The 255082-nt window shown below is 33.9% G+C and overlaps 28 protein-coding genes and 3 long non-coding RNA genes across 62 annotated transcripts; 14 read left to right on the top strand and 17 right to left on the bottom strand.

Annotated features, from left to right (window-relative positions):
* Positions 1-5186: 5186 nt before the first annotated feature.
* Positions 5187-13581, bottom strand: CYLD (ubiquitin carboxyl-terminal hydrolase CYLD). 3 transcript variants are annotated; one of them, XM_014235090.3, is made up of 11 exons: positions 13409-13581; positions 12648-13204; positions 10549-11563; positions 7825-8116; positions 7579-7748; positions 7362-7516; positions 7082-7300; positions 6775-7009; positions 5951-6092; positions 5670-5866; positions 5187-5614 (listed from the first exon to the last, which is right to left on the bottom strand). In XM_014235090.3, exons 2-11 carry the CDS (start codon positions 13158-13160, stop codon positions 5421-5423), a joined length of 3132 nt encoding a protein of 1043 aa, XP_014090565.2. In that variant the 5' UTR covers positions 13161-13204; positions 13409-13581; the 3' UTR covers positions 5187-5420. The 3 variants fall into 3 exon arrangements, with proteins under 3 accessions (XP_014090565.2, XP_014090583.2, XP_036217764.1); XM_014235108.3 differs by lacking the exon at positions 12648-13204 and having other exon boundaries at positions 13409-13578; XM_036361871.2 differs by lacking the exons at positions 10549-11563; positions 12648-13204; positions 13409-13581 and adding an exon at positions 8226-8422.
* Positions 13582-13929: 348 nt separating this feature from the next.
* Positions 13930-17691, top strand: rl (Mitogen-activated protein kinase rl). Its single transcript, XM_014235251.3, has 7 exons — positions 13930-14333; positions 14565-14691; positions 14811-14921; positions 14985-15119; positions 15723-16007; positions 16106-16294; positions 16358-17691. Exons 1-7 carry the CDS (start codon positions 14086-14088, stop codon positions 16481-16483), a joined length of 1221 nt encoding a protein of 406 aa, XP_014090726.1. The 5' UTR covers positions 13930-14085; the 3' UTR covers positions 16484-17691.
* Positions 17692-26743: 9052 nt separating this feature from the next.
* On the bottom strand, positions 26744-50196 carry Ufd4 (ubiquitin fusion-degradation 4-like). 6 transcript variants are annotated; one of them, XM_036361847.2, is made up of 13 exons: positions 50064-50196; positions 49819-49977; positions 48718-48789; positions 46680-46819; positions 44835-46584; positions 44024-44294; positions 42687-42905; positions 42195-42230; positions 33925-37452; positions 33474-33739; positions 31068-32258; positions 29972-30987; positions 26744-29017 (listed from the first exon to the last, which is right to left on the bottom strand). In XM_036361847.2, the coding sequence occupies exons 4-13, from the start codon at positions 46817-46819 to the stop codon at positions 28735-28737; spliced, it is 8700 nt and encodes a 2899-aa protein (XP_036217740.1). In that variant the 5' UTR covers positions 48718-48789; positions 49819-49977; positions 50064-50196; the 3' UTR covers positions 26744-28734. The 6 variants fall into 6 exon arrangements, with proteins under 6 accessions (XP_036217740.1, XP_069962915.1, XP_036217742.1 ...); XM_070106814.1 differs by having other exon boundaries at positions 49819-50192; XM_036361849.2 differs by having other exon boundaries at positions 33486-33739; positions 49819-50191.
* A 441-nt stretch (positions 50197-50637) lies between these two features.
* Positions 50638-52379, top strand: LOC106617012 (uncharacterized). Its single transcript, XM_014233971.3, has one exon. It carries the CDS (start codon positions 51044-51046, stop codon positions 51986-51988), a length of 945 nt encoding a protein of 314 aa, XP_014089446.1. The 5' UTR covers positions 50638-51043; the 3' UTR covers positions 51989-52379.
* A 753-nt stretch (positions 52380-53132) lies between these two features.
* Mdh1 (malate dehydrogenase 1) lies at positions 53133-56688 on the top strand. Its single transcript, XM_014234471.3, has 2 exons — positions 53133-53292; positions 55308-56688. Exons 1-2 carry the CDS (start codon positions 53290-53292, stop codon positions 56304-56306), a joined length of 1002 nt encoding a protein of 333 aa, XP_014089946.1. The 5' UTR covers positions 53133-53289; the 3' UTR covers positions 56307-56688.
* LOC138856283 (uncharacterized) lies at positions 53159-53571 on the bottom strand. Its single transcript, XR_011395446.1, has 2 exons — positions 53435-53571; positions 53159-53373 (listed from the first exon to the last, which is right to left on the bottom strand). It is a non-coding gene; the product is annotated as an uncharacterized lncRNA (long non-coding RNA).
* A 794-nt stretch (positions 56689-57482) lies between the features above and the next one.
* Positions 57483-59049, bottom strand: LOC106617363 (ubiquitin thioesterase otubain-like). Its single transcript, XM_014234482.3, has 3 exons — positions 58874-59049; positions 58450-58749; positions 57483-58392 (listed from the first exon to the last, which is right to left on the bottom strand). Exons 1-3 carry the CDS (start codon positions 58949-58951, stop codon positions 57985-57987), a joined length of 786 nt encoding a protein of 261 aa, XP_014089957.2. The 5' UTR covers positions 58952-59049; the 3' UTR covers positions 57483-57984.
* Positions 59050-59286: 237 nt separating this feature from the next.
* On the top strand, positions 59287-60355 carry REPTOR-BP (REPTOR-binding partner). The gene is made up of 4 exons (XM_014234496.3): positions 59287-59445; positions 59770-59851; positions 59918-60039; positions 60114-60355. The coding sequence occupies exons 1-4, from the start codon at positions 59401-59403 to the stop codon at positions 60213-60215; spliced, it is 351 nt and encodes a 116-aa protein (XP_014089971.1). The 5' UTR covers positions 59287-59400; the 3' UTR covers positions 60216-60355.
* Positions 60356-61789: 1434 nt separating this feature from the next.
* Positions 61790-64728, bottom strand: LOC106616315 (titin). Its single transcript, XM_036361883.2, has 2 exons — positions 64562-64728; positions 61790-64484 (listed from the first exon to the last, which is right to left on the bottom strand). The coding sequence occupies exons 1-2, from the start codon at positions 64580-64582 to the stop codon at positions 62025-62027; spliced, it is 2481 nt and encodes an 826-aa protein (XP_036217776.2). The 5' UTR covers positions 64583-64728; the 3' UTR covers positions 61790-62024.
* A 3722-nt stretch (positions 64729-68450) lies between these two features.
* Positions 68451-90303, bottom strand: LOC106617564 (uncharacterized). Of its 10 annotated transcripts, none has more exons than XM_036361894.2 (10): positions 89962-90303; positions 88505-89440; positions 84876-84999; positions 76803-77296; positions 75685-75787; positions 71839-71977; positions 71430-71745; positions 70847-71359; positions 70313-70525; positions 68451-69583 (listed from the first exon to the last, which is right to left on the bottom strand). In XM_036361894.2, the coding sequence occupies exons 4-10, from the start codon at positions 76965-76967 to the stop codon at positions 69359-69361; spliced, it is 1674 nt and encodes a 557-aa protein (XP_036217787.1). In that variant the 5' UTR covers positions 76968-77296; positions 84876-84999; positions 88505-89440; positions 89962-90303; the 3' UTR covers positions 68451-69358. The 10 variants fall into 10 exon arrangements, with proteins under 10 accessions (XP_036217787.1, XP_036217792.1, XP_036217796.1 ...); XM_036361899.2 differs by having other exon boundaries at positions 88505-88724; XM_036361903.2 differs by having other exon boundaries at positions 88505-88570.
* Positions 90304-95752: 5449 nt separating this feature from the next.
* Positions 95753-99924, bottom strand: Etl1 (SWI/SNF-related, matrix-associated actin-dependent regulator of chromatin, subfamily a, containing DEAD/H box 1). The gene is made up of 8 exons (XM_036361872.2): positions 99534-99924; positions 99250-99413; positions 98602-99197; positions 98178-98510; positions 97835-98102; positions 97468-97614; positions 97107-97406; positions 95753-97030 (listed from the first exon to the last, which is right to left on the bottom strand). The coding sequence occupies exons 1-8, from the start codon at positions 99676-99678 to the stop codon at positions 96410-96412; spliced, it is 2574 nt and encodes an 857-aa protein (XP_036217765.1). The 5' UTR covers positions 99679-99924; the 3' UTR covers positions 95753-96409.
* A 2766-nt stretch (positions 99925-102690) lies between these two features.
* yip2 (yippee interacting protein 2) lies at positions 102691-107304 on the top strand. 2 transcript variants are annotated; one of them, XM_014233442.3, is made up of 6 exons: positions 102691-102848; positions 103579-103745; positions 105974-106546; positions 106606-106806; positions 106871-107025; positions 107091-107304. In XM_014233442.3, exons 1-6 carry the CDS (start codon positions 102830-102832, stop codon positions 107173-107175), a joined length of 1200 nt encoding a protein of 399 aa, XP_014088917.1. In that variant the 5' UTR covers positions 102691-102829; the 3' UTR covers positions 107176-107304. The 2 variants fall into 2 exon arrangements, with proteins under 2 accessions (XP_014088917.1, XP_069962912.1); XM_070106811.1 differs by lacking the exon at positions 102691-102848 and adding an exon at positions 103284-103329.
* Positions 107305-110772: 3468 nt separating this feature from the next.
* On the top strand, positions 110773-133580 carry LOC106617852 (uncharacterized). Of its 4 annotated transcripts, none has more exons than XM_036361879.2 (6): positions 110773-110793; positions 124612-124845; positions 125712-125943; positions 127406-127614; positions 128150-128321; positions 130949-133580. In XM_036361879.2, the coding sequence occupies exons 2-6, from the start codon at positions 124643-124645 to the stop codon at positions 132671-132673; spliced, it is 2541 nt and encodes an 846-aa protein (XP_036217772.2). In that variant the 5' UTR covers positions 110773-110793; positions 124612-124642; the 3' UTR covers positions 132674-133580. The 4 variants fall into 4 exon arrangements, with proteins under 4 accessions (XP_036217772.2, XP_014090783.3, XP_014090756.3 ...); XM_014235308.3 differs by lacking the exon at positions 110773-110793 and adding an exon at positions 112643-112985 and having other exon boundaries at positions 127406-127536; XM_014235281.3 differs by lacking the exon at positions 110773-110793 and adding an exon at positions 112643-112985.
* A 1994-nt stretch (positions 133581-135574) lies between these two features.
* On the bottom strand, positions 135575-139004 carry LOC106616573 (HEAT repeat-containing protein 3). The gene is made up of 10 exons (XM_014233292.3): positions 138474-139004; positions 137988-138402; positions 137751-137930; positions 137533-137682; positions 137213-137367; positions 137060-137136; positions 136308-136551; positions 136100-136240; positions 135894-136031; positions 135575-135803 (listed from the first exon to the last, which is right to left on the bottom strand). Exons 1-10 carry the CDS (start codon positions 138813-138815, stop codon positions 135681-135683), a joined length of 1965 nt encoding a protein of 654 aa, XP_014088767.3. The 5' UTR covers positions 138816-139004; the 3' UTR covers positions 135575-135680.
* LOC106616583 (uncharacterized) lies at positions 135763-136317 on the top strand. The gene is made up of 3 exons (XR_001330687.3): positions 135763-135853; positions 135957-136043; positions 136105-136317. It is a non-coding gene; the product is annotated as an uncharacterized lncRNA (long non-coding RNA).
* Positions 139005-139581: 577 nt separating the features above from the next.
* Pten (phosphatase and tensin-like protein) lies at positions 139582-156852 on the top strand. Of its 7 annotated transcripts, none has more exons than XM_036361860.2 (11): positions 139588-140198; positions 143120-143161; positions 143220-143836; positions 143897-144066; positions 144141-144285; positions 144370-144557; positions 144622-144726; positions 145562-145712; positions 145790-145899; positions 147635-149048; positions 155651-156852. In XM_036361860.2, exons 3-11 carry the CDS (start codon positions 143470-143472, stop codon positions 156151-156153), a joined length of 3153 nt encoding a protein of 1050 aa, XP_036217753.2. In that variant the 5' UTR covers positions 139588-140198; positions 143120-143161; positions 143220-143469; the 3' UTR covers positions 156154-156852. The 7 variants fall into 7 exon arrangements, with proteins under 7 accessions (XP_036217751.2, XP_036217753.2, XP_036217750.2 ...); XM_036361857.2 differs by lacking the exon at positions 155651-156852 and having other exon boundaries at positions 139609-139638; positions 139790-140198; positions 147635-154850; XM_036361856.2 differs by lacking the exon at positions 155651-156852 and having other exon boundaries at positions 139611-139634; positions 139790-140198; positions 147635-154850.
* Positions 156853-159453: 2601 nt separating this feature from the next.
* LOC118680713 (uncharacterized) lies at positions 159454-159967 on the bottom strand. Its single transcript, XR_004976315.2, has 2 exons — positions 159872-159967; positions 159454-159803 (listed from the first exon to the last, which is right to left on the bottom strand). It is a non-coding gene; the product is annotated as an uncharacterized lncRNA (long non-coding RNA).
* A 13112-nt stretch (positions 159968-173079) lies between these two features.
* Positions 173080-175262, top strand: pr (6-pyruvoyl tetrahydrobiopterin synthase purple). Of its 2 annotated transcripts, XM_014233657.3 has the most exons (5): positions 173080-173241; positions 173312-173502; positions 174073-174152; positions 174721-174866; positions 174947-175262. In XM_014233657.3, the coding sequence occupies exons 2-5, from the start codon at positions 173438-173440 to the stop codon at positions 175160-175162; spliced, it is 507 nt and encodes a 168-aa protein (XP_014089132.2). In that variant the 5' UTR covers positions 173080-173241; positions 173312-173437; the 3' UTR covers positions 175163-175262. The 2 variants fall into 2 exon arrangements, with proteins under 2 accessions (XP_014089132.2, XP_069962909.1); XM_070106808.1 differs by lacking the exons at positions 173080-173241; positions 173312-173502 and adding an exon at positions 173927-173957 and having other exon boundaries at positions 174051-174152.
* Positions 175263-178171: 2909 nt separating this feature from the next.
* Positions 178172-205716, bottom strand: bwa (alkaline ceramidase). Of its 2 annotated transcripts, XM_014235376.3 has the most exons (4): positions 205097-205713; positions 188529-188785; positions 187091-187228; positions 178172-181582 (listed from the first exon to the last, which is right to left on the bottom strand). In XM_014235376.3, exons 1-4 carry the CDS (start codon positions 205181-205183, stop codon positions 181264-181266), a joined length of 801 nt encoding a protein of 266 aa, XP_014090851.2. In that variant the 5' UTR covers positions 205184-205713; the 3' UTR covers positions 178172-181263. The 2 variants fall into 2 exon arrangements, with proteins under 2 accessions (XP_014090851.2, XP_014090859.2); XM_014235384.3 differs by lacking the exon at positions 187091-187228 and having other exon boundaries at positions 205097-205716.
* Positions 205717-206025: 309 nt separating this feature from the next.
* Ing5 (inhibitor of growth protein 5) lies at positions 206026-208435 on the top strand. 2 transcript variants are annotated; one of them, XM_036372584.2, is made up of 5 exons: positions 206026-206184; positions 206274-206636; positions 206691-206851; positions 207947-208105; positions 208187-208435. In XM_036372584.2, exons 1-5 carry the CDS (start codon positions 206148-206150, stop codon positions 208286-208288), a joined length of 822 nt encoding a protein of 273 aa, XP_036228477.1. In that variant the 5' UTR covers positions 206026-206147; the 3' UTR covers positions 208289-208435. The 2 variants fall into 2 exon arrangements, with proteins under 2 accessions (XP_036228477.1, XP_036223247.1); XM_036367354.2 differs by having other exon boundaries at positions 206691-206890.
* Positions 208436-212977: 4542 nt separating this feature from the next.
* LOC106616606 (stAR-related lipid transfer protein 7, mitochondrial) lies at positions 212978-215362 on the bottom strand. Its single transcript, XM_014233332.3, has one exon. It carries the CDS (start codon positions 214883-214885, stop codon positions 213647-213649), a length of 1239 nt encoding a protein of 412 aa, XP_014088807.3. The 5' UTR covers positions 214886-215362; the 3' UTR covers positions 212978-213646.
* A 390-nt stretch (positions 215363-215752) lies between these two features.
* On the top strand, positions 215753-218995 carry Bdp1 (transcription factor TFIIIB component B'' homolog Bdp1). Its single transcript, XM_014235177.3, has 3 exons — positions 215753-216704; positions 216780-217771; positions 217850-218995. Exons 1-3 carry the CDS (start codon positions 216056-216058, stop codon positions 218750-218752), a joined length of 2544 nt encoding a protein of 847 aa, XP_014090652.3. The 5' UTR covers positions 215753-216055; the 3' UTR covers positions 218753-218995.
* A 637-nt stretch (positions 218996-219632) lies between these two features.
* vls (valois) lies at positions 219633-221151 on the bottom strand. Its single transcript, XM_014233553.3, has 5 exons — positions 220689-221151; positions 220438-220626; positions 220213-220384; positions 219979-220159; positions 219633-219924 (listed from the first exon to the last, which is right to left on the bottom strand). The coding sequence occupies exons 1-5, from the start codon at positions 221037-221039 to the stop codon at positions 219744-219746; spliced, it is 1074 nt and encodes a 357-aa protein (XP_014089028.3). The 5' UTR covers positions 221040-221151; the 3' UTR covers positions 219633-219743.
* Positions 221152-221593: 442 nt separating this feature from the next.
* On the bottom strand, positions 221594-226246 carry Nup154 (nuclear pore complex protein Nup154). Its single transcript, XM_014234730.3, has 2 exons — positions 225949-226246; positions 221594-225867 (listed from the first exon to the last, which is right to left on the bottom strand). The coding sequence occupies exon 2, from the start codon at positions 225860-225862 to the stop codon at positions 221651-221653; it is 4212 nt and encodes a 1403-aa protein (XP_014090205.3). The 5' UTR covers positions 225863-225867; positions 225949-226246; the 3' UTR covers positions 221594-221650.
* A 937-nt stretch (positions 226247-227183) lies between these two features.
* On the bottom strand, positions 227184-231255 carry loqs (loquacious). 2 transcript variants are annotated; one of them, XM_014233274.3, is made up of 6 exons: positions 231099-231255; positions 230677-230952; positions 230051-230412; positions 229696-229981; positions 229225-229362; positions 227184-228193 (listed from the first exon to the last, which is right to left on the bottom strand). In XM_014233274.3, the coding sequence occupies exons 2-6, from the start codon at positions 230908-230910 to the stop codon at positions 227945-227947; spliced, it is 1269 nt and encodes a 422-aa protein (XP_014088749.1). In that variant the 5' UTR covers positions 230911-230952; positions 231099-231255; the 3' UTR covers positions 227184-227944. The 2 variants fall into 2 exon arrangements, with proteins under 2 accessions (XP_014088749.1, XP_014088758.1); XM_014233283.3 differs by lacking the exon at positions 229225-229362.
* Positions 231256-231993: 738 nt separating this feature from the next.
* Positions 231994-235415, bottom strand: beta'COP (coatomer subunit beta'). Its single transcript, XM_014235009.3, has 4 exons — positions 234928-235415; positions 234247-234866; positions 233608-234190; positions 231994-233530 (listed from the first exon to the last, which is right to left on the bottom strand). Exons 1-4 carry the CDS (start codon positions 235280-235282, stop codon positions 232293-232295), a joined length of 2796 nt encoding a protein of 931 aa, XP_014090484.3. The 5' UTR covers positions 235283-235415; the 3' UTR covers positions 231994-232292.
* A 3226-nt stretch (positions 235416-238641) lies between these two features.
* lok (ovarian-specific serine/threonine-protein kinase loki) lies at positions 238642-241368 on the top strand. Of its 2 annotated transcripts, XM_014234368.3 has the most exons (8): positions 238642-238926; positions 239088-239245; positions 239342-239450; positions 239507-239778; positions 239846-240026; positions 240090-240324; positions 240398-240727; positions 240861-241368. In XM_014234368.3, exons 1-7 carry the CDS (start codon positions 238797-238799, stop codon positions 240705-240707), a joined length of 1395 nt encoding a protein of 464 aa, XP_014089843.1. In that variant the 5' UTR covers positions 238642-238796; the 3' UTR covers positions 240708-240727; positions 240861-241368. The 2 variants fall into 2 exon arrangements, with proteins under 2 accessions (XP_014089843.1, XP_036217810.1); XM_036361917.2 differs by having other exon boundaries at positions 240398-241368.
* Positions 241369-241552: 184 nt separating this feature from the next.
* Positions 241553-243081, bottom strand: Tap42 (immunoglobulin binding protein Tap42). The gene is made up of 3 exons (XM_014234379.3): positions 242805-243081; positions 242543-242751; positions 241553-242483 (listed from the first exon to the last, which is right to left on the bottom strand). Exons 1-3 carry the CDS (start codon positions 242937-242939, stop codon positions 241664-241666), a joined length of 1164 nt encoding a protein of 387 aa, XP_014089854.1. The 5' UTR covers positions 242940-243081; the 3' UTR covers positions 241553-241663.
* Positions 243082-243221: 140 nt separating this feature from the next.
* On the top strand, positions 243222-244323 carry Ankrd49 (ankyrin repeat domain-containing protein 49). Its single transcript, XM_014234402.3, has 2 exons — positions 243222-243554; positions 243617-244323. The coding sequence occupies exons 1-2, from the start codon at positions 243419-243421 to the stop codon at positions 244126-244128; spliced, it is 648 nt and encodes a 215-aa protein (XP_014089877.2). The 5' UTR covers positions 243222-243418; the 3' UTR covers positions 244129-244323.
* On the bottom strand, positions 244136-245130 carry DCTN5-p25 (Dynactin 5, p25 subunit). The gene is made up of 3 exons (XM_014234441.3): positions 244968-245130; positions 244606-244905; positions 244136-244538 (listed from the first exon to the last, which is right to left on the bottom strand). The coding sequence occupies exons 1-3, from the start codon at positions 245013-245015 to the stop codon at positions 244320-244322; spliced, it is 567 nt and encodes a 188-aa protein (XP_014089916.1). The 5' UTR covers positions 245016-245130; the 3' UTR covers positions 244136-244319.
* Positions 245131-246120: 990 nt separating this feature from the next.
* Positions 246121-248259, top strand: Arpc1 (Actin-related protein 2/3 complex, subunit 1A). Its single transcript, XM_014234390.3, has 3 exons — positions 246121-246406; positions 246495-246928; positions 247526-248259. Exons 1-3 carry the CDS (start codon positions 246334-246336, stop codon positions 248147-248149), a joined length of 1131 nt encoding a protein of 376 aa, XP_014089865.2. The 5' UTR covers positions 246121-246333; the 3' UTR covers positions 248150-248259.
* The last annotated feature ends 6823 nt before the right edge of the window (positions 248260-255082 follow it).

Genomic DNA, 255082 nt, shown 5'->3' with positions numbered 1-255082 from the left:
GCGTAACGTGTCGCGCGCTGCATCCAATCTTAGGTCGACATAATCGCCCAGCATGGTCGGGAGTTCGAGCAACCATAAATCGGCTTTGCTTTACTCTATTGAATAATACTCATCCTCAGAGACGCCGTAGAGTCCGCACCGATAACGCTATTGCTGCTGTGGAGCAGGGTATCAAAGAAGACCCGCTGAGCCCAAGAATTTTGGTTTGCAGGCCTACAAAATCCAACTCGTGCAAGAATTGAAGCCAAACGACCATTAAGCGCGTCACACGTTCGATGAATGTACTCAAAACGAGATGACCACCGAACCTGATTTTCACAAGAAGTTTTGTGCAGCGATGAAGCTCACTTTTGGTTGAATGAAACGTAATTAACAAAATTGTTGCATTTAGAGTGATGATATGTTAATCCACATGCCATTGTTGAGACGCCGTTACATCCTCAAAAAGTCACTGTTTCAGCTTGCTATTGCTGACAAACGGCCCTAATTGCTGCAAAAAGCGGTCGATTCAAGCGAATTCACTCACAATTCGGTCACTTTCCCGATATTTTTAAAACATAATGGCAAACCCTTATTTTTATAATAAAGCTAATATTGGCCATAACATTAAATTATGGTATATGTGTTTTATTTCTTCTTGAAAACCTTATGACTTTTTTAGTATATAAAATACGTAAACTCCTTTGATCATACCGGAAAGGAATTTTCTTATGAAGATTCAATAGACATTCAAAGATGGATTTAGACAGTGAAGTCTTCTAATAAGAACATCATACCTTCAAACATTAATATCATAAACAGTATGATTATTTTCAAAATAGCTATTCTTTGCCGCAGACCATTTTTACTACTACTAATATGGCCTATGCACATCAAATTTCAAAAGTCAATTGCTCTCACCTCACACTTGCTTTACTCGCAGCCTCTGTCTGCTACAGCAAGCTTTTAAACATGTGTTTTTGACATTAAATTTCAATGTTTTGTTCTCACTCTCTCGCGCACTGCTTCTCATCTCATGGAGTTCTCTTCACCAGCACCGTAACTGGTGCCCACAGACTATGTGGCGCTAAACTGTTGTGTCCTTCAAACACCAGCCATCACCAACAACCAGCTAACCAGTTACATGTTGCTATAATCAATTGTGTAGTGAAACTCCCTACTTACCGTTAAGTGACTCTCCGTTGAGAATGCAGCAAATTCGCTCTTTTTTGTTTATTTGTGTAAGATGGTTGTTTACATTTCTGCTATTCATTGTGTCGGGTTTATTGCTTTTGGAGGGGGTATGCAGTGCGTATGAGTATCATTATTTTTTTTCTTTTATTCTTTGATTTGTGTATGCGTGTGGGGGAGTTTATTTCTTAACGTGTATTTTTTAAAAAAATTTTAAACAATAAATGTAGGAATTTATTTGGTTTTCTGTTTGCATTAAACTCGTTCTTTTCTAATAATAAGTACAATTGTTAATTGTTGTTGTTAATTCTCTAAAAGCTTAAGCTTGTACTGACAAACATATGTTATATTGCGAAAATGGGCTAAATCGGACTACAACCACGCCTACTGCTCATATAATACAATTTTAAATTCCATCGGATCCTTTTACTTTACAATATATAAATCAAGTACCAGTGAAGGTACCGCAGTAAAACTTCGCACAAATAATGGCTTTAAAGTATGTTATTTCACCTTTGAAAATTATAAAAATTATCATAAAGCCCCTAAATACCGAATATGTCAACCCCAGTGAATATGCGAGCCTTTTTACCAAAAATATTTTGCAATTGGTGAGATATATCATTAAAATTCAGAATAAATATTTTCTCAATAATACTGCCTTTGTGTGAAAAATGGATAATATGGGGTCAATACTTCCCCTAGTTCCGATATACCTAATGTAACGATTTTGAAACATCCGTTTGACTTTATACCATATACATCGAAGAATCTGTCTGTATCTGTAGCATCTTTTTATGGTAATGATTTGTCATAATGCCAAAACCGTATAAAATCGTTTCAATATTACCCCTAGCCCCCATATACCTAAATAAGATTGACTTTATTCCACATACAATGATCAATATGAAAGATATCTTAGCAAACTTAAGTGTTAGTTTAACGCCACAAAATGTGTGAAATCGGTCAACGAAATATCCAATCTCCCATATACTAAATATAATGGTTATTCTAGCAGACTCTATTTGAATATTTCAGTCAGTCTTTGAGTTTTCTTCATAAAATTGCATGGAAACATGTTTTCAAGTATACTTGTACTTGAATACCTCCCCTAGCCTAATATATCCGATGTAGTGCTTTCCTACTCTCCAGCCGACTAAAATGTTTATGTTCTTAATAAAATTAAGTGTTTTTTAACCAATAGGAATGAATTCGGTCTAAATCTTGATCCAAACGTCATATCCATAATAATGATTTCCGATTCTCTGGCTGACATTTTCCTCATATACCCAATATGTAAAATGTATTTGAGTTTATATCACATATGTACATATAAATAATTTGAGTTAACTAAGCTGACTTTATTGGTAAGGCTGAGCTCAGGCTACTACCGGGATCACACGGTCCGGACGGAATACCAGCAGAAAAATATAAAACAATCGCCGCAAAATAACCACCAGTACTCTTAAATATGTACAACGCCTACCTCGAAGCTGGAATATTCACGGAACTTTAAAAGAAACAATGTTCTAATCAGTTAGAGAAAAAGTGATCCCAGCTTGCCATCAGCATACCGCCCACTATGCATGCTCGACACAGCGGGAAAACTTTATGAAAGGCTACTTAAGCCCAGACTAGAAGTGGCTATCAATAAAGCTGGCGCACTCTTCCCTAGACAACACATTTTCGGACCCGGCAGGTCAACTTTAGAACTATCAGAAGCATCATTGAAAGTGAAAGTGTAGATACGATCGACGCTCTAGAAAAAAGTTTTAGAATCCCCGGATACGTCAATGTTGGGAGGCGGAGCTATCTTAATAACAGAAACCCGCTGTACCAGACTAGAGAGGGATCACGACAAATAGCGGTTACGTCAGGAGACCCTTGTGCGCAGACCTGTCGAACATTAGTTATGACGAAATAGTAAAGCTTTAAATGCCAGACGAATCATACTTAACTGGCTATGCGGACGACATCGCAGCAGGAATCACAGCGCGAAACACGGAAGAAGCCTTTGGATATTCTAAGGTTATAAAAAACAATCAACAACCTAGGCGTAAGACAGGATTCCAGATTAACTTTCTGGGTACAAATCTAACACGCCGCAGGAAAGGCAAATTACCTCCCAACTTAGCAGACTAATGGGCAACATAGTAGGGCCCAACCAAGAAAGTGGAAAGCTCCTAATGTGGACAACCATCAGCATTTTATTATACGAGCAGAGATTTGGGCAGCTGTGGTAAAAAAATAACCGCAGCTCTCCGAGTTGCATCAGCCTACCAAACAGTATCAGGATACGCAATATTAGTCATAAGCGTTAATGGCCCAAATGACCTTCTAGCGTACGAAAGAAAAAAGCTGTAGGAGAAAAAGAGAGTACTTGAAAATACCAAGAGCGCAATTGAAAAAATAAAGAAAGATTCGATAGCAGCATGCCAACAAAGATGTCAGAATGAGAGTCGCGGAAGATGGACGGCCAGACTTATAAAAGATTTAAACCTATAGACAAGTCGTAAATTTGGAGAAGTCGACTTCTATTGTACACAACTCAGCAGCTATCCGGTCAAGAATATTTCAAAAAGTACCTCCACAGAATGGGAAAACTCGAAGAGTCGTCATATCTATACAAAGACGCGACAAAAGACGACGCAGAACAAACATTCTTTAAGTGTGTGCGATAGCAACCGTAAAAGACCCTAAAGGGGGGGTTTTAGTGACCTCCAAGTGGCATATACCATTGCTGTGACGACAGCTTTGATGATGCGGAAAGCGTTTTCCGCCCCCTCATCCGCAATAAAATTAGATATCCCCTTTCTAGCTGCAAGCTTGTCCAGTGCATTGTGGAAGTTGCTAGAAAATCGATGCCTACAAGATCAAATTGTGACCGGACGTAATCCTCTCAGTTGAATTTGTGTCCTCTTAAATTTCCTTAGTGTGGGACAATACATAGAAATATATTTGGAGTTTTATAAATGAGTTAGAATAAAGTTCGCTGCATAAAATCTAAAAGGGACACAAAGGTCAGCTGAACGAAAGAATATAATGCGAGGCAAAAAAGATTTCTCAGGGAACGAGTGCGTTAACAGAGGAGAGTGGGAGTTACATACATTTCAGTTGATGACCATCCAGACTAAAGTCGCGAAGTTGTCACGACAGTGTTGCTACAGTCCGCAAAGTGTGATAGGAAGTATTGTAATGAATCGGTGATGATTTCAACTCCGGAATCTCCAGAAGATAATAAATCAACATTCTAGGATGGTTTTATGAGCCGGTATCGCATTTCTGCATGCCCTCAATTATAAACAAGATTACAATGAACTTGAGGAACTACCTAAAATTAACAGTTAGTATGAACCAATCAGCTTTGCTTGTTTTTAAGTACGACTTTCGTCAGTATTAATTGTAAGGATTTTAAGAAAAAGATATCTACAACCCAATTGTGTAAGACCACTTGAATATAATTGTCAGTGTACTTGCGCTACATACTATAACAGGATTTTGCTTTGCGGATGGCTACTGAAGCCAGTATACATGAAAATTAATATAACAAACCTGAGCTTACATTTTTAAGAAGCTCTGTTTCCATTATTCGACAGTATTGCTCAAATTTTGTGGCAAAGTGCGTAAGAAGAGCCATAAAGAAATGGAAAAAACTACTTTCATTTCGTGACTATTAAATTCAAAGATGTGAATAAATTAGTTTAAAAATTTGTGACAAAGTGTAAAAACAAAAGAGGAGAAAGGGAATGACTAGCTGGCATTTGACATTGCTCTGAAACAACGTCCTTTTCGCCCCAAGAAGCTGATTTTTTGTTGGGGTGGCGTTATTGGACGACTATAGCATATAGTTGCCATACAAACTGATGGATCAAAATAGCTATTGTATGAAACTTTTTTATTTTACAAGATATCTTCACGAAATTTTGCATGGGTTATTGACCGAGACAACACATCAATATCCAAAGAAATTCTTCACATCGAACCACTGTTAACAATCTGTTCACAAGGCAGTCGGATAAATTCGTATTTATAATATATTTACTTCATTTTATTAATTTAACTTGTATGTATGAATATTGTTAAATATAAATTTTTGTTGTTGGTGTCATTTCATGCAAAACAATACATTATTAATATGATATATGTATGCGCTTATGTAGGTATATTAAATATACTTATGTAAAGAAATAAAACTAAAATTTAGTTAAGTGTGTACATTTAAAGCTCTGTCTCTAATTGCGCTCCCCTCATTAGCGATACATCATCACATCTGTGCTCTGATACATGCACATGTAAGCATCACAGAAAAGTCGCTTCGCATGTTCCGGCAACATTTTGTCATTTGTCGATGTCTCATTAACAACGCGGGCACCCTCTTCCGACAGCCACAACGGCAAGTCAGGAACGGTGATCATTTCCGGTATATTATAGCCATTTTTCTCGCCTGAAAATGTGTGCTATATTTACACATGTTTCAATTTTAGATATATTACAGTTACCTTTACGATCAGCCATGGAGTCGAAAAAACACCAAGGCGCATCTGGGCCCGAGCCGGCCTTGACGAAAGCGACATAATGTGAAGTTTCTATGCAGACAACAGCAAATAATTCCATATACAAACGAGGTACGATCATGTGATCGGACATTATACGGAAATCTTGCGGCACAGACAGTTTCTTTGGAGTATGATTTGTTCTAAAAAAAAATGCAATGAAATATATGAAAACGATAGCGCAATAAATAGAGCGAAAAGTATGTTTCAGCAAAATTGTAAAATACCTGCGTGCATGCATATGTACAGTATCGCGGCATTTGAGGCAAAATGCTGTGCTTTCCAAGCCGACGCCACCTTGTAGAACACCATAGCAATCGCGGCACTCGTACTCGGCTAACTTGCCACATACGGAGCATTGGCGGGGAGCTAGCGGAAGAGAGCAATTGAGTTATACAATTAGTGTGGTGAAAAACAACAAGAAACAACTTCATTTGCTTTAATTAATACCCTTCACAAATAAAAAAGTTTTACATTTAAGAACTTGATTTTGATCGGTTAGTTTGTTTTAATGTAGCATTGCCTTGGGAAATAATCCGTTCCAAATTTTATCAAGATATCTTGTCAAATAAAAGAGTTTTCAATAGAAGACCCTGATTTGGATGGGTCAGTTTGTATGGCAGCTATATGCTATAGTTGTCCGTTCCGAACAATAGGTGGGAGATTGTAGCAATAATCCATGTCAAAATTCATGAAGATATCTCTTCAAATAAAAAGCTTTTTCATACAAACTTGATTTTGAGCGTTTAGATAATATGGCAAATGCTAGTGTCCCGATATTAGCGGTTTCGAAATTTGAGATCAATATCTCAAAAACTGAGAGACTACTTCGCTTATATACAGACAGATATCAGACTCATACGGAATGCCGCTCAGCTCGTTACGCTCCTCATTTATATATACATATATATATGTATATATTTTTTATTTGGTACCACAAACAATGGATGTTGTTGTTGTTGTTTCTCTCTGGGAGTTACAAACTTCACGAAAAACTTAATATACTCTGGGTATAAAAATATAAATGGCATATATTTATGGTCACACGTACAGTCCTCAATGATATCGGTGACATCCAGCAGTTGTGAGGGCAGAATTCTCGGATACATTTTGAAATTTTTGCCGAAACGCGGCATTTGTATAATCAAGCATGACGGCACTTCCTTCAATTTGATATCAGATGAATGAAAACTCTGTTCGAATAGTTGTTGTACTGTGGGAAAACACAAACGTTCATCCTTTTCAACGAACAGCTGATAGAAGTAGGCATCTTGACCCGAACTCAGCTAAAAAATTAAAGCAAAGTTTTGAAATATTTTTATAGAAATAAAAAACATTTAAATACTGAATATAGCTACCTTCAAAAAGGGTTCTACACGCATTATTTGCGCCAACAAACTATTGAGAAATTCTTCTGGATCTTTCTCTTCACTAGTCAGTCCACTAACGGAGCTCAGCTTGTCCAACAGCTGGCGTAATTTCATGACACGATCGGCGCGCACGAACACATTTTTACGCAGCGGATTAACGATCTCTTCACGCAATACCTTTTGTACCTCCATATAGTTGGGAATATCCTGTAGAGAATGAGTAATACTAATTATAAACATAACGGTGTTGAGCAGTTCCTATATTTACATCAGCTTCTGGCGGTCGGAAAAGCAACGAATCGAAGACTGGTGTGAAAGTGAACATAGCAAACAATGTTGCATCCAAATAACAAGAATTATGATGTCCTTGTATACCTTTAAATTTGCCACAATTTTCCTCGAGCTCCTCCAGGCTTTTGATTTCTGTAAAATATTTTACGTGTATTTAGTGAAAATTATTAAACCGCACATATTTTTGAACTCACTTAACGGGGCAACAGAGCCTGGCACCGACGGACACTCCACTTGTCCGAACATTTTCGAATCGGTCGGTATATTTGCAGTAACCTTGCCATCCAACTCAATGAAGCGTCGATCCGTACAGCAACGATCAGAAGTGACAAAAAGTGCGCGACCGTCGTGGCATTTGAAATAACTGTGAAATTTTGTATTTTTACAAAAAATATGTAAATACTTTGTTGCATACAAATTCAAATTTTATACACTCATACCGCACGCTCTTATAGGTGCCATTTGTGGTCGGCAATGTACGATCGTCCTGATCCTCTTCAAGCTCCACACCAACCATGATTTGTTTACGTCCCTGCGCCGTGCCAATCCAACGTATAACGCCGTACAAATTCTCCGATGCCTCTGGTATTGACACCTCCACCATTGAACCAACGCCTAATGCGGTATCCGGTATATCTTGCAACGCCGTATATTTCACCAAATCCACTTCGGCCGGTGTGTCGATATCAACCAAATTGTCGTACACTGGCGAGTCACGCGCATTAGCGTATTCTGCAAAAAGTAGAAGTGGAAAACACGAAATAAACTTTTGAACTCTAATACTCTAAACTCTCACACTAAGTTATAAATAAATCAACTTATAAAGAAATAGATCAACAACCTGGTGAGGCATTCGGTGTACAATTGTATGGCACACTTGGCCCAGACGCGAATAATTCCAATACAGTTAATGGTATATTATTATATAGCGAAGTATCACTAGGAGTTAACGAACTGGTGCTTTGTGTTTCCATAGTTATTAAATAATAAATTTAATAATAATAATTGTTAATTATAACAAAAAACAACACCAAAATGTAAACACTGTCAACGAGCAGCAGTACTATTTATACCCAAACCAGACAATCATCTGAAAAGTGCCATCAAATGTTGTGCACTCTGTATTAGAATGGATATAAATATGTCAGAGCAGCGTGTAAAGTTGAACGATTCGAAACTTTGGTATTCGGGTGAGTTGAGAGATTTGAAATGATTGGCAATAACCCAGTAATTTTATAGAATTTAAATGAATAAGAAAATTAAGTGCTTACATTTTATAAATTGCAAAAAAAATATAAATAATAAAGGAAAATAAATTTAAAAAATACAATAAATAACAAAATAAAATCAATACAAATAAAAAAATACAAGCATTTCAACGAAATAAAAATTGTAATAAATAAATAAAATATTGTTCCATGCATACTGAAAATAATCGATAATAACTGATAAATCTTAAGCAAAATTAATTTTTAAATTTCTAACCCCAAGTAATGGTCTAAAAGGTTTAATTTAATTATTATTTTTGTAGTCCAGAAAATCGTAACTAAAATTTTTTTAGTTTTTAAATTTCTAAACCCAAATAACGGATTAAAAATTTTAATTTAATAATTGAAATATCATTTGAATTAAACTTTTTTTATTCTCTTGTCCCGAAAATCGTAAATAAAATTAAAATAATATAAATAAAAATTAAATTTTTAATGCGAAATACAGGATTGAAAAATAATAATAGCACATTTTAATCCTACATACCAGACCGAAAAATAATAAAATGTTAATCCTAAGTTTATAATTTATAATTAAAAAAAAAAACAGAAATTGTTCTGGAATTTAAAATTTTTCGCGTTTGCGGCGATTTGGTTATCTTTATAAAATGAAAACTTATTTTAATAACATTTCAAGTAGCTCAACACTTCTTGTCTTATTTGTATTTAGTTGCTTTTTATTATATTGCTTCAGTTAGAAATATGTAAATATTTCCTTTTTTAATCCATTTTCATTCAAGCTTTTATTTTGAAAAGTAATCTTTTAACTGTTACTCTAATTTTGAAATTCAAAAATATCACTTCCGATTTTGGTATTAATAAATATTTAAATTGAAAACTAAATTTTCACTTTTTAATAATTTAATAAAAAATTGTTATAAAAAACTTATAACTAAAATTTAAATTAAAAAATTAAGATTTAATAATAAAAACTAAATTTATAATTTTAAATAATCTAATAATAGTAATTTTAATTAAAATCAAAATTTTCGATTTTAGTCAAAAACAACTTGGATAAAAATTAAATCTTTATTACCAAAGATAGATATTAAAATTTAAACATTTAAATTTAATCTTAAGTCCCGAAATCGGAATTAATTTGTAAAATTGTTTTTTAAATTTTCACTTTTTTTTATTGTTTTTTGTCATTTCTGTATAAATTGTCAGAGCGGTGACCTAATCGGAAATATAACCAAAAGTAAGTAAAGTACGTACGTGGCTAAAAACTTTAAACTAAAAATTAAAACAATATTTACATAAATAATTATGGAAAAATTTTGGCTTCAATTAAATAATAACTAATTAATTATTACATATGTAATTATAATTCTGAATATCCAATAAACAATAAAAAGTAAATACTACATCACTAACCAGATGGTTTGCGCTAAATATAGCGTTTGGCACGAACTTTTTCAAACTAAATTCTAAATATGTGCACTGGTACATATTTATGTATGTATGGAAATTACAAATAGTTTTTGGTAAAAGGTTTTAAGCAGGGCTACGTGCATAAACGTCAATTCAAACAAAAAAAAAAACGAAAAAATTATTCTTTTAATTACGCGTAAAAATTTTAATAAGTTTCAGTATTGAAAATTTATTAAATAAATCGGTTTTCGAAATTTAATTAATTCACTCGTCTATGGTGCTATTAAAGTGTTATTCTAATTAATTTTATCTTGCGAATTAGGCGGTGTTAATAACTCTAAGATTTTTCGAAAGTTTATGGTGCCTAAGAAAATTCAATTGTATTATCGCACATAATTAGAAAAAATATTTTTATTTTTGTTGTGTTTATACTAAAAAATAAAAAATAAAAAGGAGAACAGCACATATTTAATTATTAAATTAAAATCGGCAGAAATCGAACGCTTTTCAATGCGAAATACTTACTATTTCCTCCGATGCTGTCGCTTGACGGCTCACCGGCAATATAACCATCCATAGCAACATTGCCTGGAGTCTTAATGCCACCAAAGTGTGTCAAAGGATTTGGTGATTTATTACGTACACTTTTTGTTTGCACTGAATCGATGTTAGTGCCAGCAGTTGTGTGCTGTTGTTTCGTCGATTGTTTATTATTTAGTATACTAGCTGCGCCTCCAGCATTGCTTGGCCAATTGCTACCCAATAATTCAGCCAAATCAACATCTTTTTGCATATTTTTGTCCACCACAATAACGTTCGACTCATTTTTCGTAGACTCACGTATATCGGCACGATCAATAACAATTATATCGCGATCTTCCATACTCATTAGATTTAGTGGGTGCACCACTGTACCACTAGCAACATCCTTATTATTAGTAACATCTACACTACTTGCTGCAGCAGCAGGCGGATGTCTGTGCTTTAATATTCCTACCGGTGCTGTTGCAGTGGTAGTTGCATTTCCTGTTGTAGTGTTACGTTGTCTTTCCAGGCTACGTTCATAGTTTTCAATACTTTGCTTGTATTCATCACTTTCTATCGATATAATTTGATTGCCGTTATCTAACTCATCCAAATTTTTCGGTTTATTACTGTCCCGCTCCATTTCGTGACATTGACTTAATTCGAGCCCACTGTTTGGAACTAGTTTAGCGTCTTCAGCAGTTGGAGGACTTGGAATATCATAAAATTGTGAAGTGGCTACCTTCTTCTTTGGCTTCTTTTGTCTACGTAAGGAGTTTGTATTGCTGCCGCCGCCGCCCCCGCCGTTAGCACAAGTCGATGGTACAATAGCAGTACGAACTTTGGTTAAAGTCTCTCCGATGATATTTTGCACAGAAAATTTTTTCTTGACCTCACTTGGTAGCTGCAGTAGATTATCCGCTGTTGAGAATATGGATAGTGTCGGATCACATTGCATGTATTTTATAGAGTAAGGAATGTCATCGGACTGTGGTGAGAAGCCGTTGTCTAAGTGCTATAATAAAGTATTATATTTTTATATAATAATATGCTTAGTATATTCGTATTTTTTCCTATAAAATTTATTTTAAGTTCTATAAAACAATATTGTACAGTTTTTCAATATATGTTTTCTTTTTTCTTTAATTGAGTAAATTATACCAAATATTATTAGTTCTTATATTAAGTAAAAAGATAAAGGTAGACGTTTAAAATCATAGCCCAAATGTACCATTAAAACAAGAAAATGTAATTAGCTTCGGCTGCATCGAAGCTATAATACCCTTTACAGGTGCACTTCTTATAGCATAAAAGGGTATAATCTTTATCTTGATTTTGATCGGTCAGTTTGTATGGCAGCTTTATGCTAGAGTTGTCCGATCTGAACACTTTCTTCGAAGATTGTACTGTTGCCCTGAATAATAATCCATGTCAAATTTCGTGATGATATCTCGTTAAATAAAATTTTCCACATAAGGACTGAATTTTGATCAAACAGTTTGTATGGCAGCTATATACAATAACCAAACAATTTCTTCGGACATTGTACCGCTGCTTTGAATAATAAGAACTGCTAAATTACGTGACTAAATCTCGTCTCGTTTTCCATACAAGGACTGCATTTTCACCGATCAGTTTGTATGGCAGAAATATGCTATACTAATTCGATCTGAACAATTTCTTCAGAGATTGTACCATTGCTTTGAATAATAATCCATGCCAAATTTTGTGAAGATAGCTCATCAAATAAAAAAGGACATCGTTTAATTCGTATGGCACGTATATGCTATAGTGGTCCGATATTGGGGATAAATGACATGTTCAAAATTTCAGATCGATAACTCAAAAACCAAGAGACTAGTTCGACTACCGACAGACGGGAAAACAGACAGACGGACATGGCTAAATCGAACTCAGCTCATCGTTCTGATCATTTATATCAATAGTTTATAAGGTCTCCGACGTTTCCTTTTGGGTATTAAAACTTCGTGGCAAGCTTAATATACCCTGTTCACGATATAAAAATCATTAAAATTACTATCACATAATTCCTTTTTTGTATGTGAATTATCACACATAAACAAATTCACATTTCATACCAGCAACTCCAGACCGAAGATATAACCAACGGGATAAAGTTCAGCAACGTTGCCAATGTATCGAATGATGCAGTCGTAAAAAGTCGATTTTTTCCCAAACGACGCACCGGAGACACGCACTAAATCATTCTTTTTCAGGTATATTATCCATTTACAATGTTCAACCTTCTTTACCAACTGTAATCGCCGTTCTGGTTCCATTATGGCAATTACATATGGCCACAACGCCTCACTCACTTTCAACAAATTTTCTTGTGGACATTCATAAAGATTCTCATATATCGGTTCCTGACGCACCAGATCAAGTATTTGTACTGTACTCAATTTTTTGGAGCCTGCAACTTCCACTGGCGTTTGACTTTGGAACATTTTTATGAGTGTTCCACCCACCATAGTAAATGTTTGTACTTCAGAAGGACGATCACAGGGCACTTCAGCAGAAATATGCATTCGCATCTCAGTTGTGCGCGTCAGGATGGCATATTTGGAGTAGATCTGGGGTTTTTGATCCATGGTTTTTAGTTTTAGTTAATTTCAATAAGTTAACTGGAGTACAACTAAAATTGAGACAAATTTTTTCAAATAAAAAAATGAAAAGGAGAAAACGAAATCAGTTGAAAAATGAAGAAATAGTGGTTCGGGCAATTAGAAAGTGGAACAATGATATGAGCTGAATTATACGATTTGTATGAAAGTGGGGAATCACATAAAATATAAATTTAATTAATATCACTAATGTGCACTTTTATAATTTTACTCACTTCACTATATTCTACTATCGTCACGTTTGTTTCCCTTTTGTAAATGAGAAATATACACCGCTCTTCACATTACTTTGAATTGTTTTATTTACCTTATCAGGGATCTAAGTTAATAAAAACAGAAAATTCACGTCATTGATGAGTAAGGCCAATAAACAGCTGTTTTGAAGCAAATGAACGCTATTTGTTTTTAAATGGACGACGTTGAATATACGTGCTAATAGAATAAATATAATATGGTGAACGCATGAAAGGAATTTTAAACAAAATAATGGAACAAAATTTGCAATCCTAAATACCGGCTAAAATTACTCAACTCGCAACTCTGATTAATATAATTTTTTAATATATAGCAACAATATTTATGTAATGCTAAAATCGTAATACATAGAAAGATTTCATTTGCATTTGATTTCATGAAAATCACGAACGTCAAATATTGTCAATACAACCCTGCTTGCGAATGCTTTAAAAGAATGTGGGGAAAAATGAATGGTCGTGCGAAAAGTATGTTAAGAAAGTCAGCCCGAACCTGCCAACTGGTGGTGACGAATCTCGCTTAACATTTTTTCAATACACATAATTGTGCGTATACATACGTATAGTAGCGCACTGCGTCGCATAATTTTTGTGAATTTTACGCTCTTTTAATAAATCGCACCGGAACAAGCGCGTATATGGCAGAGGCGGCAAGTAGCACACAGTCCACCACCGGTCCAATTGGTGGAAACAATGGTTCAGTTCCGGCTGCAAAGAACGCTGCGACTGCAGCGGTCCCTGGCAATGCCAATAGTAATGCAGCGTCGACGGCTGTGAACGCCACCTCGAATCCCAATGCGGAAATCATACGGTCACAAATTTTTGAAGTTGGACCTCGTTACAGGGACTTGACTTATATTGGCGAAGGTGCCTACGGTATGGTAGTGTAAGTAAAACAAGTATAAATATTTGCTCAAATAATTCAATAACTCTTCACTGCATTAACCTCATACCTGAAATCCCTGCGAAGGCACAGGGTGTGGCTAATGTTAAAGCAAAAAAAAACTTACAAAGTGGTATCAACAAGCCCAAGCTGTCGCAGCATATATTTGCATATTTTGTTTACTTTCGCTTCGATTATAAACATTTTAGCTATAACATGTTTTTTTTCGTATAGGTCGGCACTGGACACATTAACAAATATAAAAGTTGCTATAAAAAAAATTTCGCCATTCGAGCATCAAACCTATTGTCAGCGCACGTTGAGAGAAATCAAAATTTTAACCCGATTTAAACATGAAAATGTGAGTAAGCGATCCCAGGTTGCAATTTCTATCGATAATGGCTCACCACCTCATAGTTTTATTTGTAAAATGATTACTAATCACCCGTTTGTATGTTACTTTTTGTTGTTATTTTGTAGATAATTGATATTCGAGATATATTGCGTGTAGATAGCATAGAACAGATGAGAGATGTATATATTGTACAGTGTTTAATGGAGACTGATCTTTACAAACTACTTAAAACTCAGGTATGTATAAAGACAAATTATACTTTTAAGTATCACTTCTTATTTTATTATATATATTTACAGAGGCTTAGCAATGATCACATTTGTTATTTCCTTTACCAAATATTACGAGGTTTGAAGTACATTCATTCGGCGAATGTATTACATCGTGATTTGAAGCCCAGCAACCTATTGCTGAATACCACTTGTGATCTTAAAGTGAGTAAAATTAATATTTCCAAAGTTATGCTTTTTATGTTGCAGAAAAGATAAAGTTAGTGATAAAATTTGTTTATCATGAACAGAGTATATTAAGTTTGCCACTAAGTTTTTAACACCCAGAAGGAAACTTCGAGGACCCTATAAAATATATATAGATATAATTGATCAGAGCGACCTAATTCGATTAATGGTAGTTGTGTCCATCCGTCTGCATACACACGAACTAGGCCGGATAAAAATCCGGGTCCGTTCCGGTTACTTAGACCCGACTGTCATGGGAACGGAAGGTGGTCATTTGTCGGAATCTTCAGTATCGAACCACTATAGCACATAGTTGCCATACAAACTGAAAGATCAGAAAGCAAGTTCTTCCATGAAAACTTTTTTATTTGACAATATATCTTCACGATCTTTAACATGAATTAATGTAATAATATTTTGACTGCCAAATTTGATTCCATTATATAATACAATCACTCGCGAAATTCTTAATTAAACCAGTTTTGTCTACAGAAGCGATTTTTTTATTCATCGCGTCATAACAATTTTAAATTGTAAATATATATATATACTTTCATTAATTTTTCTTCAACCCCGCAGATTTGCGATTTTGGTTTGGCACGTGTGGCCGATCCGGATCACGATCATACTGGCTTCTTGACAGAATACGTTGCAACAAGATGGTACCGCGCTCCCGAGATAATGCTAAACTCAAAGGGTTATACGAAATCTATCGATATATGGTCGGTTGGTTGCATATTGGCGGAGATGCTTAGCAATCGTCCCATATTTCCAGGCAAGCACTATCTGGATCAATTGAATCATATTTTAGGCGTATTAGGATCACCTTCAAAAGAAGATTTAGAGTGCATTATAAATGAAAAGGTAAGTAGCAGTCGTATTTTACTCTATATATTTTATTTTACAAAAATATATATTTCATTTACGAAAATAATATGTATATATGTATTAAATCTTGACAGGCTCGTAACTATTTGGAATCGCTGACTTTCAAACCAAAAGTACCATGGTCCCGACTGTTCCCCAATGCGGATCCACTAGCCTTGGATTTATTGGGCAAAATGTTGACGTTTAATCCGCATAATCGAATACCCGTTGAACAAGCGTTAGCCCATCCATACTTAGAACAGTATTACGATCCGGGCGATGAGGTGTGTACTATTTTTATTAATTATAAATAAATAAAAATTATAAAAAAATCCAAATTCATTTAGCCTGTGGCGGAGGTGCCTTTCAGCATCAGCATGGAGCTAGACGATCTTCCAAAAGAAACCTTAAAAACTTTGATTTTTGAGGAAACGCTTAAATTTAAGGAACGGCAACCAGATCAAGCGGTATAAATATTAATTAGTGGGTATAGTTTTCGATGGCGCTTAAGACACAGTGCATTTAAGTAAAAAAACACTAAAAAAATCTAAAACAATCTATAAAACAAAGCCATTTCACCAGTCATCCAGTCAACTAAATTGAGCTAAATACGCGAAAACGTGGTTAATCGTTGAAACAGACATTCGTAAACAACACTTGCTGAGGCATGTTCAGCGCACTCAGTCAGTCAATCAATTAAACATACAAATTAACTAACTCTAAAGCACGTTGCCGTTAATTTTTGGCATATTTTTCATTGTGATTCTCGTTACATATACATATATATAAATTGCACTCTTCATCTTCGTCGTGGTCGTGGTCGTCATATAAAATTATTTTCTAAACTAATAAGATAAATCAAGTATTTTAAATGTTTTCCTGTGTTGTAAACATTGTTCTTACATACAATAGTAATACCTATAACTTACGAGCATTCAGCAAATGAAGTAAAACAAGCAAAAGTAGTTACAAAAGTACGTAAATTTTATATCAAAATTCCATTTACCATTTTCAAAGTTGTTTCTTCATTAGCAAATTCTATACATAAAAGAAAAAATAGTAATAAAACAAATATAAAAGAAAAAGCATTAAAAGTGAACGTTTATTCCGTTTTACGCGGCGAAATTGTTCAGTGTCGGCGAAAATTAATAAAAAAATAATATGTGAATATTATTTAATTAGCCAAAAACAAATTAATACAGCAAATTTAAATAATAAAAGGCGATACAAATACTACGAATACAAGCAGCAAATGCACGAGAAGCAACCAGCGTTTATGAAAAATGTGAATAAATAAAAAAGCGAACGTTTATGTCGTCTCTTAGAATTTACGTATTACATTTTTTCGCTATTCGTGCACATATTTATACTTTAGCGTTTAGAAAAAAAAACAAATTCTTGCAGAAAACTCATTAGTGAAATTAAACTAAAAATGGCAAATCCAGTAAACTAAATTAAAAAGAGAAAATAAAAAATTATAAAAAAATAGTGCACGAATGCATGAAGTGCAAAGACAGTGCAAGATATACTTAAAATGCAAACAAAAACGCGAAAAGACAGAAAATGAAGATTGCTTTTAGATAATAAGATAAGAGTGATCACAAAAGGCATACACATCATTTGATATGCGTAAAGAATGTAGTAGTGTATAAAAAAATAAATAAATACAAATCAAATTCTATGCAATGGTTTTTTGAACACATAAATATTTTAATATTTGTATAAAATATACGTTTTTTTTAATACCATTCTAAGCTGTAGCAAACACCCCAACTTGGACTCGTTAAAAATTCAATTTACGAAGTATTATATTGATACATATATATGTAGATGACATATACATATATTTCATATATATATACAGTTGTACTAACTTTAACTATTAATTTATTTAATTAAAGTGTTGTTGCGGTCTATGCAAACAACAAATTTAAGTCATAATATAAGATAATTTGAAAAGCACTTAAAATTAACTTCTTAACTTTTGTAAAACTCAACTGCGACACTATATAATTAATAAGTGACACCACAGTATTAAAGGCATTCATCAAAAAACAAGCGTTCTAACTATGAATATTTTGTAACCACACATAAAAATACATGAGTTTCCGATGTTTGTGCTGTAACTGCACGTATTATTTTTTTATTCTAAAATTGTAACAAGTAAAAGAAACTTTTGGCTTTCTGCAAAATAAAACCAATTAGCTTAACAGTCACAATGGAAACTCACAAATTTTGCTATTTAAACAATTGAATATTGTAAAATATATTTGAATATTAAGTTGCCACGAAGCTTGAAATACCCAGAAGGAAGCGTTGTATATACATATATATATATTATATATATATATAAATGAACAGCATGATGACCTCAGTCGACTTAGCCATGTCTGTCTGTATATAAGCGAAATTGTGCCACAGTTTTTGAGATATCGATCTGAAATTTTGCACACGTTCTTTTCTCTTCAAGAAGCTGCTCATTTGTGAGAATCGGAACTACTATACCATATAACTTCAATACATTGGGGAAGATTTATTTTAAAAAATTAAGCATAGATTATTGTCTAAAACAACACTATAATATCCGAAAAAATTTTCAGATCGGACCACTATAGCATATAAAAATCTGATCAATCAAAATCTAGTTTCCGTATGGAACATTTTTTTTTATTTGACAAGATATCTTTCCGAAAACTGGCATAGATTATTGTCCAAGAGAACTCTACAATGTCAAACAAATTGTTTAGATCGGCCCACTATAGCATATAGCTGCCATACAAGCAGGTGGACCAAAATTAAGTTCTTGTAAAGAAATTTTTTGTATTTATGAAGGGTATTATAGCTTCGTTGCAACCGAAGTTAAGGTTTTTTCTTGTTTTTATGTTTAAATGTACATACATATATACAGTTGTCCACAAAATAATAGGAGTGCCAATATGAAAATTATATTTGGGTACATAACGTTTCTGGATCACATGTAAATAACGAGATACAATAGCTGTGTACTGCTAACAGGATATTTACATTAAAAGATAGAACTAATTTTTAATGTGATGTTCTGTATTATCGTTCAGTTTTACTAGTTCTCGGATACCCTTGAAATTGCTTGCCACAAAAAAAATAGGAGTGTTAAAAATTTCCTTACTATAATAATCTTTAATTTAAAAAATATTCGCAAAATAAATATTAGGATAGTAAGTAGAGTTTCATAATCTAAAAGCAACTCGAATTAGTTATGGTAAATTTTATCCTTGGCTTTTAATTCAGTGGGTAGAGGAAAGTGTTCTACAGAAGGTCGAGAAGAAGATGTCTCCTGGCCGTGTTTAAATAGCGAAATATGTTGCGGTGCGGTGTTCCCCTAACATGGAAAATAATCCCTGATTTAGAACAAAAACCGTCAAACTTGGCGATGGTAGGGGGTAGCTTTTCACATAGTGGAGTTGGAACCATTCTCTTGAGTGAAAGTCTCGTGGATCAAGTGGCATATGTTAAAATATGGATGATGGAATATAGCATTTATATGGGTATATCAAGAAGATAATGACCACAAACAGATCAGTGGTGTGCAAAAAAATGATGTAGAGGCAACGGAGTTGAAGTTATGTCTCAGTCTATTCAGATAACAGATAATAAAAGAAGTGTTATTGGACGAAAACTAACCAATTCGGCAGTTATTAAAAGTGATTTGGGAAATATTATAATTTCAACATTGCCAGGATCTCATAGACCCTATCCCCAGTAAGTGTGTTGCTCTATTAAAAAAACCAAAGCTATTCAAAGAAATATGAATTAATTTAATATTCAGTAAAGGTTTGAAATCATTTAAATTTAAAACCTTTTTCGTACTACTCCTAATTTTATGTGGAACTAATTTTTAGTTTATTTAACATAAGCTGTGATATCGAATTTTCGTTACGTTCAATTGAAATATATGGACTACGGAAATATTAATATATCATTAGTGAATGCCTTGTGCAAAATCTTTGATACTTAAAACATGTTTTTTATTAAAAGTTTAAAGATTCGTGTTGTTTATGATGTCACTCCTATTTTTTTGTGGATATCTGTATGTGGTGCTCATCGTATAGTAATTATATTATTGAAAGCAATTGCTAAAAAGTTTAATGCCAAATTACCTTCATAGAAACGTGAAATAATTAATAAATCAAAAACATGAATAAGACTTTTGCAATACAATTTAATTTTTATTTGTTTGCTACTGTATGTAATTATGTATGTAATGTAGTATCTACATTTGTTAAACAGTGTTACAACTGTTTCGAAGGTGCATTATTAGGCGCTTATGCATCCAATATCAGTGTTTTTATTTAAGTTTTTTTTTTGCATAAGCTTATTCCTCACACTATGATTGTATTGTAATTGTATTTTTAACGTGTATTGTCCTTGTGTAAACATACATATGTATACTACATATGTACAAGAATACGTGTTATTATTTTGTAAGAATTTAATGAAAAATAATCAGATCTCAAACGTATAGAAACCACAAATGAACAAAAACAAAAGATGTATAACGGTATATATTGCGTTAGCGTTATTGTTGCTGTTTGCCTAGGTACCTTTATGATGTGCGTGCTGCAAGCAATATTGCTCGCATTTGTTTTCTCTTAGTTTGTATTTTTTTTCCTTAATTGCCGAGTGTCATTGTATATCATGTTTTATTGTCTGTGTGGTGGATGTGCCTGTGCTTTTCGCTACAACATATACATACAGCTATATTTTTCTGTATAAGAGATCAAGTAATGAATCACTCTTAAGTAAATTTTCGTATATTATTAAACAAATACATTAAAAAATACATATGTCCTGTTGTAAGAATCCAATGTATGTATGTACAACGTAACATTGTAGGTCATAGGCATTTACATTAATACATTCATACATTACAACAAAAACAAAGAAAAATACATATGTATATAACGACGTACATATATATACCTACTTGCATACAAATATTTAGTGACGTGCATAAGTAGAACAATATTTGTGCTTACCTTAAATACACAATATACATTAGCGTATTTCCAAACTTGATTTTTTTTTTTTTGCAAACGCCCGTTGAAAACGCTTACTTCAGCGGGTGTTTGCAAAAAACGCAAACAACTTGGGAAATAACGAACACCCTAATATACATCCATATAATATATGCATATATGTACATATATATTTTGCTTTAATTTACATATATGCATGCATGTATTGAGTTTTTCGTATATACATATATTAATTTAAATGATCTAAAAGATTTTATTATATTTGCCACTTTGCTAACAGTTTATAGTTTTACATATTACTATAATATTATTGAACGCAAACATTTATATACATATATAAATATTGATTTATATTTTACGTATTTTAAGTTTATTGATAAACATTGAAAAAGTGCTAGAAACTGTAGAAATTATCAGCAGTTATTTGGAAATATACATATATGTACATATTGCGATACGTAAGACATGTTGGGCCAAAATTAAGCAAAAACAACAAATTATAAAAACATTTAAATACATAATTATTCGACAACAAAACTAAAAGTTTTGGTTTCTTTATTATTTACAAAAAAGAGTAAATGAATAAAAACATTTAAATACATAGATTTCGACTATAAAACCGAAATTATTTGTTTACATTTATTATTATAATTTTTCAATATGCTCAAGGGCGAAAAGAAATAAAAAGTTAAAATGATTGTATTTAATACACATTTACCGATACTACATTCAACGTAAATAATTTTTATTATTATAATTATTTTTTTAGGATTCACATATTTTCGCCTTTACGTATTTCGTGTTCGGCCATTTTGGTTATCTTTTCAAAAGGAAAGTGAATTTTTAGTAAAATATCAAAAGCTGTTTTTGCCGTATTTATTAAACTAAATATTATTTCAAAAAGTATAGTGTTAGAAATTTGCAATTCTTTCCTTTTTTATCCCTTGTCATTCCAGCCTTTTATTTTAAAAATATTTTTTTTTATTTGTTACTCCAATTTTTAAATTAAAAAATATTTTCTCAATTTTTAATCCAAAACGTTTGGGATTAAAAATTAAATATTCCGTTTTAAGCTTTTATTATTAAATTAAAAAATGAAATTTCGAATCTTCAGTTTTTAATCCCAAACATTTTGAATTAAAAATTCACTTTTCCATTTTTAATTCTGATTTTGGGATTAAGAAATTAATTAAATTGTAAATAAAAATTAAATTCAAAATTAATTTTTAATATTTTTCTCTCAAAATTTTAAAATTTAGTTTTTTATTTCGAAATTCGAAATTAAAAATTGAAAATTAAAAATCTAATTTTTTATCCAAAATTTTTGAGGCAAAACATTTGCAACCCTAGTGATTACTAACGGCAATTATTCAATAATAATTTCAATTTGTATTTCTCTATATTTAAAAATTGTTCGAGGGTATTCATTATGCAATAGCACCACTATTTGCTCATAGAAGATATCTAAAGTTCCATAGACATTAATTCCATTATTACTTAACCCGCTCTTCAATTATCCAACTTCATTGTTTATTCAAATTCAAGCTTTAACGGCAATACTCCCCTCTATTCTCTAGTCAAGTCCTGTAAAGTAATACTGCCATATTATGTTCATCATTTAAGTAGATGATTTCGTGAATTTCGGATTGATATGGCGTACGAAGCAAAATCGAAATATATCGGTTGGCACTCGGAACGTAATGTCCCACAAACGAGTGTAGATATTTCTGACATGAAAAAGTGGCTCAAAATCGATCAGTCAATCTGAGTCTGAAAGCTAGTGTGACCCGCTATTTTTCAGATAACTTCATAGCACAAGTAAGAGCAGAGTATACTTCTTTTTAGTTCAGTTACAAAAGTACTCTATAAAATAAATATAAAAAGCCTCTGCTAAATTAGCTTGTCCCGAAGTTAAAAATTTTTTATGAGAGAATAATATACTACGGTTTGATATGTTTTCATCAATTATTTACAAATTCAAAACACATCTGCAATTTCTAGGAAACTTTTTATAGTAAATATGTCCAACCATAACCTCAAAATTTTATACGCGTCGACTGTTTATAAATTATTCAATTCAGTTCGTAATTTTTATCGACAGGGTCTTATTACAAAGATGTAGAATAGTTACATGCTTACTGATCGACGTATGCATGTATGAAGAATTAAGTAATTTAATATTAAACATATAAATACATGTGTACATATGTACAAAATACAACAATAGGAAAATTAATCACTTAAGTGTGCCCTTCTAAAATTTATATCAAACAAATTTTGCAATATCCTGAAAATCTGAAAATTCTATAAACGCGAGGATATAATTATTAGTATTTAGTTAATCAAAAAAAAATATCGCTAATAAATAGTTAACTTACATATTATACTGCTGTAGTAAGCGAAATTAATTGATATGGGTTTAAATATGGTATATGTAATATGGAGAATTATAAATTAACAATTAAGAAGCGAGCATACCTTATTCACTGTAATGATCTTTAGTTAAATTTAAAAGTATGTATTTCCAAAAATTAATAATTGAAAATCGAAAAAAAAAACCAATGTGACAATTGTTCACTTACATAACAGACACACTGTAGTTTATTATCTACTATTCGATTACTGTACGGTATTGTATGTATTGCATTGTATTTTAATCTTTTTGATGTTAATTTACTTCAATCAATAAAATAAAATATCTAAAGCAGATAGAAAAGAAAACGTCCATTTTCTTTCATTTCGGAATTGAAACAAGAAAAAACGTTAACTTCGGCTACCCCGAAGCTACCTATAATACTCTTTTTTTAAGCCGTAGGGAGGGTTTAAAAACACTTAAACATTCCCCCCTTATATCATGGATTTTTCCCTTTCCTTGGGACCGCTTTCTGTGTTTCAAATTCAAGTGTTTGCTTCCTGTCTGTTGTCTTGTGGACATATGTATTTCTATTCCGTCCTTTCATAACCAGAGTTGGCTTCTCTCCTTTGCGATCTATTGGAATGACGCCACTTATCATTAGCATTGCGGATTCGGATACAGTGCGGTTCGTCGAAGCGACTCAATGTGTTGGTCCATATTTCGCTACCATATAACAGCATGGACTGTGTTGTGTCCTTGTGCAGTTTTCATCTACTTGCAAGCGGATCTCCGGTATTTGCTATAAGTCTTTATAGTGATATTGTTATATTGGCTGGCCTTTTAGCAGCATGCTTTAAACAACCTTCAAGTTAAGATAACTTAATACTGAAAAAAACATATTTTTGGAAGATCTTTAACTTTTGAATGTCAACTATATGCTATAGTAGTCCGATCGCAGCAAGAAAGCAGTTCGTTGTACCGTTGTCTTGGGGAATAATCAATATATATATATAATACCAAATTTAGTGCCCTGAGTTCTCAAAGGGGTCCGTAGTAAACTAAATTCATTTTGTATTATTTCCGTCACGATGTTGAGAAAAAAGTCTACCAACTTACATAGAGGAACGTTTTCTCGCTTTTGCAGATTGTCACGAAAAAATCGGCAAAACTATTGAATATTTAATTTGCAAAACAAATTCAAAAGGCTCACTTCTAAGATCCAAATTATTAAAGATTGGGGGATTTTAAACTGCATGTTCAAAAACTTAATCGTGATAGTCAACAAATTTCAAAAGAACCGTTTTTTCATTATATTAGGTGCGAAGCTAACTTCTCGCTGTTTTGCAGAGCATGTGTTATCGATCGGAACAAATAATAATCAATTTTTTTTTCAGCGCATATAGTCGCTTTGAAATGGCTTGGCGGGTGACTCTCTCGGCCCGTGGTTTCTCTTGGGACAGCCCCTCCGTAAACTTTTTGGAGGTCCCGATGTGCTTTAGCTGCTGATTTCTTTGGCTGAAAGAAGAAAATCAACACTTCCCTCAAAAAGACGATTATTTTGACAATTAAACAAAGGCACTAATGTGGAAACGCAGTTTTCAAAATCGCACAAAACAAATTTGTTCCACCCAACATCAAGAAGAAAGAAAATTTAAAGAGTGCTCAGCTGAGTAGGCTTAAAATGGTATACAAAGATGGTTTGTTCAAGTCCAGCCAGTTCAAAGTTATCGGAATCTTCCCGGATTTTCGACAAAAACGGTTTTTCGCCGATCTAATCCTTGGAGTTCTAAAAATTTGTGAAATGCATTAAAAAGGCAATCGAACTAACATATAGGTTAATTTTTTTTTTTAATCATTTTAAATTTTTAATCAAATTGAAAAATTTTTAAAAATGTTTAATCCCAAAAATCGGAATAAAAATAAAAAATTAAAATGTTAATCCTAAATACCGTACTGAAAAACAAAAAAATCTTAATCTTAGTTTTGGTTGATTAAAACGGACGGCGCATGAGCGCCAGACCGCTGTTGGATGCTTAACCAAACTAAGCCTTATTCAACAACGGAGTGAATTTGATTTTTTCCACCCCAACTGCCCAATATCTCTTAAGTAGGAACATTCGGAGCCGTGAAAGAAATTCCGTCTCATCCGGCTGAAGGCCGGGCATTCGCATAGATAGGCGCATGCTTTGCCTTCCACCGAATTCACTTTTTCAACTGTCTTAAGGTGAGATCTTAAGGGTAGGTGCCCTGTGATGACCCCTAAAATGTAACGAAGTTCCTTTTTATGTAGAAGAAGAAGTTGTTTGATCTTTCCACCAGCAACACTACCACCCCACTACTTTGCCCTGCGTTGTGACGCCAAGTCTGGACCGGCTCCAATCGTCTAAAATCATGCTACGTGGAGTTCTTCTTACCGATAATATAAAGGAAAATTTAAATCTCGGTCATTACGACGTCATTTCCGGCAGTCCCTGTGCTTCCGCGTTGACAGCAGAACTTCTGACAGGATCATCAAAAGTCAAAAGAAGGACATAAAAAGCTAAGACCACTAACTAGGTATTGGAAAGAAAAAAAAAACAAATAAAGTGAAAATTGTATTTTTGGCAGACCTTTAAAAAAAATCGCAAGTTTTGGTGAAAATTTCTCGACCTTTTTTTTTGTTTTAAATAACTGTAATTGAAAGAAGATAATTGTAATTGAATTCAAGACCTTGTAAAGGACATCTTGAAGACCTGTGTAAAATTCCATTAAGATCGGTTGAGTAGTTCGCGAGAAATCTTGACAATCGTCTTTGAAAACGCATTTTCGAGAAAAAACGCGTTTAAAGTTTTAAGTGAGTTGAAGAATTTGACTTGAAAATTTAGGACAATATTCTAGACATGTTATAGAATTAAATAAGACAATAAAAAAAGTTTTGTTTTTAAGCTGTGAAACACATGTAACCCTTTAACCAGGCCAGCAGGTTCCGATTAATATTAAAAGAAGCGATAGCCGATAACAGGCATTCGTACTAGCATTGTTGAATGCACCTTCCACGACAATGAATGCCGTAATTTGTCGTTTGATGAGATCGTCGCAAATCCTTTCCATACTTTTTAGTAGGGGTATATTAGACTGATCAGTTTGTAAGATGTTGGCAAGGAATAGATTTCCTTTTCCTGCTTTGGTATGATGATAACTTTGGCCTCCTGCCAACTACTTGGCATCATTTTCATTGCTAAAATTTTTAATCAATAAATTTGCAGCACTTATTACCAACTTAGCAACTGCTATAAATCAAATCTTAATAAAAAAAAATTGTTTTTCTCCCCTAACTGTTACCCACCATATACTACAACTAAAATAACAAACGCTTTGTTACATATTTTTTACTACCGATAAGATTTTATTTGCTTTAAGAGAGTAACTTCTAAAATTAGTCAGAAAAAATGTCTAATAACATTGTGTGTGTAATCAATTATTAATTATTTTAAGCATAGCTTACTCTTTTGCTGTGGTTGATTACTGCTGCGGCAGACATATACTTTTATTCATAGCAACTGAACTGCTCACATTTTTCACTTACAAAAAATATGATTTTCAATAAGCACTGTGTGTATTTATGTAGGTGTAAATATTATACAAACATACATCATTACCTGCTATGGTATTTCCCCACTTAATACATGGCATTACATGTTCGCCCCTTTTCGATTGCTATATCCTTTGACTTATTTATGTTGCTATTTTATTATTATTTTTATAATTTTTGCTTAGTTTTGTGTAAATTGTATATTGAAACACTCGCATACAACTGATTACTTGCGCTCATTTATCTTTCGCTCTCGCTCGCTCGCTCGATTTGTGGTGCACTCTTTACCGATAAAAAAAAGCTCTCTAGTTGTCGCGTTTTTTGTTTTTGCTATTTTATTTTTTACTTTTAGCATATGTATATATGTATGTTTGTTATAAATAGTATGCACGAGTATATGGTATAGGGATTTGGTGGTTATCAAGTTGTGGGTACACTTCAGTAATGATATTTTTTGTTTTTGTTCTTTTTTTTTATTTCAGTACTAGTTTTTCAATTGTTCATTTACATAAACTTGAAAATCATCAAGCAGCGAAATGCTTTTAAAAAATTGTAGCTCGTTTTTAATTGCTTCAAACTTTAATTAAAAAACATGTACAGACATGTTTGCGGCACAAATTAATTCACATTCTTTTTACACAAATATTCTTCGTCACGACAGCAATAAAATTGGCTCTGCCAACTGATTTCTGGACAAGTGTGTCAAAAGTAGGCACCGTTGTTGTTATAGCTGCTGTTATTTTTATACTAAATAATGTTATTACTCAAAAACGAAATGTTCCAATTTATGAAAACAAAAAAAGAAAAAGTTGGCTTTATCCTATCAAGTCCTTGGCTGCGCTTTACTAGTCTTCCGATTTTCGATTTACGAATTTTACTTACAATATTTGTTGTTTTTGCAAATGTTAGCAATTCATTTAATATTTGTGTTATTGTGATCTTTTGCTTTTAATATAACACCATCATATAATTGTGTGAATATTGAAATATTGTATTGTTGTTGCTTTTCTATATATGTTTGAATGAATATTGTATATACGCGTAAGTAAGGTTGTCATCAACAGGTTAATTAATTTTTGATGAAAAAAAACATATATATATATATACATATTATAAGCTAGTAGATATCTGAAAATTTAATTTGCTATTTGCCGCGCATTTTTCTGTTTTTTGTGTTTTTTTTTGCCATTTCACTCTACTATTTAACTATTTGTGTAATAATGTTGCAGCAGCTAGCTAGGAATTAGTTGAAGCGCCTCTAGCAGTTTCATATTCAGCCAAAGTTTTGCTTTTTTGCTTTTAGTTGGTGCACTACTTAGTTCTTTCTTTTACATAGTTTTAGGTTTTTCTTCTTTTATTACATACACACACAGTTTTAATTGGTTTAGTTGTTGTTTCTGCCTAACTGTTTTACACATTGCCACTTGGGTACAAAACAAGAATGTTCATGTCGTTTCGTTGACTTTTTCTTTCATGTGCTATTTTAAGAAAATTTCTGTTTTTTTAAATATATAGCGTATATATGTAAGTTACACTTCCTAAATTTATACATCAAAAAAAATAATAATTATAATTATAATAATAATAGTAGTAATAAACTCAGCAGAGAAAAAAGATAAAAGATAAAACAATTTCATCACCATCAACTGAAAATTGTTCTCGTAGAAACGCCTAACAATGTTAACGCCCAATTTGAAATTTCGGCAAATGCTTAAGATTAATATGTATAGAGACGTATGTAAGTAAATTATTTAAACACATATTGTATGTTTTGTATGTATATTAATTCAAATGGAATCCTTTCTCTTTTGTTGCAGTCAGTAAACGTTCTTTCATTATTTCCTCGGTTTGATAATCGGGCAGCTTGAGGTAATGCACGCAGGTGTTAACCGATGGGTAGCTACCATCGCCGGCATCTACTTTACGTACGACAGTTAAACGTGGATGCAAGTTAGCTAGACCGCCTGGTGGTAGACTACTGCAGCCGGTGGTGAATTGTAGGAACGCCTTACGCTCGGGTCCTGTCATACTCATTAGTACGTTGACAAAACGCAAGAAGCCAGGGCTGCAAAGGAAAAATACGTTTTAATTGCATATTAGTATATATGTATAAAAGAAATTATATTTACATTACAAGCAAATATGTATGAGAAAATAAATATAAGTGTCATCGAAGATATTTGCAAACTTTTCAGTTTTCTGTCGTCACGTGGACCAGAGTACGTATCTATCTAGGATTATCTCAATCCTAATATCTACTTGATTATTAATTCACTCTGCAAAAACAAGCTTAGTCCTAGTTAATAAACGAAGACTTTTGTTGCCAATTATCGGGAAATTTTCTTTTAATGTTGCACATTGCATTTACACGAACGACACGAGTCCGGCAACTCAATTCGGAGCGTTCTCTAGATTCACTTTATTTCAAACAAACCCGACGTCACTTGCTAGTTAAGATTAACGTTAGAAATACATTACGCAACTTATGTTTCTAAGATAATCGGCTAATTGTAGGGCAGCTTTATGCAATAGTGATCCGATCTGAACAATTTGTTCAGAGATTGTAGAGTTGCCGTGATTAATAATCTATGCAAAATTTCGTGAGAATATCTTGTCAAATAAAAAAGTTTTCCATACAAGGGCTTGATTTTGATCGTTCCGTTTACGTGGCAGCTATATATGGTACTATAGTCGTCCGATACCAGCGGTACCGACAAATGAGCAGCTGATTGAAAAAAGGAACATGTGCAACATTTCAGGTCGCTATCTCAAAAACTGGAGACAAGTTCCGATATATACAGACATACAGTTAGATGGACATATTTAAATCGACTGTTCGTCACGCTCCGTCTCCGACGTTTACTTCTATAGCTAGAAATTAGAAATGCTTGTCGTCGATAAAGAGCAATAACGAGCTTATACTCTCTGAAAAGTACTTTTACAAGCTACCTACCCTAGAACACTAAAAGCCGATAATAGCTAATATATCTTTCGAATTCTGGAGTGTTTTAGCACTTACCTATCTTTGGAGTAACCAAGTTTCGGCTCTGTGTAGCTGATGAGATCTTCACGTGTCCATTCCGGATGTTGCTCACCGCAAATCATCATACGCGCCTCTGGCGGACTGAATGCGGCCAACTTTTTCAGTGGGAACACCTCACAGAAACCACGATGAAATGCTTCCAATTGTTTGGCAATGCCGTCTTGCAAAACATAATTTATCAACAGATCGCAATATTCTTCCAAATTATTAAGCGTAACATCAATGTTAGCGCCATTTGGTAACAGTTCAGAATACGAATAACCGTAAACAGAAGAACTGGGTAAATAGGTAAATGTCAAGGCTAAATCCTCCAAATCGATTTCTTCATTTCGTTTAGTACGTAATTTTAGTGCGGCTAAATACTCACGTCTCTGTTCGGGCGTGAGTAAGGCGTCACTTTCAACAGCCTGTTTACGTGTAACCAATTCCTGCAATTCCCTTATAAACTCATAACGGATCGGATCGATTTCGGCAAGATTTTCATACGCCAAAATACCATCATACCAACTGGTAGGGATGGCGCTGTTATATTCTGTGTTGGTATTACCACCGACACCACTTAATAGTTTCGAGCAAGTTTCGGCCAATTCGGAATCCTCAGATACTACGGATGAGGTCATCGGATCTTCGGAGACAGGATTCGATTGAATTTGATGTACACCACGAGATAGCACTTTATTGTGACATAATAATTTTAGGAACGAATTCGAAAGTGGTAAATCCACTAAACGCATATCTTGCAACACTTTAGCCAAAAATACACCAAGGAACCAAAAGTATTTCGATACACGATCGCAAATTTCCGAATTTTGCGGTAATGGCGCTGGAAAAAGGCCGTGCTCGCGACGATTTACATAATAGCCAACTGGTTTAATATCATCGTTGGCTATTAGATGTTCAGTTTGATCGCTTTGAGCTTTGTCGGGTAACTCCAGATCAGCGTCATCGCACAGCCACATGCAGAGATCAGTGCGCTGTAGTTCGGCTGCGACCTGAAAAAAAAATTATTTTTTTCGTTTATGGTATTAATGCAAACCAAATATTTAGTGCATTTGTGTCAGGTTAAACTTACCAATGCAAAAAACTCTAATGTAGGTCCCAGACCAGTACCCTGTTCGCCCACAAATTCCACCTCGAGCACTGACTTGCGATTGCAGTGCACCTTCATCACCTGCATGGCCCACTCGAGCAGATTCTCATTGCGTGGCACCTTAACGCGTTCATGCTTCAAACGGCCGACACGGAACTCGTGCTGATCATCACGTCGTGGACTGAGTCCGGGCATGCGTTGACGCTCCAAGGTGACATCACGTTGCGATTGTAGACAAACAATACTACGTGAAGCGCCAAATGCAGTGAAATTGAAGTATAGCTGGCGTGTTTCGAATGGAAACAGGAACGGACAAGCCTGATTGAGATCTTCACACCAATTGGGCAAAGAATTGCTTGCCAACACCAAGGGGTCCTGTATCTGTTGTTGTAGTTTGTTGGTGATTTTCTTACTCATAAAAAGTTCGTGTGGCAGATTACCGCCAGCTGTATTTGTATTTGCGTCAACGCTAACGGTTGTTGTATTTACTACTTCTGTAACGCTATCCTTTTGATTGAGCGCATTCAATTGGCTGAGCAATTGCAAAACATCATCAACTGAGCAGGTGACATTCTCAGATGTTGTGAATTCGCCGCGTATTGGCGAATTTGGTGAGAGCGTAGATGCACCGCTCTTTGACGATACCACTGGTGTATTTGGACCATCATCACATTCCATAACAGTGCCACTGATGCCACCGCTAATGCACTCTTGTGGCGTCACCTCGCGATAGACAATTGTGTACGTTGGTTCCCAGGCTTTGCGGAACTTATCTGTCTTGTTCAATTGTGAAACTTGCAAAAGCTCCTGCACGGCGCGGAATATCGTCCACTCGCTATTACTCAATTCGATTTCGACATCTGGTACCCCACCTATGCTGGGTCCACGCAGAACCAACGATAGTACTGGCTGTGGTAGCGGTACATGCTCATCTTGACGCAACGATTCAGCACTTGTACCTGGTACTGGTACATCCAAGTCTGATGTTTGATTGACATTAGTACGTCCAGGGCGGGGATCGAAGGCTGGTATCAGTGCGGAGAACTGACGCTTTAGCACAAATTCATCATCCCATGATTTGCGCTTGCTCACGCCGGCTAAACGATTTTCCAAGGTCTCGTCGTCCATGAAGGTCAGCAGATTGCGGGAAACCATCACCTGCAGCAATGTGTTCTAAACGGTGAAATAAATGTGGAAAGAAAGGCTTATGTAATTCACAATTCTGTTACAAAATGTTAACATTAAAACACACAAAGCTTTATAAAAGACTAAAAGACATTCTGTAATAAACGGGATTGACAATTATTATTTTAAAATATGTATGTATTTTTATACACTCGCAACCTGTTGCTACAGAGTATAATAGTCTTATTCACTTAACGGTTGCTTGTATCACCTAAAACTAATCGAGTTAGATATAGGGTTATATATATATAAATGATCAGGATGAAGAGACGAGTTGAAATCCGCAATAAGATACAAGACTGTTATTTGGTACACAGGATCACATTAGGGAGGGGCATCTGCATATCTCCTAAACCGCTAAAGCTATAATAACCAAATTCACTGGGAGTAAATGCTTTTGGCACCTCTATTGACGGTGTGAAAATGGGGGTGACAACCCCACCCACTCCCCATATAACAGTACTGTTATATCGGGGTAAAACTTTGCGTGAATAATACGTTTAAAGTATGCCCCCTTGTGACCAAAAATTATCTAAATTGAACCTCAACTGTTCAAGCCCCTAGGTACTGAATATGTCGACCCCGGTGCCTATAGTTGACTTTTTACCGAAAATATCGGTCAACATAGAACAAGGCGGCAAGATCCCCAAAGAAATCTAAAACGGGTGTACTATTTGACTTTGCAAGAGTATAAAATGTTCGGTTACATCCGAACTTAGCACTTCCTTACTTGTTTAATTATTGTGTTGTTTTTTCGAACGTTTTCGCGTATTTTGATACTGGTGGTATTGAAACAAGAGAAAAACGTTAACTTCTTTTATAGCATAAGAAGGTATAAAAAATTGTATTGGTATTGTCAAATAAAAAAGTTTTCCATGCAATAACTTGAGCCAGTTTATATGGCAGCTATATGCTATAGTGGATCGATATCGGCGGTTCCGACAAATGAGTAGCTCCTTGGAGAAAAAAATACGTTGCAAGAAATTTTTTTTAAAATATATAGATCAAAGAGACAACTAATAAAAACACTACAATTTCATATTTACATACAATTTAAACAATTTGAAATTTACACACGCTTGTCGCGATTGTCTCATTCAGTTGACATGGGTATATAAAAGTAAAAAGACACATACAGACAGGAAAAGGACATAAATAAAAAAAAAAAAGTAAAAAAGTGCATTAAGATTGCAACAGAATTACCAATCGACTTACTCCAACTTCTTCATATTCGTCTTCGTTCTCTTCATCATCATTGTCTTCGTCCATTTCATCGTCATCGTCCATATCGCCGAGTAGAGCTGGTGCACGACAACTCTCCAAGAAATCTTCTAGTGAAACTTGTTCGCTATCACTCGAAGTCGACGTGAGACTCATCGTTAGTGCCGGATTTATAGATGTTTGAACTTGTTGACCTGCAGAGGAGTTGCCATTACCAACGGTGCCAGTATTTGAACCACCACTGTTGCCTGTTGTTCATATATAAAAATTGATTAATTAAAAAAAAATTAATTGATTAATAAAAAAAAAATTAATTAATTAATTTAAAAAAATAATAATAATGCAAAAATAAAAATAAATTATTATATGTACAAAATTAAATACCGCTATCAATATAAAGAGTAATATATTGAACCGTAAACGACATACATACCGGCATTATTTGACGACAGACTTGGATAACTTTGGGCGGTGCTCAATAGACCCGAGTGGAAATTGCTGGATAATGCTAATTTCACGAGGCTCGTTACCGAATTCGGTCCACGTGGGAAGAAAGAGCTGGTGCCAACACTCTGATTATTGCGCTCATTCGAATTTGAATTGGAGCTGATCATTTGGTTGTTCTGCAGATTTGTTGTGCCTTGCGAGGTGCGACGTCGTGCCATAGCGGCAAAAGTCTCCAAAAGTCCAGTATGACTGGTCACTTCAGATTGTGAGGTGGTCTCCGAAACAGATGTCGTAGTTAGATTAGGAACACTAACACTCATTTGATTCGACACGGAGACATTAACATTATCGGCGGAACCGCCCAATTGTTGTGTGTTGTCGACAGGTTGTAAATCACCTGCATGCTGTTGGTCTACTTCAACAGGCGGTGGTGGTTGTAACTGTTGTACTTGTTGCTCGTTAACACTGGTCGATCTATTGGTGGTCAATGTAGTACTGGGTATGCCGGAGAAGTTTTTATATTCAGCCATTTCAATATTACTACGTTTCTCTGCGTCGACCTTCAGAGTGGGCGTGCGTACAGATTTCTCGGCCGCGGTAGCGCTGCAATCGACCACCACCGAAGCGCCCGAAGTATCTGTGGAGAGCTGATCGGTGCTGCTCTCAGGCTTACCGGTGACATTTGAAAACTTAACGGCTGATGTCATTAAATTTGCCGCCGAAAGTGAAAGTATATCCGAAGAGAGGATGTTATTGGTGTTGTTGCGTATCATGTCTACACCATCGCGCATTTTATCGATCATCTCCAAGGCCTCCGATGAGAACTGTGACACACGCTGGCCAGCTGATGTATTCGCGCGTAGATTAACTAAAAGTCCTTTGCCCATGCTGCCGCTGGCGCTTGCCGAATTATTGGCATTCATCTTATTATTGGCCTCAATATTTGATTTCGGTTCATCGCTACTTTGTTGCAACGATACGCTACGCAGTAACGGACCGGTAGTGATTGACGGCGTTGCTGATGTGCTTGAAACGGCACTCGGTGCCTGAGTGCCAACCACGCCGGCATTGCCAAAAATAGCGGCCAGTGCATTGCGGCTACTACTGCCACCAGTGCCACCATAACCAGTTGAGGAACTCACTGTGCTGCCACTGACATTGGACGAATTCGCCTCAGTCAATACCAAATTTTCGGTTATTGTAGCCAAATCAGAGACAACATTCGCATTAATAGCCTGCATCGAGTTGTTAATGGCTGAAAGATCGGCAATATTTTCACGTTCACGCAATAAGGTAACACCGCTGCCACCAGTTGTTGCCGAACTACCCATACCGCTGCTGTCGCCATCATCACCACTATTGCCAGCTGTGGAATTAAGCATTTGTGTCTTGGCCGAACTAAAGACACTCTCCGTGATAGCCTCAACAGCTTGCTTCCAAGCCAAGTTATCAGCGGATGCTGCCTGATCAGAAGGCACTTCCGTATTACGATTGATTTCAGTTGCCTCAGGTAGTGATGGCGTCGAGCTGGACTTGCGTGACGTAAGCGTGCCGGCCTTTTCGAATTTCTTGCCACCTGCTGCGCCTGCTGTTTGGCCGGCTGCTGTAACGGCAGTCATCGGTGCAATTGATGTGCCACCCTCGAACATGGATAAATTGTCGCAGTTTGCCAATTTCAAATCATATTTGCCCTCGGCACCCATACGATACGAATTACGTCCGCCATGATCCCACTTTACATCGATCCAACCATTGTGTATCTCGCCAGTAACGGTGCCCTCACAGCAACCATCCTGATCATCCCAATGCCAGTCAACGCCGCGCACTACACGTGCGCCCGTTGTTATATGCTTGAGTTGTGCGCGTATTTGACGACGTTCCTTGCGTATTTTAGCCTCTGCTTCCTTGGCGCCTTTACCAATATCATCGCAGATGCTCACCACACGTCCATAAATCTCGAAACCGCTAAGACTGAGATAATGTGTCTGACCCGAGGCATTGCGTCCATTCTGTTGTACGCGTATGTGGCGGAAACCGTGCATCTCATCGGGTGAACACACTATGGGCCACGTAGCAGTGCTGCCGGGCTCTACCAAACTCTTGTCATCCGTGTGGGTAACGAGCGTAGTCCAAGTAACACCATCCTTTGAACCTTGTAACATCCAATTTCGTAGTGCGGAACGTCCATAGCCACGTGCGTGACGCAAAGTGTAAGCATTTGGTATTATATAGACACCGAGGTCTATAGCGAACCAGGCTTTCTTATTGTCTTTTGTGTGACAGTTCACCGACACGCTATCACGCGAGAGTATGTCCTCCAACTTACCATATGGCAGTGTCTTACCTTCCGAGCTGGTCACCTGCACTAAGCCATACTGGGCGGGATTCACCCAATCACAGGTGCCACCATTTGAACCGATATAGTAAATAAGACCTTCTTCATCGAAATCGTAATGATGCTTAAAGACCATACCTTGACGATGTTCACGCAATTTCTTTAGATAATGGTACGTAGAACGATCCATGTCATACCATTGTTTAGCAACCATTTTCAGCAAATACTTAGCTAACTGACCGACTGTAGCTAAGGGTTCCATTTTCAAAGTACGACCGGTGCGATCGAAAAGCGTCGTCTCACAGGCAGCACGCTCCAAACGGAAACGCAAACGTTTAGTTAAAATCTGTAAACCATAACTGGCGCCAGGCGCATCATACATATAGATGGGCAATTTTTCGGTGCTCTCTAAAACGGCCACCAACTTTTGCACCAGAATGCTGGCTGTTGTATTGCGTACATCGCCGCTGGGCAGCTTGGCATCAAAGATGCATTGTTTGAAAATATTTATGCGCTGCTTTAGCATTTTATTGGTTTTGTTGCGTGACAAGCCATTATCCCAGTAATTCTTCGAGAGTACCGCTACCAAAGATTGCACGAGTCCAGACGAATGCATCTCATACGCACTAACTACACCATCTTCGTGCAACAGTTGTGCCAACTCATTCAGTGATGTGCGTAATTTCTCTTGCCAATTCGAGTGTGGCGACAAACGTTGCTCCTCCAATGCGACTTCGATTTGCTTTACAATGGAAGTGAGCTTGGCAACAGCACCGCGCGGCACAGCTTGTGCCGCCTTGAAGTATTTATTATAAAGTTCACGTGCTAAATTCTTTACTTGTGTCTTCTGCACTTCAGTTTTGGTTTTTATTTTCTTCTTCTTGCCGGTGGACCAACCGGATGCAAAATCGGGACCGAGTGTATGCTCGGCGGTAAAAGTGTGTTTGGTGCCACGATTACTCTCGAATATGAAACCGGGCAACTCATCCTGTAAAATGGTCACTTGATGACCTTCGGTGTTGTGTATTTGTAGTTGATTGGGTTTCTGTGATTGAAGCACCCAGTTTCCGACGACCAGACGCAAAACACTTACGGTCGGCAGTATGGGTTGCGAGGGTGTACCCGGCCGTACGGCGGAACGCGCACGCAACAATTTCTCGAGAAACTCACCACGATTTTCTGTAATGGTAATATGGATATATGTGCATAAGAAGTGTTTTGAAAAATCAAAAAATTAATGCTTTAATAAAGTGCTTCTTCTAATGCAGTTACTGCGAATTTTATTAATATTTTTCTCTATACTAATATTAAGGAACAGCGAACGAGCAAATTAGTGGTGCTAATTTATGGATTTTGATAAGACAAGTTGACAATTGACAATGTCGTGGTGTTAAATGTTAGGTTAGATTGGATTTAGGTAGGTGCTAACATATAAGGTTTCAACGAACGTTAAGTAGTTTAAAATATTTCTAGGCTTATTTTTTTTTTCAAAACAGTATAATAGACAACGCATGTTTTTGGTTTGGAAACTCAAATATTCAACTATAAACTATAAATGGAAAATGAGAATTAAAGGAAATATTATTTTATGGAAATTAAATGATAATTTTATCTCCAAAATACAAGATACGATATTTCTTTAAAAATGAATGAAGAGAAAATTTGTTTTAATCTTTCTATGTCAAAGAGAGCACATGATGAATAAATGTTATATTACATACATACATATATTTTTATATATACATACATATTACGATGTGAAAGCCGATACTCATCTGGGGACATGACTTGTTAACTCAAAACGTACAACTAGTATCCAAGCAATTTCTGTTTTAATTAGAATTTAAAACCGTTGACAAATTTTGAGGGCTCATCTAATCCAATCTAATTTTAATTTTTAACACTTCAATAAAATTCTGACACTCATTGACAATGCGTTGTTACAAACATGCTTGTTTTTTAACTTCTATTAGTCACGTAATAAAAATATTTTGATTTTGAACATGTGTAATGTTGAGTATTTAGTATTTTAGCGAGTTAGAAACGAAATAACGGCCAAAATAAGATTACAAGCAAATAAAATAAATATTTACGGTCATAAAAAAATCAATGAACATTTTTTTAGAAAACGTAACAAGAAAAGACGATAACTTCGGCTGCACGAAGGAAATAATACTCTTCACAGGTACATTTCTTATAGCATAAAAGTATATAAAAAGATCTTCATCTTGAGTTTTAACGTTTAGTTTGTATGGCCGCTATATGATATAGTGGTCCGATCTACCACAAACAATTTGTTCAGAAATTGTACTGTTGCTTTGGACAAACATTTATGCCAAGTTTCTTGAAGATATCCTGTCAAATAAAAAATTTTGTCAAACAAGAATTAGGTTTTGATCGGTCTGTTTGTATGGCAGCTATATGTTATAGTGGTCTGATATCGGCGGTTCCGATGTAATGAACTTTGATAGTTAATTTAGTTAAAGTACATTAAAACAAAAAGTTGTAACCGGTTCATCCATCTACCGTGTGGCACTTATTTGTCCCCCAATTACTCTTTTGTTCTATCATATCAAGAAAAAACCACATGATTCATGCAGTTTATATTCAAAAATCACTTTTCGGAGATGTTCTATTTTTCAAATTGGATGATGTGCCTCGAAAACCTTTTTTAGACACCAATGAATTCATTATTCGTACAGAAATAAAAATTTCAACACTTTTTTAAAAATCCACCAAAATTTTTTTTAATTGTCAAAAGTGAATTTTGAGCGAAGTATGAAAATTCTAATATTTGAGAGCTACTGGTTACGTGGACCCGACTGTCGTAGAAAGGAACATGAAGAAGCACATTCCGGCCAGGTTCTTACCAAAAAGAATGTGGAGTAGAGGCTACAAACAGATGCTTGTCAATGAAACACAAACAATGCTCAACTATTGATTCCTCTATTGCACTTGTATATGAAAAGAATACTGTTTTTGTGTTCGTTTGTTATTGGAATCTTTGGTAAGCTTTAGTAAGCGTTTTCAAGTGATTTTCTTGTAACACAGGGAATTTCATGTTCTTGGATTTTGTAATGCAAGTAAAATTAAAAGCTAGGTGAGCAAAGGTGTTAACTTCAATTTCTTTCGAGGAAATTTTTCAGAAATATTATATCATTCTAGGTTAGGTTAGTATGGTGGCTAATGAAACTCGCAGTTGGCAAAAATTCTTCTTAGTTATATCCTCCTGCGGGTGTCGACTGGGCAATGGGTGCCGCTACTGGCGATCTCGTTCTATTCTCTTATGGAGGACTACAAAAGCTACTGCTAAAGAGATTCCTGGCAGTAGGTATAAAACGCTAGGGGTAGCGATCCCGGCATTCCAAAACTCAACATGGAAGTCGAAGAAGGAATATTGTTTTAGAAACTTTATATTTTTTAACGCATGATAGACTGTCAATGTTTTTTTTTTGGAGGTTGTATTCCAAGTTAAGAGAGTAGAGCTGATAAATAATACAATTTTTGTTATAAAGTAATTATTAACTTTTAGTATATGTAAAATTCCCTTAACCATGATGTCCATATGTAGTTTTTGTGGATATATAATATTTATATTCGGTTTATCTAAAAACTTAATATTTTTTGTTTCTTCCGGTCGAAAGATACTTCGAATAACATTTCTGGTTCGTATATGTTGTATGTATGTTTTCTTTGTAAAATATAAATATCAAATGAGCTTAAGGTACAATAATTAATTCCTTTCAAAATATTTGTCACCGATTACTCGAGTTTTTTTGCATTTGATGCTCAACGGAAACAAATGTGCGAAACATACATATATGCATGTATGAGAAAAGGTGTCAAGTCCACACGCTTCGCTTATTTGAGTTGAAATTTATTGTCTCTAACGTATTTAAAAACGAAACCTGGCACATTTGCACTATAAGTTGCGGATACATTTATTTTTACGCATGTACATATAATATATATGCATTTCAAATTATTCTATTTATTTTTTGTGGTTTAGATTGGTGTTTGCTTTTTTGTATTTTTTTTAAACAAATATGATGATGCAAAGTCTTCTAGAGATTATTAATGTATATACCAGCTGATTAAAATTGACTCGGACTGATATTTTGTTTTCCTAGATTAGTGCAGTGGGATTACTGAACATTCCGAACTAGTCCTTTAAACTGCGTCCACAAACTGAATCGATAAAATTTTTTTCCTAGATTAGTACAATCGTTTTTTATATTCGTGTGTAGTTTGATCTCAAATTATTATGTAAATTAGTGTGTATTTGGTAGCTACGCGAAGTGTGTTTGGCGATTATTACTATGGAAAAAAACTGAACGAATTTGCTTAAAATTTTGTGTTGCAGAAGTGTTTTGGGGAGTCTACTTTATCAGTTTACTTTAACATTCAGTGAAGATCGTGAAGTTGTTGTTGTTGTTGTTGTAGCAACAGAATTCGTCTATCCACCTCTGTTAATGACGGTAACATCGAAAAGGTTAAAGACAGAGTAGTAAAAAATTGTCGTGTTGGCATCAGAGAGATCGCAGAGGATCTCAGCAACTCTTATGGATCGGCTCAACACATTTTGGTTAATGTTTTGGGTATGATGCTTGGGGTCCTCAGCTGCATTGTCAAGCATCGCTTTTACGAGCTCTACTCGACCTCTAGTATCTCCTCCTCCTATCAAAAGAACTGAATCGTTTGCAAAAACGAAGTGGGTTTATAAATATGGCGTCGAAACTTTCCAACAATGGCATTCCAAAAATGAGTCGAAAATGAAAAAATAAGCAAAATTCGCTGAAGGCACTAAATGGCAACCCAACCGAGGCTAATGCGGCTAGGGGTAGTCAGAACTTTCAAAAAAAAAAATCTATTTATATGCATTTTTTAAAGTATAATTACTTAGAAATATTCTCTAAAAATTTGAAGTAAATCCGAAATATGCTTTTCGAGTTATTCGATAATTGGCAAAGGGCGCTCTGGAACGTTCGGGAGCAGCAGCTGCAAGCGACGCATGAATTGATTGTAAAATTGCAAATCCATTTTTTCCAAAAGAATTTTTTTGAAAACGTGATCGAAGGATATTTTTAATTTCGATATTTTATAAACAATTAACTGTCGGTTTTTTCCCGAAAATCAATAGAAAAAATGTCCACTGTTAATTTAAAAAAAATAAGCTTCGATCAGACACTATATTTACTATTAATAAAACTAATTTTTTTGTCCGATTGATTTTAGATGAATCTGCAATTTTAAAGGATTAGTGATGGTCACGGCAGGAGCTACGTTTGGAATGGGATCAATACTGACAAAAAAAATTATTTAAAATTGCAATTTTTTCATGTCTCTGACTACGCCTAACCCTTTTTAACAAGGGCATGGAAAATCGGATTAAGTGTTGGTATGCTTGTATTGGTTGGTATGCTTGGTATGCTTGGTATGCTTGTATTGGCGCTAATAAAGTTTTTTATTTTTTTTGTCAGTCCGGGTCAAATTTGATGAGATGTAATAATGAAATAATAATACAAACATACATACATTTGCTAACCGGGGCATTGTTCGATTAATTAATTGTATTAAGTGTGAAATGAAATATATATAACTTTTTAACTAATTAATTAGTATTGTGATTAATGGACGCTACAAGTAAATGACACTTTATATAACTGCTTCGGTGTTTTATTAAAAAAACACACAAATCAATAGAAATTAGTTATAAATAAGTTACAAAATTTAATGCAAATTTTAAAGCGCATTAAATTTGGCAAAATAAATTTATGGACGCGCAATTAGATTATAACAAAAGCACAAATGCAACGAAACATCAAATTATTACAAAATTAAACAAAATAAACAGCAACGAAGCTAAACATGAAATGAGGAACGTAAACAAATGAAAAAAATTAAGGTATAAATTCTCTCACCTTCACTAGTAACAGAATCCATGCCACGACCCCTTCCTACGACGTAAAAACAGGTGTATTGTTTTTTTTTTTAATGAATTGAAAACAAATGATAATAGTATAGAGCCTAGTGTTATATAAGTTCAATATTCAGTTTGGCTAAAAGCTAAAGCCGTAAAAAAGTTAGAGCGAATTTTAACATTTTAGTTTTTCATTGGTCTGCCGTTTAAAAATTGTGAAAAAAAAATTAAGCAGTTGCTAGGGAACACTTAAATACTTTAAAACAATTATATTGTATATGGTATATTAGATAACAATTAGTCCCATGCAAGAGATTTGGATATTTACTAGTCACTTTTCTTTGTTTTGGATAAACTTTTCATTGTAACCGTGCACATTGAACGCATGTATTTCTTAAAACAAAAACAAAAATAATTTCTATGGTATTTTTAACGAGTAGGAATATGCATTCGTTCTAAACTTTAGTATATCTGGTTTACTATATTCAATTACCTGAACTGTCATTGCCATTTTCAGGACTGCCACTAGAATACATTGTAGCCAACTTGCCATCGAGTATAAAGCGGAACCAGCCATTCGAACCATTCGAAAGCTCTAATGCCGCTGAATCGGACCATACATACAAGCAATCGCGTCCACGACAAATACTCCACTCATGCCAGTGATAAGCTTTGCCTTGAAGAATTTCTTTAGCATCCTCCATAGCATCATCTGCGCAAAAAGAAAAAGCAATAAATTGTGTGAAATAAAATATTCACTAATTTCGATTCGATTTCGAAAAGTTTAGGACTCTATTTTAATAAAATTTTATTTCCTTAGCCGTATTCAGTTCGGATCACAAAAAGAGGGGAGGAAAGAAAAAATTACAAACAACTTTACATTTATAAGTTATATCAAAAATTTTCAAAATCTCTTTAAATTTTTAATTTAATTATACATTCAAATTAATCCCAATCTGGGTTGCGAAATTTAAAATTCAATAATTTTGGATTTAATATTAGATTTTCACTTTTTAATTCAAAGTTTCCCAAAATCGGGTTTAGAATTGAAATTTTCAATGAATACATCAGTACAGCTTGGATAATAATTAAATTTGTTTTTAATCAAACAAGTTAGAATTTTAATTCTGTTAATTCGTAGATGTTATTTTTTAAGTTTTTAATTTAACAACAAAAATTTTAACTTTATTTTTTTATCCCAAAAATCTTAGACTAAAAATTGAGAAAAAGTTTTTTAAATTAAATTAAGTTAAAATTGGAGTAACAAATAAAAAAATTTATTTTTCCAATTAAAAGCCTGAATGAAAAAGTATTAAAAAGGATAAATATGCAAGATTTACATATTTCTAACTGAATCCTAATAATTAAAAGCAATTAAATAAAAATAAAAGAAACAGAGCTAAACTATGTTAATATCTCTTAAAAATTATGTTTCATTTTCAAAAGATAACCAAAGGTGGTAGAACACGAAGTACGCAAACGAGAAAAAATGTAAATTCTAAAACAATTATTTTTCCTGTTTTTAATTATAAGCATGAGATTAAATTTTTTTTAAATAATTTATTTTCAATCTTTTAAATACAATATTTTTTTCATTCGGGTATTTGGAATTAAAATTTTTCAATCCGATATTTGGGATTAAAACCTTAAAAATATTTAATTAAGATTTTCGGTATTACATAAAAAAAATGCAATTCAAATGTTAATACATTATTTTTTTAATGCATTATTGGTAACCCTGACACCAATACCTATATACAATATTATAAATTTGTTTGAAACTATATTCAACTAAGTTGTATATTTATTTAGCAAACTATTCATATGTACCTGTAGCTGTAGTGGTTTGCTGCGTGGAACTGGTTATTCCACTGCTACTACTTTGATTTAGCTGATCTTCGACTGTCGTTGCTGTGATAGCGTTAGCTCCAACATGCACAGTTGTTGTAGTGGCATCATTGATTTCATTATCCGGCTCCATTAGAGCCTGCACTTTCGAAAATACGCCAAGACGTGCAAAATGATCCAAAAATTCGTCCTGTGTTTTACTCATCAGTTCTTCGATTATATTTAACACCACCAAATGGCCATCATCATCATCCTAAATGAAATGAGACAGTCAAAAAAAACCATAAATGAATATAATAAATGGAAAGTATATTAAGTTGAAGTCTTCTTTTTGAAATTAAATTTAACGTTCCTTCAAAAGTATTTAGGCATATCTTAAAAACGTTTAATATGTATTCGGAATTTTCGTATATAAAAACCAAGAATATGTTAACTTCAGCTACACCGAAGCTATACTACCCTTTAAAAGCGTAAGAAAGCGTCAGTTTGTATGACAGCTATATGCTATAGTATAGTATAGATATATTTTTCATACTAAACCCTGATTTAGATCGGTTAGCTATACGATATAGTGTTTTGATATCGGCGATTCCGAAAAATGAGAAGCTTCTTGGGGAGATAACGACGTTTGCAATATTTCATAGCAATATCTCGTATATACAGACGGACATTACCAAATCGACTTAGCTCGTCACTCTGATCATTTATATACGTTTCTTTCTGCGTGTCGTGGTAGTATGTAATTAATAAAGAAATTACAAGCACATATGAAAAAGGAAAAAAAGATACCAACCTCATTGTCCAACACGCTGGCCACCACTTCCACCAACAATGTGCCCAAATTTTGAGCGTTTGTGCTCGTAACAGCTATCGATTCTAGTTGCAATTGTGGTTCACAAAGACCTTTTAAAACACCAGATTGCGCATACTGCACCATTTTCTTAATAAGACCAAGACTGGCACGCCTAACGCTGGCCAACATTGTGCCCTGGAAAGTGCGACAGAAAACCGGCAAAAATAATTTCAAATAAATCGGTGCCATTTCTGGATCACCACGCGGTTCTAATGTGCCATTATCGTCAGTACCGTCCTTGTTGGCTGCCAAATTGCCGGCGGCCATCCATTCGCCGGGTGATTGCAATATGGCAGCCACCTCACGATGACCATCATCGGCGCGTTCACGTGCTTTATCTAGCGGTGTTTTACCATCTTCATCGCGCAAATCTGGATAGGCGCCATATTTTAATAGCACCTTCGCTATACTGGGTCGACCAAAACAAGCGGCATAATGTAAGGATGAGCTGCGCTGTCCCTTATTCACATCAGCGCCCTTTTCACACAAATACTCGACCATCTCAAGCGTGCCAAAGGCGGAGGCCCAATTCAATAAAGTCTGACCAACATCATCCATGCAGTTGACATCGATGCCACCCGATTCGATAGCTTCTTGCAGCGCTTCAGTATCTTTAGAACGTATGCAGTCGATCAATTGACGATGTGTACGCTCGGCACTCGAATCATTGCGACGTACACGTGCTGCCAGCTGTCCTTGAGCGCCACCGGCTGTGCCAACACGATTCAATGCTTGACGTCCCTCGAATAGTAATAGTAAAAGTAAATCGGCCAAACGCATACAATCTAACACACAGCGTTCATCACCCTTCAATGCACGTTCAATTGCATCTGGCAATTGGGAGCGTAATAAATCGTGTGTAATAGACGGCGAGCCACGACATAAGGTGGATAGTAAAGATATGGTTGTTGAAATCGATTGCGATGTTCTTGAGGAATCACTTGTTGCAGTTGGTTTGTTCTGCGTAGCTGTTGTTGTAGTAACGCTACTTATGTTGTCGTTATTGCCACCACTGCCAGTGCTGGTGGTCGAGGTTGAAGCGCCAGCAGTTGCAACTGGGCTGGCCGCGGTCGTGGTTGATGTATTATTGATAGGTCCCGCAGCATTGCCCAAGCGTTTCAACAGTTCTTCCACAAGTCCGTACTCAGCCAAAGGAGCTGGATCAACCCATTTACGCGTATAGCGATCAGCAACTGAAGCGAAACATTTAAGGGCACCATCCGCTACCATTGGATCCTCATGTTGCAAGAGTGTGCTTAAACTTTCGACGCAATTTTGAATGCATGGTGCATTCGGTTCGACTTTGGTGCAGAGACGTGACACCACCGCCATAGCGGAGTGCAATGTATCCTTATGTACTTGTGAACCACAATCACGTATAAAAGTGAGTACACAATTTAAGCCGCCACCATCAAAGACGGCACCCGCCTCACGGGTACAAATCAATTCCAATACCTTGATGCATTGTTCGGCTAGATCGCGAGAGGTGCGCGATGATAAATCGGCGACAACCAAACGATTGCAAATCGCTTTAATAGCACCATCGATAGCCACTATGCGGCGGGTGCATTCAGCTGACACGTCAAGATAATATGTAATAGCGCGTGCGGTAACCTCGAGAACATTTTCTGGTGCGAGGTCATCCAAAAAGATTTTACAAAGCGCTGGTAAGAATGTGCGTGGTGGACAACTATTGCAGTAGGGTAAAAAATTGAACACATTAATTTAATAGCAAATGGAAAAGAATGTAAAAGGATTTCCCAACATTTTTTAACGATAACATACCTTTCAAAGCACCGATCTACATTATCGGACATAAGCAGAAGCATACATAGTTGCTCTAAGGCTATCAATTGCATGTCGCGCTCATCCCCCTGACCCATGGATAGCCATTCTAAGAGTGTTTCAGGATCAACGTCCCCCATCTGCAATTGAATAGGTAAAAAAAATAATAATTTTGTATTGAAATTTTGAAGTTTTGATAAATTGAAGTTAGAAAATTTATTTATATAAACAATTCCTTTTTTGATTTTTGATAAAATTTGTATTTACTGCCACTAGAGTTGAAATTTTTATGCATACTATTTTGTGAAGTAATTCATAAGTAGTGGACTAAAAAAAATTCAAATTACAACAAAGTTATAAATACATATGTACATATAAATATTAAATATTATTAAAAAAAAAAGAGTAAAAATTGGCAATTTTTGTGTCACAAATCTAATAATGATTGATGTGTGGCATAAGAAAAGCAAAACAGTGTATAATAGGAATAATGTACAAAACTGTTTACAGCAATTGAAATGAAAATGATTTTAAATATTTCATTGATTTTAACTATACATGATAAATGAAGTACAATACAATTTAATAGAGTTAAGTCGGAGTTGTCTTTACCTCCGTTTTTGAACTCAATTAGGAACAAGAAAAAACGCTTACTGCGGTTTAACCGAAGCTAAAATACCCTTCACAAATATAAAAAAGGTTTCATTCAAGGACTTGAGTTTGGTCGGTCATTTTGTATGCCAGCTATATGCAATAGTTGTCTGATCTGAACAATTCGTTTGGAGATTATAACAATGTCTTGAATAATAACATCAGCCAAATTTAGTAAAGATACCTTTCCTAATTAAAAAGTTCCCGTGCAAGGATTTGAGGCCAGTTTATATGGCAGCTGTAATATACAGTGCTCCGGCATCTGCGATTACGACAAATGAGCAATTTCTTGGAGAGAAAAGGATTTGTGCAAAGTTTCAGAGCGATATCTCTAAAATTGAGGGACTAGTTCGGGTATATACAGACGAACAGACAGAAATTGTTAAATCGACACAGCTCGAAACTCTGTTCACTTATGTATGTACATATATACTTTATAGGGTCGCCGATTCCTTCTGGGTCCTACCAACATCGTGGCAAACTTAATACACCCTGTTCAGTAAAAAGTAATATTGTGTATATAAAAAAACAGCCACTTTCAACACATATGATATCAAGTAGTACAAATAGGTATTATATAATCTATATATGGGTTCACATATTTTTAAATTATTTAAGTTAAAGCCAAATCGTGGGGAGTTTTTAGTATACCATCCTACGATTTCACGGTTTAATTGGGCATATTTGGATTATTATTTGTCAACCTGAAACCCTTTTGTTATTGTGAATATAACGAAAATTGTGTAAAAAATAATATGCTTATTTAAAGCAAATATTAAAATAATTGATATAAATTAAATTTGCTTAAACTTGTGGTGAAGTGTGCATGAATAATATGTGCATAATATAAAAGAAAAATTAACTATAATTATATATATTCTTAATTTGGAGAATCTCCTCTATTCAACCATACCCATTTTAACCCCAAATCATAATTGCAGAGATTTTTAAAACTAAACTGCGTATAAAATATTGGCTTGTTTGAGATTAGAAAACAATTTAAATGTACATGTGTACATTTATGTACAAATTAAGGGTGTTTATACAAAATAAAATACATACATACATTAAAAAATAGCAATTATGATAGTAATACATCAATGAGTAGTTTTTTTGCAACGCACATTTATGTACACAAATATACAAAATACATGTGCATATACATATATACTTATGTACATATATGTGATTAGTAATCAATTATAAATTATTTTAATTGCTAAGCACTTTTCGAATACAAATCCATGAAAATCACAATTCTATTTAATACATGTAAGTAAGTAAGCTTTCATTTATTTAAACATTATGTCACAGGCCTGCGATCTAGACAAGTACATATAAATGTAATATATGTATTATTTTAAAAACCAAAAAATATTTTACATACCTTCGAATTTCTCGAAGTACAATTTCAGTTTTTGATGACTCGTTTTATCGATTATGTTTTACTGAGTTAAATCTGTAAAGAAACCATCATTCTTTTTTAGTTATAAAAATTTAAGTTGTGTATTATATTTAATATTACATGCATTACAATAGCATTACACACAAAGTGAAACGGTACCTTTCCGCCTTTCTGTCAAACGGTAAACTCTCGTATGCAAAAAATAATAACGATATTGTGGAAGAATTACAAATTTGTGCTTGTGTTTCATTAAATTAATTTCAATGAGGTTATTATCCCAAAAACGTATACATAGGGAAGACTCTCATCTTGATAAGGTACATATGTAAATTTGTAAAAACTTCTCGATGAGATGGGATTTTTTTCGATCATATTTATGCTCAGCAATCACCTCAGCACAACAAATTTTGATACACATGTGTATGTGTACATAAGTAAGAAATGATTTGCACACCTTTTCCAAAAGATGAACACACATGAGCTAATGACTCTTGAGAAAACACAAATAAAGACACGCGACGGACAAAGCATACAGTGAAAACGATGGCACAAATCTTGGAACAAAGGCGCACGTCTTTTTCATTAACTTTACTTAGCTGCCGTCGTTTAGCTACTTTTTTTTTTAATTTAGTCCAAACTCATTACATATTTCGTATGTACTCACTAATGCACATCAATAAAATTTGTAATTCATCGCATTCCGAATAATGAGAATAAATAGGAATATGTTTGCGTTAAAAAAACACTGAAGAAATCAATTTTAATATGAATGTCCAAGGGAATTAGATTTTAGCTCTTACCATTTTATGATTGGGCTGATGTGCGAAGGATTACCAAATAAAAGCTAGAAAATTGGTTCGATTGAAGGGCAAAATACAGGAGCACAACGTCGAAAATGCGAAACGAGAAGTGCAAATGGACGTTTTTATTATCGTTTCGTAAGATTTCCACTACTAACAATTTTTTATGATATATGTAACAAATTTTCTAATACCTTTAAATATTATTTATTATTAAGTACTTTAGAAATACACTATATAAGGTATAAAAATCATATATTAAATTGCAATCGCATTCACTCACCACTTATTAAACTACTCCGTCATTTTCGTTGTTTTCCGTTTCTGTGCTGCAAAATCCTCAGACGATCGGCGTTGCCAGATTAGAACTAAATTATTGACAGTTATCACCGTTTTTATACACACTCTTCTAATTTTTAATTGGCAACTCTTTTATGACAAACTGACAAAAAAAAATACCAAGTTGAGTTTCACAATAGGATTACGATTTACTTTTTGCTACCAAATTTTCCCCTGTATATTAATTACACTGCTTTGTACACAAAAAAAAAACAAACACGATTTTTATATAAGATATCGCAGAATATTTCGATTTATTTATATCTTCGTTTCACAATTTGAGATGAGTGAAAATTTCGCAGCAAAAAGACACACACAAACTGCTTCAACTTAATAAATGATGCCACATTCATGAAAAATTCTATAATAAATTAAAACAACAACGACAGTGGCAAACATTCCTCTATTCTCTTAAAAATTAAACAAAACATTACTAATTACTGCAATAACTTTAGATTTATATATTTTGACTATTGTCTTTTATCACCAAAGAGTATCCATAAATTTTTAATCTACTTGCCCCTAATATTTTCGAAAACATTTTGATCTTATGCTATAATTTAAGTGTTATGAAGGTTTTAATGCGACTTAGAAAAATTTAACCCTTTTATAACTCTTTAATTTGCATATCGCTCTTATTATAAATAATATAGTATTTAAGAACAAAACGGTATCCTTTGATCCTTTTATACATTTTTCTAGATCAATCCGGTGAATGTGTTTACGAGAATCCTCAATATCACTATATTTTAGGTGAACAAATATCTTACACTAAACACACCACGTATGATAGAGAAAAAATAAAGAAAGAAAGATTTGGCAAATCACCCACAACAGAAAGAAAATTTTGGTGTTAAAAATCAACATAACACCAATAATAAATATTAAACGAATTAACAAAATTACGCACCTATTTAAAGTTATTAATCTTTAAAAAGCAAAAAATAAAATTGGACAATAAGAACATGGTGAATAATCAAGTCAAATAAACAATAACAAATAAGACTTGAAGAGTGAGACGAAGAAAAAAGTTGTGGAAGTGAAAATATAAAATTTTTGGCAAAAATTTTGTTAGGAACCGTAATTTTCGTCGAAAATTTTCAAACGATATAGGTCAATGTAAAGCCAAGGAATTCAAAATAAATTGTGCAAATAACTGTTTGTACAGTATGAAAGAAAGCTTCAAAATGACGGAAGAAATTTCAAGCGAACTCCATAAATTGGAAATCACTTCAACGGATCCAGCCCACTTAGGAGCAATTAATCTTATTGATACTGCACAATTACCATTAAATTTGAATCCTTTTTATGAAGGTGATTCGAATTCGACCGACTTAAAAATTGAAGATGGAAAGATTGTTTCGAGTTCAACCCAAATGCAAAGATATAATCAAGGTTGTCGACGTTGCAGATTGCGTCGTCGTTCCGAGAGTAGTGCTGATGCATACAAATCCGCAACAACGGTTCTGTCTACAGATACTTCTGATGTTTCCTGTGGAACACACACTATATTAGGAGTTCAAAGACAATCTTTAAAGCATCGACGTAGTATATTGCGACCGCCAGTGCTGCGTAAACTGCAAAATTTACAGAAGCTTCTGCACACATTGCCTAAAGTTGATAACGAACAAACCTCTACAGCTGCAATGGGAAACGTTCTGAATTCGTCAGTAAATAAGAATTTGGTATCACCAGGATCGAGTAGAGGAATATGCGATTTTCGTGATTTAATTCATGAATGTGAAAATTTATTAAATTTAGAAAATGATGTAAAAGGGCGATTTGGTTTAGTAAGTCCAGATCAACGTACTTCAAAAAATTTTACAACAATGCAGTCATCTATGCTTTCACGAAGTCTATTTAGTAACAAAGAGAGAAATAGTTTTGCACATACCGGTGCTCAAGCTTGTTCGCCAGAAAGAAATATTGGAAGTAATACCCGTTCCAATACAAGCACGTCATGCTCACAACAAGCAGGAAACGGTGCCGCCGGAATATCAAATAGCAGTGGCACCAGCGACGATGTAACGATCGATGAACTTGCCAGCTATTTTGAAACATTTGTGCACATACCGAAGAAAATGTCAACAATGGCTGAAATGATGTATATATGAAGTGGTTGTACAATTTGGCGAAGGCATATGGTTTTCATGCAGTTTTTAATATTTGGATATTTGGCGTCACTTCTGGGCATCAGCGTTTGCAAACGAACAAATAAAAATGAAAATTGCTGTAGCAACAATCAGCTAAACCAAGATTTTATCAAAGTATTCAAGCTGTGTAGACAGCTTTGTTGTGAAACGATCATACAATTTATTCTCCTATCTTTATGTTTTTTCTTATAATGGCTATAAAATATGATATATGATTATGTATTTGAATTTATAAGGTATATATGAATGGATTTTGCTTTATATTATTCGTAGCTATAATATATGTAGCTTATAATAAATTATACTAAGCAGTGCGATGAGCCTGTCTTTAGATAGTTTAATAAGTTTTAAATTGAAATTGTGTTTTCTTCCCAAACTTGTCAATGCGTAAATTTTCCGAAGTTACAAAAAAATTGAGGCATGTCAAAAAATTAAATTCCCTTCTTATATATTTGCTACTTTATTAGAAGTGATTTTCAAAAATTATCTGACGATTCCTAGTTTGATGGAAAGATTGACGATTGTGTATCACAAATGTCCTTAAATGCATCCTTACCATGATTCAATTATTAAGGTGCTTCCTCTTTCGAAAGAAGTCTTAGTATCCATAAACTTTGTTTTTCTTATGAATTTTCTGTTTACAATATAATGATTTTGTGTGATTTACAATCTGTTCATATTCAGTTATTACTCAAAATCCGCATTTCCGTTGGTGGAAATCTTTGAAAAATTTATTTTTGAATCATAAAATCAAAATAGTACAAAGCAAAATGGCTAATTTTGACATTATAGATTCAATTACTTTAGAAAAATTGTTGTTTTGGACTATCGACACATCCTTATATAATTGAACCCTTATCCTTACATATATTTATTTCGATTAACTAAATTGTGAATGTAACCGACGTTGTTTTCAAGTTGCTTACGTTGTAAAATAATAAATATAATAATGCATGACTATCTTGATTCAAGACTCTAATAATTTTTAATTAACCCAATGATTGATAAAAATTTGTACTTCTACAATGTACTGGCCTTAAATGCATAAATGCAACACTGCGTGCTTCGTGTACTCGCCTTCGTCACTCCAAGCAAAATATTAAATTTGACATTTCAGCTGATTATTCTCCATTTCTCCATCTATTTGTGCGGTTCTAAGTGAAAAATAGCTTACAAATTTTCTACCTTGTCGAATATTACTATTCATTTACTTTATTTTTAATCTCTTGTTTTCGCAAACGTTTTTAAGGAACTAAGCAGAAATGGTAAGTTCACCAACATATTAACATTTTGGAATAAGTAATCAAGTATCATACCATATTTTAAGGGCTTCCACTTCATAAATTCTGTAAAATATAAAAAATCCGTATCAGAACCATAGTAAATACTTTGTAACATTCATTTGACCTTTTTTCTATGTATTGAAGTGAAAATATATAGCGCAAATAGAATAATATTAGAGTATTCCGTCGAATATATGCGCCAAATCCAGTACGTCAGCAAAAATGAACTTCAAAATTTTCAGTTCGCTATTAATAGGGGACTTTGCTTTATCTGGACCCACTTGATTGCAAACATACTGTTGTTGGTAAAATAGCGACACCAACAAAAAGCAATGTTTTCGCTTGTACAAGGTGTGCGTGTAATAGCACAAATGCAAAATTTTGCATATAAATTGTATGAGAATTTGTAGTGGAATTGAGATAAAAGATGACCTTGAAGTCTTATCTATCTATGCAAGTTATTATGTATATGCAGCGAACCGGCCGGAAACTACATACATACATGTATAGAAATTATATGTAGATGCACACATATGCGGCAATACATTTCTCATTTGCCATCATTTGTGGTTATCAAAGCCAAAGGGTAACGTTTTGGAAGATTGTGTATTATATAATAAATTTTAATATACCGAAATTGAATTATCAATGCTTGAAAAGATTTTACAATATGATTGATCGTTACATTAAAAATAAAAATCTAAACCCAAAAATTTATACTATAAAAAAATGCTTTAGGAATATATTTAGATAGTGGTAAGTTAGATCAAATGTTTATGATGTTGAAAAATTGTTTTAGGTAAGTTCTGTCTTGATTATCTAAGCGTAATATGATTTTATAAATAGATTTTTCAAAGTCTCTTAAAAACAAAAATAAGATTAGTAGGGGCACTATGTCATAAAAAAACTCAGTAAATAAGTAGATCTGTATATGCGGATTGACGCTCGTGCACGCATTGATTTCTACTTTGTGATAATATTTTACAATGACAATTCTGGGTACATACAACAAAGCACAGTTGTCAACTATATATGTGATAATACCAATGCAAGCATATTCATAAAGATAAGCAATTGATGTACGACTACGAGTAACGGAGGCTCGCCTGTTTGACATCTGTTTTGTTGTCAGGCGAAGTGATGTTTATTTATAAACGTTTAATTTTTAATTATTTGACCAACTGACGTACATATAATTGATATGGACCTTTTGACTTTGTTGTTGATAGTGATATTTATTTTAATATTTATACTTTTTTCATCTTAAATGAAATCTATTTAAAAATTTTAAATTGAGTAGCCATTATAGGAATGTATTAAATTATTTGTGTACAATTTATGTATTTGTACATACGTCCCAATGATGTCGATTACATGCACACAAAACTACTTTACACTAGTGCACTAATAGTTGAGGAAGGTAATGTAATAAACAAATGCATCTTAATTTTTCTTGGCGCCGCTACAACAACTATAATCTCAAGGTCAATAACACGACATATAAAAAAGTTTACCATCTTTCGAAAGGCAAAGGCATTATTGTTTTTATTGAGGCGAAATTAGGGATATGTCAGCTGTGTCAAAACAGAGCCTGAGTGGGAATATAGCTATTAATAATATTTCTTTTAGCATCACCGCGACGAATTTCATATCTATAATTAGCAACTTGTTTATGTGGCAACGAAAGAAACTGATGTTTACTTAGAAACAAAATATTTTCGATTGCATTTTGAGGAATATTTAAAGGAAATGGTGCGAATATTTAAGGTTGATATGCCAATGGATATATGGTATTTATAATATATCAATCCACAAGTGTATGTTTCAAAGCCATGTACACCGTAAGAATAAAACATTTATTGTATCTAAGTACCAAGAATTTTATATCTACCATTTCTTACAACCTGTCCGTCTTTTCTGTTTACATACTCATTTATTTTTATATTAAATTTAAATTTAATTCCTTTGGTGACGAAACCTTTTTCTTTTATATGCAGGCTGAACCAATTCGTGTTGTTGTCACTGGTGCTGCCGGTCAGATTGCATACTCTCTGCTGTATATGATTGCACGTGGCGAGGTGTTCGGTAAGGAACAACCTTTAGTTTTGCATTTACTCGATATTCCTCCAATGATGGGCGTACTTGAGGGTGTTGTCATGGAATTGGCTGATTGTGCTCTGCCACTCGTGCGTCAAGTTATCCCCACCGCCGATCCCGCTGTAGCATTTAAGGATGTTTCCGCTGCCTTTTTGGTCGGCGCCATGCCACGCAAAGAGGGTATGGAACGTAAGGATCTGTTGTCCGCCAATGTGAAAATCTTCAAAGCACAAGGTCAAGCTATTGACCAGCATGCACGCAAGGATATTAAGGTCTTGGTTGTTGGCAATCCAGCCAATACCAATGCATTGGTATGCTCTCATTATGCACCAACAATTCCACGTGAGAATTTCACAGCCATGACTCGTTTGGATCAAAATCGTGCTACCGCACAAATCGCCGCTAAATTGGGCGTACCAATTAGTGCCGTTAGAAATGTTGTAATCTGGGGTAATCACTCTTCCACACAATTCCCTGACCCTAGCAACGGTATTGTTGAAATTAACGGCAGTACCAAGCGCGTCTGGGATGCTGTCAACGATGCTGCTTTTTTGCAAGGTAACTTTGTGGAAACCGTGCAAAAGCGTGGTGCTGCTGTTATTGCTGCACGTAAAATGTCATCGGCTATGTCGGCAGCTAAAGCGGCTTGCGATCATATGCATGATTGGTGGCATGGTACCACATCTGGTCAGTTCGTTTCGATGGGTGTAATTTCGGACGGTAGCTACGGTGCCCCCAAGGATGTTGTTTTCTCTTTCCCAGTAGAAATCAGCAAAGGTAAATGGAAAATCGTACAAGGTTTGCAGTTAGATGACTTTGCTAAATCGAAGTTGGCTCTTACTGGCAAGGAACTGGAAGAAGAGAAAGGAGAAGCTATGGCCGTCTGTTCTGCGGATTGACTAGCTACAACGGATGCTAAGTTGTAAAAGCGCAAGCTGCATGTTCAATTGTATCTTCTTATATACGCATAACAGTAGTAAAGCGCTCACACTTACACAAAATATATATCATGTAATAAGTTAAAAAAAGTGTTTCAACGACCGTGTCCAATATAATAGAAATTTACTCATTAGTTGATTATTAAAGGAGAATTTAAGAGTAAAGCAATGAATAAATATATCTATCAAATTTAGTGCAAAAGATTAAAATAAATTGGTAAATTTATCGTATAGTTTTTATGCACTTTGGGAAGGCATGTAACTAATAAATAAAAATCCGTTAATTGTTTAAATAAATATTGTATAAACTACAGAGTAGAATAAATATTCGTACAGATAAAAACCGAGTTTTTCTTAACAGTCGATCGATAATTTTTAATTTGGTTTGGTTGTTTTTATAGGTGCTATTACCTATAATATTTTTATAACCTCTATATTAAGTGTGACCCAAAGTTTGTTATACCCAAAAGAAACGTCGGAGACCCAGTAAAAATTTATATATATTTGATCAGCATGGCGAGCTGAGATCGATTTAGCCATGTCCGTCTGTATATATGCAAACTAGTCGCTCAGTTTTTGAGATATCCATCTAGAATTTTGCACAGTAATTACAAAGTAAAACAGTTTTGTAATTTTTTCCACAACAAGCTGATTATTTGTCGGAAGCGTCGTTATAGGCCTTCTACAGCATATAGTTGACCGGAACGGACCTGGCTTTTTATCCGGCAATAACAACGGGGTCGGACCAAGGGGAAAGGGGTGTTAGATAAGTGGGGTTCGTTGGGCATGCAAAGAGGTGGTTAGTGTCATGCGGAGACTCATTGCATGTAGAACACATAGTTGGGGTCGATTCTGGATAAGTAGGAGTTACAGTATCCTGGATGAAGTTGCGCGAGGGTCACTCTCGATTCACGAGGTATATCGAGCTGTACGTCTGCGATGGGTGGTAGTTTGACTCCTAGTACGCCATTCACTGAGAGGGAGTCGATGAAGGTGCTGATGGCTCCACTGTGAATGGCGGTCAGTGCTTGTCTAAAGTTCGGAATGGAATCTGTTGTATTGGAATGTTTAGTTACATTGTATTTATGTAATTAATTCGTTTTGTCTTACTTTCGTGTGCCAATTGGAAACAGTTAGTTAAACTATAAGAATATTACATTCCATGAAAATATATTTGTATGCGTTTTTATTGTTGCCCATTGTAGTGCCAGAACTGGAATAAGAGTACTTATTTAACTTACTTTAGTAATCTAAAAACACAAATTTATATTGTTTTAAGAACATTTAGTTTTAATTTGTATTTTTAGGAAAATATTAATTTAATGAGTAATTACAGCAATATATCTGCATAATTTACTCGTGTGAAATTTCGCAAATTTTCGAAAATAAATTGATTGCAATGTATTTATAAATAAAAAATATAATTGCTGTTAAATGTCTCGTACGATCATATCATTTAAAATTATTTAGAACTCGTTAATGTATGTAATTAAAGAGGAAATCAATCCAAGCTGCCAAATATACAATTAGCGCCACAAATAATATACATACATACATTTAACATACTCTTAGCAACTTAGGAAAGAAGTAGGCAGCTTAGCTACTTGCTTTGAGGCATTGATATCTTTAAGTTCATATTTTAATTGGGATACAAAATATCATAGTGACCCGGTCGATAAATTAGAAACACTTTTGGCGTACTACCCTCTGGAAAGTCGTGCGCCTTCACATGCGTGTCTCCCCGATCCATATATTCTACGCGCACGCCTACACCTAAAGCAGTACAGAGCGCAATAATATGTATATGATCTGATTCCTTATACATTGGTTCCACCTCCTGATGACGAAATTCCTCAATTGTAAAATTGCCTTCAATGAAGTGCTGGTAAAAATCAGCCTCTTCTTGTAGCTTTCCTGATGTAAGTAAGCGCAAATAGACTACTACATAATCAGAGTAGCCTTGTTCATTGAACACTTTATGTAGCTCGTCACATACTTGTTCTGTGGAACCGCTTGCAGGGTCTACTCGTTTAACAACTTCCATAAACTGTAAATAATAATTTGTTATATTCCATACAGCATTTTTATGTACATGCATACGTACGGTATCATGAAAGTCCTCTAGCGTGAAGCTAGGGAATCCCAACTGCACTAGCTTATCTTTCGATTTTTCCGCCAAGTCTTTGAATCGTAGATATTCATCTTTGTTGGATATTAAATGCTCTAAGTAAGCATAAGCGAATGCACGAAAAAAGCAGTTACCGTCAGGGCGGGTACGTCGTAAGAACTTATACTTGCCGGCAAGATCTTGAATTTTTGATGTGAAAACTTCATCACCAAGATACTCAGCATTAAGGCAAGTTATAGGCAGTTGTTCACTTACCAATGGTGTCGAATCACTTATCTGTGTGTAAACCAAAACAAAATCTTAGGTGTTTGCCTTTGTTGAGTGGAGGCTGGACGAGAGTTCTTTGTCAACACCAACAAACAAACCGTCTGTATATTTTATGTTATAATTGAGCACATACCTCTTTTTCAATTTCACGTTGTTGCTGCATAATCAATTCATCACGATTAGTGCCATCATTTTGTTCGATTTTATCCATTTTACTACGAAATAAGCAAATTTTGTTTTCAAAATCAATAAGAACACAAGAACAAATCAGCAATATACGCGGCCCAAATCTATTGTGAATTCCCGCTAAGAACGGTATTTAGACACATGTATATGTTGCCACATTATACTGTCCTAGTTAGGATCTATTCATTATAACGATTTCTTATATAGCAAACAAATATGTTGTTCATTGGATGAATACTTTTATTAATATCTTATATGACTATTACAAAAAATACTGACACGTATAATTATTAATCTAGTGTAAATGCAACATTGTGAATTGCGGCGACATCTGCGGTTACTTTGTAAGTTTTATAGTTTGGCAATCCTATTAGAACAAAAAGAAAACTAAAACGAAGTGTAGCTAAAAGAAATACTATTTGTTTTTACAATTTTTAATATAATACACTCAGATATACTTACATTGAATAAATTATGGATTGTGATGAAATGCAAGTCATAGAGGAGCCAAATCTTTCAGTGAGTAATGCTTATTACATGTTATAGGTGCCGAGAAGTTCAAGGACGCTTTAGTGCGTACTTTATTTGGGATAGATAAATAATTAATATTTGTTTGTTTGAAATAAATCAATAGCTTGTAATAATTTACAACAGCATTAGAAATTTAACACATATATAAATACTACGCAATAGTTTGGCTGTACTTCTGAGTTAGATTACGACTTAAATTAAGAACAAAAGATTCAACCCTTAAATATCTTTTAAATAAAGAATTGCTTATGAGGTAGCGTATTAGATATTTGTATGATATTGAATTAATTTCGTTGTGTATGATATTTTCAGGAACGCAAAGAGACGGGCAAAAGGGGACGTAAGCCAGGACGTAAAGCTTCAACGGAAAAAGTGGATATAAGGGCCAAATTAGGTTTGTAATTTCATCAGAGGTAATCCGAATAGGATTAATGTAATGAAAAATTTCATTTAATTCCAGAGCGTAGTCGTCAAAGTGCACGGGAATGTCGAGCACGTAAGAAATTACGTTACCAGTATTTGGAAGAACTAGTCGCCGATCGAGAAAAGGCTGTATTGGCTTTGCGTGAAGAACTGGAGCGAGTAGGTCAATAAAAATAACTATTAGTTTCCTTGAATAACCAAATTTATTTTAAAATGCGTTATTTATTTTATAGTACAAAAAATGGAGCACAGAACTTAGTGAAGGTAACATACCAGATGGCTTTCAGCAATTGCTGGAAGAAGCAGGCGTGCTAAAACAAGAACAAGTGATGTGAAACTAAATACCTCGATACCTAGTTTTTAACTGTTTTTTATTAATTATAAAGATAAATTTTAAGTTTTTCATTACTATATAAGAGTAGTAAGGTGTCATACATTATTTTTATTGAATTAAAATCTGTTTAAAAAAACGAAACGTCTTCATTATTGTTATTTAAAAATTTAGTTAAAAGTTTATGGGAACGTACTTGTATGTAAGTATTAATTACATAAATTTTATCTATAATAGGTTATATTATAAAGGAGGTCCACTTTGCCCTACTAACAACTAACGACTTTCATACAACAAATATTTTAATATCAAATGTTAATGTTCTAGCTCCTCCGTCTGACCGATTAAGAAGGGTATTATTTAATAATGACAACTGTATTTAATATAAAGTCTACGATCTTTAAATCGAATGTCAGTAATGAAAATCATTGACGTTAACATTTCTTAGGTCAACATTTCCTAATCCTATAGATAATAGGTAACATCTCAGCCAGCAGAAGTACTGAATCTGATATTGTTCAATTGTCTTGCTTACTCAAACAAACGAAATAGTTTTCTTACCAGATAAAATAGTTTACCATAAAAGAACTTGATTTTTCCCAGTTGTTGTTGTTGCTGTAGCGACAGAATTCTGCCGAGTTGACAGTCCTTGGCCGGAATAAATCCGGGTCCGTTCCGGTTACGTAGACCCGACTGTCGTGGGACCTGATTTTTCCCAGTCAATTTGTATGGTAGCTATATCCTATAGTTGTCCGATTGGAATTTTTTCGGAGATTGTAACGTTTCCTTGGAGAATAATCTGTGTATCGTGTAGATATCTTGTCAAATAAAAAAGTTTTCCATACAAGAACTTCATATAGATCAGCCAGTTTGTATGACAGCTACATGCTATAGTCGTCCAATATCGTTTCTTGGGAAGAAAAGAGCGTTTAAAAATCTCAGCTCGATATCTCAGAAACTTAGGAACTACTACTGACTAAATCGACCCAGCTCATCATGCTAATCATTATACAATATATATTTTATAGGTCTCCTACGTTTCCCTCTGGTTGCTGCTTGGTGGCAAATTTAATATATGGTATGTGTCTTGTTCACGATTTAGTTATGACACGAGCTAGAACTAACATTACTATTAATAATATTTCTCAGAAATCTTCAGAACTTATTTTTGGAATGTCGGAGTCAAATATATTTCATCACTTCGTTTTTAAGAACGAAATATTGATTTCGCTCGATACTTATTTTATACCGTCTAAAATATCAAAACACCACTATGACATATCGAAATATAAATTCGCTTCGGACGAATATAGATTCCATTGCAATTAAGTGACGACGCCATGTCTACTATATTGATACATAGGAATTCGATCTTTTCTACTTTGCTAGGAAGTATTAAACCTATACATTTTCGTAATTTGAGATGACTCCATCTTCATATACGGTTTTTTAAACACGTTTCCTTTCATAGTGGTACCGTGCCCTACCGTCGACAAAAGCTTTGAAAATTATTCAATAAATACATTTAGTTATTTTCTGTAATGGAGCTATGGGAAAAACATATCTGAAGAGGCGGTTCTATTAGCAAAAATACCTCCATTGCTCCGATATTGCCAGCGTCTTTCTTTAGCCATCTAAAGTTAAGTTCTTAATTTTAAAAAAATAGATAATATTTCAAATGCATATAAAGATTTTATCTTATAAGAGTAAATTACATAGAAAAATTATGTTATAAATCATGGCTTAGATCTATTTTGCGCGTTAATTCTGCTCAGTCTTACGAACCATGTCTTTTATTAAACATCTGTCATATTCAGGTTGCATTATTCGGCACTACCGCTCTTATGGCAGGCAATGAGAATCCTAGTGGCTGTTGGAACGGCATAGAATGCAGATAAACCTGCAGTGGCATCGCGATGGGTTGGAGGCGCGCCAGCATGCGGAAACTATGAGTGCTGGCCTGAGCTTGCATGTCATTGGAGGTAGATGGTCCACCTAATGATGAACTGCCATCTCCCGATGTCGCTCCATCATCTACGTGTATTCGAAACGGCAGTGCTGTTGGCTCAAAATGTGCTACGACAGGTTTGTTTTCCGAGGCAGATGGCTCGAGATCTGACGGCGTTACCGCTGTAGATTGTTTAAGATCGAATTTAGTTTCCGGTGTAGGCTTAATACGCACCGTCTGTGGTTTATTTTCGCTAGAGGATTGATCTAGATCCTTTGGCGTAGCGCTGGTTGGAATTTTATATCCAAAGTTTTGTACTTGCTGATGCAGCAGTTCAGCGCGTATCGCTGCAGCCGCTGCGGGAGAATATGCTTTTGGTAACACTGCTTTAGCGCCATTTGTAATTTGCCTAGGTTGCTGTTGTTGTAACTTAGCATAGTTGGCATTTTGATTGGTGGGATATCCAGAGAGGTCATGATGTTCAAAATGTTTGTGCTCTTCGTAATCTTGCTTCTCCTCATGATGTTCGTGCTCGTGCTCGTAGTGTTCGTACTTGTAGGGTTCATTAGACACATGTGGTGCGTGTATAAAAACGGGCACCTTCTTTTCCACTTCCACTTTATAAGGGACTGGCACCTTCTTTTCCACCTCGACTCTATAAGGTACATGTACTTTCTTCTCCACTGGATATGGCACCGGCTTCTCTATGTGCACGGGTACTTTAACTTCGACTGGATATGGTATGTGTTTAATTACTGGGAATGGTTTTGGTATATGCACTATCTTTTCTACAATTTTTTCAACCGGAAATGGCTTGGGTATATGTATAATTTTCTCGACAATTTTTTCTACAGGTACATGAATCTTCTTCTCTACGACTTTCTCAACCACTTTCTCGACTGGATATGGTTTGGGCACATGTACCACTTTCTCGACAATTTTCTCAACCGGATATGGTACTTTTTTCTCAACAACCTTTTCAACTATTTTTTCCACTGGATATGGTATTTTCTTCTCGACAATTTTCTCCACAGGATACGGTTTCGGCACATGCACAATCTTTTCTATCGGCACATGCACAATTTTCTCGACGATTTTTTCCACCGGATATGGTACCTTCTTCTCAATGAACTTTTCGACAATCTTTTCAACCGGATATGGTACTTTTTTCTCAATAATTTTTTCCACCGGATAAGGTTTGGGTACATGCACCACTTTTTCGACTATCTTCTCTACGGGTACATGTACAATCTTCTCGACAGGATATGGTTCGGGTACTTTTTTAATGATTTCCTTTACATGATTATGATGATGATGGTGATGATGATGCTTGACCTTTATCTTCTCAACATGATGATGCTCCTCTTCCTCGTGAATTTCATGTTCGTGATGCTCCGTGCTACTCATGTGTGGTTCATCGTGAGGTTCCTCTGGTGGTTTGAGAAAAGCATGCGTAGCATAACTATCCGAAGATGCCTCTTGTAGTGGTTCATTTTGTGCGTGGGCTTTTGCTTTAGACCCGAACCTGTGTGCCTGCGCTGGCGAAGACACATAGGTAGGCTTTGGCGCGGACTGCTGATCTTCTGCTGGCTCCATAATATGCTCATGCAGCTCTTCGTAGGTGTGGTATAGTTTTGTATCACCTTCAAATGCATTTTGCTGGCGGTTATTGGTTCTTGTTGTCGTCAATGTTGTTTTCTTTTTCTGCTGTGCCGTTTTAACCAAATGCGGCTTGAAAAAGGCATGCGTAGTGTAGCTGTCCGAAGATGCCTCTGAAGATGGCGGTTCCTTTTGCGTATGGACTTTTGTTTTAGAGCCGGATGTGTGCGCATGCGCTGAAGAAGACACATAGGTAGGCTTTTGTGCGGATTCCGGCTCTTCTACTGGCTCCATAACATGCTCATGCAACTCTTCGTAGGTGTGGTATGGTTTTGTATCTCCATCAACCGCATTTTGCTGGCGATACTGTTGGTTATTGTGTCGTGGTGTCGTCAATGGCGTTTTCCTCTTCTGCTGCGCCGTTTTAACCAAATGCACGATGTGTCGAATTTTCTTAGTGCCACGCTTGTCACGTGTGGTGCCACTTTTCTTGCTGCTCTTCGGTGATGGCGTCTGAACGCGTCTCGACTCATCCGCCTGCAAATCAGCTACGCTGCCGCTCGGCTCCTCGACATCGCGTTCGGCATAGTTGTACTGATGTATCGCATACTCGTGTATCTCATCGCGTGGCAGGCGGCGTGTAGTCCTTTTAGCTTGGCTGCTCGCGAAGTAGCAAAGGAAAAAGAGCAAAAGCAGAGGTCGAAGGCGACGCTGTCTGTGTTGATGCTGTGGGGGTGAAAAAGAGAAAAGTAGGAGAGTAGGGCTAAAAGCGCTGTTATGATTTTAGTAACGGTTGTAATTACAATCGGATTCTGCGTGTCCATATTATCCTTGCGGTTGTTGCTTGCCGCGTATGCAACTATTTTATCCAAGTGAGTGAGCGCGTTGTTGGTTCGCGGCTGTTACATACATATGTATGTGTATTACGAAAAATAATCCACTTTACACGACAAAGTACTTGACGCTTTGCCGCCGATATACAAACTGTTTGACGTGTTGCACATCATTTCGTTATTTATAACCAACGTTGGATATTGCGCCAGCTTTGCGATTCCGCATAAAAGTAGAACAATTAATTCCCTGCAACACCTAAAAGGTATATACATATACATATATATATGTGTGTATGTATGAATGTGTAGCGCGCCAAACACGCACTTCGCTCTAGCGTAACTTTCTAGAGTTTTTATGTGAAGTACATACATACATATGTATTTATGCATATATATATGTATATGTATGTAAATAGTTGGCGTTAAGCTCAAGTGCAAGGCAAATGCTCTAGTCCGCCGTATTTGATTTATCGCCAGATGCATTTACGCATACATTGTATATCCACACATATACTCCTACACACTTATATGTACATGCACCTTTACACACATATGAAACTTGATATTTGCGTACTTTTTGTGTTCGCGTTGTAATTTCAATAGTTTTCCAGTTGTTATGTTGCGCATGCGCCTGCGCTTTTCTCGCATACACATGTATAACATCGATAATATGCAATATACTGTTATTTTTGTAAGTGCTTATGCATTTCAACGTTTGTTAAGTCATATTGAAAGCGATTTTAGCGCTTATCGAAACCATAATGCTCTTCAATATAGCGCTATTTTATATAACATTGGCGTTTGTGTTGCTATAAATACATGTATATGTATATGTAAGTGTGTATGTGCACATACCGAAAACCAATCGCATGTCTATTAACAGCCAGGCACCAAACGCTTGGTTGCATCCCCATCGATACACTTCCTCAACTTAGTTGGCTGGCTCACCCAAAGCATTTCCCACTTCAAAGCTTATTATATTCGTACTTAGCTATATTTATCACAACTTTTTGCGGGTAAGAGTGCAAAATTAGCACAAAACTATTATGAATTGCTTTTTATATGTTTATAAAATTGTATATTTTAGTTTACTGTTGTAAATATTACTTTCGCTTATGCATAGTTATTTACGTATATGGCTCTCCGTTTTACCAGTTTTGGTGTGTTCTTCCTGTAATATAATAACAAAATGTTAATGAAATTGGGAAAAAATGCAAGCATGTCCGCTCCAAATTACAAATATTCCAATTAAAAAAATTGGCCTCTTTTGATTTACATAGGCGCTGGAAAGTAAATATGCGAACAATTATTTTGCCTAATTATTTTGCTTATACATACTATTTAGGTATACTTATTTATATTCAGTAGTATTTTTATACACATAATAATAGTTTTTCTTATAGCAAAGAACGCCCATAGTTGTTAAGGGGGGAGTAGGGTTTTAAAATTTTTTTTTTGGAATTTATTTGTCTCAAAATGTTTTTTTCGCAAAAAATCGTATTTCTTTCTCCAAAGTGTTTCAAAAATAAAATGAAAAATTCAATTTCAAAAAATTCTCTCGGCGTTACCTGGGAAAAATTATTATCTAACGAATGAACCGTAATTTTTATACCCTGAACATGGTTTATTAAGAGGGTCATTCCATATGACGGCCTCTTTTGTTGGGATTTTATTGCATTTTTTTCTACCACCAGTAAATAAATGGAGCTTTAAGTTTATTATTATTTATTAACATATTTTTTGGCAGTAGAAATATAAATTTTAAGCTAAAAATATTGTGTAGAACATAAGTTACAGCGTTCTGAATACCCTCGCCTCGAAATAAATTGGCTCGCACTTCCTCCATGACTCCGGCTGGTAAGCTTATTTGAAATAAAAAAATTAGCCCCTTTTAAATAAAAATTGGGCTTTTGGTAGACATTTGAAAAAAGTTTGCGTTTTTTTTTGCTATAAAATAGTTCATGCATATTTGAAAAACATAGCTTTGAGAAAAACGCGTTTTAAGTTTCAAGTCTGCAACTGAGAGCTCCGAACAGCTTCTTATTCTAACTGCTGTATCTTTAAAACGACTTTGAATTTTCAAAAATAACTTTTTTACCGTATTTTAGACATGTTAAAAAAGCAACTAATGAACAAATTTTAATTTTTGAGCCCATCACATGGGAAGATCCTTTTAAGTTTGCCAAGAAGTTTGTAACACCCAAAAGGAAATGCAGTGACGAGGTAGCCATGTCCGTATGTGTGTCCGTCCATCCGTCCATCTGTCTCTATTTTCGCGAACTAGTTCCTGAGTTTTTGAGATATCCATCTGAAGTTTTCTACGCATCCTTTCGTTCCAAGAAGTTGCACATTTGTAGGAACCGCTAATACCGGATCACTATAACAAATAGCTGTATTACAAACTTAACAATCAAAATAAAATATTTAGAAGGTATCGATTCCTTACCATAATTTTCTATATAATCGATTATTAACTTCATTTCATTAAAATAACACAATCTACGATGTCTAAATATATTTACTGATGACTGAAAAGAAGCAAAATGCTTCAAAAATATTATTTTACTCAAAAGGTATAGACTCGAAAGTATTACAATAAATTCTTGCGATTCATAATATTCGCATCATTACCCACAGTTCTTTAGTATTATTTTAATAGCAGAGAATCTCAACCAATCTTATGGATGAACTTAACACATTTTGGCTAATATTTTGCGTCTGAAGCGTGTCAATGCTAGACTCGTAATAGATTTGAATCGTTTGCAAAAACTACATCGAGCAGCGGTCACAAAAAAGATCTTTGACAGCGTAGCCGAAACCGAAAACACCAAAAATCGCTGAAGGCAATGAATATTCAGCAGAATCCCAGCCGAAGATTTGTATTTGATGAGTTCGGGTCAAATTTGATCACTTTAAAGGCCGTGACGCTAATACTACTTAAATTGTGATTTGCCTATTATCTGCTCATTTTGTTTCAGCTCTGCTCTCGTGTCAAAAAAATGTACATATGCGTAGGCAAAAACCAAATGTGCATTAATTCAAAACAAGAGAATTTGTATACCTCGGTTTTTATGTAATTTATACCAGTGGCTTGTTAAATCTAATCTCTAAGATTTGGTGATGTGAATACAGCTTATAGGTTAAGTTAGGTTAGGTTATCATGCCACACATCGACCTAAAGGTTCTTTGTAATGCAAATGTAAGGCCGGACAGAAGCAGAGGAGATGTTTAAGCGTCTCTATCATACCTATTTCCTTGCACTTTCTACATGTGTCATCGTTAATAATGCCCATACGGCTCGCATGTGATGCCAGTAAGTTGTGACCTGTGACTACGCCAACAACCGCCCTGCAGTCTTTTCTAGACCGTGTGAGACGAAAGCATGCGTGTTTTTCTTCCGTCTCTCACACATGATCTGGCATGTCCTTAAGGCATACCATCTCACCGATTCCTCTGTCAGCCTTTTCTTAAATTTTATTGTGTATCGTTTAAGCGACCTGCGTATTTCTTGAACTGGTTATTAGCTATCTTAGCAGCTTTCCTGACTGCAAAGGCTTCTGCTTAGAAGATACTGCAATATGTCGTAAGGTTGAAGGGTCACCTGAGATCTAGCTACGCGCAATAGATCCCAACACCCATGCCATCAGCTATTAAGTATTTCATGAACTTTGACCGGCGTTTTGTAGATAGATTTCACCTTCAATATATTCTTACTGGGTTTTGCCTTTAATAACTGAAGTTCCTTTTCAAGTGCTCATTAGACTTATTAGACCTGTTTTAAACGCTTTCCTGGTCTGTTATTTGGTTATTCTCTAGTGTTAATTGCTTAGGAGTGTCTGTTTAAGAAAAAAACTGCTGGTTTCTTGTTCTCTGACTAGTATTTAAAGTTTATTTTTTTTCTTAATTTTTATTTGTTAAACATTTTTCATGTGCATTAATTCTTATTTCCTTAGTGACATTTTTTTCTAATATATTTGTAAGGTTTGTATACGAGTGTGCAATGCAATTATGTTTTATTTATAAATAATTTGAGCTTCTTTTACATTAAATTATAGGAATACGAGTATGCAAAATAAATAAATTCCATTGATTTTTGTTAAATGTATAAAATTGCACAGACGAAAAACACTTAAGAAATTATAATGTATACCATAGGTCCGCTGTATAATGTTTGTGTGACTTATTGACACAAATTTAAAAAATATTGCGTTTTTTCCTAAACAATAAAAATGTATAAATTGTTTTCCAATGAAATTTTATTGCTGTCATGTTTTAATGGCTGTGTTATGACTATCTTTAGGGTTAGTACGTTTGCCAAATTACGTTTAATATGTATGTATGTATGTATGTGCATAGTTTCAGCCTATATTTACTACTAATGTTGGCTTTTCTAGAAGCTTTCAGCAAGTCAGCGCAAGCGCTTAGCTTGTTTTAATACAATTTGCATCATTTTCAGTAAATGCTTTCACAAAAAAATATACTTTCCTATCTTATTTCATCATAAAATAAATATAATAAAAGGCACAACTGCAGTTACATATACTTATATATGTATGCATGTATGTATAAATATTAATCTAACAGTTAAGTGCCACATACAGTGTACGAGTACATAATAAAAATTGAAATGATTGCATGAACACGAAGCCGCTGCGCAGGTCCGGCGCACTGAGGACTTTCAGTTTCAAGAAGAGTGCGAACAAAAGTTGAGTCTGGTTCAAGTGGTAGTTGAGTTGATTTGTGTTGTGAGTGGTGTTGGCCTTTTCACTACTTTGCCGATGGATAGTAGTATAAGACAGTGTTTCCGGGCAATTGCCAGTGTGACGCTTGTAGTTCAATTAATTGCAATAAGGTGCGACGAATGGCCGGTGCCGCGTCACTTGCATTCAAGAAAGCATCACGCACCAGCGACAATAGCAATTCCAACTGTTGTGGCAGCTGTAATTCCATATCTTGCCCGATACAGGTTAGAACATAGAAAAGGCATTCGATCTGCAAAAAAAAAGAAAAAAAAAAAATAAATTTGAAGGAAGAGCACCCAAACTGATAGCCTATGCTATACGAGTGACGGGCAAGTTTCAAGACACAATTAGTAGCGTGATGAATTGCGCTCGAAAACAAACATCAACAAGATCCAGTCATGGAGTTAACTACTAAGGATTATTCCAAATACCTGGGAGTTATTTTGGACTGCAAACAGATGTGGAAATTCAATGCGGAAGAAAGGTTGAAAAAGGTCAGTGGTCTATACATGTAAGAAGAGGGTCTACATGTGGCCTAACACCTGTATTGCAGCGGTAGTCAAGCCAAACTTGCTTTTGGTGTTTTGGTGTGGTAGATCGCTGCCAAAAAAATCTCGTATAGGAAACCTTTGGAGTGAATACAGCGAATCGCTGCTCTCTGTATAACGGAAAAGCACTAAAACCACAACAGCTGTATTAGAAAGGTTACTCGACCTGCCACCAATTGACATTGCAGTGGAAAGCTCGGCAGGGAAATAAGCTGTAAGAGCGACATTAGGTGAAGAACATAGCTCGATAAGCAGTGGCTCGGTGGATAAATGGACCGCATACCCTCACGCTTTATCTTGGTTCGTGACCCACCAGCGGAACTTTTAACAACTACACGGACGGATCAAAAATGGCTGATGGAGTGGGAAGTCTTTGTGGTCATCAAAGCTGTTAAATATGTTAATTTCATATTATTATAAAGTTCACTCACCTCGGACAGCGAACGCACAGGTGGCTTGACACAGTCTTCGCAGCATTTGGAGAGTAACGTCAGTAGGACCAGTGGCGGCGGTGCACCTTCACGTTGAGTACGAAGTTGTAATTGGCGACGCTTAAGTTGACAGAACATTTCGGTAAGAAAAGCCATGAAAGCAGTAAAGCGTAGACGGGAAGGTGATTTCATGCCTTGTATGGAGTATAGTAACTGAAAGAGAAAAAAATATTTACATATTTTTATTAAAATTAAGAAAAAACGTTAACTTCGGTTGCACAGAAGCTATAATATCATTAACAGGTGTAGTTTTTATAGTATACAAGTCTATAACAAGAGATTTATCTTGATTTTAATCGATCACTTGAATGGTAACTAAATGCTATAGTGGTCCGATCTGAACAATTTGTTCGGAGATAGTAGCGCTGCCTTAGATAATAATCTATACCACATTTTGTGAATACAACTTGTCGAATAAAAAAGTCCATACGGAGACGTGTATATCCAATATTAATTATAATATAATTTATTTACCTTTTCACGTTCCTGATACCACTGTCGGCATGTGTTCAATAGGGCTTCCAAGAAAGTCTCCTTCTGTTCCTTAGCTATAATATTTAGGCAGAGACGTGAGATGGGCAAAGCATAGCGGCGACCCTCAACTGCACGTTTAATAAAGTGTGACGTCAGTTCCATAAGTGCGCGCGAGTTCAATTTATTCGGGTCGTTCAAAGCTGTGTCGATCAATGCCTGTATGTCAGGGCTGAATTGACCGATGTCGGTGACCTCGTTGCCCAAAGCCAAACCAAGGCCAGCAATCCCACGTGTCAATGCGTCCGCGGAAGACAAAGATTTCGAACGCTGTAGCGGACTAACATTTATATATGAATCGGTGCTTATGCCATTGGCGACGGCATATTGTGACATGGCATTCAATTGTTGTTGCTGCTGTTGATAGTCGTGACTAAGATGATTTTGTCCATTCTTGTGGCTGTGATGCTTGTGCGGTTCATTGGCGAATTTCACACGATTCGTATTCGCTGTTTGCTGTGAAAGTTGGAAATGTATTTAATTCATAATAATATAAGAAGTAGCTGATAAAGCGTGTACAACATACGTGTAATATATTGCCACTGGATGGCGAGTTAATTAGTGGAATTTGTTGTGACACACCACCCGAAAACCGATTAACGGCCAACGGATGTGAATGTGTAACCAAAATGGGTCGATGTGCGCCGACATGATGCATTTTGTTGCCGATTGGATTGGTTGTCATCGGCATACTGCCTAGAGAGAGACCCGCCTGTCGACGATTGGCCATCGCATTTGTGGCTGCCACATATTGCATTTGTTGATGCAGTGCCACCGATGATTTCGATGGTGGTACTAAACCTTGAGGCGAAGTTGTCGTTGGATAAATGACCGCCGATGAACTGGAAGAATGTTGTAGGTTGAAGTTAAGTTCTGTAAATGGAAAATCGAAAGCGAAATTCTATTAGCAAAGCCTTGTGACAGGCAGTATTTACCGACTATCTCCAGCCCTATTTGCATCTCCACGTGGAGGTGTGGTGCGCGTGGCATTCGTACTACCCATTTGGAACTCCTGTGCATTAATGTTTAACCTGTTTAAGGCTGCCGCTGAAGAGGCGCCATCATTGCGAACATCTGGGTATTTCATGTGTTTAGGTCAGGTTTTTTTCCACAAACGCATTTCGAATTGCATTCGATCATTGTGGCGAATTGTACAATCGAGTGTGAAATACACAGATTGCAGATTTTCGTAGATGGGTGGGGTGCGGTATACAAATGGTGTAAAATTTCGGAAAAATACAGAGAGTAAAAAATGCTTCGATTAAGAAAGTGTCGGCAATTTAATTTTGAAGTCTATTTCCAAAAGTGGAGCACATGCAATATAACAGCTGAAGCATTTGAGGCCGATTGGAGTAGACACCATTTAAGTTAGCAAAGCTTTTAAAAACGAAAACGCCTGCCGTAAACAGAAAGCATTAGAGTTGCATAATAAAGTTGGATGAGCATAAAAAGCTATAGTACAAGATCCACATATACAAGTACATACATAGGAAATAAATTATGTAATAAAGTAAAAGGCTGTTTTTAGGGGTCTTCGGTTTTTCAAACTACCACGTTTTGTTTCATACATTAATATCTAAAAATATATTGGCTTGACCAAAGTAAGCCCTAATCAGACTCAGAGAAATTTTTTTGAACCAGGTTGCATACATTTTCGGTGACTCAATAAATACAAAAAGTGAGAAAATACTGAGTCAAATGTGTAGTTCGTAGAATGCTGATGAATATATCCTAGAATAAAAAGAATTTCATAGAAGAAAACTTTAGCTACAACAACTAAAATTTAGCCAACCAACGATCAATGAATTTCATGATAACGTCAAGCCGTAGTAGTCGCACTTTTTATCTACTCATTATTGCTAAAATGTTTCAAGCGGCAAAAATAGGAGGTCGAGTTCGTAGATGGGTGTAATCGGACCACTGCCATGCCCATTGAACGTAGTTATCGAAAACCTATAAATTGCAATAACTAAACCGTAAATTAGGATACAAAACTGTAAATTGGTACGACAAATGGCAATAACGAGGGGCACCTGTGGTTTGAAAATGTTTATAAAGTGGGCATGCCCCCACCGCCTAATATGTTTACTTCCATATAACGATTTTGTTAACAACTACTGAAATACGATAAATCAATATCAATATCTAAATGAGAAATTACATATCTCCGAACCTACTTAACCAATTTCAACCAAATTAGGTACAGGCGATTATTTTGACATTCTTATTTTTATGTTACATTGCGAAAATCGGACTAAAAAAACTCTTACTTTCCATATAACACAACTATAAATTCCATCTGATTTTTCACTTTCCTGTATACAAATCAAGCACCAATTAATATCTAGTGATAAAAATTTCCACGAATATTGTCTTTAAGATATGGCTGATTTCTACCGAAAATATCGGTCAATGTGTGAGATATATTATTGATATTAGGAGAGAATCCTTTCCTGATAATAATATGTCTAATTGTCAAAAATGTGTTAAATCGGGTTAATATTTCTCTTAGCCCCCATATACCTAATAGAAAGATTTTCGAACTTCCAGTTGATTTTATACACCATATATCGGCCAATATGTGAGTGTTTTTCTCCGGTGAATCTATAAAACTATACCCATGTAACTAATATCAGGAATTTCAAACATCCGATTGACTTTACTCCTCATATATTGTTAGCGTTTTGAAACTCAGAGCAAATCTGTTTCTGTTAATAATATATAGTAATGCCAAAAATAGAAAAAATCGGGTCAATACTACACCTATGTCGCATGTACCAAAAGATTTTCAACAATTTAAGGCCAATATACCGTATATACGGAAGCCTTATACCGTATATATCGGTCAATATGTAAGATATCATAGCAAATTTAACTGAGCGTATAATATTGCATATACCAGTGTACCGATATGAAATGATAGCTTTTTTGTGAAAATGAAATACTAATTTTGAATGGGAAAGAAAAAAAATGTATTCAAAGTATTGACCATTGCTTTTTACACATTTTGACCACCTATCTGGAAATTTGTGGATAACATGCCAATGGAAATATTCGTCTTTAGAAGCAAACCAATTAGACACCCAATTCTTCTGCGTAGGAATCAAAGTTCTGCTCAGCTAATGCGTGTCCCATGGATGAAAACAAATGGTAATGGGAAATTGCCAAGTCTGGTGAATACGGCGGGTGGAGTAACACCCAGCCATGTACTTTGATTGTATCCTGAACCGATTTTGCTTTGTGTGCAGGTGCGTTGTCGTGTAAAACAAATACTTTGCCGTGTCTTCTTGCCCATTCTGGTCGTTTTTCGATGGTTCAAATTGATTTTTAGCGATTACTATTAACAGTTTCACCAGGTTTTAGAAGCTTATGATATACCACACCCTTCTGATCAGACAAATCATAGAGCATTGCCTTCTTACCGAATCAATCTGTTTTTGCAGTCGATGTTAATGGTTGGTGGATTTTCTCCATTTAGGATTCACTTTTCATCGCCAGTGACAATTCGATGCAAAACTGATTTTCTTTCGTGTCTTTTAAGCAAAATTTTATAAGTATTTTCTCGGTTTTCCATTTGTCTTTCATTCAATTTATGTGGCTCCCATAGCTTTCAAACGGTCTGAAATTGTTTGTTGTACAATATTTAACATGGCTGTCATTTGCTGTTGACTCAAATTATCATCTTCATCCAATATTGCTTGAAGTTCGGCGCCTTCAAACTTTTGGTCTTCCACGTTCTTCATTTATCACATCAAAATCATTATTTTTGAACCGTTGAAATCATATTTTGCATGTTGCTTCTGATATACAATAACATGATCACCATATGCCTCGACAAGCATTCAATGCGACTCTGCAGCACATTTCTTCAAATGGAAACAAAAAATTATTGCTTTCCACAAATCATCACTTTCCGGTACAAAATTTGACATCTTCAACACAATGAAAAAATTAGACGTTGTTTGTTCAATGACTGCAAGGTTATTGGATATGTTTTTAATTAAGGCTTGTTCACAACAAATGTTTTCTACCCACACATTTGTATCTTAACGCTCACTTCATACCTGGTACTTTAGTTTAATGCCTACATATGTGATAATATAACATATTATACTACATATACAATAATAATTTTCGTTATTCTAACAAGTTGGTCTAGACCTTGCTCTTAATCTCATATCGCTAATATCATCTATTGTGATCTTTTGGTTGACGTTTGCTCATCAACTCAATATATTAAATTTAGCCTCTTCGGTTAAGTTTACAAATATGTCAGATTTTAATATGATTTCCGTTGACGGCAAGTAAAATATAGTTATAAAACTAATTGAGTCTATGACCTATAATATAATTAAAAAAAAAAATACCAAGTTTGATCGTGATTCATTCACGATTTCGTCGAAAAATGCATTTTGAATATTTTTGCAACATTTTTTAATATGAAAGAAGTTTTTGCATAAGCATATTAAAAACCCAACATATCAATTTAAATCAAAACTAGCGTAAAAACAAAGAAATATATTGTTATTGAAATAAAAAGTTTGTAGCTAACCTCTAAAATGTATAAAATCTATTTTCGTTTTAAGCTTCCTTCCTTTTTAAATTTGAAAATTTCTACAGCCTCATCAAGGACTTAAAAAAAGAAACTTATACAAAGGGAGGCATATTTTAGCTCTAAAGTACTGAAACTTAATTTTTATTGGCATTATTATTATATTTGGTTATTTCTAAATAACACTTTTAGTATAAGCTTGTTAAACATATTAAAGTTTCACACTTACTCGGTGGTCTATAGATGTCTATAGCAGGTTTTCCACGCATTTGCCCGTGTTGATTTGCACCCGTTTGTACATTGAAAGCGAGACTGCGCCTTTTGTTGATATTCTGTAAAGGAAATTTTCGAGTAAATAATTTGAATATTCTTAGTATCAGATTGTATTATTTTTAAAAAACTTAAACTTTTGTTCGATTGTACACTTAACGGTGCATAATTTTCAATTGTAAATAATATAAATATGTATTGTATATACATATTATATGAAGTAGTAAAATAATTATATACCAAGAAAAAACGTTAACTTCGGCTGCACCGAAAATATAATAAGCTTCACAGGTGCATTTTTATACCCTGAACAGGGTATATTAAGTATGCCACGAAGTTTGTAACACCAAAAAGAAAGCTATAAGAAAATATACATAAATGACCAGCATGATGAGCTGACTTGATTTAGCCATGTCCGTCTGTGTGTATATACGCGAACTAGTCTCACAGTTTTTGAGATATCGATCTGAAATTTTTCACTTGTCCTTTTCTCACTAAGAATCTGCTCGTTTGTCGGACCACTATAGCATATAGCTGTCATACAAACTGAACAATCGGAATCAAGTACTTGTAGTTGTAATATCCGAAGAAATTGTTCAGATCAGATCAGCATATCGTATAGCTCCCTTACAAATTGAACGATCGGAATAAAGTTCTGTGAAGGGTATAATGTTAAGTAACGACGACACATGAAAAAAATTTAGGGAAGTCAGCACGAGAGAGTAGCTGGAACACCTCATTCACCTCAAATTAAATTGAAACCCCATCTGGCATTACTAAAGGCCAGTAGGTCTATGTATGGCGTGACAGCCGGCCAGTATAACCTAACTTAATATAAACATTTATTCGGAAAGTTCTGCAGTGAGAGTCGATCAAATGTTCTCTATAAAAACTTAAATACACAAAATGCACTAATTACACTAATTTCCGAAAGTGAAGCAAACACATATACATACATATGTATACTTGTATATGTATATATACACATTTTTATTACATATGTACCATATACATATCTCGAAGGAATGTGATTTCCATTCAAAATCAATTTATATGAAATTAATTTCATTTGCCTACCTGTTGATTAGAGGTGCGCACAAAACTGCGTTCTCTGAGTATGGCGCCAGGTGTGAGATTGGGCATCGGTTGAAATTCCGGTGATTTGCGTAATTTACGCGCGTCATTTTGTTGATTGTTGAGTTGATGTGCCGCTTGTTGCGATTGTTCCACATGTTCAGCCATTTCAATGTTTTATTTGTAACTGACAACTTTGATCACGTGTCTAATAGTTTGCTAATTGTTTACAACTTACAACACTTTTTTGTGAAATTATAAAAATCTTTGGTTTTTTGTTGTTTCAACTTTCAATTTTCAAAATATAACTTTTATTGTTGAAGCTTCAGTTCAATTAAAATGAGTGTTTTTTGTTTGTTTTTAAATATCACAAAGTAATTTGCATTACAAATCTAAATACAATTTGAATATATTTATGCTGTTATATACATAGTATATTGCTGAATGCTTAATAGCTTTATGCGGCGCAAGTATATGAAGAATTCTCCCTCTGTCGTCTGCAAAAAGGAGATATTAAAATTAATAAGTATATATGTATTTAGAAAAAATTTTGGGGTTGAAAAATATAATTTGACGTAAATAATAATAAATGTAGTTTTATATAAAAGAAATATACTATAAAGATGTTGCCACACAACGCCATAAGCAGAGGAATTTGAAGAGGTAGCATGGTACCATACAACTATTTCTTTCATGAGGTCAAAACTTGACCTTTTTTTTAGTCAAACTCAACTCGAAATTGTAACGAAGCGCTACTGTCGCAATTACTATTTCTAATATTTTCGATTTCAGAAAAATGTGAATAAAATCTTCGCACAGTCTATAGCCTCACACACACCTCTATAGCATGAAATTTTAAAATCAGATGAAGTTTGATACGTTTGGACTATCGAACAAAGAATAATTTTGAATATAATGACGAATTCATCTGTTAAACCTATTAGGGGGCGGGACCACGCCCACTTTAAAAAAATATTTAAACTGTAGATGTCCCTCCCTAATGTGATTCTGTATACCAAATAATAGTCTTGTATCTTATTGTGGAGCTTAGTTATGGCAATTTATTTGTTTTTGATTAATAGCATATTGTGGGCGTGGAAATGGTCCGATTAAGCCCATCTGCAATACCAACCGTCTTACGGTACCAAAAAACATGTATACCAAATTTCATAAAGTTATATCTCAATTTTTACTCAAGTTAAGTCTATATAACCCTATATCTAACTCTATTAGTTTTAGATGATTCAAACAACCGTTAGGTGAACAAAACTATTATACTCTGTAGCAACATGTTGCGAAAGTATAAAAACAGTGGTTATGAGACATAATTTCTTCGGCGGTTCCATCTGGAATGCGCAACGTTATTGAAGAGAGGGAAACTTTTATCTTAACGTTTTCAAGTATTTTATAGTCTGGAACAGGGTATATTAAGTTTGACCCCAAAGTAAATATATAAATCAGTGTGACGAGCTGAGTCAACTTAACTATGTCCCGTCTGTATAGAATACAGCTTCCATACAAATTGATCAATCAAAATCAAGTTCTTGTAAAGAAAACTAGTTTATTTGACTAGATATCTTTACGAAATTTGGCATAGATGCCAAATCAATGCTATAATCTGCCAATATATTGTTCAGATTGGACCACTATAGCATCTAAGGCAGCTTTGCCATACAAACTGAAGGAGCAAAATCAAGATAAAGACCTTCATAAAAGACCGTTTTTCTTAATTAACCTTATTTCGACTTGAATGTTGTTTATAATCACACAATGTGACTAGAAGGAACTATTGTAGTAAAACGTTTTCGGTTAGATGCATACCGTTGGCCCGTTTAAGAAATGTCCCTGTGTTAAAGCTTCGGGGCAGCTGAAATTAACGGTTCTTCTTATTTTGTTAATTAAATGCAAACAAATTTTCGTACTTGACAGCATTTCCCCCATTTATTAAACTAAATTAGCACTAGCATTCTAGAGGGATTAAGATGTAAGAAATATTTTAATGGTTTTTAATTCTTAGTGCAATTATTTAAGAAAACAGATAACTAAATACCCCAGCTAATGAACTGTCATACACAATTCTAGCCATAGTCATTCATTTCAATTGCGTTTTGTATAATTTCCGGTTATATACATATATAAGATATATTATTCGTAGAAAATCAACATTATTCATTTTATCGAAATTCAATTCTAAAACTAAAATTTAGTCATCATATTTTTTTATTATAGTATATGCATGCTGATGCACTTTTATGCGGTTATAGATATGGACAAATACCCGTTCTTATATAATCCAAATCCTACTAAGATAAATATCATTAATGAAATAACGAGTGTTGAAACTTATGTAAAGCTTGGAAGCTCTAGGCAGTAAGTGACTAATAAACAGAGATATACCTGCAGTAGTAATCTCTCAATTTATGAGTATGTATGTTTTGTTGTATGTCCATAGAACTAAAATGGATATTGCACATATACGAACACTGGCGCATATGTAGATATTTTTTGTGACACCCAACGGACAGGTTATGTATAACTATATTCTTTTTGCAACCACGACTTAAGGTTTACGCACATACACAAGTATAGTACATATATGTACCTATTATTAAGATTATTGAAACTTGAAGTGAAGAAAACTTCTTCTATTATTATATATGACAAAATAAACAAATAACTTAACCCGGAGCAATCATATTTATACCTTTATATAACTAGTTATTTGTGTATGGCGTTAATTCTAAAGCTTATTCCATATAAGTAAGACCTCAGCTTCTTTGGACTTTTACTCATGCATATTTTAACGATTTTCAATTTAAAATGCAGTCACAACTGTCAAAATGAACAAATTTTTTGCAAGGTAACAAGAAACAAGTGATTTAAGTAGGATTAGTAGTTTTGCTTTATGTATGGAAATATAAATGATTTGTATGACGAGTTGACCTCACTAAGCCATGTCCGTCTGTCTGTATAGACGCGAACTAGTCCCTCAGCTATATCGACCTGAAATTTTGCATACGTCTTCAATCACCAAAAAGCTGCTCCGAACCGCTGATATCGGACCACAATAGCATTTAGTTCCCATACAAACTGAACGGTCAAAATCAATCATCAATCAAAATGTCTTCCCGCAATTTGCCAGAAATTATTGTCCAAGGCAGATCTACAAGCTCTGAAGAAATCGTTTAAATCGAACTACTGTAGGATATAGCTGCCATACATACTGATCGATCATAATCCAGCCCTTGTATGGAAAACTTTTTCATTTCATGAGATATCTTCACGAAATTTGGCATGGATTATTGTCTATATACGAGTGGCAAACAAACTGGTCGATTAAAATCAAGTTCTTATATGACATTTTTTGTATTTGTGAAATTTATTAAGCTTTGGTGTAGCTAAAGTCAACGTTTTTTTCTTGTTTTTTATTCCGGATAAATAAATAATTTGTATAATTGAAATGTTGGAAGTATTGTTTAGTGATGAAACCCTTAAAATTTTATATGAAACCAAAGAGCCTAAATTTTATATATTGGGTACATGAATTGAAAGTTAACCAAATAAAGTAATTATATTAAGGATATGGGTTTAAGACCAAAGTTTAGACCAATTTAGCGCTGCAAACGGTTTAAAATCAGATTTAAAGTTAAAATCAATATGTTGGGTATATTGGAGCTAGGAGAAAATCTGAACTGATTGCATTAACATTTATTATTTCTCAAAAATACTAGAGAATATGGTTTTAAGTAATTTTATGAATAGTGGGTCGTTCATTAAGTAATTTTGTTTTTTTTAGTGCAACACGATTTTTTTATTGTGTAAATTTTATGAAATTCTACATTCTCCATCCAATACCTTTAGCCATCTTTCGGGCAAGATATTGCTTTCACGCTCATAAAATTTATTATCCTTGCAGATAAAAAACTGGTTCAAGTGTTTTTCGACGTCCTGATTTGAGGTAGAGATAAATTGTGAGCAGAAAGTGACAGTAGAACGTGATGCTGTTGCAACTGTTGCCAAAAATTCACGCAGAACATGATACTTTGACAAATTAACAACACTGCTGTCGTGATTGCCATCTCGAATGCACCCCAAGTCTTATTATATCAGCTTTTCAAATATATAACGACAAAGCGGTTAAGTGTGAAGTTGTTAACGAACCAATAGCAGGGATAATGGGATGCCCAACTCTTTCCAGTGTGAGAGCGTCTCAAAATTGGCGTTTTCTATAACATTTTCCATTGTAGCCAGATCGGACACAATAATACTTTTTGGGAATTTAAATTAAAATACCCAACATTTATTAAGATTAAATATTATTATACATGTATCCTTTAAACATATGCAGCAACTATTTAAACCCTTTTTTGTTATTTTGTAATATATTAAAACAATTGATTTTTGAACTTTTACAAGTAATATTTAATCAAAAAAATATATGTATTAACTCTCAATTAATAAATGATTTATATAATTTTGAATCGAAAATTAATACAACAAAGCATTACAAAAGATTTCATCTCATACATTTCAATTTCGCGTTTTCTTTCACTTTCATTGTTTTCCAATTTTTGTTAGTGATCTTCAACAGCAGCAACAAATCTCTCTGTTCACATATTTTTCTGTAGGTTTTCAATCCGGCCGTCCCTATTTTGCCAATTGCTAAACGTCAGACCTCCTGAACTTTGACAGTTGCCTGAGTTCCGGAGGTTTTGACGTCGATTCCAGTGAGAGATGAGTTGGGCATCTCTTTATCTCTGCCAATAGTATAACTGGGTTAATTGGTAGACCAATTTCACATATTTTCGTAATTTGGGGTTTGATTCTTTTTTTAGTAAAGTTTGCTTTTGTAGTAATTTTATTCGTATTTCTTTTATGCTCGTATGGGCAAGTCACGCCCTTTCATATCAGGCAAAAGCAAACTTTAAGAGCTGAAAATAAACATTCCAGTGTTTTTTAATGTCTAGAATCCGAATTTGAGCACGAAAACAGAAACCGGTGCTATACGTCACTTAATTTTGCTAATAATAATAAGACGGTATAAAACCAACAGGGAGTTTAAAGTTCTTATAGTGGTAGTATTGGCCCGATTTTATCCATTACGACATATTATTACTAAAAAAGATGCTATATAGTTTCATGTAGAAACCTCATATTCATTATATTGTTCGATATTATTTTGACACATGGGCACACTGTTATCAGAAAAATATTCTTCCCGAATTTAAATACTAGACCTCTGGATTCACCGGTATTTTCTGTAAAAAGTCAGCCATAGACACTGGACCCACATATTCGGTATCTAGAGGCTTTAAAAGTTATGGTCTAAAGGCACTATTTGTGCAAAGTTTTATTTCGAACACGTCATTGACTCTCGATTTATATGCTCTAAAATGAAGAATCAAATGGAATTTACAAATGTTGTATATGGAAAGTAGGCCTGGTTGTAGTTCGATTTCGTACTATAGCATAAGAACACCGAAACACCTGTGAGGCCTCTTTTACTGAGAAGACTTAGTTGATATATTTAGCTTTATTAGGAAGAGGGATCCAGCCCGCTTTTTAAAAATTTCCAAACCACAGATATCCTTCCTACTGCGATTCGGTGTGCCAAATTACAGTTTTGTATCTCAATTTACGGCTTAGTTATTATTTTATAAGTTTCTTATGGTTCCAGGAACATGTGTACCAAATTTCATCAAGATATCTTAAGTTTTACTCAAGTTACAACTTGAACGGATGGACAGGCAGTCAAACGAATTTCAACACGTTTCGTCCTCCTGATCATTTATACGAGTATACACATTACTCTATTTCTATCTCGATTAGTTTTAGGTATTACAAACAACCGTTACGTGAACAAAATTTGTATACGCTGTAGCAACAAATTGCGAGAGTACAAAAACGTTAAAGGAAGATTATTTTTTAATAATTACCTGAAACAAAATTTCTTTAATATTGTCTGTATACCCAATTTTACTAAGGACTTAAGCAATGGGTCAAATCTAGCATCTAATTTAACTCGGAGAATCCTCCAGTTACGCAAATACGCAGTATGCAAAATCTTGTACTGCGTTTCTGTTATAGATACATATGTATATACTAATTTTGAATCTGAGTATAAAATCTGTGTCAGAGAACCACATAAAGCACAACTAGGTTTTACTTAATACCAAATAGAATTAATTTCCAATTCTCATTTGAAACAATACAAGCCAATCCGAGTTTTATCAGTTGAGAGTTTTGGGAAGCCACTGATATACCAGATTTATGGGCGTATATGGATTAAATAGGTACAAGAATAAGTGGAGATCTCGCGCCTACACAAATAACCAAAGGTGGGTGGTGTTCAGGATTATGCATTGGAGATTTATATTAATCGCTTTCTACGTACCGTGGAAACAGATCATTAATTTTATTCCATTCCGCAATTAGGATGGTTTTTAATGAAAACTTCTTTCACTTGATATTTCATTTCACAATCCGACTGTTCGCGAAAAAAATCACCCTTTAAATGAATGTGAACACTTACATATAAATATGGTATATCCACACTACTCATATACCATACATATATAGTACTTATCTTTTTGAATGACATGTGGGCGTGCAAGTTTCTCTAGCGTATTGAACGTAAGATCAGCAAAGTCTAATAATTTACTTTTGCCTACCTACGATGCTTAAAATCTTAAAAAATTTGCTAGATTTTTTCTCTTTTTTGTAAAATTTGCGGTCAAGAGACTGTATACCTAAGTATGTGCACATATGAGTATGTGGGTTAGAAACCGGCATTAGCTGGCAACTCGAGCTGGTTTAATAAAAGTGGCTAAAAATAACTTTCTTCTGTGGATATTCTGGCATATAAAATAAATGTGATTATAAGGTATCAATAAAATAATGCATTAAGTTAATATTTATCTATAGTAACAAAATTTTGTATATCAGTTTTGATCGAATAATTATCATATAACAGTATTTACTTTATAGTTGTAATCGAAACTTTTATTAAATTATTGCATTTGGAAGCTTTCGAATTATTAACTAGTTCGACTATTGTTTGCTATTCTATTGTTAAGTGCTCATTCCCACTCTTGGACATTGAAATTTCACAAATACACGATTCATTTAATGAAATTAGTATATATTTTTGAATGACTGTTGAGCACTTTCACACTCAATACTTTCTGTTTTGCATTTAATCAGATGCTATAACCCGGTCATAACAAAGGGGATCCGTATTTTTGTATCAACCTTTTAACCTAACCTAACTTCATTGAAGTAATATTTAGCTCTTTTGGTTAACCTATGCACAAATTTTAATTTGCAACTAACAAATTGTGTTTTGATTTTAAACTGTCAACGTTATACTCGTATGTTACAGGGAGACTCATATGAGTAAAAATACAATTAAAAGACACGTTTTAATATATTGCCAAATTTATTTAGAACTAAATTTTTTATGCATAATTCAGTCGAAATTAAAACAACTCAGTCTATGTAATTTATTTAGATTTTTTCCAAAATTTGTTTGTTGAACATTTGTTCAAAAATCTGTCGCAAAATTTAAAGTTATTTAATTTAATGAAGATATTGGACAATAGTGGTATATAATTCAATGAATATATGTAAGAACTCGTGCACTTTTACACTTAAAATTGTTATTCTATGATGCTGGAGTAAACCTTACATGCTTCCATTGCTTATAGCTAAGCAATCATAAAACATAAATCGAAAATGCAGACATGACGGCACTATTTATACTTGTAACTCATACGCCGCGCCGAACCATATTTGTCACCGCGACGTAGTTTACTTGAAATATTATTATATATACAAACTAAACTTGGTATGTATACTTCCGCTTAAAAAATGCTTAGTACATGTAAATTTTGAGAAAAAAGAGCCGGTGGTAGTTAATGGAATACAAAAAAAATATACATATACTTATTTAAATGAAGAATTTAATTATGAGCGCAGATGGAAGGAAGTGTGCGTTCATAATTCCATAAATATACATATACGAGTATGTACACACATAGATATTTAACTGAATTGAAATAGATTGTTGGTACTCACTTTTATTTTAAATTGACTGTCTTATCAAATTCTTCCTTACTCCGATTTTGTCGATCGTTGGCGTATATGTTCAGAATTTTTGCTGCTTTTTATTACTGGATTAATAATTCGCAGATCGTTTTAGCTAAAAAAATGCGTCGTTTTGCATATAAATATATAATTAGTCGAAAATTATAAGAGCTTTTATTTTATTTTGGCGTATTATTAAAAAAAAGAACACCACACTAAAACAAATAAAATTATAATAAATTTGTTTGCCTTATTTTCGCGTATTAATTATAACTTTTTAATTTTTTATTTTATTTTATGACTAACTTTATAAAGAAAACTATAGCAATTCACGTTAACATTCACACAACAACAGCAATGTTGGTAAGAAAAGCGTGAAAAATTACAAAAAAGAAATGCTAAATAAATTACATATTTTCATATAAAACTCGTTTGTCTTTAACGTTTCTCAATTTTCCTTTACCACGTGTATGTATGTATGTATGTATATTTGTGATGAAACACCTTTCGCAATTCTCATATGTAACTATTCGTATTTGTTTACACCGTAATTACTATTTTTTTGCACATATTTAAAGATAATATCTAATGCTTAATAAGTAAATAATAAATTCGCATTCGTTACACTAATTGCTCGTAGAGAGCTAGACTGTTGAGTCAACGAGTGGGGAATGTGAAGTAGGCGGTTAGAATTAATAATGGAAAGAATGATCTCTAAAAAAAAAAAACATAAACAAGCGAGTGTGCATTTGCTCTTACATAAAATATTGCTGTGAGTGTGATTTCAACTTACACAAAGTATGGTATAATATGTCGTTCTGCAGAAATTGCGAAATATTTTAGGTTATATGCAACCATCAGTACGTTAAAGCATCAACTGACAAATTCTTTGACAGATAAGCTAAATTCAAACGAATGTATATGTATGTAAACAAAAAATTTGGTATAATGAAAAACGAGCAAAGAAAAATTGTGTTTTGTGACGTTAACTGGCTGAAATAGCTGTCAATGAGGCTTAAACAAAAATACTGCAAAATATGCAATTTATTGACTTATTTTAAACCAAGTGTCACCTCTGACTAACCCTTTAAATAAGAGTTGTTTCTTTTTTCTTTATCTATTGGAACATAATTATTAATAGATCAAATGTCGTTAAACGCATTTTTTGTTACTATCAGCTACTTGTCTGTGTTTTTAGGAGTTAATAAGTATTTCTTTTATTTACTCACATAGTTTATTTTAGTTATTTTGTTTTTTGTACTCTGTAAAGTGTTTTGCATAATTATCGTGCCACTTATTGCTTTTAATATTTTTAAATTAATGGCAAATATGTCGTAGTAAAAACTCATTCATTTTAAAATTTTAAAAATACAAATTTTTTTGATGTAAATATTGGCTTTCAATATAAATGTGGTACGAGTAATTAACATTACATTTCTGATTTTTCGCTATAAAAGGTAAAAGTTTGAGGTTCGATATGTTACTTTCAACTCGAGGTTTAAATATTAAACTGCCTTTTCAACATTTTCGACGTAGCTTGATCAAAAATCCAATAATATCTATCAAAGAATTTTTCGAGTGATATCGAATTATTAGCTTAGTATAAATTGTACCTATCAAGTTTTATCTTATTGCAAACTTTTTGAGCTCAATAGTATAAAAAATCATAGTTGGGAAAAATTGGCATTGGAAAATAAATTTGTTTAATTTTAAAGAAACAGGAATTGAATTGTTTTATGTGGAAATATACTTATATAATCAGCTGTTTCTAAAGATCGTTACAACAATAATAAGTAAATCAAAAAAACGTAAGTCGTAAAACACGTTTATCAAATTTACACCACGCTATTTTATTATTCAACATAGTTGCCATCCCGCGATATAAAGTTTTGATTGATTTGTGATAGAGTGAATTACCTCCATTGTCAATTGACACGGCGCTGACTTTGCACAAAGCTTTCACATAAAAAAATTTTCATGATCGGAATATCCGACCCATTTGTTTGATATCTTTAGAGTCTCAGCTATTTCGATTAATTTCAGTGGACCTTCTTTTGGTGTTTATATGACTTGTACAAAATGTATCAAAGCATTTATGAAAGATTGATTTTCCTGGCTCACAGCCCATCATTTCTCCGAAAGTGGTATGTTTGGGTATCATAAAAATTATTTTTATACTCTCGCAACTTGTTGCTACAAAGTATAATAGTTTTGTTCACCTAACTGTTGTTTGTAACACCTAAAACTAATCGAGTTAGATATAGGGTTATATATAGATAAGTGATCATGATGAAGAGACGAATTGAAATCCGGGTGACTGTCTGTCCGTCCGTCCGTCTGTCCGTTTGTCTGTGCAAGCTGTAACTTCAGTAATCAAAAACAAATAAATTGCCATAACTAAGCTCCACAACAAGATACAAGACTGTTATTTGGTACACAGGATCACATTAGGGAGGGGCATCTGCAGTTAAAAATTTTTTAAGTGGGCGTGGTCCCGCCCCCTAATAGGTTTAATGTGCATATCTCCTAAACCGCTAAAGCTATAGTAACCAAATTCACTGGGAGCAAATATATTTAGCCCTCTAGCCACAGTGTGAAAATGGGTGACAACCACGCCCACTCCCTATATAACGGTACTGTTAAAAACTACTAAAAGCGCGATAAATCAAGCACTAAACACGCCAGAGACATTAAATTTTATCTTTGGGATGGTATGAGATGACTTTGTAGGAACCAAGTTCACGTAATATTGTTCTCATATTTCTATGTTATAGTACAAAAATGGGCGATATCGGAATACAACCACGCCTATTTCTCATATAACATTATTTTGAATTTCATCTAATTTTTTCACTTTCCACTATGCAAATCAAGCAACAATGATTATATCGCCGTAAAACTTTGCGTGAATAATACGTTTAAAGTATGCCACCTTGTGACCAAAAATTATCTAAATTGAACCACAACTGTTCAAGCCCCTAGGTACTGAATATGTCGACCCCGGTGCCTATTGTTGACTTTTTACCGAAAATATCGGTCAAACATAGAACAAGGCGGCAAGATCCACAAAGAAATCTAAAACGACCATACCATTTGACTTTGCGAGAGTATAAAATGTTCGGTTACATCCGAACTTAGCCCTTCCTTACTTGTTATAAATGTTTTCTTTTCAAATTTCGACAGCTGTGAAATTTGAACATGTGTCTTTTGAAGGTAAAAACTATACGAAATTGTTTACCTACTTTTTCAAAAGCAGTGCCTCTTATTGGAATGTGTGAATCTTTGTTATCGTAAACTGAATGGGCCTCCCGCATTATAACTTTCTTCCATGATCGTCAAAATCTTTTTAACTTTTTAACAGTTTTTTTAAGAGTTTTTAATTTGTTTTGGTAATTTTTTTATTGTTTAAAATAAATGTCAAAATTTTTTGCTAATTAAAGTTTTTTTTTTCTTAATTTTTTCACTGTTCTAATTTTTGAAATTAACATTTTACTTCAAAAGTTTTTTAATAAGTGGCATAAAGTATAATTATACAAAGAACATTAATATTTTAAAATTTTAAATTTTTTCTTTACAACTTTTACTTTTTATTTATTTTAATATGATGACATTTTACTTACTTTCGTTCGTTTTGATCGTAATCGCACCGGAAGAAATACGAATAATCGGTTTCTAACTCAATAGTTCTGAAAGTGTATTTTTAAACTTTATATTTTAGCTGTTTTGAATTATTATTAATTGGTATAAAGGGACCACACGCCTGAGAGCTGTGCGGTATTACGTATCTTTATTTTTATTTTTTCTGTGTCTGAATGCTGTTTTAAGTTTAGTAGGCTGTTGCTAATGAAGAGACATACGTCGTTTATATGTATATATTTAAAAACTTTGCAGTTTGTTTTTAAATAAATTTTTCTTAAAATTTAAATACTTTCAAGCACGCTTTTTCGATTCGATTTATTTTATTTCTGCACTCAATTTGTTTTCGCATTTAATTAACGTGGTGTTTAGAAATTTTTGTGCGCCCAACTTCGGGTATTACGAAAAAATAAAAATAGATTTTTGACTCGTTCCGTTCGCAGTTCTCGATTCTCGATCTTACACATACATATGCATATAGTTGTATAAATATGTATGTATGTACATATGTAGAGTGCGCGTTCGTCGTTTGTATCTATTCTATCTATTGCTAGTAGTAGTTGTAGTGCCGCCTTCTTCCTGCGCTGCACCGTTTTATTTGAATGCTTCGTTAGTCGTTGTTTTTGTTTTTTATCTGTGGCCCACCAGATCGTTTTCGAATACTCTACGGATCTTCCGTTCGTTGTTTGTGGGGTTGTGAGTTCTGTGTCGATTATCCGTTTAGTAGATTTGTTTGGCTGCTAAAATTTCTTATTTTGTCTTTACTTTTCAACTTTTTTTACTTTTGTATTTTTTTTTCTTGCGCTAATAACAATTGGTAACGAATTTCGCACTTTTCATCTAATAAATATAGCTGTGTGTTTGTATGTACATACATACGTATGTATGAAAAAGTTTTGTTACTTGTGGGTCGGCGGTATCTAAATTATATACGAGTACATATAGTTATGTTATAAGTAACTTTATGTTAGACTATGTCACACGATTTTTCATATGCATATATGTATGTATGTAGTTCTGTATGTATGTATGCTTGTACATTCATACATATTTTAATGAAGGCGTACTCAAAGTCGTTAAAAGTTTCGTGCGAATGCGCGCTGGTCTATGTATACATATGTACATACACATATATGTATGTATGTATGTATGTATGGATGTATATAGTATACCCAACTTTTATTTATTTGTTTTATTTTTCTTTTAATATTTTCTTTTGTATTTTTATGTACATATTATAAGTGCGCCAGCGAATTTCTTTAGTGTATCTTCTTTTCCTCCTAATCGGCTATTTCGAGCACAGGCATGAATCACTGTTCTACGTTGTGTTGCTTATGAAAAAAAAGTTCAAAACTAAATACATACATGCACATATATGCGCAGATTTATAATTATTTGGCATTTGAGTGGATTTCGTGATAAATTTTAATATTTTTTTAACCTTAAAATTTCGTACGTCTCTATTTATTGGTCACTGCCGTTATTTCCTCCTTTATATATTTATGATTATTGCTTCGTATTGGTTTATTAGTATATATATTTTTTTTACAATTATTAATTTTTTTTCGTTAACTCGTTATTGGCGTTATGTTATGTTGACTGCAAACTCGTTTATAATTTTTCTATTTTCTATATATTTGTAATTAGCACTAATTTGTGTAACTTTCAACTGCATTAGAATTATCCAAGAAAATTCACTTCGCGTGGGAATTTCAGTACAAACAGTGCGTTAACTTTTAGCTTAAATTAAATCATCGGGGCGATCAGAGAAAGACTGACGGTAGAATTTTTGCTCAGCACAGCGTTGACTACCAATTGAGAGTTTCCGTTTTCTATCTCAATCTCTTTCATATCCCTTTGCGTTTTTCATTACTGCGGCTGGCGGTGCATACATATTTACATGTATGCACAACTATTCGTGGGTACTCGCGAGAGTTGATAGGAAGATCGCGCGAACGCATGCGATCGCACTGTTCGCTGCTAACAATGACATAAGCGCTCCACTGCCGTCACCGCCTTGGTGAGCCATGAATGGCGGGCAGCAATTATTCCATACTTACATGTGTACAAATGTATGTACTAATAAATGATTTGCCATAGCCAAATGAGTCAAGAAACCACAATTGCACAGAAATCTGCACATACATACGTTGATAGAGTCATATGTATGTAAATATGTGCTTGGGTATGAGTATGAGTATTAGATATTGACGCGCCCAAGCTTTGTTTTAAGCAAAAGCACTTTACGTTGTTAGCGTGCGCCAGCTGATAATTCTAACATTGCGTTTACATAGAGATCGACGTACATTATTAAAGTCATATGTGCGTATGTATGTACATACAAATTCTTTATTATAAATTCTCCTGTACGAAAGACATACAATTAAAAGCAGCGATCTTCAAACTGTGGGTAAAGTGTTTAGATATTTAATATACATACATACATGTATATGTAGTTTTAGCGTTGTTTAGTTGAGTTAAAATAATTATTTTTTTGCTATTATTATTCTGCTTAATAACAATGGTCTACAGTGGCTTTATTGCCCTAGATATTCATGACACTATCAATGACTTTGTAAGATTTACTCTCGTTTATTTTTAAATCTTTGTTTCCAATTAACATTACAAAAATCTGAAAACATGAAACAAAATAACCCACGTTAAGCTTCGGAAATATTCTGTAAATATAGGTAAAGCATAGTCTTTCCACGTTCACTGTTTTAAAAAATTGTATGTCATTCCTAATTTAAATCAATGGGTTTATTTTTAGAAAGTAATTTTGGCATACCCTCCTCCTCCTCCCATTTATTTCCACTGGAAGACTGATTTCCGAGAATTTGGCGACAGCGTTGTTTCTGAGAGCATGATATTAACTTTTAAAACGCACAGGGAGATTTTCGTAGAATAAAACTTGAAATTTTATCGAATGTAAGTTCACATAATTCTCGCATATTTTTACCCCAACAATGACTGTAAAAATATGTTTTATTAATAACTAGCCGAAAATTCGACATTGTCGTGAACAATTTCGTAATTTGGACATTTGAAAACATCAAAATTTGTAAGCTATTCAGAGCAACAAAAAATTTTTTTGTAGAGCTGTGTAATATTTTAATTGTGAAGAAGAATACAAATCCAAATAAAAAAAGATTCCATATAAGAACTTTATTTTGAGCGGTCAATTTTTACGGCTGCTATATGATAGTACCGTCGTACCAAATTTCGTGAAGATATCTTATCAAATAAAAAAGTTTTTCATACAAGGACTGGATTTTGGTCCGTTAGTTTGCATGGCAGCTATATTGTATAGTGAACCGATATCGCCGATTCCGACCAATGAACAGCTGCTTGGGAGAAAAGAACGTGTGCAACATTTCAGATCGATATCTCCTATGCCTACCATTGCAACTATATCAAGCATGTTCAATCGGCAGCCTGTCAATACGAGATAATGGACTCTTGTCGTGTTATCTTCTCTGGTAGATGTTTTCGGGATATCGGTGCGTGGCCCATTAAAAACCGACGCGTGACCATTTTAAGATTCGTTAATTCTCAACAGTCCGCTATAAAAATAAAATTAGAAACTAGGGTATATTGAGAGCTTATTTTTAAGCAGTTTTTTAAATATATATTGTAATTCAAACGCTGAACAACATATTCACCATAAAACATGTTAGAAAAACGAAAATCATTAGATGTAGTATAGTATCGACCCAATTTTATATATTTTTGCCAATACCACATACTATTAACATGCCATAGACTGATAAAATGCTCACAGGGTTTCATTCACATACCACCAACAATCTAAATGGAGTAAATTCAGCCGGGTATTCAAAAATTCTGATATTACTTATATAGAAGCTAGGTCAAGTTTTCACCCGATTTTATCCATTTTAGGTACAAAAATACACTGTTGTTAGTAAAACCCGCTTTCTCATTTTCATTGAGATAACTCAGATTTCGGTCGATCATATGTATATGCGGCATAAAAACAGCCGGAAGTTCGAAAATCTTTATATTAGGTATAAAGGGGCTAAGGGAAGTATTGGCCCGATTCAACACATTTTTGATATTCAGACATACTATGGTCAGGAAACGATTCCCTCTGAATTTAAATTATATATGTCACACATTAACCGATATTTGCACAAGGGTCCACAAATTCGGTAACTAGATTTGAACAGTTATATGTATACTGGAATGTGAATCAGATGAAATTTAAAATTGTGTTATATGGAAAGTAGGTGTGGTTGTAGTTCTTCCATTTTCGCACTGTAACATAGGAATATTAAAAGATTTTTATCTATCGAATTTGGTTGAAATTGGTCGAGTAGGTCCGGAGATATGTGATTTCACCTAAAAGTGGGCGATGACACACCCATCATCCACTTTTGACACTGGCTTCTATAAAGCCGTCATGTGTCATCCTGGATGTAAAATTTAATGTCTCTGACGCATTTAGTTATTGATTTATCACACTGTAAGTAGTTTTTAACAAACCCGTTATATGGGGATTTGGCGGGGTTATCATCCAATTTCATCTATTTTCACACTATCGTAAGAAGGGTTAAGAAAATTTGTCGTGTGCAAATGTAGGTGATATAGCTTTATTAGTTTAGAACATATATATAATATATATATTCATAATGTGATTCGTTGTGCCAAATTTGAGTTTTGTATCCTAATTTACAGCTAAGCTATGGCATTTTATGTGTTTTTGATTAATGGCGATTTGTGGGCGTGGCAGTTCCCGTTTACGCCCATCTACAATGCCATACTTCTTATGGTACCAAGAAACGTGTGTACCAAGTTTCATCAAGATATCTTAATTTGAACTCAAGTTACAGCTTGAACGGATGGACGGACGGACAGACATCCGGATTTCAACTCATCTCGTCATCCTGATCATTTATAAACATATATATAACCCCATATCTATCTCGATGAGCTTTATGTGATACAAACAAATGTTAGGTGAACAAAACTGTTATACTATTGCAAGAGCATAATAATTCCATCAGTTTCGCATTAAATTCATGATTTTATCTTACATAGTTAGAAGTTTCGACTTAGTGTAAATATATACCGATTGGTTTATAACTTCTTGTCTTTTTGAAGTTTATTTTTAATGCCACTCTCTTAAAAACCCTCGTTATTATTGACAAAAAATCTGGGAAAGTCTATTTTCAAATGTTTCTCTTGAGGCAATTTTTTCACCAGCAAAAACATTGGCTATAGGCTGCAACAGGAACCTCGCAACCAAGCTTTTGGAGCTTTTGGCTCTTCTGTTGCGATTAAGCAGCGATCCGCAGATTTAAATTCGGTCCATGAGTTTGTTTTTGTGTTTACCCGTGTGGTATACATACTTCGAGCTTCTTGTTGTATCCAGCCTTGTTAAAATGGTTCCGAACGGGGTTTTGCGCTATGCTTAGCTCCTGGACTTTCGAAACAGTCAATTCTATTATTTTATCGATTTTTTCGTCGATTGGCCTTCCAGAGCGTGGTGTATCTTTGACGACCAACCTCAACAGGACCATCTTTAACGCATGCTCAAACCATACCTACGGAATCAGCAATTATAAAACTGTTTGGGAATACGAGATACTCCGAAACCTGCACTTTGCACCACGAAATACAGATTACTAAAGTCACCTATTAGAAAAGTTACTGATTTTTTTTTACTAGATCTTATATATAATCTATATCTAACTTGAATGGGCATTACAAACAGCCGTTAGGAGAACAAAACTATTATTCTCTGTGCAATATGCTGCGAGAGTATAAAAGTACAAAAGATACCATTCCGGGGTAGTCATTTACCAATTAAACATTTTATATAAGAGCTGGAGAGAGAGAGAGGAATTTAATTATTGGGTATATGAGAAAAACAAATGAAACGAAAATCAATATATTAAGGATAACGGCCTTAATTTAATCCACATTATGTTTATGAAAACATTGAAATATCACATACTTACATGTTTCTACGCAATTTTATGAAGATAAGACGCATTCTCACCGATATACGAGGTATAAAGTCTGCTAAAATAACGGCAATCATTATATGTAGTATATAGTTGATCGATATATACGCTATAAGGTCCACCGTAAATTTTTAATCTTTTTATTGAGCACACGGAGGCTATGGTAGTATTGACCCGATTTTATGCATTTTTGACATGAGGGTACATTATTATCAGGAAAAGACTCTGACTGAATTTCAATAAAACATGCATATATCTTACGTATTGACCGATATTTTCGGTAAATTGTCAGGCACTGAGGTCCACATATTCCATATCTAGGGATTTGAAGAGTTATGATCCGAGTTTTTTCTAATATATTCTTTTTTGCTTGATTTATATACTGTAAACTGAAAGAATCTTATCGAATTTTAAATTGTGTTACATGAGAAGTAGGCGTCGTTGCAGTCCGATTTCGCCTATTTTCACACCGTAACATAGGGGTGTCAGGATAATGTTACATTAATTTAAAAAAATCATACTTAATGTCTAATTTTGATAACAGCTCCTAAGGAGCCCTTTAATGTTAGATGTAAACTTTAATGTTTCTAACACATTTATTTAGTGAGCTATCGAACTTTTAGTAGTTTTTAACACAACCGTTAAATGAGAAGTGGGCGTAATTTTTAACGGATTACCGATATTAAGGAGGGGGGCCACTCCCACTTTTTCAACCACAAGTGCTTTTACTTAATGGGATTCGTTGTACTAAATAACAATTTTATATCATATTGTGGAGCTTAGTTATGGCACTTTAAAGTTTTCGTATAGTGGCATATTACGATTACGCCCATCTGCAATACCGACCTTCCTTGGGTACTAAGGAACGATCAATTTTTTCTCAAGTTGTAGCTTACAAGTACAGACGGATGGGCAGACAGATGGACAGCTAAACGCTTCTCGTAATCCTGATCATTTACATATATACAATTTATATATCTCCATATCTCAATTAGCTTTAGGTGATACAAACAACTGTTAGGTGAACAAAACTTATACTCTCTGTTGCAACATCTTGCGAGAGTATTAGAAACTATTTAGATGTTGTTGTTATAGTGACAGAAACATTTCGAAAGTAATTTGCTGCCGGATTGTTTGTCCTTGGCCGGAAAAAAATCCCAGACTGACGTGATTGTGAGAAGTATTTCGATACCCCTTACTTGTAGAATATGTGAGTTCAAGCAAATAGAAAATAATAAAACAATATTTGTAGTCGACTATTTGAGTTCAACTTTTATTACTTTTTTAAAAAATTACTTTTGTTATGTTTATAATTTAAGCCTTTATTTTTAGATGTCATACTTTCCATTTATTATTTTCTTTTATCTTAGCACAAATTGATCGACAAATGCTGTTGCAACGAACATTGAAATTATGTATTGAATATGATTAAGAGTTTTGCTTTGGACCAATAAATAAAAACAGTATAAATAAATATTAGAGTTTTGATGCTGAGAGACTGGTACAACTAAAACATTTAACTGCAAATTTAGTTGCAATAAGCGATTTAATATATTAGTTGGCTTGCTTTAACAATAATTATTATTGCTTACACCTTCCCTTTAGCCAAAGCGCTGATAAGACGATTAAAGGAAGTTCTTGCATGCAAAATTTTGAACTTTACGTGTTAGCAACGCTTGTAAAATGGTTACAAAATGTTTGATCTAAATGGAACAACTTGTTACATATGTGTGTATTCGGTATTTTTAGGAATGTGATTCATTGTTGCGCGCAACATATACAAATACAATTCGAACAATTAAACTTTAAAAAATTACAATAAATGACCACCTAACTTTACATACTCTTATGCTGCTTTACTGCTTAATTTTCTTTATATGGAATTAAATTGTTCACACCATTCTACTGGGAAGTCAATGAGTTGTTCATAGAGTTATTTAAACGTTCTTCCTCGTCTTTATCTAGGCCCAGTGCCATGGTGAGTAGCCTTACAACGCATTTTTGTTCATGTACTTCACCCTTTTCGTTTGCGGTGATCTCCTTTTCTAGTTTTAGTTTCTCTTCTGCCACCATTTGCATACCCTCCTCAATTGTGCTCTCAGCGATCAGTCGATATATGGTGACTGGACGTGTCTGTCCCATACGGTGACAACGATCCTCAGCCTGCTTATCGTTATATGGATTGAAATCAATGTCATGTATAATGCATGTATCAGCTGCCGTCAAATTGATGCCTACGCCACCAGCTTTAGTGGAGAGTAAAAATATAAATATATCGGAGTCGGCGTTAAAGTCGTTAATCATATCTTGACGTTCGTCGACAGCAGTCGAACCATCGAGACGGAAAAATCCATGTTTTCTTAACTTCAAGTAACGTTCCATAATATCTAAAATCATTGTGAACTGACTGAAAATTAAGACACGATGACCCTCCTCTTTTAATTTTGGCAACAGTGTGTCAAGATGTTGAAATTTGCCAGAATTACAAATTAAGCTAGGCGGTATGGTAACATCATAGAGGTCCTATATATAGAACATAATTAATATAACTATATTGGATTTGGTATGTATTAATTTGTTATTTAGAAAGTGTACATACATGCTTATTACATAACTGCATCACTTGGAAGTCAGACATTACAGCCAATTCTTCAAATATATATTGTGGATTGGTTTTCTTCAGTGATGGTGCGCAGGCTAAACGTTCGGAAAGATCATGCAGTGTATCGTCGCTAAAATAGTAGCGCATTAAAAGCGGGTGATTGGCAACTTTACGCATTTCCATCATTATAGTACTACCGGCGCGATCCCCACTACAAATTTCACCTTTTTTATTCGAATAATAGTCAACTAATTCGTGGTAGTATTGTTTTTGCGTTTCAGTCAATGGAACTTTGACCTATAACATTAAAAATAAAGTTAATGCCATTTGGATAAATAAAGTTATTGTTTGAACTCACAATGAAAGACTCTTTTTTGGGCAAATTATTAAGTACGTCCTTTTTAAGACGTCTCAATACAAAAGGCTTCATAATACGCTTAGCGCGCTCAACTTGCGTTTCCTGAAACTGTGACACATCCTTATTCGCATTCTCTGCTTTGCCTTTCTGCAATAAGGAAAAATATTTAATATAAATAATAATAAAAAAGTAGTGTTTGCTTAGAATGGAAAACATATTTTGTATTTTTTCCAATTTCCAGAGTGTCAAAACTTTTCAATCATTTTGACATTATAGAAACGATATACTAAAATTGCAACGCTGCTATTGTTACATATTCATAGAGAAAAATATACAATAAATTTTCTATTTATATATTTTAGCATACCTTGGCGAAAAGGCTCTTTATATCCTCAATGCTTTTGGCGAAGAACGACGGCATCACAAAGCAAAGTAGTGACATTAATTCCAGTAAATTGTTTTGTAAGGGTGTGCCAGTAAGTAAAATACGCATGTCAGCATTTATTTTTATTAAATTCGCATAACGTTGAGTAGTCATGTTTTTCAGCATGTGCGCCTCATCAAAGATCACATAATGCAACTTGCATACACGAAACATTTTGCACTCCTCTGGCGTTGAGCTGACTATGTGATAACTGCAAATACGCATATACATTTTTGAGATACATTGCAGCAATAGTATATATATATATATATATTTGTATACTCACGTTGTCAGCAACACATCAAAACCCGTGAAGCCGTCTTTGGCGTAACGTACACGCATGCGCCTTCGTTCGTCCTGTGAGCCATGATATTTTTCAACAACTAAACTTGGACACCATTTACTTATTTCTGCTTCCCAATTGTCAAGCGTGGAAGATGGCACAACAATCAAGTGTGCGCCTTTGGCTAAATTGTTCTCTTTAAGATATGCCAGAAAAGCAATAATCTGAATAGTTTTTCCAAGACCCATCTCATCAGCGAGAATCCCGTTCATTTTTTGATTATGCATCACAGTTAACCAATTAAGACCAATCATTTGATAATCCGCTAATTTCATTCTACAGAACAATTAAGTGAAGTATATAATTAGTACTACAAATGTGAAAGATATATACATTTATGACAGAAAGAATTGAATTTTTCACTTACTCGTCATTAAGTATTTTCGGTTGCTCCACTATGCCTGCACCAGTTTCAATTGCAGCCTCTAAACGCTTTACCATTTTGTTACATTTTTCTAATATATTTGCCACATTATTTTGTTTGTTAATCAATTCCTGTGCCATATTTAGTAGATCTGCTGACAGCGCCTTATTTGATTCCAACTTCTTTAGTAGGTCCTTCCAATCTTTAAATGGACGTAATTCCATAATTAGGCTTGCTTTCTTTTCGGACAATGACTTCACCGTTTGCAGTTCCATTAACGTGGCTTTATTCATGAAATCAAAGACCTTTTTCCTTTGCCCTGTCATTAAGCTTGAACTTTCTGTATCGCTTTCTTCACTGTCGTATACTTGATCAGTGGATGCGCGTATATCTTCATCGGAGTCTTCACAATCGGAATAGTTCTGCGCTTTGGAACGAGAAGAGCTGCCATTTTGCAAAGGTTTGCTATTGCTGCGGGCATTATTTGTTTGAACTGCTTTCTTTGCATACGAATTCGGTTTTGGCTTGAAATTTTCTTTTAAATAACGCAATGCTTCGGAAACGTTCCAGCCGTTACGCACAAGAGCATCTTGTATATCCTAAACAATAAAAACTTATTTGAAAGATATTTCAAAATTCTAATGATCTCACCATAGCATCGTAGTCTGGCGCTATTTTCACAGCCGCTAAATATCTGTCTTCCTTTTCCTTCACAGATAACTCCAATTTTACTTTTTTGGGTGTATGAATGTCAGCTGCACCATCGCTGTCGCTATCCGCCATTACCTGTATTCGTTTTTTACCTGGCACACGTTCTATAAAAGTTTTAGGTATTTATTCAGCATAATGAAAAAGTTGGAAATTCAAGAGCATTTCCCTATATTATTAAGAACTTTTTTGTTGAAAACTATACAATATGTATCAGCTGTTTTCACCTGTCTTATTGATTGTAGGATTTGCCGATTTGTTTAGACGAAATTGTCGCAAATCACTGGCAAGACTCGTGGTTTTCGCTGGCGGCGGCTTTACTTCAGCGTCAGAAATATTGTCACCTGTATTTAACTCGCCAACTGTAGCCATTATTAATATATTTAATAAATATTTCTACCCAATTAACATTTAAAAACTTTACAACTGATGGGAAATATATACTCTTTAGCTTTATTTTCACAACTCTTCATGAAATCTTTCCAAGCATACCACTTTCCAGCAGAACTAATAAATGCTGTCCCTTGGTTTAGTAAAGTGCTTCTTCTTTTTATTCTCAGTAGCGGCGGTATGAAGTTTGCAGCAACACGGTTGTACTAATCCGAAACCAAAATCTTAGAGAAAACTATTAAAAAAGAAATGTATTTAAAATAATCTTAATATACTTGAACTAACTTAAGTACTGAAAAATATAAATTTTAGATGCTTGATTTTATCCCTTATATGTAAACAGTCGTTTTTTAGATATTTCTGCTAAATAGTAGCCAATATGTTAGAAAATAGTGAATTCCCTTCTTAGTGTTTTTCGACTCTGTTAGCGATTCAATCGAGCATCATACAAAATCCGACTTGCACCTTCTTATTGTTGCATGTTTTCTGATACAATATATCACAATGTCATCAAAACAGTAGAATCAAACAAATCACAAATAGAAAAAAGCGACATACGTCAATAAAAGTAGGATTAGCTTCTTTATCTTTTCTTTACGTTTTTTTTTTCAGTGTATAGATATTTAAATATCTTCTTCTCTTCGCTTTAATATTCACAATAACCAATTTTAAAAATTTAGTTTTAAAATGTTTTTAGGGCTAATATGAAATTTTTGTAAATATATTCATTATATTTTTATACATATATACAATCTTTTAATGATCCCTGCCTTTTAATTTTAATCAGATCCTGATGGTTTTGAGTGCTACAACAACCGGATTTTTCTTGCTTTCTGTAGTGGTATGTTCGAAGTATTGGAGTCATCATCTGCGTTTGGGATTTTAGCTGATTCTACGTTAGTGTTAGATTCGATGGGTCAGACTTTCATGCAGAAAAGAAGTTAGTAGTGACCTTTTCGCTTATAAAAGTAGCTTTGAATATAGAGGTGTGTTGTGTTCTAGAAAATTAAAATATAGTAAGTAGTTAACAGAACATAGAAGCGCGACCATTCATTCTATTGAGTTGTGTTAAAACTCGCCCATCACACGTGGGAAGATAATAAGTGATTGGGAAGGCGATTTATGAGCACTCATATATCACTTTTATATAGCCTAATCGTATTTTCTGCTATTGATAGCTTGTGAGCCAGAGATTATCCCTGTTGTGAGCAATGCGGCTATGCATTCCACAATATGTAGAATGTGGGGATGGACTTAGAAACTCGGCATTTTTTAACGTACTTACTTAGGTATATCATTTAAATTCGTATTGTCGAAGTTAAATTTTACGATGGCACAGGCTAGAATAGTACGATTTTAATGCCTGTAACATTTAGATCGATTAATGTTTTTCACAGCTAATGGTCTCTAGCGCTTTTTCCGAGACGTAATATGACTTTCAAATTATAGTTTATAAAAAATCAAAAAGGTCGTATTCCTATCAGTCTGTCGCTGTTACATTTGAACGACATCATATGAGCTGCCTTACAAGATTCATAATAATTGTTCGCTACATCTACAACAACAATATCTATAAAATGGCGTAGTGGCCATTATAACACAAAAGTATATGGATTGAAATTCAGCATATTGAATCTTTGATATATTTACAAAATGAAAAATTAACGTAAAAGGAAGGAAGTTAGAGTAGCCCTCAAATTAATCTATGCAAATATAACAGGCGGCCGACGGTGGTTCCATGTTGTGGTAGCCGCCTCCAAAAGGTGTAAAATCTCCGAAATAACAGCCCGGATCAATACCAATACCGCAGAACTGGCTGTTGTGGGAATTGACCCTGATCTATTATCAGTTTCATTCATCTAAAACTCACCGATCCAAACACAGTTAGATCGCCGAAATAACAGCTCTTGGCCGGATAAAATCCGGGTCAATTCCGGTATGCAGAACCGGCTGTTGTGGGAATTGTCATCTAACACCCTTCTCCCTATGGTCCGACCCCGTCGAAACAGCTCGTTTCCTGGGCCTCCCGTTAGATGACCTCGACGACAACGAATCTGGAATTTATCACCCAAACGGGGACTAGGTAACCGTTACAACAACAACAACATCAGTTTCATTAAGATATTATCCGATATTACTACATTGCCATTAAACAGGTTTTAGTAAAGTGATACTAAGTGAAATGTTCCTCCACATTTTTATTATATTATATAATTTTTAACCGATATATAGAAATAAACTTAACGGCCATAAATAAAAATACGTTGAATACATCTGCATTCATGGCTGATTTGATTCAATTTAATTTATTTTAACCACAACGGAACCGGATTTTATTCAGCCAAGGACTGTTAACTTGGCATAATACAACCAAATTACTTCAATAATTTTTTCTGCCGCTACAACAACGACATGTGAACATAATTTCATTAAGAAACCTATAAAATATATTTCTAAGGCATAAAGTCAACCGATTTCTATGGTTTTCAAACTGTCAAGAAGTTTAGTTCAGACTAGTCGAGTAATATCTACAATTTAAAACTCTGATTCAGAATGATACATAAATGTGCTATTTAACTTTTCTAAGCAGTTATCAAAAGTTGAGTAGCTTTGACCATAACCGTTATAGCTATGAGAGTTAGTTAGACGTGGTAGTTCCAATTTTCACATTTGCTCGAAATGTCAAGTGTGCCAAAATTCATCAATATATCTCAATCTCTTGTCCATTTATCGATTGGATGGATAGATAGACATCAGAAAATCAATTATTCTTGACATCTTGAGTATTTTCTAATTTATATACAGAACGCTCTCTGCATTTCCTTTATGTGTTGAGAAAAACTTTTATACCTGTGCAATATGTTGCGAGTGTATAATTATTTGCTCCATTATCTCCCCTTTTAGCGTATGTTATTTTATGCATTTAATTCGTCGTTGCTTTGGCCGAGCAATGGAGACCAACACGGTGTTTCTCTTGTCGTGGCAAACTCATAACTTTATCTCTGCTCATAACATTCGAAAGCGTCAATGCGTGCAGAGGTTTCAGTTTAGTGCTCTTTTGTGTTCTTGAAATTATATATTTTGTAATTTAAATTATAATTTAGATTTCGTTAAATTCTAGTCCGTTTTAACTATGTCTGCAGTAACTAAAGGTATGTAAGCAATTAATAAAATATTTTAATATTATTATAGTATATTACTTCCAAGACTTTGTACTCTATCGCTATTGCAATGGACATGCATACATGTATACTTGTATGTATATGCGGTGAGACTCTTCACAAATGGGGGCAATTTGTTATTACAAAATTAAGTGCATTTATTCCGTTTTTATTTGTTTTTTTGTAAGTTGAAACCAACATATAGCTTTTTAATTAAAAAAATATATATGTATCTACAGTCTCAAATGATTGTTCAGTTAGATATATTAATATTAATTTTTTACTTTGTCCAGTTTAGCCCAACAAGTGGGTGTGTAATATCCGCCAATCGGAGTGATTTATTTATTTACATATCTGCCAAAACATACTCATATTGATATAGACATATGAATGTACATATGAATACATGTGAGAACCGGTGCGTTTGTTTTGATGATTTTAATGCTTGCACTTTGGACTCCTGAAATCACAAGTCAGTGTCTCAGATAAATTGTGTTTGTGTGGTAACATACCTTTGCATATATGGACAATGTGTGACGTAAATATATGTACATATGTACTTATAAACAAAGGCATAATAAGAATATTTTTATATATACACATGTTTATTTTGAAAACAGAGATAACAAAAAGAACCGAACTCATCTATTTTAGATTTGAACTTTGAACATAGCTGTGCAATCAAATTCACAAAAACATTTTACTTTCTAATTTTTTGCAGGAATTTACATAGTAGGCGCAAAGCGTACTGCTTTTGGTGCATTCGGCGGTGCCTTAAAGAATATCAATCAAACACAGTTACAAACTGTCGCTGCCAAGGCTGCGCTGGATGCTGCTGGACTGCGCGGCGAACAAGTCGACACTGTGATCATTGGAAATGTTATTGCCGTGAGTTAAATTAATTCTAAGATTTTCGTTTTAAAACAAAAAAAAAAAAAAAACAACCAAGAAAACATGAAAAAGCGGTAACTGCGGTTGCATTTAAGCTATAATAACCTTATATCTTCATATACTGTAAAGATGGGTAAAATCAGATTAAAATAACGCCTCCTCCCCATATAACAGTTATGTTGAAAACTACTAAAAGTGCGATAACTCACTAAATAAAAACGGCAGAAGCATTAAGTTTCATATCCTATATGTTATAGAGGGGCTTCATAGGAGCCCTAAATGGACAATGGTGTCGTGGCACCGCCCACCTTTGGATGAAATCCTATACCTCAGCAACTACTCAATCAATTTCAACCATTCCTATCTCACATTGCGAAAACGGGCGTACTTACACTTACTTTCCATATACAGCAATTTTAAATTCAATCTAGCTCTCTCTTTTTACAGTTTATAAATCGAAAGTCAAAGACGTTAAAATATTGTAAAAATAGTTCCTTTTAATTATTCTATCTCACGTCTTAAAATTATCGAGATCAAACCATATACAACTTTTCAAGTTTCCAGATACCAAATATGTGGACCCCCGTGTCTGACTTATACTGAAACTACTAGTCAATCTGTGAGGTCTAGTAATGAAATTGGGAGAGAACATTTTTATGATAACAGCATGCCCTTGTGCTAAAAATGGGTAAAATCGGCTCAATATATCTAATATAAAATTTTTCGAACTTCCGGTCGACTTTATACCTTATATGTATGTATATCAGTCCATATGTGAGATATCTTAAATAAATTAAAATATTGTATATTACTAATAACAATGGGTTCTTACGCCTAAAATTAATTTCAATATAGTTTCCGAACTTCCGGTTGACTTTATACCGCATATATAGGTCAATCTGCGAGGTATCTTAATGAAATTCAGAGAGCATCTATTTGAGATAATATGTCGTAATACCAAAAATTGGATAAGGTCGGATCAATATATCCCCTATCCTATAATATTAGATATGCTATAGTTTAATGCCGAAAATATGTGAAATCGGTCAACAAATTATCCCACCTCGCAATAACTACTTATAATGATTTTCGTTATTCCAGCAGACTTCATGCCCAATATGTCGGTCAGTGTGCGAAGTATTTTCACATAAGAGCATGAAAACATATTCTCAAGTATACTTGATTAATCCCAAACGTTAATGAAATCAGTTCAGATGTCCAATATACGAGATATAGTGATTTCCATCCATTTTGACTTTCCATCTAGCTTTAAAGCGTATATGCCGGCAATACATAGACGACAAGTCTTTTGTAATGCCAGATGGAGATTTAGTTTAATATGAGTTAGGTTTATCTCCTGCAGAATATTAATCCTTTTTGCGAAGTTTAATAGAGATTTGTTATCTAATTCTGATACTTCATCTAGTCCCTTGAATTGCGAAGCTCCTAGATATCTAAGCCGAGTTCTACTTGTAGATAAGTCCGGAAAAAAGCGGAGAAGGTGTTTCAGCATCTCTCTCATACCTACTTGCCTGCACTTTCTACATGTGTCATCGTTAATAATGCCCATATGGCTGTTGTTGTTGTTGTAGCGGCAGAATTCTACCGAGTTGACAGTCCTTGGCCGGAATAAATCCAGGTCCGTTCCGGTTACGTAGACCCGACTGTCGTGGGAACGGTGCCCATATGGCTCGCATGTGATGCGTACTGTACATGCCTTTAAAGCGTTCCGTCTTCCACTAATCCGTCTGTGAGCCCTTTCGCTAATTTTTTTGTGTATCGCTTTAATACTTTCGTATTTCCTGAACTGATTTGGTAGCCAAGCGGAAGGTAATTTCATCGGCTATTTCGTTTCCCGGAATGCCGTTGTGCCCTGGAACCCAGTATACTCGTATATACATCCGCTTTAAGCTCATAATAAAAGTCAATCAAATATCATTGTAATCTATTCGGTTTCTTCGAATAATACATATTGAATTCTTTCCCAACATTCTTTAATATAAAGTTTTGCAAGTATTTCTCCTCCCTTAATCGTTGCAAATTGCGAGAGTATAAAATGTTCAGTTATACCCGAACTTAGGCCTTCCTTACTTGTCAGAGAGACATGGCTCCCTTGCCCTTTAATTTAATATATAATATAAGTATATTAAATATAACAAATATTTATTTTAAGTTAAGCAAAATGAAAAAAAAAACTTTAATTAATGTACCACATCTTTTTGCAGTCTTCTGCCACAGATGGCATTTACTTGCCACGTCACGTCAGTCTTAATTGCGGCATACCAATTGAGAAACCAGCACTAGCAATTAATCGTCTATGCGGCTCTGGATTTCAATCTATTGTGAATGGTGCACAGGATATCTTGGTGGGCAATGCTAAGGTTGCACTAACAGGTGGTGTCGAGAATATGTCACAGGCACCTTTTGTTGCACGCAACATTCGTTTTGGCACCAACTTAGGCGCTAACTACAATTTAGAGGATGCTCTGTGGTCTGGATTAACCGATTCATACTGCAAATTACCCATGGCTCTGACTGCCGAGAATTTGGCTGAACAATTCAAAATCACACGTGAGCGTGTCGATGAATTTTCACTTCGTTCGCAGCAAAATTGGGCAAGAGCACAGAAGGAAGGCGTTTTTAACACCGAAATTACACCCATTAAATTGAAAGTGAAAGGTAAAGAGGTCGATTTTGTTGTTGACGAACATCCAAGGCCACAAACCACAATTGAGGGATTAGCTAAGCTGCCATCCCTGTTCAAGAAAAATGGCGCAGTCACTGCTGGCACAGCTTCGGTAAGTTAAATATTGTCAGTATAGTCATTTGGTACTTTTTAACAATGCTCTCATTGCAGGGTATTTCTGATGGTGCGGCTGCCGTTATCGTCGCCTCTGAAGAAGCTGTGAAAGAGTATAATCTTAAGCCACTTGCACGACTTGTGGCTTACTCATTCGTTGGTGTGAAACCAGAAATTATGGGCTACGGTCCAGTACCAGCCATCCAAAATGTACTCAAAGTTAGTGGCAAGAAATTGGAGGACATTGACCTAATTGAGGTAATGGTAGTGAAATTTAGAGCATTTCATGAAATAATTAATATTTCTTTCTTTGATTTAATAGATTAACGAAGCTTTTGCCGCTCAAACGCTTGCCTGTGTCGATGCGCTGGGTCTGGATATGTCTAAGTTAAATGTTAATGGTGGCGCTATTGCCGTTGGTCATCCATTGGGTGCAAGTGGTTCTCGCATTACTGGTCATTTGGTGCACGAGATGCAGTAAGTACTATATTTACTGCAGTTTGGTTGAAATTTTATTGTACTATCACTTTTTTTCTTTACAGACGCAAGAACTTGAAGTACACCATTGGTTCGGCGTGTATTGGTGGTGGTCAAGGTATTGCCTTGTTGTTGGAGTCTGTTGAATAAGCTGTGAAAGCCAAACTACTATATTGCATTTAATTCATTTGCCAATACTTCAAAAGTGTAGCAAAATAGCTCTAAGCATTATTAATAATATTATTATTATTTTTTAATATATATAGAATTTTTACCAAATTATCGTTTTAAATTTTAATTAAACGCTGGTTGCCTTTGTCAGCAAGAGAAGAAATCTATTGGCCACTTTGGAACTCTATATTTTTTCTTGGAAAACGCCTCTTGGCACCTTGAAAAAAAAATTATATAAAAATATGTATCTCTAATTTTCTTTCTTTTTCAAGCCATTCTAGCTCAGATCGAGATGAATTCCACTTAACTTAGATCGAGATTGTTAAGGATTTTTAAATACTCAAGTCTATTATTTCTTCCATTCCACATATATGTGAAAGTATTTGAGATCAAAAGAAGTATGAGGATTTCGGATTTTAATTTCGGTGTCGAGTTTTGTATTTTCAAGGATTCAGAAACGACATATCCTAACCACATATGACACTAATTAACACGATGACATCCTAAATTGAGTATGTTTTGAACGTGGGGCAAGTAAAAAATGAGCTATGATATGACTTGGTAGGTATTAGATGCTAATAACATTTAGCAGCAGCGAGACAATTACCTGGATTATTATTTTAACTCTCCTATATCTACTCCCCCATTTTCTACAATAACAATAATTTTATTTTTATTAACTTAAGTGATAAAATATTTAAACATGGAAAGATGTAGATTTATTAAAAATAAATTTATTTTTTTTTAAATAATTATAGAATTTTAAATTCACAATTTTTTTAATTTTTAATAATAAACTTGTAATTAACATTTTTCTTCAATCCGGTATTTAGAATTAAAATTTTCTTTTAATCCAGTATTGATAAGAAATTTCAAAATTATTTTTAACTAAGCTTTTCGGGATTAATACAAAAAGATTATTCAAATATTAATCCGATGATCACTCGAAATTCACACCCGAACATCAAGCTGAATAATTTATTGCTCTTGGAGAAATGTAAATCCATAGAAACACGAATATTTGAATATTTCAACCTTCGTAATTTAAGTAGTTTTAAATATAGTACAAGTAGTATTGAGAAGTCTTAGGCCTGACCGAAAGATTACCCTACAAATAAAAAATATTTTACTTATAGTACATATACAATACTAACTATAGGATACTGTCAAAGTTCCATGACATTTCATCCAATCATCCTCAAGGTCTAAAAGTATGCTCTTCAGCTATTTTTGTTAGAATGTTAAGAATTAGATGGTAAAAACTTTATTGATGGAAAGCAATGGCTTGATAAGGGTTGCCGAAAATTTTCTATAGCATATTCAACGAATAAACAGGTTGGCTGAATTTCGTCAAACGAACGGCTAGGTTATATCATTTACGAATTTTACAATTAAAAAGACTGCGAAATCACGTGACATTAAAAATGAGAACAACAGCTTTGTCCATAGAAGAAACCACTGCTCAGTCTAAGAGAAGCTAAAATTTGTTTTAAAAAGGAATAAAAATGGATATCTCCAAATACAATACGGGACAGACTTCAGAGGCTTCAAACGTGAGTGGGGTAATGTATTATTTACAAATGAGTAAACTTTTGTATTTTTTAACCAAAGAGATGTATTTGGCTAAGAAAAGCACAAACATTTATTCAAATGAGTGTTAAGCACTTCCAAAAAGTGCATGTTTATGGATGCTTCTCTACTCTTGGATTTGGGTTTTGAGGCGCTTCACAGAAAACCTGAATGCCGTTAGAATTATAAAATTGTATAAAAAAGGGTTTACTGAAGTCAGCTGATATGCTTTGCGGAAAAATAACCATGATTGGATACTGCAAGAAGATGACTGTTCGAAACATAGGAGCAGACTCTGTACTCAATGGAAAAAAGAAAACCTTATTGTTAATTTAGATTGGGCATCACAGTCACCAGACGCCAATCAAATAAAGAATGTTTGTGCTTTCATAAAAGCTAAAATATCAAGAACACGTTTAACGTCAACAAAACATTTCATTCGGCTACTCCAACATACCTGGAGATCACTTCCTGTGGAATATGCGGAAATTTAGTTGTGAGTTGACATCAAAGATCTCAGGCTATAATAGACAACGCGGGAGATTGTAGCAAGTATTGAATAAACGTCAACTATAACCAAACAGTATATTTTCTACAATTTTTCCCAATAAATGCTACCTACACTTTAGAAAACGAAAACGTTATTTTTTTTCTGCATTGTATAACCTTCCGGAGCACGATTTTCTCTCTATGGCCTTGTGTGTATGTGACGTGGTAGAGTGTGGAGATGCGGCTACGTGGTGTAGCATTTCTCTTCTTAATATTAATTACACGTAAATATACAGTAATATTTTACTAAAGCACAATTAATTGCTATCAGTAGATTAAGACTTCATGATCGTATTTGAATAACCAATCCATACACATGTAGTATGTTAAAGTAAATTTGTTTTATTTGTAGACCAATTTATGTTACTCAATTACAAAGTTCAATTTTAGGTTTCAAGAGATTACAATAATACTTTTCAATACATAATAATTAGTAATTACCTACACTTAGCAAAATGTATGAAATAAATTATATTTATTACGTATGAACTAACCTTAAAATCTACGTCCTCCCTCTTACATCCGACAAACCTATTCAAGGGAAGTTTACCTCTTTTAGCCAACGATATATATAATAAATTTCTTGAAGGAAACTTTTGGTGGGCACATTATCTCGGGTCGTGGGTCTGTGGCGTAACCTTCAAGATCGTGCGATTTAATACCGCTGGGTTATTTTTGTGAGATTATATGAAGTCGCTTGTCATATGCAGCTAAGTTCGAGACGATTGACGCCTTGGGAGAGATTATTTGGCGCGGTATTGCTGATATACAGTCCCAATTGTTCGATAAGGTGGTCGAATATTGGGCTGTCAGCTGGAATTTATTCGGTATCCAATTTCCATCCAACAGAGGTTGAATAATATTTTGTATTAAATATGTATAAATCTTTCCCTTGAAATTATTGTGTGCAAGGCAAATTAGTTTATCGAAAAAAAAAATTGCAAAGTGAACTTTTTTAGAGTTCGCAGAGTTGAAGACTTTAACATTTGATATTTCAACGAATAACCTCACTTTGTACCATTGGCATTTCTCCCAGGGCACTTATAGGGATTCACACCCCAAATGAATTGCATACTTATAAGTGAATCCGAGCACAGTTGGAGACCGCTGAGAATTCAAGAGACATATGAGATACGCTTACTACTCACCTTAACGCCGACCACAAATTGCTAACAAGCGTGCGCATACTTTCTTCTGAGATCAGCCAAATTATTGTGATTCTATTTTTTCCATGCCATCGCTCGTGCTCAACAACTCAAACTTACTCACACTTGCTCACAGGTATCAAAAAACTAATCAAAAAGCTGCCCACTGTTGCCGCCCGCTGTCTCTAGCTACAAATCCGACTACGACAACTCAGTAGCCAACTTACACAACCGGAATATATAAGCGATAGAGACAGTGCTGCGCAGCAAGCTCCCAATTTAGTGCTCAATTTAAGGTAGAGCATTTTATAATTTTTCATTGGTTCGGTTGTATGTAAGTACGTGTGTATATTTGCTCACCCGCTAAATGAACAAATATAAGAAAAATATTATTACAACAATTCGAGGCGCAAAAAAGCACAATATCAGGAAAATTTATAATTTGTTTGTATATGTTTTCATTCTGCTGACGGCTGTAGTGGCAGCACTACAAACAAATTGCGATCATTGCTATCTGGCTCAGTGTCGAGAGTGCACTGTGTATGGAAATCGCACTTACGCTTATTACATTTGGTATATAATAAAACCGCAAAGCAAAGGGGAAAAAGTGAGAGGTTAGAATTGGATAAGGGTTGTAAGTTATGGTTATTGCATCAACATACATCATACCGATAACGTGGAGAGCCTTCTTTGCAAAAAGTGAAGTACTAATATACATGGTTTTAAGGTTTTCTAGGAATTGCTCGTAGTTGTCATTCTAATTTTTACTTCAGAGATTGTTATATATTATGTTACAATAGCTATATTGGAAATATGCTTTGACCTGGACTGTTCCATTTAAATTGCGCGCACAAACCGAATCGATACAAAAGCTTTCCTAGATTGGTACAACTTTTTTATGTTCGTGTAAAGTTTTATCTCCATATGTCAATAAGCGTGTGTTTGGTACCTATTTGGTTTCGACGCGAAGAGGTTTTCTGACAATTTTTACAAACAAGTTTGCTGTATCCAATGAAATTGCTGCTACGAAATCGTAGAAAATCTTACAGAAATGTTTTGAAGAGTCTATATTCTTACTAATAAAAGTATTTTATCGACTTGTATAGTACATATGCTTAAGGCGGGCGTTTACTAAACTAGTCTCGAAGTCTGTATTGGAGTGGAAAATAATGCAATTTTTCTAATAAATTTTCATTCTACGTTTGTTGTGCTCGAAACTAGTCGGATCTAGTGCAGAATTTATTTACCATAAAATATTAATAATTAAGTTTCCAAACTTTTTGTTATATACTTTTGATGTTTTGAAAGATTTTGGTTGAAGTTGCTTGATTTTTTTTTTTTTTTTTTTTTGAAAATTCTATACTATATTGCATTAACAGCTCACTTTTTAACCGACCTTCTAAATTTGTGAAAATTGCGGAGTTAATGTTGTTGTTTCTGTAGAGAGATTTTCTTATTTTAACGATTATCCTTTTGCCGATCACTTGAAATACAACTGTAACTTTATTAACTGCTCTAGTTGGTTGTAGTTTGTACTAGTTTTACTGCATAGTTGTGTTCACAGTCTCCTTGGTGACATAACCGTTTAACACTAACAGATGAAAAGTTGATTGTATGAAAAAATGGCAGATGATATAATTGAAAAACTTCGGATGATTACTAAGATAACACAAAATCGATATTATATCTGGGGCAACAAAATCACTGTATACCAGTGTAATTCATGGTATTTGCCATAATTATATAACGCTCTGAGCTTAAAACCCATTAAGGATATGGTTTAAAATAGTTGCGATCAAACAACTTATTTTTTGCACCAACTTTCAGCGACACCAAACCACTGTGCTTGCTTTCACGTCATTACCCAAAGACACAAGTAGTGTGTGCTATCTCGGCCGCTTCTTCGTTTGATCGCAATCTTTGACGTTGTTGACTGTGTAGCTCCTCGCTAGCGCTACAGCTGACTTCGGCTGCTACTTAGCTGGCGGTCTGGCTGGTTGGCTAACTTGCTGATGTCAACCGCAAGGAGAGCTGAATAATAATGTATTGTATTGTTGAGCAGCTCGACAGCTATAGCTATAGCTACAACTTTGCTACTTTCAATTAATGCGAATTGTATTGTAGGTGCGCGCATACGAATCGTTGAAGAGCACAACAGCTACTCAGAAGACCACACGAACTCATACACGGTACACGTACCACATGTATTCGCGCCGCGCGACGACAACCACAAACGATTTATTCCACAGCTTTTTCAAGTAAACAGCCATCGCTCCGTATCTACCTTTTATAATATTATATTTAGTAGAAGTTAACGTCGATGACGGCGAACGACGGTTCGAAGTTTGCTTTAAAATTATAAACGGTTGTGGGAATCAACGTGTTTTCGAGCTGCTCGGTGCTATACATTTTTACGGTATTTATTGAATTCCAACTTGCGAATTCGGAAACAACAACGGGGGAAAAGCTAGATTTCGTAGAAACCACACGCGTCGACCCAAAGATATTGCAAAAATTTTCACTGAGGTAAAAAACTTACATACATACATCTATCTGTACGTATCTGCTTAAGTGGCTGTGTACAAGTATGGAGTTACGGGTATAAGCAATTAAAGTGTGATGATATCAAATATTATACTTATATAAATAATGTGAGGTGTTGATTGGCAAAAAACTGATCATTTGTCATTTTCAGTGGGTATTGTTGTGATTTCGAGTTGGTTGACGTCTTCAAAAAGAAGAAGAAGAAGAAGAAAAAGTTTGTGCGAAATTCGACCAGCATTTGTGGCGAATTTACTGTAAATGAGATGTACGACATGATCGCATATAATTTTCGTATATTCTTCACGTGAGGGTTTGCTGTAATCAGCAATCGCCATATCTCATATCTCAGACGTAAAGTAGCTGCTAGACCTGTGTCCATATCTACATAGATACAAATACACTTGTCTATATAATATAAATTCATATCTGCTTGCATGTGTGTGTATGTAGCTACCAACATATATACATACATATGTACATAGGTATAACAATAATTCGCAAAACATGACAATATTAAGTGGTACGAATATAAACTATGAAATATGGCCTGTAGAAATGTCAAGTAGCTGGATATCTGCTATATGCTCCATCATATATACACATAACATATAAGTCTATATAAGTAAATATGTGTTTTAATGTGTGATTGCATACCCGTGTACTCTAAATAGTACATTCATAAGTGAACTTTGTTGCCCAGCCGCAGTGTTGATAGTGTTAACGGTGGTGAGACAATAATTATGACGGTAACCGTCGCTGAGCAATAATAACAAAAGTGATTATGAGCGATGATCTTGGTGTCGTAATAGCAAGAAAAACTTTAACTAGAAAAGTGCTTAAGTGTTGCAGCAAAAATAATAAAAACATAAAATCATATATATTGTATATATGTATATACAAATATATTAATATGTGCAAAAATATATACATATACAAAAAATTAATCAAATTATAAAAAAAAAAAAAATTAAATAAATAAACGATGACAAGTCGTTTTACAAGTGCGAAAAAATATATACAGTTATTAAATGAAAATACAGTGAAGAAAATATTAAGAAAATTTAAAAAAATAATAAAGAAAAAATATATATAGTATAAGGAGTATAACATATTAGTGAAAATAGAATAAATAATTTTTATTAAAAATATAATAAGTAGTAAAATTTTTCATAATTCTTTTTTGCTCATCTTAACTGATTTATTAGCAGAGTTATAAACTGGGTTACACATTTAAATGGATTATAGCAGACACATCTTTTCATGTATATTTACTAAATAAATTCGCAATATTTATACATATATTGGCATCACTCATATATTGGCATTACTCATATAGCATATATTGGGATGGTCGAATTCAAAATATTAAAAGAATGATACTCAATAAATAAATTTGTAATATTAATCGTAGGTCGATTAGGGTGGTCCAGTATTCTGTATTTTGTTTTCTTTTAATTTAATTTTGCATAATTTGCTGTTTAAAAAAGAAATTAAAAGGGAGCGCGGAGTTCTTCTTCTCTTTTAAGAAATTTTATATGTGAAAAAAAACGTTTGATCCCAAACACCGGTATAAAAAAAAATTTGTCCAAAATCCCAAAATCTTAAAAATTATATTTTCAACTTTTAATTTTAAATAATCTTGGATTAAAAATTGAAGATTGGAATTTTTATTTATTAATTTTTTTTTAAATTTTTTAATTCCAAAAATTTTAGATTAAAAAGTAAGAAAATATTTTTAAATTTAAAAGTTGGAGTAACAAATTAAAAAATATAATTTTCAAATATATATATATATATATATATATATACAAAATAATTAAAGTCAATTAAATATAAATAAGACAAAAAGAGCTAATCTATATTTTATTCAAAATAAGCTTTCCTTTTCAAAAAATAACCAAAACGATAGAACATAAATTACGCAAACGCGATATATTGTTAATTCTAAAACAATTCCTCTTTGTAATTTTTAATTACTAGCTTGGAATAAACTTTTTTTTAATCCGGTATTCGGGATTTCAAATTAAAAATAAACTTTTAATTCGATTTTTGGGATTAATCTGTTTTTTTTTTTTGTTTTGATTCCAATGTTTGATAATAAAAGTTATTTTCAATCCGGTATATGGGATTAGTGTACTAGAAATAAAAATTTAAAATTTATTTTTAAATATATTTTATTTAATTTACATATCTTTTAAATTTAAATTTTTAATATCTAAATTATCGGTTCGAACAAAAACTTTTAATATCAAACACCGGATTAATTGGAAAACTACTTTTTAATATGTTGTTGTATTTCAAATGGAATTCATTGATTAACCTAATATAAAATTATTGTGGAATCTTTGAACTTAAATTTAAAAAATTGTTTATACAACAACTATATTTCATGTATCGGGTTATTATTGTACCACCCTAATGCGTATTTATTGCAACTGCATTTGTGCAAATATTAGCTACAAAAATAATGAATCACTTATAAATATTTAATACTTTTCTGTGGAGATATTTATTAGTGGGTAACTACAATCATTAAAATTCGACAGAAGACATTTCATAGAGAAAGGGAATATTAAGTGGAATTGTAATTAAACAAAAAAAAAAATTAAAAGTAATGAGGACTAGTATGAATAGTAATTTGTAGCCGATGTATGTATGAATTCATATGCAATATATACAATCGCTAGCAGTAACCATAGATAAAATAAGGTATTTTATGCACTTTATACTTATATATGTACATTAAAAAGTAAGAATTATGTGTCATGTTCCAATATTATTGTCATTGTTTAGTTAAATGTACATAATATATTATATAGTATTTATTAAATTTGGTCTCTACAGCTCCCCTGACCCCGCAACATGCCAGAAGACTTCAAACTAATATATCAATATTTTTTTTCTCCCCTAAACGTGCATTAATTCCTCTAATAAGTAAAAAAGCCTGTTCTAAAGTTTGCTCCTTTCAGCGCAAAAGCTGACAGTCACAGTGCTCTCAAAACCTCACCATAGTTCCTTATAGAATCTCCCATCACTTTTATCAATAAGTATTTATCTACAAGGAGGGTTTCTATGAAAACATTTTGTAAAACTAATCCTTAAATACTCAACTGTCTCCACATATATTATTGCATTTCAATTTATTTAGGAAAGCTGGAATATTTTTGACGAAAATTGACATTCTTAAACGAGCCCTTAATGACTTGCGACATATGATCAGCTGAAGAATTTTATGAGAAGATTTTCATAGAAGCAGTAACTTGATATTTTTTACCAATGAGTTACTGCTATAATTCAGAAACAAGAAAAAACGTTAGCTTCGGTTGAACCGGAGCTATAATTCCCTTCACAAATACAAAAGATTTCATACAAGAACTTGTGTGTCAGCTTTATGCTATAGTGGTCTGATCTGACCGTTGCCTTAAAAAGATTTTCCCTACAAGGACTGGATATTGATACATCAGTTTCTATGGAAGCCATATGCTATGGGGATCCGATCTGCACAATTTCTTCGGAGATTATACTATTGCCTTTAACAATAATCCGTGCCAAATTTTGTGAAGATATCTCGTAAAATAAAAAAGTTTTCCATACAAGGACATGATTTTGATCGTTCAGTTTGTATGGCAGCTATTTATATTGTATATATATATATATATATATATATATTATATATTATATATTATATATGTTATAGTGGCCCGATATGGGCGTTCCGGCTAATTAGCAATAAAAATCGCATTTTTAATTAGAAATAATTGTGGTGAATTTTTTAGGTATTACGCAATAAAATATTTTCATTAAGGGGCTATTTCAGTCTAGAAATAAAAAATATCGTTGTTTTTTATATTGTCAAAGTTTAACTATTCAAAAATATGTCTACAAGAGGACTTTTCAAAATTCAACTATTTTTAGAGATATAAGTATTTTGCTGACCCGGCATCCAAATTGGTTCTGCTGAAACAGAAACTTTGAGCTCGTTTTTCTCGAAACTGTGTTATTCAAGACGATACCCACCATTTCTCAGGTTCTAATGGACCGGTTTACCTTGAAGTTTTAGAGAGTCTTCTTTATGGACTTGTCTATGTCTTTTTTTAAATTTTTTCCTGTATGTTGTTATGTTTATATAACTAATAAAAAAATTGATAGTAAAAATATTAATTGACTATTTTTACGACACTTCAAAAATTAAGTTCTTGCCTCTAGACTAGAATATCCCCTTAAGAACAGAAGCGCGGTTTTAGTCTTTGTTCATAACCTTTTTTATTGATTTTGATCCCGTATTATATCAGAAAAAGCTATATTGATACATAAGACATTTTTCAGAAACTAATTTTCATCCTGCTCAAAAATAACAATGAAACGGAAAGTAGCCAAAACATTTTATAAAAGAGTATTTTTACATTAGTTTCTTTCGTAACGAAATTTTCTAACTGAAAACATAAGAATCTTCTTTACAATATTTGTAGCATTGGAACCAATCATTTATTTAGGCTATGATGATACAAACACATCTCGATGTACATGAATCTGACTTACTTAATTTACTTCCATACATGTTTTGTACTCACATTTACATAGAAAAATATGTACTCGTATATATAGATTTCTAGTATTTATTGTAGCCATAGTTTTATTAAGAACTGATGGTCATTAAACGTTAGCAAGCGATTTACAGAATTTATATATTGTACTTGATAGTATCTTATATGTTCCCCTTCTTGTATATATATATATATAGGTACATATACTTATAACAGCTTCTATGCAAATCGGCACAAGTAGTTGAACTAAAACAAATTCAAAATCTATTGATTGGCCGATACTCCAATGAGGATAGTTTCAGCTTCAATACAAAATTCAGCAAATGAACATAATCAACAAAAACAAAATGAAATCTATTGTACATACATAGTATTCAATAATACATTCGTAGCACGCGTAATTTTGCTATAAATAGACGTATAGGTTCATATAAATCCGATTCGATTTCTTCTTATTCGTGTTCGCTAACATTCCTATCTCTTTGCCACAGCTTTGTTGATGTTTTCTTATAAATGTACTTGCACATGTCCGTTTGTATTTAATGTGAGCGTATACATCCATGCATATGTATGTTTATTGTGCTCTCGAACATTTACGAAAATACAATGTACATTTGTAGTTTGTATCCGCCAAATTCTACCAAATAAATGGAAAATGGAGAGCAATCAGGGTTGAAAATGGCAAGCGATCTCCAAAAATGTCGTGAAGTCGTCCGTAAAGAAATTACTCATACGTCGCTGAGAACGATCTTGAAGTACTTGTACATATATGCGCGTTGACATTAGGGTATACCATTTAATTATAAATATAAATTAATTTGTTCTAGAAAACCAAAAAAAAAAACAAGTAAGGAATATTTCCATCTTAAAACTTTTTCATAATAGTTGGGTATGACAACAGTTAAACATAACATCCATTTTTGTTATTAAAAAAATTGCGGTAAGCCAAACCTTTTTATCGATTATTGTGGAGATGTACTATGTAACCAATTCAATGAACTTTAGTAAGAGACCACCTAATAAGGAGTTTTATTGCCTTAATTGATGCTTGAGTTATATTTAATAAGCTGATGAGACTCAAAATGCGTAATGTAGGAAGCAGGGGTGCTTTTGCTGCATTTTTACGCATCTTTAAATAATTCTAAGGTGATTCCACCCTTAAGGAGTATTTTCGTAGGAGCACAATGTAATGGTATACAGACGGCTCGAAAAGGCAGATGGAGTTAGGACTGGCATAGTGGGACCACGTATCAAACTGTCAGTGTCCAGGGATAGGTTTCCAATCCATTTTCAAGCCGAAGTCTAAGCCATTAGCAGTTGTGCGGAGATTATTCTAGAGAAAAATTATAACGAGGAACCAATTGCCATTCTCAATGATAGTCAAGCGGCACTTCAGGCATTATCGTTCATTGAAATCGACAATGATACTGGAGTGCATAAAAATTATTAACAGGGTTGCCACTGAAAACAATATTCTACTAGCATGGATCCCTAGGCATAAAATCGTTAATGGAAATGAGTTAGCCGATCTCCTGACGAAAGAAGTTGAGGCAACCAGTCCGATAGGACCGGAACCGTTCTTCGCTGTGGACCCCTATACTTTACGAGAGAAGCTAAGGAAAGAGATGTGGTTACGTATATTATCAGAGTTTGTACTTTTTCATAGAATATTACAATATGTGATAAAATTGTGAAATGTAGTGCTTATAAAAATTTAAGTTCAAGGCGTATTTATGCTATCGTTGAACAAATTCGTTCAGTTTTGCTTCAATACTTTTTAGAGTGTGTTTCACAGGGAAAAACTTGATAGAACTGTGACGTCATGAGCGAAAGAATGATAATGTTTTAGTTTACAAGTGCTATGCAAATTCGACAGTATGTCTATAGTATATTGATTCGGCTCCTTCATTTGCTCATGCTGTTGATCTCCTCAATCTTTAAAGTCTATTATTATTGGCTTTTTGAAACACTGTAAAAAGCTCGTCCCAACAGACTGATTACAATAAATTTAATATCGTTTCGTCAAACCAGTGGAAAAGCCCTTAAGTCAAAATTTCCATATACAGCACCTTCCATTTAGCCATGTACATATTTATTTACCTGGTTGAAATATGTATAATATAATATATAAGTCCATGCATCACGTTTGGTAGTAATTTAATTTCTTTATTAGTTATTAAAAAAGGTGTGGATCTAAATTTTTGGGTATTCATTTTTTATTTACTTGTGTGAGTTCTTACTTTTGGCGCTATGAGACCGGCATGCGACAACTGCACTGTAACACATGTGAGCATAAAAAACGTAATGATTTATCAGTTGCTATGAAAAATTTAGGTTAGGTGGTTACTGCGAAGCTGATAAAGCGAAGAGGCTAGATAGTGTGCACCTCTGTAAAAATGTAGCGATAACATTTACGTGTATAATATAAGTATGTACATATATGTATATATAACTTATATATATTGCTGTTATATATAAATATGTATATTTTTATGTGATTTCGCACAAAGCTAATACACTTACAATCTTATCGCACCCATGCGAATTCTTTCAACGCTTTTTTTTTGTTTACCTTGCTTTCGTTTTTGCTTTATTGCATCAAACAAAATTGCATAAGTCCGATATTTGCAACTGTAAATGAGCGGCAAGTAAAAATAATATTTAATTTACAAAATGAGTTAGATAAATTTGAACAAAATTAATGAAAGGCAAAGGCAAAGGCAAAGCCTCTTCGACAACATAAGTGCAAGCGATAAGGCGTAAATGATGTTCGCATTTTGGCCTTAATGAAAAAACAAAAAAAAATATGGAAGGGCTAATTTTGTAACCGAACATTTTATACTCTCGCAACTTGCAAGGATTAAAACCCGGGAAATAACTTCAGGTGTTGGCAAAATTTTATATTTAAGGAAGTATTGATCCGATTCAACCCATTTTTGACACAAAGACATACTATGTATTATCGAGAGTTTCATTTATGTATTTTATTATATGAATTTCAATTATGTATCTTACACATTGACCAATATTTTCGGGAAAAAGTCAACTATAGGCACTGGGGTCCACATATTCAGTACCAAGGGGCTTGAAAAATTTTGGTTCGATTTAGACAATTTTTGGTCACAAGGTGCAATACTTTAATCGCATTATTATAATATATCAGATGAAGATTAAAATGGTATTATATCGAAAGTAGGCGTGGTTGTAATCCGATTTCGCCCATTTTCACACTATAACATAAAAGTGTGAGATGAATATTATATACTGAATTTGGTAGAAGTCGGTTAAGCAGATCCCAAGAAATGCGTTTTCACCTAAAAGTGGACGGTGCTAAACCCACTATCTAATTTCGAACGTGGTTCCTATAAAGTCATCTCATACCATCTCAGAGATAAAATTTAATGTCTCTGGCGTATTTAGTGCTTGATTTATCGCGCTTTTCGAAGTTTTTAACAGTACCGCTGTATGGGGAAAAGGCGGAGTTGCCACCCGATTTCATCCATTTTTACACTGTCGATAAAATAATTTGTTCTCAGTGAATGTTGTTGTTATAGCTTTAGCGGTTTAGGATATATGCACATTAAATCTATTAGGGGGCGAGATCACGACCTCTTTTAAAAAAAATTTAAACTGCAGATGCCCCTCCCTAATGTGATCTTGTGAACCAAATAACAGTATTGTATCATATTGTGTAGCTTAATTATGGCAATTTATTTGTTTTTGAATAATGGCGTTTTGTGGGCGTGGCAGTGGTCCGATTATGCCCATCTGCAATACCAACCGTCTTACGGTACCAAGAAACATGTGTACCAATTTTCATAAAGATATCTCAATTTTTACTCAAGTTACAGCTTGCACAGGCAGACAGACGGACGGACAGACAGTCACCCGGATTTCAACTCGCCTCTTCATCCTGATCATTTATATATATTTGTATATAACCTTATATCTAACTCGATTAGTTTCAGCTGATACAAACAACCGTTAGGTGAACAAAACTATTATACTCTGCATACATGTTGCAAGAGTATAAAAACAAAAATCATTATATGCAGGATATGATAGCTGGGGGTATTATTGACCCGATTTTATCTATTTTTGCCAATACCACATACTATTAACATGCCACAGACTAATAAAATGCTACCAGGGTTCAGGTACCTCACTTACCATCACCAATGGTTAATATTAGTTATATGAGGCTAGGTTAAGTTTTCGCCCAATTTCATTCATTAAGGTAACAAAGATACACTGTTATGTATTATATATATATTAAAGTCACCCGTTTTTGACACACAAACATACTAGTATCAGGAAAGACTACCCTCTGAATTTGAATTATATATCTTAACCGATATTTTCATTAAAAAGTCAAGTGTAGGTACTGGGGTCCACATATTCGGTGGCGTACTTTAAAGGCATTATTCGTGCAATGTTTCATCCCGTTATGTTAATGGCTTCTTGATTTGTATACCAGAAGGTCAAGGAATCAGGTGGATTTTAAAATTGTGTTATATGGGAAGTAGGCGGGGTTGTAGTCCGATTTCGCACTGTAACATAGCAATGACAGAAGAATGTTATATACCGAATTTGGTTGAAATATAAAGCTTATATATGTACCATCCAAAATGTAAAATTCTAAGTATCTGGCTTGTTTATTTTATGACTAATCGCACTTGTAGAATTTTTAATTAAAAGAGTTATATGAGGAGTAGGCGGAGTTATCACACGGTTGGTAGGGGTACTAAAACGACTTGTCTTGCTATTTATTGGTATCGTATCGGTTAATGGCGTTTTGTGGGCGTGACAGTGGTCCGTTTACACCCATTTACAATATCAACCGTCTTACGGTGCCAAGACACATGTTGCCAAGTTTCATCAATACAATATATCTCGAAAAAAGTTCAAAGGTGTTTTTTTTATTAAACTCCCAGAATAAAAAAAAAGAAATTTTGTGATTTTCATATGAAACGTAAGATGAAAATACCATTAATGTAAAGAGTAAGGTTATAATATTTGTCACACGTATCGCAATTAATTCGAACTTTATAAATGGTTTTCGCTTTTATCGAAACTGTTCCTACTTTCAATATGCGCTGAAACTTTTAGAAGATGTTTCGCCAAATATATTCTTCTGATTGGGGTTAGAGATTGCAATGAATAATAGGGTTTTTAAGAATCTTATACAATTTCGCAATACACTCGGTAACTTTATAAGGCAATTCAAGAAATAGAAGCAAGTTGTTCTATCAATATAAATCATACCTAGTTCCACGCGGCAGTACTCTCGCCTTTAATGCATTTGTCTATCTATCGACCTTTCATACCTGGCCATAAAAATCGACAAAGCTAGTACAATGAACTGTACAAACAATTTAGAGAAATCATAAAGTATTATATACAAGGTGCGTTCCAAAGTAAAAAGGACTTTAAAAAAAAAGACAGAACAAATGGTTTTATCGGCAAAATCAATTAATTTTATTCAAAATAGTCTCCTTCTGCTTTAATACAGCTTTTTGCATGGTACAAAAGCATGTCGAACGAGTGTTTAGCTCGTTGCCCGGTATGGCCGCCAGTATGTCGGTGCAAGAGTTTTGAATGGCCTCCACGTCTGCATAACGCTTTCCTTTCATTGGCAAATTCATATTTCCGAAAAGATAGAAGTCGCACGGTGCCATAACAGGTGAATACGGGGAGTGGTTAATTGTTAAAATGTGATTTTTGGTCAAATAATCGGCCACAAGCGTCGATCGATGAGACGGCGCATTATCGTGCAACAAACGCCAACTTCCATCTTCGCGATATTCGAGCCGAACACGTCGAATACGGCGCACCAAACGCTTCAAAACTCCAAGGTAGAATACCGCATTAACGTTTTGGCCGGGTAGAACAAATCCTTTGTGGACAATACCCTAGGAATCATAAAAACAAATCAGCATTGTCTTCACTTTTGACTTCTCCAGGCGCGATTTTTTGGGTTTCGGCTCATTTCTCATTTATGTCCTCACGACCACTTTGAAAACGTTGAAACCACTCGTCCACTCTGCTACGGGATAGGCAATCATCGCCATAAACTTGCTTCATCAGTTGAAAAAAATCAAAATTTAATGTTGGCTCTTTGTTCGAAGCTCATTTTCGTACCATGACACACATACTGACACTTAAAACGCAATGACTTCACTTCTGATACATGAAATGTCATGAAATTTTTACTGGAAATCGATAAAGGATAGCAGATTCTAACGCACTAGTCGACATATAGATGACGCCACTAGAGTTTACTTTGTTACTTTTTTACTGTTTACTTTGGAACGCACCTTGTAAGTTTACTTAAATCTTATGAATGAAAAATTAAATTCATCTGGCTTTACAAAGGAGGTTTATGTATGGCGTGAAAGCCAGCCAGTGTAACCTAACCTAAGCTTACTGTGTATTCCTAAAATATGTATAAATATACCCTTAACAATTTAGATCAATTGATACAGTAGTTTTTTTTAATTCCCAAAAATCGGCTTTTTTAGTCTGTCACCATAAGTGCGGCACTTAATAAATCATTCGTTTCACTTCCAAAATAATGATAAATGCAATGTTTAATAAGATAGAGCTTTTCTAGTAAAAAATTCAGGTGTTCAGAAAAAAAAGCTTTTCCAAGAAATATACAAGTTCTTTTGGAAACTCTTCATATTACACTACGTAGGACTTAAGTTGAATGGAGTAGAGAGCTCAGAAGCTGCCAAATCTGGAAATGTGTGTTCAAAGTCTGCATAAACTTACGGTTACTTACGGTTAAATGAAGACAACCTACCCAAAAGGGGGGGAGGTTTGAAGATTAGCTAAACACTTAGCCGAGCTGTAAGCGTCAATTAAACCTATTTATGGACATAAATATTATTGTACTTAAGCGTGAAGTATTCGTTGCGTTATATTTGACGAATCTTGATTACCTCTATTCTAATTTCAAGGGCTGACTAATTAAGAGCAAAAAAATATGGATGTCCACAAATATATAATATAATGCATAAAATTATGTTATATATTTTACATTTGTTTATTATATATTTTAGATATTAGCGCAGGCATCTGATTGCCGCCGTTATGACAAGCTTAAATGGTGATGCTTTCGTTATGCGAAACGGTCGCTCCACAAGCCAAGTATCCATCTATAACTACCCCGAACACCTCAATCCATTCTACGAAGATGAACAACACAAACGTTTGCGTTTCTGGAAAATAAATAAATCTAATGACGGGAGCGGTCGGCGAAGTAGTTTTTCTTTGGGTGGTCTCAAGGATGTGTGGTAAGTAAATTGTATATAACTTTGTGTCTTGAGCTTGCGCTACAAATCTTTGCCTACTTATTGTTTGAACATAATTACAAAATCGAAGTTTAAAAAATCTAGCTTGTTTTTTAATATACAAGATAGTTATATTTGAAAAAATCATTCGTAAAGAACTAGTATTAGGAAGTACTGCATGACTGTTTTCAGACTAATTTGAGGTTACTTTATATATAATATTTTTCATTATAATGTAGTTAAAAAAAATTTAGTTAAAAAAGAAATAATTTCGAAATGAAGAATATTCGGGTTTTGAAAGTGTTCTTGTTTTTGTTAGTATAAGTATTGTGTTGAGTCATTTATATCATCATATTTGTTTAAAAATATAGCCAGCTGTAGTACAGACCAGACTGGAGTTGTACAGTAGTGACTCATGTGTCCTCTCTTAGGATACGTATCACGTCATCGATGAAAGTGGGAACTCTATCAAAGATATGAAAGTTTAGCCTGCTTTGCTAGCCACGTTTCCCTTTATCGAACAACTTAGCAGAATGTTGCCGCCACAGGTTCAGATATACTCCATGAGTCAGAAGAGTTGTTCTAAGAGTTCTAAGTTATAAGATTTTAAGCAACCAAAATCTTTTGAAGGACTCTTTGGACGAACTGAACTGGATGGAGAGTTATCCATCGATTGATCGGCACCACATCCATATAAAATGTATATTTTTCAAAATTGTTTCCTTGAGTTTAAATTTGAGTGTAGGGGTAAAAGCAGATCAGTTCGTCCAAAGAGTCCTTCAAAAGATTTTGGTTGCTTAAAATATTATAACTTTAATTGTATAACCATTCAAAACTTGCTATTCAACTACGTTTGTTTTACTTTTCAGGACATTCAAGTCATTTCGCCTTAAGAAGAAGTCCTCAACATTGGGCATAAACAAAACATCAGAAAGCCCACCACCACTACGTCGAGATCTGCAGCCATATAATACGTTGAATGGAAATGATCTTAGCCTACCCGATTATCGCACTCGTTACTCCACACCAGCAGGCATCAATGAGAGCTTTCAACGCAATGCGGCATACAGGAGTTCACTACAGAACGTGGCTTCTGTGAAGGTAAAACAAATGAGAATCATATCTTCGAATATTAAACAATTTTACATTATGAAGCTTAATAATTTGTTATTGACACAAATTTTGTAGTACTAAGGTTAAATAATACTTTAGAGCTTTTTTCGAATGAGTTACTTATTTTTGAGAAGCTATTTCATGTTATAAATATGAGTGCCTAGGAACGCATATAAAACAATAATTGGAAAGAGTTACGTTACAAATATATAGAGGTTCCCATGAAGACCATTATTATACTAAAATTATAATAACATTGTTATTTTCACGAAAGTGTTCACGGTTGAGTTCCTTCAAAATAGTTTTAAGCATTCTAAAGACTATAGCCTAAGTTCTATATAGAGTTCGTCAATTCATAGATCAAGAATGCTGAGCTCATTTCAATCATTTAATTAAAAAATTTCCTAAGCTAAGCTTATAGTAAATCAGAGAAAGTTCGTCAATTCATAGATAGCCGGTAAGAGGGTGTGGATCTTATATCATGTAAAACTCATTTCAATAATTTCATCAAAACGTTACCTATAATAAGCTTAAATTACGTTTACAATAAACGCAACGAATTCATCTAGAAAATCAAACAGAATTAATTTTCTTGAATAATCGATACTTTAATTCTAGAATCTGTTTGAAATAGTTGGCGCTTTAGGATTTTTAGTTCTGGATTTTTTTACTCGAAGCTGAAATGGCAAACTTGATCTAAAAATATTCTCAAAAAATAATCTTTTCGATTTTGTTTCTAATATGCTCGTGGTCGCCAATTTCCTATTTTTATATTTAAATAAAAAACATACATTTAATACAGAGTCGCAGTGAATATTGAATGTTAAAATTTCTGCAGTGGGAGTGGTCTTATTCTCTAATATGTATATATTTCAAAGGCTATTGCAGCACACCCAACCTATTATAAAAAACTGTTAATTAACATGTGGAATGCGAAAATTAACAAAGTTTGTCTACATCTTCTGGTAGCCCTTTTTTTATTTATATTATCCAAGGTATGTCCGAGTAACCGACATAAGGAATGTTCTTCAGCAGCTCGGTTACGGCTGTTTGAATGCCTGGAATATCATCATAAAATGCTTCTTTCGTGTTTGATTTCAGTTTTGGAAATAGAAAATGGTCACATGGTGATTCGCTTACTATAGATTAGAACCAAAAAATATAAAATATCTCAATATCTACTTCTATATAATGACGTATACATACATATATGTATGTATTTATTTCAGTCCGCTTGCTATTAATATATATGCATGTAGATATATGTTCTATTTCAGATATAAATTAAGATATCATAATTAAATCAAGACTTGATAACTGAGTATAAGTTAAGTTAATGCTGTTGTATTATATCCAAATTTATATTGAGAGACTAAATATTTGTCAGATGTTCCCGAAACTAGCACTTCTTAACTTATCTTAAATGGCATTCAATTATTAATTCTTGCAGGAAAATGGTGGCTCACATTTGGATTTCAATCGAAATAATCAGTATCGTAGCACCATACAGGTGATGGGCACAAAATTCAACAATCACAACAATAACAGTTCACGCACAACACCGGTGCCACAACCAAGAAGGTATGTGTACGGTGGGTCTGTGACGCCACAGCCACTCCGTAATTCTGATATCGGTGCAGGCATTGGTCTATCACATGGGTGAGTTCACGCTACATTACGTTCCATTTCGTTTTCGTTTACATTTGGCGCCATAAGAAATACTTTTCCAAGGGAATAACAACAACAACTTTCTTCAAAATCTGTGATTAACTACGGGTTTGATTGTTATATACAATACATACGTATGTATGTATGTCTCGTCACAATTGTGCCATTATACCTGTACACACGTCTTAAATTCATACTCCTCATCTGTATAAATCACCAAAAATGCGGATTTAGAGCAATATAAACGCGATTATATAAATGTATATAAGTTTATACATGTGATTTAAGTAGTAAATATGTGTATATGTGTGCGTTTGTAATAATTTGTTCTCATCGATAAGGATTACTCAACGATTGTGTCTCACCCCACCTGTGAATATGTCTAATCCTGTTTATTTAAATTAATATTTCAATGTTTACCTACATAAATTTACATATATTGCATTTGTGTGAAAGTGTTAATTGTGCATTTTTTTCGTTTTTGGTTATTTACATTTTTTTCGTTTTTCGCCAAACACTCAATTAGATCATCGCAAATTAGTATGGCAAGCACAAATCCATTTGAAACTGATGATGATGACTACGAAAATAATGAAGATGTTTCACTGGCCGGCGACAGAGAGATGATCACTTCAACACCCATTAAACAACGAATACACCGTAAAAAACGTCGTGCACCTGCGCCGCCAACCGTTGGGGTAAGATATAATTCATAAACTCCGTTTATTTTTAAAAGGTCAAATATTCACTACTGATACACATACATACATATGTATATATAGTATTTTCTTTAACTCCGGTTGAAGCGTAGGGCCAAAATAAAATCTTCAAAGTCTTTCCGATTTGCGAGTTGCGATATACTATTCCAGTTAGTATGAGAGTCTTTTAAGTTGGCATCTACCATAAGTCACCACGAAGTTTTCGGATGTTCCCGATTTCTTGACCCTTGTAGGTTCCAATAAAATAGTGTATGTGATTGTTAGCTCTATAGGTAGATCGTTAGTTTTTTCTAGTAAATCTTGATTGGATATGATACGAGACCACCAGATCTTAAGATTCTTTGTAAACACGAGGTCTGATTTGTTGTGTAAGATATTGCATTCAAAACCTACGTAATGAGCTTTGATCATGTTTATGAGCTTTTCTGACATACCTCTTGAATATAACGAGTTCCAGATAAGAGTGCATTCTATACTCTCAAAAGCGGTGCTGAAGTCTGCAAAACAGGTGTGGATATTCACTTGCTATTCGTTGATTTGCTCCATTATGACTCGGAGTGTGACAAGATCTGTTTGTTCGAAGGCATGCTTGTAGCTTCCTCAGCAAGGCTTCAAGATGAGCCTCTATTCGGATTATTTTTATTATTTTTGATGGCATGCTGATCAATGTGCCATCTTTGGGAACCTTAACCAGTATGCTTGTTAATCATTCGTCCGGAAGTTGCTCTTCGCGCCAAATTGCTTCAAAAAGAAAAGCGGAGGAGCGTGCGGAAGAGACTGCAGGTGTGCAGGGACTGTCCACATGAACAGGGTATATTAAATTTGCCACGAAGTTTGTAAGACCTTATCGATTACGGTAAACTTTTAAGCTAAAAAGACTTGAAAAAAGGTAAAATTAAATGCGTTTGCAAGAAAGGTATATTGGTTTTTGACATCGTGAATGAAAGTTTGACAGTTCATTTCGTTTACGAGGCTTTGAGTCTCAATGTTGTCACTATCTTTCTTAGTTCGACCTATGCTGTGTGTTCCCAAGTCCCTAGAATGAAACTTTATAATAGGTTTTTTAGCTTAAATCGCTTATTCATATTGACAGCGTGATAGCCTAATAACGAGCTGAAAACCAAAGCGCTTGAAATCTGGTATGGAGTTGCTGTGTTTCTTCTGATGTCCACTGTGTTGCGTGGGTCTCAAAAGGTTTTTATGGTAACGTTCACAGCAAACATCGGTGCATATTTAAATTGCCTCTTATGTAGATATCCACCAAAAATACATCATAAAGGGTATTTTTTAGACATGTAGTTTTCAAGAAGAAGTAAAATACGTATAAATTAGGTTTTCTTATAAAGTTAAGAATTTACCATTATGTTTTAAAAATGATTTTGGGCAAGTGATCACCGCGGCTTGTCGAATAAATTCCAACCGAATAACCCGTACATCAGTAATAACGCACCGAACGTTCTCTTCCAATTCGTCAATCGCCTCTTGCTATATACATACCTAGACAAGCGACTTTACATAACTCCACAAAAAATAGTCTACCGATATTAAATCGCATGATCTTGGAGGCCACACGACATTCCCGACGCGAAATTTCAACAAAAATTTCCTTTAAGAAATTGATTGTTTCGTTGGCTGTATAGCATGTATCGCTGTCTTGTTGGAACCAAAGGTCGTCCACATCAACATTTTCCAATCAAAGTACGAAAAAGTCATTAATAATCACTCTATAGCGTTCCCCATTGACTGTAACGTTATGGCCGGCTTCATTTTTGAAGAAATATGGACCAATGATTCTCTCTGCACATAGATAACCCCAAACAGTGACTTTTTTTGAGGATGTAACGGTGTCTCAACAATAGCTTATAATCACTGCAAATGCGATAATTTTGTGAACTTCATCGCTGATCAAAATTTGTATTAAAAGTTTTGTAATTCACACTTTACACAGCAAATTATAAAAATAACATATTTTAGGACAGACTGAAAGGTTCGAGTTGTTTCTATAAGATTTTGAATTGCTTGCCTATAATCTCCGGATCTGACCCCTAGTGATATTTTTAAAAAAGATATCATAAGGTTGGAAAAACATCATAAACATTGTGTCGCCCTTAATAAGCGTTTGCTTTAAAAAAATACGATCTTTTCAATCTATTATTGACTGAGGTATTTGCATGTACTACATACATACATATGTAGGAAAGGAATACTGGGTCAATCCTTGATGTAAAATAAAGTAATATAAGCTCGATGGCAATATTCTTCGTAATTACCCTACTCTTTTAATATACATAAGTATCCCCTAGCAAAGTTCTTATCATATTGTTGTAACATGCCTAGAAGGCTAAATAATCCATATGAAGATTATTCTTATGTACCATGCATCCCTTTTGGATGATCGAACTCAGGTTACTTGCAGAGTGATAGTGTATCCAAAATTAAATTCATTAACCTTTTTTAATAGTCAAAGGCTGAAAATATACCTAATATTTATAATATAATTAATAAAATATTGTATTATAAAATTTAAAACATATTTTTAGAGCAATCTTATATAATCTTATACTACTTTGTACTAACCTTTCTTAAACAAAATTTTTTTTTAATAGGTCAACAAAACTTACTCGTCTGCGGATTCTAGTCTCGATATGTCACAACCGCCACAACCCCTTCCTGAACTGCGCATAGAAGAATGCATGGACATTGCAAATCTTACAGCTGCTATAGAAAATTTCGTTAAAACAACAAATGAAGACACAGCGGAACCAACTCCAATCGCAACAACAAATCAACAGACGGAACATGAACAGACTACTAGTGAGGTCGTAATAAAACAAAATGGCGTCGCTAACCCTATACGTGAGGATGCGTTGCCAAGTTCGAGCCAAGTAACTCTAGAAACTACTGCGATTGCGAATAAACAAAAGTTCGATGAAAGTGTTACGGTCGAAACGAAAGAAAGTTTAGAACCCGACAGCATCAAAGTGCCAATACCTGCAAATCAACCGCAACTTAACAAGGAGCAGGAAGTGGGACATGTGGAATGTATACATGTTCACACGGGTAGTCCACAAACTCCAACAGCAGCTAAACGGTCCAACGAAGCCAGCCAGTTGACAAGTTTTCGAAGCAGTCAAACTCGTTCGCCCGAACCAAAACAGCCGATTACAGCAAAAACATCATTTACTCTTACTACACCGCCTACGACACGACGTGACTCCACCAAGAAAGCTAAAATCACATTACATACTACGGAACCGTTGAAATTCCCAGAAACTGACGAGCTACGAATTACCGAGGACATCACCACACCTACAGCTACAACATCACCAAATGCTGTGAAACCCGCTCTGGCCACTAAACCACACATTGCTGAAATTCACAAACCAGCAAGAGGTATTACAAGCACAACAACCGTTGAACATAAGGAAATACTGAGAGAACATCGAGAGCCGCCAATAAGTCCCGTGCCACCAGTACGTCAAAGCACACTTACGAAACATGCACACAAACTAGTTTCGAAAGAAGCCGACACAGAGAAACCGTTAAATATAGTAACAACAAACACAGAAAGTCCAGTAGAAGCAGAAGTAGTACCCACCACTTCCGCACAAGCGCTAACCATCACGGAATCAGACGACAAGTTACTAGGGAAAGAAGAGGCTTTTAGTGATGACATTAAGAACAGTGTACTTACAAATGTGACGGCAACCGTGCATCAAACACAATCGCCCACAGAGCTGCGAGAGGAAGTACTCGAGTCATTATATCGACCAAAACCGAACCCTTCATACCTAGAATGGAAGAAATCATCGCTAGCACCACTAGAAAAGAATGTGCCACCCGAAAAACGTAAGTCTGTCAAGGATATCATTGAATCGATCAACAGAAGTCAACGTTTATTAAACGCATCCGCGCACAAAGATACAGCACACAACGGTTCGAGTTTATCCATCGGGCCGAGCAGCGGTAATGGTACACCTTTACCACAGCGCAAGTTTAGCGGTCCGTCGGCGGTTGAGAGAAATCTCGCCAGAGAGATACAACGCACAGAACTTAACGGTAATGGCACAATGTCTGTTGGGCAAAACGACGATTTACCTACAACATCGACGGCAGCTGTAACACCATTGAATGATTATGATAATGTAAACGGCAATGGCAGCGGTCTGGCACAAGATCCACAAAAATTAAACAATAATGAAATATTTAAGAAATGTACAGTAAAGAAAGAGATGCAATATGACTATAGAGAACAATCGCCAACAGCTTCCAATCTCGATTGGAATCCGGTGCCGAAACCGAAGCGTAACAAAAACTTGTCAGAACAATGAGGAAATAGTTCGTTTATGATTTTGTTTACCCGTCGTAGTAATTTTAAAGTGAAATTAAAGCTTTCATAAACCTCTTAACTACATTCAGATGAATTAATGTAATTTACAAGAGACGTTTGTAACTGTGTGGAGAATAGTAAATTTTCTTAAATTGAAGAATGCGCCCGAAGTTATATGTACTTGGTGTCTCGGCAATTATTGTATATTGTATGGCAGTATATTGCATACTTTTAGGCGAATATATATTTATATTTTTATGAGACCTCCGGTAGCTACTTTTTTTATCCATAAGAGGTGCTATGTGTGCTCAATAGCGTGCTCACTAAATGAGTAAATTTGTTTATTAACAGAGTGCTCCATATTATTTTCTTCTTCATTACATTGTACTTGATGGTGCACTCTGCTCCAAGCAAACATTTGTTAATAATTATAATAATTTTATTTTGCATTATTTTAATAAATGAACATTATATCTACCAAAGAGATCTACCAAGGATATCTATATACGTATGTATGTACGTATGTGTGTATGTACTCATATACATATGTGAGTGATCGATTAGATGCGTGCAGGATCTGAAATGCAATATTGGCCCCACTTAACGCATAACGGTACGGCTGCCAAGCTGGTAACATACAAATACATATATTTAATTAAATTTAAATATATTTATATTAATCATTAACATAACTGGTACTTTATACAATACTTTGTTATACTGAGCTAAATGTGCAATTGTCTGCTTAGTTATTAGACTAAATAAATGAATATATTTTACCTAGTTCAAATTATTGGGTATTATAACAAATAACTGTTTTCTTAATATATGTATGTATGTATATATTTGTATATTTATGTATATGTATATCGCACAATATATAATTGACAATAAATTTGAACGAGAAATATTTGTATGGCTTTACACGCACACTGTGCACGAGGCACGTACATACATATGTACCAGGCGCTAGAAAATTTTAAATAATTTTTTGCATTTCCCAAAATTTACGGTGTGAAGTCAAACGAAAATTCGAAAATCAATATATAAGGTATATGGGAAGTGCTGAATCGATTTTATCTCTTTTTCGCTCTATGCAATTTTTTTGTAAGGAAAGTTGCCCAGTTTTTTTCATTAAGATATCTTAGAAATTAATCTACTCTCCCTTATAAAGTCAGCTATGGACACTGAGGCTCTCATATTCGGTTGTTGTAACGGTTACCTAGTCCCCGTTTGGGTGATAAATTCCAGATTCGTTGTTGTCGAGGTCATCTAACGGGAGGCCCAGGAAACGAGCTGTTTCGACGGGGTCGGACCATAGGGAGAAGGGTGTTAGATGAGTGGGGTTTGTTGGGCATGCAAAGAGGTGGTTAGTGTCATGCGGAGACTCATTGCACGCAGGACATGTGTTTAGTATGTCGGGGTCTATTCTGGATAAGTAGGAGTTAAACCTGCTGCAGTATCCGGAACGAAGTTGCGCGAGGATCACTCTGGTTTCGCGAGGCAACTCGAGCTCTATGTCTGCTATGGGTGGTGGTTTGACTCACAACAGCCGCTTCTGCGGTACCGGAATTGACCCGGATTTTATCTGGCCAAGGGCTGTTATTTCGGCGATCTAACCCTGTTTGGATTGGTGAGTTTTATATTAAGTTTGTCGTCATTGCAGCAACGCCTAGCAGCAGGATTGCTCCGTATCCTCCTGACCCGTGCTGGCATCGAGTCCAACCCGGGCCCCGAGGAATTCTACTGCTGCGTTTGCGCTAAAAGGCTCCATCCAAACTTCACCTCGGTTAGGTGCAATACATGCAATGGATGGAGCCATCTTAAGACCTGTTCAGGCCTTAAGACACACAGGGAGTGGACCACAAGTTACGTGGCCCCATGTTGTCAACGCAATAATGCGACATCTGCCTCAACGGCTGTGCAACCTGCCCCATGTTCGCGCACTGCGCTGCCACTCCAGTCGAGTGGCCAAGATAGGACCTCCACGGCCCTAAGGAGCTCACACAGACAGCATGACTCCCAGTCTGACCAAACCAACTATAATATATTCTTTAATAAAGTTAATTTTATTTAATAATGCATATATTGAATGAGGGGTGTACAAATTTTTTTGCAAAATGATCGCCTCGTGAAATCAGCTCTAAGTCTCTTGGCTGCAATATATTAGTCTTTTTTTTAATTTTTAAAAAGGTCATTCTATTGATGGTGTTCCTCGATGAAGAGAATATCTCCTGAATAACAAATCGTTGTTAAGTTATTTTCGTTATCGCAACGTACTAGTATTTATATCCAGCTAAAGACTGACTACTTTCTCAGCAGCAACAACAACAAGAATTTTTCATAACATTGTTCTATCTTCGATGAAAAGAAGAAAGGTAGAAAGTTTTTATTTTATGAAAACCACTAGCAATGTCCGACTTGGTTCCGAATGACCTATATTAAGAGTCGACATTCCCACGACAATCGGATCTACGTAACAGGAACGGTCGCGTATTTTTATCAGACGGAAGACTGTTATGTTGGTAGCGTTCCTTTAATTTGATTTTGCCGCCAAAACAACAACATTTCCCTTCTCTAGATTAACTGGCCGATTCAAATCATATTCTTGTATGAAGAACTTCATTATTTAACAATTATCTTCAGGAAATTTCGCATAGATTATTGTCCGAGGCAACGCTGCAATCTCCGAAAATATTGTTCTGATAAAGTTAACGTTTTTTCTTGATCGAAGTTCACTTGACAACGTAAAAAGGAAATTTTTTTGGAATGACTAACAATGCTGTGACTTAATTATGCAATATGAATTTTTTTTTATTTCGGCTGATCCGAATACCGAGAAAACCTAGTCCACGTTACGTTTTTGGAGCGACCCTGCTTCAGATAAGTGTGTTAAAATGTGTTTTCTTTTAAAAATGTTTATTGTCAAATAGAAATAGAAAAATTTGTGTTTTATCTACATTGCATGAATCTGGAAGTTATGTAATAAATTTTCATCTTTACGAAAATTACGCGTTTCTCGCGTATTTATCAGCTTCGGTTTCCATATATCGAATGAAACGCGTTAAATTTGTGCGCACCGTCTGCACAGCTGGATAACGCTCCTTCAAATCACGACGCTGCTGGCGCATCTGCAATTGTTAAGAAATTATACATATTCAGTCCACAAAATAACACATATGTAAATAGTTCCTCGAATTTAAATCAAATAATATTGTTACCTTATTCTTAAACATTTTCTCCAATTTTTTTAACACTTCTGGTAAATTCAATTCGATAATCAGTTTAGGCCAATCATTGTCGGCAAACATATCCATTAATGCATCAAGTGCTTCGGATATTGTCCACACATCCTCCTCCTAAATTGAAATGTAAATATTACTGATATTAGTTAACAATAAAACCAAAGAAATATTTATTTTATTACTTCAGAACATGCTTCCACGATGAATGTGATGATTATGCGAACTAAATTTTCTGACAACAGGCAACCCAATGTGCCCAACATACGCAACCAATTCGCACGTATTTCTGCCACACTGCAGTTCTTTACACCATTGAAAATTAACTGTAAATTTAAGGAAATTTTTAAGAAAATTGTATATATATTATTGGTGAGAATAATTAATGTATACCTCTAAGTCATTTTCAACCATTTGACTGAACAGCTCTTTGTTGGTTTTAAGTCGTTCTAAGGTAGCACGCATTAGGGATGTAGCCGGTTCCATAACAGATACGTCTTGCGGACCCTTAAACACCTGCTGGCCAAGCTCCACCCAAACATCATAGATTGCTTTGGCGCCACCAAGGTCTTCTGCGCTCAAAGCGTTGCACAGGTTTTGTAGGCAAAGTAAAGATGAAACACGCAAGTTTTTTACTCTATAATATATATCCACAATATTGGTAAATGAGAAAAAACGACAAGAAAACGTTAGCTATATCTTCTACAAGTAAAAAAAAAAGTTTTCATACAAGAAGAAGATTTTGATCGATCAGTCAGCTATATGCTATAGTAGTTCGATCGGAACAATTTTTCGCAGATTTCGTACCGATGCCTTGGATAATAATCTACACCGAAATTCAAGAATATATATTTTCAAATAAGAAAGTTTTTCATACAAGAACTTGTTTTTCATCGTTCAGTTTGTATGGTAGCTATAGGCTATAGTTGTCCGATATCGGCAATTCCGACATAAGAGCAGCTTCCTGAGAAGAAAATGTTGTGTGCAAAATTTCAGAGCGGTGTTTCAAAAACTAAGAGATTAGTTCACGTGGTGAAATTAACTCAGCTCGTCATGCTAATCATTTATGTATATATTTTTATAGCAAACTTAATATATTTTGTTCAAAGAATAAAAAATCTTAATGTGGAGGAGTCGCTACTTACTTCACAACCAATGACACACTCACATCCCTCAAGGATTGCGCAACATTATCAGGTAAAACTTGTGCTTTTTTCCAAAGCTGTAAAGAAAAGAAAAAATATGCATATTTTTGTATTAAAAAATGTTTCATATTTTTTTAATTTAGCGTTTTTCACCTTCTCAATAATGCTTAACGATTTAATAACTTCCACAAGTGCTTCGGGGAGTTTATCTTCATTTTGTATATTTCCATTACCATTTGCATTTTCATATTCGTAGTCTATAACACCTTCACCTTCTGACGCATCATCGCCATCCGAATCAACCCACTCTGTCGCAGAAAACATTTTCTTTAATAATTATAACAAACATGTATGAAAAAAAACTAAAAGCCAAATATGAAACGTATTGTTTATTTTTCTGAGTGCTTTTTTGGCAAAACTATGCAAAACAATACCAATGTAACTTTTTATTTCGAAAACCGGTTTCGCGTTACCTTCTTCATCATTCGATACTAAGTTCGTGATTATTTCCGCGGCAACGCGCTGCGCATCCAATAAGTTCCCAACATCCTTGATTGCAATTTCAGCCGGTGAAGGAAGTTCTTGTTGACGTCTTCGCAATGCGGCGCTTTCTTCGGTCTCCTCTAAAAGATATTAATCAATTTAATTGAATACATAAATAATATTGTGTATACCAATTACTACTCCGTACCTTCTTCCATTTCAACATTGAAATCCATTACTGATATACTTTCATTTTGATCATTTTCTCTATGATTAGTCAACAAATTCGCCAATGATTCCTGTTGATCGATTTGTAAGGTTTCTGAGATGCTATTCAATATATTGCATGTATATGCAGCTGACAAAGCTGGCACATTTGATAAAATACCTGAAAAAAGCGTAATGATGTGAAAAATGTATATTTTGTTACAAAATTATTAGATACCAGCGCCTAATGTTCGTAGGTATTGGTGTGCATTACTGCCTGTAACATTAAGCAAACTTAATATTTCAGGGACATGCTGAGTTAATGGATTCCAAATTTTTTGATTGCTCTCCGACACGACTAATAAGCATTGCGCTACAGAAATTCCTATATCCAAACCGAAAATGTTGTAATCCAGACAACGTATAAGACTGCTAATTAATTGTGACTGATTAAAGGTTTCTAAAGCAAGCGTAGAACTTTCACATAGGTTCCAAAGAAGATTTATAGCCTGCAAAAATGTGTCCGACCGTATATCAAGTTGACCCAATGCAGCATCGAAGTTTGGCACCCATTCGCCATCCTGGGCGTATTCATTCAACAAAGTCAAAAGTGGGGTGAGTACATCCTGTTCAACAAATAGTTCACAAACTTCCTAAAGGGCATAAAATCAATCCGATTTAAAATTATTCAATACGAAATTTGAACGTTCCACGTATAACTTACTGGCATACAAACGGTAAAGTTGCGTAGGGCACCTGCAGCTGCATTCCGCAAAGGTTGGTCGCGATCATAAAGATATGGTGCAGATATGCGTATAATGTCGCTCTGACAAATGGCAGTTAATTTATCTTTTTTGCCAGATTGCACTAGCACCGCTAGTGATTGCAAAGCATTCAGTTTTTCCTCTACATTAACATTGAGCAGTTGCTCACGTATTGTATCCACTGGACCCAAGCCGTTTTCCATTAAATCTTCATCGTCGTTCAAAAAATCGCCAACACCATTTAAACCTAAAGGGTTCGAATTGGCCACAAGGCGTACGCGGTTGCGCCTGGTTTTACCCATTTTCTTCAACTATTACGAAAAGATGACACTCTAGCAATAGCCCTATGCTCTATCTTAGCAAATAATTCACAAAAATAACTTCAAGACCCCCACGTGCATGAACACAACAACAATCGGCTTTTTACTCTGTACTACACTCAATGTTTAGCGGTTGCCTCTTTTTAGTACTGATTTTCATTTTCGAGTTTCCTTTTATTTTGTGTCTTATTTCGTTTTTCTTTAATCAATTGGATCTCGAATTCTACAGCATTTTCGAATCAATCAAACTTGGTGAGATGCCATACCAAAGAATGTTAATGAATATTCTTTACATTCTCTGCTTTAATTTTCAGAAACATGAAGTTATCTGATACTTGCCAATTTTTTTTTTATACTGGCAAAGCAAATTGTGTTATCTTAACTATAAACATCAAACATTCTGGAAACATCAAACAATTCTTACAATGGATTTGTATTCAAGCCTAATAAGCGGCACCTATTATACAAAATAACGTAAAGTAATTTTACATAAATTTATAGGAGAAGGAAAAAATGAACGAGTTTTTATTTAAACTCTTCATATGGTGATAAAATTCTAATTGAGGTTATAACATGGATATATCTGATAGCTAAAGCTTCAAACTCATAATTTTCCGTCTTTTGATGATACGATTTTTAGCATTTTAAGTGACGATAAATTTTTTAAAGAAAATCCAGCGAAACATTGTACATTATTGGAAACACATATAGTCTGGCAACTACTGAGAAGGAGCAATAAAGTAAAATTGAGGAAGCGAAGTAGCAGCCAGCAACCAGCAGCCAGAGGAGCTTTTAGCTAGTGTAGGTAATAGCTACGTAAAAAAATGGTTCGCATTGAAGGAAAGTGTGACCTTCGCAGTTAGTTCTTGGGATATTATAAATGAAGACAATAAGTTTACAGAAAATTCTTGAAAAAGTGCATAAAATTGTAGTGAATTTTTGTTTTACTATTACAGTTTTATATTTGCTTCGCGAAAGAAGAGAAGCGATAAATAACGTGAAGAAGCTAATGTATGAACGATATGTATGTGACTGGTGTGTAGCATAATAAGAATGTAAATGTAAAGAGAACAAAGAAGGAACGTGTGCAATTAGTGTATGTGTGTGTATGAAGAAAGAAGCACGCGAAGGCACAAAAAATCGGTGGGAAGTGAACTGCTCTCAACTCGAAATTGTGCAAAGCTCTTTTTGGGGCTTATGTTCATGAGGGATAGAGCAGAGTTGCAATTGTGGATGGTGGATTTTTCTGAGTGGCATTGTCATAATAAAGCAGAGGAAAGTAGCAGTTTCTGGAATTTGTTAATATCTAAGCACATCATGTGAATATTTAAAGTAAAGTCTTTCTTCGATTATAAACAGGGGCCGGTAAGTTAAATGTGTTAAAATATTGAAGTAAAAATCCATAAAAGCAATGTGCAGCAAAGTAGACTCTTAAGTGTTGCCATCTGCATGTGAGTTGGTTGAAATTTATGATAATGGTATCCAAATTTGTTTACATATATTTGGATAATTATATGTTATTTAACTATTTATCGTTAGAAGTGAAATAAAGATATATTTTGGGTTAATGTATAGTTTAGGTCCCCCAACTAAGAAGGCCTCAAAAATGAAACTTATTTTTTAAATCGTTTTATTTTTACGCGAATATTACAAATGCATGAGCGGAAAGTGAATTTTTTCAATAATTAATGTATATATTTACAAACATATTTAAGGCACTTTGCACATATTTTTCAAGTCACTTTATTGATGTTGTTGTAACGGCAAAATTTTGCAGAATTTAGATCACTTTGCTGTAATTACCAGTTCAGTGAGCTAAACATTTCCTTGCGAAAAAAACTATAGAAATGTTTCAGTCACAATTTCTTTTGCGCCGCGATCTATGAACGAATATCGGAGATCGTCGAACTCCTTTCCGCACTGCAGGCCTTCGGCCTCGCTTCAAAAAAATAAACCTGGTCGGTCCAACTCCTTTCAGCAGCGGAAAAAATAAAAGAATTAATTTAAATGTATCACAATTTTTTATTTTGAATGCATATTTATTCTAAAAATTAAAAAAACTTTTTTTTTGAATTTAAAAAATAATAGATTTAATAAAAATAAGACGAAAGTTCCATTAAACGACGAAAGTTACATTTTTGAGGCCTCTTTAGTTGGGGGACCTAAGCTATACATTTACCATACTTTGTTCAAATTAACAGACAATTACGATAAAATTGAAGAATTAACGCAGTAAAATATATGAAAAAAAATTTTAACTGAAATTAAGTTGAAATAGATTTTATACATTTCACCTCAGGAAATATTTTCTTTACATCCGCAATTAGAGAGATATTAACAATTCACCAGTTACATATAATATATTTACTAGGGGGTTTGGTAAAGTTTTGTTTTTGATTTTGTATATTTTTTTAATACAATAGAATTCAATTCATATGATTAAATTTTTTTAGAATGTTGGTCGAGTCGATTGGGCAAAAATTTCGTAGCTGCGAAAATTTTTATTCCGATCTTATTCAGATTTTTTAGTGTTCAAAATTTTAAAGCGATTTCCCTACAACTCACATTTTTAATGTCGGTGCTCTTTTGAAATTTTGAATTTTGAACACTGTTTCTGTATATAATTTACGAGGTCACGCTGTATATATTTTCAAATTCGTATATAATTTTTATTTTACAATAAGAAATTACCTTGAACCGTAACTTTTTGTTTTGTATGATTCTTTTTTTTATTTAATTTTTTGTATTAACCTGATAATAATATTATATAGATTTTAGGATTCTTAAAAACGAAGGCTGTAGACTTTTCGTGCATCTAATATTTAATATAGAATATTTGAATGTTTAGCCAAATTTTTTTTACTGCCGAGAGATACTCCACTGATATCAAATTAAAAATTAAAAAGAAGGTATATATAAAATATAATAATTGTGAACAACCAGGGTGATAAATAATTATAATTAAAATATTCTTATACATATAAAAACGGAAAAATCCACCTAATGATATTATATTAACTATTACGATGTAATAAAAAATATAGAAATTAGAGATTTATATCTATAAAAGGGGAAAAAAACCAAAACATTACTGAAAATTACCATAAAATTAAATAATATGGCAATAACAGTGTATTTAGGGATTCTACCCCAATGTACATCATGTGCGTGCAAGGCTGTGTACAGCAGAATACAAGATAATGAAGCAATGAATAACTGCGAAGTGTACATAAAAGAAATTTTTGAAGAAAGAAAGAGGAGCGCCATACGCGTAGTAGGTGGAGAAAATCGGCAAGTAAAACGAAAACCTTCAATTATAACTTGCTCTGTTCATATTACAATAATTTTAAAAATGGCAAAATGTGTAGTGTTTTTAGAAGCTTAATATATATGCAATGTGGAAACCTTTTCGTATATCGACAATATATTGAATCAAACTACTTCCATGCTATTTATTCTGCTTCGTTCAAGGTATTCTGAGCCCTTAGTGAATCCTGTCAAAAGAAGTACATGTTAGAATGTGAAATATTTTGAGTTAAATGGGCAACTCCGTTAATCGGATTCAACCTTTCCATCGTTCACATTCAATTACTCTTTGCAATTTTCGCAGATTTTCTAATTCTTTTCTTATACTTCAATTCGTTGGTTTGTTTCACTGGTTTGTCCGTGAGTATAGCAGATTCGTGCAATTTTTTTCTACGATTACTTTATAAATTGCTGGTTTGTTCTGCCGATTGTGTCTATTTTACACGAGTGCAACAAATTTTGAATTATATATCTCCATCCAGATTATAACTTTGTAGTTATACCCCCAGCTCCTTGTTGTTTAAAAGCTATACAGAAATAATGGGTCTCTACAAGGACCTGTGAGATGGTGATGATATATGGTGTTAAACGGAAGATAAAGCAGAGCATTAATCTATAGCAAGTGCTATAAAAATCTGAACTTTAAATTAGCATTTAAACTTGTACCTAATTCATCAAAACAATTTGCATTAGTTAGCCTTAAATGTGTCAAAATAGTATGATTTTCCTAAAAGACTATTGATAAAAGTAATTAAATGAATTCGAAAAATTATAATTTCACAAGCAACATTAATATGCAGTATCAAAAATGCACAAGAAACTATATTAATTTGTTGCAGGCCACAAAAAAAGTGAAGTAGTTGAATAATTACATTGCACATGTATTCGAATAGAATTTTCATAGCGAAAATTTCACTAAGAGTACTTAAAATTGAAAAACTTATTAGAAATTGCTACTAATAATTTCTTAATTTTTTTAGAAAAATGGATCTGTTACTCGAATTTCGTGTTTGCCATTTTAGGTAAGTAGAAATGTGTAAGAAATTGTAAAGGTTTTAATGTGTACCTTATATATTATAGTGATTGTTCCTTTGAACTGCTCCACTAATTTGGACCATTGGGGCAGCTAGGAGACAATTACTCACAGCATCCACCCAATTACACTCGATGTTTAATTGTCAACGACAAATTAAACCATTATTTTAAACGTGAAAACGCCTTTATGAACAAAATTGGAATAGAAACACGATATAAACGATCGAAAATAAATTACACATGATATCTTATGGTTTTAAAGCAAATATAAGACGTAACGAAGAAACAAGTATTTATGTCCAAACAAGTTGGCCTGCAAAACAGTCTTATAAATGCCCCTACAGCATATTCAGAAAAAAAGCTATATCCGAAGCTACAACAGCAACAAAAACTTGTATACTATTCGAAATATCCGAGAAGTTGCAGAATACTGACATTTCAAAAGTTTATTTGCAAAAAAATATCGCCAGCGAAAGTGACGGTAACGGAGAAGTTGCGGGAGTCCGAAAGGATTTGTGGTGCCGCATCAAGTGGTATCAATATTAATAAGTTTAAGCATAAGATGGCAAATACGCTTTCCGTCATGACGAACGTTTTACGGAATGTTGTCAGCAAGCAGCGTATACGCTACAAGGGCAATGGATATAATTTAGACTTGACTTGTAAGTAACAAAACAAAAAAAAAAAAAAAAATTGTGTACATATTCCTAAATATTTTGTAGATATATACGACAATATAATTGCTATGGGTTACCCGGCGGATAATATAGAGAGTATATTTCGAAATCGTTTAGAAGATGTTTACAAGTTTCTCCAGGAAGTTCATCAGAATCATTATAAAATTTATAACCTATGCCTTGAGCGTAGCTATGATAGCAATAAATTTCATGGAGTAAGCGAAATAACAAAAAATGTGCTCAACGTTTCCTCAATAAATAGTTTTTTAATACCCTTTTTTTGTTTTAGAGAGTTGCTGTTTATCCTTTTGAAGACCATAACCCACCAACAATAGAATTGATACAAAAATTTTGTATGGACGTGGATGCATGGCTGAAAGCAGATAAGAAAAATGTAGCCGCCGTACACTGTAAAGCTGGAAAAGGCAGAACTGGTAATTTCCTGACAATTTTAACCACTTACCTATGTACACAGTTTCAATCGAAAAATATCTAACAATTTGGTTTTTTTTTTATAGGTACAATGATTTGTTGTTACATGTTGTATAGTGGACGGCAGAAAACTGCCGAAGATGCTTTAGAATGTTATGCTGAGAAACGCACAAAGGATCTCAAAGGTGTTACGATTCCATCGCAAAGGCGTTATGTTCAGTATTTTGCAAAATTAATACAATCTGGTGTACCATATGAAAGGCGTATTCTGCAAGTATGGTTAAGCATTTTTAATTATTTCTTTTCTCATATAAATAATATGTATGAAATTATTTTAGTTTTGTGAAATTCGTTTTACTGAGGCTAACTTGTTGCACAGTTATGGCACAGTGCATTGCTCAATTTCCGTGCTGGAAGACGATGGATGTTCTGTAAAAGTTAAGGTTAGTTTTGAAGCTTGTTGTACAATAAGATATATACAGAATTACTCCCGGTGACTAGGGTTGCGTATATTTTAATTCACAGATTTTGGATTAAAAATTAGTTTTTTAATTGAAATTAAAACTTGAAATTTTAATAAAAATTGATCATTTAATTTTCAAATCAAGAATCAGATTTAAATCCGATATTGGGTTTAAAAATTAAAAATCTAATTTCTTAAGTCAAGATGTTTGGGATTAAAAATTGAAAACTTTATTTTTCTATTTAATAGTAAAAATCGAAAACTTTAATATAAATCATTTGAATGTGTAAGTTTGCCGACCAGTGCACTAAAGTATATATTCAATACAATGGCTCTATGCAAGCTCTACTTCAAAATTGTAGAACACGATGTTCTCAATCGCGAAAAAATGTTAATTTTAAAACAATTTCTTTTCAATTCCTAATTATATGCTTGGGACTAAACATTTTTTTAATCCGGTTTTTGTGATGATTTTTATTATTTTAATCCATAATTGGGGTTAAACATTTTTTTTCTCAATCCGGTATTTGTGATTAAAAATGTAAAAATAATTTTTAATTAATATTTTCGGGGTTATAAAATAAAAAGAAAAACTTAAATTTGAAATATGTCCTATATAGAATAAGTTTAATTTTTCATATCAAGTCGAATTAGTTGTTAATAATCTAGTAATAATTAGCATACACAACTGCAAGATACATATTTTTCGAGTTTTACTTTTGAAATATTATATAGAGCTAATATAGATTCCACCAAAGGTTTTTAATTTATTGCTTTTACTCACTTTGATGATTATTATTTTTTATTTTGTTTAGCATCTGCTGGGGTTACCCATCGATTTTCGAAAAAGTCATACACTGGATCTTAAAAATTTATGTGTAGCCGGCGACATAAAAGTAGAGCTGACGCATAAAAAGAAATTGTTCCATTTCTGGTTTAATACATATTTTGTGCGCGATGACGCGGGTAAGCTAATATACATAACATATACAACATTTTCTTATTCTAATATCAATTAAATTGATTTTTCCAATTATTTGCAGTCGTTGAAGGAGAAGGTGACGACGCGAAACTTGTGTATACACTTAATAAATGCGAAATCGATGATGCACATAAAGACAAAGAGCACAAATGTTTTTCGGAAGGATTTAAGGTGAGTTGATTATTTTTTGTTTGTTTAGAGCGTAGTGTGTGTCTAGTGGTGGATGTTTTTTATTATTAAATTAAAGTTGTTCAAAAAAAAAATGAGTGTAGTTATTAAGTTAGAAAAAAATATTTCTTGTAACAAATGTACACTGGTTGTGATGTTAGAATATAAAGTTAATTTTGGATTTTTCTCCGAATGCCACCTGTTTGATGAGAATAGCTTAAAGGTTTAAATTTTACAAATGTGCTTGAATATACCAAATGTATATGTTTTTCTAAAGGCTGACAAATTTTATATAATAAAATTTTTTATTTCAATTCCTTTTACGAATTATTTAGACTTACATTGTTGTTTTTTGTAACAGCAAAAATAATTCACCGATATTTTGTGCAATGCTATTGAGGCAGTTGAATAACAACATTAGAGCACATTTTTATTTATATAATTTAAGTTAATTTGAAAAAATATTTATACCCTTAACAGGGTGAGTTAGGTATGCCACGAAATTTGTAACGCCGAGAAGAAAACGTCGGATGACCTCATAAAGTATATATATAAATGATCAGCGTAACGAGCTGAGTCGATTTAGCCTGTCCAAAAAACTACTCATTTGTCGAAAAAAGAATCTAGCTGTCATATAAACTGATTGATTAAAATCTAGTTCTTGTATGGAAAAAATTTTTTTTTTGATAAAATATCTTCACGAAGATTCAGATTAGTTATACATATGGTTGCTATAAGAAACGTCCCTGTGAAGCTTTTGTTATAGCTTTGGTATGATTTTTTTTTTTTTTTTTTTTATAAATGTTGCTTAGATTTTTGATAATCCGACAGAAAATTTTTGAATAGTTGTAAAAATCCTAAAAGGCTTTTTAAATTTGACTCGGATTGGTCCATTTAAACTGCGCGCAAACCGATTCGTTAGTAAAAAGATTTGTACAACTTTTTTTATTTTCGTGTAAAGTTTGATCTCTATATATCAATTAGTGTGTGTTTGACAGCTATTTGGTTCCGACACGAAAAGTTTGTCTGGTGATTTTTACTATGGGAAAAATTAAACGAGTTTGTGAAATTTTCTCGTTAAAAATTTTGCCGATGTATTTTGTACATTATCACGAACACAAGTATTTGAGTGAAGTCATCGAAAATTTTCCTCATGCGAATCGTTCATCCATATTTCTTAATAACAATAACATCGAAAAAGTTAAAGGAAAAGAGCTAGACTCGTACTAAAAGACATGCATCTTTTACAAAAAAGACGTCGAAAGGAGGTCGGGAAAGAAATGCTTGACAACGTAGCTGAGAATCCTAAATTCATCGCATTATTACTGGTGACGAGACGTCCAACCACTTGGAAATGGCGCTCCAAAAATAATCCGAAATCGAGCCGGACGGAAAAAAATCAAAATTCGCAGAAGTCGCTAAAGACGATCCCTGCCGAGGCTTGTAATAAATGCTCGCAAAATGTATTGGCTCAAAAAGAGACTATTTGAAGGCGATAACAAAGATTTGTGTTCAAATATGCATGTGAACGTGTTTAAAATTGTTTTTTTTTTTGTCAGTCCGCGTCAAAATTTTTCAGAAGGTATAGATATACTACCATACATATACTTATGCAAAGTATAATCCACCTTTGTAACTAAAAATAATTTTCCAAGTTTTTGTAATTTACATACTCTCAATATTAATTTTTTTTGTATTTTCATATAAACTAATTTCCTGTTTTTTTTTTTTTTTGCAGGTGCAACTTGTATTCTATGCGGAAACTTCAATGCGACCTGGCTTACAAGCGAATGTTAGTAGCATAGCCAGCCAGGTTGTGAATAATCAAAGGATGTCTCAAAATGCGCGCCTCTCTCATCAGAGTAGTGGTGGCGGGGGCGAAAGCAGCAGCAGCAGCAATTGTCAATTGCCAGAGAATAGCAGCAGTGGTAGTGATCTAAATTATATTTGTGATCATAAGTCCTCCTCATCGGCATCGGCGTCGGTTAGCAGTTTGGGCGGTCCGTTAGTGGGTGGTGGCGGAGGCGGCAACGGTAGTGGCAGCATTGGTGAGCTTTGTATCGGTGATACAACAAACGCAGACTTTTCCCACATGGACGCTTCTCTTGTGGGTCCTCAATACATACAGCATCAGCATCAGCAACATTTACAACACCAACAAAAACCACAAATTTGCCATAGGCAGATATACAATACTGCGAAAAATAGCAGCAGTGATTGTGAAGTGTTCAATTGCGATACCGGCATGATGCCATTGGGGCGAACACATGCTGCATCCACGAATACATATGCGTTACTCCCACAACATCAACAACAGCAACAACATGAAGAACGGATATCCGTTAATAATAGACAGCTTTACACGGCAGCGAAAAGCGTTAGTGATGACTGTGATGATTATGGCGATGGCGATGCACGCATCTCGTCATTCGAGCGAATAAATGTTGCACCCACAACAGCGTATGTGTTACAACCACAACAAAATGATGCGGAACGGATTACTGTTAACTATAGACAGCAGTATATGCCGGCGAATAACATAAGTGGTGACTGTGATGTATACGATTGTGACGTAAGCGTTACGCCAATTGCGCGCTTAAGCGCTGCACCTATAACCACATTTGCGCTACCCTCACAACAACAACAAGCCACGCAATCACAACATACTTATGTGAATTTGGAGCACATGATGGCTGCAGCGGATAAACAACAACAACTACAACTAATGCAACATTATCAGCGGCAGCCGCCACAACAGATAATGAAACCGTTATTCACAACAACACACAATCATGTAGCAACTACTTCAACAATAGTGACCGCCGCAGGCACCAATATAATGAAATTCGGCGTACCGTCAACAACAACGGGCTTAATGTGCGGCGACAAAAATATTATATATCAACCATCAGTAATGCACGGCGGTAGTAACGCAAACAGTGTCAGGCGTTTAGATGAAGAGACAAGAACAACAATGCAGACTAATGGTTCAACTAGCGGCGGTGAAGTGAACGGTTGTATTAGCGCCAACAGCAGTAAAAGCAGCATTAGTAGTCACACATCATCTTCGGAATCAACAACATCGTGCTCGTCGTCGTCGGCGCCAATGTCTGGTGGTGATAAAGATTGCGAAGAAGAAGACTGGGAGTCCGGTGAGTGCCATCCAAAAATGCCACACACAGTTGTTCCCAAAGCATTACAGTTATCTACACTATTAGCTCCTTCCAAGCCTTCTACGGCTAACAGTACTACTACTACTTTCAGTAATACCAACTCTAACTTTCCCAATATTACTTCTACTACTACTACCGTAACACATACAACTTTACCTTCTACTGCTACTATTACTACTCATGCCAAACAGATTTCCACTTCCACTTCCATTTCCCAACAACCTTCGACATTTTATATGAATATAAACATTAATAGTGGTAGTTATAATTGTAGTTATTGTGGTTGTGATGATGATGAAAACCATCCCAATTTAAAATATGAATGTGAACATATTCATGAAAAAGAAAAGTTGCAAAAAAACAATTTTACCATTAGCGAACGACGATCAAGTTGCGATGCAGTCAAATTGAATGGCGGCACAGAAGCTGTGTTTAGGTCAAATGAAAATGAAAATGAAAATAAGTTCAGTACTGAGGTAAGGGTTAGTACTGTAGCAGGTGTTGAAGTAGCCGCTAATTTGTCATCTAACACTGCTAGCCCATTTAGTGCGTCACGTAAAACACATGCGTTGATTGCGTCTAAAAAACATGATGCAACTGTTGGCAATAGCAAATATGGCCATATGAGCAATGTCGTCAATTCATGGACGCAGAAGCCTATTTTTCAACAAAAATTCAACGCTAAAAAATGTAGTGAACTGAGCTCAGCCGCAATTACAGTCAAAAAATCCAATGCTTACGGCACTTCAGCTACGGCGATTGGCGCCGATGCTGCTATGATAGCTTTGAGCTGCTCGCCAGCGAGCGGTTGCAGTGGTTTGGCAAGCACTTCGCGTCGCAAATTAAAAAATAAATTGAAGAATAATACGAAAAAATTGTCCCATTGGCTACAGAATCACTTTCGCGCAAATCCTGTAGAATTTTGCGAGAATTTCGTACAACATACGACTGCTATGCGGCGCAACAGCAACTGTAGTGTGAGTAGTCGTACTCGTAAGCTGTCAATGTCATCAACTACGGTATCAGTAACACCGGGTTCATCGTTGCCCAAGCGACAATTGTTAGTGCCACCGAAATTGATGAGTGAAAAATGTGTTTTCATTAACAGTGAAGGAGCTAATGTGGGCACTTATGATATTTACGGTGAGATGGTGGAGAATGCGCTGAAAGATGAAAGTCTAACGGCAGAACCCGCCGCTGTTAATTTACACATAGTGAGTGTTAATGGTGTTGTCGGTGATGCGCGCACGAAAATTTCGTTATCCGAATCGACAACGGCATCAAATGTCAGCTTGTCGACTGTCGGTGGCAGCACTGAACGCAGTGTGCACGGCGGTAGTGGTAGCAGTGATACTTTTGAGGATTTTTACTCATCAAATTGTGATAATCAGCTTAGCTTTAACAACTCGCCATGTAAAAGTCCACGTTCGCTAGTTGATATAGCGGGCTCCAGCGCATATAGCGCAACACATCATGATCTCTACGCGACCAGCTTAAATGAGAGAAATTTACATTTGCAAATGAAGCGTGAGCATGTACAAATGCAGCGGCATATTAATGCACAATCGCTAGAACACCCGCAGCACACTAACCATCATCAGCTGCATCAACTCAATGTGGTTGTAGTTGCAGCCAAGCCAGCTAAAACACATGCAATTGGTTTTAATGTTACGAAAGACAAGATGACAGAAAAATGCGAGACATATGCGCATGCGGGTAATGTTTTAAACGTTCAAAACGCTGACCAAAATAGAGATGAAGCTGTTGAAATGCCTGCAAATCAATTGAATGCTAGTGAAATGACAATTGGCGCGAATGTCACCATTATAACAACCGAGGAAGATGAAAAAATTATTGCAATGCAAGAAAGTGTCATCGTCGATGGTCGCGCTAAGAGTCACGTGAGTCGTGATCTATTAGCACCGAAACTTAATTCTTTTAATGAAATCGAAGAGGGTATTGAAGATGGCGCTACAACGGCTTCAAGCGTTTCTTTCACGCCAAAATTGACAACTGGTATTGGTGACGATGTTATTGATAGTGTTGAACCAAAACATTATCCATTCGAATTTCTCAATGTGCAAAATGAGCTTAATAACTTATCTATGCACACTGCAGCTAATAATAGCGAGTTGGAAAATGAAGTGTCAAGTAAGTGTCATGAGCAAAGCTCTAAAACGCCTACACCCATTATAACTGCTGCTGCACACCAGTCAAATTTTGTTGCAGACGAAAATTGCGCTTTATTGTCTACAGCATCAGTGTTTCCAGGTATAGCGTTAAACCCAACAACAACGCTGGAAGGTGTTACTTCCACTGATAACGCGAACAATTCTAAACATTGATGGCCGCAGAGCAGGGTGGTCTTGCGATTGCAATGTTTTTAATTTTTTTTCAACGTGTTTTTGAATATAGTTAACGAAAGAATAGAAACTGGCTTTTGCAAGTTAACGATAGAGTGGAGTTGTATTTGCGACTTTGCTAAAATACAGTTTTTTTTACGATTGTAGATTAGTTATGCAGTCAAAATGTTTATTCTCTACTGTCAAGTAATTTGAGTAAACCGCGTTGATTTGTTACTTTGAATGATCTTACTTACTTTTCGTTTCTGTGCTCCAAAACTGCGTCCAATTTATTGCAGCTTGTGCACTGCACGTTTCTTGCACATCATTATCCATTGCTATGTCTTGCGTTATACTGTATTTGGAACCAAATACAAATGCAATGAAAAAAATTCTGTTTGGACATTTGAAAACATCAGCAATCGCCTTTTCGGTGTTTCCACCACAATTTATTTTTATTATTCTTACATACATAAAATAATATTTATATATATACAAATATGTGTATATGGTATATATACATATAAATATCAAGATCTCATACGACTTCTCGTATAAATAATAAATGTACAGAACGGATTAATATTCGCTGGTGTTCTATTTTTTTATTATTATTAAAATTAGTTAAGTAATTGCTTACATTTGAATGTAGTTTTCTTTAGGTTGTCAATAACTAAGGCAACAAAGTATATTTAATCAACACTACCAGTACTAAATCCCTACACTACCATTGCCCGTTCAAGCAAAGTGTCGAAGAAGCAAAACAATTTCTTAACAAAACTTATTCTTAATAGTTAAAAAGAGTTAACCTATTCAAATACCCTTCAATTTACATATATATACATACATACATATACTGGATTAAATGGAATTAAACAACGGTTTGTCGTTAACACACACTTTACCTATTTACAAAAAAACATACATACATAAATATTTGAATATACCCAAAAACAAACTTTAAATAATTATATACGTTCATAAACCAATTTAACAATAAATTTTAAAATAATAAATATACGACGGTTTGAAATAAAACATTTTAATTTTATTAGTTAGTTTTATAAATACTTTTGTGCTTAAAATGAAAACACTACAAAACTGCATATTCTTTAACATTGTGTTTAGCACATGTACTAAATATTCCTTGATATACCATAAATATATATATATATATTTATCAGCAAATTTAATAAAAACGCATACTACAAATATGCTTTAATGTGTATGTTAAAAATGAACGTGGACTTTTTAACGCGCTTATAGAATTCTTCCAAAGCCGCTTAACATTTCTTTTCAAATTATTTAAGTGTTAATAAATATAATAAAATTAAGCACAGTGAAGAAACAAACCTTAACAAAAAAATACAGTGTGTGCTCCCAGTACACGTATTGGTATTTAAAAATGGCTCAGCGTCTGTGCCAGTAGGTCAATCCCCTGCAGTTGCCCACCAAGAACTGCTCAACCGCGCAATCCTTTTTGAATGAGCATAGGTGTATGTGCGTAAGTAACAGCAGCAACTTGATCGTTCGTTCGTTGGTTGGTGAAATTGTTAGTTTTTACGTTCGCACGCCGCCGAAATTCTCCGTTTTTTTCACTTTTAAAACAGAAATTAATTAATCATATAATTTTATTATAGCCATTGCTCAAATTTAATTTATGTGTGTACATTAGTTGTGAACCGCATAGCAAATAATAAAAAAAAATAAAACCAAATTAGCGAAAATGCGGTTTACAAAACGTATCTATGTATGTCGCACTGCGATTTTCTTAAACTGCATACAATATACTTAATACTGAAAATAGAAAAAATAACACACATGGTCTGTAGGTGCTCAGTGTGAATTTGTATTGCACATTAACTAAATTGTGTTTTAGTGGAGAACAATTGTTAAAGAAATGCAGTCGTTATTATTCTGCAGTTAAATAAAATAAATTTTATATTAAATGTGCTTAAAAATTTAGTAACTAAAATTTTCGAATTCGTTTATAATATATTAGTTACACATATTTGTTACCAGTGTCATATGTAGCAGTTAATTTTTTATTTATTCTAATTTTGTTTTTTAATAAAAAAAAACTCGTAAAAAATGTTTTATTGCCATGTGGTTCACCATAATAAATATTTTAAATTAATTTTTTTTTTTAATTTTTTACCTAAGAAAAAAATCATAAAAAATGATTCTGTAAGGAAAATATTAAAACTCATATTAGTTAATATGGTTTTATTTTTATTTAACTTACATTTTCAACTGGGTACTTACACGGACCATATGCGCTATAACTTAACATACAAATAGAAAGTAAAATAATGCGTCTATGCAACATTACATACTGTTCAGTCGACTCATAAGGATAAATAACCTTTGTAGATACATATATACGTACAAAAGTATGCATATAAAAGCAACCACCACTAAAAGCGTATACCTTAATTAAACATAACAAACACACACACACACACACAGACACATGCACGTAATAAGTTAAAAACTTATTTTATAAATAAAAAATAAATAAAATAAACTATGATTAAATGTACGTAAATATATACATATATTTTTTTCTTTTGAGTTAATGTAATGTAATTAATTACTTGCGATTCGATTTAAGTGTAAAAATATTATTTTTGTATATTACGATTTATAATGTATTGATTTTAATTTTGTTATTTGGTAGCTATAAAGATTTTTTTAAATAATATTATTTAATTTGATACTGTAATTTGTAATGAAAAACAAAAATTATTCACATGGAAAGTGAAAATTGAAGCGAAAATGCAAGCAACATGTTTTTTATCGAACGTAACGCAATCGTTGTAGAGGCGCAGCAAGCACAAAATACGTTTTGTTAAATTTAGTAGTTTCTTTTTAAAATCTATAATATTTTGTTTTAATTAATATATATATACAAGTATATATAAAACTAAAAATATATGTACATAAGTTTGCTATATATTACAAATTATATTTATTTTAATTTTAATTCGCTATTTTATACAAAAACATATGCTTGTATAACGTTTTGCTTAATTTGATTTAAATCAATGTTTTTTTTTTGCTTATTTTTCGAAACTTCAATAACAACAAACACAATTAGTATAGGTTTAGTTTATGTGTACGTTAAGTGTCAAGTTCTCAAGTGAAAGTAATTGAATTACTTATATAATTTGTTAATGATTAAAATTAAAAATATTAAAAGAACAATTGGAAAATTGAAAAATATTTGAGTTATATTAAAATATAAGTAATAAACACATGTGTATATACACGTATGAAAACCATAAGTATAAGTACATATAAAGATCTGTTAATTTTTTTTAGATTTTTGTTTCTATGAAATTTTTATTTTTTCTGCGTAAAAAATAAAATATTAAAAATTTTTATTTAAGAGAAAAAGAACGAAATGCATACTACTACTACTGTGTAAAACTAATAATTTTTGTTTTTGTTTAGGAAGGATTTTTTGTTTTAGCACTGCTTAAACAAGACAAACTGACGAAACGTGTATAAGTGTTGACTCGCAGAACACTGCTGCATATTAAACAATTGACATGTTTTATACAAAAACAAGAAAAAACGTTAACTTCGGTTGCACCTTAGCTAATCTCACAAAAAAGTTTCTATATAAGAACTTGATTTAAATCGTTCAGTTTATAAGACAGCAATATGGTATCGTGGTCCGAACTGAAAAATCTGTTCCAAATTTCATGAAGATAACTTGTCAAATAAAAAAGTTTTCCATACAAGAACTTTATTTTGATCGTTCAGCTTGTATGACAGCTATCGGCGATTCCGACAAATGATCAGTTTCTTGAGTAGGAAAGAACTTGTGCTTATCTTTAAAATTGGACTAGTGTGTATTTACCATATACAGACAGACAGACGGACATGGCTCGTTATGCTGATGATTTATATATATTCTGGGTGTTACAAACTTCGTTGCCTCTTTGTTTTCTACACAATATTAAACTTGAATGAAAGTTATTCAGCCGCAACATTATATAAGTTTTCAGCTTTAGGGGAGATTTGCTTGAGACAAGGCGATGACATAAAATTGATTATTTTTGCTCACTTTCTTTGCGTAAATCATTTTTAGTTCGTATAAATTTTTGAGTGTTTTCTTAAATTTGTATGCACTTGATTTTAACGAAACTTTGTGATAGCTCTGCGTACGTCACTTAAAATATAAAACCTGAAAACACCAAAAAAACAACAATTTGAAATACTCTTTTACAGCTGCCAACATTAATTCGCACATTAGTCATCGTGAAATAAATACCGTTGGTGTGGAAGCATTACTCCAGAGTCAAGGCAACGGACGTAATAACGTTAACAATAGCAATGCGTCTTCAGCGGAGCAACAAATTTTGCATACAAATACTACGAATATGAATAGTGATTACTATACGTATAAACATAACAACAGCACCAACGGTGACACCAGCGAAAGTAATAGCAGCAGCAATGATGACAGCCAACGTACAAGCGATGTCAAAACTCCTCATACCAGCAGACATAGATATACGGCGGACTATCAACTAATCGAGGAGGATATTATGGAGGAAAGCGTGAATGATATTAGTATTAATGTTGATGGTGACGACGACATTGCCAACGCTGAATATGAGAATGATAATGGTGACACAACATGTGTTGGTATTTTTCTCAAGCGCTGTCAAACCAACACTGCTAATGGTTTGAAAAATCCGCGTACACGTACGCGTCGAGAAACCACTTAAGTCAGCCAAACAGTTTTGAAAGCTTCGCGCCATAAACGTAAACCGGGAAGCAGGCAACAAACCGCATGCACTAATGATTGCCAGTTGCAAATGTGAATGTAGCCTAAAAATTTGTTTAGAACTCAAAGAACGCGTTAATGATAAATATTTCAGACGTTCGAATGTGGACCGAAAAGCAGTTATATATTATTCACACAAAGTATGTTGCACATAGAAACGCGAGCCAGCCAATCAACAATTGCATTTGTGTACATTTAATTAAGCATAACAATTACATACAACAAATTCGTATTAAAACTAATATTATTAACTCAAAAAACAAGAAAGACAAAAAAAAATGAACAACAACAACGGGCACTAGATTTCTAAATCGTCAATGTTAATACGTTATGCCAGGTGAAAGTTAGGAAGCAGTTAGTAGATACTAAATAAAGCTGGAAAATGTATGTATGTATATGTATAGTAAAAGCTTTATCTGTGTATTTGTACTATATGAACAAGAAACAAACAAACGAAAAAACATAAAATGAGAAAAGTAAAACAAACGCTTTCAAATAAACTTATTTACCATCCTTTGAGCTAATACGAAATGTAGGCGAAACCTATAATGTTAAATTAATAAGAAGAAAATAAACAATGAGCAAAGTAGAGGTCAACTCTCAATAAAAAAAAAACACACCCACACACACTCAACACAGACACATACAAAGAAACAAAAACTGAAATAATAAGACAGAAAACATTTGAAATGTTAATGAGCAGTAAATGTGATGCGTATATAAATCGAAATTATCGTATTATATAAATATTAAAATGAATGCATGTATTGAACGCAAAAAAAATGTGAATGTTACTAGTATATTAGTGTAACCAAATGCAGCATTTATGTGGCATACATAAGTTATTGCCACAAGAAGTATAAAAAATTGAAATCAATTGAAAATCAGTAGATGTCACAGGATTTTATATATGTAGCGAGGAGAAAAAACTGAAGCAAAATTGAGGGAAAATGTATTTAAGGGAGAAGTATGCAACGTAACCGTCTATTCATGAGAAACAAAATAAAAAACAAGTAAACAGGAATAAATGAATTATTAAGTCAGTTACCGAAACACGGCTAAACTGAGTGCAGCAGGCAGCATTGAATTTAGGAAGAAACATAAAAAAACAAAACAAAAAAAAAAAAGAAATACAATGAAATTAATAGTGAACATTGATATTTAGCTATTAAGATTTAATAAAGCGTACAATAAAGACATTAAATTTCATATAAATATGTAGGTATGTGTGAATCAACTTAAAATTACAATTAAAAACATAGACACACACAAAAAATGTTTGTACATACTGCTAGCCCATATAATACATTATTTATCACCGATTTTTTTTTACTTATTTAAAATGGTTTTTGTGTAAATTAGTACTTATAAAATCAATTACAAACCAAAACTACCCTAACATTTCTTTACTTGGAAACCGCAATAGTAAATCAAAAAAGCAGTATGTTAAAGCTTCTAATTTGAAATACATTTTTTTAAGTGGGTACAGACAAAGCACTTATATGCATAAATTGCATAATTGTATATGTAACATAGGTTGTTACCCTTACTTAAACATTTGTATTCAAGTCAAAAATGAGACGCGGCAATAACCATTTAACTCCGATATACGGTGCTACTGCTACCGCAGCAAGCGTTTTTATATACGCCACATACTTTTATAAAAAAGTTATTTTCCATACAACTTTTTAACATTGTCTTGTAATTCTAAATCTAAAAGCACATATTTTAAGATAATTGTAACTTTGTTCTTAAATTGCTGCAACTTTCAGCTGCAGTTAACTGCGAAGCCTTTTTTTTAAACAAAATCTGTTTTTAAATTAACTTGTCTTTAATCTTAACTTTTCCCAAAAAAGTACTTATTTATAATATACTTAATTATTTCTTAATGTCTTGCGCGCATGAAACTACAGCTTTTTTGGAGTGATTATTTCAAAAGCTAAATAAAACGGTACACTTTATTAAAACATTTTCAATTTAGTGGCATACTAATACGATATGTTCATCCTCCACAAAAAAATTTTCGTTTGTCTTGATTTAGAAATCGGCTTTAATAACTTGCATTAAACATTCATTACATTTTAAGTCACCATCATCATCATCATCGCAATATTTTTTTATATGAACTTTTACATTAACTTTATTTTAGAAATAAGTGGTTTAAATTGGTGGCAGACTAATCAACATTTTTTTAATTTCTTTTAAAAAAAAAATATGTATGTAACTCGGTGACAATATAAAGCATTAACGCTATGCAATATATGTACATTAACAGTATATGTATATACATTTACAGTTACTGACAATAAAATAGAATCAAAATTTTATTCACAACTATTTGCAAAAAAAGGTTTACCACACTTCTTAGGAGGAAACAATTATTTTTTATAGTTAATAAAATGTATTTTAAACATTTCAAAAGCAAAAACAACTTAATATTATATAAATTTAAGTATTATCAGCAGATAACTTTTAAAGGAACTGTCAGGAACTTCAATTGATAATAAAATAGAATCATGGAACCAAAACTCGTACATCGTACACTATTGTAACTAAAAAATGCCTATAAGTTCGAATTTTGTTGCAAAAACTTTACTTCTGAGTACTGCAGCACACGTTTTCGATATATTGTAGATTCCACTACAGCTTTACAGACTGAATTCGGTAATAAATAGCACGCCTCTTGGACTTTTTCCTATAGTTCCTCCTTATTTCGTGGTTTAATGGGTCCCAACTTTTTCTTTACAATCTTCCACAAGTTTTCTATAGGATTTAAATCCGAAGATTGCGCCGGCCAAGTCATAACATCGGTTCCTTGATCCTATAGCCATACTTTTAATCACATCCGAGGTATGCTTCGGGTTATTATCATGCTGGAGCTGCCAAACTAAAGGTATGTTCCATTCAGCATAAGGAAGCATTACATCTTCTAAGATTCTAAGATAGTGATGTCGGTCCACGTTTACCCGAATCCAAAACAGCGGTCCGACTCCGTACCACGAAAAACTTTCCCAAAGCATCATATTACCAACTCCGTATTTGGAAGTTTTTGTGGTGTATCGGGAATTAATTTTAGCATTTTTCAGACATTAAACCCATACTTGTCCAATCGCTACCTACCATATTTATTTTATTGTAGACTTATCGGACCAAAGGATCTTACGCCACTTTTTTTTTGCATTTTCTTTACTGGTCCAATTGATATGCGTTGAAGCAAAAGCAATCCGATTGTTCCGCTGTCTTTTGTTTTTTTTTTGTAAACATTGGGACTTTCCGGGACAACCTTCCGAAGATATTATTTTCTACAAAGCGACGCGCAACAGTTCTCACCTAATTCTCTTTGGATAGCTACAGAGGTCTTGAAAACATCGTATTTTAATAACATTTCTATGTAATTGTCATCTTCTGACCTCGTTTTTCGTGGCCGTCCCCTCAATTCGCATTCTTTTGAAGGTTTCAAAGCAGTAAACATATATTTTGGGATCTTTTTATAATTTCTGAAATTACCTTTTGGGTTGATTAAATTATTTTACAAATTTTGATTGAGCTTACGCTCTGTAGCTGTACAATGCTTTCCTCGGCCCATTTCTTCTACAAATAATACTTAATTGTAACGAATTTTCAAGTTTTAACAAATACCCAAAAAATTATATACTTACAATATAATTGTTTACTAAATAACGCCTATAATTGATATTTTTATTCCTTGATTGTATTTTTTTTGTCACGACAACAAATGCACACTTCTGTTTAATTTGAACACAATGATAACAGTAAAATGTAGCAGAGCTACCATCATGGTCTTTTAAAAGATAAACATTGTAGGAATCGATTACAGATAAAACGTATCCGAAATTTATCGGACAAATAATAAAGATTGTTAATTATTGCGAAACCATCTATTTGATTCTATTTTATTGTTAGTAACTGTATATTGCAGAGCTACCATCATGGTCTTTTAAAAGATAAACATTGTAGGAATCGATTACAGATAAAACGTATCCGAAATTTATCGGACAAATAATAAAGATTGTTAATTATTGCGAAACCATCTATTTGATTCTATTTTATTGTTAGTAACTGTATATTGCGGATACCCGATATTCATTTACTAGTCTGGTCTATGTAATTGTTATTGTTGTAGTGAGTTAAAACATACCCCAAATAATGTTAAGTCCTCGGCCGGATATAAACCTTGTCCGTTCCGGTTGAGTAGACCCGACTGTGACGTCCAAAATCCACAAATTACTAGAGCTTTTAACTAATTATTTTTTACGAGATTCAAAACCCACTAGTAGTACTCGATCAAAAACACTATGTCTAATAGTTTACCTAAACGATCGCCAATAATCAGTATCTCTTCTAGGACAACCCTTGCAAATCAATAAAATTAAACAAGACTATTGTCCTCTATCCACTTTAGTATAACAATTTAAAAATGTCGACTTACACCGAAGAGTTTTTACAGCACCATGTCTGGAATCAATAATCTGTATTTAGAACGCCATGGAGTTTTTCCTACTCCCTAAAATAAAACATTCGGCGTTTTTCTAGCTGATCGAAAGAGTGCAGTACATTAAATTCAAAGCTCCAAAATATCTCACGCAAACCCGCTTGTCTAACACATATTTATCTATGGTCCCATTCCTCCACTAATGAAAACTCAAAGTTTCTAGATTTGTAACTCGCAACTGTTTATATTTATAATATAATTCCTTGCGCTGAACAGTTAAGTCAATATTAAAAATGTGTTCTAAAGTAAAATATATATATATTTTTGAATAAAACTGATTTAAAACGAGTGTGGTGCGATATCTCTGCATTAAGCCCCTAGCATGAAATGCTCTTAAGCTAAACCCAAACATTAAATTATAACTACATCTAATTCTGTTTTTACGCGGTAGATTGGTTCCAGAAAAAACCGTGTAAAAGAAGACATTGGTCGTTTCCATAACTTTGTGCTATTTACAATTACTTGGACTAGTAAACTTGCTTGTATCCACAAAAAGTGGATTGTGATATGAACATATTTCGCAAAAATTAAATCTGACAAATAAAATGTAAGCCCAAAAAAATTTGAATCGTGCTAAATGGAATAATATCGTGTAAAAAACGAAAAAAAAAAATTATTTTCAAACCGTGTAAAAACAGAATTAGGTAAATTTTATAAAAGGCATCTATACGGTGAATTAAAATTAATCACTAAACAGTTTCTTTTTCTGTTCAAAAATGGTTGATGACTCTAAATTAAAAACTTTCTACAAACAATACTGTATTCATATAAATAAATTAAAGCTTTAGTAGTACTGTATTCTTATGCCCATAAGTATTTGCATGTTGGCATAAGGTTCTATTATTTTACTCATACTCGGTTTGAATTACTTAAGAAATGTTTTGATATGTACTTCTCGAATATTTCCAATCAAAGGATTACTCTAATTTTCATAATTTTTTTAAAATCATCGGGTGGAGAGTGACCTTTAGTTACTTTTACTACTATGTTCCTATAATCTTAATCGAGACCTCTGAAAGGATGTGCGAGTTTCTGAGACAAGTACGCATACAAGAAACCCAAATTGCGTTCATTAACGCTCTACCTTTAAACGAACCTTGGTTTCAACTTAGTAACGAAACATTTCATACTCAAAAATTTTAACCAAAACAAGTAAGGAAGGGCTAAGTTCGGGTGTAACCGAACATTTTATACTCTTGTAACGTGCAAGGATACTTCAAAGGCGCTATATGTGCAAAGTTTTATCCGTATATATTAATTAGTACTTGATTTGAGTACTGGAAAGTGAAAGAATCATATGGAATTTGAAATTGTGCTGGTAATAATAAGCGTGGTTGTAGTCCGATCCCGCATATTTTCGCAATGCGACATAGGGTTGTCAGGTTACAGATAATTTGGTTGAAATTTGTCGTGTAGGTCCGGAGATATGTGATTTCACCTAAATGTGGGCGGTGCCACACCCATCGTCCAATTTTAATCCGGCACCTATAAAGCCCTCTTGTCCTGGGTGTAAGATTTAATGTCTCTGGCGCATTTGGTTACTGCTTTATTGAGCTTTAAGTAGTTTTTAACAAAATCGTTACATGGGGAGAGGGCGGGATTATAATCCGATTTGATCCATTTTCACACTGTGTTCTTATATTATTTGTCCTAAGCATATTTGATTATTGTAGCTTCAGTTGTTTAGGAGATATGTACTTTAAACCTTTTAGAGGGCGGTGCCACAGCTGGCACGGACAGACGGGCGGACGGACAGACAGTCACGCGGATTTCAACTCGTCTCATTATCCTGATCATTTATACATATATACATAACCCTTTATATAACTCGATTATTTTTAGGTGATAAAAACAACCGTTAGGTGAACAAAACTATTATACTCTGTAGCAACATGTTGTAAGAGTATAAAAAGATCACAAGACGAAACACGAGATCAGAAAAAAATGTTGGGTCTCTGTTATTTAGCTGAAGCTAGTATGACTACTCTCAATCATAATTTCTTCTTAAATTTAGTTGATGTTTGTATTTAAAGCAGGTACATGGACGACTCGCATGAGCCAACTTTTCTACTGTCCAATATGCCTCTTTTATTGCTCAAATTCTTGTGTTCTCGACGAAGCAGATTACTTAAGGCATTTTCATTATAAGAACGGTAATTCGATTGGAAACGCAAAATTTCAAGTATTAAATAAAAAGCTCATAGAAGGCTGTCATTATTAATCCAACCAACTACTACAAATTCATAAATTATAATTTGAATTCAAATATTGAGTATTCAAATTGCCGAAATTCTAAGAATTTGTGGACTTAGAGTTATTCGATAACATATATTTTTTGATATTTCTTTTCTCATTAATTATTGCTATTTTTTTTTTTTATAATTCCAAATTTTTTCAAACTTTATGATACCTGTAAAACTTCATTCCTTGTCAGCTTTTATAGCATGATAGCTGTTAATATAATACGATTTTCAAATATCGGTTCCGATACTTCATATTTTTGGCAAACAGATGTTATTGAAACAGTTTTCAGGAAGGCAGGCGTTACTTTACAATTTAAAAAACAATGCTCCATAAAACTAGTAGTTGACTAGTATACACACAAAAATGTGCTGATTTCGCGTCATTTAATAACCTTCTCACAAAAATGTTGCATATATTCCGCCGTATGCCCTTGCCATGGATATTGCGAATGAGTTAGTTGACATTTTTTTTGTTCCTTTGTCATGTATAAAATGGAACATTTATGTGTATAATAATGTTGGCATAAAATGAGGCAACATTTTCATCGAGAAAAGAAAGCTATAAGCTACTGCGAAATACACAAGAATTCGAATAAAAATCTTAGATATTCTGAAACGATCAGCTGGTAATATATTTCATCTTAATGATTTTTGATTGGACGCACGCGCATAAAAAATGTAAATTGAAAAAAAATTTTTCTGAAAATGCAAGCATTGTTTTCAATTAAAGTTTGGTTAAATATATTGTATAAATATTTAGAAATATACATTTTTACCCCTTGGTGGTGGTTAAATCTTTACTACACCTACATATTTGTGGTACATTAAAGCAATGAATTTTCGCCTTATATTTGTGTGATTTTTTTTATTGTTCTTACTTATTTGTGTCCTTTCAGGTGAATCGACATATTTATAAATATTTTATATACCATAATTTTTCGTTTGGAGTTATTTATGTAAAAAAATAATTATAATTTTAGGTTATGATTTAAGTGATTAATACAGAAAAAGATGTTATTTTAAATTAAAATAGTTTCTGCTTGTAAACTTACCAGTTGTATAATAAGTGATCTATTTTTTTAAGTAACCATATATTGTATAACAATTTTTTATTTTTAAAATGTAAAGTTTACTTTTAAGTTGTACATAAACACATACATACATAGGTACATACATACATATATACAATTATGTATATTTAAATAATTTTTTAAGTGGTGAGATTTGAATTTTGTTGAATTTTTGTGGCCTAAATGATAGATTAGCGCTTACGAGCACAAAGTACTCGGAGCAATTTTTCTGCTCAGAGTAGAAAAAGCAAATAATCGTAATTAATTAAAATAAGTTGAAAGTTCGAAACCTGTTTTTATTATTCCTTAGATGTTAACTAAATATTTGCACATAGCTGTACATACAAGAGAAATGGACTTAACTTTTTCAAGTTGTATAAATTTGTAGGCAACTATTTTGAACGATATTACCCGATTTTTTTTTTTTTAGTCTTGGGATAAAGTTGAAATTCATTTCATTTCAGTTATGTAGTAAAAAATATGAAACGTATTTGAAAACTTAAAACGTTCAATTTATAGTTTGTTGATATCAATTACACAAAAAATTGTCGCATGCATTTTATTAGAACTGTGGGATTCTTTAGTTTAGTTTGTCAAAGCAATATTTCAAAACCTCGTAACAAGAATTTTGAATAGGAAGAGAAGTAGCTATGTAGATAGCTAATGCAACTGAAACTTTGATACTGCAATAATTTAAAATTTCACAAGATCATCGTCTGTCGGACTCAAATATTATTAAAATCATATTTATTTGCATATTTCTACGAAATACCATTTATTTAACTTAACAAAAGACTAGTGCTTGTTTGACAAGTGAAATTCACGATTGAAAAATATGACAATCAAAGAACATTTACACTTTAATATCTTTTACATTCGCCATTAATATTTTTCTACACTTTTTAGGAAATTCTATGAAAGTTCTTGAGAAATTCGAACTTCGCAAAATTAATATTATTACATATTTAGCTTGTGAAAAAAAGATTTTAGAAATTATTAAAAGAAATTTTTTTTTTATTTGAACCAGTCGAAAAAGCACTTATTCTCACAAAACCTTACTCCAAACTGAATACTTTGTATATATTTTCCTATAGAAGTCTACGATTTAAAAAAAAAGGACTGTTGAAATGCAAAATACTTCTTATTTTGTCTGGAAGTATATTAACAACAAGGCTCATTGTCACGATTTTTGTTATGAAATAGTGAAAATGTATTATTGTACCAATGGCATGTTGTAATATTTAAAGAATATTCTGTTTAATTTTTATGGCGCAATATTAAAAAATACGTCAATGGCAGCATTTACTCTGGAGATTTGGATTGCGGTGTCCCTAATAACTTGCTGCTGGCTCATCCGAAATCAAAAAGTCACTGTTCACTCGTTAGATAATAGTTTTTTCCAGGTAACGCCGAAAAGGTTTTTCGAAATTTAACATTTTAATTTTATTGGAACACTTTGAAGGAAAAAACGTGAGATTTTTGCGAAAAAATCGGCTAATTTGTTATTGTAAAATAAAAATTATTAACAAGTTTGAAATTAACTCTCCGTAATTATGTACAGAAATACCGTTCAAAATTTCAAAACGAACGGTGCAGTAGTTTTGAAGTTATGAGTTATGAGGGGCACTGACTTTGAATTCATGTAAAGTTTTGAAATCTACTATAAAACGTTCATAAAACAGGTATATAAACTTGGTCAATTTTGCTCCAATCGACTTTAAACTAAACATTCTTGAGATCATTCATTTAAGACAAAAACAAATTTAAAAACCCTACTGCTCCCTTAATTTAAATGCACTCCAGGGAACAGTAGTGTAAAAGTATCTAATTAATCCAATTTTAGATTACTTTATTTTCACTCTTACTTATAAATGAGTAATTTGTGTTTATTTGCAAACATACGAGTACGTAGCTTCGGTGTGTATCTTTTCTAAGTAGAAACGATAATCTTATGAAATCTTTAAAGGATTACTAGAGACGTCTATCCCATCTAGTAAAATATTCGGAAAGGAAGGACAAATTTAGATTGCTATTTCACATTTGATTTTGAAGAGAATTTTTGAAAGCTAGAGGAAGAATTTCTTTACAGAAAAACCGCTAATTACGAATAAAAAAAGTTATAATTTAAGAAGGTATGCTTTTAAATTATAACCAAAAATGTGTATGGAACAACGCATTCATGCTAACTTTCGATTTCGTTGCAGTTCTTAGAGATTTTTTTATTTGGTTCTCATTTTCCTTTTTCCTAAATACCGTGATTTGCTGATTTGCTAAAGGTGATCATATTTACTCTCCGAAAAAAGTGTACTGCATTGGGCGAATTCATGGATAGCAACGGTTCTTTAGCTAGGCTCTTTAGATATACCAACATCGCTAGTTCCTTTCCAACAACAAATTTATTCATTCTGTTGAACACATAAATCCCTATCTGCATTCCTCTTGTTTACTTTATATTGATTAATGACTTGTGTACAGTAGAATTACTTGTGAATATTAAAATTTGATTTGGTATTTGTTTATAGAGGTGTATATACATATGTATGTAATTTTTAAGTTAACACAATCCCTTCTTACAACCAACAAAAGTTTTGATAGAATAAATATTAAAAAACGTGTATCTTTTCCAAAGGGGTGTTTATAAATGTGTTTTATGAAATTGATTTGTGGTAAATGACAGCTTAATAAAAATGAAAACCAAACGAAACTAGAAAAACGATAACTTCGGTTGCACCGAACCTAGAATACCCTTCACAAATAAAAAAGTTTCCATACCAGAACTTGATTTTGATGGGTCAGTTTGTGTGACAGTTAAATGTTTTAGAGACTATTATGTTGGCTGGAATAATATTCTGTGCCAAATTTAATAGATATCTCGATAAATAAACAAGTTTTCCATACAAGGATATAGCATATAGTGGTCCGCTATAGGCAAATTCGTGGGGAGAAAAGGTGTGCAAAATTTCAGATCGATATCTCAAAAGCTGAGGGAGTAATTCGCGTATATACAGACAGAGGGACATGGCTAAATCGACTCAGATTGTCACGCTAATCATTTATATATATGTACATATACTTATAGAGTCTCTGTTTTTTTCTTATGGATGTTACAAAATTTGCGGTACACTTAATATACCCCGCTACAAAACGCCGACAAAACTAATAAATTTAAAACACTATATTTCCGTGGCATACATATCTTTAAGCACAAATGCTTCGTTCAATTGGTCATATTCCCTCAGTGAGGTATAACCAATATTCGATTATTTTTGCGAGTGGCCTTTACTTTAACTTGTGCCACGGGGCGGGTATATCAGATCGTAAGTTGCAAGCTGCCGTCTCAATGTTGAAGCTTGGAATTATTACTTTGAAGTTGGTTACAACCGAAATGTACTTAAGATTATTGTATTTATACGAATTTATAATTTTCAAAAGAAAGAAAAGGTAACATTCAACTTCAGTAAATGAGTGAATTGTCAAAGTTTGACAAATAATTTCTTAAAACTGTCCACCTTTTATTGTTTCATGAGTTATCTTTATTTGGATCATAAACGTTCAAACAAATTTATAAATGATATCTGGTTTATTAATAAATAAATAAATTTTGCAACAAACATTAGGAACCATCAAAATTGTCATATATATTATATTAATTTTGCAGCAAAATTGAAAAATTTTGTAAAAAGATGAACATAGCTAATCTTGTGGCCACATCCAAAACAATCAATTCATCCTTTTCATTATTAAGAAAGCAAAAAAATCAATTTCAATTAAGAAAGCAAAAAAATAGTATGATGACGTAAATTTAAAATATAAAGAACATAAAAATGCAAAAATGAAATAAAAGTAGTTTTATCTTTGTCTTTACTTGGGATACAGTAGCTATTACAAAAAAAAAAAATCATAATGAGAGTAAAAAATGATATTTGTGATACAAAATACTAAAAAGTTAAAATAATATGGTTAGGCATAAACAAAATATGAACTGCAGAAGTGAGGCAGCAACACATTAATATATATATATATATATATAATCAATATTTTTATAAGTACACTTAAACATTTGTAGGCTTTACGTTAAAAGGAATGAAGAAATTATGAAGAAAAAAATTTACTAACGAAAATAGAAATTGTGAGAATTTAAAATTTGGCATATTTAGATAGAAACGATTAAAAACAAATAAGTTTCGGAATGTACGAGTATTTAGCAAGCGAAACCATTAATGAAGCTGTAATTTTTGCATACTTGGCAATTTTAAAATTAGAAACGACAATTGTGCAAATTAAAATTTTTTTTAAAATCATTTGTGTATTGAAATAAAAGCGAAAAATACAATTTTACAATACATACATAAATAAAGTTTAAGTAATCTGCTGCACCTGCTATGTGAACAAAAACAAGAAAAACAATAAGCCATGCTCACACTAACATACACATACATACAGATAGAAAATAACTGAAAATTTGTCGAAGCAAAACCTTTCATTATTACATATAAAGTTTTGCATTATTTAAACTCATGCCCTTATTTTTATGTGTATATCAAATAAAAGGTTAAACATCTTTGTAAGTTTGTAAGTTCCCAATCACTTGCATTCTTTGAAGAACCGCAAAACATAAGTCCTACATTAAAGCATATATTATCTATTCATATATATATTACGTATATACATAAAAACAACAAATATACCAACATATACAAATATATCCTTTTTAGCCTTGTTAATTTGCCACATCAAAATACATACTTATACATATAACCATGAAAGTTGCATAAAGATGAAATTAAATTCCGCCTATGTGATAACTAAAATATTGAGAGCGTATAAAAAAATGAAATATTGTAGGCCCAAAATTATTTTGATAGATGAATGTGCACGCGAAGTTAATACATACATACATATGTGTGCCGTACATTAGCTTTTAAATTGAATACTACAACATACATACATACATACTTCTGTTAATCAATAAGAATGCAACGTGAAATATAGAAATGAAAGAAAACATTAAATCTATGTATTGACGGATAAAGATGTTTACCTATAAAGTACAAATTATAAATATACATATAATTGAAAAAGTAACAAACAAATCCAACATAAAGTATATGAAAAAGAAATTAACGAAGATCGTAAAGAAGAAGAGTTAAATATTAAACAAAATTAATATAAACAAACAAAAATTGAAAATGAAGAGATTTGTAGGAAAACACATGAAATGAAAATTAATAACTGAGTTAGATATAGTCGAACCTATTATGACAACTAAAACTAAAAAAGAAATAAAGGGATATAAAATATCCATTAAAATTCAATTTGTTGTTTCATTAATTTGGTATATTTCATTTTATGGGGCTGGGACTAGCTTATGTATATATTTTTGCAGTTTAAAACAAGAAAAAACGTTAACTTCGGTTGCACCGAAGTAGTATACACTTAACAAATACAAAAGACTCCATATAAGAACTTGATTTTCATTGATTAGTTTGTACGATATCACAAATACTAAAGGACTAGTTGGCGTATATACAGGCAGACGGACATGGCTAAATCAACTCAGCTCATTACGCTAATCATTTACATATAATATATATATTTTGTAGTGTATCCAACGTGGGCATGGTCCACGGTCACTTGGCCTGAAACTATGAGAAGAAAGAAAGTGAAGAAGTCCTGAAATAGGCATTTCAGAAATTAAATAATCGTGGTTACCGAGCAAATTTAAGTAAAGTGTATTGAACTTAAAGAAGACTAAGAAAACACATGCTCGGATATCTAACTAGAGAAACGTGAGTTTATAACTAGAAATCTAGCAGACAGTAAGTACATACATATATAATTTTTTAAAAAGTATATAAAAAGTCGTTTCACATTAGTATACATTTTAAAAATTGCCCAATCTCCTGCCTAATAACACACATCTATATGTTGTAAATTACAGGGTTAGGGGTAGTCCGAATTTTTAATAAATTTTTTTGGCGTTTTCTTTAATTAATAACTTACAAATATTCTCTGAAATTTAAAGTAAATACAACTTTTTGAAAATATGAAAAACTAGTGCCTGATAGAAGGATATTTTTTTTATTTCGATTTTTTATAAACAATTAACTATTAGTTATTCCTGAAAATCTCAAAAAAAAATTCCTGAGGCCGCCATTTTGTTAATAAAAAAAACTTTGATCAGGCACTAGTTTATCTAATAAAAAACGCAAATTTTTTTGTTCAAATGATTTTAGATGAATCTTTAAGCATTACTGATAGCGCCGCAAGTTTGGAATGGGTTTACTTTTAAAATTATAACTTTATTGTTTTTCCCATTTTCGTCCCGTCAAATCGAAACCTTATTTAATGAGGATATGTTTTTATTTTTATGAAATAAATTTATGTTCTGGCAAAACAAAAAAATATTTATAATCCTAATTTAAACTAACTTTATGTTCTGGCAAAACAAAAAAATATTTATAATCCTAATTTAAACTAACTTTATGTTCTGGCAAAACAAAAAAATATTTATAATCCTAATTTAAACTAACTCTTCATAACGTTTAATAAGAGTAAAAGTGCAAAAACTCGTTTCTTCATCAAGTTTAATTAGCAATACATATCAGATACAATGAAAAATAAATATAAACAAAGCATATAACGGAATTGTTCAAAAACAATGAAAGTGATATAAATCTAACCATTAAATTTAGATTTAAAAAATTTCTTAATATATATTAGTATATTGATAACCGTACTGAGCCGTAAGAGAAACACGTATTTAAAGTCGCAATTTTTTCTGTAAAGATTAAAGAAAATTATACAAACGATAAAATATATATCAAAAGTGGTTTATTTAAAGCATAATTAAAGCTTTGAAAGCTATATATATATATTTGTTTTGTATTGTGTTTAATAATTGCAGTGTTTATCTAGTTAATTTACTTTTTGAATACTTTCAACCGAATTTGACAAGCAATGCCTCCAAAAAGAATCACATCTCTGCAGCACACATGTATGTATGTGGATGTGTACAGTTGTATGTGAAACCACTGTTGGAGCGAAATCTCCAAGTGTTCTTTGTACAAAATGCCATACATGGACCCAATCCAAGTGTACAGGGCTTTCCAGATCGGAATTTGTTAAACTAGCTACTAAGATAAAACAACAGGGATTCAACTGGAAATGTGACGCATGTATATTGGAGGTTAGCGTCATCACTGAGTGCGACAGTAACATTGATGATGGTGACGACGAGGACGAAAATATCACCATGCAGAAACTTAAACTTCTGCTTATGACCAGCTCTCGAAGCTCACCATAACCTTTGAAAAGAAATTTGACAATTTCAAGTCGATAGTTTAGAAAAGTATCGCTGACGTCAGAAAGGACGTTGCAAATTTATCAAAGCAATGCAAACACACAAGCGAAAAATGTGTTGGCTATGAAAACAGACTAACTTCGGTGGAAAATAAACTCAAATCTTTTTCTAGAGCTCCTGCCCCAGCAGAAGATGTTATTGCCGAATTTACTGAGCGCAAAAGACGTGAGTCTAACGTTGTTATATTAAACATTAACGAATCTAAAAAAGCTGATAGCAAGGAACGTTCCGAGGATAACGGGACCAGCATCGGCACTGTACTACATCCTGACCTAGCTGCTAACATAGTCAACTTTAGACTCCGCCGTCTAGGTCGACCAGCTGCCGGCCGTAACCGTCCACTCTTGGTAGAAACTCCTTCTCCAACTATTGCTCGCGCTATACTAAAATCCAAGCCACAGGTAAGTCAGATCACACTCCCGGACAGCAATTACATATTAAAAACTTTCGAGACCAGCTTGATGCTTTGATAAAAAATGGCGATTCATCAAAAACTATAAAGTAAGTTAATGGAGTTCCGAAACTAGTCAGTAAGAATTTTCGCCAGGTCAACGATAAAGGCAACTCAGGCAATAATGCATCTTCACTATCAGAACGTGAGAGGGCTCCGCACCAAACTCGGAAACTTTCAAACAGCGGCAGCAATTAGTAGTACTTTTCTGCATCAGTGAATCATGGCTCAATGCGACGGGGAAGTTATAGACGATTCTCTTAATATCTTTAGAAACGACAGAAGCAGCTCAACTAGTGACAATGAACGGGGGGAGGTGTTTTTATCGCTACGAAAAACTATATGCACGCTGAGAGTGTCTCCATCCTTGATAACAACTTTGAACAAATCTATATAAAAATAAAATGTAGCAACTCCAGCTTCCTCGTTGGATGTGTCTACATTCCCCCTAGAGCCTCAATCGAAGTCTATCAGTCACTTATCGGCACGTTGCAATACTTAAAAGATAAACATATCAATGCTAATTTTATAATTACTGGCGATTTCAATCTCCACGTGCTGACTGATTTATTTCTCCTGTTTATTTTTTGTTCTTGCACTTAATATTAACTTAAATTAATTTTAATCAATATTTTTTTTCCCCCTTTATTTACATTTTATATAATTATTACTATTGTATAATGCCGGTGTCTTGCTGGGTTGTCTATAACTCAGAGTGGTATTGAACGTAATTTTGAAATACCACGTTCAGCTCTAATTCGTAGACTTATCCATAATCACCATACTAAATGTAACGTTTATTACTTGTATATTAATAATTTTATAGCAGTCGAGTTGAGCTCTCTGTGTTTGAGTGATATTGTGTATTCTACTCATTTCTCAAACACGAGCTATACCATTACACAAGATGCAAATAACGCTGCGCTGGTAGTCACTCAACGATACGGTAACGCTAAACACAATTCAAGCACAGTAAATTTTGAAAATAAAATTTGTTCGATATTCTTCCACCAAATGTGTAAATATAGCAATTGTGTGTATTATTACATGCAACAAAAAACTAAATATGAAACGACAAACAAAAAATCGGGCTACATCAATTATGAATGTGCGTCAGTTTTGAGTATTTTTACTGCCGTTGAGTGAAATGTTAATTGGCCGTCGTTACTTTAGGTATCGCCAGCCCCGCAATCTTGACGTTTATAAATATGGCAGCTTCATTTACCAATCGTCAACATTACATTCGTGACATTCCAGTCGACAGTGAAGTCGGAGAATTCAGTTACATACTCTGCTCTGGCCAAGTTTTGTTTTCGTACGCTATTCTCCAATTAGCTAAAGTTTATATTATTATAAGAAATATCAAGTGTGTTTTCATCTGCTGTACAAGTAATTTATATATAATAGTTTTTTAATTTCAACATACTAATAAAAGATTTTTCGTTATTGTTTTCAATAGCCATCAACATACCATACGCAGATTTACAATAACAAATTAAAATCTTTTATCAACTTCCGCTTTACCCACACCACACCGCAGTTAACTGAAGTGGTTTTGATAAATCGTTGTAATTGTATTGTGAAAATGTCACAACCTGTTGCATTCCTTACACGCAAAGAAACATTCAGCGCTTGCCATCGCTTGCACAGGTAAGGAAATATATTTGTAAATTGCTACGTACATACATTAATAAATAATAAAAAAATGCCTACAAATGTATACATCTCTATATTTACTACGTATAATATTCATAGCAGCGTAGCTTGCGATGCGGTTAAAGTTGTCTACTACGTCAACGTTCTTGGGTGAATCGAAATGTTAACCTTGATAAGCGACAGCGATCTTATGATTGACTCTCAACATTTTTGTTTTGTTCAATAAACACATATGTAAGGTGGGGCATTATTAAAATGAAGATCGCTTTATAAGTATGTTTATATTCAATTTAAAGCCGCGTCTTCAGTATATACACAAAGTACATACTTACATATATATGTATATATATGTATGTACATTGCTGCAAATGTAAATATAGACAGCACTTCATTTTCATTCTGATAAACCGCAAACTGTAATTTTATAACTTTTATGGCTTCAATTCGAGGTAAATTGAAAGCAATTTATAGTTATTGTTAATGTTTAGTACATACATATATTTGTAATCCTTAATAAATATTTATTTGTTATAAATTGACAGCTTTTTTATTCACTCTTTTTAGCCCTCATCTAAGTGACGCAGAAAATGCTGAAGTCTTTGGGAAGTGTAATCACATAAACGGACATGGACACAATTACACCGGTAATTATATGTTAAAACAAAGAAAACACATTAACTTCGATTGCACCGAAGGTAGAATACCCTCACAAATACTAATGATTCCCTACAAGAACTTGCTTTTGATCGTTCAGTTTGTATAACAGCTATTGATATAGCCGATATGAACAATTTCTTCGGAGATTGTACCGTTGGCTTGGGAAGTGTTCCATGACAAATTTCGTGAATAAAAAACACTTTCAACACTAAAAAAGTTTATACAATAGGACCTAACTGCAAAATTTTTTTCGGGACTGTACCGTGACCTTGGGCAACAAGTCATACCAAATTTCGTGAAGATATTTCAAAACTAAAAAAGTTTTCCATACAAGAACTGGATTTTGGTCGATCTGTAATGAACGAGATATATACACAGAACAGATGTCAGAACAATTGAGTTGAATATTTTATTTATACTTATTTAGATATATTTTATATACATATGCACAGAAATTAATGTTAAATTAAAATTTTTGAATGAGTACTTTTTGAGATTTTGCCAGCATATATATGTTATACTAATGGTGTACGATGTATTCTTTATTATTTTCAGTTGAGGTAACAGTGCGTGGACCCATTGACATGCGCACAGGTATGGTAATGAATATTACGGAATTGAAGACTGCGTTAGACAAAGTTGTGTTCAAGGATTTGGATCACAAAAATTTGGACTTAGATGTAGATTTCTTCAAAAAAACTGTAAGTATTTTAAAAGTACTTCAATTATTATAAAATTAATATATATATTTTTTTATATATAAAATATTTCACAACATTAGCCCAGTACTACGGAGAATGTCTGTGTTTACATTTGGGATAATGTACGACAACATTTGAAACGTCCAGAACTGCTGTACGAAGTAAAGATCTATGAAACTGATAAAAATTCCGTTAGTTATCGTGGGCCATACAATCATAATGGCTATTATCAAAGCATGCAAATGAAACGCTCAGCTAAAACTTCTTGCACTAACATCTCTTCTGATTCCGACTAATACTGCCAGGAGACCGCAAGACTCGAATTGAATTGTGAATATGAATTTAATTAATGTTAGTTAAGGGAAAATACAACACTAAAATATAAACAAAAAATAATATGTAGTATTTTTACAATTCCATTTGGTTTTCTACTATCTACATAATTATCAACAATGATTGCCTTTGTTTGGTCCGTGTTAGATTAATATATTGATTAGACTCTGCTGTAGCTTCAGTTTCAGATTAAATATTATTATTATTTTATTATATATACTCATCTTATATGCATTAAAGATGACCATTAATTCATGTAATCAAAGATTGCTGATCGTTGTTGTAACGATTACCCAGACCCCTGTCGTACATTATAATACGCTGTAATATGGGTGTCTAATCTCATTGATATGTGATTAAGAAATATTAGTAGAACATAAAAAATATTTGTAGAATTTAAGAATTTCTTAATTAATTTAGGATTACAAAGAATTCCTCAGAAAGTAGTCATGTGCCATATTTGATATCTGAACTCATATCTGCTGTGAATAATGGCATGGGATTTTATCCGGCCAAAGGCTGAAAACACGTTTTTCGACTAAACCCTACTTGCAGTCGTAATAATAACAACAACAGCAATACAACAGATTTTCCCTTGTGAAGCAATATACAAAGAATACACGAAATAAACGTTCCGGGAAAAAAAGAGAAATAAAATATGCTACATAATTCCATTAAGTTATCTCCCATATGGACAGATACATACAATGGGACAGAGTTATCAATTGGTAGATATCAATTAAAGTCTGGAACTACAAGTAAGTACAAAATTTTTACAAAATTTTGAGTTAAGTTTGTTTGGGGCGTGATAACAGGCTGATTAATATGATAAAAAAATTCAAACTCAGTGTACTAAGAAACACTTGTACAAAATCAATTCGCCTCGACAAATTTATCATTTACATACTGTAGCTCAACTACTTATTTTATGTAACTTGACATTCGCAGGTTTGCCTTTGCTTCCAATAGAAAGAACAGGTTTGCAGGAAACTGGAATCGAAGTTGGCTTAAATAAGAAATATAATTTTTATAAAATTTTAGTGATATTATTTGTTATATATAAAAAAACTTTTTACTTTACATTAAATTTTTGAATCATAAAATGTCAAATTTCCAATCGCCATAAAAACTAGGTAAGAGAACTTGTTACTGTTATCTAAAGTTAAGTTAAGAAATTTGTTGGCTCAATCTTGAGACAACTACCTCTTTGTTTAAATTATTATGTGGTGCATAAAATCATAGTTTTTTATCTGCTGTGTTTTTCGTTTAATATTGATATATAGATGATTTTTTGCTCACCCACTACAGCTATAGAAAAAAAAAAACAAAAAAACCGGTTTAAATACTATAACGCTATAATATCCTTCACAGCTCATCATGCTGATCATTTATCTACATATGCATATACATATATTTTAATAGCAGATAACTCCATTTACCATCATAATTGAGAGAAGAGGACCTCATATAAACGATGAGAAATAAAGATCGAACAGTTAAAATTATTTAACGACGCGAGTGAGCCGCGCTGCTTTTTATTTCTCGACAGTGCCCCAATGACTCCTACATCGCATACTATGTTTCAGCCTAGCCGAGCGGATCGCCGTTCACCACGCGACTGTTTTCTAATACCTATATTTTTAAATTCGTGATATCTTTCGAATGCACTGCCCGAACACAATAACTCACAAAGTTATATAAAGGTTTTGAATAACTAAAGATGAAGTAAATAATTTCAATAAGGATTAATTTCAAGGTATAGATAAAGAGCTTTTACAGAGTGGGTATTTTAATTATTATTTTTTTATTAATGAATACTTATTGTGACGTAACTATAACAGTTAGCCATATGCTGTCGCGACATTTTAATACTCTTGCAACATGTTACTACTAGGTTTAATGTTGTTATTAGGTTTAATGTATATATCTCCCGAACTATTCTAACTATATCAGCATAAAAATAAGTTAAATCGGTCTCCATATAACTGTTTTGTTAAAAACTACTTAAACTGCGATAAATCAATAGCGAAATGAGTCAGAGACGTTAAATTTTACGTCCGAGATGACGCAAAAGAGCTTTATAGGAGCAGGTGTCAAAATTGGACAATGTCTAAATTTAGGTGAAATTACATATCTCCGAACATACTCAACCAAATTCGGTGCATAAGATTATTTTGACATTCCCATGTAACAAAAGAAATAAAAAGTAACCGCGCCTACTTCCCATATAACACAACTTTAAATTCCATCTGATCCTCTCACTTTCTAGTATGCAAATCAAGCACATATTTATTAGTTGGATTTAGAAATCTGCACGAATATTCTATATACCACAACTTTTCAAGCCCCCAGATACCGGAAATGTGGACCACAGAAATCATGGCTAAATTTTTGAAAAAATTTCGGGCAATTTGTGAGATATATATTCCACCAAATCTGATTAATCTGTTCCAAATTTGAAAGTAATCCATTCACCATTTCGTCGAACAATGAAGTTGAACCTTTTCGCTACATTTCTTAATATAAAGTTTTGCCAACACCTGCAGGTTACACTCGAACTTAGCCCTTCCTTACTTGTTTGTAGATAATTGTATGTTCTGCAAAGTCGTAGTACATTATTTTGTTCTATAATCAATAGTATTCGCAGCGCACGCGATGTTAGACATTTTTTAGGTAATTTTTTACACCTTGCGTTATAGTATTAGCGTTTTAGTAAGGACCCCTAATTTTTTTTGAAAATATATTGTAGCCCATGTTCACCTAAGACAGTGTAGCTTCCCAACGGTGAAAGAATTTTTCAAATCCGTAAAGTAGTTCGGAGCCTAATCAATTCAAACAAACAAACAACCAAAAATATTCTCTTTGTAATATTTATTAGGGTAGATGAGGTTTCCGACGTTTCCTTTTGAGTTTACAAACTTCGTGGCAAACTTAATATACTCTGTTACGGCTATGAAAATACAAAGTAGAAATTTTGCATTATGAAAAAAATATTGTTTTATTGAAAGTTTCATTGATTCTACATAAATAGGCATACACAGTAGGTTTGAAATCGTTAAATTATTATTATATTTTCCTAATATACTTTTATATTACAGTATGCGAAATTAAACGGTTAGGAATAATTTAAAAAAAAATTAATCCTAATACTTGCCTACCGTTTAATGGTGCATCATGTCTATTCAGATGAGGTAATGTAAATTTCACAACTAAATATTTGTTAAACACAACCTTTTTTTTACCAAGTTATACATATATAAAACAAATAAACAAGGTATACATGTAAGTAAAAAAAAAAAGTAAATTAAACTTTTATGTAAAAAATATGAAATATTTTTTTCTAATATAAAACATACATATGTAATACCTATATAAGTATTTGTGTAATTATGTAATATTTGGCGCTACTTATTTAATTAAATTTTAATCATATTCTAATTTTAATTCGTTTTCGATTTTAACAACTTAATCATCGAATTTATTAATATTTCTTTATATATTTACTAGTTATATGTTTGTGTGTATATTTTGTTTAATATTCTTAGTAAAATTGATATTTGGTTTACATCACAAGCCGTTTGCTTCTTTTTCCTACTTGTAAGCTATTAAAGAGTCTATTAAATGTGTACGAGTCGCCTGATTAGCTGATAAATATGCATAGCATATTTCTATATTTTATATGTGGTCCATATACTGCCACATTTTCATAATCATTTAGAGATACTATAATGCATTTGTTTGCAGATTTATAAGAAGAGTACATTACTTTGATAGCCAAGCATACTTTTATAATAGCATGATGTCTATAAGTGTGAATTGTAATCTTGTAATCAAAAAAATTGAGCTACCACCAGAGGAAGGGATAATAAATTATGGAAAAATAGCACAAATAAAAAAACAAACAAAAAAATTGATGAGTCCATTATAATCTTGATAATCTTTATGGAAGATGTTCCGGATTTTGATTCAATTAAACTTATCGGAATCAAAATGAATTTTTTAGTTTGATTTTGATACGAAAAGGATTTCTTTTTTTAATTTTTAAACCGAGTTGGTATGCAGAAGAGGGCAGAAGTGGATATTAATTTATTTTGTTTGCAAAAATATTTATCGAAAAGCACATGTATTTACTCGTATATTATTATTGTATATCTATTTCAGATCTGAAATTATGAAGATATTAAAAAAATGTATATCTAACATTTTTACCAGAACTTTAACACCACTTTGAGATGTCTCTCTTTATAATTTATAGTAGAGTGCAAATTATTTTCAAAATTGTTAAGTTATTATTTTATCCTACTAACAACTCAATGATTAATATTTAATCCCCTTGGCTATGATAGTCAAAGGGATTCTGTGCTTTAAAGTGAGAATAACTAGCCCTTATTGAATAGTATATAGTATATGTAGAATTCGAAAGTTTTGTTATTTAATAATCTAAGAATCTCTCAGCTTCATTTTTTGTTATAATTTTGACCTTATCGAAACTTATCATTTATCAGTGCCACCTTTCTACATTTCTAGAAAAGCTGAATTGGTATCGTAGTTTAAATGTTTTTAGTGATATCGTCAAAAAAGATTGACTCTTTTTGCTTGCTCTTTTGTATTGACTAACTTGTGAAAAATTGTAGAGAAGCCCCGGAAATTTATTCAATGTTGATAAGATATTTCACGAAGAGAAGCGGTGAGCAAAGGTAAATTAAAATGTAACAACAAATTGACAATTTTAACTTATTATGAGAGTGTCTTGGCATAAAGAGAATTTTGAATTGTTAAGCGTTTTAGAATTTATATGTAATATTATAGCTTTAATTTCGTTTTTAGATATAAATAGTTTATATGTTCGAATTATAAATGTAAGCAATAAAAGATATAAGAAATGGTCTTTATCAACTGCATAAAAATTAATGAGTGGAATGCAGATGTGGGTAAAATTAAGTAATTCGTACAGTATTGTGGAACATCAAATAATGAATTTTTCAAATATTGCTAAAACTTATTCAGTAAGCTCTAAATTTTAGTTATAGTAGCTAAAAGAATGAACAGCAAGTTTTGTAATCTTCACTATAAACCTTAGGAACTTAATGGATTCAATCACACATTTTACAATATATATGAGAAAGCTCTATAAACATTTTGCCTTATTATTTGCATATATTTTTTTATATGTATACTTATACCAAATAGAAAATTGGAATTAAAAGTTTGAAATCTAGATTTTAAATAAATTTTTTTTATGAAAAAATTCGCAACTCTGAATAGGAAGGTATACATGCAATCAGTATCAGCGTGATGCTAGAAACATATACTTATATGCATTTTATTGTTAAACAACTAATTTAGTATTTGGTTTGAGCACAATGTAATAGCTGTTCTAATAAATTAATTAATTATTGGATTTCTTAAAATAACGCTATACATTGCATACTAATTAGTAACACATAAACTTAAGTATTGGAAAAAGAAAAACAAAAGTTTATATAATATAATATATATTAACAACTAAATGATATTTTAAATAAGACATTTATATAATATTTAAGCCAATTATTAGAAATAAAGGCGACACTTTTGCACAGTTTAACCACAAGCTTATACATTCACCGCAACTTTATATGGAAAATATAGTGATTCTTATTAAAGGGTAGATATTTTTAGAAAAAACTAATTGCTTTCATTTACAACTGCCAAGTTTCAAGACGAATACAATTAAATTTGGCATCACATATGCAGTTTATATTTATGTACCTACACTCTTTAATGCATCTAAATCTATAATTTCGTTCTTTCACAGCTACAAAAGGTAATACTTATAAGCTATTTTGAAATATGAAAATATACATACATACAAATATATGTATGCATACTTCAACTTATGCATAATAATTTTGCACTAATAAAAACGTGTTGTAAAATTGATATATAACATACTTATTAGTTTGTCTTTTTGGTATACTTGCTAATTGCTACGCAGCGCATCTTCGGTGCAACTAATTATGTATATGTATATATATAATATATGTATTTATACTCGCATGTATGTACATAAGTTTTTATTCTTTTAGATGGCACTCTTGACGGTCATGCCCGGATTTCGTATGCATATGAATGGTATGCCGAATTCGAAATCATTTTTAGGCCAATACTTTAGCATCGGTTGCCGTTGTGGCAGCTCGCTTTCGACATAGAAGTACGCGTACAAAACTAAAACCGTATATGCAGCGATGAATATGAATATATGCCAGAAACCATGCAGATATGGAAAATTAATAGCCGACCAAGCATCGCAGAACATTCGGTCGTTGATCCAACAGAAAACTGCAATCAACCAAACGGCGGTGCAACGCAAGCCCAGCCGATAAACACGCTGATCTCGCACTCTGAAAGCAAAAGGTAAAACACATTAACACACATATGTTACATATATGAAATAATTATGTAAAAGGTGAAAATGTAACAATTAACAATATAACAATTACACTTATATTATAATGAACATGCTATTCTTAGCCATAAACTACTAATTACCATACATATATACTTATATGTACATACATATATATGCATTTATACGTACTTCGGCACTTTTTTTTTTACTTTCTTAAAAAGTTATTACATTTTATATGTTTATTGGCAAGCTTCGACAGAAAATTGTAGTGATTGTATAAAACAATATTGCGCTTCATACAAGTTTTAAAAAAAATTAGTAAAAGAGTTAGATAACTGCAATGAAAGGAAAATAAATAAGAATAAACAAGAAAAAACGTTAAATTCGCTAGCGCCAAAGCTATAATACCCTTCACAAATCAAAAAAAGTTTTCCATTCCGGTCAATTTGTATGGCACCTATCTGAACTTGATTTTGGTTGTTTAGTTTGTATGGCAGCTACATACTAAAGCTAAAGCCATGTCCCAATATTTTATAGGGTGTTCGACATTTCCCTCTGGGTGTTATAAATTTCGTTCCAAACTTAATACGAGTATGCCCTGTTCAGTGTATAAAAATGTTCGAATGGGATTTAAAATTATATATTAGCTATCTTCGGAAAACTAAAAGTGTGATAGAATTAATAAACGAATAAATCAAACATAAGTAGATATATCGGAATAAAACTTTCTACAAATAATGTTTTGAAGGTGTGTGTGGTACCTCTCACCTATAAATCGAAATCGGACAATAACTTCTGAGGACTCTAGATACCTTATATGTGGAATTCAGTGTTTATGGCTGACTTTATACCGAAAATATTAATCAATTAATTAAATAAAACCTGCAGCTAAATAATGGTTAAAATAGGTTCAGTACTTACGGTTGCCCCACATGCTTATGTATGCACCTAATATATTGATGTTCGAACGTGCACTTGCCTTTGTTCTTAACAAAATTAAGTGAACATATTTTCTTAGATACATAATAGTTTGGAGCCGAAAATTGGTCACAAGCTTCCAAGAATTACTCGAGCTTCCATATAACAGATATATTGATTTTCGATATTCTTATTAATAATAGGTCAATGTGCATATTATCTTAATAAAATTCGATTACTTTCTTTGCCTTCGGTGCGTAAAGGAAAAGTAAAAAACAAAGCAAAAAAGGCTAAGTTCGGGCACAGCCGATAACAACCCCAACTTGCGAGAATTAAACGCTTGTGATATATTTAGTGGTTATAAATTTTGCATAAGTTTAATAGTTTCTATAAGGCATAATTGCGAACCGACTGCGTTCGTTTTTGGTATCAAATCCACTTCCGCTCCAGTGTCGTTAACATTACTTGCTTTAATAATTACTATGAAATAACTACTAAAAAATATACCATATTTAATAAAAATTAGTATATATCTCATATTAATTCTGGGGAAAGTAAGTAGTAATTATGGCACGCTTAAAAAAACATACCCACTTACACATAATAATAATAATAACCCAACGATTACCCTCCTCCCGCCCAACCGACGCGAGGGGCGCAATCCGCATACGTGCGGAATTAGCCGAGTCAGAAAAGGCAAGAGAGTTTTTTAAGTGTTGAGTTCTAAAACTGCTCAGCTACAGAAACAAAAATTTCAAAAGCTAAGGTCTAAAGTTACAATATAATAAATTGTTACATTTTCGTTTATTAAGAGAAAACAATAAAGTCTTTTTAATTTTGAAAAGTGAGTGAGATAAGTCAAATGTGCTGGAATGAGAATTAAAATCATGACATATACGGCGGAATGGCTCGTTTAGTTCAAAATTTGATCTACAGGATTTTAGCAGTAAAGGTCTAAACTGCCTCGAAAGGCGAACCGGGATATTAAATTTAGTAATATATGAATATGTTACTTTAGAAAGTGTAGGTAGATTAATAAGTTTTAAACGACTAGTGTATGGAGGTAGACTTACCCTAGCATCCCATCGGAAATGCGCTAAGGCGAAAAGTGAAAGTTGTTTTTGAACCGATTCTAACTTGTCAGAATGGATTTGGTAGCTAGGGTTCCATACCACAGAGCCATATTCCAATATAGGTCTAACCAAAGTTGTATAAAGTGTTTTAGTAATATACGGATCTCTAAATTCTTTAGATCAACGTTTAACAAAACTGAGGACAGCTTTTGCTTTCAAGACCATGGTATCAATATAAAGACTGAAATTAAGCTTAGGGTCCATATTAACTCTCAAATCAACATAGTTTAAAACTTGCTCTAGAATATGGTGTTTTATTACATAAGAAGAGGGGTGCACAGATCTACGGGAAAAGCACATCGTCTTACATTTATTGAGATTCAATACATTGACCAATTGTTGTAGTATTAAAGTATTTAAATGCTACCAAACGATTTTTTGTACCATGTTTAGCTCCTGGGCAATCGATACAGTGCTTACATGACGGTCGGACTCGACGATTTCCAATAATATCATCGATATTTTCGACACCTAGTCTTCCATAGGGTATATTTTTGACATCAAAATTACCGGAACGGAATAGACTTAACCAAAATTGCGCATAATTAACTCCTACCGTATCAGGACCATAAACATTATTCACATTTTCAGATTTTTTTAGTACGATCTTACCTTTCTAGCGCCATATAGTGTAACCGAATGGTACTTATACACCGCCAGATATTGATTAACAAAGCCATCTATTGAAAAAATAATGGGTTTCTTTTTATTAGAGCTGATATTAAAATAAACCTAATCAACTGAAATGAAAAATATGTGATTTCCAACCCAAAACGTTTAAATTTTATTTATAGGTATATTGGGTATACGAGGACAAATTCAACCAGTAAGACCAAGGTCTAGATGGTTTTCATCAAAATAGCTGGAAAATCGCTAATCACTATATCGGTTATATTGAAGCTAGGAAAATGGCTGAACTGATTGTATTTACTTTTGACAGTTCTCAAATAAAAGTAGGCCCGACTAGTAGAATAGTCGTTAACCTCATTTTGGGGCACAAGGACACATTGTTATCATAAAAAACATTCTTACTGAATTTCAATACATATTGAGCGATATTTTCGGTAAAAAGTCACTCATAGGCAATAGGGTCTACATATTCGGTATCTAGGGGCTTCGGTTTCGACAATTTGTAGATACGAGGTGATGTACTTTTATTTAAGCATCAGATGGAATTTAAAATTGTGTTATATTGGCAGTAGGAATGGCTGTATTCCGATTGGGCCAGTTTCACACTGTAACATAAGATCATCAAAATAATGTTGTGCACTAAATTTAAAATTTAAAATAAAAACTAAATTTATATAAACCATTCAAACTATAATAACCAAGTTCGCTCAGGGTAAATCTTTTTGCCATCCCTACCCCCCGGAGAAAATGGGTGAATTCGGATTATAATCCCGCCCACTCCCTACGTAACGATTTTATTAGAAACTATTAAAAGTGTGATAAATCTATAACTAAAAGCGCCAGATACATATAATTTTATATACGAGATGGTATGAGAGGGTTTTATAGGAGTCGGTGTCAAATTTGGACGATGGGCGGAGGATCTTCATACTCATATTTGGAGAGATTTTCTTAGAGGTGTCTAAGCACCCATTTTTTAGAGTACCAAGATTAAAATATTTTCGATTTTTTTTACCCATCCTAATGTATATACTATAAAATAATTTACATATGTATAAGTTTTTGGTGCTTATGCACTTAACTGTAGAACATTGAAAAATTTGCAGCGATTTTTATATTAATTGAACTGAGGTGTAGAAATAAATTATGTTAAGGTCAATTAATTGTATTGAATATTCGCAATTTTGCACGCGATATTGCGAACTTTTCGTTGATTTGTTAATGGAATATAGACATTCGGACATGTATCCCAGCTCGCTTATAGAAGAATTCAATAAAGGTAAACCAAATATGAATTGGTGCTTGCACAGACGCTATGTATGTTTAAGTGCCTTTATTCAAATTTTGGATATAATTTAAAAACGTTAATCTAACAATTTTCTACAATATATATTGTTTGCATTTATTTTGCCTGGTCTTGCGTTAGAATGTTTTGAAATAGAATCAATTGTCAACAATTTGAAGAAAATTAAAATATTTATTGCAAGGCAAAAATACGCTTTGGAGCTGAACAACCACCTTCAGTCCACTATAAACGTTTTTGTTTCAATTAAGGATCATGTTGGTAGATCCAAGTCTCATCTATAGTAATAAACAACGCAAAAACGACGGTTTTATTCTACTTAAAACGCTTCAAATGATGCTGAGAAATTTGTTTTCGATCCAGTTTTTGTTGAATTGTTAACGTGTGCGGCACTAACTTTCCAAACAGCTTTTTCATGTGTAATTCTCCATGTAAAATATGAAGTACTCGTTCGTCTGAGATGGCTATGGTATTAGAAGTTTCACGCTTAGTCAAACTTGGTTCTTCACTAACAATATTATGAACTTGCTCACTGATTTCTGGTATAGTTGCGGTTTTCAAGCCTCGTATGATCGCGTTTAAATTCACCAACTCAAAATTCAATGGCGTCAAGGCTAAGTTTAGAATATTTATTTAAAAGCCAGTTTAAATTTGCTGCTCTCATTTTCATAATAGTTATAATCAAGCTCATTTGGTAATGACATCCTTTCTAATCTGAAATTGTTTACTAAGTATTTCATTTAGTGTTCTTACAATTGGGATTTGCTTAGGAATATTTACAATATATGCTTTTATGTATATATGTATGTATGTATATGTATAGTTATAAGCCTTGTAAGCCGACAAACTTTGACGGAGAGCTGATAAGCTGCGCTTTGCCTGCCTTCTTTTTATTCTTTTTTTATTATTTTCAATGACCTTGCTTGCAATTAATTCCAAGAACACATTGCGTGTTATGTGTGAATACAAATTGTGTTATTGTTTTCTAAATCGGAAGTGGTTTAATTAAAAAAAATGTGGAAAACGGTTGGCCTCAAGGGCCATCCCTGCAACTTCCCACTAATTTCATACGTTAACGTTCAAATTTCGCTTTTTTCACTGCTTTTGAGTTTAATGGGAGTTTAGTATAACACTATTTCCCAAATTTCTCAAAGATCAATCAATTTTGGTGATTTCTTTCGTTAACGATTTCTCAAGGTTTAGAACTGATTAGTTTTTGGTATCGATCGGTCAAGTCGTTTCGAAGTAATTTAAAAAAAGGATTTTTCCGAAATTTTTCGTTTTCGATATCTCGCAAGTAAATCAACCGATATAATATTATGTATCTTGGCAACATGCCTATGCATATTAATTTAGATTTAAGTTTACAAGAAAACGTAAATTTTATCATAATAATAGTAATTATTAATTATATTTATCTGCATATATCACCTTTACTATTAACTATAGCACTAAAATTGCACTGAGTTTCGAAATATTGTTACCATTTAGCATAGTTATTATAAAAAACGCTTACCTTTGCAGCTCACGATACATCATTATCATTGTTGGCACGCCCATAGCCATTAGTACAAAAGCATTAACTATGGGCTTCCAAATTGACATGCCCGTCGCGAAAATCGCCGAAAGAAACATAAACACGCTGAATGATTTTCTATCAATAATAATTATAACAATATTAATATTTTGTTTTGCAATTATTAAAAATATAAAATATGAAATTTTAAATTTATAGATACAAAGGGTGCCACAATTATTTAGCTTAGTCCGAAAAAGGTTTTTTTTTTACAAAATTTCGAGCACAAGTTTACCGGTGAAACATATTCCCAAATTTGCTTGCCACCGAACATTTGTTTCCAACTAGTCAGTTTATCATCATATATTAGGTCTAGTAAAAAGAAATCCATTATTTTTCCAATAGATCTCGCTTTTAGTAATCTGTATTTCGCGTTGTATAAATGCGATTGACTTATTCAATATGGCGTTAGAAAGATAAGATTTCGTACTAAAAAAAACGTTTTGTAATTGGACACCAGTACAGAAAAAATACGCCATTACATTATTTTACAGGTTTTTTTCGATGAAGGCGAAAACACAACCCAAACGGCTTAAACTGTGTCCTAATGCTGTAGGAGTCAATCATGTGCAATTTTAGTTAAGTCGATTCCGTACCGGTAGTTTTGATGCCAAAGATGCATCACGCTCTGGAAGACCGAAAATATCGATAAAATAATGGAAATCGTCATCCAAACGTCATGTAAGCACTGTTTCGATTGCCAAGGAGCTAAACATGGTGATACTATTTAAATAATAATGATACAAAAAATCTCGGGTGCCACACGGGTTAATGCAGAAAATCTCGTGGACCGAATTTTTATCTGCGAATCGCTGCTGAACCGCAATAAAATCGATCCATTTCTGAAATGGATAGTTACTGGTGATGAAAAGTGTTAACAATTGGATCATCTAAAGTAAGCAGTCGCCCAGAAGTGGCTAGCATTGGCCGATAAGAGAAGAATTGTGTTCCATCAGGACAACGTGATTCTACACCCATCGATATTGACTCGCCAAAATAATTTTGCTGATGGAAAATTCGTATCAAGGGAAGCTTGTGAAAATGGACTGTCCCAATGGGGTTTCTATGAGAGTAGATGTTTATTTCACCTAAATGAGATAATTTTAACTGTGATAAATACAACCTTCAATTTAATATAAAAATAATACATTTCTTTTCAAAAGACCTTATATTATGGAATCATCCTCCAAATTTAATCTAACGTGCTAACATAACATGACCCATCGACTAGTATATGTCTTAATACGATCCGATTACTAAAAGAGTTGACCAGATAAACTAAAGGTTTGATACCCAAAATATAGTTATACAGACTTACAAGTAATAATATGTGTGCATATTTCTGAGTTCATATTTTTTGAGTTTTTCTTTTACTTACCGGTCATTACGGAAGACTTTTGGATAATATTTTTTTGGGAAGAACAAAGAATAAGCAGCCATAAAAACCCATAAAATCGCCAGCTCATCAAGTAATTGGCCAATTAAACTGAGCGTTGCATGGAAGTACATTGAGCTTAAACCCACTATAATAAGTAGAACCCATAGCACGTGTATACCAGGTGTTACGAAACGCCCATACTCCTTAAATAAACATATCAAAACTGGTGGCAGGAGCAGAAACAGAAAATTACTTGTCTGTAATGACAATGGTAATATAATATGTACAATAAGTATATAAATAGTGCATTAATACAATTATATAAAATATTAGGGTGGTCGATGAATGTTTTTTATGCTTTTCTTTAAAAATATTACTAAACAATTATATATATGTAGATATTTATGGTATGTGTCAATGTGTATAATGAACTATGTAAGTGTCTAATAAACAAGGAAGAACGTTAACTTTGGTTTCACCGAAGTTAAAATTCTCTTCACAAACAAAAAAGTCTCCATACAAGAACTACATTTTTATCCATCTGTTCGTATGGCAGCTATATGTTATAGTGATCCGATCGGACATTGTAATTTTCCATACAAGAACTTGATTTTGATTGTTCACTTTGTATGGCAGCTACATAACAAAAGCTATAGGGATCAGATATCGGCGGTTCCAGAGCGATATCTGAAAACCTAAGGGACTAGTTAGCGTAGACAGACAGACGGACATGGCTAAATAGACTCAGCTCGTCACGCTGATCATTTATATAAATATTTTATAGGGTCTCTGACGTTTTCTTTATGTTACAAACTGTGTGGCAAACTTAATAATCCCTGTTCCGGGTATAATACTTATTATACACATTTATTACATGTACATATTTATGTAATGGGTGTTTTTTTTGAGGTACGAGTATATAATTTCATTGAGCGATAACTGGCAAATAAATCACAAGTGTTTGGCATTAAAGTTCGGTACATTGGCGTAAATATCGTATACTCGAAAAGGTATTACAAAATTGACAAGACAATATGGTCCTTATAAGACGCAGTCTCTGTACCATATGTCCAAAACCCTATTCACAGCATAAATGTCACAAAATTGGCAAAGTAAAAAAAAATCCTATGTTTACTCGATTTAAAATTTTTATACCTATAAAATAATATACTTTTTCTATATACTTCAGTATTAATAAGGAAATTAATTCACTTTCTTTCTTAATTCACACCTGATAATTTTGAAATTACGTTCATTTCTCAGCTCAATTTTTACTCAGTCTAATAAACGGGTGCCCTAGTAAAGCGTTCGCATGACCTTAAGGTGTGAATTGAAGAAAGCGATCAATTAATCATATTGTACGCATTTTAGTATGCGCTATTATACAAATTAAATATGCATTTACGTAAATAGTTGTGTACTAAAGCATATGTGACTTAATTTTTGCTTGCCGTGTTTTGCTACCCATTCCCAGGTAATTATAGAATATATAGTCAATACTTTTAGCCTTCACCTTGACATTTCGATGCGAAAAAGTTTACATTTTATTAATTAATTGTTGAGTACCCACGCATAATATATATTTAAATTTTATTGCTTATTTACCATAGAATAGGTGTGCACAAAAAATTTAACATTATTTAAGAGATAGGTAGATGCCGGCAGCTAAACTAACAATATTTTCTGATAACTGATAAGTAAAAAACAGGTGTAGCACTTCATAAAGAATGACAGGTGTGAAATTGGGATAGGTCAGATTAGGTATTTTTATTTATGTTTTGACTTATAAAATTTATTAGAAAAATACGTAAATATTAATGGGTACTGTGACTATTCTAATATTAATTCTTAATGAAACTACCTCGTGAAATGCTTTAGTAATTTGAGGATATATTTATATTTATACCGAATTAAATTTTTAGCGTGTTATTTGCTATATTTTTAATTTAATAAAAAAGGTCCTACACTACTGCAGTGATTGTGGTCAACTCCGTGGTTAAAAACAATAAATTAAAAAGAAAGAGGCTAAATTTAATATATTGAATTGATGTGGAAAACGTTAACCAAAGGATCGGAATTCATTATATTAAGGATATGAGGTTTAAACCAAGTTTAGGCCAATTCCATTCTAATTCAGCGCTAAGCCACATAATTTTTATGAACACTTCTCCATTTAATTTCATTAAAATGTTATATTTTGACCAACCTGAACGGTTTAAAGTCAGGAGGAAATACGGAAATCATTATATGGGGATTGCATTAATTTGGACATTGTTCCGGTAAAATATACATATTTTAAAGTAATTTTATATATGAAAAAATATCTGCCACATACTAATAAAATGCTCCATCAACAAATTAAATGGAGTAAAGTCAGCTGGATGTTTGAATTTAGTCGATATTAGTTATATAGGGGTTAGATCAAGTTTTCACCCAATTTTATACATTTTAGGCAGCACTGTTATTAGAAAAACACAATTTCTCATTTTTTTTGAGATAGCTCACATATTAATCGATCATATGTATATGCGGTATAAAGTCAACCGAAAGTTCTAAAATATTTATATTAGGTATATGGCGACTAAGGGAAGTATTGGCCCGATTCAACACATTTTTGACATTCAGACATATTACTATCAGCAAAGGATTCTCTTCGAATTTTTATTATATATCTAACACATTGACCGATATTTTCGGTAAAAAGCCAAATGTAGGCACTGGCACACATATTCGGTACTTATAAGCTTGAACAGTTTTAGTTCGATTTGGACAATTTTTGATCATAAGGTCGCACAGTTCAAAGGCACTATTTGTGCAATGTTTTATCCCGTTATATTGATTGGTACTTTGTACCATTTTGGATGTACAATTAAATTTCTCTGACACATTTAGTTATTGATTTATCACACTGTAAGTTGTTTTTGACAAAACAGTTTTATGGGAAGAGTTATCATACGATTTCACCTATTTTCACACTATCGTATCAAGGGTTAAAAACATTTGTTCTGTGCAAATTTGGCTGATATAGCTTTATTGGTTTGAAAGATGTAAACATTAAAGTTATTAAGGGGCGTATACACGCCCGCTTTTTAAAGATTTTCAATCCACAAGTGCCCCTTCTTAATGAGATTCGTTGTGTCACATTTGAGTTCTGTATCTTAATTTTCGGCTTATTGTAGTTATAGTATGTATGTTGTGTACGTTTTCGATGAAAGGCGTTTTGTGGCCGTGGCAATAGTCCGATTACGCCCATGTACGAATCCGTCTTTACTTTTTTGCCAAGGAACATGTGTAATTATATCTTAATTTTTACTCAAGTTGTCGCTTGAACAGACGGTCAGACAGTCAGTCACTCGGAATTCAACTCGTTTCGCCATCCTGATCATTGATATATACATAACATATATCTAGCTCGATAATTTTTAGGTGATACAAACAACCGTTAGGTGAACAAAACTATTATACTCTGTAGCAACATATTGCAATAGTATAAAAACTCAAAGTGAAATTTTACACTAGCTGTGCCTCTTAAATAATTTTGACACTTACTAACCGTTTGCGTATTTTTTGGAAATCTCAATTTAGTACAACTCTATCTATGAATCGCTTGATACCGAATCAATACGTCGAACAATAACGCTTTACATTCAAAATAGTCCTTCAGTAGTGTTAACTCAATGTGTTTATCGACGAGACCTATTTCACAGAAATTTCATCCGAGAGCCATGAAGTGTCATTGCGTCAAACCTAGGGCTTTTCACTAGGTTTGGCGAAGGACGAAAACGAAGAACCCAGTGGGCTTCCAAAAGAGGCTGTTAAATCAAAAAGTCCAAAAAATATAGATGATCGTAAAGGAAATATGACACTCTAAATGCATCAAAGGAAATTTTGAATACATTTTTCATGAATTTTTGGATATGCGACAGATCATTGCATTGCTGTTTAGATTTAATTTCTGAGTGTCAAAGATCAATTACTAGAATTTATTGTTTTCTTATAATTGCGAGAGTATAAAATGTTCGGTTAAAGCCGAACTTAGCCTATCCTTACTTGTTATAATTAAGAATGACAATTCTTCAATTTTTTTAAAACGCTAAACCAATAGAATTTATTACATATTTTTATAAACAACTTAAAAATTTTAGTAAGGAAATTTATTACCTTAACTTGATGACATAGAAATGAAATGATCCGCCCAAAAATCACTAATTAGAATGAAATATATGTTCCCTGTTTAGAATTTATTTGTATGTTGGATGTACAAGTATTATGTGCAATCAATTTCAATCAAATAAAATTTATTTACGCCAACTTCTTATCGGCCTCTAAACACAAGTGTGAATTCTTATCAAACCCTTTGTGTTTTGAAGTAGTAGCTAGAGAAGGATTGAGAAGAAAATGTACAAATAAAATGTCAATGAACTTATTTACAACTCTACTTGCATATGTACGAGTATATTTGAAGATGACATATCCCTACAAGAAAAGTGACAGTCATTTGACCGGTAATATGGCAGTCACAGCTGAAATAATTTTGTCAGCGCGCAGAACAAAGCTTCTATCATTTTCGTAGGAGCCTTGTGCAAAAACTAATGTAACAAACGCATGTGTGTGATTTTGCATCTCCCTTTAACACATAGATATTCGGAATTGATTCACTATATATCTTTACTGCTCACTTTCATGCCTTTTTCTGAGTTATTGCTGATCATAAGACCATCAAAGCTGCAATTTGTCAGTTATGACTGAAAAGCAATCATAGCTGTAATTTGTCAGTTATGACTGTAAGTCTATCAAACCATATAATTTTTAAGAAAACTTGTTCACTTAATTTTATTAAAATTTTACATTTTGACCAACCTGAACGGTTTAAAGTCAGGAGCAAATACGGAAATCATTATATCACAAGTGAAAAATTCTTTTGCGCAGTATATAATACAATTTTTATTTCTTTAATAAATTAAAAAAAAATTAGTTCTAATTAGTTATAATAATATACATACATATAAAAAAGGGGTGCAACAAATTTATAATTAAATATTGAATTATGAAAAGCAATTTTCACTTGATTCCATGCTTGCTCTTCTCAAAAGCTCTACTGTACGTGTTTCTCCAGTTCATGGATATTTTAGAATTTAAAAATACCTCAATAGAAATGAAAATTAACTAAAAATATAATTTAATTTGAAACTTAATAACAACTTACGTATATTTATTTATTTTTTAACACAAAAAGAGTTATTGCACACGCATGCACGGAATAACAACTACATAGGTATTTCACAATTTATCGAAACTCCTATTGAAATGTGTGTCTCTTTTCAACGTATACAAAATTTGATTTTGGAAAAATTGTAAACATTGACAGTCATTTTGCTGTTAATTTGGCTGTCAGTGGTGACAGTACTAAAGAATGCAGCTATTTCATTCTTACATATGTAAAGCTATAGTAAGCAATATAAATGGTATGGGTCTCTTTTTAACAATAGCAGTGTACTGACATACAAATGTGAATGTATTGATGAACCCATCAGCAGTTTCTTGTAGGGATATATTATACATATGTACATATGTATGTTGGCTTGCACAATGCTTGGTTAATATGCATTGAAAATGCAAAAGAGGCAGATAAAATCGTGACCTTATTCCGAATATAAACACGAACGATGCGTGCACAGTAACTAAGGAGGAACTAAGGCCATAAGATTTAATTTCCGATTGCCTAACCAATCATTACTCAGTTTCGTTAATAAACGCCTATTTATCGGTCTATCTTTTAGCCTATCTGCCAGAGTAAGCGATTCAAATTTTAAATTTGTGTTAAACTTGGTCCTCGTCTTTTTCGACACCGACAAAGCTACATACCATACATACTAATATTGGTGCATAAACGTTGGGCTTAACATAAATCCATCAAAAACGGCCATCATTCTTTTCACAAGAAGGAGAACTCTTCCAACCCTGAGAGCACCACCAGATAGTCAGATCAGAAATCATATATGGAGCGGCAATGTACGCGTCAAGAGTCTCACTCACAACTATTGAGAAACAGCTGACGAAAGTGCAGAGACTGGCAGTGATACATATGCATTCACTGCTGCAATGTGCACTAGCCCAAGCGCTCCACTAGTGGTGATTTAGGACCTCACTCCGCTTCATATAGTTGTAGAGATGACAGCAAAAATATCTATTTTAGCTACGCTGTGGTAAGAACAGAGTAATAATCGCTCAGAAACATTGGAGAGAGTCTATCGTTGGCACTCTTTCCTAGAGACGACATTACCAAAAGCATTTACGCTTTACGGCTCGAAAACGGTAGATGGAATTGGGGCTAATATAGTGCGACCACCTATCAAACTGTCAGTGTCCAAGGGCAGGTTTCCAATCCATTTTCAAGCTGAATTATCACAGATCACGAATTGTCATTCTCAGTGATAGTCCAGCGGCACTTCGGGCAATCACGTCAGTTCAAATCAAATCAACAATGGTACTGGAGTGCATAAATTGCTTAACAGGGTTGATACTGAAAACTATATCCTACTAGCATGGATCTAGTGAGCTTGCCGATCTCCTGGCAAAAGAAGCTGCGGCAACCAGTCCGATAGGACCGGAACTGTTCTTCGCTGTGGGCCCCACACTTAATGATAGGTGCTACGGAAAGAGGAAAGGGTCAGTAGAAAACGCTACTGGGAGAATTTGGTACAAAACTGTTCAAGATAATAATCGGCCTTCCCAGAAACAAATTAAGGTAGCTTGTGTGATTTTATACTACTATTAGAATCCTACTTCATGGATCTGTATTGCTTCTGTGACCAAAGAGCAGAGGCACCAGAGCACATACTCCTGGATTGCTGGCTGGCAATCAAATCCGGTCAGCGAACACATTACAACCTTTAACCCAGGAGATTTACTAAACTTCTTTGATTTGACTTAGTTAAACGAAGTGTTGTAATAACGAGAGAGGGCACAATAGACTACAGGTCGCAGTGCATTCTTCAAATTTTAATCTATCTATCTATCAAATATTCGGTTTTGCCCGAACTCAACCCTTTCTTAATAGTTTTCTATACCTTTTTTTCATGGACAGCTCTTCGGTAAATAACCGCTTTCAAAAGTTTACACGTACATTGTAACAATTGTTAAATAGTGAAGAATTCAATGTACTTGTATAAAGACATGTAAATAAGTAAGTACAGGCTTATCGCACCAGAGCTGTACTCTTGATCGCACTTGTTAATATAAAATGACATTTATACATTTATTCATATGAGTACATGCTAATTTGTACAATTTGATATTACACGCTCACTTTCCATATAATGGTATTTTCAGAACTATTCAATTCACAATTCAAGCATGCACTAAGCAATATATATGACTAAGCGTGATATATGACGCAAAATCAGTCTATATTTTCTCTATCAGTTCCCAATTAGCTCAGGTATACTCGAGAATATATTTTCAAGCAAAAATATATATAAAATAATACCTCTGACCGACATAATCAGCATAACAACATGCCACAGACTAATAAAATGCTCCCAGAGTGTCAATAAGGTACCTCACATAGTGTAATATCAACAATCTAAATGGAGTAAAGTCAGCCGGATGTTCGAAAATCCTTGTATTAGTTATATAGGGACTAGATCAAGTTTTCAACCAGTTTTATACATTTTAGGCACAAAGATACACTGTTATTAGAAAAACACAATCTCTCATTTTTATTGAGATAACTAACATATTGGTCGATACATAATTGTGGTATAAAGTCACCCGAAAGTTAAAAAAATTCAACACATTTTTGACATTCAGATATTCTACTATTATTTTAATTATACATCTCCCATATTGACCGATATTTTCGGTTCAAAGGCACTATTCGTGCAATGTTTTATCCCGTTATATTAATTGCTTCTTGATTTGTATTCCGGAAATTGAAGAAGTCAGATGAAATTTAAAATTGTGCTATATAAGAAGTAGGCGTGGTTGTAGTTAAATTTCCTCCATTTTCGCTGCGTAACATAGGAAAATGAATTAGAAGATTGTTATGTACTGAATTGAAATCAGTAGAACAGGTCCCTAGATTCGTGATTTTAACTAAAAGAGGGCGGTGCCACGCCCACCGTCCAATTTTGCCAATGACTCCTATAAAGCTCTCTTGCGCCATCCTGGATGTAAAATTTAATGTCTCTGACGCATTTAGTTGTTGGATCCTCACACCTTTAATAGTTTTTAACAAATTCGTTATTCGTATTATTTTCACACTACCGTAAGAAGGGTTGAAAAAATGTGTCCTGTGCAAATTTGGGTATAAGTGGGATATATACGTTACACTTATTAGGGGGCGAGGCCATGCCCCCTATTATAAGATTTTCAAACCACAGGTGTATAAACTCAATGCAGAATCCTAAATGTCTTGCCACTGGTGGGGGATAGAAAATTCTTTATTAAGCTAAGAATATTTCCATTAAAATTTTATTTTACTAAATTCATCGCTTATATATTATTTTTATACTCTCGCAACTTATTGCAACAGAGTATACTAGTTTTGTTCACCTAACGGTTATTTGTATCACCTAAAACTAATCGAGTTAGATATAGGGTTATCTATATATGAATAATCTGTCTGTCCGTCCGTCCGTTTGTCTGTGCAAGCTGTAACTTGAGTAAAAATTGAGATATCTTTATGAAATTTTGGTACACATGTTTTTTGGTACCGTAAGACGGTTGGTATTGGAGATGGGCGTAATCGGATCACTGCCACGCCCACAAAACGCTATTAATCAAAAACAAATAAATTGCCATAACTAAGTTCCGCAATAAGATACAATACTGTTATTTGGTACACAGGATCACATTAGGGAGGGGCATCTGCAGTTAAATTTTTTTGAAGTGTGCGCGGTCCCGCCCCCTAATAGGTTTGATGTGCATATTTCCTAAACCGCTAAAGCTATAATAACAAAATTCACTGGAAGCAAAGGTTTTTAGCACCTGTACCTACAGTGTGAATGGGTGGTAGTTGACCTTCTACCGAAAATATCGGTCAATCCACAAAGAAAACGAGTATACCATTTGACTTTGCGAGAGTATAAAATGTTCGGTTACATCCGAACTTAGTCCTTCCTTACTTGTTCAAACTATCTTAAATAACTAAATATATGTGTATGTGTGTATGGGGTTGTTTTTAAGTGCACATGGCTTTTTGTAATCAATTGCCTAAATGTATATCTTGGGTCAACAAGTTATCATACGAATACATCTTAATCTAAGTAAATATGTTTGTATTGTTAATTGTTGACTGCATGCGTATTGCATATAAATGCATTCCTGCCTCATATAAATGTATGAATTTTGTGTATGTTACGTGTTTGTTTATGTATGTATGTATGCCTATTAAATATATTTGAACATACATATTTAATATTAGTGGACTGTATTTGTTCTTACATGCTTCTTATCTTATCTTATTTTATATTCTTAGTATGTAATAACAAAAACTAAATGTATTGCTGCACACCGTATAAGTGGGGCCCTTTTGGTCACAACGCAAAGTCTTGTTCTAATCCTTCAAGAATTTAAGTAAGTGAAACCCGCAAAAGAATAAAATATAATGTAAATAGTCGGAAATAATCAAAGTAAAATAAAACAAAATAGAGGGACCTAAAAGCCTTAAGGAGTTATACTACTCTTAAAATAAGTGGAAAAGCTTGTAAAGCGTCCATATTTCAAGATGACGTGCTGTGCACATGGAGCAAAAAGAAAAGTTTAAACTCATTTTTCTAAGACCTACTTTTTTCGACCAGGTACAGAAGCATAACTCATTCAATATTCATTCATTGTATGTTATTAGCTTTTTTCTTTGCAGAAATACGCTTAGAAATCTGTTCATACCTTCCTATTGGCTATTAGAAAGAAAAATTTATCTGAAATTAGTAGAAACTAGGATCGAGCTCTTGTCATATGTAGTTGTAATGCATATTCTTAGCTACTTTAGCATTGAGTATTAAATATACAAATCCTAAATCAATAAATACAGCGCAGTTTATTTTTTTTATTAGTAGTGGAGCAATAATTATTGAAGTACTGAAGTACGCTTGGGCTACTGATATGTTTTAATTCCCAATTCGTTCGTCATATTATACTACGTTTGCAAACTGTTTATGATCGATTGTCGTAATGACGATTAATTTCTCTTCTATGCACTTTTATTACCTCTCCATGGCTAATGTACTACTTACTTATCATAATAAATTCTAATAATTAGAGTTGGTTTTTATACTCAGGCAACATGTTGCTACAGAGTATAATAGTTTGGTTTGTATCACCTAAAACTAATCGAGTTAGATACAGAGTTATTTATATATATAAATGATCAGGATGACGAGACGAGTTGAAGTCCTGATGTCTGTCTCTCCGTCTGTCCGTCCGCCTGTGCAAGATGTAACTTTAAAAATTGAGATATCTTCATGAAACTTAGTATACATGTTCCTTGGCAAAAAAGTAAGAACCAGTTAATCGAAAACGTATAAAGTGCAATAACTACAATAAGCCGTAAATTAATATACAGAACTTAAATTTGACACAAGGAATCACATTAGGAAGGGGCACCTGTGGTTTGAAAATCTTTAAAAGTTGGGCGTGGTCCCGCCCCCAATATTAATTGAATGCACACATCTTCCAAACCAATAAAGCTATTTCACCAAAATTTTCACAGCATTCTCCATATAGCGGTTTTGTAAATACTACTAAAAGTGTGATAAATCAATAACTTAATGCGTCAGAGACATTAAGTTTTACATCCAGGACGGCACGAGAGAACTTTATAGGAGTCGATGTTAAAATTGGATGATGGGCGTGTCACTTCAGAATATGCACGAATAGTGCCTTAAGTATGCCACTTAATGAAAAAAATTGTTCAAGGCCCTAGGTGTCAAATATGTGGACCCAAGTACCTATAGTTTACTTTTTACCGGAAATATGGGTCAATGTGAAGAATATAATTCGGAGAAAATCCTTTCCTGATAATACTATGTCTGAATGTGAAAAATGGGTTGAATCGGGACAATACTTCCCTTAGCCGCCATCTACCTAATATAAGGATTTTCGAACTTCCGGGTGACTACATACCTTATATATCGACCAATATGTGAGTTATCTCAATAAAAATGAAAGATTGTGTTTTTCTAAGAGTATCTTTGTGCCTAAAATTTATAAAATTGGGTGAAAACTTGATCTAGCACCTATATAACTAATATCAGAATTTTCGAACATCCGGCTGACTTTACTCCATTCAGATTGTTAATGGTATGTGAGGTACCTTAATGAAACCCATTGAGCATTTTATTAGTATGTGATATTGACAAAAATAGATAAAATTGGGTCAATAGTAACCCCAACTCCCAAATACGAAATATAATGATTTTCGTTTTTCTAGCAAGTTTTATGGTGAATATGTTGTTCAGTGTGTAAGTTACATATTTAAACAATTGCTTGAAAATATGTTCTCAAGTATACCTGAGTATTGTCCAAAATAATGCAATCTGCCCGTCCCTTTTTCTGTCCCCAATAAACCCCATATAATGATTTCCGTCTTTCCACCTGACTTTAAACCGTTCAGGCTGGTCACAATGTAATATTTTAATAAAATAAAATAGACAAGTTAAACTTAACAACTAAAATATAGCAATAAAATTAAGTCTAAGTTAATGATCTTCAATATATGTAAGTCAAGAAGATATCAAATTTGTGAGTAATTTGTTCAGCACTTTTTGTAGTAACGAATGCGAAATTCTTCAGACTGAAAGAGGTTTCCCGGGTTTTGATTCTTGCATACTTGTTGTGTATGTACTTGTGTCAGTAAACACATTATTAAGTAGTTATAAAAGAGTATTACAAGTTATAAAATTTTTATAAAAAGTATTTATTGCGAAGAATATTATTGGTATTGTACCTTATGTGGTGTTATTAACATACTTAAAAAAATGTGAAATAACTCTTTTCGAACAACTTTGTAAGAGTATTATGTATTATACATATACATACAAGTATATATATATATATATATGTATATATACATATGAAAACAGGAGTTGCTGAGGTCAATTAAATTATTTACTACTGCTACAACACTATTGAAAAGTTTTTATGGAGAGTCCAATTTGTCGAGAACTCAAGTATTTCTGTTTTTCAAAGCATTCAGTGAGATTATTTTAAGCTGTTTACATCCTTTCAACCCAAGGAGCCAAATTTAATATTTCGTAGGTTTAGATTAACATACCATAAATGATTTAAAAAATGAGCTAAAAATCGGAAAGCACTATATCGGATATATTGCGGCTAGAGGAAGGTCTGAACTGATTGTATTAACTTTTGACATTAGTCAAGTATACTCATAAATATGGTCATTACATGTAGCATATGGGAGCTGGGGCAATTCGTGGACCGATTTCACACATTTTCGGCAATAAACTGTATTGTATCCAACATTATACGTTCACTTAATTTTCTTAAGATTTCCTACATATTGACTGACATATACGGTATAAAGAAAACCGAAAGTTTGAAGTTCGTATATTAGGTATATGAGGGCTACGACATATTATTACCATAATCACATATTATGTTATATGAGGGCTAGGGGAAGTATAGACCCGGTTTTGAAAATTTTTGTTCAAATTACAGGTTACTATCAGAAAAAAACGCTCTCTGGATTTCATTAAGATAACTCATATGTGAACTGACATATACGGTATAAAGACATAGGCTCTGAGGTTTACATATTCGGCAGCTGGCAGCTTCAAAAATCATAGTTCGACTTCGGTACGAGATGGCATATCTTGTAGACGTATTTAAGCAAAATTTAAAACTAACTATCCACCAAATTTAGTTGATATGTATCAAGACTTCCTGAGTTATGAAACTTCATATAAAGGTTTTTACATTAAGTTCTGTGCACGCTTCCGTGTTATCTGGAGTTGTCGCACTTTAACATAGGTTGTTTTCAAAATAACCTTTGTATATGTTAGGGAGTAAGCGTCCGAATTCATCTATTTTCACGCTGTATAAATGTTATATGTATACCTTAAAATAATTAATTAAAGCTCAACTTTTTTTGAATGAACAACGAAAGAATACTTTTAAAACAAAACAAGAATATTTTACAGAAATCTATGATTTTTCCTTAGAGGGCGTTTTCAATTGATATTGGTGTTTTAATTCTTTTTCCAATTTACTAATTTTAATGATTATTTGGTGATCGTCGATAGTTGTAATTCGCGGTTTCTTAAGCTTAAGTATTGGGCTCGTATCGGTCTCTACGCTAACATATTTTATGACTTCATACACAATTTTTTAAGTTCAAACTATACTTTCTAAAATTTTCTTTCACTTTCTTATTATAATTCCTTTTTCATTTATATTTGCAATAACGATTTTATCGGAAATAATAATCTGAAGGCAAATAATTATACATTTTCTTAGGCTTGTAGAATACTCTACACTTCATCTGTCACATGTATCCACAAATTTTTCTAAATATACGTAAAGAAATGTTATAATATTTACACACAAGGACGCATATCTCTGGTAAATATTCGAAATTAATGATAGTAAATAAATATTACCTTATGCGTAGACTTGTTTATCGCACACACACATGCGATCGCATCGATTAATAAGTTTATGAACGATTATGTATGGATTCGAAATGATTTATCAGCTTTGAGCTCAAATAAACGACTAGTACCAAGATAACAATTTTATAACTCAGATTATAACACTCACTGATTATACCAGGATTTACGAACAATTTTAATAACGTCGTAGCGTGGTATCATGTATGTATGTCTATTGTTACACAAATACACTAGCATTTAAAAGTTTCCGGTTTACAACCAATCAGTTATCTCTTTTACTTCGGTAAGAAACAAATATTTAATGAAATATTTTGTAAAACGCCAGAGCTCCATATCAAAGAAGAAAATATCACTTAAACATAATTCGGGCGTTAGAGACCATAGCAAATGCAAAATCCAGTTATTCACTGCAATTAGATTTTTATACTCTCGCAACCTGTTGCTACAGAGTATAATAGTTTTGTTCACCTAACGGTTGTTTGTATCACCTAAAACTAATCGAGTTAGATATAGGGTTATATATATATAAATGATCAGGATGAAGAGACGAGTTGAAATCCGGGTGACTGTCTGTCCGTCCGTCCGTCCGTTCGTGCAAGCTCTAACTTGAGTAAAAATTGAGATATCTTTATGAAACTTGGTAGACATGTTTCTTGGTACCGTGAGACGGTTGGTATTGCAGATGGGCGTAATCGGACCACTGCCACGCCCACAAAACGCCATTAATCAAAAACAAATAACTTGCCATAACTAAGCTCCGCAATAAGATACAAGACTGTTATTTGGTACACAGGATCACATTAGGGAGGGGCATCTGCAGTTAAAACTTTTTTTAAAAAGTGGGCGTGGTCCCGCCTCTAATAGGTTTAATGTGCATATCTCCTAAACCGCTAATGCTATAATAACAAAATTCACTAGAAGCAAATGTTTTTAGCACTTCTATTGGCGGTATGGAAATAGTTGAAATCGGGTGGCAACTCCGCCCACTCCCCATATAACGGTACTGTTAAAAACTACTAAAAGCGCGATGAATCAAGCACTAAACACGCCAGAGACATTAAATTTTATCTCTGAGATGGTATAAATTGGCTTTATAGGAACCGCGTTCAAAATTAGTCAGTGGGCGTGGCACAGCCCACTTTTAGGTGAAAACCCATATCTTGAGATCTGCTCAACCGATTTCAACCAAATTCGGTGCATAACGTTCTTTTCATGTTTCTATGTCATAGTGCGAAAATGGGCGAAAACGGACTACAACCACGCTTACTTCCCATGTAACACCATTTTCAATTCCATCTGATTCTTTCACTTTCCACTATGCAAATCAGGTAACAATGATTATATCGGGGTAAAACTTTGCGTGAATAATCCAATTAAAGTATGCCACCTTGCGGCCAAAAATTGTCTAAATCGAACCAAAACTGTTCAAACCCCTAAGTACTAAATATGTGGACCCCAGTGCCTATAGTTGACCTTCTACCGAAAATATCAGTCAATCCACAAAGAAATCTCAAACGAGTATACCATTTGACTTTGTGAGAGTATAAAATGTTCGGTTACATCCGAACTTAGCCCTTCCTTACTTGTTTGTAATTCTAATTTTCCAAAATGTGAGTGCCCTGTGCTCACTTTGAATATTGAAACAGCTGATATAAGCACTATTCGTAGATTGTTGTTTGCAAATTTAAACATTGAATTTTAGTTGTTACGTATGTATTTTAAACCAGTGAAAGAAGCAACTGCTGGTAGAAAAGAAGCCAAACAAGAAATACCCTTCACAGGTGCATTGTCAAGAAGGTATCTTGTCAAACATAAAATAACTTCCATTTTTAGGTATTTTGAAACGTTAAAAGTACTGGTATGTATGTATGGTATATGGACATGTTTTCGAACATCATTTTTGTATAAATATGTACTATGTGCTTAATACTAAGCCTGTCAACTTTAAAGCACGTACATATGTATGTATTGTATATGGTATACATACATATATCACCCAGATTAACCACTAACATTATTTTGTTTAAAGTTCAAACACATACACACGTATGTATATAAAACGTAAAGCTTGTTAACTGTATACATATGTTACAGTACGCAGTTTTTTTTTTTTTTATTCTGAATAATGTATTTATCATGTCGTAAATTTTAATTGCGAATGTTTAAGTTATATGTATTTGAAACACTTCTTTGTTGCGTATATATATTTATTTAGCAACTTTCGATAAATAAGTTCAGCGCCCTAGCATTTTATCTTAACCGGAGACTTTCATATTGACTTGTATGTATGTACATATGTATATAAATATTTCTATTAAAGGGATAGATTGATAGCAACGAATAGATAAACAACAACTTCTGGTTTCTGAAAATAATAAAAAAAAAAGTAAAGGTGAATGAAAAACCAAGTAAGGTGAGGCTAAGTTCGGGAGATCCTAAACAATAGGGTATATGCAGACCGTAATAATTTGTATAATTAAAAAAGTGTGAAATATTTCGATACGACTGCAAAAGTTTATTATCAAGCGTGAATAATTCAATATTTATTAATAGGTGACTCATATTATACTAACGTAATATTCTCGCTTATTGTTATGGGGATATCTCACATATCGAAAATAGTGTCAAGTTTCTTGTAATAAATTATTTCTGATCATCTCGCTAATAGATATTTATATACATATATATGTATGTATTTAGTTTTGGTTCGTTATAAATATCAAACATATATTTGTACTATTACATTAAAAAAAGATATTGAAGTTTACCTAGATTTGGTAATTTAAAGTTTAACTAGCTAGATACCCATTATATTACCTAACGGAAATCATTTAAAAGCCATATTTCAGATTCCGTTTCCGATATAGAGATACTGCTTGCATACATGCATGCGAACACGATTACTTATTAACTTATGTATGCAAATAGACGTACCGTATTTACAAATTCTGCTATATTTGAAGATATCAGATAATTTCCTTCACACCAATCCACAGGAGAACTGCCATGTTCCCAGGCCATGATGTAAATATCAAGAAAAGAGCTTTGCGAAGCCAATTTGGCGGTATATTTAAATACAAAATATTAATTGTATAGTATTTTATTAAACGAATATTTTACACTTTTAAAGCAGTATTTACTTAATTTTTATTTTATTTGAATTATTAGTATGCTATTTTTTAAAACCCGAATACAATTAATGCAAACAATTATGGACAACTAGCTTATTTTCTAAAAGCGTTCTTGCTTGATCAGATAGCATACAAATAGAGTAGAATCGATTGCGTTTAGTTTTTTATCACTGGTTTTTATTATATAATGGTTAATAAGTTTTTTAAATAAACTATTTTTTAATTACACTTCATCCGTTTATATAGCGAAAGAAATTAAAACACGCAAGTTTATTATTTCCTATAATTGTCTATATGCGACTGCTTGTGTCGGGCGCTACAAAGGTGTTTTTACTAATTATATGCACATCGATGAAGACGCAAAACAAAAATACAAACTAAACACTGATAAACACCTTAACAGAGTACAAACGAATTTATTAAACTGTTCTCAAAACAAAATTTACTGTCAATTTCTGTTTTGACGTTTTCATTGCACGGGGTCATTGTTGCCAACCTTCTTTTGTGGTGGTTTTTTGTAAAATACATTAACATTTTCTCTAAAAGTTATCAATTTTTTTTTGTTACATTCAAAGCAAGTCATCTTTATTATTAATATAGGATGAATGTAGTTTATCTCTCTTCATCCTGTTTGTGCGCATGATATTTGTTTCTTATATTTAAAATGTTAATGAATTTAGTATTTGTTGTGAATGGGAAATTATAAAACTTCTTCTTTTTAACTGCTATGTTTCTTTTCACTTTGTACCATGAACACTTGTCAAAACTAAATTTTCTAAACTACCTGAAAAGTGACAATTTTATTTATTTTCGTTAACTTGCATCGTTTTTATACAAATTTGTACTTTATAAAAATGTCCTCGGCAATTTATTTAGAAAATTACCTCGATGGTATGTGAAGTGTAAAAACCTCTAAAAATATAACGTGCTTTTATTTGTCTTTTGGAGAGTTATGTCTAAACTTGATGTTTTGTACCTAGGATTAGAGTCATTGCCCACAGAGTTGGAACGAAACTTCAAACTTATGCGCAAATTAGACGATCGAGCACAAACTGCAATGAAAAGCATCGATTCGAGAGCGAAAGAGTTTATGCATAAGCTTGCCGCAAGTGGAGGCTGTTCTATGACAGATGAAGAACGCAAAGAGCGTCTTATGGACATACAAGCACTATTTGGCAAAGCAAAAGAATACAGTGATGATAAAGTACAATTGGCCATACAAACATATGAGTTGGTGGATAAACAAATTAGGCGTCTCGACAACGATTTAGCACGATTTGAGGGTGAAATACAGGAGAAAGCATCATCAACGCGCAGCAAATCAGAAGAAGCAGTAGTAAAAAGTAATAAAGACATATTTGTAAAAGAGGTTGTTGCTATTGTTACATGCATTTCAGAGGGGCGCAAAAAAACAAAGGACGCGAAAACGCCTGGAAAGCGTAAACGTACCGGGTCATCAGATGAGGAGACTCGTGCAAATAACACAAATGTTTCAACAAGTGGTAGTGGCGGTGGAGGTAGCGGAGGCGGGCAAGGTAGCAAAAAGAAAAGGGCGAAGGTAAATCAAGAAAAAGAAACTCGCAAGGGGGGTCAAAAGGTAATCATCAAAATCATTTTCATATTCTCATAAAAATGTAGTAACCCTTGATTGAATGTTAATTTTGGTTTACATATGTACGTTAAAGTAGTATGGTTAATTCTTGCTTAAATTTTTCTTATGTTTCTATACTTATTAAACGTTGTTAAGTTATATCTATATAACATTATATAGACTATCTTCAGTAGTTTACTGAGTAGTTTTTTTGGTTAAGTGGTTAGGTGTAGTCAGAGACATTAAAAATTACAATTTTAAATAGTTTTGCCAGTAAATTATTTCATTTTATAAAAGTAAAGACATAGCATCATTAAATAAGGTTTCGACTTAACTTCGGCCTCAGGAAAATTTATTTCAGAAAAAAAAAAAACACCAACAGTTCAAAAATCCAAATTAAAAAATCTTTCGATGAGGCCCCAGGTTTTTCATTTTTTCAAAGGCTGTATAAATTTCTTTAAAATCTACCGAGCGGTTTTCAAGCTACAGTGTTCACCAGTTTCAAAAGCTTCTAGCTACCTGCACTCGAACGTTTCAGAGCGCCAGAGAATTATCATGCTAATCACCGATTTGTCGGATTTACTTTTCTCATAAAATATTTCTAAGGTATTATACTTTAAGAAAATATATTAAAATCGATTTTTTGAAAATTCTGACTACCCCTAACCTCTTAATGCAATATTAGCTTATATAAATCTTACAAACATAATATCTACATAATTATGTATATATACATACATATGTATGTAGACATTCCTTTTTGTAGCGAATTTATCATATATTAGGCATATAAAATATCCGCCTGACCGAGTATAATGTATGTATCAATAATTTACTTGTAATGATGTTTTCTTGTTTAAATTTTTCGCAATTAAACATATACACATCTATTTAAATCATCTTACATACATGCTTTCCATAAATATCAAATACATTTATATACATATATATATATGCATCTTAAGCTTTTTTACTTTGCATTTCACAAATTGCATACTTCCATTTTTGTTAAGAAAAAAATTCTAAATCTTTATGTTTTACTAATTGAAATATTTTTCAAAGAAAAATGCCGATATTGAGGACTCTGAGAAAGAGTCATGCTTGACGGCTGCAACACACCCAAGCGATGTGCTGGATATGCCAGTTGACCCTAACGAACCCACTTATTGCTTGTGCCACCAGGTGTCCTATGGCGAAATGATTGGCTGTGACAATCCGGATGTAAGTTTTAACATATCGAATTTCAATGAGTTTTCCTCACCTTGCGTTGCATTTTACATATTTTTTATTTTTATACTCTAGTGTCCAATTGAATGGTTCCACTTTGCCTGCGTAGGACTTACAACTAAACCCAAAGGAAAATGGTTTTGTCCGAAGTGTACACAAGACAGAAAAAAGAAATAAGATATTGAATTCATACATTTTTCACACAAATTCATACATAAGTACTGTATTATTTTAAGTAGGGTTGTATTTAGGGTTATGGAACTTTTTGTATCGTTAAAGTTAAAAAAAAATAAATAAAAAATAATTTCCGTTGCATTTAAGAAACCGATTTTTTTATTTTGTGCATTGAATTTATAAGAACTTAAAATGTATGTGAATAACATCGCTACAGGGAATTATAGGCAGTTTAAAGTTATGCATCAAATGTACTGTATTCATATATGTAGTACATCATGTCGTATGAGTTCCCACGGTAGTCGAATCCACGTAACCGAAACGGACCCGGATTTTTATTCGGTCAAGGAATGTCAACTCGGCAGAATTCTGCCACTACAAAAACAACAACTGCAATACAGAATGTATAAATCACTTGTATCAATGGTCAGTGCAATTGATGTGTAACTTTAACTGCGTATAACTTTGAAAGAAATGTTTTTTATGGAAAAAAAAGTAATACGATTTTATTAGTGCGGAAAATGTTGTATTAGAAAATTTCCCAAAGTTGTTGTTGTTGTTGTTGTTGTTATAACGATTATCTAATCCCCGTTTGGGTGATAAATTCTAGATTCGTTGTCGTCGAGGTCATCTAACGGAAGGCCCAGGAAACGAGCTGTTTCGACGGGGTCGGACCATAGGGAAAGGGGTGTTAGATGAGTGGGGTTTGTAGGGCATGCAAAGAGGTGGTTAGTGTCATGCGGAGACTCATTGCATGCAGGACATGTGTTTAGTATGTCGGGGTCTATTCTGGATAGGTAGGAGTTTAACCTGCTACAGTATCCAGAACGAAGTTGCGCGAGGGTCACTCTAGATTCGCGAGGCAACTCGAGCTCTGTGTCTGCAATGGGTGGTGGTTTGACTCGTATTACGCCATTCACTGAAAGGGAGTCGGTGAAGGTGTTAATGGCTCCACTGTGAATGGCGGTCAGTGCTTGTCTGAAGTTAGTTGCGTCCGAAGTCTGGTCGACGTGCTGTCTGATGTCGTCGACGTAGTCAAGGAAGGACCTCTTGATGTTCCTAGGAGGCTGCTCCGCTGCAAGCAGGCGTCTGCAGGGGTGGTTTCTGCGAAAACATCCCAGCAGAAACTGCTTGGAGAGGAGCTCATTATGTTCCTTAACCGGAAGCATACGGGCCTCACTGTGTAGGTGTTCGATTGGGGACATCAAGAGGCACCCCGTGATAGTCCGGAGTGCAGTGTTCTGACAAGTCTGGAGCTTCTTATTCTGCGTGTCACTACATCCAGGCGACCATATTGCGGCTGCATAATTGAGGACCGGCCGGCCGATTGCCTTGTATGTTGCCAACAACGTTTCTTTGTCCTTTCCCCATGAGCTGCCGGCAAGCGACTTGAGGATTTTGTTGCGGCTCTGTACTTTGGCAGTTATCGCGGTCGTGTGAGGAGTGAAAGAGCACAGACTGTCCAAAGTGACGCCTAAAATTTTAGGGTTATTTACTGTCGGAATTTTTGTGCCATCGACTGAAATGTTCAGGTCCAGTCTGTACTCCTTCGTCCAATTGGTGAAGATGGTCGCTGTGGATTTAGTGGGGGAGAGTGTTAAGTTCCTTGCAGAAAAGAAGCGAGAAAGATCGGAGAGGTAGCCGTTTACTTTTGAACACATGCCATCGATTCCATTGCCCGACGTCAATATCGTACAGTCATCTGCGTACGAGGTCATTGAAATTCCCGCTGGTGGCTGGGGGAGTTTCGAAATGTAGAAATTAAACAGTAGCGGGGAGAGGACACCGCCCTGCGGAACCCCCTGTTTAATTTTTCTGAGTTTGGAGTTTTGACCTCGAAATAGTACGGATGAGTGTCGACCGCTCAGGTAGTTCATGGTCCACCGCTTCAACCCTGGAGGGAGCGTTGATTGTTCCAGGTCCTCAAGTAGCGTTGCGTGATTGACTGTGTCAAAAGCTTTTGACAAGTCCAACGCTACGAGGATCGTCCTCTCGCAGGGTGGCTTCTGGTTCAGGCCATGAACTATCTGGGCGTTTATGACGCTAAGTGCTGTGGTGGTACTGTGCACTTTACGGAAACCATGCTGATGGTCTGCTAGGCTCAGGTGGTGGGTGAATGACGGGAGTAACAAGGCCTCAAGTGTCTTCACTACTGGGGAAAGGAGAGTTATCGGGCGATAAGACTCCCCTTTGTTGGCGGGTTTCCCAGGTTTCAGTAGTGGGACCACTCTTCCGACTTTCCACACATCGGGTATTTGAAGAGTGGATATCGACAGGTTGAGGACCTTGGTGAGGTAGTTTACTCCCGTTGGGCCTAGATGTTTTAACATCAGCATGTTTATTCCGTCAGGGCCGATGGATTTGGATGATTTCGCCTTTTTGATGACATTCTGAACCTCCTCATCGGTGAAAGTAAGTGGTGCGCAGTCTTTTGGCATTTTGCGCAACCGTCGGGTAACACATCGTTTGGCCTTGTCGGTCGAAGGGTGCAGTATAAACTGCCGGCTAAAGTAGCTCGCGCACTTCTTCGGGTCCGAGGAGGCATGGCCATCGAATTGGATTTCAACCCGATCGTCATGTTTCCTCGGATTTGACAGGGCCTTGACAGTAGTCCAAAGCTTACTCACACCGGTGGAGAGGTTGCAGGACTTCAGGTGCTCTATCCATTTTGTCCGCTTATGATGGTTTACCATGTGCCGAATCTCCAAATTGAGATCCCTTATTCGGGGATCACAGGGATCGGCATGGCGTAAGGTGTCGCGCTCATTTGCTAATACAGCTGCTTCGGCTGGGAAATTAGGGCGGAGTTCCGCTATTCTTCCAGCCGGTATGAAGCGAGCTGGAGCAGCAGCGATCACCTTGCGGAATTGACGCTCGCCAACGATGACGTCCGTAGGAATGGATAGTGCGTTGAAGGTGCTCTCAGTAAATTCTGTGAAGCCGACCCAGTTAGCTTTGTTAAAGTTAACATAGGTGCGGTTATCCACAGAAATAAAGTCAGGAGGTTTCTCGATCGAGATAATTATGGGCAGATGGTCTGATGCAAGAGTTAGCATAGGTCGCCAGGTTATACTATTTATCAGACCACCGCTAGCGATGGTAATATCTGGCGAGCTATTACAGGTGCCCATAATTCTGGTGGGGGCTTCGTCATTCATTGTGCAGAATGTCGAATCGTCTATCTGTTCCGCCAGCTCCATCCCCCTACGATCGTTTGACAGGCAGGAATGCCAAAGATCGTGATGCGCGTTAAAGTCGCCTAGCACCAGACGGTTTTCACCACGAAGTAGCGCATCTATATTCGGGTGATATCCTGTTGGGCAACATGTAACTGGGGGGATGTATATATTAAATATTTCGAGCTCGACATCGCCTGACCGGACAGCTATTCCCTGACATTCTAGGGTAGTGTCCCTGCGGTCGATGTCAACATCGATTAGACGATATTGCACGGTGTTGTGCAATATGAAGGCTAGGCCTCCACCATTATCTCGCTCGCGATCCTTACGTAAAACGTTGAAACCTGCACAACTCAGAAGATCTGAGCGGCTGTTTAACTTGGTTTCTTGGACCGCAGCTATCGTTACGCGCTCCCGGCTCATAAATGCAACTATCTCCTCGATCTTGCTCTGGAGTCCGTTGCAGTTGAATTGTAAGAGTCGCGTTTGTCGCGGGTGTCCAGTCGTGATCCTAGGGGTGAGTGGGGTGCGTGTAGGTGGTGGTTGTTGCAGCTGTGCTATCCGCATGGGCGGTTGTCGCACTATGGTGTTGGTTGGCGACGCCACTGTTTGTGATTGCGGGGGCAGACTCCCACAGCATGGGGCAACATACAACGCACTCCACTCTCGTGTGGTGCGCAGGCCAGAACACGACAGAAAGTGACACCAGCCAGTACAAGAATTGCACTTGACTGATGTGACATTCCGGCGTATTATGGTCTGACACACGGAACAGACTGTGCGAGGAACCAGGAGTTGCTGTGTGGTTCTCGCACGGGGATTGGAGCTGGATGAAGGTGGGGGGGGGGGGAGGTTGGTCAGATTGGGAGTTGTGCTGTCTTTGTGAGCTCCTAAGGACCGTGGAGGTCCTATTTTGGCCACTCGACTGGAGTGGCAGCGCAGTGCGCGAACATGGTGCAGGTTGCACGGCCGTTGAGGCAAATGTCGCATTATTGCGTTGACAGCATGGGGCCACGTAACTCGTGGTCCACTCCCTGTGTGTCTTAAGGCCCGAGCAGGTCTTAAGATGGCTCCATCCATTGCATGTATTGCACCTAACCGAGGTGGAATTTGGATGGAGCCTTTTTGCGCATACGCAGCAGTAGAATACCTCGGGGCCCGGGTTGGACTCGATGCCAGCACGGGTCAGGAGGATACGGAGCAACCCTGCTGCTAGGCGTTGCTCCAGTGACGACAAACTTAATCTAAAACTTACCGATCCAAACAGGGTTAGATCGTCGAAATAACAGCCCTTGGCCGGATAAAATCCGGGTCAATTCCGGTATCGCAGAACCGGCTGTTGTGGGAATTTCCCAAAGTTGTAGGTATACTTGCTTAATGCACAATATCTAAAATCATCAACTTGGGTAATAACGGGCACCCTAATGTGCACATACAATATACATATATAAAGCACGCATAATATATTAAATAACTGACAACATCTTATTGTAGTCAAGTAAAAGACCGTTCATTTATAGGTAAATGCATTTTGTTTGTTTATTGTAACTTTGTATTAGAGGTGTTTTTTGTTTCATAAAATTGTAATAACACATGCATTTACATATGTGCATATATATGTACATACCTAGAAATAATAATAATTTTTACTAAATTTGACCGATTTATCTACGACTTATTTTCCAATGTTTGTTAGAATGTATTTTTTAAACTGAATAACGAAGCCTTTCGTCTGAATGAATTCCAAATACATACAGATACATATGTAGGTTGCCCGCTATGCGTATTTGTAAATTATTTGAAATTCTTCAACTTTGTGTAGTTTAGTTCCTCAGTGACATGCATACATTCATCTTAAACGAAATAGAATTTCTAAATTCGTTTATTGCACGAATATTTTACATTTTTTAATTTTAAATTTTAAATATACTTTTACATTATTATAGTTTGAATATGAATCACGGGAAATCCATTTGTTTACCAAACTTCTCTTAATAGCGAAACTTTCCAATCGATACCAGTTAATCTAGTTTCTTGCACTGGGGTTATCCGTAATAATTGTTATATAATATATGAAAACCGATTCGATTTTAACAGCATTATCACTTCCCGTTTCAAAAAATAAACATAATTTTCCTTTTTTCTTAACAAAAAGCACTATTGTGGGTATATAGATATAACCTTATTTTTCCTTTCCTGGTTCACGGGTGCGTAATATTTTTCTAAACCAGCTCGTCCTGGATTCGTTCGCCAAGTATTCGCTACTTTGTAAATGAAAGTTTGATATACTAAAAATGTGTTGCATTTCGAGTGACCGTTTGTATGAGTACTGCTTCGTTGCAAGATACATTTTACGTAAAAATTCAGGCATTTGTTTTTGAGTTACCCATGATTTAATATTTTGTGGGATTGGTAGACCTGGATCATCGAAATAAGTAAGTATGTAATGCACACCGGGCTCATTGAAAGATTCATATGGTTTGATGACCATCAAACTCCAATAGTCGTTAACTCTAACTTTGTTCGAATAGAGCGGATATTTCGGATGTTCCGTACCACGACTACAAACCATCATTACATTGAGTTTTTCGTCTTTAACAAAACGACGACAGTAGACGTAATCGCGATTGGAAAAAAGTTTCGGCCATTGCATTTCCCAATAGATAACATGTGAATTGCTATTAGGCCGTGGATCTTCTTCTATCATTTTCAACTGTATAGCAGTTTCATCCCACAGTCGACGATATTCTAAGTCAGTCTGTACATGGAGAAGCTCTTCGGCGGAAATATCATCAAAGCGAGCGTACACCTTATAGGAGTACATCGTCGATCTTTCCTCGCGCCTCCAAACAGAGAATTCATCCTTGCTAAAATATGGTTCCCATAATTGTTCACTAACGGTTTCTATTAATTTATTTCCTATAGGTACAGAGTCCCTTTTTAAATTCAGTGGTACTCGGCAGTTACGCATACTTTCTTGTCCATTTTTAGAAGATTTACACTTCTTATTTCCTACTGAGCAATAACAGTAGTTCATCTGCTTATCCCGGCATAAAGGACATAACTCATTATTTGGCAACTGATTTAAAAATTCAAGATCTCTCCGACAAAGGTCAAAATTTTTTAGGCTCAAGCGCTCTTTCTCCCAATTGAAACCTGCCGCTTCAATTGCTGTAGTGATATTTAAGCCAACAGCTCCTACAGCGCTCAACATTATACCTCGTAAAGGCGGTTCAAATTGCTTGTGATAAGATCGAAGCAATCGTTGTAGACCGTTTGAACCATAAACACGGTGGTAAAAGGTAAAAAGCTGTTGGATTCGACGTGAACGTTGCGCCACAATTGATTCGCATTGGTATGACCATGAGCGTAATGTCGCATTTGATCGATGCTTAATATTTATTAAAATACGACCTAACATTTTTTAATTTATTTTTAGGGATTAAATTTTGTTGTTGCTCTAACTTTTGTTGCCGACATGTGACAATCTTTTGTTGTTCTTTTAACTTTCGTTGTTTTAGTTTAGAAGAGCTCCATGGACTTAGTTCTTAACACCGGCAGCGCTATTTATTTCTGGGAGTACTCCGGTCGCTTGCATAACAATGCAACAACAATTTTAATGGATTTGTTTCTAATTTTGTACAAGTTTACTCCACCAGTTTATGTATGACAATGGCATTCATGCCATGCCACTTTTGACGTAAATAACTCCCAATCAAACTTGTTGCTTCGTATATGATAGACATAAAGCACCCACACTTTTCTCGATAGCCTTATACAATAAATACCAAGTATCGTCTATATATAAAAACTTTATAACAATTATCGTTGTATGTGGTAGGTTGTTGAGAAAACAACATATAGCATTGCACAAGTTATAAAAAGTAATGTGGAGAAATGATAAAATAATAAGCACGTGTAGAGTGGAGAAGTAGAGTTTGATCAGCTGTGATTAAGCAACGCAGATTCCGTTGTTGAAATCAAAATGAACGGGTGTTTCAACTATACAAAGCCAAATTAAAAATAGTGTTTAAATTAAGATCAGCTGCATTGACATATATATAACATTTACTATTCATATTATTATACATATTTACCTGTAATAAGCAAAATTTTTTAGACATAATCAACAACCTGTTAAAACCAGAGATATACCATATATATTAAATACCATATATTAGACATAGAATATACGTTCTATGGTTAAAACGTGCATTTTAAATAAAATATGATTTTAGTCACCCTGCATTTTGTTTCCAAATATTCACTGCATTGTTGGCAAAATAGACACAATCAATCAGTCAATCCATGTTTATAATAAAAAGTTCATATAGAGCTACATAATTTTAACGCATTTCTGTCTAGATTTGCAATGGATTTTGATAAAAAAGTTATATTAAAAGACAGGTTTCTTACTGAAGATTTGTTACATGATAAAATCGACTGTCGGAAGTTTTGAGCAGTTTTAATAGTAAGATTTTTAACAACGTGCTCCGTTAGGCTATAATAGATTTGTCGGTGCTTACGTATTCAAAGCGAATAATTTAAAGAATTTTTACAACTAGCCTGCCGTAAAATAATAAATTATACCATGGCTATGCGTCGGCCCCGTATAAAAGCGGCTGCGCTTTTAACGACCAAGCGAAAATCTCGGGATGTCAAATCTGAAATTGGTGTAAAGCTTGCTATTGTTGAATGTTCAGAAGAAATGAATGCAAAGTCAGCTAATCTTCAAGTTGAAAATGTTGGAGATGTTAGAAATACAACTGGTGATAATAGTAAGGATACTAATCTCGCTGAAAGTATTTCTTCTGAACACATAGAAAATAAACACAATGATGATGCAACAGAACTAAAATCTAAAGGCTCCAATATTGTATCAACGCAGCAAAAATCTTCCGCTAAAATAATAGAAAATAGTGAAAGTAATGAAGTTTTTCAAGATAAGATAGAAAATAAGTTAGAAGAATCTGATTCTTCATTTAAATGTCCTGCTCGTGTCGAATACATACGGAGTAATAGTCTAACTACTGGAAATACGGGCACCGATGATGTTTTCTACTGCGATATGGAGGAGAGTATTTTACAGTCGGATATGCAAAAAACTGCCAGTGAATGTGCTCCAATGCCTTCAAAGCAACAAGTGCGGCAAAGAATACGTCCTATTCCAACATTTCCTAGGCGTAATAGTTTTGTAGGTATAGGCAGTCCTTCACAAAGCTCATTAGACGACGCAACAGGTTTGTCTACATATCCGCTTTTTTTGGCTTATAATGAGAATAAATATTTGCCATTTACTTAAAAAATTTTTACAGTGCCTGTTGATATACCAATAGATCATATAAAACCAATTCTGGTAGCAGAGTCATTGGAAACAACTAATTCACAAAAAGTGCAACCATTAACGCACCGGAGAGAGCGTCATTATTCAGCTTCAATGGCTCAATCACCTCATACTCCGAACTCTGCCATGAGTCAACACCATTATACTCCTCACAAATTCACACCTGCAATGGGGCTTAGTCGTATACGCACAGAATCCAATTGTTCAGCATTTTCAGATACTTTCGTAACAGCACCGAAACTACGTAAAACTGACGAACATAGTACTCGTACTAATTCCAGGCGTGACGTCTCTTTGCGAATTGTAAATGGTAATTTAGATAAATCGTCATTAAAAATGTTTGATTTAATTTACTACAACCCTGTCACAAATCCCATGGAGAAGCGAAATACAATTTCCACCATTAAGAAAGAAACTACAATAGATGAAAATGATACGAAACTATCAACCCCAGAGTCAAAAGTAGAAATAGGTGATGGAACAAATAACGCTATGCCTGTGCCACAACTTAAGTTGAATGCAAACGGAGATTTAATTCTTGATGAGAAAACTTTAGAAATTGAAACCACTGCAGAGCAAGAGGCACGAAAAGTGCTGGCGAATTCATCGCTTATATTTCTTGATGAAAATACTGGAATGAACGGTTTCTATAAGCGTCAAAAACGCACTAAAGATTGGCCACCGGAAGAGACTATAAAGTTTTATCGATGTTTGCAAACGGTAGGAACCGACTTTTCACTAATGTGCCAATTGTTTCCCAAACGTACCAGACGGGATTTGAAACTAAAATTCAAGAAAGAAGAGCGTAATAATTTAGCGTTAATCAATAAGGCCTTGTTGTATCCAAAGCTTTTTAACATTGATGATTTAAAGACGCAGCTAGAGACTGAAGAAAAGGAGCGTGAAGAAGCGATACAGCGTTGGAAGGAAATACACGAAAAAGAAGCCAAAACCATTAAAAAGGTTGTACGATTTTCTGTTTTTGTATTTTATTCATAATTTACATTTTAATTTATAAAAAATATTATCTCCAAAATATAGGTAAAAATCAACAGCAGTACAGCGGCGCGGGCACTCAAAAACGGGGACGATATATATGAAAATGAAAATGTTGTAAAGCGAAAGCTTAGTCGTCGATCCAATGCTACTGACAAGCAAAAGACTGATAGCGGTAAAAAATCAAGAACGTCACAAACCCAGCAAACACTTTCTGGTACCAATGGAACAGAAGCAGTACCACAACAAACACAGAAAGTTAAAACAAAACAAGGTGTATTGCATAATAATTCTGAAGAAGTATTGTCAAGTCAGCCCCAAGGTATCCCACTGCCGTTGCCAACGCAGCCAAGTGATGTCGCATCTGTAAAACTTGAGGTTGTACATGCACAAAACTATACGATTAAAGCAGAACATCCCACTAATGAAAGTAATTGCTTCAACACTGAAATGCCTTCGACAAACGTTGAAAAAAATTTGGAAATGCTGAGCAACTTAGATGCAATGGCAGAGGAGTTTATTAACATTATAGCACCGACAAGCTGCGATGCAACGCAACATTTGAATGAAATAATAACACCAACTAAAAAGAGTTGTTCACAATCTTCTGCAGCAGTTGAAAATAAAACATTCGTCGATTTAGACAATGGAACGGTAAATACGGTAAATACGTTACAAGGAGAAGAGGAAAGTGTGGCGGTGTTGGATGCGATGCCTGCCACACCGTCTTCAATTTCGCAACGAGAAGTAGACGAGTGTGACATTCAGCAAATATTAATGGATTTGGCGGATGGTTCTTTGGTTCTCGTTTCCACGTTAGATCCCGACAACGCAGATCAAGTGGTGAACGAAGTTTATATGATGGATAAAGTTACTGGGGAATTGTGTGAAAAGCCGTTAGATATACCGGAATCAATAGTGCAGTGCGTTTTGTCTGTGATGAACTAAATGTATATTGATGAAAAGTTGGTGACGTACATGGTACAAATAAGGACTTTTGTATTACTATGTTGATGAGTGGTGAATTTGCCTCAAAGTTTCTCTTATGCATTTTGATTGTTCCAATACATTTGCTATAGATATTTGTATTAAGTTTTTTTTTATTTTTATATTTATATTTTATGCGTATATGTCGAAGTTTTGTATTGTCAAATAAAAAATACAGTGAATTATAATAATGGAAAACTAAAAGTTAAAAACTGTTTTTTTTTTTTTGATGTTACATACATATTTTTTTTAGATTAACCAAAGGCTAAGCAGTTTTCAAAACATCTATGAGATGGATGTGTATGTACATTCTACGAGCTCTTGGTATTCGACTAACCGGATTAATCGGATAGGGCATTATTCGAATAATAATATTTGCTCTATCCGGATAGACGTAAGTCGTCGACTAATTGATCAACCGTTCATTTTCGACTATCTGGTTAACCGTTCGTTGTCAACTATTCGAACAGTAAGAGTTAATTCATTTTCTTATTTTTATTGAAACAAGTGAAACATTCAATAATAAAATTGTATGCACAAATCAAAGGCTGCTTTGATTTCAAACAATTTTCATTTATTAAAACACTCGCAGCAGAGCTACTATTCGAATAGTATTATTCGGTTAATATTTATATAAACGGTTACAAACCGGATAATCGAGTAATCGGTTTCCAGGTTATTCGAATAATTTTAAGAGCCCTAGTACATGCTTTTGTACATATGTGTACAAAGAGTTTCAGTTTTTAGTACGATATCTTAAAAATATAAATTTTTGTGCCGTTTGGAAGTGCGATTTTTATGTATTTTCAGATCTGAATAAAATTACTTTTTAATATCACTCTTTTGACCATAATATTTTTAGTACGACATTTATTATTGGCTTCGATGCTAACTCTGATTTATACATAATAATAATAAAATGTAATTTAAACTCGAATTTAGTTTTTAAACTTTATCGTATCTTATGTACACGTAGTCTGCCTTCAAAACCAACCGTTAAAAGATCTGAATCTCCGCGCCAAACTGCGTCACGCACGAAATTCTCCGACTCGCCATTTTCGTAGATCGTAGTATTAAAATTCTCATCCACTATCTTTATTAAATTTGTATCACCAATGACAGCAAACATTTTTCTAATAATTAAACAATATACAACATTTTCTTTATTCAAAACATGTTCTACTTACCCTTTTGGCACAAGTTTATGAATTGGTCTGTTCAAGTATTTGAAGCTCTGCAAAAATTCTTTTGGCACACGTGTATCAATTGTGTGCACAAAACCCGACTCGTCACCAAGATGTAACAAGTGATCACTGCTTTCTGCCCATGCTAAATTATTAAAACGCGTTGAGTATTTCTCATACAGAGCTATAACAAAATATTATTATATTGTATGCAAACAATAATAATTAAATATTTACCTATTGCAGGTCTCGTTAATCGATCATCCCAAAGTAAGGCACTTTGATCAAATGAGCAGGTAGCAAATACTGATGCATCTGTGTTTGAAGCTGCAACACCCGTAATTACGTCTGTATGTGCATACCGAAATGTGTGTATGGAAAATAGATCAGCAGAACCCATATCCCAGACCTTAAAAAATATCAATCAAATAGAACTCAATTAGAATTAGCAAGGTTATTTACTTTTAAAGTGCCATCCTTGCTGCCGGTAGCCGCATGATCTACATTCTTCATTACATCCAAACAAGTAACAGGTCGCACATGCTCACATTTTTCTCCAATCAGGAACATACAGTACGGTATTTGTGGATTGCGCACCTCCGATCTTGTAGACCATACCTGTACGCGACCCGAACGCAACGCAACAATGAACTACAAATTAAAATACATAATACATTTATTATACGGAAATCTTTAAGATTATTTAAACCTACAATATTATCCGAAACGAATCGCAAACAGGAGACTAACGTTTGACATTGTAGTTTGTACGCAGCTTTCGATGGCTTCAACATACCGCCGTCACCAATCTCTTCGAAACCCCACAGAGACCCTGACCATTCACGTCCTGATAACTTATTGGTAGCTATAACTGCCTCTTGTTCCGAATTAATTGATATGCATTCCCATGCTTTGTGCATACGAATATGTCGGTTAAGCGGTCGCTTGGCATAATCTCGTGAATTCAGATTTGGGTAATATGTATTGCCTGCGAGACTGATGTCATCTGGTGGCTGATGTTGTTCGGGTGTACGGAATATCACACCATGCTTCGTAGGAAACATTTCTGGTATATATATTTTATAAACACTAAATTGGATAACGAAAGATCACGACCGAAGAAATAATTTTCATTGAGCAGTTGTTTTGATTAATATTTTTAGAGGTTATAATAGCCGGCAAAACTTAGTAGTTGCCAGATTTATGAAACTTTAGAATTGCCTTATGAGGATTTAAAAGTCTTGTGTGGTAAACTTTTTTGTTTGACAAGATATCTACACGAATTATCGGCACGGATTATTGTCCAAGGCAATGGTAAGTTCACTGAACAAATTCTGAACATACCACTTTATCATATAACTGCCGTACATACTGACTGATCAAAATCAAGTTCTTGTATGGAAAGTTTTTGTTTGGCGATATATTTTCACGATATTTAGCATGAATTATTGCCCAAGGCCACGGTACATCCTCCGAAGAAACTGTTCAGATCATAATACCTCCTTAATACCTATACAAACTTATTTTGAAGACTGCAAATCACGTTCTGTTATAATACAGTAAATATACCTATACGTTTCAAATAAGCATATCCATATACTAAAACAAAAACAAAAAATTGAGGTTTTTATTTCTATATTTATATTGATGGATGATATAAAAAAGTTTAAATTCTTCATAATAAATTATCCTGCAACTGGCACTGTAATGTTTTGAGCGTATTTCGCAGTTGTTCAGTATCAGGCTTTTGATAACAGAAACTTAAACAAGTCGATACAATGTCCTGCGCTTTTCCAACAATGCGCCCTTTAGAGCGGTTCCACATAGACCGAATTTGTCCACATAACAAGGTGACAACGCGTATGGAAGATTGCACCAAATGCCATTCATTTCCTTCATTTGCCCAAACACGTTCGTTCATTGAAATCATACGGAAGTAGTATTCCATTAGAAGATCAATATCTATATTCATAGCGACCAGCTTGTCAGGTACAATGCCCTCTGGAAAACGAAGTTGACAAGCCTTCAATTCAAGCTCACGTATAATAAACGCTAATGGGAAACAGTGACCGGATTCTCGAAACTCCTTAACCAGCGATTCTATCTTGGTGAATAAACGTGTGCAACGTTCCTGTGTAGTACCTACGCCGTCAACAGCCTTATTAATAATCTGACTCCAAACTGTTTCAATTAACAACGGATCATTGTGATGCGAACAGTTTAATATGGTTAGTTTACATTCCCACAAATCGAACGGATCAGCAAATTGTTGATAAAGTTGTGTAATATCGTACAACGTATAATTAAGCTTTTCTATAGCTTGCAATACATTGTGATCCGGTGTTACATATGAGGAAAGTGTATCCAATATGCACTTTTGAACTCGTGCAATTTCGAGTTTATCCTCTAATTCTTTTAGCAAGATACCATTGGCAATCGAAAACCCCGAACTATCGTTGCGCATGCACATTACTGCCCGCGCTAGATATTCAATACGTTGATCCAGAGATATGGATTCACTTTCAATACTTGCTAAATTGTCTAAAATATGTGCAGCTTCTGCATGCCGACCATTCTTTTCATAGTATTTCCACAAGAGATCAACTAGATTTAGATTTCCCGGATTATTTACCACATTTCGGCGCAGAAATTCTCCTAAGCTTGGCTCTGGCAACGCTAACAACTCTGAAATCATATCATGTGCCATCAACCATTGATATATAGTTATATGCAGTAATGGGTCTTTTATTTGTATAGCCAAACTCACTAATTTTCGTATTTGCACGCTAAAACTATTTTCGTTGGTATCACACATTTGTCGTTGAAATTCGAATTCTTGTGTTTCATTAGCATTACAATGATTCTGATAGACAGTCTCTAACATCGAACGGACTTCTTTATAGCATGACATGCGCGCGGAGTACGCAGTGTAACCCTCAGAGTCTTCGGTGGGCTCATCACTTTTATAATAACGGATACCATATTCTTCTGGATCAATTTTTGCTGCACAAGTTGCAGTTAATTCGATAACCCCTTCACCAAAACCGGCAGTTGAAAATTGTTGGCAAATATTTTGTAGAGGTAAATTAGGTGCGGCATCCTTACAAAGCTGTAGAGCCGTCCTAAGTTTTTCATGCTTTCCCTCAGAAGCTTCACAACTTTTAGCCGACAGTAATATTTCAGTAGCTTTAAAAGTGACAGCATCTTCGTGACGATACAAATTGGGACACACTTCGCGCAATTTGGCTGATATTATGCTGACGCTTGCATTATCTTTGAGATATGAATTGATTAAAGCAGCTATTAGTAAAGCACACGATTCGGTGCGAGTAAGTGTAAGATCTCGAAATGTACAGGAACTTAATGTCGTTTGTTCTTCCTTAGGCAATTGAGAAGCAAGTACTTGAAACTGATGTTCACATAAAATTTTCCACAGCGACATTATTTCGCACACTTGTTTAACCAATTGATATAAAGCACTCAGCGATTGTTTCTCTTCGTTTTGTGCTTTTTCTGTGACAGTTCTTTGATCGTGTGGTGTTAGTTGATTGTGAGAGGATAACATATGACTGTAACCATTTGAAATGTTCGATTGAGTGGAGTAGGTATTACGTGTGAATCCAGATAACTCATTTACTGTATAGGCATCCATAAATACTTTAAGCGAAAACAAATCTTCTAAAATCAATGTACAATCGGCCTGCGTTAATGTACTGCATAAATTTGAGTCCACACAACGTTTCTTCCATATTGGACGAAGTAAACGAGCAACATACAAATATAAACCATCATGTTTTGCAGAATATATTACCGTGGAGTAGTCATTGACAATCAAGCCATCATGACCTGCATCTTGACCAGTTATGGGACTTATTGGATACTGCGACTGTTGCATTGAAAGTGGTAACTGTGGTGAACGTGTTATTTGGTAGCCACCACCACTATGTGGCATCGGCGTTGAGACAAACATTTGCGGCGAGTTACGGTCAATACCATGATGCGCAATATTTAATGGAGGATTCATAGGATTAATTTTTGATGTGACTGCTTGTGTATTTGCAAGCATTTGAAAATGATAATATGGCTCTCCTCCGTATAATAGAAAAGCCTGCGCAGCCCATAATGCCAGATCTGTGTTACGATACTGATCTGAACAAGCTATTAGCAATGAAGTTGTGCACGCCTCACACTCTGTTTGTATTTGAAAGAAAGTTTTAACAGCTTCATTATGAGGGCCATTATATGCCGTCAACAACTGCTGGAGTATATCGACAGGCTTTAATAGGGCAATAATATGAGCTCCTTGGTTTGTCAGCAATACCACTTTTTTAGGTTTTTTCGCTTTGCGTAAAACAGAATTTAGAGTTGACTCACATTTGTCTCGAACTTCAGATAAGCTCCATACAATCCCGTCTAAATTAAGCATTGCCGTTGCCTCCGCCAAGTATGGTCGGCTAAGAAATGGAGCTGAACTTATAGACCATAAGTGGTCTTGATCCTGCTGTGAGGTTGATACTAATAGTAGTGTCCCTTCGCTGTAATATGCCGAATGAACTTGCTTTGGCTTATTAATAGTCGTATTAGGTGTGTATCCAGGTGGGAGACGGACGTGATATAAATATAAACCTTGTGGTTTACTACAATCTTGTGTTGTCTGCGACGATGGTCCGCCGGGAGATCCAGGGTTGGGATAATTAGTGGAAGTCTGCATCTGTAAAGTTTGTGAAAGTTGCGTTTGCTGCAGATGTGATTGTTGGTTTGGGTTATGTGATGAACTTAATGGTCTTGCAGCAAAAAATAACCGTACACCACTCTGCGTAATAGCAAGTAAATTTAAATTTTGACTATCATCGCTGGATAAGGGACAAATTGATTTTATTTTGGTAAATATTGAATTATCAACAGTTTTTAATATGCTGCTGGCGCGCTGTGTAATGTCATTTTGTGATACCCTTGCAAAACGACGCATACTACCACAATCCGTGCCCATATTCCACGCCTCTATTGATCCTTTTTCCGTTAGCGTGTAGAGTAGTTGCCGATTATCATCGATTACGATTTTAACTATGGGATCATTCTCCGCGAAAAGTTTAAGAAAACTTGGCACCATTGCTGATACCATACTCTGAGAATGATTTACTTTCTTACAGCGCTTTCCGAACCAACTCGAATCAGCATGATAATCGATTTCATGAAGACAACCGTCTCGACCACCGAGGAAAATTCGTCCATTTTGACTGCACTGCACAACATTAATAGCAACATTATCTGAATTTAAAATAAATATTGGTTTATTCATAAGCTGCATTTCTTCAAAAGTGGTAGTGCTTTGCATGTTTCGCATTGGAGAAGAAATAATTTTGGTGGTATCCGCAAACGTAACGCCCAAAACAATAATTTCAATTGGTGTCGTCAAAATTAATAAGTATTTCACATCATTGATGAACACTCCGGGTTTAGGCTTTGCCAAACCTACACTCACAATTAAATGATTCAGTCCATCATAATAAGCAACATCTCGCGCTTGTTCATATGTCCAAATATAAATCTCCGAGTCAATAGTTAGCCATGCTCTCCCGATTTCCGGAAACAATCCCATCATACAATGACATTTTATATGTTTGAAATGTTCTAAAATTTCAGAAGGAATAGGAATTTTATTGACTGTATGTACTTGCATCGCCGATTTAGGGCCCACTGATAAACTCGAAATATTTTGATAATCATAATCATTTAATCCGCTAGCTGTTGCGAAACCGTGCTGTGCTACTCCTGTAAGATTTATTTTAACATCCAGTAAACCCGGAGACGAACTATCTCTGATATCCATACGCTCCAATATATTCCCAGCCATATCCAAGAAATCTATTGGACTAATTGACGGCATTTTATCTTTAATATATTAAAATATTAATGAAACACATTAATGTATTAAATTTATATACACACATATTTTAATAATTTCTGCCTTACCTACTATAATGTGTCATAAACTAAATGAATATATGTCTGGGAAGTCCGATATCTCCCGCGTGCAATTAGATATTGTTACGAAAAGTTTGGAAATTTCTGGTCAGGTCTGTAATGCTTCTTCAGAAGGATTTCCTTTGAAAGCAAATATGTAGGCAGAAATTTTCGCTAAAAATATATTCTCAATACAATTAATTAAAATCACTTTTTTTTATTTATATCGGATCAAACATTTGCACTCGTTTAGCCGCGAATCGGACAAAATATTTCCACACCGGCGAAAATTTTAAGCGAAACCAAATAATACCAAGGTTGCTTTAATATTTATCTATTGTGAATGAGTTGTTGCAATAACTACAGTTGCGAGTAATACTAATTATAATATTGGGCAAGACCAAGTAGGATAGAAGCAATATAACGCCATCGCGAAAATATCAAAAGAGGCTTGTATTGTAAGCAAAAACATTAACACTTTTATAGTCTATGACGTCACAGCTGCAATTTTGAACCGAAAAAGGTAACGGTAAAAACTTGTCTAAAACTTATCTCTGTACCTATCTGACATGGGCAAGACTGAATCTGAATTCTATATTTCTACAAATCTTAAATCAAGACCAATAATGATTAGTTAAAAACGTCTACGTTCAATGCTATAAAACTAAAATTTCAATAATTGAACTGTCCAACTTTCATAATAATATTACCATCAACAAATTAGTTTAATCAGTAGATGTTTTTTGTTGCAATACATATAAATTGGGGTTCCCTCCGGTGACTCAAATGTTGTGGAGTTAAATATTCGTCAAATTTATTGTTTTAGCACTAAAAAATCATGCTTATACAAGTACACGATATACATTACATTATACATTACGCTGTCCGTTATTTCCCAAGTTGATTTGTTTTTTTTTTGCAGTTTTTACTCTAAAAAAAGGATCTAAGCCCTTTATTATAGTTTTTATCTTCAAAGCAAACAAATCTACAACCTCGAATTATTCTAATACAAAAAAGGTCTTAATATATTTTTTTATAGAAACATTCCTTTAAAAGTTATGATCAAATGAACTATATTCATATAGTACACCATGTCGTATTAGCAACACAGAATGTAAAAATTGTTTACCTGATGAACCCACAATATATGTATATTCTTTTATCAGAATCGCTGAAGTTGGTCGGGTAGGATATTAGCCAAAGCTCCTGCGAATGAAATTACTTAAAATAAAAGCATCTAGATATATACATGTAATTTTCTGAAATCGTAATTTATTCGATTTTTCTGCAATAAATATTAAAACTAATTCTTATTGTTGTCGAATTCATGGTAATTGTGTACATATGTAATTTGTATATAGTTTGTACGAACATATATAATATAAGTATAATAAAAAATTTATGTTTACTTATGGTATATGTGAATGTGACTTTTTTTATGCATATCTTTTTTATGATCATAAGTCATATTCATAATCAGCATCTATGAAAAAATGTTTAGTTTATTATGCATATACATATGCAAATTTTACGATTTCCATTTCACTTGATTTTTTTTTTTTTTGTGATACATGCTTATTGTATTTTAATGATTGCATTTAATAAACAAAATATGTTTAATTCCGCTTGGTAATTAATGCAAAGCAATTATTTTTATTTTTTAATACCTCATCCAACAAAAATATATAATTAAAAATTATAGCTTTATTTATAATTAACAAAATTGTCTTTCATTTGAAAATAAGGACTGTTTTTAAAAATGATTCCACAATTATATAGTTTTAAACGAAAATATTGAAAATTTACAATTCATCTTCTTTTTTTCAGTATAATGCTTTTAGCAATTCGTCCTTAAGCAGAAATACACTTGAAATTTTCAGCTATTTATTCACTGGACATCAAATATTTGTTATCACTACCATCTTACATTTGATTCTTCCTTATAAGGTTGGATATCTCTTACGACTGCCAAATCTTATTACTTTAACAATCAAATTCTATTTTTTTATTTCTTTGTCATAATTTTTAAGTACTCCAATGCATTTTGCGCAGCCTGCTTCTGGGCATCAGCTGCTGTTGACCCAGAACCATGGCATACTCCGACCGGCAAAGTTGAGAGCTGAACCAAACATTGGCATTGGTCTGTAAAGGTTTTCTCCTCTATATCAACGTAAGTAACTTCAAATTGATTTTCATTGGCAATCTCCGATAATAATTTAATATAATCAATTTTTGGACCTTTTAAACAAGTTTTCTGCAAATATATGAATAGAAATTAAGCGTTTTAATATTGATTAACTTAAAACATTTATCTACATATATGACATGAAATAATCCTAAAACCTTCAAACGTTTTGTCTGAATATCGAATTCTTTATAGTTACAAAAAATTTTGTTAGCCTAAACTTTAATAGATATAAACCAAGCTTCAAACAAAAGAAGAGAAAACGTTAACTGCGGTTGCACCGCAGCTATATATCTTTCAGCTATAGTAGTCCGATCTGAACAATTTCTTCAGAGATTATACCAAATTCCGTGAAGACATCTCGATAAATATAAAAGTTTCAATACAAGGACTTGATTCGTTCAATTTGTATGACAGCTATATACTACATATAGTGGTCCGTTCCCACGACAGTTGGGTCTACTTAACCGGAACGGACCCGGATTTTTTCCGGCCAAGGACTGTCATCACGTCAGAATTCTGCCGCTACAATAACAACATATAGTGGTCCGATATTGTAGCACCACTTAAGTGTTAATATTTAATTTTAATGAAATTTAGCATACGAATTTTTTTTTTGCATTTTTATATGGCAATTTTATGCTTTATCTCTAATGGCAGGTAATTAAACTGTTTTTGATAGAAAAAAAGTTAAAAATGGAAGGAGTATGCAAACCTTTACATCATGATGGGCATGTTGTGCCGTTAGTTTTACTTTGTATAGTGTAAACACATATGTTCTTTTGCACATGAACTTAAACAGCAAGAACTATTCTTTTTAGTTGCAGTTTTTTGCAAGAAATTCTTTTACCATGAGATAATACATCATAAAGAACTGGTGTGGAGCCTATAATATGACGAACACACGTATCTTATGAACTCACCTTTACAGTTTCACACTCTATATTACACGTAGAAATTTAATATACTATAAAAATGTTATTTAAATGATTCAATCGTGCATTTAAAAGCTCACTGAACAAAATGTTATTGGAAAAGAAATTATCATATCACTTTTCTCCCAATAATGCAACAATATAATGTTTATATAAGCATCTCACCTGCAACTTCAATAATTTTTTTCCGGTAGCATTTTTAAGTGTTTTGTGGAACTGTGAGACCTTACTACTATGCTGGCTCGTTAATGTAGGCACAGTGATATCTTTCAAATCACCATAATAATTAGAACAGTTACGATTCTGTAACGAGAAAGCGAAATGTCAATTCATGGGTCAATTGTTGTTATTCTTACTGCTTAAAATATAGCCCAAATAATTTGGGATATAAGTTTGCGGAATGTAAATCCATAGTCGGATATAAACCGGTCTTTCCGATTACCTATACCCAACTATTGAGAACACAACTCTCAACAATTGTTTAATTGTATGAGGAAAACATCAGCCAATTGAATTCTTTAGTAATTAGTAATTTTTTTTACAAATTCCATATGGTGACTTGAAATGTATCAGCGAATTATTGAATTTTGTATAGATACTTCTCACATTTGACATAGCACAGAAATTTTCACTTACATCACCATCCAGATCGACACGCATTGCTTCCGATATTTGATTGTTGTCCAATGGGTTTTCTTGTAAACGCGTCCACATTTTATGAGCTGCTAGACGTTTGGCAATTTTCTTACTTTTGCCTTTTCCAACTTCACGATAATTAAGAATAGAACAGGCGATTGTGAATAGACGTTCATGTGGTAAACCGACTTCAGTTTCTGTCTCATAAGTTGGTGGTGGCCAACGACGAGACATGCACATCTCCTGCAACCATCCAATGGGGTTCCCAACTATTTTATCGGCGCCACTATAAAAAAGCAATTGCCATAATTAGAAATGCGTTTTTACCTATTTAAACTAGGATGTGAAAACGTACTCGCCACTTCCAACTGCATTTGCGTTGGCTTCATTGGCTACATTTGTAGCTGTAATACCACCAGTTGCTGTACCAATTCCAACGCCTGCACAAGCTTGGCCTGCGTCAGGCAGCTGTACTCCAGTTAACTTATCTATTAATGCACGTGCAGCTGAATGTTTAGCCTCTTTCTTGGAGCGTCCAGCGCCCATTGCTGTAAATGGAACATCCTTGTCGTTAAAAGCGACACGATAACGAAATGTAGGCTCATGAATGGCGCCCTCGATTTGCACCAACTCATAATTAGGAGTTATTCCACGCCGACTTAAGAGCTCTTGTAAAATGGAAACCGGTGTTTTCATAGCCAGTCCATTGCTATCCGTCTGAAAGTGGAAAATCCTTATTATATCCATAATACAAAATGTAAATAGCATTTAAAAAAATTTATATAGTTAAATTTTAATACGCAAAATGGTTAGTGGAGTCTAAAATTTTTTCATGAACTTATTTGTCAATAAAAAGGATATGTCAATAACTCCTGCGTTTATGAATATTTTTAAATACTTAATCGCCTTAGTCAACAACTTTTCCAACTTGAAAATATGTATTATAATAATAACTAACATATATTTTTAAATTGTCCTTACCAATCTTAACTCCTCAATAGCTAATTTGCTGGTTGTGGCAGTCAAATCTGCCATTTTATCCTTTTTAGACTTCATGGGTCTCGATCCTAGCTCAATTTTTGGAGTTTGCATATGACCGTTTGTAATGTTATCCAAACTGGTAAGCACTGACGGTCCAAGATCATCATACTGACGTCGTGGTGCAAATCCAGCCCGTTGTTGCGGTAGATGGTCATTTCCCTGTATATTATCCATTTTATTTTTGTTTTTTTTTTGTAGTTTTTATTTTGAAGATAGCTGGAAAAAAATAAAAAAAATCACACACACGTACAGAAAACAATCAACTAAGAAAAATCGATATTCTGAATGTCAGTTATAGAACAAAACTTGTCAAATTTGTATAGCGAATTTATATTTTGTTGGTGATAAAAATATCTAATTACCTGCCTGTTGTGATTTGCACTGATTTTTATTTAAAAATAAATTATAATTTGCATTAAATTTATCTTCAAATAAAGAGCAGCAAAATCCTTCCCCACGAGACGTAGAGAAAAAGTGAACTTAAACAAACATATATCAATGTTCCTATTGTTAATAGAAACGAAACATTCGTAACAATATAGAGTAACCAAGTAAGCAAAAATGAGGCAATTTTAAGAGATTAATAATATATTTGTCATGTTAAAACGCCTGAATGAATCCCATTAAATGAATGTATATAATTGATCAACATATAAAAATATATGTATATATTATTATTAATACAGTTTTGCAAATGAACAGTTATTTAATGAAAGCAAACATGTTGAAGACAGCAAACTTATTCCAATTACAACTTAAATTGTACAGAAAGATAGAAATATTTTTATTTATACCGATTTGAAAGCTATTCATTTTGAACAATTATAGAATAAATAATAAAGTCTGTCTAAATATCGTCGCTCTAAATGCGTTGTTATGATATTATATGGTATAAGCGATAGAATTTAAATATCTCATCTGTACTTTCCCACAGGTATACTGTATAGTGAACATATGAGTTTGACATTTACGTACAGTATGCATATATATATTCCCAGAAATTGCACCGGCTTAATATTTACAAATCCCTTAACCCCCTTTACTTGACTTTACATAAAGGCAGCGATAATTAAAAAAATGTCATATAATCATATTCATGTGTTCAAAGAGGTGTATGTATACTCGGTCCATGAACTATTATTGTCAACTTTGTAGTCATTTTTTATAATAATAATGGTTTTCAAATAAACATTCTATAACCTAAGATACCTAATAGCATACAAACCAAAAAAAAAACGTTTTTAACTAACATAAATGTTCGCTATAAGTATTTCCTTTATTGTTTATTATATTAAATTTATACAGAATGCTTAGAAATTTGCGCAACGTTCATAATTGCGTTGTATTTCTACGGATCGTATGTGTGTTTACAATATCTAAACTTCGGGCTGATAAAAATATTAGACATATTTCCCCATTACTACTGTTACATAGAAGAAAGAACACTATCTCAATGAAAAACTTAATAAACAATAAACAGTTCATATATGGGAATAAGTTTCTAAATGTATGTGTAATAATTGTATTATGTGAGTTGTGTATTGATAGCGCTTGACTTAGTCATCACTAAGAAAATCATCATCTAAATTCACATCTGTTGTATCAATGTTATCGTCCAATGTTACTCCCTCAATTTCAAGGTCTAACTCATCGTCAATGTCATCACCATCGTTTGCCAATCCATCAGATGATTTATTTAATACAGATGCGGCAGCAGAAGTGGTAGCAGAGGCGTTTGTTGGTTCAATAGCAAAGTCATCACTTTTCTTATATGATTGCGCTCCAGGCTTGCCGTTACCTTCAAATACTCCACGTTGCTCTGCAGCATACATTTCTTCGATAGGATTGCGTTCAATATTGAGTGGTAGTTTGCCGGCAGATGTAGCTGGCAACTTCTCTGACTGTGTTTGTTGTAGAAATTCTTCGGCGCGTAAAGCCTCTCCAAGACCAGGGAAGAGATTTTCGTATTTAGCTGGATCAGCGAGAGATTGACCAGCTTTCTCATTGAATTTGGCCAACTCTTCACGCCAAAGTTCCACTACACGGGACATTTGGCTGGGAATGTACGTACGCGCAAAGAATGCTGCTTCGGGTAAACGATTCGTCTCAATTAAAATGTCCAAGCAACGTTGTACATCTGCTCGAACAAAGGAGGAGAGGAATGCTATATTGTGGCGACCTTGATTTGAACTGCTCTCAGCAACTTCCTCCAACATTTTGTCATCACCTGATGATGTGGCTAACAGTAAAAGACCACTGAAATCATTCGCCTTCTGCATGCACTCTTTTACAAGCTGCATGTTATTTTTACGAGAGGCAACATCAGCTAATTGTGACCACTTTTGAGGATTTTCTGCTTCGCGTGCTAATTTCAAAGCAACCTCCAATTCACCGATTTGCAATGCCAGGTCGAATTTATGATCAGGATCTGTAGAGACTTGTAATGCCTGTGGCTTAAAGCCTTGCTTTTCCAAGAAATGTGCGACACGTGTGCGATGTTCTTTTGGCACTGTGGGCAATACCAGATCAGCCCTTTCGAAGTCACTACGCATAACAGCAGTTTGGTATTCGAGTACAGAAAGTAAAAGTGAAAATGAGATAACGTTCAGTTCCTTATCACCCAAATACAGTCGGTTGTCTTTTGGTACATATCCAAGTAAATACATTGTTCGATCCAAGTGAGATATAGTAACGATTTCTCCACCAACATAGTAATTAATACGATTTACAGAATTAGTATATATAAAGCAATCTCCAACCCAAATACCCGTTTTTACGACTTCGTTGACTTCCCCTGAAAAAACAATGGCATTAAAAATGTCCACAGTTTATCAAAAATATATGAATATTAAGTATTATACAATATCGTACCTAAAACATCGAAGGCGCTTTCGATACCGTCGTCTTCGAGCCCTTGCTTGCTCTCTAAGGCAGCCGCTATGGCTGCTGTGTCTATAGACAGAACAAAATAAGATTCATCGGTAGCAAGACACACCAATGTGCCAGCTTCATTCCAGAATACATGTCGTGGTTGCACTTCAATACGTCGCACCAGCTGTAGTGTTTCCCAGTCATAAAACGCCAATCCAGATGATGTTTTAACGCCGAATAAATAGCCTCCATATATATTTTCGGCGCCATATTCTGGTGTGAAACTTTTTCTTTCCTTAAAGTTGCGGAAAAGGCGTACTGTTCCATTATTTTCTCTAATAGCATACTCATTACTCTCCAGAGCCCAAACGAATTCTTGAGCGGAACCAAACGCTTTATTACGCAAAGCCATAGATGTGTATATTATGTATTCGCCATCACCACATACGACCACAAAACGACCATTTGGGTTGTGTGCTATTGTCTGAGGATAGATTTCACATGCTCCCATATCCTTAACCGCAACCGGTAAACGCTCTCCATCTTTGATTTCAGTATCATCAGCCATTGCTTTTAAGTTAACCTGTAAAATAATGTATATTTATAAGTTATGCTATATAAGTATAGTTAGATACTTACTTGTTGCATTTCAGAGTGCTTGGCCCAAATTATTTTCGATCCAATTACATCCATTGACATTGCTGGTTCTTCCCGACCTACTTTTATTATGATAGATCCTTCATCATACCCAAGGGCAACGTTATTACTGCCCCGCATGCATGCAATTGTCCAGACACGTTCAAATCCATAGTTAAGACAAGTTTCCAAGCGGTAGGTGCCTGAGTGCCAGATGCGAACTGTGCCATCTTCGGAACCGGTTAACACAATAGGTAATTCCGGATGAAAACAAACAGCAGATATATTTTGAGCATGTCCCTCCAAAGTTTGAACACACGTTTTATTTTGATAATCCCAAATCTTCACAAGTCTGTCATCTGCACCGGAAATTAGATAAGGTTTATCACCTCCATGGTAGTAGTCGATACAGTTTATTCCTTTTTCGTGCCCTTCAAGGGTGAAGTTGGCGAAGGTTGAACCGAGTTGCCAAACTTTTACCGTTCGATCAAGCGATGCCGATGCGAATGTGTTATTATCTTTTGGATTGAAAACAATCTGCATAACGTAGTGTGTATGCCCCTCAAATACACGTTGGCATGCCCACATTTTTTCCCAATTCCACAATTTTATAAGCATATCATCTGTATTCAATTATTTACTATATATTTTTAATATATAAACATTATAAACAACATTACATACCGCTGCTTGTCAGTATTAGCGGCTGTGTAGGGTGTACCGCAATGCATCGTAGATAATCCGAGTGAGCCTCGAACGAATGGAGCTTTTCAAGAGTGTTGTAGTTAAACACTCGTATTTGCATATCATCTGAACCTGTGATTAGCCAATTCTTTCTTGCCACAAAACGACCGCAACGCACCGGCACATCACACACTTCAAAATCTTTTACCAATTGTTGGTTTTCATAATTCATAATGTGTACGTGGCCATTGTAAAGTGCACACAACATCCATGGCTCTGTCGGATGAAGATCAACACATTTTACGCGATCCGAGCGTGAAGTTAAACGACGTTTTATGTCTAACTTGAGAGGCATTATGTATGAATAATATTATTAACTTTAGTGTATTAAATGTATATGAAATTGTCATCAACTTTACTAAAACAACAGAATTCTAATTTTCTTTACCACTTGCACATATGAGAAAATCGGATGACGTTTCCTTGTAAAGATTACTGTCAAATTAGAACAACGAAGTTGCCATCATTATATCTAGTTGTGACACAAGGTTCATTAGATGAATTCATTTACAAAAGTTAATATTTTGAACGAATCATTTTCTGGTATACATAATACATAGTGTTATATTTATCATTTTACTATTACGCATTTGTATTCGTTTTTTCATTTATTTTATGGAAATTGGAACTATAATCAAGAAGTAAGGAAGACTAAGTTCGGGTGTAATCGAGCATTTCATACTCTTGTAACTTGCAAGAATCAAAGCCAGCGAAATTCCTTCAGATGCTGGCAAAACTTTATATTAAACAAGTAAGGAAGGGCTAAGTTCGGATGTAACCGAACATTTTATACTCTCGCAAAGTCAAATAGTATACTCGTTTGAGATTTCTTTGTGGATTGGCTGATATTTTCGGTAGAAGGTCAACTATAGGCACTGGGGTCCACATATTTAGTACTTAGGGGCTTAAACAGTTTTGGTTCGATTTAGACAATTTTTGGCCACAAGGTGGCATACTTTAATCGCATTATTCACGCAAAGTTTTATCCCGATACGGTCATTGTTGCCTGATTTGCATAGTGGAAAGTGAAATAATCAGATGGAATTTAAAATGGTGTTATATGGAAAGTAGGCGTGGTTGTAGTCCGATTTCGCCCATTTTTGCACTGTGACATAGAAACATGAAAAGAACGTTACGCACCGAATTTGGTTGAAATCGGTTAAGCAGATCTCAAGATATGGGTTTTCACCTAAAAGTGGGCTGTGCCACGCCCACTGTCTAATTTTGAACGCGGTTCCTATAAAGTCATCTATACCAGAGATAAAATTTAATGACTCTGGCGTGTTTAGTGCTTGATTTATCGCGCTTTTAGTAGTTTTTAACAGTACCGTTATATGGGGAGTGAGCGGAGTTGCCACCCGATTTCAACTATTTTCACACCGTCAATAGAAGTGCTAAAAATATTTGCTTCCAGTGAATTTTGTTATTATAGCATTAGCGGTTTAGGAGATATGCACATTAAACCTATTAGAGGCGGGACCACGCCCACTTTTTTAAAAAAATTTTTAACTGCAGATGCCCCTCCGTAATGTGATCCCGTGTACCAAATAACAGTCTTGTATCTTATTGCGGAGCTTAGTTATGGCAAGTTATTTGTTTTTGATTAATGGCGTTTTGTGGGCGTGGCAGTGGTCCGATTACGCCCATCTGCAATACCAACCGTCTCACGGTACCATGAAACATGTCTACCAAGTTTCATAAAGATATCTCAATTTTTACTCAAGTTAGAGCTTGCACGGACGGACGGACAGACGGACGGACAGACGGACGGACGGACAGACAGTCACCCGGATTTCAACTCGTCTCTTCATCCTGATCATTTATATATATATAACCCTATATCTAACTCGATTAGTTTTAGGTGATACAAACAACCGTTAGGTGAACAAAACTATTATACTCTGTAGCAACAGGTTGCGAGAGTATAAAAATGGTAAAAAATTAACCATCCATTATTCGATGAAATCGTGAAAAATTACAATCAAATTTGGTATCTTTCTGACTTATATTAAAGGCCAGAAACTTAGACTTAGTTTTATAGATATATCAGTTTGCGTCAGCTAAAATTATATTAAAAACATCTTCAAATGAGATATTTGTATGTGATATTAACTCGATCAAAGCGGCTAAATTTAATATATTGAGTTGATGTGGAAAACGTCATCCAGAGGATCGGAATTCATTATATTAAGAATATGAGATTTAGACCAAGGTATAGACCAATTCGATTGTAATTCAGCATTCCCAGGGTTTCATTAAGTTACCTCACATATTATCACCAATCTAAAAGGAGTAAAGTCAGCCGGATGTTCGAAATCCTGATATTATATAGGGGTAAGGTCTAGTTTTCACCTAATTTTAGACAAAAATATACACTGCTATTTGATAAACACGCTCCCTCACTTTTTATTGAGACATCTCACATCAAGTATAGACTCGATTCCACATATTTTTGGCATTCAGACATACTGTTATTAGCAAAGGGTTCTCTCAACTATAGGCACTGGGGTTCACATATTCGGTACCTAGGGCTTGAACAGATTTAGTTTGATTTGGACAATTTTTGTCATAAGATGGCACACTTCAAAAGCACTATTCGTGCAAAGTTCTATTTCGTTATATTAATTGGTGCTTTATTTGTATACTGGAATGTGAAAGAATCAGATGGAATTTAAAATTGTGTTATATGGGAAGTAGACGTGGTTGTCGTCCGATTTCCTCCTTTTTCGCACTGTTACTGTAGAATATTACGCACTAAATTTTGTTAAAATCGATCGAGCAAGTCCCGAGATATGTGCTTAAACCTAAAAGTGGGTGGTATCGTTAAATTTTGATACCTGTACCTATAAAGCCCTCTTATGTCATCCTGGATGTCTCTGATTCATTTGGTTATTGATTTATCGCACTTTTAGTAATTTTTATTCAAACCGTTATATGGGGATGGGTATATCATCCGATTTCACATATTTAGACACTATCCTAAGAGGGGTAAAAGAATTTTGTTCTTTTTATTCGTTTGGAAGATATATACATTAAACTCAAACATCAAACCGCAGATGCCCCTCCTTAATGTGATTCGTTGTGCCAAATTTGAGTTCTCTATCTTCATTTACGGCTTAAATATGGTACTTTATACGTTTTTGATTAACGGCGTTTTGTGGGCATGGCAGATTACGCCCATCAACGAACTCCCCCTCACTTTTTGCCAAATAAAATGTGTATTAAGTTTCATTAAGATACCTTAATTTTTACTCAAGTTATTGCAGACAGACGGACGGACAGACGGGCAGACAGACAGTCACACGGATTTCAATTCGTCAAATCATCCTGATTATTTATATATATTTTGTATATAACCATATATCTATCTCGATTATTTTTAGATGATACAAACAACCGTTAGGTGAACAAAACTATTATACTCTGTAGCAGCATGTTGCAAGAGTTTAAAAATGAAATAATATTTCGTAAGAAAAAGCGCGCTCTCTACCAAAACAGCCTTTAAAATAGAATCATGAACTAGAACTTCAAAATATGTGAAGATGTTAAATAACTGACTTACCATTTCATCTCATTGAAAAAATCTGGCAACTATCATAATGGAAAGTGGAATATAAATGGGAACAATTTGTTCCCCTTTTTATATTGAAAAGAAGAAATTAGCCGCGAAGTATCAAATAATAACTGAACTTTTAATATTTTTTGAGTGTGTTAATATATTAATTTAAAAAAACTCGTCAATATTTGGGGACTTTGTAAGTTTATCATTTTGTTTTGTTATAGTTTTGGGTAATTTTCATATTAATGTGATGGCGCGCCATGCTAATATTGCCACTCAAAGTCAAGCCTCTAGTATTTGGGACCAAACTCAAAGTCAACCAATGGAGAATATCATTTGGGGACGTCTGTATGGGAAGAATATTAAAATGAATTCTATAGGTAAGTTTGTAAGTGATATAATTAATAAAAGAAAAATGCAATAAGTAAAATCTTTGAAAATTGCCTATATATATTGCGTCTTTAAATTCCCAACTAAATATTTACGGAAACTATCTTTTAAACATTGATTTTGTAACTGAATACAATTATTTCATTATTAGATTTAAATATCGATGAATTTGCAGCTGGCAGAGGTGAAACTTGTAATTTAATGTTAACTCTCGACTATTTGCCAGAAAAAATTCTATATCGCATATCGAAGGTACATTTTACATTGAAGCGGGAAAATTGTGGTATTTCCAATCCAGTTTATATTGAAGTAAGTTATAATTAGTATGCTGTTTTTTATTGTTATTTTATTTATTATTTTAATCAAATACATTTTTTTTATTATAATCAAATTTGTATTATAAAGGACAACTCTCGTAATGGGACATTTATAAATGGTGAACGAATTGGGATGAACAAAACGAGAATTTTGAAAAACGATGATGTTATTTCTCTTTGTCATCCTACGAACAAAGGTAGTAGTAATATAATTATCTTTTATAATAATATATATTTTGCTTTTTGTGTTTAGCCTTTGTATTCAAAGATTTGTGTCCAAACGAAGCATTAGGCTTACCTAAAGAAATCACATCTACTTATTATGTGAGTCGCAAATTGGGTTCTGGTGCTTGCGGGTTGGTCCGTTTAGTTTTTGATATACGTTCATGTGAGCAGTTTGCAATGAAAATGGTTAAGAAAAATCTACTAAGCGAAAGTAGTGCTATCAGTCGTAAAAAACCATCAAATTCCAATGACCCTGAAAAGGTCCTTAATGAAGCGAACATAATGAAGAGTCTTTCTCATGTAAGTGGAAACAAAAAAAATTTATATACATTTGTTTAATTTACATAATAAAAAAAAACTATCACAGCCCTGTGTTATCAAAATGCATGATATATTGGATAAGCCAGACTCTGTTTATATGGTGTTGGAATTTATGAAGGGGGGCGATTTACTGAATCGAATTATAACAAACAGAAATCTCTCAGAACCGATATCCAAATTATTTTTCTACCAAATGTGCCATGCTGTTAAATATTTGCACGATAAAGGTATACTTTTACTAATATTATCTTTTATATAAATATAGTATAATCTATCATATATGCACTTAGGTATAAGTCATCGAGACTTAAAACCAGACAATGTATTACTGGAATCTTCGAACGAGGAAACTTTATTAAAAGTTTCCGATTTTGGTCTAAGTAAACTCGTGCAAAATGATTCCGTCATGAAAACGTTGTGTGGAACCCCATTGTATGTAGCACCTGAAGTGCTACAAACCGGTGGACGAGGGGCTTACACAAAAAAAGTTGATATCTGGAGCCTTGGTGTTGTTCTGTTTACTTGGTAACATTTTATTATTATTTTCATTATTCTTCAAATATTTACTTAGTTTCTTCAATGTATATTTTCTATCTAGTCTAAGCGGTACTTTGCCTTTCTCAGACGATTTTGGTACACCTGCTAGTGAACAAATAAAGCACGGACGTTTTCGCTTTAGTCATCCTACATGGAAAAAGGTTTCTCAACGTGCTACTACACTTATAAAAGAAATGTTGGTTGTGGACCCTAAAAAACGGCCAAAGATTGATGATGTTCTGAAGAGCAGTTGGCTTAAAGATAATGAAATGTTACGTAAAGCTAAGGCATTAATGCAGTTAAATACAATGGACATTGATGAGGAAGAGGAAAACTTTTTACAACCACCTAAAAAGCGGGCCAGGAGATAAACTATTACTATTTGTTTTAGGTATGTATATTATGTTTGTTTAAGCAAGTGTATTTTATGAACTGTTTTCAGTGTAATCTGTGTATCACAGAATTAATTATTTCTTATATTATTGTCTAAGAAAAATGTATTTTAATTTCATTTAATTAATCAGTGTTTGAAATATGATCAACGCAAAGTGATGCTATATACGGCAAATGATACTTTAATTTGAAATACTTAACTTGACATGCATGAATTGTTTGATATTACTTATTGCGCCATATCTATGAATAAAAATAAGAAAATAGTTAAGTTTTTTGTTAAAGGCTATTAATATGCGTTTTTATGTTTCGTTAATACTTTTTAAAACTATACAAAAAGTTAGCTTTAAGTTATACAATATTATTTGTGTTCAAGAAAATGTGTAGAAAAATGTCATTCGTACAGTTGCTATGAGTGTCCAGTTCTATACACAATTCAATGTGGTTGAATTCCAATATAAATTGTCATTAATATTTAACATGAGATATGCAGACTAAACGTGATAATAGGACCTGTGTGCATTAATCTTAATACATACACAACTTGTTTGCATATCTTGATATACAATATTTAGATGTATTAATATTTGAATGTACAAAACAAAATTACATATATTAATAAACGAAAGTGACTTTGAATTCTTGACATATTTGGTGTGGGCCACTTAAAAACGTCCCAATAAAACAACCTTTTTCAAAAGTAAATATATAAATTGAATTTTTAAGTGTAAAGTCGATTAAAATGTTTATAAGTAAGTAATAATGTAACTAAAATGTAACACAGCGATTCATTATTTAGCAAACCTGAATGAATTAAAAAATGTTTAAAAACTTTATTTAGATTTTTATTTTGATGAGATTATCAAAATCGTCGTAAAACAAAGAAACGTGCGTTATGATATACATTTATAATTAATAAATATTCGGTGGTGATTTAACTGCGATTGTAACGATTACCGTCGCCACGGCGTACAACATCTTTATATTCATCCATGCGGCGCATACGCTCTAAGTATTCTGGATCATCGTTCTCAATTTGAATCTCCTCTACAGCCTTTTCTTGATCCTCCTTCTCATTGGGATCTTGAGCAGCGGCTAATGCCTGTTCACGATTCATTTTCGCCACCTTCTCTTCATTAGGGAAAACTCCTTCGCGTACACGTTGATCGTAGAACTCATCGACAGTCATTACTGGCAAACTTGGATAGCCCGCACCGAATACCGCCTTTTGTGCAGAGTTACGAGTAATAATGAACGGTTGCATAGGTTTTTTCTTCGGTTGTTGCGAGAGATGATGATGATGATGATGTGAATGTCCAGCTGTCTCTGAAGTAGATGTTGCTTTGGCATTATCGAAATGCTCATTAGATTGTGGATATTTGATATTATCGAAATGATCATTAGATTGTGGAGCGCCTGAACCATGCATTGTACGCATTTGTACCATTTTTTTTTCTAATTGTACGCTATCCAATTCTTCAGTGGCATCGATAATACTTGTGTTGAGTAGTTTTAAGAAAAATTCTCTACGTACTTCATCATCAACACTTTTATTGCGTACAGCAAGTTTCATTTTCTTTACAAATTCATCCAACTCTTTCTTTTTTCTGAATTGTGCAAGTTTGTCATTGCGGGCATGCGCTGCACGCATTAGTTGAGCTAATTCATCTGTATTACTACCTTCTGCTGCTCCAACTGTATTCTTTTTATGCTCGTCACACAGCTCATATTCTTGACAACGCTGTAAAAAGTCTCTGAAAATATATCCAAAGTGAGGATAAATTCACTGTTTTTCTTTTTGTTTATGACTTACTTAAAGTATACTTCAGCAATTTGAAGTACTTCCCCCCGACTTTCATGTTGAAGTTTTAGCGATATTTTACCCAAATAAAAAGGAAGCATCAGGTATTGCAACGAATCAGTAGAAACTTCATCAATAAGCTCATTGGGACTGAATAGACCAATCTGATTTACAACAGTTGTGGCTTCTTCAAATTTCTTCATAGTGGCTTTAACTTTGCGCTATAAAAATATCAATTAAAAGTGCCGGCAAAAAGTTAAGAACTCGTACTCACTTGATATTCTGCGGAGTTAAATGGTAGAGAAGTTTCTTCTAATTCCTCGAATCCTTCCCAGCCCTTGGAAAATATCGTCTGCAAACTTTGATCACCATTTGCTTGTGTATCTTCACTAACTTCTTTTTCCGACATAATTTTTTAATATTATTATTAAATAAACAAATAATTAATGATCGAGAAGTCCGTTGTGCTTATGTTTTTATTTGTTATGAAAATATGTGAACGCAAATAATTTCAGTCAATGACAGGGCGTGTTAAAAATTTATTATACAGTCGTACACATTTTTCGGAAGAATCGGAACTAAAATTATTTGACTTTTTTAAATTCTAGTAATTTTTTTATTGTATTTAATTATTGTTTTTATTAGGGAGTTATTAGTGCTACATAAATTAAGTGTGTTATTGATCACGAATGTAACAGTTTATATGGTTCACCCTGTGATACATATCGAGTTTGTTATCGCAGAATATTGACGTTTGATGAATTTTATTTGTTTACAAATATATGTTCTAGATTAGCCTCCAAAACACTATAAAGTTCAATAAGCTAAGTATATACTAAAAAATAAACTTTTACCGGTATATATAGTAAAACTTTGTAGTTCTGAAAAATGGGCGATTTTGATTCTGATGAAGAACAATCTCAACTTGAGAAATTGCGTTACGCTAAAATACCGCGAGGTATGTTTGTTAGTGGCTGGGATGATGATGCGGATAACCTAATTGAGGAAGATAAAAATCCACAATGTAAGTTTATGATATTAAATTAAGTATATCGTTACTTTGTAGTAATAATATATACATATTAGCCAGTATAGAGCAAATGATTCTGTGGGCAGTAAATGAAAATAAAATAAATGAGGTCCGCAATGTATTGAAATTGGATAAAGCGATCGTTTCTACAGTAGACGATGACGGTTATACTCCATTACATCGTGCGTGTTATAATAATTTTATTGACATAGCCAAGCTGTTACTGGAATACAAAGCTGATCCTAATGCGCGAACAAATATGGGTTGGACACCATTACATTCAGCCTGTAAGTGGAGTAATGCAGAATGTGCTGAACTGCTGCTGCAACATGGATCCGATGTAAATGCGAAATCTGATGGGGATCAAACACCTTTACATGTAACCGCAACTGTTTCTAACTGTCGCAATACTTCTACTGTGTTGTTTATGAATGAAAATATAAATTCAAGAGCTTTAAATAATTCTGAGGAAACTGCTGAAGACATTGCACGGCGAACTGGTTTAACATATCCAATATTTGAGATGGGTCACCCGGCTTATGAAGTTGAAACTGGTATAATAGATTAAAAATTCGTTTTGACTAGCAGAAGTAAGCATTAAAATTTGTGTTTTTATTAGTTTATGGTATATATATAGTATATTATAATTTTTTATTTGAATGAGATGAGAAACGATCTTTTCGAAACATTTTTTTAATATTATATGTAAAAATTATTAGCATACGAAAATACTATTAAATAAACGATCAATTAAGAGTTTTAACCCGCTTGTGGATTTCGCAAGAAGTGCTCATAAAATGATTTGGTATAGTCAACCATTTGATCCTGCATTGCCGCCGGAACAAAATTTGGATTACCTTGACCACCCTCGATTGTTCCTTTAGCGGTATAACGCATATAACTAGCAACTGTTGTCTCTGGTGGTAGCACGGCACCGTCCTCTATGATGCAGCAATCTTTAAGCGCGCAACGTCGGCCCTGAGCAGAGTTAAAGGTATTATTAAGTATTTAAGAAATTAAATTACATTTCACTTCAAGCCCTCACAATAATTGCATTCTTTCCTATATACACAAATGAGCCAATAGAACTCGCCGACACAACTGCACCTTCACCAATAAAAACATGATCGCCTATATGCATAGGGAAGAAAGCGATACCTTTGCTGAATTGTTTGTACGGCGGGCGGATGACGGCATTTTTGCTTATAACACAATAACGACCCGTACGTACATTTGCCAAATCACCACGAATTATCGCACCGGTTTGCACAACAACTTTTCCATTTAGCACAATATTTTGTGATCCACATAGGACGGTCTGCCTGCTGACCTTGTTCCCAGAAGCCTGTTAATGGGAAATATTTATGTATTTTTCTGCTTAAGCTAATTTAATTTTATATAATCTACAGTTTCCACATATTCATCTTTGCTGTAATATGTATCAACGATTTCCATTTAAAAAGCAATAATTTGTGGAAGGTGCGCCCTTTAATTGTTTAATACTATTCCAAATTAGCCTCTTTTGATGACGGACTCAACAGCTGTTTTTGCTTTCATGAAATACTTTTAATTCTTAATTGTAAATGTTGGCGGATGTCAAATAAAAGGTAAGCAAAAAAATAAATAATAAAATGGTGTTTAAAGCAGAGAACATATTATATACGTTCTCTGTTTAAAGCTTTTAGATTACATTAAAAATTAAATTATAGAGAACCACAATTTAAATTGAATTAAAATTTCAATTTAATTTAAAATATAATTTTTAATACAAGATGTTTGGGGTTAAAAATTGAAAACTTGATTTAATAATTTAAAAGTAAAAGTTGAAAATTTTGAAATACATTCGTAGTTAGTCGTTTGGAAGGCTTATATTGAAGAACAATAACTCAATTGAAACAATTACTGTAGGCCTGTATGTAAAGCTTATAATGTATGTAATAGGTAACAAGCTTATAAACGCAAGGATTGAAATCCAGCAAGTCACGCCTACTGAAACTTCAATACAATCAGAGAATTAAAGCAAAACGCTATCTTATTTTGTACACGCAAAAGATATGGATTCATTTTAAAAATTAAGGAGGGAGTAGGGTTATTTCGTTTAAAACAAAACTAATATTTATGACTTTTTTGGTAAAACAGTTAAAACCTTTTTACTATGACTTTGAAAGAATATTCTGTGAAATTTTTATGCAGAAATATTAACAAATATGCAAAATCGAAATCAAAATTTTTCACTTTTTGGGAATACTTTGAAGGAAAAATAGAATTCTTTTGTGAAAAAAATCAGTTAATTTGTTATTGTAAATTGAAAAATTATAATAAATTTAAAATATCCAGCGTTATCTTGTAAATTATATATACATAGAAATAGTGTTAGTATTATTTTAGACATAAAAATTCGGAAAAACAGTTAACAAGTCTTTTCCTTCTTGAGGGCATATTTTGATCACATTATTAAATTTTGGAATAAATATCAGGTCTAAAAATCATTTTGTCCAAATTTTGACCTCCTTTAATAACAGAAAAAAGCTTTTCTTAGTAATTTGTGCATAATAAAGTGGCAGCACTGCTAGTTGTCAAATCGGCAAAACCTTCCGTGAGATAAAAAATTCTTTGGATATTGTGGTACAAGTGCATTTTTTGGACTAACATTAGTCACAATTGACATATTTTCTTGCTAATCGTGTAGACGGCCCAGAGTCCGCGATTAACTTTCTTTAAAAACGTTTAAAAGTATTACAAATATCTTTGCATTTATCAATTTATACCAACAATGTCTGAACGTTATACATTTGGAGGCTCTTTGGCATCAATAACTTGCCATGCTTGGAATAAAGATCGCTCACGTAAATATTTGGAACTCGAAATTTTTTTATTATTAGTCATTAATTTATGAGTAACTTTTTTGTATTTGCTTACTATTATTTCAAATAGAAATCGCCCTTTCGCCCAACAACAATGAAATTCATATCTATAGTCGCGAACGTAATGATTGGAAGTTGTCTGATGTGCTGAATCAACATGATTTACGCGTAATGGGCATTGATTGGGCAAAAAATACGAATCGAATTGTAAGCTGCGCTGCTGATCGGAACGCTTATGTCTGGTCACAAGGTGATGATGGTAAATGGAAACCCACTTTGGTATTGTTGCGTATCAATCGTGCAGCTACTTGTGTTAAATGGTCGCCAGCCGAAAATAAATTCGCGGTTGGCTCAGGTGCACGCCTTATATCGGTGTGCTATTTTGAGTCTGAAAATGACTGGTGGGTGTCCAAGCATATTAAAAAGCCGATTCGTTCAACAGTTACTTCTTTAGATTGGCATCCAAATAATGTCTTACTTGTGGCTGGATCAACCGACTACAAGGTAAATAAATATATTTTTATCCTGAACAAGGTATATAATATAAGTTTGCCAAGTTTTTAATACCCAGAAGAAACGTCGGAGACCCTATAAAATATATCAGTGACGACTCATGTCCGTCTGTCCGTCTTAAAGTCGGTATTTTCGCGAACTAGTCACTCATTTTTTGAGATATCGATCTGAAAACTTAACGATCTCTTACAAACTGAACGATCAAAGTTAAATTCTAGATGAAAACTTTTTTATTTGAAAAGATATCATAACGAACTTTTGCATCGATAATATTAAAGGCTACAATAGAATTTCCGAAATCTACAAATTGTACAAATCGGACCACTATGGCTTATAGCTGCAAACAAACTTATCGATAAAAATAAAACCTTTGTATAGAGAACATTTTTAGTTAACAAGATATCTTCACGATGGCATGGGTTATTGTCCAACACAGCGGTTCAATCTCATACCGATAAAAATCAAGTTTTTGCATGGAAACTGTTTTTTTATTTGAGAAGGGTATTATCGCTTCTGTGCAACCGAAGTTAACGTTTTTTCTTTTGTTTTTAAATTTTACGGCTGTCAATAATATATTATATATTCCAGGTTCGCGTATTTTCAGCTTACATTAAAGACATTGAGGATCAACCAAGTCCAACACCTTGGGGCAATCGCATGCCATTAGGAAATCTCATGGCAGAATTTAAAAACTCAACGAACTCAGGTGGTGGCTGGATAAACGATGTAAACTTTTCGGTTGATGGCAATAAAATTTGTTGGATTGGTCATGATAGTTGCATTAATGTTGCCGATGCAACTAATGGCAACGTAGTTGTACGTTGCAAAACCCAGTATCTACCCTTCCTTTCTTGTGTTTGGATATCGCCAGTGTCCATAGTTGTGGCTGGCCATAGCTGTGTTCCATTGGTGTATACATTGGTTGATAATTCCAAATTGGTGCTAACGGCTAAATTAGATAAATCACAAAAGAAAGAGTCTAGCGGTATATCCGCTATGCGTATCTTCCAATCGTTGGATCGTAACTTAAGAACTGAAAATTCTGATACTAATGTTGATTCAATTCATCAAAACGCCATAACTTGTATTCGCTTGTATGCTGGTGAAAAGGAAAATGGTAAAAAAATAAGCACATCTGGTGTTGATGGTCAACTTGTTATATGGGATATTGATAACGGGTTGAATAATTCCATGAATAACTTAAAAATATAAGCTTTAAAAGCCAAAACGTATACTTGTGTTTTTCATATACATATATATATATTAAATTTCTTAAATATAATAAATTTGAAATTTGTTAAATAGATTTCCAAAAGTTACAACATTTCGTCTTTAAATTGTAGGTTGATCTCGATCAAAATATTGAGATATCTTCTTGTAAAACTTAAAACGTTAACGAATTACCTTATAAAAAACCAGGCTACCTTATAAGTATCACGATAGTCGGCTCTACGTAACCGAAACTGAGCCGGATTTTTAGCAGTAGCAACATAAGATCGTTCTCAGAGCTATTAGGTCTACGTAATTGGAATGCACCTAGATTTTTATCCATCCGAGCACTATCAACTTAGCTGTATTCCTCAAAATAATTAGGATTTTTTTCTGCTATTACAAAAACAAACAATAAGAACTGAACTCGTATAATCTACTAGAAGACATCGAATCATTCTGAGCTCTCTCAGGGGCTGAAGAGGTGGACCATGAACTATCTGCGCAGTCCGTATTATTTCGAGGTAAAAACTCTAAGTTAAGAAGAAACAAACAGAGGGTTCCGCAGTGTAGTGTTCTCTCCTCGCTAACTTCTATATCTCGAAATTCCTCAATTACAGCATTTCTTGGGCCTCCCATTATATGACAATTAACCTACGCCTTTCCACCCTAAGATCTGGATAACTGGTAAAACAACAACAAAAATTGTCTCGTCCTAACGTCCATTAAGCTTCTTTAGCTAAAACTTGAGGTTTAATAGCCTAATATTGTTTTGTCTTAAATCATAAGCGATTTTATGAATTGTTGGAAAAGCTCAGTTTCCGCTTAAAACCTCTTCCGCACAACATTTAAATATTCAGTGTATGTCAATTGTGTGTTTCGAACCTATTAATCGCCGACTCGTAGTCATCCAATCAATCAACCCACACACCCACAGCAGTCGCCCTTCTAGTATGTGCATCTAGCCTGAACTTGGAAGTTTAAAGTTTTTCTCAAGGTCAACTACAAATCCGGAAAAATTTACGGTAAATTCATCATAAATTCTAATTAAATATTTTATAATGAGTGGTTAAAGTCAAAAACCGGTTAATATTTAGTTGAACATTTTTTAGACCAATCAAATCCAATTCATAGTAAATTTGGCAGAATTAAATTGCAAGTTACGTACTGACATGCAAAACCACAACTATTATATCAACGCACATATTTATATATGTATTTATAAAGAATTACATTTACTCAACGTCCTTGTAACAGTTAAAGGCTGATAATTAGTACACATGTTCCATTATGAATGTCTCAGTGAAAACGATGAAGTCAAATACACACTATACATACCTACATAGCACATAATTAAATATAATTATAATGCTATACGTATAATTATTTATTAATATACCACATAGGTTGTAAACGTCATTTGCTTCTAAGCTTCTGTTAACAATTTGTTTATGTTCATATTCACTCACTTTTTTAAAGCACTTTAATTCTGTTATTCGGATTTACTTCCGCAGATTAAAATAAATGCATATCGCATACATACACACTCTTATTAGTATATACATGGATGTATGAGTAAAGAGATACAGTCCGAAATACAGTGGTGTAAGTGGTGGATGTTAAGTGGATAAAATTTATTATCGACACATAAAAGATCGTTTTGGAATAGAGTATGTTTCTATGCTTTTTAGTCCGACACCTTGATGTAACTTACATTGTCTTTCGGTTTTATATCATCGTATGCTTTACCAAATCTAGAATGATAGAGTCGTACCAAAAGACATGAATCTTTTTTCGAAACGTTATCGAGGTAAAGGTCGCAAAAGAGATGCTTGACAACGTAGTTGAGGACCCTGCTTTCAGCAAACTCATCATTATTGGTGACGGGACGTGGGTTTATGAATATGAAGTCGAAACTGTCCTACAATCCAGCGAATGGCGCTCCAAAAATGAGCCAAACTCGAAAAACCACGCCAAAGTCGGTCAAACTGTCAATAAGGAATACTACTTAGTCGTTTTGAAATGTCTACGTTAGGCGATTCGTCGTAAAGGACCGGATTTGTAAGCAGAAAATTCATCGATTTTTCACCACGATAATACTCCGTTACATTCTAGCATGATTGTGACTAACTTTATGGGCAAACATAAAACGAGACTCATCGCGCAGTCACCGTATTTGGTAGATTTCATTCCCTGTGACTATTTTCAGTTATCAAAACTGAAAAACCCGCTTCGAAGAACACGCCATGAGTCCATTGAAGCCTGAACAAGTCATTCACTGAAGGCAATGAAGGCCATTCCACCAGAGACTTATAACAAATACTATATGGGAAATGCAAATCTTTGTTTTTGCCAGTCCGGGTAAAATTTCATCAGGTGTTAAACGATATGGAAGTCAATAATCTTGTTCAAAACAATATCATAAACACAAATAAACTACCAAGTATGGATGGGCGAAATTCAGCTACCATTGTATATTTTATACTCCCGTAATTTAATTAAATTAATAGTAATTTGTTTGAGCAAAACTTGATGACAAAAAATGCAACTTATTACCTATTTTTATCTCTCGATGTAAGCGATATAAACTCAACAAATGCGACTAAATCCAATATATTAGGTACATGAGTGAAAGGAAAGCACCAAACCTCAGTTGATGATAATACCTTTTGGACAGGGAACATCTATTGTTTATATTTTTCAGCCACGGAAGCTATTCACTGGTTTGAAAGACCTATTTTTTTTTCTTTGTGTAAAAATGGTGGTACAGTACTTTGATTGATAATCTTCGACAGTACGAACATGTCCATATTTGTCGCGAATAGAATTTTTTTGTTAATCTCTTAAATCCGTTAATCCCCCGTCTAAGATTTTCGAAAAATCTATAATTTTTTTGGTTTAAAGAATACTAGGGGTGCTAAAAACACTTGCCTTACTTCCTGAATAAAGGCTCTAGAGTGACCTTACCCCTTAAGTATATCTTTATAATATCATTTTGCAACAAAATATGAAGTAAAGTCCTTGATAAGATATTAATTAAGTTCCGTTATTTTACTTGATGAGTTATTCGTTAAACTCAAATATACTTCAATGGGTCATACATATATGTACCTTACAAATTTGCCAGTTGCTCGTGGGGCTTCCTTGATGATCCTCAAAACTTGTAAAACCACTTATCAGAGCGTAAACACATTAGAAAAAAAGAAAGGAAGTGTATATATGTATATAGTACTTGCGCGGTTGAAGCTTACCTTAACTAACCGCTACATAACTAACACCTTCAAATAATATGTGCATACGATCATATATTTGGTGTGATTGTAAAAAATATAATAAAATTGAAAGTAAACGCCACATGAACTTCTGCACTTCTCATGCAACGGCGGAAGAAGTGAGGCAACCCAAATACAGTTGGGGGAAAACCCGGCACGAGAAAATTGTGACCAATTAATTTTTGCTTATAACGCATTCTTATTTCTGACTAATTCACATGCGTATATATTGATGTGGCTTCCTTTGAATGAACATATGTAGGTATGTTTTTACAAGTCTGCCGCAACATTATTAAAACCGATGTGGTGCGGTGCTTCCCTTTGTTTAAGGTGAAAATTGTATTGACTAATTTAAGTTATTTTTGTTACCGTTAATTAGCAGCACAGTAACAACATACATATGTTGACAAACGTGTTTAAAATATTTATTGTAACAAAAAAACAATTTAATTTGACCCTCTCAAATGTACATATGTATATGATGGAAATTTGCGCCGGAATGTCTCGACACAGCTGATTGACACACCCATCAATACAGATATGTTAAGAGGCTTGTAAGCGAATCAGTTAAATTTACTTAAACTTGAATTGTTTTTTTTTTGTTTTGTGTCGATCAAGTTTTATTTCGTTTGATACATACAGGAGCAAATATTATTTGACATTTGATAAGGCAAAGTGTTCAATTCATAGTCAAAGACAAAAGTTTAAAGACACCAATAAAATTTCACTTTTTATTGAAAAAACCTATTTTAACAAAAATGTAAGTAGGAAGTTTATTTATAGTAAATTATTTACTTACATTGAAATTAAAATAAACCTTCAATGTAGCTTAGATAACGGTAAATTCATCAAAAACATAAAATTACACAGGACAAAAGTTTAAATACATTACATAGAGTTTCATATCGTGAAAAAAATATAGGACATAAAATATATTTAGTATTTTGTTGGTCTACCTCGTGCTTTTAGACGGCGTGGAATAGATAGAACCAAATTTTCTGTTTCCGATGGCGCTATTTTCGACCAAGCCTTTTTCAGAGCTTCTTTCAAGGATGGTTTGCTAGTTGAAGACGCATTATCAATTTTCCGTGCCAATAGCTCCCAAACATGCTCAATCGGGTTCAAGTCTGGTGATTATGGCGGACTATAGAGTTGACGAGGAGCATAATATAACAGCCATTCGTTCACCAAACCCGCGGTATGTTGGAATATCCAAGAACTTACGAGGCGTAAGCAATCCACCGAAGACTGCATATATTGTTTCAAAATACTTTTGTAAACATATTTGTTCATTATACCATCGAGAAACGTTAGATGTCCTACGCCAGCTGCTCTCATCGCTCCCCAAACCATGACGCTACCTCCACCATGCTTTACAGTTGGTATGAAATTTGGGTTTGATATGCTGTTCCTGTTTTACGCCAAATTTTTGTACGACCCTCGCTTCCGAAAAGGTTGAACTTAGATTCGTCAGTAAACAAGACTGTTCACCAAAAAGATTCATCCATATCATTGTATTTGTTTGCAAATTCAAGACGAAGTTACTTATTTTTCTCAAATATGAGAGGTTTTTTTCGTGGAACTCTGCTTTAATAGCTATTTTCCCGTAAGGCTCTTGCTACAGTTTTTGGGTGTACAGTTTTACCAGAAGCTGCTGCGATGCTATCGGCTATCTTTGGAGCACTTATTTTGGGATTTTTTTTCACTTCTTTGATGATAAAACTAACATCTTGCCGAGGAAGCTTCCTTGGACGGCCAGACCTTGGCCTATTTTCCATGGATTTGTGCGTTTTATACTTTCGAATAATATTTTGCACACTTGCACAAGATAGATTAAGGATTTTCCCTATATCTCGGTAATATTTTCCATCTTGAAATGTTTGATTATTAAAATTTTAGCGCCACTTTCATTTCCTTTACCCATTTTTTTTATTCTTTGTCCACTCTTGGAGAAGAAATCGCTTCTAATACCGAATAAAAATGTATAAGTTGCTAAATCATCGAATATAACGGAACTTTTTTTCTAAATAATTTGTGAAACATATGCGATGCGTATTTTTCAGTGGTTATATTGAAACTTTTGTCCCGTGTAATTTTATGTTTCTGATTCATTAACCGTTAGCTAAGCTACATTGAATGTTTTTTTGGTTTCAATGTTAGCAAATAATTTACTCAAAATAAACTTCATGCTTACATTTGCGTTAAAATACTTTTTTTGCATAAAAAGTGAAATTTTTTTGGTATATTTAAACTTTTGTGTTTGACTGTATATAAATTTTTAGTGTTTGCTGCTCAAAACAAAAAAATATAAAAACGTTTATCACTATGAAAGATCAAAACCCAGAAGAAAAAAAAAAAAAAAAAAAATATGTTAACATCGATTGTACTGCAGCTACAATGCCCTTCATAAATAAAAAAGATTCCATACAAGAACTTGACTTTGATCACGTGTGCTATAACGTGGCGAGGGTATAATTATTCCAATGATATTTTTAATCTCTAAAGCATTTTTTGAGTTTGAGAACATACTTCTACAACATATAACTTGAATCCATTTTTACACAGAATTGCATAAGAATTCTTCGATAACAGCAGAAAATCGACGGACACAATCAATACATCGAAGAAGAATAATATGTAATTGACACCGTGAGCATATGATCATGGTGATTGCAGAATGGGTAATAGGGATTTGCATAGCGATCTGAGGTTTTATCCATCTTCAGCACTCTAATAAATTCAAGAATTGAACTTGGGAGCAGAAAGGATACACGCGCTCTTTTACTGTCGTTTTTTTATTTAGTGTAACGCAATCAAGAACCAGGCGCTCCAGAGTTTCTCTCACCGTAACGACAGTAATCTGATTTGCAAATATCTCCTGGCTTTGTAGTTGAAAGTGTAACTTCCATTGTGCAGAATCTACATATTTTGAAAAGCGTAATTTTCTTTCGTCGTACTTACTAACTGGACGATGGTCTGGTAGTAACATCGGACCACATAGAAGAAACTGCAACTGATTGGTTATGATGTAATAAGTATTATTATTATTATGTTTTGTTATTGTTATTCAAATACACGTTTAGATAATAAAATTATAAACAATAGGACCATAATATAATGAATGAACATTGCACAACCCCTTCATATACATATGTATGTAAAACAAGTAAGGAAGGGCTAAGTTCGGATGTAACCGAACATTTTATACTCCGATCTATATAATTCAAATGGTATACTCGTTTTAGATTTCTTTGTGGATCTTGCCGCCTTGTTCTATGTTGTCCGATGTTTTCGGTAAAAAGTCAACTATAGGCACTGGGGTCCACATATTCAGTACCTAGGGGCTTGAACAATTTTGGTTCAATTTAGATAATTTTTGGTCACAATGTGGCATACTTTAAAAGTATTATTCACGCAAAGTTTTACGCCGATATAATTATTGTTCCTTGATTTGCATACTGGAAAGTGAAAAAATCAGATGGAATTTAAAGTGATGTTATATGGGAAATAGGCGTGGTTGTAATCCGATTTCGCCTATTTTCGTACTATAACATACAAATATGAGAAGAATATTATGTAATGAATTTGGTTGAAATCGGTTGAGCAGATCCCAAGATATGGGTTTTCACCTAAAAGTAGGCGGTGCCACGCCCACTATCTAATT

This window comes from Bactrocera oleae, chromosome 3 (genome assembly GCF_042242935.1).
Source record: "Bactrocera oleae isolate idBacOlea1 chromosome 3, idBacOlea1, whole genome shotgun sequence".
Lineage (NCBI taxonomy): Eukaryota > Metazoa > Arthropoda > Insecta > Diptera > Tephritidae > Bactrocera > Bactrocera oleae.
The sequence above is the reverse complement of the archived record's forward strand: the minus strand, read 5'-3'. Positions and strand labels throughout refer to the sequence as shown.

Bases quoted from the DNA above. Each gene is read 5' to 3' on its own strand.
- Ankrd49 (XM_014234402.3), top strand. From the start codon at position 243,419: ATGGGCGATTTTGATTCTGATGAAGAACAATCTCAACTTGAGAAATTG. The intron at 243,555-243,616 runs GTAAGTTTATGA...TATACATATTAG, and splicing joins GGAAGATAAAAATCCACAAT to CCAGTATAGAGCAAATGATT.
- LOC106617852 (XM_036361879.2), top strand. From the start codon at position 124,643: ATGACAAGCTTAAATGGTGATGCTTTCGTTATGCGAAACGGTCGCTCC. The intron at 125,944-127,405 runs GTAAAACAAATG...TAATTCTTGCAG, and splicing joins AGAACGTGGCTTCTGTGAAG to GAAAATGGTGGCTCACATTT. The intron at 128,322-130,948 runs GTAAGATATAAT...TTTTTTTAATAG, and splicing joins CTGCGCCGCCAACCGTTGGG to GTCAACAAAACTTACTCGTC.
- REPTOR-BP (XM_014234496.3), top strand. From the start codon at position 59,401: ATGGATTGTGATGAAATGCAAGTCATAGAGGAGCCAAATCTTTCA. The intron at 59,446-59,769 runs GTGAGTAATGCT...TGATATTTTCAG, and splicing joins TAGAGGAGCCAAATCTTTCA to GAACGCAAAGAGACGGGCAA. The intron at 59,852-59,917 runs GTTTGTAATTTC...ATTTAATTCCAG, and splicing joins GGATATAAGGGCCAAATTAG to AGCGTAGTCGTCAAAGTGCA.
- vls (XM_014233553.3), bottom strand. From the start codon at position 221,039: ATGTTTCCTACGAAGCATGGTGTGATATTCCGTACACCCGAACAACAT. The intron at 220,385-220,437 runs GTAAATAACCTT...ATATTTTTTAAG, and splicing joins GCAAGGATGGCACTTTAAAA to GTCTGGGATATGGGTTCTGC. The intron at 220,160-220,212 runs GTAAATATTTAA...ATTTTGTTATAG, and splicing joins ATTAACGAGACCTGCAATAG to CTCTGTATGAGAAATACTCA.
- DCTN5-p25 (XM_014234441.3), bottom strand. From the start codon at position 245,015: ATGGAAATCGTTGATACATATTACAGCAAAGATGAATATGTGGAAACT. The intron at 244,906-244,967 runs GTAGATTATATA...TCCCATTAACAG, and splicing joins AAGATGAATATGTGGAAACT to GCTTCTGGGAACAAGGTCAG. The intron at 244,539-244,605 runs GTGAGGGCTTGA...AACTCTGCTCAG, and splicing joins TAGGAAAGAATGCAATTATT to GGCCGACGTTGCGCGCTTAA.
- lok (XM_014234368.3), top strand. From the start codon at position 238,797: ATGGCGCGCCATGCTAATATTGCCACTCAAAGTCAAGCCTCTAGTATT. The intron at 239,246-239,341 runs GTAAGTTATAAT...TGTATTATAAAG, and splicing joins CCAATCCAGTTTATATTGAA to GACAACTCTCGTAATGGGAC. The intron at 239,451-239,506 runs GTAGTAGTAATA...TTTTGTGTTTAG, and splicing joins TTGTCATCCTACGAACAAAG to CCTTTGTATTCAAAGATTTG.
- CYLD (XM_014235090.3), bottom strand. From the start codon at position 13,160: ATGGATCAAAAACCCCAGATCTACTCCAAATATGCCATCCTGACGCGC. The intron at 7,301-7,361 runs GTAAATATAGGA...CATTCTCTACAG, and splicing joins TCCGACCGCCAGAAGCTGAT to GATATTCCCAACTATATGGA. The intron at 5,867-5,950 runs GTATTTTACAAT...ATTTTTTTTTAG, and splicing joins GTACATATGCATGCACGCAG to AACAAATCATACTCCAAAGA.
- Ing5 (XM_036367354.2), top strand. From the start codon at position 206,148: ATGTCCTCGGCAATTTATTTAGAAAATTACCTCGATG. The intron at 206,891-207,946 runs GTAATCATCAAA...TATTTTTCAAAG, and splicing joins CTCGCAAGGGGGGTCAAAAG to AAAAATGCCGATATTGAGGA. The intron at 208,106-208,186 runs GTAAGTTTTAAC...TTTATACTCTAG, and splicing joins TTGGCTGTGACAATCCGGAT to TGTCCAATTGAATGGTTCCA.
- Etl1 (XM_036361872.2), bottom strand. From the start codon at position 99,678: ATGGCTACAGTTGGCGAGTTAAATACAGGTGACAATATTTCTGACGCT. The intron at 98,511-98,601 runs GTAAGTGAAAAA...ATTGTTCTGTAG, and splicing joins CCGAAAATACTTAATGACGA to AATGAAATTAGCGGATTATC. The intron at 97,407-97,467 runs GTGAGTTCAAAC...TTAATGTTATAG, and splicing joins CCAAAAAAGAGTCTTTCATT to GTCAAAGTTCCATTGACTGA.
- pr (XM_014233657.3), top strand. From the start codon at position 173,438: ATGTCACAACCTGTTGCATTCCTTACACGCAAAGAAACATTCAGCGCT. The intron at 173,503-174,072 runs GTAAGGAAATAT...CACTCTTTTTAG, and splicing joins GCTTGCCATCGCTTGCACAG to CCCTCATCTAAGTGACGCAG. The intron at 174,867-174,946 runs GTAAGTATTTTA...TCACAACATTAG, and splicing joins TAGATTTCTTCAAAAAAACT to CCCAGTACTACGGAGAATGT.
- LOC106616606 (XM_014233332.3), bottom strand. From the start codon at position 214,885: ATGTTAGGTCGTATTTTAATAAATATTAAGCATCGATCAAATGCGACA.
- Tap42 (XM_014234379.3), bottom strand. From the start codon at position 242,939: ATGTCGGAAAAAGAAGTTAGTGAAGATACACAAGCAAATGGTGATCAA. The intron at 242,752-242,804 runs GTGAGTACGAGT...ATATTTTTATAG, and splicing joins TTAACTCCGCAGAATATCAA to CGCAAAGTTAAAGCCACTAT. The intron at 242,484-242,542 runs GTAAGTCATAAA...ATATATTTTCAG, and splicing joins ATTGCTGAAGTATACTTTAA to AGACTTTTTACAGCGTTGTC.
- Nup154 (XM_014234730.3), bottom strand. From the start codon at position 225,862: ATGCCGTCAATTAGTCCAATAGATTTCTTGGATATGGCTGGGAATATA.
- beta'COP (XM_014235009.3), bottom strand. From the start codon at position 235,282: ATGCCTCTCAAGTTAGACATAAAACGTCGTTTAACTTCACGCTCGGAT. The intron at 234,191-234,246 runs GTAAGTATCTAA...ATTATTTTACAG, and splicing joins AGCACTCTGAAATGCAACAA to GTTAACTTAAAAGCAATGGC. The intron at 233,531-233,607 runs GTACGATATTGT...TTGTTTTTTCAG, and splicing joins AAGCGCCTTCGATGTTTTAG to GGGAAGTCAACGAAGTCGTA.
- LOC106617012 (XM_014233971.3), top strand. From the start codon at position 51,044: ATGAAAGAAAGCTTCAAAATGACGGAAGAAATTTCAAGCGAACTCCAT.
- yip2 (XM_070106811.1), top strand. From the start codon at position 103,290: ATGATTTTAATGCTTGCACTTTGGACTCCTGAAATCACAA. The intron at 106,547-106,605 runs GTAAGTTAAATA...CTCTCATTGCAG, and splicing joins TCACTGCTGGCACAGCTTCG to GGTATTTCTGATGGTGCGGC. The intron at 107,026-107,090 runs GTAAGTACTATA...TTTTCTTTACAG, and splicing joins CATTTGGTGCACGAGATGCA to ACGCAAGAACTTGAAGTACA.
- Bdp1 (XM_014235177.3), top strand. From the start codon at position 216,056: ATGGCTATGCGTCGGCCCCGTATAAAAGCGGCTGCGCTTTTAACGACC. The intron at 216,705-216,779 runs GTTTGTCTACAT...AAATTTTTACAG, and splicing joins CTCATTAGACGACGCAACAG to TGCCTGTTGATATACCAATA. The intron at 217,772-217,849 runs GTTGTACGATTT...TCCAAAATATAG, and splicing joins AAGCCAAAACCATTAAAAAG to GTAAAAATCAACAGCAGTAC.
- LOC106617564 (XM_036361894.2), bottom strand. From the start codon at position 76,967: ATGGCTGAACATGTGGAACAATCGCAACAAGCGGCACATCAACTCAAC. The intron at 75,788-76,802 runs GTAGGCAAATGA...TTTCCTTTACAG, and splicing joins TGCGCACCTCTAATCAACAG to AATATCAACAAAAGGCGCAG. The intron at 69,584-70,312 runs GTGAGTGAACTT...TTTTTTTTGCAG, and splicing joins CTGTGCGTTCGCTGTCCGAG to ATCGAATGCCTTTTCTATGT.
- Arpc1 (XM_014234390.3), top strand. From the start codon at position 246,334: ATGTCTGAACGTTATACATTTGGAGGCTCTTTGGCATCAATAACTTGC. The intron at 246,407-246,494 runs GTAAATATTTGG...TATTTCAAATAG, and splicing joins TTGGAATAAAGATCGCTCAC to AAATCGCCCTTTCGCCCAAC. The intron at 246,929-247,525 runs GTAAATAAATAT...TATATATTCCAG, and splicing joins CTGGATCAACCGACTACAAG to GTTCGCGTATTTTCAGCTTA.
- loqs (XM_014233274.3), bottom strand. From the start codon at position 230,910: ATGGATAATATACAGGGAAATGACCATCTACCGCAACAACGGGCTGGA. The intron at 230,413-230,676 runs GTAAGGACAATT...TTCCACTTTCAG, and splicing joins CTATTGAGGAGTTAAGATTG to ACGGATAGCAATGGACTGGC. The intron at 229,363-229,695 runs GTAAGTGAAAAT...TTCTCGTTACAG, and splicing joins GTGTCGATCTGGATGGTGAT to AATCGTAACTGTTCTAATTA.
- bwa (XM_014235376.3), bottom strand. From the start codon at position 205,183: ATGGCCTGGGAACATGGCAGTTCTCCTGTGGATTGGTGTGAAGGAAAT. The intron at 188,786-205,096 runs GTACGTCTATTT...TTGTCATTACAG, and splicing joins TAGCAGAATTTGTAAATACG to ACAAGTAATTTTCTGTTTCT. The intron at 181,583-187,090 runs GTAAGCGTTTTT...TTTTGCTTTCAG, and splicing joins ATGTATCGTGAGCTGCAAAG to AGTGCGAGATCAGCGTGTTT.
- Pten (XM_036361858.2), top strand. From the start codon at position 143,470: ATGTCCAAACAAGTTGGCCTGCAAAACAGTCTTATAAATGCCCCTACA. The intron at 143,837-143,896 runs GTAAGTAACAAA...AATATTTTGTAG, and splicing joins ATATAATTTAGACTTGACTT to ATATATACGACAATATAATT. The intron at 144,727-145,561 runs GTTAGTTTTGAA...TATTTTGTTTAG, and splicing joins GATGTTCTGTAAAAGTTAAG to CATCTGCTGGGGTTACCCAT.
- LOC106616315 (XM_036361883.2), bottom strand. From the start codon at position 64,582: ATGGACACGCAGAATCCGATT. The intron at 64,485-64,561 runs GTAATTACAACC...TCACCCCCACAG, and splicing joins TGGACACGCAGAATCCGATT to CATCAACACAGACAGCGTCG.
- LOC106616573 (XM_014233292.3), bottom strand. From the start codon at position 138,815: ATGGGTAAAACCAGGCGCAACCGCGTACGCCTTGTGGCCAATTCGAAC. The intron at 137,137-137,212 runs GTGAAAAACGCT...TTTTCTTTACAG, and splicing joins CGTTAAGCATTATTGAGAAG to CTTTGGAAAAAAGCACAAGT. The intron at 136,552-137,059 runs GTAAGTAGCGAC...TATATATTATAG, and splicing joins AGTGTGTCATTGGTTGTGAA to AGTAAAAAACTTGCGTGTTT.
- Ufd4 (XM_036361847.2), bottom strand. From the start codon at position 46,819: ATGGGGGACGTTGATCCTGAAACACTCTTAGAATGGCTATCCATGGGT. The intron at 44,295-44,834 runs GTTGGTATCTTT...CATTTCATTTAG, and splicing joins CCAGCGTGTTGGACAATGAG to GATGATGATGATGGCCATTT. The intron at 37,453-42,194 runs GTGAGAGAATTT...TTACCATTACAG, and splicing joins GGATTCTGTTACTAGTGAAG to AAAATCGTGGTGAGTTTCTC.
- rl (XM_014235251.3), top strand. From the start codon at position 14,086: ATGGCAGAGGCGGCAAGTAGCACACAGTCCACCACCGGTCCAATTGGT. The intron at 14,334-14,564 runs GTAAGTAAAACA...TTTTTCGTATAG, and splicing joins GGTGCCTACGGTATGGTAGT to GTCGGCACTGGACACATTAA. The intron at 14,922-14,984 runs GTATGTATAAAG...ATATATTTACAG, and splicing joins ACAAACTACTTAAAACTCAG to AGGCTTAGCAATGATCACAT.
- LOC106617363 (XM_014234482.3), bottom strand. From the start codon at position 58,951: ATGGATAAAATCGAACAAAATGATGGCACTAATCGTGATGAATTGATT. The intron at 58,750-58,873 runs GTATGTGCTCAA...GTTTACACACAG, and splicing joins AACGTGAAATTGAAAAAGAG to ATAAGTGATTCGACACCATT. The intron at 58,393-58,449 runs GTACGTATGCAT...TATTATTTACAG, and splicing joins TAGAGGACTTTCATGATACC to TTTATGGAAGTTGTTAAACG.